Source organism: Miniopterus natalensis, chromosome X (assembly GCF_054644295.1).
Source record: "Miniopterus natalensis isolate mMinNat1 chromosome X, mMinNat1.hap1, whole genome shotgun sequence".
NCBI lineage: Eukaryota > Metazoa > Chordata > Mammalia > Chiroptera > Miniopteridae > Miniopterus > Miniopterus natalensis.
Genome location: NC_142103.1, coordinates 83,315,704 through 83,604,061, shown reverse-complemented (window position 1 = coordinate 83,604,061; position 288,358 = coordinate 83,315,704). Strand labels below are relative to the sequence as shown.

The following is a 288,358-nucleotide window of genomic DNA, read 5'->3' as shown; positions in this document are numbered from 1 at the left end:
TTAGTAAACACCGTTTACTATGCCAAACATTTTCCATACACTTTAGCTAATCTCTCAGGACATTGCAAGGTAGCCATTTCATCCCAATCATGTTGATAAAAAGAAAACTGCGGCTGAGAGAGGATAAATGTTAGGCACAAACTATCCCACAACTACTATGTCACTGTGTCAACATTAAATCTACATCCTTCTGGCAAAAATATCCTTGTTCTTTATACTACACTAACAGATTAAACAAGGTATAAATAACCAGGGATATTTTCAAAGCTATTGTGCTAGGTACAGATTATGTATGAAGAATAGCTAGGTAGCCCGGCCGGGCGTGGCTCAGCTGTTGAGCGTCGACTTAGGATCCTGGCGATCAGGGTTCGATTCCCGGTCAGGGCACATGCCCGGGTTGCGGGCTGCAGCCGATCAATGACTCTCATCATTGATGTTTCTATCTCTGTCTTTCTCCCTCTCCCTTCCTCTCACTGAAATCAATAAACATATATTAAAAAAAAAAGAATAGCTAGGTAACAGTGGTGGTATAAACCTGTTCTTTGCCACCTAAGTATGATATCTCAGTGTAGAAACACTGATTAACCCAATTCATGCTAATTTTTACTTTTATTTATTTTAAAATTTTCAGCTTTATTGGGGTACAGTTGACAAATAAAATTGTAAGATATTTAAAGCATACAATGTGATAATTCACATAATGTCTTATTATGTGATAATTCAAATAATGTCTTCTCAAACAACAATAATTTTAACCTATATAACTACAATACAATGAACCAGTCCAAGAAATTTAACACTGATACAAACTATCATTTAGTTTATAGTCATGTATAGGTGACACTGTATCCTCAGGAGGTAGGTATTGTCAGTTTGTCCTGTTGTTGGTGGTATGAAGTTTAATCACCAGATTTCTCTGTTATAAATGTAAAGGTATTATTTTACTTTTGTAAGTAGTAATAATATTTGGGGATTATTTTGTGACCATAAAAATATCATTTTCTCCAGTAGCCTTTCATCCAGTCTTTTTAGCATATAAAATCATACTATCTGCAAACAAAGGCTATTTTATTTCTTTCTTTTTGATTTGATGCTGTTTATTTCTTTTGCTTGCCTGATTGCTCTGGCTAGGACTGCCAGTGCTATGTTGAATAGGAGTGATGAGAGTGAGCACTCTTGTCTTGATTCTGATGTTAGAGAGAAAGCTTTCAAATTTTCACCATTGAGTATGATGTTAGCTGTGGGCTTGTCATATATGGCCTTTATTATGTTGAGGTATGTTTCTTCTACATCCATTTTGTTGAGCATTTTTATTATGAAAGGATGTTATATTTTGTCAAATGCCTTTTGTGCATCAAGTGAGATAATCATATTATTTTTATCTTTCCATCAATGTGGTATATCACATTTATGGATTTGTGCATGTTGAACCATCCTGCATCCCAGGGATAAATCCTACTGGATCATAGTGTCATAATGTATAATCTTTTTATTGTGCTGTTGAATTTGATTTGTTAGTATTTTGTTAGGAATTTTTGTATCTATATTCATCAGGCGTATTAGCTTATACAGTGGTACCTCGGTTTTCTAATGTAATCCATTCCTGAAGACCTTCGAGTTCTGAAATGTTCAAAAACCAAGGGGTCAATAGCCAACAGGTAGGCCTCAGGATCCTGCCCTCAGCGGAAGTTGTGTGGCATGTTCGACTTCCAAGGTATGTCCAAAAACCAAAGCATTTCCTTCGGGGATTTTGGCATTTGTAAACCAAAATGTTCGTCAACGGAGACATTTGAAAACCAAAGTACCACTGTATTTTCTTTTCTTGTAGTATCCTTATCTGGCTTTGGTATCAGGAAAATGCTAGTCCTGTAAAATGAGTTTGGGAGTGTTCCTTCCTCTTAAATTTTTGGAAGAGTTTGAGAAGAACTGGAGTTAATTCTTTAAATGTTTGGTGGATTCACCAGTGAAACCATCTGGTCCTGGAGTTTTCTGTGTTGAGAATTTTCTGATTACTAATTCAATCTCATTCTTTTTTGGTCTCTTCAGATTTTCTATTTCTTTATGATTCAGTCTTAGTAGGTTATATGTTTCTAGGAATTTATCCATTTCTTCTAAGTTATCCAGTTTGTTGGCATTTCATGGTTCATAGTATTCTCTCATGATCCTTTGTATTTTTGTGGTATTAGTTGTAATGTCTCCTCTTTCATTTCTGATTTTATTTATTTGAGTCCTGTCTCCTTTTTTCTGAGTTCCAGCTAGAAGTTTGTCAATTTCATTTATCTTTACAAAAACCCCCAGCTCTTAGTTTCACTGATTTGTTTCTATTTTTTTCCTGGTCTCCATATTTTCATTTCTGCTCTTGTGGAGAGCAGCTGAACCTGGAGGCTGGCCGGGACTCAGGCAGGAGCAAGGCTGTACCCTGAAGACCCTGAGGGACCTTGTCCAGGGCAGAGGCAAAGCCGTGTCTGGATACAGGCTCCTCCTGTCCATTGTGTAGGCTGACACGCTGGCCTGAGCAGAGCTATGCTTGCGTGCAACGTGTCCTGCCAAAGGCTAGGATATGTGATCAGCCGAACAATGGTCAGGTGCCAACTTCTGTGTACAGTGGGTGCTGCGTATAATAATAGAAAACCCTCAAGATGTTGTTCTGGGTGCAGCAAAGCAGTATGTTCTGAGAAAGCTTGCCAAGGGATTGTTTTTGTTCCTTTTGGTTACCCGCAGTTGCCATAAAGAACTGTTATCTTGATGTATGTAATAAAGAAACTGAGCTTGCTTGGGGTCACCGTCTCTCCATCTGAGGGCAGTGTCCCACCCAGCCCTAGCTTTAACTGTCTTATATGTCTCCGTATATTTCTTAATTTCCTGTCGCTCCCTCTCAGGATCCCCCACTTCCCCTTGCAGGTCGCGGCATGCTCTGATCTGTGTTATTTCCTCCCTTCTGCTAACTTTGGGCTTAGTTTGTTCTTCATTTTATAGTCCATTGGGGTATACAGTGAGGTTGAGTTGTTTCTTAATGCTGGCACTTATCACGATAAACTTCCCTCTTAGAACTGCTTTTGTAGAACTGCTTTTACATCCCATAGATTTTGACATGTTGTGCTTCCATTTTTGTTTGTTTTGAGGCATTTTTTATTTTCCTTTAGATTTTTTGGACCCATTGGTTGTTCAGGAGCATGTTGTTTAATCTCCACACAATTGTGAATTTTCCAGTTTCTTCCTGTTATTGATTTCTGGCCTCATACCACTGTATTCAGAAAAGATACTTAAGATTTCAATCTTCTTAAAGTTGCTAAGACTTGTTTTTTGACCTATTGTGTGATCTATCCTGGAGAATATTCTGTGTGTACTTGAGACAAATGTGTATTCTGATGCTGTTGAATGGAATGTTCTGTATATGTGTTATTTTTATTTGGTCTAAAGTATGGTTCAAGTTCAATGTTTCCTTGTTGATTTTTCTGTCTGGATGATCTATCCATTGTTGAGAGTGGGGTATTGATGTTCCATATACTATTATTGTATTGCTATTTCTCCCTTCAGCTCGGTTAGTGTATGCTTAATATACTTAGGGGCACCAATCTTGGGTGCATACATATTTAATTTGTTATATCTTCTTGACTAATTGACCTCTTATCATTTTATAGTGATCATCTTTGTCTCTTGTTACCATTTTTAGCTTAAAGTCTATTTTGTCTGATATAAGTATAGCTACCCCTGTTCTCTTATGGTTTTCATTTACATGGAATATCTTTTTTCATCCCTTTACTTGAGTATGTGTTTGTCCTTAAAGCTTAAGTGAGCCTCTTGTAAGCAGCATTTAATTGAGTCGTGTGTTGTTGTTTTTTAATCCATCCAGCTATTCTATGCCTTCTGACTGGAGAAGTCAATCCATTAACATTTTGAGATATTATTGATAGGTAAGGACTTACTATTGCCATCTTTTAAATTGCTTCCTGGCCATTTGGTAGTTTCATTTTTCTTTTCTTTCTTTTTTCCTTTCTTTGTAAATGGATGATTTTCCATAGTGGTATGTTTTGATTCCCCTTTCTTAGTTTTTTTATGTATGTACTGTACATTTTTGTTTTGTGGTGCCTGTGAGGCTTACAATGTAAAAGTGCATTTTGAGAAATCTTCCTCTTTAAGATATTGTATATCAAAGAGTGAGGGAGGGAAAGAAAGTGAAACATAAATAGACAGTATCAGCATTAACTAGAAGGAACAAAACAAGGTAGGGAATATTAAAATAAAATGAATAGAGTGATTATTAATTTTATTAACCAATGTCATCTCTATAAATTTAATTAAAAACTGTAAACAAATAAAAATATATCTGTTCTATTTGAAAAAATAAATAATGCTTAAATTGATTGCAATTTGCCAAAAATTTTCCACTTCTTTCTATATCCATGTCCTCTACAACGTGACTTTACAGTTCTTTCCTAAAAGAGGAGTGGTCTATTTGCTCACCCTTTAATCTGGGCTATTCTTATGACTTGCACTGACCAGATTAACCAAAGAATATATGTGCATATATACATAGCCCAAGGACACAGACAATAGTGTGGGGAAGGATTGGGGTGGAGCAGGGGCTGGGTGGAGGGTGGTAAAGGGGGTGGGAATGGGAAACATCTATAATACTGTCAAAAATAAATATAAATAAATAAATAAAAGAATGCAGCAAAAGTGAATTCCAGTCTAAGCCTCAAGAAACCTGGAATGCTTTTGTTATCTTTTACTTCTCTGCCTTTTCTGGGATAGGATACCCAGGCTAGCTTGCTCCAAGGTGAAACATGTAGAGCAGAGCACTCATCCTAGTATCAACAAAAACACCAGACATATGAGAGAGGGCCCAAGATTAACAGAACTTCTTTGGCAACCCACAGCTGACTACAGATGCATAAGGGAGCCTAGCTCACAACCACAAAATTACCCAGATGACCTGTAGATGCATGGGAGATGGTAAATAGTTCTTCTTTTAAGCCACTAACTTCAGGGTATTTGTTATACAACAAAGATACTGACATTAAAAAAAAATTGATGAAAGAGATGGAAGATGTAGGTGATTATACATATGCTTACATGTCATAGCAAGCTTTTCTAAGGTGTACTGCAATGAACATATTAACTTTACTATGAGGAAAATACTATATCGTCTGAATTCTCATGACTTATTTGTAATCATACTTGTTTAAATGTCCTTGGGCTCATGGAGCACAAAGGTATTGCCACCTAAAATATAACAGGTAATTTATTTTAGATAATTCTACCTCAAAAACTCGCATGCTGTTCCATCTACGCAGAAATAAGCTACCTGGCAATCTCACTATGTGAAATAGAAGTAAAAACAGGGAATGATGGCAGGAGGCAGTGTCTGAGCAATTAAAATAGAACCTAAAATCCATGAATATTTGTATATTAAACCCTGGCATAACTAATCAGAAATTCACTCAGAGCTATTTTATACTTGTTATAACAAGCTTAGTGACCTTAGTCCCCAAGTGCCAAGTTAAAAGAAATGAGAATTACTATATATACACAGTGGTTACAAGTGACATCTGAGAACCTAAAGAAAGGACAAAAAAGGAACGCTATAAGCATAGTAAAACATCTCAGAAGCATAGCAGTCTGGGGTCATTTAGTATAAGGAAAAAGAGCTCCATATACCTCAACAGAACTGAACAGCATCATTGTGATGCATTTATTCATTTATTCAACAAATGTTATATATACTGAGCTTTTTCTCTGGTCATTGTACTGGTCTGAACCTAAAGGACTGAGACTATTAATTAAAGCTTACAATTTGGTACAATAGCAGGTGTAATGCCAGTGATGTTTTTAATAGTCCATTCACTAAAGGGTTAAGTCATGTTAAGTCAGCTAAAATATTCATACACAATGGTTAAACTTTTTGCCTATGTTTAAAAGGTAAATCTTCAGTTATCTGCAAAGTACACACATGGAGAATGACTCATTCCAGAGTGTTCTCAGATAACTTAAGTTTTGTAATATTAGTAGGTATAATTTTTTGTAAGTTTTGTATAATTAACATGTCCATTGCCAGTACAGGGTTGTCCACATTTCTGGAAGAAAATAAAAGAGAACTTTTGTAGATTGTGTGTAAAGAAGTAAAATTTGTTTACAAATTAAAAATAAAAATAATTAGGTTGCTTTTAAAGTGAGGAGGGGAAATCAAAATTATACAATATTTAAAGCAGTAAAAGAAGAAAAATAAAGTTCTATTCTTTTAAAAAGAATTCCTTAAATATGCTAAAAGTGAAAAATATAGAATTTACTAATAATTTTTTATGTTCTTCTTTCTTAATGGTATTTAAAAATACAGTTAGTTATTTTAAAAAATGAGGAAGTTTTGACCTGCTTACTGTATATAAGTCTGCTGCAGGTGGTGGTGATTGCTTGAAACAGCAGAAAATTATAAGCTCTTGTCTAAGAAAAGATTAAACTAGCCAAGTGAATCCAAAACATGTGTAACATTTAGAAAAACATAGCCCTGCTAAGTAGTCATGAAACCCACAAATGACATGAAAAAGATTAAGATAGGTAACAAAAACTCAGACACTTCCAGTTCAAGATGGTGAACTGACCTGAAGCAATAATATAAATGCTTGATTTACATTTGGTGTAATACACACACACACACACACACACACACACACACATACATACTTGATTTACACCAAATGTGCCATTGCAATTAAGTTGAGGAAAAGGATGGTCTCTTCTATAAATGGTGCTACAGCAATTATATATCCATATGGTATAATATAAACCTTTTCTCCTACTTTACACCACTCCCCAAAATCAGTGATTAACATAGACCTAAGTTACCTAAATAGAAAAGGTAACAAATATAATTTCTAGAATAAAATATAGACTATATTTATGATCTTGGAGGTAGGCAAATATTTCACAAACAATACAAAATGAGTAAAAAAATTAAATAGGGCTTTATAAAATTAGAAACTTCTGTTCATCAAAAGATATTATTGAGAAAGTGAAAAGACAAGTCACAGACTGGGAGAAGATATTTACAATCCATATTATAAAAAAGGACTCATATTCTGAATATATGAAGACCTTGTAAGATCTATAACAGAGACACAAAAAATTTAAAAATGGACAAAGCAGTTGAACAGTCACTTCACTACAAAACATATCTAAATTGCCAATAAACGTGAAAAACTCTCAATATCACCAACCAATGAAAATTAATACCACAAGGCACTACCATCTCATCCACCAATATAGCTAAAATTTATAAGTATTGGTGTTGGTGAGGACATGGAGCAACTGGAACTCTCAGACATTTTCAGATTTTTAGATACATTAAAATTAATCTCCCATAACTCTTAAGAAGTCACTTGAGGCTGTATTTTTGAAAAATGAGGAAGTAATCTGAAACGAATAAGGGAATAAGATCTCCAAAGCAACAGCTCCAACCCAGGAAAGCAGAGAAAGAATGTTCCAGAATTATGGTTGTGAACTATTTCAGGCTGGGCAGCTATTTTAGATAGAAGCAGGAGAAAACAGAGCTCCAACAAGATTTCCAGGAAATAAAGAAACTTGAAATAAAGTGATAGAGATGGACTTCTTGAGGTTATGGTAAAATCATTTGTTGGGAATTAAATCAACAAAACATCACTTAAGAATATTCTCTCTTTAGTGGTATGGTCAAGACATTAGATCCATAGAAAGGGAAAATAAACTTAGCACACAACACTCAGCTCAAATTTAAATATATATATATATATATATATATATATATATATATATATATATATATATATATAATGTAATGTTATAATATAAATACTGTTTATTTGTTTTCTAATTTTAGAGTTAATAATAGGTAAACCACAGAAAAATTAACTATGGTTAAGAAATAGAATGTAATTATTGTATGTCAACTGTAATTGAAAAATAAAAAAATATTTAAAAAATAGAATTTAAAGTTATCAATTGTGAGAATATAAAATTAAAGGCATGAAAGAAAGGGTAAAGTATTAGCAAGACCTGAGGGAGAAAAGACATATGCCATTCATATACGTAGATATGCCCATGGGAAATTTCATAAAAATAATTTCATGTACCCATATGAGGCACAAAAATAGCTCAGAGATGCCAGATCTGATAGGGAAAATGGACAGATGAAATGATGTCCAAATGTTCCAACCCTCTGGGCTCGTGTAAGATTCTGGAATCTGACCCAAATTCCATAGGTGGTAGTAAAGCCATAATCCTAAAGAGATTACTTCATTTTACTTCTATTGATGGCAGGGGCTTAAAAGAGACATTCAGTTTTGTTGGAAGGAGTCATACATACTTTTAAGTAAAGGGAGCCATATATCATGTACACTTCAGTCTGAAACAGGCTTCACAATTACACTAGATGTTTTACAAGGTATCCATACAGTACTGGAAACATCCTAATTGTCCTTCAGTAAGAAATTATAGTGCATCCACACACTGTAACACTTATAATATGGTCATACAGTTAGATCTATATGTGTGATACTATTAATGGAAAAAAGCCGTGTGTGTGTTTGCGTGAACACAGAAAAGGTCTGGAAAGATGCACACCAAAACATTGATATGGTAATCTGGGGAAGTAAGGGGGAATTTGGGGTTAATCGAAAGGGAATTCTCAGTTCTACTTTATATTAGTTATGTTATGCTTTGTGTTATGTTCTTTTTTGAATATTTTGATCAAATTTCACCTGATCGGATCTGTGCATAGATATTGTTTACAAAACATTAGCTTATTCTAAGTTTTGGTGGAAATGTTACTGCAGTCAGCCCATCTTAGGTCATCCCTCTTTTAAAAACTTGTCAAGGCTTCCTACTGGTTCAGGATAGACACCTGACTTTTAAACATGACTTAAAAGGAATTGTGCTTACTTCTTTAGCTCCACTTCTTCACTTCTTGATATTATACCTAATACCAAAGGGCATGGAAAGTGCCATCCTGCCATATGCTTGCAAGTAATACTTTTGGAGAATGGCACTAGTTCATGATCCCTTTTTATGCAAAATACACTCAGCCCTTGCCCAAGATTGACAAGCCCAAAGTTCTCCCATTTGTCACAGCATTAAGCTCCAAGTCCAAAGATGTTAGTTGATACCCAGGAGTTACTGTAATTTCTACCTGCAAACCAGTCAACTCTCAGTTAACAACCAACAACTCGTTACTAGAATTGTCTCTAACACTTGGGAAAAGAGGACCATCTCCCAAACCAGCAAGTGTCAGACATGGCAGGAAGTGCACCGATGTCAGCAAGCCTGTGAGGTAGGCAGCATCTTAGCCATAGCTGCAGCCAGAAGGGATGTCATTCACGTCACTTTTGTGTGACACAGTGGGTCACACCCTCCTCCTTGCAAAACTTTCTTCACTTGACTTTGAAGGGCCCTACACTTCAGTTTGCTTCTTACTTCACCACCTATTCCACAGTCTTTCCAGTTCCAGTAAATAGAAACTCCAAAATCTTAGCCTAGCCTTGTCTCCTTTTTCTCTCACATACCACAGGCAATTCATTATCAAATCCCGCCAACCTTACCTTTAAAATATTTCCAGAATCTGACCTCCACTGCTTCTTGTTACCTGTATTGCTATCCTACTCTGAGCCCCGTCACTTCTCACCTATGCTTTTACAATGGCCTTCTAACTGGACTCTTTGTTTCTGTCCCTGCTCACCTACAATCTACTCTTAACGCAGCAGCCACATTTATCATATCACTCCCTAGCTCAAAACCATCAATGCTGCATCATCTCACCCAGAAATGGTTCTATATGATCCAGCCCCTTGTTATTTATTTGGTCTTATTTCCCATCACTCTCTCCCTTTCTCACTCAGTTCCAGCCACACTGGCCACCTTGCTGTCCTTCAAAAATACCAAGATTGGTTTCACCTCAAGATTTTTACACTTATGTTTCCCTCTACCTGGAATGCATCTCCTTTCACAAATCTGTGTGTCCTTCAGATCTTAGCTGAAAAATCACCTTTATTAGAAAGGTCTGCTCTGACAATCCCATCTGAAACAGCAACCCTGTCACCGTCCCCTCCCTCAATCACTCCCTCCCACTGCATTCCTTATTTATTATTACTTCTATGTAACACTTATTACCGTCTGAACACATTTGTTTATTGTCTGCCTCTCCACTAGAATGTAAGCTCCAAAAGGGAGGAGTTTTTGTTCATTTGTTTTCTCCAGAGCCTGGAACAGTGTCTGGCACATAGTGAACAGTAAGTAAATATTTACAGCATGGATCACTTACCTCAGCTTGTGTTGTGTGGGGGAAGAGATCAGGGAAAGAGAGTAAGTGTTGGAAGTTTGGCAAGAGGAGGCCTGAAAGGGCAACTGAGGGGCACAAATGAGACAGAGCTGAAAGACCTCAAATGAAACAGCAGGATCTGGAATGCTGGTGATTTCTCTGAGGAAGAGTAACTACAAGCCAGGCTGCTGCTATTTCTCCTGCTTATATTCACAGCCCTGGGGAACGTGGGTTACAGTACAGTGGGTTTAGTATGACATATTTTAAGCATTTTAACGAATGGATATGTTTTATAGGAAAAACTTGAGATCTATGCCTATACATCATGGGTAAGGGATCAGAGTTAGCAGAGAGCCATCCTTTGAATCTAAGGGAGAGCAAAATTTGAAGTTCATACTTCAGTACCCAATCAATGGCATTGTTCTGTCCCCTTGTGGCAGCACAGCTAAACTGCACCAGGAGATACATTCCTTGAAGAAAAGGCAAAACAAAATTGTCACTGTTATGTATAGCTCTCGAAGCCTGTAGGAACCATAAGTGTGTGTGTATGTGTAAGCTTGCTTGGGATAAAGATCTCCCAAAGATTTTCCCCATGAAACCTGGCCATGCTTCCTTACTCACACGACTTCAGCATCAAAGAGGGCCAGTTGAATGGAAGATACTCACCTGACACAGTTAGGTTTGAATGTAAAACACAGCCCCCTAATCTAGGCCTTAGACAAACTCCTGTCATAAATATCTGCCAAATATGTTTGTAGAAAGAATTTCTGTTGTGGCTGAGAGATTGGCATAGGTGACCTCAAAGTTCCCTCTCCAACTGAGGATTCTATAACTTTATAATGAGCCTGTCTCACTCCAGTCCCTTCTAGTCTATGAGTCTGGGCTCATTAACTTTTCCATTCACTTTCACTTGCTGGAGGCACTTATATCCCCCTTGGATCCCATACTGTGTGCTTCTGCTTAACAATACATGTCTTACTTCTGGGTTTGTGTGGCTGGAGAGCTTGTCTCTAAAATGTGTCCTGACCGCAGTTAACTTCCAGCCAATAGTTCTCTTAACTTTAACATGCATAGAAATAATTAGAGAAAAATGCCAAAAATGGAACATTCCTATTCTTCCCCACCTCACCTTCCAACTCTAATTTAGAGCATCAAGGATGGAACCTGGACATTTTCATTTTAGCTAGCATTTCATGTCTCCTCACTGTAGGCACTCTGTGGATGACACTTGGGAAACATAGCCGAAATGGTAACAAAATAGAAGAGGGTTCTGAAGTCCCTCCATTGACACTGCCCCAAACCCTTAAAAGCAAAGAGTCAAGCAATTTGCAAATGTCATAAGTAAAATTTGTCTTTCTCATAAGATATGTCTTGTATGCTGACTTGGCGACAAACATGACTCAGTGTTGCAAATTGATTGCTATCATTCTGTCTTCCTGGATTCACAATCATGGCCAGCTTCAGCCAAGCTTTCTGCTTGAACCTGCTTCTTTGCTTGTCTTAAGCACTAGATTTTCTATTTGTCCCATTTTAGTTCTGTAAATTCCTATAACATTTATTATGAGGAAAAAATACCAGAGAAGCTCCTGGACAGATACAAAGGGTTAACTTGGCTTTGAATATCTATTAGATGGATAGAGTCTTTTGCATTTTCTTACTCCATGACATTAAAAAGAACCCAATATGTCCCCTTCATTTTATAGATGAATAAAGTACAGCTTTGAAAGGTGAAATGATTTCTTCAAGATCACCTAGCCATCTGGAGGTAGAGCCAGGGCCAAAATGTAAGCCTTCTTACTCCTAATCAGGTTCCATTGTTGGCAGCAGAGGGTTGAAGCTGATCCCAGTGAATAGTGATCCCTGTGATTTAGATACCTCAACAAACATTATTCAGCTCAACAAATGAGAAACCAAACTTTATGGCATCCTTAGTTTTGCTCTCTGCCTAGTTCCCTAAGCCTACCATTCATGAGTTCCAGAGAATTCAAACTCCACTATATCTCTTACATTTACACATTTCCCTCCTATTTCCACAGTAATTGCTTGGTTTAAAACAGTCATCCAGAACAAACTCCATTACAAGTTCTGTGCAGCATATGCATGCACATGTATGCACACATACACATACACGCACACAGATATACATAATTATAAATAAAGAACTGGACAAGTATGGTACCCGAGCATGACCAAAAAAAATGCAGGCCCAGTGTGTATGATTTTTGTGCTTCTTAAGGGCAAGCACAGGATCTCTTTAGCCATGTATTCATGCAGACGTTGAATATTTGTACATAGGAGGAAAGCTTGCAATTTTGAAGTCTCAATTGTTTCTTCTCTTCTTAAATTACTATTATTAATTTTTAAATTTGTTTTTTAATTATAGTTGACATACAATATTATATAAATTTCAGGTGTACACCCCAGTGATTAGACATTATATAACTTACCAAGTGATCACCCCAATAAATCTAGTACCCACCTGGAAACATACATAGTTATTATAATATTATTGACTATATTCCCTATGCTGCCGTGCTTTATATCCCCATGACTAATTTTATAACTGGCAGTTTGTATTTCTTAATCCCTTCACCTTTTTCATCCATCTCCCTATCTTCCTCCCATCTTGTAACCATCAATTTGTTCTCTATATCTGAGTCTGTTTTGTTTGTTTGTTTATTTTGTTTCTTCGATTCCACATATAAGATGAAGATGGCCATATATTTCAATAATGATATGACAAAGCATTTCTTTGTAGGAGGGTAGTAGTCACTGTCGATCGCTTACCAGGATCCAATACTCACTTCACTTTCATGTCATTCCTAGACATATACCCAGGAGAAATGAAAACATGTCCACACATGAACTTGTTCACACATTTATAGCATTTTTCATAATAGCAAAAAGTGAAAATAATACAAATGTCCATTGACTGATGAATGGATTGATAAAATGTAGTATGTAAAAAATAAGTACCCTGATTTTTGTTGAAATATTTATCCCTCTACCAATATCTCTGATATACTTTAGACAAAGCTAACACTTCCCTGGTCTAAGTGTAACTCTATCCTTGTTAAAATGAATCATCCAGGAGCCCAAATTTAAGAGTGTCAACACATAGAATTTTCCAGATTAAGAGACTGGATGATTATAGAAGAGCTTGGCTGTTTTGGCAGTTCACTTTTTCTTTTGATATGTCTATATGCAGGGGTGTATCTTGGAGAGTGGTGGGAGTGGTCTTCCTTGGCTGCAAGCAGTAAGGGAGAACATCGTTTGTAGAGAATTTAAAGACAATAAAACCAACCAAAAAATGATCTGCTTTTACATTTATTTTTGTATGAAATTGTCTTTATTTCCTCTTCATTTTTAATTGAAATTTTTGATATGATTATAGATTCATATGCAGTTGTAAGAAATAATACAGAGAGATTCCCTGTATGATTTTCCCAGATTCCCCCACTGGTAACATTTTGCAAACCTATACTACAATATCACAATTAGAATACTGACATTGATAAAACCATGGACTGTATTTTTTTCACTCCAATTTACTTATACTCATTTGTATTTAGTTCAACAGAATTTTATGATGTGTAGCTTTATGTATCCACCATCACAGCCAAGATACTAACAGTTCCCACACCACAAGGATTCCTCATGTTGGCCATTAATAACCACAATCACCTCCCTGCCCACCTCATCCTCTTCCTCCCACTATTTCTAACCTTTGACACCCACTAATCTGTTCTCTATTTTAAAAATAATTTATCTTATTGTTGAGAGTATTACAGATGTCCAACATTTCCCTCCTTAGCCCCCCTCTACCCATCTACCACCTCATCCCAAGTCTTCACCTGTATATTGTCTGTGTCCATGGGCTATGCATATATACTTATAAATTCTTTGGTTAATCTCTTCCTGCCCGCCTTCCCACCTTCCATTGGAGATCTGTCAGTCTGTTTCATGCTTCCATGTTTGTCAATTTATTTTTTCCTTAGATTCTACCTATAAATGAGATCATGTGATATTTGTCTTTCGCTGCCTGACTTATTTTGCTTAACATAATACTCTCCAGGTCCATCCATGCTGTCCCAAAGGGTAAGAGATCCTTCTTTTCTACAGCTGCATAGTGTTCCATTGTAAATGTAACACAGCTTTTTTATCCACTTATCTACTGATGGGAACTTGAGCTGTTTCCAGATCTCAGCTATTGTAAATAGTGTTGCTATGAACATAGGGAGGCATATATTCTTTCTGATTGGTGTTCCGGGATTCCTGAGATATATTCCTAGAAGTGGGATCACTGGGTCAAAAGGCAGCTCCATTTTCAATTTTTTGAGGAAACTCCATATTGTTTTCCATAGTGGCTGTACCTGTCTGCATTCCCACCAGCAGTGCACTAAGATTCTCCATTTTTAAAAATGTTTCAAAAGTCTTATGTAGATGGAACCACATAGTATGTTCTTTTAGGACACACTTTTTTTTTTAACTTACTTGGCATAATTCTCTGAAGATTTATGCATGTTCTTGTGTGTATCAATAATTTATTCCTTTTTTTCTGAGTAAAATGCCATGCATGTACCATGGTTTGTTTAACCATTCAGCCATTGAAGGACATCTAAATGGTTTCTAGTTTTTTGCTATTACTAATAAGGCTGTTATTAATGTTTATGTACAAAGTTTTATTCTGGTTTTGCTGGACCACTCACATAAACCTTCTCCATGCCTAACACACCACTCTCTCTGTTGTGGTTGCTGCTCTCAGCATTCTCAGCGCTGCTGCTGTTGGTATTGGAGTTTGATCTGTCTTCCCTGGATTGGATGGTGGTAGAAAAGAAAGTGAGAGGGCAGCTGAGGTGACAGTTCAACCAATAAGAAAAACTCAGATCAATTCTGAGCAAGGCCTCTGCTTCTCTCTTCATCGGACCCCCCTTTCTTTGTGTTGACTAATGCTCTTATTTTCTGATACAAAATTCAGAGGGAAATGCTTTTCTTGTGTCAATGTATCCAGTCACCTTCTGGATTAAAAATTAGTCTATAAACAATCATTGGGTCAGGTGCACATGCCTAGTGTAATTCATAGCCATTCCTGGGTAAAGAACATCTACTTCCCCAAACTGTGGGGCAGGTTTATTTCATCTGTAGGCTGTGCAATTTCATGATGTATGTGTGTGTGTGTGTGTGTGTGTGTGCAATTTCTGCTAAAAGGAGGTACAGAATGGGCCATAACTGCCATGTCCAATATGCATGAAAGATTCTCTAGGTGACAAGATATCCATCTTTAGCCACAAAGAATGCAAATATAAATAAAACACAAAATGTTGAACTTTTAATAATAATGTTCTTTAAAATAAGGTTGAAAAATGAGCTCCAATAAAATAAGGTTAAACTTATCTACAAACTAGTGAAAAGATAGGTGATATATATATATGTATGTATATATATGGAATACTTTCGTTTTGGAGAAGTTCATTTGTAGCCCTTCCTTTCTTTAATAAAGAGTATAGGGATATGAGGACACAGCAAATATACAGCTATCTATGAACCAGGAAGGAGGCTCTCACCAGACACAGCATCTGTGTGCACTTTGATTTTAGACTTCCCAGACTGTGAGAAATGAATTTCTATTGTTTATTAGTCACCAGTCTATGGTATTTTGCTACAGCAGCCTGAATAAATTAAAACACTTTACAGGGATTTCAAGACGGTGGTGGATTGAATGGAAGTTACAATGACCCTATCCCAGGACCAAACTGAAGTTACAACTAAAATATAGAAAAACCATCCTGAATAATCAACTGCAACTGAAGACTAGGTGGAGCGCATCCACATAACCAAAGAGGAAAAGTAGAGACTGCATAGACACTGGTAGGAAGTATGGAGGCACAAGACGGCTGGCTGGGCTCCCACAGGCAGCAACTGACGGTCCCTAGGGATATCTCAGCTGTAGGAGGTTCGAACCAAGAACTCTGGGGTCTAAACCCTAGGCTTGGTGCCCCAGCCCAGAACACCAGAACTGAGAATGGTACCCACATAACATCTGGCTGTGAAAAGCAGCAGGGTTTCTGTCTGCCAGGGAGAGACATCTGGAGAACACACACAGTTTCATGTGCAGACACTCACCTTGGGCTCTAGCGGAGGGAGGGCAGAGTGGGCTAGAGCTGTGTGAAGAGCATCCATGTATGCTGGCTTAGGGGCTAGAGCTCAGAGGGCAGCCATCTGGAATCCTGTGCTGAGTCATTCCCCCATAGTGCAGAGGAGATATTTCTCAGGCAGACATTTACCATCCAAGCAGCTTTTGCCTGGTGGTGGGGGGAGCAATTGTCCCACCCATTTGAAAACTTCTTTCCCCACCCTGTGGAGTTTCTACAGCCTGCGGCTCATTAAGAGACTGAATAACAATCAGCTTCTGAGTGCTTGGAGTCTTTGCCTGATTTGCTTCTGGCCCCAGGGCCTGGGAAAGCAGACCTTGGTGCATATCTTGGTCTTTTCCAAACACACCCAGCCCCAGCAAAGGAAACAAAAAGCTGTGGAGTGTCGAAAACTTCAAACAGGGTACTCAAGGCCAATCACAAACAGCACCTGACACTGGCCGGCACCAGAGACCATCCAAAAGACTGGGAGCCCTAGCAGATCTACCTAATACATGGAAACAAATGCAAACAGGCAGCCAAAATGGGGAAAGAAAAATACAAGCCCCAAATGAAAGAGTAAGAGAAGTTCCCAGAAAAGCTAAGTGAAATGGAGATAAGCAATCTATCAGATACAGAGTTCAGAATATTGATCATAAGGATGCTCAACAGCATGAGAAAAGATATGCAAACTATAAAGGAAATTAAGAATGACATAGAAATAAAAAAATATTGGAAGGAATAAATAGCAGATTAGTGGAAGCTGAGGACTGGATCAGCAAATTAGAAGGCAGGGTAGAAAAAAATCACTTAATCATAGAACCAAAAAGAAAAAACAATTTAAAAACAGGAGGACAGTTTAAGGGAGCTGTGGGAGAACATGAAACATAGCAATATTCACATCATAGGACTGCCAGAAGAGGTCGAAAGCAAGCAAGGATTAGAGAGCCTGTTTGAAGAAATAATGGCAGAAAACTTCCCTAACCTGGTCAAGGTAAAAGTCACACAAGTTCAGGAGGCACAGAGAGTCCCAAGCAAGAAGAATCCAAAGAGGCCACACCCAGACAAATCATAATTAAAATGTCAAAAATTCAAGATAAAGAGAGAATATTAAAAGCAGCAAGAGAAAAACAATGTGTTACCTACAAAGGAGCTTTTGTAAGGCTGTCAGCTGATTTCTCATCAGAAACTCTATAGGCCAGAAGGGAATGGCATGAAGTATTCAAGGTAATGTAAAACAAGGACCTGAAACCAAGACTACTCTATCCAGCAAGGCTATCATTCAAAATAAATGGTGAAATAAAGATCTTCCCAAACAAAAAAAGACTAAAGGAATTTATCACCACCAAATCAGTACTGCAAGAAATGTTAAAGGGACTGCTGTAATAAGAAGTAGAAATAGAGAGAGAGAGAAACAGAGACATAAAGAAATAAAATGGCAATAGATAAGTACCTATCAATAATAACCTTAAATGTAAATGAATTAAATGCTCCAATCAAAAGACACAGGGTACCTGAAAGGATAAGAAAACATGATCCAAATATATGCTATCTACAAGCGTCCCACCTCAGAACAAAAGATTCACATAGGCTGAAAAAACAAGCTTCTAGAGGACTTTAATGGAGAGATCGACAGAAATACAATCATAGTAGGAGACTTTAACACCCGACTGAATTCAATGGATAGATCTTCCAGACAAAAAATCAACAAGGAAACAGTGACTTTAAATGGCACACTAGATCAGATGGATTTAATTGACATTTAAAGAATATTTCATCCCAAAGCTTCAGAATATGCATTCTCCTCAAGTGCACATGAGACATTTTTAAAAATAGACCACATGTTAGGACACAAAAGAAGTCTCTACAAGTTCAAGAAGATTGAAATCATATAGAGCATCTTCTCAGACACTTACACCATGGAATACTATGCAGCTATAAAAAAGAAGGATCCCGTATCCTATGAGACAGCATGGTGGGACCTGGAGAGTATTATGCTAAGTGAAATAAGCCAGTCAGAGAAAGACAAGTATCACATGATCTTACTCATATGTAGAATCTAATGAACAAAATAAACTGATGAACAAAATAGATCCAGAGACATAGAAGCATGGAAAAGACTGACGAATCTCAGAGAGAAGGTAGAGGTGGGGGTTGGGGGTGAGGAGAGATTAAAAAAAGAAAAAAAAGAGTACAGGTTTGGCTTACTGATAACGTCCCTCCAGGTCCAAGATAATATAAACACAATATACATAAGTGCTTTGTTTTCCATTGTTTATAACTGAGTACAGTAAGAAGAAAAAAAGTTCTCAGATCATTAAGATATAATTTATTAAGTGACTAGGAAACACTACTTACTCTAATGCAAGGGTTGGTAAACTCTTGCCAGCCTGCCACGTTTTTGCAAATAAAGCTTTATGGGAAGACAGTCACACCCATTCCTTTATTTATTGCCTATGGCTGCTTTCTTGCTAGGACAGTATACTGCAAAAGTCTCAAATATTTATTATTTGACCATTTACAGAAATTTGCTTTAATTTAATCTCATTATTAAGAGATCATTATTCTAATCCTAAGTATTTGGGGTACTATTCTGCATGAGCATTAACTATGAAAACCTTTTCCTAGCCTACAAAGTTAAAGGTTAAGGAAAGGTCAGTCAGTACATGCCACAATGTAATAATTTTCATGGAGATTTTCTCCATAAGGCATTTATAGGGGATTAAAATGAGTGTTGACAGAACTTTCATTAAGTAATGATACTGCCTCAAATAAAACTCTGCCCTAAAAAACCAAGATTGAAATATCTCAAGTAAGAAGATAGCATACTTAAAATGTATCTTAAAAGATGAAGCATTCAGTAAAATAAAAAGTTATGTATTTTGGAATGAAAAAAATTGAATATATAGTACTGGATAAATCCCAGCATCAAATTCCCTGACCTGGCTAGTAAGAACTGCAAAGAAACCTCCCCAGGTGGCTTTCACCCTTAAAAGATCCCAGAGTGGGGGTAGTTGCCCACATTTTGGGTCCTATAGGAAGACACATACCATAACAGTGGTGCTGCAAATGTCTGTACAAAGTTCTAGCTTTGTCCCCAAGATCCTCAGAAACCATTTTGGGAAGAGACACTCTTCATGAAGCAATTAGAGGCCATTTCTAATTACGTCTGGATTGTCAATATACGCTACATATATCCAAGGATGACATGGAATGCCATTAAGTGGAACCACAGTGAGAAATACAGGGTTTGTAATTAGACAAGGTGGGCTAGAATCTCCTGGACCACTGAAGTTAATATATATTGATTGATGGTGGGCATCTAAAACTTGTAAGGGCTGAATGCTAAGATCCTTTTATAGGGAATTTAATAAACATGCAAAGATCAATTTTACTGAATTACTAGCCTATAAGCCTCTTAAGTCACAAATATAGTTTCACCTTCTGAATTATAAAACAAATTCTCCTTGGGGAGAATCTACACATGTGGTAAAATTTTCAATTCATTTCTCAAACTTTGCTTTGGTGTCTGCTATAAGAAAGATCTGGTTTCTGTGCCACAAAATGTCACAGATTTTTCTCCCACTTTAAAAAAGCTGTTATCAAAGATAGGCTTTTTTCACTCAAACTTTGAAAATATAATCTGTGGCTTTATAAAATTACTTTAAAACAGTGATGATGAATGTAGGCAGTGAAAATGCTTTAGTGACTCATAATTAGATAACATTCAACTTGGAAAGAAGAGCAAAAGTACCTTTTACTAGAGAAAATGAAATGAGATGTTGCTAACATTTAGGTGAGCACACTGGTACTTTACAAACATAAAATTATAGCTTTACAAAAATCTGAGTTAGTACTTACATTTGAATGCCCTAATTTTACGTACTTAAAGTCATTAATTAAAAAACAAACAAACACAACAACTCAATTGCAAGTTGACAAACAGGACAAAATTCCTTGCCAAAAGTGGTCATTAAAAGCTAATAAATAGTTACAGAATATAGTTTACACTGACTTTTTAAAATAAAATTTTGTGTTAAAATAGTAAAAGAAAGGGCATAAAATAGAAACCATTCATTATGTTGTAACGGTGAATCCTGGTTTCGGGTTGCTATGCTAACAGTATTTATTCTGTACGATATATCTGTGTGGCCTGACATTCATTTTTCTTCCTCACTCCTCCTATTTAAAATTTCTTAGAGTAAACACAATACCATTTCTTTAACTATTCAATGATCATCCAGAAGCAAAAGTACAGCACAGGAAGATAATCTTTATTATATTGTAACTAGAAACAGAGCAGATAGCAAATTCACGAGGTATTTTTGATTATTACTCTTTTAAGATCAGGCTTCAATAGCAATAATCAAAATGAGTCTTAACTGCACAGATATTTTGGTCACTAATATAATATTCAAGGGTACAAAAGCCAGCAGTGTAAACTAATATAAAGGTAATGACTATGAGAATTTCCCACGGGCCAAAAATGTACATCAGTGCATTGAACTCTACCCTTGTATTTTCTTAATATTCTTTTTAAACATTGAAGAATTATCGTTACTTAAAATATCAAACATGCACATAGTATTCCTACAAGAATATTATCTTAATATTGTCAGTATTAATACCAAGCTATTCTTCCCCTCCAAATTCAATGAATCATGGTTCCATTCCCTATATGTATTAGTGTTAGTGGTAATGTGGAAACTTGATTTTGTTTTCAAGGTTAAATAGCAGATTGACTTCGCATTTAGTGGCCAGCTGTGTACCTTTTTAAATCAATTTAATTACATTTCATAAGCCCTGAGATTTTCAATAACTTGCCAATGATTGTATACTTTTACACTTCATTCCAATTAATTTGAACCCCACATAAGTATTTAAAATTATGTACAGATAGTTGTAACTAAAGTAGTGATAAAATTTACTACTTGTAAAATAATGCTGCTAATAAGGCCTTTAACTAAGAGCTGCATATTTTATGCATTTTTTGCTTGCTAGGAGCAATTCTTAAAATTATAGCTATGATTCGCTGTCAGCAATAAGTGCTTTTCACTTTGCTTACTTCTACACGGATAACCAAATTCACCTTTTCCCTCTCTTGTAAAATGACTTTTTTCCTTCCCCAAACATAAATGTTAATAGTCCAACTGAAGAGGTGCCAAAAGAAACTTAGAATTTGAACAGCAGATTGATAACTATAATGACTAGCAGAGAAATATATTCATAACAAGCATTCAATAGTGTCTATTACACATGGAATGCATGAATTGTAAGACAGTTAGTAGTCAGATACTTTTCATCATACACCATAGCTCATTTTGTTTAACAAGGGAATTCAAGGTTACCAGATTTAATTCGCCCTCAAATGTAAATCCAAGATTTTGAAATTTTAAAAACTGTTTTAACAGTTCTCAGAAAATGTAAACAAGTTAATACCAGTTGCTACTGCAAAATTAGTTAAGAGAAAAAAAGAACAATTACTTTCATATGTACAACTGAGGATAAGAAACACAAACTTAAGAAGTGTTAGTTCATTATTATTTTCTCCAGATTTATCCTTGCAGCATTTTTGTTCATATATTTCTTCTTGTTAACTTCTTTGAAGCTGAAAGAGAATTTTATTGTCTGAATGGATTTCCCTATATGCTTAGGTACATGTTAGTGAAAAGCTGGTGTAAATATAAGGCTGTATTTTCATGCCATGCCATGTTTCTGTATGATTTTTGCTAACATTAAATTTTTTATTGAAATGATTTTGTATATATATAATATGAGCATATCTGCCAACTTACTATGTATGAGATTGCTTGCTTATAATATCCAGTTTTTGTTGGTAGCTTTGAAGCATATTGCACACTTGTCATCTAGCATATTAATAAGTAACTCTTTTTAGAAAAGATACACTGACAAATTCTTAAGTTAATTGCTTTGGCCAAACATTTTTAGTCTGTCACAGGACAATAGCAATGGCAAAAACATTGACGATACAGTTCATGGTTCGGTTCTCCCATCTTACGGTACAGGTTCCTGAAAACACACACACAAAAGGACTTTGAAATACCAGCAAAACATCAAAATTATCAGAGAACATACATATGCATTTTCATAGGTTTTAATATCTTATTTCCTGCAATCTGTTAAATGTCAACATTTCATATTTGTCTGAAATCATACTTGTTAGTTATACTTAGGTACAAAGCAATTCTGTTGATAAAGTCTTTTCAGAATTTAATTAGAAATAAATAAGCATCTGATAATAAGTACACTGTTTGACTTTGCTAGTAGTTGGATTTTGTTTGAATCAGCTTAAAGTCTCTTACCATCAGATGTGGTATCCCAAAAGCATGAGCTGGCTGTGTGAAAGCCATATGCACTCCTCTGGACCACTGCACAGGTCACTAAAAATAAAGTCACAGAATGAAGACACTTATAAACAAAGGAAAAGATATCCAAGACTAAGTGTTTGAGTTCAGAGCTTTAAAGGGTATAAAAATAATAGAAAACAAAGCATTCAGCAAATAAATTTAAAAAAAAAAAAAGAGTCCCTCACTTTGATTATCTGCCACCATGATTTTGTCCCCACTGGATCCATTCTGTTTGTTACCCACTGCCATAACTACTGGTTATGTTCCCTGCCTCATGGGCATAATTTAGTCAAAGAAAATATTCCACTTTACAAACAATTATTGTGTGGTACTTCACAGTCCTACATGTAAGGAGGCATCGGGTTACTCAAAGGAAGACAGTAGTGTTCAGTAGGTTTCGGTGGAGATAACTGATATAAATGTAAAAGGTGATGCTACCAAACAAAAATAGATGATTAGCAAGAGCTCAAACTGCTTTTGGTGACGGGAAGAAGATATGACTTTGGGTGGTGGGCACACAGAGCAATATACAGACCTTGTAACATAGAAACCCACACCTGAAACCTATATCTTCATATTAACCATTGTCACCCCAATAAATTTAATAAAGTGTTAAAAAAAAGAAAGAAAAGAAAAGGAGAGAAGAGAAAGGAAAAGAAAACAAAGGAAAAGAAAAGAGAAAAGAAGAGAAAAGAGAAAAGAATAGCAAAAGATTTCCATCTTTTAGATATTATCATATATTATCTTCAGATGAATGTCAGAAGTCCTTCATACCCTATTAATGTCCAACTACAGTGTCTATCATTCATTTATATTCTCTAAATTCAGAGAAAATCCACAAGGACAAAGGTGAGTGAACTTCTAAGGCAGGACAGCAATACTTACCAATGTATTTATAAGCTTTTCCCAACTTAACCAAATGTGCTAAGGATTGTTCCACTATGCTTGCAGTCCACTGGTTGATGTTGTTGTAATTATAATCTTCACCACCCAAAACTCCATCTATACACTAAAAGGGCAGAGGACAGTTAAATAAATTATACACAAATTGCAGCAAAAAATGTATTCAAAACACAAAATGCATTTATAACCCAATAAAGCATCTTAGAAAATATGCATCTAGTAAGTATTAAGCAGTGTCTCTAATTGTTTAAGAATTTTCAAAGCATTTCCACATGCATTATCTCACCCTAAGAGATACTATGGGTCACATAAAGATAAATATGACATGGCATCTGTTGTAAGGAACTTAATCTAGCAAATAAGCTAATAATCCTGTAACACAAGGAAGACTAATCAAGGGTGATAAATTATATCATAAAAGGATTATGCAGGTGGAGATTTAAAAAGGGTGATATCAATTGGTTAAAGAATGGCTTTGAAACAGTTGAGATTTTAACTAGGTTTCAAATGCTAAAAACAAAGCTAGAGACCAATTTTAAACTTAATTATCATGTATAATAATTACATTCTCATTCATATTATGGAACTGCTTAGCTATAAAACTATCACGCCTGCCACTAAAAGTAAATCATCAACAAACACTATTTTTCGGGTGCTCTATAAAGGGAAAGTTAAATAATTTTCCACAGTACTTACTTCCATTCACTTCTGATATCTAATTAAGAGCACTGGTTCAGAATCACAATCTTAGGTTTTAAGGTCACCACTGCCACCTACTTACTCCGTGTGACCTTTTGCAAGTGACTAAACCTCTTGAAGCCCCTATTTAGAGCTACAACAGCCTCACCTCATCAGGTGGTTGTGAGAATGGAGGGATATAATGAATGCCATGTGCTCAAACAGTGACTGCCACAGAGTAAGCACAATAAGTCATGTTAGATATTATCTTCATCATCATTATTATTGCTGCTTATTTTACTTTTCCAGTTTTACTGAGATATAATTAACACATAATATCATGTAGGTTTAAGGTATACAATGTGATGATTTGATACACACACATATATATACTGTGAAATAATTACCATGATAAGGTGAATTAATGTACCCATCTTCTCAGTTATTATTTTTGCATGTGTGTTGAGAACATTTAAGATCTACTTTCAGCAACTTTCAAGTATACAATACAGTGTTAACTGTAGTTACCATGCTGTACATTAGATCCCCAGAAATTACTCATCTTATAACTGGAAGTTTGTGCCCTTTGACTTACATTTTCCTGTCTCTCCTCCTGCTCCCCGAGCCCTTGGCAACCACCATTCTATTTTGTTTCTATGAGTTCAACTCTTTTAGATTCCACATATAAGTGAGATCATGCAGTATTTGTCTTTCTCTGACTAATTTTGCTGCTATTATTTTATATTCAAGTGATAGAGCCTGGATAATAAAGCACTTTCAATTCATTTATAGAATACAGTTTAATCTCTCTCTCTCTCTCTCTCTCTCTCCCCCCCCCCTTGCGCGAGCATGAGCGCGCACGCGCACACACGCGCACACACACACACACACACACACGAGCATGTGTACATATGCAGCTTTCATTTACTACAATTGTAGTAAAAATTCATAAAGGCACAAATTAATATGAAATGTTAAGCTAGACAGTATGAAATCTTCACTAACGATAAAATGTAGAAAGAAAAGTTAGATTTAGAGGAGTTGAAGAAAGGAATGGGCTCAAATTATTCTCCTAGAGTATACAATAGCATGACAGAGTTAGAAGGGCCAGTAGCCCAAGGGTCAGGGCAACAGGGTTTTAATTCTGGCTTTATCATTCCCAAGCTGACGACCTTAGGTAAACTTCCTACTCTCCCTAGACTGCCTTTCCTGAATGGGAAACTAAGAGCACTCCTTATCTTAGTTCTTTCAGGGTATCTAAACAACAGAAAAACATCAGGGGCTCTGGATCCCACTGTAAATAGCCTTGCTAATTACCATTAATTAACACTTAGCCTTATTTTTAAAAAATATATCTTTATTGATTTCAGAGAAAGGGAGAAGGAGAGAGAGATAGAAACATCGATGAGAGAGAGTCATTGACTGGCTGCCTCCTGCAAGGCCCCTACTGGGGATCGAGACCACAAGCCCTTCATGTGCCCTGAACAGAAATCAATGCTTAACCGCTGAGCCATGTGGCCTGGCAACACTTAGCCTTCTTAATTAGCATCACCCAAGAGGCCCACTAGATATTGAGGTCCTTAACCTGTCTGTATTCCCAGGGCCAATCTCAGGAAATGGGCACGTAGCTGGCACTCAGTAAATGTTTGTTGTTGAAGTAATATTGGCTTTGACATATTCTCTGGGTATCCTAAATCAAATCTACTTTAGACTAAATTTCATGTTTATCCCACTTGTAACTCACCTTTTCTTTGAGAATTTATTTGGGGGCTAATTCTATTACTGATAACAAATAAAATATATGCATATCACTGATAAGTGAGTGGATCTAAGGAATTCTGAGGGAAAAATATTAGCATAGGGGCTCAGAGTAAGAATCCTAAGGAAAGAAAATAAGATTAGAAAGAGATAAGGAAAACAGAAATCCCTACTGAAACTGTTATCATCTAGAAAATGCTGAAATGTTTTAAAATAGTGCTCTCTCACTCTCTCAAGCCTTTTCTTTCTTTTTTAAAATTTATCTTTATTGTTGAAAGTATTCCCCCTTTTCCCCACTGACCCCTTCCACCCCACGTCCACTCCAATGCCTCAGGAGCAAAAAGCTGGTTCATGGGAAGTGAGGAGCGGGGAAGAGGATAGACATGTAGCTGACCTGAGATTTGTTTGAAGTCTCTCTCTTATTTCATATAAAAATTTCAAGTGAAGCCTGGTCGGAGTGGCTCAGTGGTTAAGCATAGACCTAGGATCCAGGAGATCATGGTTGGATTCCTAGTCAGGGCACATGCCTGGGTTTTGGGCTTGATCCCCAGTAGGGGGCGTGCAGGAGGCAGCTGATGAATGACTCTCATCACTGGTGTTTCTCTCTCCCTCCCTCTCCCTTCCTCTCTCTGAAATCAATTAAGACTTTTTTTTTAAAAAATATATCTTTATTGATTTCAGAGAGGGGAAAGGAGAGGAAGAGAGAGAGAGAGAGAAACATCAATGATGAGAAAGTCATTGATCAAGCCCGCAACCCGAGCATGTGCCCTGACCAGGAATCAAACCCCGATCGCCTGCATCCTAGGTCGACTCTCAACCGCTGAGCCACGGCCGGCCGGGCAAGACATATTTTTAAAAAAACTTCAACTGAAGCCTGCTTTTGACTCCATAATGTATCAGAGTTTGTTTTTTATTAAAAAATGTTTTTGGCTAAATTATTTATATTATTTAATTCTCTCTTGCAAGTATTTAAGTAAAACCAATGCTCTAAAACCCACCCAGTGGCTCCTTGCCCCACCTAGCCACCGCCAAAAATGCATATACCAGTTTAAGAAGCATGGTTCTTTAATTTAATAAAACATGAAAGTAATACATGCACAAGGTTTTAAAAATCCAACAGAAGAGAGGAGATTACAATGAAAAGCAAGAATCCCCTCCTCACCCTTCCCCATTCCCAGTTCCATTCCCTAGAGGAAATCCTGTCAATGTACAACTGTTTTTATTTCATCTAAAAGAGATTATCCCAGCATCCAAATAATGTTTATACCAACATTTCCTGATTTATGAAATAGACAACGTCTCTAGAGCTTCTACTGAGAGAAATGAAAATTTAGTTCCCTCAGAGCACCTGCCACCTTCTGTCTCTTTCCCTCAATAGTGAATTCAGTATTTTTGCTTCAATATATTTACACTGTTAGGAGCATGTTTCTTTTCCACTCCAGGCATTTCCCTCCACACAGAGGATTTTTCCTTAACATTTCTAGCCTCTTTTCCCACCTGTTATTATTCCTCCCCATGGAGGAGGAATGAGTTACTTGGTTGATGAGTGACAACTGTTGTTCCACCATTCTCATTTGGGAGAGCCAATCTCTCAAATGCCTTGGACTTAAGTGTTTGGTTCCTCCTTCCCTCTCCACCCAGACCAACAAAAGGTGCCAGCCTGGCTAACTGTTTCTCTCTGCTGACTCAATCTTTCCCTTGGATGCCTCTTCCAAGGCCTGAACATAACAGTTAGCAAAACGTGCTCCAATCTCCAACCTAGTCTTTACCAATAATAAAGATGATATTTTATTCTTTCTGGTGATTCTTGTCTTTTCATTTGGCTCAGAACGTGAGTAAAGAAGGTCTAGCCTGGCCGTGCATGGCTCAGTGGTTGAGCATCGACCTAGGATCCAGGAGATCACGGTTTGATTCCCGGTCAGGGCACATGCCCGGGTTCCAGGCTCGATCCCCAGTCGGGGGAGTGTAGGAGGCAGCTGATCAATGACGACTCTCTCATCATTGATGTTTCTATCTCTCTCTCTCTCTCCCTTCCTCTCTCTGAAATCAATAAAGATATATTTTTTTAAAAAAAGAAGTCTATTTAAAAGGCTACTCAAATACCCCAGCATCCTTTTCTTTATGTTCCATCAACCAGGAACACTATGAGAAATAAGGTTGTTATCACTCCTGCCTTTCCCATGACCTCCATCCCCTCTCCCACCTCCCAATTGCCCTCATTTGCTTTTGTACTGTCAAGGTATTGAAAACATTTGCATTGTTTTAAAAATTAAATATTCCTGGGCTACATAGTTCTGACACATATTTCTGAACTATTGAAATATGGCAGGATTTTCAGGTGCCTGTCTAGGCCTCAAGCTGATCATAGTGGTACAACGTGAGCTCTGACTGAGTTCTGGGTGAGTGTATGTCCCAGAACATTCAGGCAGGTAAGGCACTGCCTCAGGACAGGCTGATGAGGTGTTCAATGCCTAGACTAAAGGCAGGTAGGGTCGGCTAGGACACAGGCCCCAACAGCCATACCAATAAAACAAGCCTGCTTTCTAGGTCAGCTGATTTTTTCTAGGATTTGGCACAGTTAAAAATGACTCAGGACTATTAAAAGTGTGCATAAATACCTTACCCACAGTGTAGATGCCACTAGACTAATTCTTCTGCAAGAATTGATTCCCAAAGAGAACTACTTGTCTATTTGCCTAACAGAAGGCCAGACTGATATTTCAAATATTGTTCTCAAGATTTTGATTTACCATCATACCAATGTCTAAAAGATGTTAAGTAATTATTTTTCCAATTATATCGGGCTAAATAAAACATATAATGACCAAAGGCAGATATTTCTATGGTCTCTTATTTCTCTGATATATATGACATATATAAATATATAAATTTACATATATAAAAGTATGTATATGTGTATCTATAGTATTAACATTTAAAATAATATTTGGCCTACTGGGATAAAAGTTATTTTGTTCAAAAGACAGGGCATCAATTTTAGAAAACAGCAAACCAGTTTTTTGGACTCATACTTAAACATCACTTTCAGAGTAAGCTCCAGATGCCTGGAAGCATACAACACAACATAAAAGCATTGGCCGGGTGGGTCAATTGGTTGGAGAGTCGTCCTGTACACAGAAAGGTTGAAGGTGCGATCCCTTGTCGGGGCAAGTACAGGAGGCAACCAATCGATGTTTCTCCCATCAATGTTTCTCTCTCTCTTTCTCTCCCTTCCTCTCTCTCTAGAAATCAACAAAATCATATACTGGAGTGAAGGGGGGGCGTTGGTGCAGGGAAGAAGGGGTCAATGGGGGAAAAAAGAGGATGTCTGTAATACTTTCAACAATAAAGATAAATTAAAAAAATAAAATCAAGGGGAAATCAATAAAGTTAAATTAAAGGGGTTGGGGGGGGGGGAAGAAAACATAGAAGCGCTCCTGTAAAGAATTAGCAATAAAATACTAAAAATCTTGTTTTAATACTAAGGTTTCTAACTTTGTACTGAAAGTCAAAACACAGCTTTTTAAAACTGCAATCAATGCAGCAGCCCTCAAAATGAACAAGATGTATAGCTTACCTCTTTAACAATATTGTGGGCTTCATCCGCATTGAAACCAACCTAAAGGGGGAAAACAAAAGACAAAGCTGCCTTTAACAGAGACTTCGTCTTATTGGTAGTAAACAGAATCCCCTAGGCTGGCCTAGACAGGTGTTAGTGACAGGCGACCACAGTGATAAGGGGAAACCAGTCTACTGAGGCTGCTAATCCTACCTCTAACACTTAAAATTCTAGAATGCTTTCCCCACCTACCTCCCCAGAGATTTTGATTCATTTGGTCTGGGGCAGAGCCTGGGCAACTATATTTTTTTAAGTGCTCTACTGGTGATTCTGATGAACACCTTAGACTGAGAATCATTGTATTGTAGAGCACAGGAAACAGCAGGAGGCGGGTATAAAAATGTGTCATCAGTGTACAGGAGATGGCTGCAGTGAAGTGAGAATGAGGTGGTCCATGAGAACAGAATGCTTAATAGATTACTTCAATTTTGCTTTTAACTTATGCTAGGCAAAAATATGGCTTTCCTGAATTAAAGATTATGAAAATACTTGACCATTCTAAATGAATGACCCTTTAATGCTATATAATAAATCTGCAACCTAGCGTTTCCTTTGGAGTGACTTGATTGACTCCTGAGTTAAAAGCAACTATTAATGACATCTAAGTGTCTGCCCCAGAGTAGAGAACTAGGCTGTGCGATAAGATTGAAATCTACATCAAAATACTTCAGGTTAATACATGATTCATTTCCATGGAGAAGTTTTTAGGTGCTTTATGACATCAAAATCTTTGCAAATCCCATTATACAACTTAAAATTAGTTTGTTTTTTTTAAAATCCAGTAAATTCTGAAAATAAGTATCATCTTGAATATAGGTATAAAATATTTTCAACACAATTACACCACAGAATTCCCCAATAAAAGAGTAAAAATACCCTAAATGATTAGGAATATTATGAAAACAGCCCACACGTTTTGACCCTATTAAAATGTTCATTTTACCTTAATATAAGATCCTCATGTATGTTCAAAAGTGGTCTACAAATTTAAGGATGTCCATTTCACTTTGATTTGGAAAGTTGCCAAATAATCGGGATGTATAAGGTGGCCATGGTGACATATGTAATTTCATTTCTTTTTAAATATAAGTATTTAGGAAGTACTGTCCTACAGAACCCTTTTAGGAGTCAGGAGACTAGCACTTGTTGGGGTAATGTGCCTGAGGGTGAAATTGCTTGTGGCTCAATTTCTAAAATAAGAATAATTTAACACTCCTCTGTAAGTATCTACGTGTGCTACCTGCATCAAAGAACTAATTAATTAAAATGTGGTTTTAGCTTCTATAGGAGCCCACATCTTAAAGACAGATGAACCAGAAGATCCTTCCAGGGGTCTAATAATATTTTATGCTGCCCCTCCATTATGTGCCTACTTTTTTTTTTTTCACTGCACCATTCACCTGTGACTACATTTTCTGTGGGACAGAAAATTTTTTTGTCTCTTCTGCCCTTGCAGGCCTATCACAGGATATGTTGGGATCCAACAGGCCTCATCTTCCTACTGGTTAATATGAAGCAAGAGTTGTTGTGAGGTCAGAGGCTTGGGTTCAAATGGAGCATCTGTCATTCCTGGCAGTTTTAACTTTGGGCAAGTCTCTTAGCCACCATGGAAGTCAGAGTCCCCATTAGGAACAGGAAAATAACAACCCACATCATGGGGTTCTAGCGAGGTTTCAGGAAGCCTCAGGCAGTCAGTAAGGCTCCATAAAGCACCTCCTTTCAGCCCACCCAGGCCAGAGCCACAGGGAGCTGGAGCGGCTTTGCAGCCAGGGCCTCGCTGGCAGGGCGGCGGCACCTACCCTGGGGACGCCAAGAGGCAGCAGCCGGGAAGACCGGTTTCTAAGGCCTGTGCCTGCAGACGGGCGGTGCCCGCCAGCCCATCCCCATCCCACGCACCCCGAGTCAGGCTTGCCGCCCCTGGGCCGGACCCAACGGCCCACCTCAAACGCTACCGGCCGCCCCTGCCACCCAGGCCTCTCAGCCCACCCTTCAGGCCTCGGGGTGGGGAGACGGGCGGGGTGGGGTTCCCGGTCTGGAGGAGAAGACCCAAGATCAGCGGACACTGCACCCCAATTCTCCGGGCCTCCCGGCGCCGGAAGAACACCCGGCAGATACCCCGAGCAGAGGCGGGAGGGGGCGGGGGTCGCTCGAAGGCGGCCGAGGGGCGGTACCTCATCGCAGTGGCGGTGATACTCCTCCATGGTGCCTCGGACTCTCCCAGGGGGCGGAGCGATGGGCGGGTCCAGCTCCGCGGCCGCGCACTGGCCTCCGGGGAGACGCCGCCCCCGCTTTTATCCCGGGGTGGTCCCTACGTAGCACCCGCCTTTGTGACTCGGCCGCACCGCCTCCCTGGGAGCGACGTCACGGTTCCAGGCGGTCAGAGGGCTCTCCCCGCTTCCTCTGACCTTTCTGGAAACAAGGGATGGGTGTTAAAGAGCTGGGAATTGGGCCAATGTGGATCAGATGGGGTGTCGTGGTGTCAGTCACTTTAAACTCCGCATTATTGTTTCAGTGCCCACTGCTGCGGTTGTTTCACATATTTATGCATCATCTTCCAGGAAAGAAGTGTAGTTAATGCAGTAGTGAACAAGCTCCTTTGATTCTGTCACTTTCTAGCTATGTTACTTGGAAAAAATTAACCTCCCCACAGCTTCAGTTTTCTTGTATGAAAACTTAAAATTATGCCTAGTTCATGGTTGCTTGTAAAGATCAAATGAGATGCTGTATACATAACTCTTAAAGTGTAGGCTCCTCTACCCCTCCTCCTCAAGGACTATGTAAAAAGAAATATTTGATTCATAGGAGAGAAATTACAAATATCTAAATTAAATGACAAATTTTAGCAGAACAATGGTTATGTTTATTTAAAAATTCCTACATTCCAGATTATCCTAAGGATTTCCATATTGAAACCCACAACAACCCAGCAGGTTTGGTTCTCTTACCATCATCCCATTTTTCTGTTCTTTTTTCCCCCATTAAATTTACTGGGGTGACTGGCTAATAAGATTATATAGGTTTCAAGTGTACATGTCTAGGATACATGATATGTATATTGCTTTGTGTATCCACCACCCAAACTCAAATCATCTTCCGTCACCAAATATTTGGCTCCCTTTACTCCTTTCCACCCACCTCAGCCCCGTTCCCTATGATAACCATCACGCTGTTGTATGTGTCTCTGAGTTTCAGCTTTATATCCCACATAGGAGTGAAATCCTATGGTTCTTGGCTGTTTCTGATTGACGTATTTTGCTTAGCACAATATTCTCAAGGTCCATCAATGTTGTCACAAATGGCAGTATTTCATTATTTCAGTATTTCATTGTGGCTGAGTAGTATTGCACTGTTTATATGTACCACATCTTCTTTGTCCGGTCCTCTGTCAAAGGGCACTTTGGTTGTCTCCTTATCTTGCCCACCGTGAATAACGCTGCAAGGATTATGGGGGTGCTAAGACTTTGCGAATATGTTTTTGGGTTTCTCGGGTAGATACCCAGAAGAGGGATTGCTGGGTCATATAATTACTATATTCTTTTTTTTTTTTTTTTCAGAACCACCAGACTATTTTCCATAGTGGATGTGCCAGTCTACATTCACCAGCGGCAAATGAAGTTTCCCTTTTCTCCACAACCTCTCCAACACTCGTTGTTACTGGTCTTGTTGGTAATAGCTATTCTAACAAGTGTGAGGTGGTATCTCATTGTAGTTTTGATTTGCATTTCCCTGATAGCTAGTGAAGTTGAGCATCTTTCCATATATCTGTTGTCCTTTTGTATGGCTTCATGGGAGAGGTGCCTGTTTAGGTCTCTGCCTATTTTTTAGTTGAATTGTTTGTTTGAAGTTGAATTGTATGAGCTCTTTATATATTTTGGATATTACCCTTGTCAGAGCTGTTGTTTTCAAATACCATCTCCCGTTCAGTAGGTTGCCTTTTTGTTTTGTTGGTGGTTTCTTTTGCTGTGCAGAATCTTTTTCGTTTGATATAATCCCATTCATTTATTTTTGCCTTTAGTTCCCTTGCCTTTGGGTCCAAATTCATAAAATGTTCTCCACGGACCAAGGTCTATATGTTTAGTACCTATGTTTTCTATTACAGAATTTATTGTTTTATACCTTATCTTTACGTCTTTGATCTATTTTGAATCAACTTTTGTACATGGTGACAAACTGCAATCTAGTTTCATTCTTTTACATGTGGCCTTCCAATTTTCCCAGCACCATTTATTGAAGAGGATTTCTTTTCTCCACTGTGTGTTTTTGGCTCCTTAGTAAAAAATTATTTGCTCATATACATGTGGGTTATTTCTGGGCTCAAATAGCCAAAGCAGTCTTGAGAAGAAAGAATGAAGCCAGAGGTATTATCCTACATGACTTCAAATTATACTACAGAGCTATGGTAATCAAAACAGCATGGTATTGGCGGAAAACAGACACATAGACCAATGGAACAGGATTGAGAGCCCAGAAATAAAACCACATGTATATGAACAAATAATTTTTAATAAAGGAGCCAAAAACACACTATTGAGGAAAGAAAGCCTCTCCAATAAATGGTGCTGGGGAAATTGGAAAGCCACATGGGAAAAAAAAAAAGAAAGAAAAAGAAAAGAAACTACATTACAGTTTGTCCTCGTGTATAAAAATAAATTCAAAATGGATCATCCTATTTTTCAAGGTGAAAATTTAAGTAATTTGTCCAAGGTTATATATGTAGTAAGTAGTAGATGAAGGATTTAAACTCAAGTAGTCTGATAGCAACACCAAAGTTCTTAACCACTGTATTAGTTTCCTATTCCTGTTGTAACAAATTACCATAAAATTAGTGGCTTAAAGCAGCACAGACTTATTATTTTACGGTGTTAGAGGTCAGAAGTCTAAAATGGTTCTGCAAGACTGTATTCCTTCTGGAAATTCTAGGGGAAAATACATTCCCTTGTTGTTTTCAGCTTCTAGAAGCTGCCTATATGCTTTGGCAATATTAGTTTCACGCTCACACGTGGCTGCAGTAGTTCTTGGTTCACAAGGAATGAAGGCATCAGATCTAATGAAGAAGATGGATATTGACTTGGGTTGATCAGTTTTTCATAGAAAGGCAAATCTTTCCTCAAGTCGCCAGGAATCTTTTCAGGTTCCGTTGGCCAAGATTGGGCCACCTCATTTCTCCCTTGGCAAAACCTATGGAAAAACATATGCTTGTCATTTTCATCTTCTATGGTGAAAAATGAGCCCTGCTAGAAAGGAAAAAGGGAAGGGAAATAATTGTTGGTAGGATAGTTCTTCCCAGCTTTTTGATGCCATGGTACAAATGTAAAAGATAGTGTTTACAGGGTATATTGGGTGCATCTTTGGTTAAGAATATCTTCTTCAGATTATGTAATTAGAAGGAAATATAAAATAGAAAAGATGTTAAAAACTGAATTTGTAAAATGCTTTAATGAGGCCCTCAATTTTGCTTTAATGAGGCCCTCAATCTTGCTTTTATAAACATAACGTTTTATATCTGGATTTATGCTCAAAATAGCTATAAACAATTTTCCTTTGAGAGTTTTTAATAATACTTTTTCCTGCAAATCATAATAGATTCTATTTTTGAGAAGTGTCCTTCATAGAAGTAACTGATAAAACATTTTTGATTGCCATAACTAAGGGTGGGTGCATATAATGAGTACAGGCCACAGATTCTGCTAAACAGAGCCCCCACAAAAAATTATTTTGCTCAAAATGTCAATATTGTGTTAGATGAAGATGAACAAGAAAATTTCCCTGTCTCCACGGAGTTTACAGTCTAGTGGGGGAAAGCAACCAATATGTAATTACTATATATTTGTGTATATACATGTATGTACATATATATAAAGTGGGGCAAAAGCAGGTTTACAGTTGTGAGTATGCAAAACACAGTTTATTCTTGTATTATTACTTATTACTTATTAATTATTGTACTATTTTTCATATGAACAACTGTAAACCTACTTTTGCCCCCCCATATATACTTGCCCTCAATAGTTTTACCAAAGTAGAGCTGAAATATCTTTTTTTAATATTTCTCTCTAGAGTGCAAGCTTCTTGAGAACTTCTTTGTGTTTATTTTAGGGCTTAGTGGCACTTTGCACATAGTAGGTGCTCAATTAATATTGTTACAAGAATATGCCCAACAACAACAAAAAAGAGAAATGGCCCCGCTGGCATGGCTCAGCAATTGAACATTGACCTATGATCGTGGAGATCGAGGTTTGATTCCCAGTCAGGGCACATGCCTGAGTTGCAGGCTCATTCCCCAGTCTGGGGCCTGCAGGAGGCAGCCAATCAATGACTCTCTCATCATTGATGTTTCTATCTCTCTCTTTCTCCCTCTCTCTCTTCCTCTCCCTGAAATCAATAAAGACATATTTTTTTAAAAATGAGGAATAGATAAATCATTTAAAAAATAAATCATTTTTGTAATTTTATATTCCTTCCAGAATCCAAATGTCCAATACATGAAAGTATTATTTGTCTGTACAGCCTTTCACAGTTCTGTTAACCCCATTGAAGCATTAGCCATTCTTATTATAAAACACTAAGAATTCATCCAGTACCTTGTAATGGCTTTTATGATCTCCTGTAGAAATGATACGAGAAACATACACTTATCATTTTTATTTTTGTGTGAAGAGGAATTAATAAGTTTAATATCTATCATTCTGGCAATGTTTTTATTTCTGGATTTTTTTTTGTTTTTGGTTCTAACATGATATAAAATGTTTGGATAGAATGCCCATTTAATATAAATCATATATGCCTAAGACAAGTCTCTGACTGTATTAGGTAGTCTAAATATCTTTATTACATTTTGATGTAAGAAGAACAAATGAGTCGTGTGGATGTTTACTCTGCAAGCAGATCCCCAGATAAGCATTGCATCCAGTCATTTATTTTCTTGCTTTAGGTGTCTCTATTGAGAACTAAATTGTAAAGGTTGGTATATCAGTTGAAAAAAATATTCACAGACTTAAAATTTTAAAACAAGACTTGCCCTTTATAAGAATAGCTTTGAGGAAGGGGTAGTGAGATACCTCCACCTTCCAATTCCTTAGCAAATCAAAAGTATAGACTTTCTTTTATACCCAAGTATACTTGGCGTTTTAATTTTAATTTCCTTGAAAGTGGAGCCAGGTATAAAGTTCTCTGTGGGTGGCTTCCACTTTTCAAAGCCCCCAGTCACCTTGACATATTTTAGGTACATTCTTAAACCCTGTATCATTTTTTTAAAACACTTTATTAAATTTATTAGGGTGACAATAGTTAATATGAACATATAGGTTTCAGGTGTGAGTTGCTGTGTTACAAGATCTGTATATTGCTCTGTGTGCCCACCACACAAAGTCATATCTTCTCCCGTCACCATATATTAAGACCTCTTTCACCCCCACCCCCACCCCCTTCCCTCTGGCAACCACCACACTGCTGTTTGTGTCCACGAGTTTCAGCTTTATATCCCACACATGAGTGAAATCATTTGGTTCTTAGCTTTTTGTAACTGACTTATTTCACTTAGCATAATATTCTCAAGGTCCATCCATGTAACCAATGGCACTATTTCATCTTTTCTTATGGCTGCGTAGTATCCATTGTGTACATGTACTACATCTTCTTTACCCAGTCCTCTATAGCAGGACACTTTGGTTGTTTCCATGTCTTGGCTACTGTGAATAATGTTGCAATGAACTGTATCATTTTTCTTCCTCTCAGTAATTCCTCATAGTTTTTGGAGGTACAAAGCGCTCACTTTCTTTTCTTTCTGCACATTTATAGATTTATTTATATATTTATATATTTTTTAAAATTTTTTAGGAACTGAACACAGGGATTTTGGTTTATGTTCTCAGTCTACTGTCACAAACTGAAATTGGTAATTTCCACTAACCCCATGATGGTGAACTAAACAAGTACTAAATTCTCTATTTTGCGTTTATTATCATCTCTGCTAATGAACTACTGGCAAAGTGGATCTCAGTTCTAGAAACCTGTCCAGAGCTTACTCTTCCATGAGAGTGCTTATTGTTCCCTGATATGCACTGTACCTTTCTCCATTGTAATAAAATCCCTAAGTTATAGGTAGGCATCTGGCCACCAAGATAGAGATTACATGTCCTAGCATCCCTTGCAGCTAGATGTGTCCATATCAGTAAATTCTGGCCAAAGAGATATAGTGGAAGCAATTGTATGTCATAAATGTTTAACTACCAGGTCTCCAGGGGAGGGGTTGAAAAAGCCCTAATTTATAGTATTTGTTGATTTGTATGGTATAAATACTCCCACCATGTCTAATTTTAAGATATAATGTCATTGAATGAAAATATTTTCAAATAGCAGATGGTGCAGTAGCACCATTATATAGTAGTCCCACCATACTGATAACATAGTGGCAATTAACATCAATAGTATAGATAATGTAGTAAATATAGTAAGTGGAGTAAAATAACTAAGAAAAAACATGCTTTAAATATATACATTTTTAGTACAATTTATTTAATTACAGTCTTCAATAGTGGCTGTGTTTGACAACCAGCTCACAAAATTCTTGAAAATTTAAGGGCCTCTTTTGTGCTGGTTAAAGCGCTGTGAGCCAGCTCTGATATACCACTGAGTGGAAGTAATTTCTGAAATCTCTGTCATATTCTTAAAAGGAAGCTTCTTGCCTTCCACTTCCCCTTTTCCTGTCTCTTGTAGTCCAGAACCTGGATAAGTGGTGGTGAGCCACTTTAACCAAAAGAGAGAAGAAAGCGGGGCCTCTAGATGACTTTTTAAAAGTTTCCTTATTCTTCAGTCTACCTCCCACTCAGACTTTTCTGTGAGAGACATATAAATTGTTTATCTTTTTAAAAAAATGATTGTATTCTGATCTCTTTTAAAGCAGTCAAACAAACTAACACTGAGTTTGCTACCAGAAACAGGTCTGATGTAACAGAATCTGACATATGTGCTACTTGTTAAGCACTTTGGTCAGCAGGCAGTGAGGAAACAGATAATGTAGGCTTGGTAGATGGTGACCCTTATGTTACAGCAAACATTTGGTAAACTATTTTACAGTGCATTTGAAGAAAGCCCATTTGTCTACTGAGTTGGAAGCTCATGGAGAAGTGGTTACAAAAGTCACTTTGTTGGTATATCATGACTTTATTTAACAAACAACTGCAGTCAAGAACTAAACACAGGCATGAAAGAGTTAACCAGTTTGCAAAAAAAAGATGAAATGGAAGATACTTCTACTAAAACATGCTTTCAATTTGTAGCCTACAATCTAAATTGATTGATAATTTGATAATTTATGGTTTTGCAATTCTGGAAAAACTAACTACTTCTATACTCCCAACACCACAAAGGTAAGACTATTGCTCCAAGCCTTTCTCAAGAACATATCATATAATTGTTCTTAGCCAGGAAATAAGAACCAGACCAGTAGAAAAATTTAGATTAAAGGTTTTATCTTCTCTCCCAAGCTCACAGTTTCAGATGCCTTCAAGGAACCACCATTATACTGAGGAAGAAAAAAAATTATTGAGTAAGAGGACAAGAGTTGAGCACAGAAGTTAATAAATAAAAGAAAATGCTGGCAAATTTAAGAACTACTGTTTCTGGCTACTTTTGCATGGAACTGATTGGAAGCAAATAAACTAGTACTATTCTAATTTTTTGATGGATTTATAATGCCCAAACCTGTTTAAACTTTAATTCCTACTCCCTCAAATCTGTACCGGTAGAAACTGGGCTATAAAAAAGTGTGCAACCCATTTCAAATTCAGCTCTCCAGAATAAGAGACAAGGTAGTCACTCCCAGAGTAGAACCAGTGGCATTCCACTGCCAGGGCAGGAACTTTTCACAATTGCTGGGCAGCAGAATTTTAGCAGATAACTGAAATGGACAAAAAGTGTCATTTGTTTCCCATTCTTCCCTTTTTCAGAATGGGAGCTTTAAGTGTGGTCATTCTATCCCTCCTCACCTTGGTATATTAGATGATGGGGAGGTTGATCATTTGTGATTAAATTTATAGTTTTCCAGACCTTGAGAAGTCACATTCAAACCTGATAGAAAGATGCATCATCCAGAGATGCTGGGTTTTGAGTTAGATAAAGGAACTGCATAGCATTTTGGGATATTTCCCTGAAAAAAGTGATATTCATGGATACTTGGGTGGCCAGAGAGTGGACTCTGACCGGGACAGCAAAATGTTCCCAATATTCATTCTTTTTAGTACTAGACACCTCCACTGTTTAACTGGGTAGCCACTAGCTAAAGACAACATTTCCAAGAATCCCTTGCAGCTAGGTTTGGCTACCAGGTTCTGGTGTGCAACTCTTGGGTTGTATACTTAAAAGGAAGATGCCTGGTCTCAAGTTCATATTCTTTTTTCCCCCATGGGTTTAAACATATGTGATGATGATGAGCCTCCTTTGACTCTGAGAATAAGGAGGATCCGAAGGGTTGGCAGAGCAACAAGAGGAAAGGAATCTGAGTCTCTTGATAACTTTGTTGATTAGGGCTTCTTTATCCTTCTGTTCTATCAGCTTGGACTTTCATATGGAAGAGAAATAAATCTTCCTTCTTGTTAAAGCCACTGTTAAAGCAACCAATATATGCAAGTTGCTTTCTTAAAATTCCAGTTGTAATGATTTTAAGTAATCAGGTTACTGAGACATTTTATCAATCAATATAGTTTTTCTATTGAAAGGCATTTTCCCTATGCAATTTCATAATCTTCTCAAAATATGTTTTAATTGTTTGGCAAATGTAGCTATAGTAAAATTTACTATTTTATATGTTGCTGAAGGTTTTCAGACAGTATATCTCCAAATTTTAGTTTGGAAAGTTTTTACTGACCTATCTTTCAGCTCACTGATTCTTTTGATAAGTCTACTGATAAGCCTATCAAAGGAATTTTTCATTTTTGTTACAGTGTTTTTGATTTCTAATTTTTTTAACTTTTTCTTAGACTTTCCACCTCTCTACTTAAATTACTCATCTACTGTTGCATGTTGTCTATTTTATTCATTACAGCACTTAACATAGTAAACATGGTTATTTTAAATCTACCGTCTGAAAGTTCAAAACTCTGGTTCTGATGTTTGTTTTATCTATTCAGATTGTGATTTTTATTGTCTTTTAACGTAGCTTGAATTTTTTTGAAAGCCAGACATGATATATCAGATAACAGGAATTGTGGTAAATAGACCTTTGGTGTGCTGATTCATATTAATATGGCTAGAAATTGGTCTCCGTTTAATGTTTGCTGTAGCTGTAGGTGCCAGAGGCTTCAAACTCCTCTAGTATACTGTTTTTGTTTCCCCAGTTGCCTTTGGGCTTCCTTAAGTACTCCTTCTCAGAGAGAATCTGCATCTTGCTGCAGAACCCCTTTATCATGCTAGTAAGGGGTTTTGGAGGGGTGCATTCTGTAATCTTATGATGAGATCTCAGTCTTTAATGGGCTTGTGTCCCTAGACTGTGATCTTCAGAAGTATTCCTTAGCTTTCCCCCCCCCCCTCTTAAGGTGATAAAGAAAGGCTAGGGGGGAATGGAGTAGGAGAAATGCCCTTCCTCAAAGTGGGATATGACTCTTGTAAAGTTGTTCACACCTGGAGAGTAGCTTTTACCATAAAGAATACTGTGGGCACATTTCACAATGGTTACTCTTCCTCTTTCACTGTCAGAGCTACCAGGAGATTCTTTTTCAGTTTTTCACCATGAGAACCTGGTGGGGTTCTTGGAGGTAAATCTCAAAAAAAGATGAACCCCCCACAAGACTGCATCACCCAGGAGTTTCTCCTCATCCTAGTCCACATTTAGCCTCTGGCAATTCCTCAAAATAACCATTTAGGCTGGTGTGGTTCAGCGGTTAAAGCGCCAGTCCATGTACTGAAGGGTTTTGGATTCTATTTCCAGTCAAGGGCATGTACCTAGGTTGCAGGTTCAATCCCTGGCCTGGGTCGGGGCACATGCAGGAGGCAACCAGTCTATGTGTCTCTCTCACACCAATACTTCCCTCCCCCTCCCTCCCTCCCTCCCTCCCTTCCCTCTCTCCCTCCCTCCTTCCCTCCCTTCCACTTTCTCTAAAAAATCAATGGAAAAAATATCCTCAGGTGAGGATTAATTAAAAAAAATTTTAAGTGTTTTTACCAATTTATGGCTACAGCTACTTCTGCTACAGATAAATAAATCTTGGCTGTGACTCTCAGGATTCACCTATTTCTCCAGATTTGGGGGTGATGATTTCTCCTGCAGCTTAAGTTTTTTGGTGGGTCCAAGAAAATTCATTAATTTTTCAGTTTAGCTTTTTTTTTGGTTATAATATTGAGAGTGACAACTTCCAAGTTCTTTACATGTTGAAGTTGAAAATAGAAGTCTGATAGTACACTATCTTAACTTTTAATATTGTTTGGGTGCCATATAGAATTTGAATGGTAATTGCAAATGAGTTTTTTTATTTCAAACCCAGATCTGGCCAAAATGATTTTTTACTCCAATAGTGGTAACTTGGGATCTTCTGGCAAGATGTTCATATAAATAATTGGGTGGTAGGTAGGGTCTACCTCAAAATCATGCTATGTTGATGGGGATTTTCTGGGTCAAAGAATAAAGCTGACTCTACTAAAACTACTCAACAGGTTCTTCGCCTATATTTCTGAGGATATCAAATAAATTTGAATTTTACCTTAGGCTAAGTGAATGAATTTTCAATGATATCAAGATGGACTCATGGTCCCTTAGAAATTTGAGTATACAGGGAAGGAGAAAGGGCAGGGAACCAAATGGGAATCCAGAGTTTAGGGACATAAAAATCAGTGGAGTCAAAGAAGATGTATTCTGGAAACTACCTAGACACCAAGAAACTAGCCAGTACTTTCATGGAGTGAGTAATGATGGCTACAGTGTAATGTTATAATTACCAGAATGATCTCAGATTCCACAACTTGGGCTAAGATTGTGGACTCAGCCATGTGACTCTGAGTTAGGGAAAATCTCAGTCCCCAAAGCATCCAAGATGTTTCAGTTTCCATGGAATAAGGAGTCTGTTATTACCTCAATCCACTGTTGACTTGTATGAGTTCACTGTCCTGGACTCGTTCATTCAATATTCCCTTCACAGCCGTATGCCGTTAGCACTGTTGGTTTCTCTTTCTGTGTCTAGCAAATGATCCAAATCTATTTCCACCCCCTGCTCCCTCTTGTACTCTTAGAGTGGAATATTTCCACTAAAGAGAACCTGTCAGTGCTAATTAAGGGGGAAAGCCTATGTGGCAATGTGTAGGTTTAAAAGACAAGAAAATTCCCCACGGAAGTTTTGTGGAACACTTTGGATACACTGACAAGTTAATAAAAAGCTTGATTTAGTGACATTACAGGCATGAAAAGTACCACTGGAAATAAAGTGACTTTCAAGGGAAAAATTGTTTAATTGAACTGTGTGAAAAGCTATGATTGCTCTTAAATCTCCTCTGTTTCATGGCTTCTGAAGTGATGCATCAAAGAACAACTGGTAAGGGAGCTGAGTTCCCCCTCAAGTCCCATACCTGACAACAGCTTCTTTGTGGCATTTGGGAGAGTCAACGTTAAAGAAACTCACTCATCCAGAGAAAGCAGACTGAATGTTCTACTTTTACTCTTTCCAAATCTATATTCACAGAGAGCTAACTTGGAGAGGGGGAAAGAGGAGAGAGGAAGAGAGGAGGGGAGAGGATGAACCACACTGACACAGGTGGATGTGTGTATGCTCTGGGTGGGGGCAGTCAGGAGAACATTTAGTAGTCACAGATTTGAGAACACCAGGCTTGATATTGTTCCTTTTCAGATGTGTGAAGGATCACTGGATTTACAAAAAGTTCTCTTTTCTTTCCTTTATCACTGTCATAAAAATAATAGAAAATTATCACTGCCTGCCTAAGCTTCGGCAGTGTTCTAACAAGTTGTTTAATAAATCAGGCACATGATAGCCAAGGAATTCAATGATGAGTCTGTACATTATTACATGGCTGGCAAGAGTAAAGTTATTATCAGTGAGGTGGCACAAAAGCTCAATATGCATAGTAGCTACTGGGGTTAGCAATTCAATCTGAAAAAAAAAGCTATTCAAACTTCTAAGTGTCTTATATCCATTCATATTTATGACTACCATCTATAGACATTTCAAATCATACCATCTTAGTAATTTAAGAGAAGCCATATAGTGGAGCTGTAAGCATTTATGCTTATTTTTATGATGAAAAAATATATAGTCAGACTTACCATGGTCATGGGTTTCAAAAAATGACTCAAGAAAATAAACAATGTAGTAGATTGTAACTCAAATGACTCCAATTCTTCCCTTCTTTTATCTACGGCCATTGCATTGTGATATTTTAGCTCCTCCCAACAAAATGTGGGGTTCCTTCCCCCACCTTTTAAATATTGATCAAGCTTATTTACTTAAGCTGTTACATACAGTACTGTTTTCCATTGCTCATGGCTGCATCAAACAGTTGTACTGATATAACTTCTTTCCTTAATTGGTCCTTATGTATTTGATATATCTTGCCTTCTATCACACTACCCTGTGACATTCCAAAGTAGAATCCCTCCACGTGCCTGCCTTTTCCTAGACCTGAATTATGAAGCCCATCTAGAGAAATCATGCAATCATGTATTCTTACCACTAAAAACTTATCCTCGGCTTTAGTTGGTAAAACATCCTGAACTTTACTCAATACTTGAGTAAGTCTTCCCTCTATTCACCTAATGGCAGCAATTATTTTTATCATTCTTCTCACTGTTTGCAATGTGACTTTGCAAAGTCACTTGAAGAATATCTTTTTGTGCTTTAAACAGAGGCCATAATACAAGAACTCCCTGTTTCACCTTTATTTCTCCTCTACCTTCTTTTCTGGAAACTTATCTTTATCTATTCCAACCCTTATTTCTATCTTCCCAGCTCAGTGGAGAAGTACTCCTTCTACTAACTAAGGCATTTTCCTCTTCCTTTGCCCTAGTGATCATCCCCTTCCACTTGCTCTGGAATCATTCTGCCTAAGTTATTCTCCTTTTTTCTGTGTTTTTAACCACTTTTTTTTTTCCTGTTTCTTTCTCCTAAGTATATAAAGGTACTCATATCTCTACCATCTTCAGATAACACCCTTTATCCACATCTTTCAAGCTATTTCCCTCTATCTCTCCACACCACATTCATAGTCTATCTCCATAAAGTAGTAGACTGCTCTATCCTTACATTCTTCAAATCCTCTGCACTGTGGTTCTAAACCTTTCACTTCATTGAAATTGCTCTGATTAAGGTCAACAGAAACCATCTAATTATATAATTTAATGTACTATTTTCAATCCTTATTTTCTTTCTCTGACATTTTACATCACTGATCACGTTCTCCTTGAAGCTCTATGCATTAGTCAGCTACTACTGCATAACAAACCAACCCAAAACTTAGTGACTTAAAACAACAACCACTGATTATTTTAACACAAGTCTTGGGGTCAGGTGGGGGTTGGTTGAGTTAGGCTGGGCTCAGTTAGGGGTGGTTAATCCTTTTACTGTGACCAGTGAGCTACCCAGGCTAATCCTTGTCATGGCAGAGATGCAAGAGTATAGGCCCAATTGTACAAGCTGCTTTTCAAATCTCTGTGTCATATCTACTAATGTTCCATTGGCAAAAGTATGTCATGTGGTCAGAGCCTAGAATCAGAGCAGGAAGGCACTGAAAATGTACATAGTAACAGGAGTAGATACAGAGAAGGGTGAAAAATTAAAGTCATTAATGCAATTTATCTAGTCTATTGCTTTGTGTGTGTGTGATTTCATTTCTATAATTGTTCTCTGTCTTTTGGGGGGCACCCTTTGCTGCCCACCCCTTGGGTATGAGTGTTTTCTAGTATTTCAACCTCTGTGCTCTTTTTTCTCTTCAATCTGCATACTCCCTCCCCCACCCCGTGGTGATCTAACTGTCCTCTCTATATAAGGACTCCCAATTTTATATCTCCACAGGTACCCTTTCTTTAGTCAAGTGGAAACATTTATAATTTTTTTTCATGCCTCCATGCTTTTGAGTATGCTATTACTTCTTCCTGGCAGTTTTACCTTTCTTAACCTGGTTAATTTCTACCTTTCTTTTAACAATCAGCTCAGCTAAAGCATCACTTTTCTTTTCTCCTTATCCTTCAAAATCCAGACTTGTGTTAGAACATAGCAGGTCATATCAACAAGCATATATTTAAATAGTTATTTAAAAGAAAAATAATATGCATTTAATTTTATTCTAAAACTTAAGAAAAAATTATAGTCTACTAGGCAAAAAAGTTACACCAAAATTTGTTTTAGACTACCTCAGATGAAAGATGACAAAGAAATAGATTATGTACTGTTTTTCTTCTAACCCTCTTCAAGAGATAATCACAATGTGGTATGTGATAGCTTGCGAGTGAATGATTCATTTTATTTGGACCTCAAATATAACCTTTAAGTGACAGGCCTTAAATAGTTTCTTTTTTTCTTACTGGATGACATATTGTTTTCTGGAGTTGACCTTTTGTATCTTCACTTTCATTTTATATGTAAATGGATGAATGCTTTTCTTTGGTGGGGATAAACACAGTAAGTTCAACCATGTTATTGGTATCTAACATGAACACATATTATGCAATCTTCTGATAAATTGAATAAATAAGTTTAATTCTATCAAAACATTTCTTGTATGCTTCCCCTTCTCAAGTTAAGTTTTGTTATGAATGCCATAAACTTGACAACTGGTCTAGAACACAGACTGTGCTGAGTTAGAAGAAGACAAGCAACTACAGGTAAATATTTCATTAGTATCACTGTTTTGTTGATGGAAGATTACCTATTAGTGTAGACTTTCATAGTGGGCTTCAAAAGGAACAAAATTATTGAAATTGAACCATAACACTGGGTTCCATAACACCACTCTGCCTCACTCCTCTTAGCTCTCAATCAAAAACCAAACAAAAAAAATATTGAAACAGGCATTGATTCTTCTCTAGAAATACAATAGGGAGCAGGATAGACAAGTTTTCTGCTCTCATGGGGTTTATACTGGAGTGAAAGATACAAGACAGGCAAGTGGTAATTACAATAAACCCTAAAAGGAGTGGGATTAAAACCAAACAAGAAAGAAGCAGAAAAATTTCTTTCCATAGTCTGTGAGCAAGAAAGAATTAAACATCAAAGAACCAGTGGAAGGATTATTACTTTTGTTATGAGAAGCAAAGAATAACTGGCCTTGCAAGTATGTTCTTGTGTTAGGTGGAAAGAAGTTAAAGGAGGTCTTGTATGATGGATTCAGTTTTTTGGTGAAGTGAGAAACAATATGCTGATATTTTGGAGTCATGGGGTTCGAGAATGGCAGAATGTTTATAATGGTCATGGTGGAGAAGCAGAGCCAAGCAGATCAGAGAATTATCAGAGGCTTTCCCCGATGCCCTGAAAACACCACTGTGGAAGGAAACCACAGAGTTACAGAGGCTGCAGGTTGGCCATTAAGTGACTTTTACTTCCAGTTTGGATTTGGATAGAAAAAAGGCAGATGAACTGGATCAATTCTTTAGCTGTGTTAAATTTTTAGCCAACAAAGAATCAAAGACAATTACAGTTTTCTCTACTGTGTTATGATTCTTAAAAGAAATAACCAAAAACCAAATTCTAAAATAACTTTAGCCCGGCTGGGAGTGGCTCAGAGGTTGAGCGTCGACCTAGGATCCAGGTGATCAGGGTTCGATTCCCGGTCAGGGCACATGCCCGGGTTGTGGGCTCGATCAATGACTCTCTCATCATTGATGTTTCTGTCTCTCTCTCTTCCTCTCTCTGAAATCAATAAAGATATAAAAAAATTTTTTTAAAAATTAAATAACTCTAAGAGAGATGACTCTAGTGAGAAGCCCCCAGTGAGGGCCTTCCTCACATCTGCACAAATTTTTGCCACACCAACCTAATGCCCTTGCTACGATGACTGGCAATCTTCAGGTTCTGAATCCTCCATTCCATGAAACATTAAGGATGAAACAGAGATCAGACTCTGTGCACAGAAAACTCTTTATAAATAGCTGTTGTTTTCCACTTCCTTGTCTTTGTCTGGGAAGAGACAGTGGAACCTTGAACATTTCAATGAGTGCTGATTCCTAGTTTTTACACTTTGGAATAAAGGAATAAGAAATGTATTTAATCATGTTGCTTCAGCACATTGTTTAACATCTGTATCATTCACATCTTTACCTAAGGAAGATGGAATAGAAGATGATCATTATAATGAAAAATCTAATCACAATCTTTTAATTTCAACTGATATAAATCTAATATGTTTATATTTGATTATGCATTTGAAAACCAGGGCTGCATCACGTATTGAGTAAACATACATGATTAGTGCTGGTGCTTAGCAAATGCTTTCTTCTGTGGAAACCATGACACAAATGCTAATTTTTGGTCATATTGAGTGTTATTTTCTCCCTGTAAAACAGTTTTTTTGTTTGAAAATTAACCACTGTAAAGGTTCTCATCTGGCCTGTGAATAAATGCTTATAATGTGCTTTGACTATGAAGAGGGTCATTAGCATATAAACTTGGACAATGAATGATTTCCTCTGATAAGGCTGCAGATTTTTGATGAGTAGAATGGCTAAACTTAATGAAGCATTTTGTGCTTGTAAATACCTACTGCAGTCCTTCAAAATCATCTGGGAATGTCCTCCATGAGACATGGTTAAGAAGAATCATAGAAATTGAGGGGTGGGTTAGACTTAATGGGTCTCCTTACACCAGTTCTTTCCCTGAATCAGTACACATCTGATTTGTACATTTATTATTTAAGCAGTGTATAGTTCCCTTCAGTGCAATGAAGCACTATAATAGACAACAAGATCAGATTATAGACCCTGAATCAAAAGGTCAGCATTTCTTTCCACTAAAAGACAGACACTAAATTAGAAACAGATATTTTTCCTTTGTGATGTAAGGAAATGCAGGCACATTTAAGAGATATTGCAGGCTCAGCTCCACACTTTTTTGTTGGTGGAGGGTCTTGCCTTCAATTTGTAAAAAACAAATCATCTGTGAAAGAGCAATAAAGCAAAGATCAATAAAACTAGGGATGCCTATATTCCGAGTCTTTAGATTTGTTTTAAGTTTGTAATTTGTGGATGAGATGGGAACAGGGATTGCTTATAACATGAGTAGAATCTGTAGTTACACAAATAGTTCAACAACTACAAACTTTGCTACAAATCACAGGAGCAGGAGGGACCAAAACACACGAAGTAAATTAATCCTTCAAACCTTAGGCAACCCCGGCCGGGCGTGGTTCAGCGGTTGAGCGTCAACTTAGGATCCAGGCGATCGGGGTTCGATTCCTGGTCAGGGCACATGCCTGGTTGCGGGCTCAATCAATGACTCTCTCATCATTGATGTTTCTATCTCTCTCTCCCTCTCCTTTCCTCTCTCTGAAATCAATAAAGATATATTTAAAAAAAACCACACAAAAAAAAAACCTTAGGCAAAAACATTCTTATTGTTGCGCAATTATGTGAACAAGCAGACCATACCAGAGACATAAATGTAATTTTACCCTTAGTTACATGAACGAGTACAGGAAAAAGAGAAAAGAACATAAGATAGATGTGTTGCATAGAATCTATGAGCCTGGAAGAAAGGGATCAACCTATATAGAAGTCTTTTTCTCTTCTGATGCCTGCTTACCCCTCCCTAGTCGATGTGCTAATCGTTTTTACTCATACCCCAAGACCGCCCTATATATCAAAAAGCCAGGGAAATGTATAATTCAGAATCATAGACTCTGATTAAAAAGAGATACACTGTCCCTTAGCTGTGACACAAAGCTTCTTGCACTCCTAGTAATCCACCTTTTTTGTGGCTTCTATGCCCACAATAGGCTATGAAGGAGGCACCAAGTAAGCGAGGATTCTTCTTGCTCCTTAGATCTTAGTCTGAAAAATATTTTATTTTCAATCATCTGACTTTCTGACCCTTACTTTCTTCTTATCTCACTTCTAAAGACCTCACCCCAGTAATTCTCTGACCCCATTTAGACCTCTTTGACTGCAATAAGCCTATCACTTTTTCACTGTTCACCACTACTTACCTCCTTTAGGATCCATGATCTATCTGCACAATCCCTTCCCTGAAAATGCGTTCAAATCCCATGATCCTCTCTTCCTCAGTTAAAATCACCTGCAAAAATTTCAACCCCCGTTAATTCTGCTTTCCCGCACATGATTCCAAAAGCTGAGTATGGCTGGAGCCCAGGACTTCTACCAATGGTTTCACTTTGAAACTATGACCACAAAGGCCAATTGAGCTGCTTGAAGTCTTACCATACGTATTATTGTCCCATCTTTGAAACCAGTGTTGTCTTTCTCAACAAGATAAGAATGCTTAAGTTAAGAGATTTATAAAACTGGGCAGGAAGTCTGTATGTAATTCCTCAGTTTCTTAAGTGTTCAACTAGCAACAGCCTGAATCCCCTAGTTCAGAGGGAGAGACATTGTTTTTTTAATACTAAGCCCACTTTCCCCAAAAAGGGGTCACATTAGGAGAGGAAGGAGAGAGGATAAGAGTGAGATGATAGTTTTTCACAAACACTTTGAAACCTTGCTTTTAGCTATGACAGGAACCAATTTTAATAATGTATATGTTTTCTCAGCCTTTTTTCTTCTTTCTCCTCTTGAGAATGCTGGGTTGTTGGAGTGCTGATGCTAGGGTTTTAAATGGAGAGAAGAATTAGAGAAAGTGAAAATGCCAAGTTGATTACATATGAAAGGGTATAGCCCTGCCCCCCAGAAGACAAGAACAGTCTGGAAAGGCTGAAGAGCTATGTGAAAGAGGCACTGGGGAGATTTATGAGAGAGGAGAGAGGCTAAGAGAAGTTACCATAAATGAATGAGTAGAGTGATGCCTAAAAGAAGACTTCAGAGATGTCTTGCTCTGTAGTGAAGTAATAGTGCTTCTTTACTGCTTCATGAAGAAACATCAGAAAATGTTTACATAGCTTTATAAGGCTTTTTAGATTCACACTTGTGGGAGTTTTTTGTGTTTGTGGGGGGGAGGGTTGTTTGTTTTGGATATCATTCCACTAAAATATGGGCCTTCAACAAGGGTAAGAATGGTCATGTTAATTGAGGATAAAGGAGAATGAATTCTGTCAAGAGTGAAGTCCTTAATACTTCTCTCTTCTTTCCCCTTCTCTTTTCACTTATCTTTCACTCTCCCAGTTCTAGATTTGGGGTAGTGAAAAGTGCTGCCAACCAGGAACCAATCGGTTTGGAATTGGAGTTCTTTGTTCCATTTGTTAGGCATGGGATATCACTTCATATTTCTGAACCTTAGTTTCCTCATATTTAAAATGGGTGTAACAGTATTTGCTTTGCCTATTTTGCAGAGTCCTTTAAGTTGAGAGTGTGAAACCTCCTTGCAGGGTATGGTGGAAATATGAGATTGTTGTATCTTCCATTTCCTGAGGGCCTTGCTGTAATAGTGTCTTCTAACTTATTAGTGGGTACGATCCTGCCCTTCCTTCCAACAGGTAGTTGCAACTTTATATGGTGAACTTTTAAAGATTAAAATGCTCTGAAGCACAAAGATATGGTAGAATTGAGGCATAAAACAGGTAATGGTGGGGAGGTGGAAGTGGAAGTTAGTTTTCAAACATATCACTTAAGTAGCTTAAACACAACATATTATTCCAATGTTTAATCTTTCCATTTCAGATTTAATTTTGCTTTAAAGAATGGCACCTAAACTGATAAACAAAATAGATCCAGAGACATGGAAACATGGAACAGACTGATGAATCTCAGAGGGAAGAGGGGAAGGGGGAAAGAGATTAACCAAAGAATCATATGCATATATGCATAACCCATGGACATAGACAAAAATGTGGTGAAGGCCTGGGCAGGAGCAGGGTGGAAGGAGTCAACAGGGGTGGGAGGGAAGAAGGGGACACCTATAATACTTTCAACAATAAAGATAAGTTAAAAAGAAAAAAAAGAATGGTACTAATTTTCTACTTGAACAATAACTCTCCTCTCTCTGACTCCTCCAATCCCTTATTTAGCCTTACATGGTAATTAATTGACAAACTTTCTCAGAATTTAATTTTTCAGAGAATTGCTCTCTGAAAGTATTTAGAAAATTAACATTGGCTTGTTTAAATTATGCCTTTGCAGCTGAATACGAAACTATTTATTGTAATTGAAACAGAAACTTCAAATCGAGATGAAAACAAGTAGCATATATGATTTAACCTTTTTTTTCTTCAGATTCAACAGTTCATACTGGACATTACAAAATCCAAGATTTTTACACAGGAAATGTTATTTTTTAAAAAGTAATATCTCATCTTGGGTAGTTTAAGGTGAATTAATGTTGTAATGGATAGGGAAAAGAAAGGGAAATTACTGAGGATGAAGCCCAGAAAGATAAAATGTAAGGTGGTGGAAATTACAAGTGGTTTTTATTTATAGTTTTCTAGCTTTAAAAAGTGAGACTGTATAACTTAAAAATCATGAGAAAACTAATTCCATTAAAATTAAATGTGAATAAGAGATCTACTTTTATAATTTTCAGAGTTAACTGAAATGTCTAGGACTACTGGATTTAAGATTCAGCTTTAGTAACTGCTTGGGCCAATTCCTTCATTTCCTGGATGAAGATATTGTGATCAGAGAGGTCTAGCGCCATGCCCAAGCTCACATAGCAAGTAAGCTGGTAGATATAGACATGGAGTTCAGGTTTCCTGGGGGCTCATCTAATATTTATTCCACTGTGCCCCCAAACCATTCCACATGTCCATCTTCACAGGCTATTAAAGACAGGAGATGTGATGGGCTCTCTGCTAGTATTTTTTATGTTGTTAAATATATTTGTATTTTATAATGCAAACTATACTGCACAATAATAAACACATCTCTATTGTCAATGTCAAGACAGGAGATGGAAAAACAGTGTGTGGGGCAACTGTCTTGCTAGCCTCGGTGGTGGAAGCTCTGCCATGTGCCCTGGGAGTTTTACTGGAAGCTAAGCATAGAGACTATTTCTCTAACCCTGCCAAAGCTAATTCTGTAAGCATTTTATATTCATTTACAATTACCTTCATGCTTAAATTAGATTCTGAAGTCTAAAACCTAGAACCTGTCACATGAACCCACCTAAAGGATCACAGCCAGTAAAGGGCAGATCTAGGGATTGAAGTCAAGCCTGAGCCTTGGAGTTGACACTGTCCTCTTTGATTCTAAGGTCTTAGAAAGAAAAAGGAAAGGTCTACCCTGACCTTATTCCAGAGTGGATTTCTTCAGTTTTTAAAAGCAATTATACCATAAATAGAGAGTCCTCAGGAAGTGAAAATCTCCAATCAGACACTTTATTGCAAGGTTTGTGGGTTCCACTAAAAGAACTGGAGTTATGAGCAAGACAGAAGAAGACATTTGTTGATTCTCTTATAAATGCTACATCAAGGGAAACATAGAAGCCCTAGATGTTAAAGAAAAGATATGAGGTTGGCAGAAGATACTGACTTAACCATAATCCTACTTACTGCTGCTAGTAGCAGGACTATTTCTTCAGAGCTAGTCACAGGAACTGTAAGTAACCTGGAGAATACCCACTGTGGAGTCTTGAGATACCACCAGGCCCTGTGGGATTTCAGGTTGCAGCATTTGGCTTGTTGCAGTTTATTTATTGTACTCATTTAATCATAAAAATCCCTTGTGTGTGGTGTGTCTAGGGCTCTCTCAGGTTGAGATTTGGTGCCAGTCTATTGAGCAAGCCAGTGGAGACAATTCTCTAGTTTTTAGTTTTGTTATTTTTTGGGGAGGTTCATACTAAAAAAGAAAAGAAGCTGATTTTTCTATTACAGATATTATTAATTCTAGAGATATTTTTAGATGATATGTAGGTTTTAATGTTTTCATAGTAACATCATATGAAGCCAAATAACTTCTGGATGTGAGTTAGGCTTGCCTTTAGGGATGATCATACAAAGAGTCTTTATTAGAAACATTGAAAAGCAAATCCAACTTGCCAAATAATAACCCATCCAGTGGAAAATAATTGCTTTCCCTTCTCTTGGGTGCTTTAATCTCAATTTGGACAAAATGAACACCTATTGGCAATTTAACAGTCCCTTGGATTTGAGCTGAAAGAAAATTGAATGAATGGAGTGTTGCTAATGTTTGAGGTAAATGTGCAGTCTTGCAGGACTAGATTTAACTTGTTTTCCAAATATATAAAAATATATCACAATTAGATTTTTTCCGTATGATTTTATCTTGATTATATTATACTGATGCCTGAGATCTCCAAATCTATTTGTAATTTGGCCTTGCAACTGTGAGGGAAAATTAAGTGGGAATCACATGTCCTCTTAAGTTTTTCATTTTTATTTCGCTCTGTGTAAGAATCATCCAAACACACTCCAATTAAAAATAGTTGAAGGAACCATTGCTGGGATGGCTCAGTTGGTTGAATGTTGTCCCATGCACCAAAAGGTCACTGGTTCAATTCCTGTTCAGGGCACCTGCTCAGGTTGTGGGCTCAATCCCCAGTAGGGGGTGTGCAGGAGACAGTCAATCGATGTTTCTTTCTCTCTCATTCTCCTTTTTTCTCTCTCTCTCTAAAAAAAAAAAAAAAAAAAAAAAAATTCAATAAAAATAGTTGAAGGATCTAAATAAACATTTCTCTAATTTCTCCAAGGAGGATAAACTTCTAGGCATACACTAAAGAAAAATAAAAACATATGTCCACACCAAAACATGTGTACAAATGTTCATAGTAGCATTATTCATAATAGCCAAAAAAGTAGAAACAACCAAAATGTGTATCAACTTGTCAATGAATAAATAAAATGTAGTATTCCCATACAATAGACTGTTACTAAATAAAATAAATGAATGAAGTACTGACACATGCTACAACATGTATGAACCTTGAAAGCATTATGCTAAGTGAAAAGCCTATCACAAAAGACCACACATTGTGCACTTCCATATGAGACATCAAAATAACTGTTCTATAGAGATAGAAAGTAGATTATTGAAGGACTAGGGAAAAACAGGGAATAACTTCTAATGGCTTTGGGGTTTCTTTTTTGGAATGATGAAAATGTTCTAAAATTGATTGTGGTGATGGTTGCACAACTCTATGAATATACTAAATACTCTTGAATTGCACACTTTAAATGGGTTCATTTCATGATATATAAGTTATATCTGATATGTACATATTATATCTTATATATATGTGTGTGTGAACATGTAATCCAAAGGACATTTTATAAGTAGATATGTTTTAAGACAAATATCTCAAATTTACCTATAAAAATAATGGCATAGTTCACTTTGTCTTTCATAGGCCTCTTGGCAATACTTTGCAACTGTCCTTTAGCATCACCTTTCTTTTTCTCGGCATCTGATAGATGTAGGGAAAATGAAATCTTGGGCCAAGGAATGCTTAGGGAGAAAAGTATGCATGCTAAGCTTGTCCCAAATTGTCATCTCTTTGGAGAAATAAGATATGGATAAAATATATAAAGAAACTTATGTTGTGGTTTAATTTAACAACTATACTTCAGCCCCTTAATCAGCATTACACTGAGGCAGGAACTGTAGGGAAACAAAGCCATGTGAAACATAAAAATTGCTAACTGGTGAACAGTGTCTGAATGGGTGGAAATCAACTGCTAATCTGAGAGCTAAATGTAATAAAGCCACAGACATACCAGGGATGAAGGGGGAATTTAAGTAGAACAGTAAAGAATAAGTTGTCTTCTGGCTAGATAAATAATAACAAAAGGGCATCATTTTATTCAGTGAATGTAAAATACAAGACATTTGAGCCAGCCACATGTTAAAGCAATTTCTCAGACAAATTTATTGCTAGTATTTGTCAAACGTTTTATTCAAACTTGTAGCAAGTGAAAGTGAAGAACCTTTCTGAAAGAGGATTCTTTAAAAAAATTTTTGGACATCACCACACTATTGTCTGTGTCTATGAGTTGTTGTTGCTTTTGCTTAATCCCTTCACCTTTTCTCACTTAACCCCCAATGCCCCCCTCCCCTCTGACAGTTGTTAGTCTGTTCTCTGAATCTACGAGACTGTTTTTATTTTGTTTGTTTATTTATTTTGTTCATTAGATTCCACATATAAGTGAAATTGAGGGTGGGAGACACAATATACAGATGATGTATTATGTAATTGTACTCTTGAAATCTATATAATTTTATTAACCAATATTGCTCCAATAAATTCAATAAAAATTTTAAAAAATTAAAAATCATTTTTTGAAGTATAACATACATACAGTTAATACATCAGTGTTGAGCTGGATGAATTTTTACGGTTGTGTAACCACAATCTAGATCATGTTACAGAACATCCCTACCATCCAGAAAACTCCCTCATGCCTCTTCCTAATCAATACTACTTTATCTCACCCAGATAATCACTGATGAGTTCTGCCTGTTCTGAACTTCATATAAATAAAATCATACCATATGTTCTCTTTTGTGCCTGACCTTTTCTTTACACCCCCCCAAAAGTCTCCATGTTTTATATGTAGTGCTAGTTCATTCCTTTTTATTGCTGTATTGTGTGAATATACTATAATTTATTTGTCTGTTTACCAGTTGTTGGACCTTAGAGTTGCTTCTAGTGTTTGGCTATTAAAAATAATGCAGTTGTGACTCTTCTTGTACAAGTCTTTTGGTGGAATGTGCACTAATTTCTCTTCGGTACATACCTAGGAATGGAATTGCTGGGTCATAGGGTTTGCATAAGCATAGCTTTCGGAGATATTGCCAAACAGTTTCCAAAGAAGTTGTACATATTTACACTTCTCCCAGAAATGTATGAGAGCGACAGCAGACAATATTTTTTTAATAGGGTGAGAGTATGGTTAGATATTGATGTTAAATTAAGTAATAGAAAGAAGTTCTGCTTCCAGAATACAGACAGGAAAGATGGTTGGCTGTGTGGATAATGCATTGTGAGCATAAATTTAACTTCCCAGACAGGGAGGGCTCTAAATCTCATCAACGTTCATGAGCAAAGTGCTCAAACATCAGAAATGTAAATACTTTCCAGGAGAGGTTATTAATAATGTCTTCAACAAGTTCTGCTTTAGTCCACCTTTGCTAAGGTTTGAGAAAATGTTTTGTTCCCACACACCTAGGTTCAATACCAGATATTTCATTTAGTAATTTTTATGACCTTTGTTAAATTACTTAAACTCTTTGTGCCTTTGTTTCCTTAGCTGTAAGATGAAGATAATAATGTCTACCCCACAGGACCAGTCTAGGGTTTCAATGCCTGGCACAGAGCAAGTGTTCAATTAATTCTGGCTTCCTTCCCTTCCCTTCCCCTACCTCACCTCCTTCCCTTCCTTCCTTCCTTCCTTCCTTCCTTCCTTCCTTCCTTCCTTCCTTCCTTCCTTCCTTCCTTCCTTCCTTTCATCCTTCTTTCCTTCTCTCTTTCTTCTTTCTGAGGTCAAGTGGGTTGATAAAGAGTGATTAATGACAGCACTGTGCCCTTATAATTATCTTAAATCAAAAAGTCTAAGGGAAAGTGGGAGGGTGGAGGATGGTTGGTGAGGAGAAAAGAATGGAAAATGTAGGAGGGCAAGACATCATGTCCCCATTCTTAAAATATAGTTATCTATAATTATGCTGGCATCGAGGGTGGGGAAGTGGTGAGCAGAATAAATCACCTGATATTCTGAATATTAAACCTCACTGTCTATATCAGTATTAAGTATACACATGCACACACTAGAAAACAGACTGATTCAGTCTTAATGATTACTGTAAGTAGATTTGCATTGAACTGAAAGTATGTCCATGTGGAAGTATATCAAAATGAAAATTCATTTGCATACATAATATCAGTTAGAGCAAATGTTCATTGCATAATAATGCTCTCTCTAGGAGAGGCCATTAAGTTGATTTGCATTCATTTAAATATTCATGGGGGACATTGATTTTGTCTGCAATTACTAGGGTTGTTAATATATTGTACTATTAAAACAGTTAAAAGACTGCACAGAAGCAGTAACACACAAATATGGCAATTGATGGAACAACTGGAAGGAAAGTTTCTCACATAAATATACACCCTTTCTTCAGTGTGGGCAAAGAAACTGAAGCTGATTGCTCCACACAAATTTCCCCCACCCAGTATTATCTTTTGGCAGGGTTTCATGAATGGGTGGAGAGTCATTTTTACAATAGGCAAAATAAATAAGTAATATGATATGTTAGAAACTGGTAGATTGCAAGTATGGCCACAAATTCTTCCCATCCCGGTTTGTATATCCTTTTACTTGTTATTTTGCAGTATCACTTTATAGCACTTCTTACCAAGAATTAGGATCTATTTCTCAATCCCTTAAGTCTAGGCTGGTCAAGTGACTTGCTTTGGCCAATAAGACATTAGCAAATAAGACACAAACACAAGCAAGATTTGAAAAGTGTAGCTCATTGGGGCTTACTTGTTTACTGCTCTTGGAACCCTGAGACCAAAATGTGAACAAATTCAAGGAAGATTGCTGAGAGATGAGAAAACATGGAAGAGATCAGAGGTCCCTCAATCTGCCAACCACTAGAAATGTGCACTCGGCCATTGTGTATCATTTAGCTATTAGCTGACCTTCCAGCCACCATAATTCATAAGCAGACCTGGGAGAGATCAGCTGAGTCAGTCCAGGCCAGAAGAACTGCCCAGCCAGCCCACAATATCATGAACTAAACAAAATGGTTGTTGTTTTAGGCCACTAAATTTGTGGTGTTTTGTTATGTAGAAGTAGCTAACTGGTACTGAAGATTATAAATACTTCAGAGAGAAATAAAGCAGAGAAGGAGGTAGTAGAAGTGTATATGTGTGTATAGGAAGGGGTTGCAATTTTAAGTAACTTTGTTAGGGAAGACTTCCTTAAGCAGATAACATTTGACTAAACATTTGAAGGAGATATGGAAGTGAGTGATTCATGTGGTTATTTGAGAGAAGAACAGGCCTAGTGAAGGGAATAGCAAGTAGAAAGTTCTCGAAGCATGGTGTGTCTCACTTTTCTGATGAAAAACCAGGAGGTTAGAGTGTCTAGAGCACTGTAAGAGATGAAGGATAAGAGATAACAGGAAGCCAAATATTCCAGGAGTTCCCTATTAACATCTGGGACCAGACTTCCAATATATAGGAGATGGCAACTCCATGGCTTCCCACGTCTGATATGAGCCCATGCTAATGAGTCAGTCCAGAGGTAGAAAACTAACAGGATCTGGCCCAATCAGGTTATTCTTCCTGGTAATTTGAAACTTGGGACACAGAGACCCAGAGATTGGGAGGTGCTAGAGATGAAATTTCCTTACTGACTGAACTGAAGAGACCCATATTCCATACTCAGCTTAGTTGTTGAATTTCTGGAGCTGGCTTCTTTCTTGTCCATGTCAAGGCTTAGGAGCTGAACTTGTTAAAGCTGTGGAAGAGCCCTGAATCATTACAATGAATTTGCTCTAACACTTAAATAAGGCAAAGTTAATTTCTGTTGCTTGCAAATAAAGTAACCTTAACTAATATGATTATCTTGTGATTTCTTTCTTGTTGTTTAATATATTCTTTCTCTTCTGAAATGGATTATTAGTTTCTTAGAGACAGGAGTAATTTCTTTAATTTATTTTGTATCTTTCCTCTACCCACCTGTGCTTATAGTATAACATAACAGCTAAGTATTTATTCAGTGTCTATAATGTGTCAAGCACTGTGCTAAGTGCTCATATAGATTATCTTATTTAAACTTCACACTAATTCTATGAATAATTATTCTTGATTATCCCCATTTTTACAGATGAGGAAACAGAGGCCAGAGTGTGGACTGAAACCTGGACAATCTCACACCAGAGCCTACATTCTTTCAGGACCCAGCACTTAGCAGGTAAAGGTAGTTGTGTATTGATTCATTGAAGAGTATCCACAAAATCCTCTCCAGGGATGATCAACTGGCCTTTACCATCCAGGCATCCCTCCATGATGGGTAGAGAGGTTCATTCTAGGAATTTGTGACAAGAAAAAATTCTGAGATTTTCTCAGTTAAAATTATAGCTGCTGGAGAGTGAAAGAAAGAGATGGAACAGTTAATTTATTAATAGCTGTGGACCAGCCCTGAAAAAAGACTACTCATGTTCTTGTATATCTGTTAGAATTTAAGATTAATCTCCAGGTGGCTATTTCCACGATTATCCAAAAGAGAGAACAGCCAGGAGCTATACAACCTGGAGCCTCCACTTCTAATTTACACACAAATTTCCCAATCTGCTGCCTGCAGCTAATCCATAGGGTAAGCACTTCTTCCTTCCACTCTGCTTTTCCTATCTCAGAACTGGCCTACTCCATTTGTCTACAGCTAATGCAAACCCTTTCAGAACAGTTTACCTCTTTCTTCCCCTACTTGATGTATAAAAGACACTTGTAAAACTCCTAGATGCCAGACATGTTGTCTTTCCTACCTAGTCATGCTGCTGGGGGTTTAGATTCCATGTCCCAAGACCAGTCTTCTTATTTTTTTTTTGCTAACAATGGCCTAATAAATTCTTTCTTTTAAAAAGACTTTCAGCCATGGAAGTTAAATTTTTTTCTTCTTGTTTAACACTTACTATCACTGACAAGTTAGGTGGTGTGATGTACACACTACAGAAAAGCATTCTCACTTAAAAAGTGTTCCTTATCCCATCAGGGCCAGACATGACAAAATGGGTCATATTTTGGATTAAAATTCTTGTTAAAATGCAAATAAGTTACACATATATAAGCATGTATATGTTAAAAATAAAAATTCAACCAAGTAAATTTGAAAATTTAATTGGCTTACTTAAATGATTCATGAATCAGGAAGCATCCCATCTAACAAGTAGAAGGGTGCTCCCAGGGACTGTACAAAATGGAAGAAGGGTGGGGAAAGGGAGCTATTAAGAAAAGAAAATAAAGGATCATTTGGGGCCTGGAAATCTTTTGTTTGTTTGTTTGTTTTTTGGTGGGGGAGGGAAGAACTGGAAGGGCTTTTATCATGCAGATTGCCTCTTCTTTCTAAGTGAGATGAAGAGGGCCCATGTGACAGATTTCCTTACTGGTGCTTGACCAGAAACTTCCAAACTGGTTAATGAAGATTACGTTTCTGAGAAAGACTGAAACAGCAATTAGATTAGGTATTAAATCTAGGTTTGTAATTATGGGCTTTCAGCATGAGTGATGCTATTTTGGACCTGTGGTTTTCTTTTTAACAGACTCTAGTTGGAGGACGTAATAGACATACATGATATCAGTTAAAACGTTAATGAGAAACTTGCATGGAGAAGAACACTGTGGTAGAATATATCTGTGGCTCTAATTTTTTTTATTCCTTCCTATGGTGCCTTTGAATGTAATTTTGCAGGGCCTCCCGTGGGTGGGGTGCACTTCCTTGTTCCTTACCTCTGAGTCCAGCCAAAGGACTTTATTTGGCCAATAGAATGAGGTGGAAATGATGCTGTGCCTGTTCTGAGCCTAGCAAAAAGCTTTGCATGTTTCTTCTTGTGTTTTGACCTTCTACAATTACCATAAGAAGAGCCTGCCCACACCAGCCTTCTACTCCCAGATGTTAACAGACTTAATGGAGCAGAGTCAACTCCAAACAAGCTCAGCCTAAATCAGCTGACTATCACCTAACCCATAGATACAAGAGAGCAAATGATTCTGGTTTTAAACCACTGATTTTGGGGGTAGCATTATGTGTCTAGGTAATTGATAAAAGTACCAATTGATTTTGTGTTTGGGTAATTGATAAAAGTACCAAACTTATAGAATAGACCTCAGTTTGAATTCTGGCTCTTTCACAGACTGTCTATGTGTCCATGGACAAGGCACTTAACATTTCTGAGCCTGTTTCCTCATTAGTAAATTGGACATGATAACACCTACCTTATCCTTTAGGGCTGCTAAGAGTCGTATCAAAGGCACATGTAAAGATCTTCATAAATATATAACAGATTGATGCTTTTTCTTTATTACTGAAGATAATTGACTTCCTCTAAAATACTTTTTATTTTTCCTTCCTTGGTATGTTATAAGGCTTTGCTTTAAAATTCCACATCCTTTCAACTGTTCTACCTGTGCCAAAGTTTTATGATGGAACAGTGGGCCACAGTGGTGGTGAGAGCTGCTGGTAGACTGAAAGGACCTCAAGAGGAATAATGAAACTCAAGTGGACAAAATCAATACCTCCACACCTGATGATACTGCTCTAGTGTTTGGTTTTGTAAGAAACCATTTCCTGACCCTCAGAGAGAGAATCTGGAACCATCTTAAGCAACCCAGCTGTTTTTGGCCTCCTGGCTACCCTTGGTGGATCGAAGGCCTAGAGATAAACTAGAAGATAAGAGGAGGCATAGGAAGAGCAAATTCCAGCAGCTATCTTAATATGATACCTCTCAACCCTAAGGAGGCTACATTCAGTGGGCCAGAAATGCAAAAATGCCCAACCCTCGAACACCCAGACACTCCAACCACCAGTTATCACTCTACTCTTAGCCTACAACACATTCTATCTCCCTATTTCATTCGCCATTTAATTATGTGCTGCCCCATGAGGCCAGAGTGCTACTCTGTAATTATGATTGCATTATTTCAGTGTCATGTGGCTTTATTGTGATTATATTTTTCAGACCTTTTCTTTTATGTTGGGTACTGATGAGAATGGAATAGTTCCATGACAAAAAAGATTTACAGATTTATAGTCACCTTGCGATAGTTTAGTGTCAAGATGTTACAGAACTATCTATCAGTGAAAAAAGGGTTCAGTGAAATCAGACAATGATTAATTGGGCTTTTCAGATTAAAAAATCAAGTACTGTATTAGTAAGTATGTAGAGGAATCCTTTATTGTATAATATACATTATTTATTTTCTTAAGCCTAACAACTGTGTTTGTCAATACAAAATAGGCTAAAAAATATTGAAACAGGTCCTGCTTTCTGGAAGCTAGTGTTTAGGGATTTAAAAATAAACACACACACACACACACACACACATGCGCGCATGTACGAGTGTGATGTGGAGGCTTTATCTCTTTTATTTACTACCATATTTCCAAATACCTAGAACCGTTCCTGGCACATGGGAGGCAAATATGCATTCAAATATTACTTGACTACTTATTGCATGCCAGATGATCTTCTAAGCACTAAGAATACCACATTAAATAAAACGGAACTCTATGTTTTCATAGAGTTTATATTGCACAAGTGGGAGACAGCAAAAAGGAAGAAGTCAATGAATAAAATATTAAGTATGTCAGATAGGATAAGAACTATGTGTGAAATAAAGCAGTAATGGGAGATAGGGAGTGCTGAAGTTAGGTGGGAAAGTCACTATTTTAGATCAGGCAGTCAAGGAAGAACTCATGGATAGATGACTTTTGAAGAGAAAACTAAAGTTGTTGAGTGAACCCTGATTATATCTGGGGAAAGAGAGTTCTAGGCAGAGGGAACAGTCAGTGTACCAGCTTTGTGTGTTTGAAGACTAACAAAGAGGCCAGTATGAACAGAGTGGAGTACACTAGAGAGAGAGTGGAAGAGAATAGGTTTAGAAAGATGGCAGGTGTTAGATCATGTAGGGACTTAGTGACTATTATAACAATCAGATTTTTATCTGAGGGAGATGTAAAGACAATAGGGGATTTTAAACAGATAAATGACTTGTTTGGGATTGTATTTTTAAATGGTTATTTCAGCTACTGTGGGAGAAAGGACTATGGGGAGCAAAGGGCAGAAGCAAGGAGATGAGTTGGGCTGTTTGTGATAACACAGCAGAGATGGTGGTGGCTGGACACAGATGGTAGCAATGTAGCTTGTGAGAAAAGGTTAGATTCTAGATGTGTTTAGAAGGTAGAATATGCCATATTTACTACTGGATTGGACACTGAGTGTAAGAGAAAGAAGTAAAAAATGACCTAAGGAATATTAGTTTGAGCTTCAATATGGATGGAGTTACCATTAAACCAGATGGGGAAAATCTCAGAAGAAGATCTGGGGAAAATATCAAAAGTTGGGTTTGGTAGAAGGTAAGTTTCAGATTCCTGTTATTTATCCAAATGAGGATGTTAAGCAGGATGCTGGAAAAGTGTCTGGAATTCAAACCAGAGATATAAATCTGGGACTCATTAGCAAATCATTGGAATTTAGAAACTCAAGACTGGATTAGATCACAGGTGACTGATAAATATTTGATAGGCAATAAATAAATATATACTAACTCTTCTGTTGGAACACATTTTCCATAAAATTAGTTTATATGGAATTACAAATAGAGGAACAATATTAACATAATGAGGAGGTTATTTTGTAGTGTAACCTTCAACATGAGAGGAAAAAGTACTCAATTTGGCTGCTGTATAGTCGGGAGCCTTTTTAGCTTTATTTTCAGAATATTAAAAGTAAGGGTCTGCACCAGGGCTTCCTTCCCAAGGAGGTACACCTCCAGTGATGCATGGTTCTTGATTCTGTCAGATTGCACTTCCTCCTGTGCCCACATTAATGGTAGCCTCAGTGTCCTAGAGCTCTACTTCCATCTACATTGTCTCATCTCTATCAAACCAGAATTTCCTTTCTGTTGGTCTCTTGCATTTTAATATCCCCTGAGACAGCCTCTAACCATACCAAGCTGCATGCCTGAAATGTCCAAGTTATTGTCTGAGATATTCTGTTAATGTTCTGCTAATAAAGTTGCATAACTTTGAGTGATATGCCCTTAACTCTATTTTTTTCTGTAAGCCTTGCTAATTTTATTGTGTCATTTTGCAAAATGAGAGATTTTTCCGGGAAATGCTTGCACACATGTAGTTGACATGTTACTTTTGTTCACATCTTTCCTAGCATCTTTTCCTTTAGGAACTGTACCTTCCTCATCAGGTAAGGCTATCAATCTATCAATCACATCCCATCAAAACATACAAACAGGGATTGGAACATGACTCAGGATAGCCAATCAGATTATACTACTTACCCAGCCATGGTGATTGTTCCAGGGATGGACACATGTTCCAAGCAGAGTCAATCCCTAGAACTTTGCTGGAGCTATCAGGAAGGGGAACTCTCTTAGCTCTGGAGCTGTCTTAGACACTATCTGCCTAAAGAATGATGCCATCACAAGAGAAAAGAAACACAAATTAAGAATCCAAAGTAAATTATTCACATTCTGTGTATTTCTCCCATTATTATTTTCCTAGAAACTCTGTCTTTTTTCAAGACTCAATTTAATAGTTATTTTCTGGTGAAATGTTTCATGACCATCCCCACCTCCTCCATGGAAGGCTGTGCACTCCCTTCTCATTCCCACAGCACCTTACACACTTCTTTACAATAGGATTGTTGTGTGACTTTGTTTATTGTCTGCTCCCCCCCTTCCCCCACCCCTTGGTATGTTCTTGATGGTAGTGACTTTGCCTTATTCATCTCTATAAACCCAAAATCTAACACAATGCCTAGTACATAGTAGGTGCACAGTTAATGTGAGTTGAATAAATGAATGAAGATATGATTCTAGTAATACTTATGGTTGATCACCAGAACTTATATGCATATATGCATAACCCATGGACACAAGCAATAGTGTGGTGAAGGCCTAAGGGGGAGCAGGTGTGGGTTGGAGGAGGTCAATGGGGGGAAAATGGGACATCTATAATACTTTCAGCAATAAAGATACCTTTTAAAAAAGAAAAGACACATTGTCTTGGATACACATACATAGACATATACACACACACATTCTGGAGAATGTAGGATTTTTGATAGGTAAGAATTTTGATCCAAATACCTAACAACTTAAAACAAAATGCAGCCAAAGTGCTTCATTGAGATTAAACTTGAAAATAAAATAGTAAGAGACAATGCAGAGAAGGGAAACTTTAGAAAAAGAAAAGCAATAAAGTTGGAAAAGAAACATGATCCTATAATGTAGAGAGCAGAGGTAGAGAAAATGAAGGATGATATTATTCAGGAAAATAGGTATAGATAAGGAAGGAAGAAAAGTAGAAGAAAAAAGATGGAAAATATAGAGGTGGAGGTGGATGACGGGTAGGAAGGTACTGGATATTAAACCTTTTAGCTTTCAATAAGGATTTATTTTCCACTGGGTATTAGGCTGTGTGACGGCTTATTGGGACATTGAAATGAATGTCATAGTCCCTGCCCATCCTGGGGGAGATCTAGGTTTATAATGGTCAGTGTGTTGGGGGAGAGATTGCCCACGTTTCTGAATAGGTAGTAACCTTTCATTTCTTACCCGAGTTGCAGGAACTATGGCAACTGAAGTATGCTGTCCTCGAGTTGGGAAAATGCTCCACTCTCTCCTAATTCCTGTTCTTCTCTGAATTCTATAATCGCTCACTTTTGCCAAGACTAATAGGATCCTTCTACGTGCTCTTCCTGCCAGTTTTGATATGATGGAGGCAGAACCATCATCTGATCACCCCTATCTATCCCTCCAGCAGAACAAGATAACCTCTACCAGAAAAAATGTCAGTCCCCAGTCCACAATTCCCAATCATTATTTGCTGAAGCTATTACTCCTTCCAGGTGTCCCGGCACTCTGCAATGCCTTGACTGTCCCAATAAGCTTGGGCAGGGCTTCAGCTGCTCTTCCCATCTCCAGTCAGAATAGGAGGGTGTCCCCTGGCACCAGGGTCCCATCACCCCCACCTTACTTTCCCAGGATTCTAGAGAATCTGAGGAGAGGTTCATAGCCACCTCTGCAAGGAAGGTGACTCTAAGCAGGCGGGAGTCATTTGTGCCTTGGCTGTGGTGGGGTGTACGGGGGACCCCAGGCATAAACACCAATTGTGGGAGGGTCTGGGCATTGCCAAATCCAGTGGGCAGGTGGAAAGTGCGTCTGATGGACAGCCCTGAGGGCAAAGAGCCCCCACAAGGTAAGGGCCTGAGGAGAAGGGAGACCTGTGATCTGGAGGAGCCAGCTGCGCCCGTCTCCGGGTTAAGTGGGTTCTGACACGGCTGAGAGGGGGAGAAGGAGGGCGGCGGGGTTCAGGGGGGCTGAGCATCCTGGGGTGGCTCGGCGCAACCCGAGGGAGGGCCTTGGCGAGGCCACGTCCGGATGACATGTGGAAAGTGTGTTGAGCTCGGATGGACAGCCCAGGGACAGCGGAGCGCACAGGAAAGGGGAGACACGCGATGGAGACGTTGGTCCTGCAGTGGCCAGCGCCCGTCTGGAGGGGTGGCCTGTGCCTGGCTCCGCTCGGGCTGGGTGGGCTCTGGCGCCGCCGCCCGGGAGCATCGCATAGAGAGCCCCCTGCTGGGGTCGGCTGCGGGCGGCCTCGCGGGGCCCGGCGCGGTACCTGCGCGGGGCGGGGAGGGAGCGGGGCACGGAGCGCGGGGGGCGGGGCGCGGAGCGCGTGAGTCACTGCGCTCCCGCGGGTTGGGAGCGGGACTTCGCCTGCCGCCCGGGGTCCCCATTTCCTCTCCAGCTTCAGCGACTCCCCTCACGAATCCTGGCCCCCCCTACGGAGGCTGGATCGGCCGCCTTCCCGTCTAGGTAAGTTTGCTGTCTTTCGATGCCTCACGCTTGGGTGACTCGGGGGAGGGGTTCTGCCAGCCTGTGTCTCTCTCAGCCTTTGCTTCCTCCCTCTGCTTCTCTCCACTGGAGACAGAAAGTTCGATTTTTAAAACGCAACAGAGAATATCAAATTCATGCTCAGAACCCAAACAAGCCAAACTCTGGGGCCGTATTCTTAATGTCCCGGGTACCTTCAAATGTCCTTATGCAGCGTTTATGGGGCTTAGGATGTTTGATTTGTTTGGTGTGTTTCCCTCCTCCCCCACTTTCTACCTGGTTGAGTCTTAGAGGTTGTGGGGGCGGGGGCAGAGCGAGAGGGCTGGACTGGAACCCTCTGCTAGGGCGGTGTCCTCATTCTCAGCGAGGTGGCAGATGTTTGACTGGAGCCTGAGTTGGTATCTTGGAACAACCCTCCCTAACCCGGGACATGCCAGAGCTGCATCTCAATCTCGGCACTCCTGAATGAATCAAAATGTTCCGGAGGCACAATTAATGTGAATGCCGCGATAATATTGAAACAATTCATTCAAGGGCTCCATTGGATATTTTATTTTTAATGTATTGTATTCCAGGAAAATTTTAGGAGACTACTGCCGGTCTTATTTTCTCTATTCACAGGATGCTTCCAAACCTATTATTTCCCTTGCAAGAAAATCGATGCGGACCTATTCTGTTTCTTATAAGGCTTTAACAATGCAAAGCTACATGTTAGTTTTTCTTTTCCTCTACCAGTCTGTGTGTGTGTGTGGGGGGGGGGGGGTGCACTTCCACTAACTGCCTTTAGAAAAATCAATGAGGGGAAGTTGAGTCCCCTTTCATCTACCATTAAACACAAGTGTTTCTGTGACTATTAAATAGGTACTAATCATTGCTGTCGTTTTTGCTTAAAAAGAGCAGAGGAGAGATGCTCCTTGAATGCATATGTGTTTGTGGCTAATGTTGACAACTGATTGCTTTATCATCAATATTGTTTGTTTTGCTGTAATGGTTAACAGGTGGTCTTAATTCACAGCACAGAATTCCTTTGCTCTAGACAAACAACCCTGCTGATATGGGAGGAAAATACTCTCCTCCCACCAAACCATGTCTTTATCCTGCATTGTGGGAGGAAGGAAGATGGGTAGAGGAAGCTTTTCTGACAGTTGATTGAGTCACCTATTATATATTGCTCTTTACAGAATTATTATTTGGTTTATAGTTTGATTGTAGAAAAGAACCGCCAGTCACAAGGATAACTTTTTAGACTTGAGAGGAAGCTTTGATGATTCTCTTTTCCAAAGCACTTTCCAAGCAGCATTCCAAACTGAGTAGGTTTCCCACCTCTCTGATAAGATGATGCCTCTCCTCTGCATATCTTGGCGCTTATCATCTTGTGACTCTTGGTTTACATACCAATCTCACTCAAGATAGTAAAGCTTTTTTGGAAGGCAGAGGTAATGTCTTATTCACCTTCATATGCCTGGAGTCTACTAAAGTGGGGGTGTGATGAATGAATGAATACAATCCAGATTGGGTTTACAATTTCTTGAACACCACCTGGGCATGCTTTTTCTTCACTCCTAGATGATAATCCTCCTAATTAAGTGATTCTCAAAGTGTGTATTCTCAGACTACATTGTGTTTTAAATAAATGAGTGTGACATATATGGAAAATATCTCTATATTAACTGTGAATTTTTTGGTGCGTGTAACAGAAAATCCGACTAAAGATGGCTTTAACAAATAGAGAAGCCTGGCAGCAGACGAGCACTGGAGTTTGTTCAGTGGCCCAATATATCAGGATTTGGGGTCATTGCCTTACCCTCATGGTTAAAAGATGGCTCTGACAGCTCCAGACATTACATCCTTATCCTATGTTCAAAGATGTACTGCAAAAGAAACAGGGTGGAAAAAGGTAGAATAATTTTTGCCATACAACTTTTATCAGAGAAGAAATATCTTTACTCAAAGTTCCCCAACAGAATCTCCCTGTATCTCATTGGTCAGAGCTGGACCACATAGCAGTCCTTAGTGGTAAGGGAGGTTGGGAAGGTACCAGGCTTTTCAGCTTCTATAGTAGAAAGAAGGCCAGGGAGAGGGGCCTTGGTGATGGCTTTGGGGAGCTAACCAGCAAGTCTACTAGACTGTCATGAAAATAGTTCTGTTTTAACCAATGACTGTATTAATTACCTGTCCAAGTAAAAAGTAAATATTAATCAATGTAGCAAAAACACATTTAGAAAAGGGTTTCCCCCCAAGGTGTATGGTATTTTAAGGGTGCTAAATAATCGTTTTTGTAGAGTGTGTTAACTTTAGAGACTGCAGGTAGAAAAAATATATGTGTGTATACCGTTCATATAGTTTCCATTATATTAAATACAGGTCAGATCCTCCAGTTCCTGGAACAGAGTAAACATTCAGTAACTAGTTATCCCATGAGTAGACTACAGACATACCTCAGAAATATTGAAGGTTTGGTTCTAGACCACCACAATAAAGCAACTATCACAATAAAAAGAGCCATAATCATTTTGCTGGTGGAGGGTCTTGCCTTTGTAAAATCGCAACATCTGTGAAACACAATAAAGCAAAGCAAGGTATGCCTGTATTGAGTTTCGGAGCTTCACAACTTCACAGTAATCAGTGAAAAGGTTTAGCAAGAAAAAACTAATTAGTGGTTTGGCACCTATGCCCTGAAATGCCAGTTTACACAACTTTAGAGACTTTAATTTGGATCCCAGGAACCTGGGAGGCAACTTAACAGGAGGGACAAGAACATGAGGAGAGGTAGTGGGTACTGACAATTTAGGTCAACTGATTTTTTTGGGAGAGCTTTCTCTGTAGCTGCACTGTGAAAGATGTACTGCAAAAAAAAAAAAATGTTCAAGACGATCCCTAGCACACACACACACACAAAATTAAAGTTGATGCATGAAACAAAGAGAGCATATATTACTGCCAGCTTTCATTCCCAACTTTCCTTCCCAGTAGCAGTCCTGAAATATTTACTGCAGAAGGTTTAGGGACATAATGATGTGAGATCAACTAAGCAAGCATCAAGAGATCGAGATTTAATAATTGCAAGACCCTGGATCATTCTTTCTCTTAAGAATGAAGTAGACTATCAGTGGTTCCCAAACTCTGATGCACTTTATAAATCGCTTGGAGAACTTTTAAAAATTCACACTTATGGGCTGATCCCCATACTACTTAAGTTAGAACATCTGGGAATGGGTCCCAGGTATCAGGATTTTTTTAGTTCCCCAAATGATTCCAATATGCACCTGAGTTTGGGAACTGTATTACTTTGCTTGGGCTGTTATGACAAAGTACCATAGGTTAGGTGACTCAATTAACAAAAATCTATTTTCTCATAGCTCTGGTTGCTAGAAGTCCAAGATCAAGGTGTTGGCAAGATGGGCTTCTGAGGAATCTCTCCTTGGCTTGTACATGGCTGCCTTCTTGCTGTTTTCACACAATCTTTCCCCTGTGCATATGAGTGTCTTAATTTCTCTTATGTGGGCACCAGTCATATTGGATTAGGGCCCCGCCATAGGACCTAATTTTACCATAATTACTACTTTAAGGCCCCATCTCCAAATATAATCAAATTCTGAAATACTAAGTGTTAGAATTTCAACATGAATTTGGGGAGAGGACACAGTTCAATCAGTAACAGGAGCCACTGGACAAATACTGCACTTCTCAAACTTTAATGTGAATATAAATCACCTGAAGACCCTTTTATAATTCAGATTCCAATTCAGTAAGTCTATATGGGGCCCTGAGATTCTACTTTAAGTAACATGTTTCTGTCTAGATCAGTGGTTTTGAAGGTCTAGCATGTATTAGAATCACCCGGAGAACTTGTTAAAAGCTGATTTCTGGGTCCTGGCCTCAGAATTTCTGATTCAATGGGTTTGGAGCAGAGTCTAAGAATTTGCCCTTCCAACAAGTCCCCAGGTGATGGCGATGCTATTGGTCTAGGGATGATACTTTGTGAACCACATACTTTGTGAACCACATATCTCTGACATTTTGAAACTTTATGGTATTGGGTGCATCTAGTTCATTATATACATCACTGCATGTGAAGTTTATCAGCAGTATTTGCTATCGTAATTGCTGATTGTTTTGTACTATTTTTTGGCCAAGATTAGCTACTTTTTCTGCTCACAGGACAAAGGATGAGGAAATGAGAAAAAATGTTGCACTGAGGTCTTTTAATATCTTACACAAATTGAGGTGAATGAATATGGGTCCATTTATCTCTATTCATGTTTCTTTGCCAATTGGAGAGCTAAATTGCAGCTTGCTCTTATACCAACTCAAATATGATTTTATGAGACTAGTTGCTAATTTCCCATATGTTAATTTATTGTACAATCTCAAGGGACATTGCAAATTTCTCAAAACCATTAAATTACTTCCAATTTCATCATTTTTATTTCTATGAGACAAGTAGTGAGCTACATTAACCAATATCCTATCCAAAATAATTGGAGTTGGGAAAATAATTGGCCTTCTATCTGAGAGTTAAATCAGTAAAATTCACATTCTGTGGATATTACTCACTTGTGGGAATTAAACAAGAGACTGTCTATAAATGTGAGACTAAATGGTTAAGAATCATCCAAAACTTTAATCTAGTGACCTGGGTATCACCTCAAAAATGTGACTGTTTTGTAAAGTAGAAATCTATCAAAAATAATAATAGCTAATATTTTGGTTGACTGTGGTGTGCTGGTCACTGAACCTATAGTACCTCATTTAATGCTTGTAACAAACCTATAATATATCAGATGTGTGTGTGTGAGTTATCTATTGCCATAATAATGCTGCATAACAACCAGCCACAAAAATCTCAGTGGCATATGACAACATGCATTTATTGCTTATGTGTCTAGGATGAGCTGGTAGGGTGGCTAGACTGCTTTGCTGATCTTGGCTGGGATTGCTCACATATCTTGGGGTTCCTGCATATTGACTGATCTAGGTAAACATTGACTGGAGTAACTGATGTGCCTAGGCTCTGTTTCATATGTTCCTCATCTTCCAGCAGGCTACCCAGTCATGTTCTCAAGGCAGTAGCAGAGGTGCAAGAGAGAGCAAATGGAAATACACAGCCCTCATGAGACCTAGACTTATAACTGGAATATCATCACTCCACTTTATTCTGTTGGCCAATGGAAGACATGTGGTTATGCCCAGAGTCAGAGTGGGAGGGCCCTACAAAGTTACAAGGCAAAAAGCATGTATGTAGGTAGAGGTAAAGAATCAGGGCCACTCAGTGGTTGAGCGTTGACCTAGGATCCAGGCGATCAGGGTTCGATTCCCGGTCAGGGCACATGCCCGGGGTGCGGGCTGCAGCCGATCAATGACTCTCATCATTGATGTTTCTATCTCTCTCTCTCCCTCTCCCTTCCTCTCTCTGAAATCAATAAAGATATATTTTTTCAAAAAATCTTTAAATAAAAAAAAAAAAAGGAAAAAAAAAGAATCAGGGCCAAGAGTCAAAAGCAACTTTGATGCCAAAGCGTAACACTCTTTCCTTTATATCACATGGCTTTTCTACTTTTTATTTTACTGTTTAGAGAAAAACTATGTCAACAGGTGGTATATGACCAGCCAGAGATAACACAAAATTATCTTTGTGCATTAAGTCACCGTTAACATTTTATACATACACTCATGTATATATACTTTAGATTTTTCTATTTGCTCAATTTAAAGTATGTTATGTTGTTTTAAATTTTTCTTTATATGAAGCTACTAAAACATTTCCATTTTAAACTTAAAAATGAATTCAACTTGTAATCCAATAAATTATTTATTTATTTTATTTATTTATTTATTTATTTATTTTTAGAGAGAGGAGAAGGGAGAGAGAGATAGATACATCTGTGAGGGAAGAACATTGATCAGCTGCCTCCTGCATGCTCCCTGCTGGAGATCGAGCCTGCAACCTGGGATGTTCCCTGACTGGGAATCAAACCAGTGACTTCTTGGTGCATGGGACAATGCTCAATCCAATGAGCCACACCAGCCGAACCCAGTACATCTTTTAAACAAAGATAAAAGCAAGCTTCTTGTCCCATTTACTCTGGGGCTGTTAGCAAAAGAATGGGTCTTGCTAGAGTATTTCTTTTATGTATGACTTCTCCAAAGTTATGCCAGGTGTGTATAGGATCCTTATTCAGAACAAATTTGCCAATGCCATAAATGTTTGAGTTCATCCTCAAGGCTTTAATACATTGTCCACATTCCTATGAACTTTTCCAGTGATTGGTAGTGCACCTCCCGGCACTGTCCAAGGGACAGGCTACCTCTCATGTTTCCAGCCTGATCATCTGACCCACCACATTAGACAAGCTCATTTGTGGAGATAGATGCAACAGGTAGTTAGAGCCCAATGCCATTAAACATTTGAATTGTGTAACAAATTGTTTCTCTTGATTTCATGTTCAGTAATCAGCCTTATGATTCTCCATGTTCATTGCCTTCAGGGAGAGAATAACCTGGTCAGGCTGTCTGGTCTGCCTGAAAACTGTATTTGTCATTGTGAATTAATTACTAAGCCACTATTCTGGCTTTAAACACTTTGGAGTCTTGTGGGTGTGAGTCAGCATCCAGCACCTTCAAGCCCGATAAATGCAGAGACACTGATAAGATCAGTTATCTGTGGTTGTACTGTTCAATACCATGCCTGGTGATGATGATTCACCAAAGTGAATTAATATCAGATAGCGTTTATTAATCATTTTCTTCATGCCAGGCACTGTGCAGTTTTATTTACATGATCTCATTTAATCCTCATAACAACTTTGTGAGGTAGTACTTTTATTTCCATTTTACAAATAGGAAGACTGCAGTGCAGATTAAAATCTTGCCCCAAATCAAATGGCTACTTTGGCTGTATTTGCCACCCAATATCCTTTCTCACCTTCCTTAGTGACTGAATCCATTTTCATTCTTGGCAGAGATTCATCCAGTGAACAGTGTCTGTTACCCAGCATCTCTTGCACTGAGGTATGATCCTATGACTGAGTTCTGCCAGTGAGAGATAATTGTTATGTTATGTGGAACTTCTAGGAATCCTGCCTAAAGAGAGTTGACTTGGCTGGGAGGAGGGCCCTTTTATACCTCTTGTCTCCTTCAGTTGCTAGCCTAGAATGCAGGCATGATGGCAAGAGTCATCTTGGACTATGGAGTGACCTCTTGGATGCATGCCAGCACTGAAGTTGTTAGACCAGAAAAGTAGGAGAAGGGATCTGGGTATGTGATGGCACCATGGAGTTACTGTGCCAGCTCCATTTCAGAGTTCTTTGCTGCTTCCTCTGAACATATTAGTGTTTTCTTAGCAGAGAAGAAAGGTAAGGATGGCTATGGGGTAAGCAGTGGACAGTATTTACACACTGTGTTCCAAGTGCCTCATATTTGGATTGTGATAGATATATATGCTTGAGTTTCATCTCTACCACTTACTAGTTATGCATATTGGGCACATCTTATGCCTCACTATATATCCTTTCAGCCCACCATTTAGTCAAAGAATTGATCCAGTAAGCAGTTTCATGTAGGTGTAACCATATAGCACCTTGTTTTAGCTTCACAGTGAATATTTCACTTTCTACTCCAGGACTTTTTTGATGCTTCAACACAGAGGCCTGTTGGAACCCCCTGGCACCCCCATATGTGTAGTATGGGATGTGAGGGAGTTAAAGTGGGATGGGAGCCAGAGATAAAAGTTCCCTTCTTCCATCCTCGGTCAGATATTTCTGAAACGCATTTCAGTATTGTTTTCTTCTAAGAAGTTCTCAGAGGGTCTAAGCACTATAAGTCCCAGTTGCCTATAGTTGTGGCCAAGTCAAAAATAGACTCTGTATGTATTTTCTTTCTTTTCCTGTTCCCTCTCCTCAGTTCCCTACCTCTATTCCTTGGACTCAGTCACCCCGGCCCTGAAAAAAACTGCTTGCATGCAAACCCTTGTCTCTGGCTCTGCATTGCAGGTAGGACTCAGATTAAGACATTGTATAACCTTGAATTAAGCTGCATTTATAAAACTTTGGCACTTGCTGACACTTTTATGCCCCTTATATAGTGAAGCAGTGTACTATCAGTGGTGTACAAAGATGACAGTACATTATGAAATATGATAGTATCAAGTATTGGTATGGACATGGATCAATAGGAATTGATATACCTTGTTGATGGCCATGCAAATTTGGTAAAATCATTTTGGAAAAGAAAGCTTGGCACTATCTTGTAAAATTGACATACATACCCTATGACCCAGCAATTTTGTTTCTTGGTATAACCCTTATAGAAATTCTTCTGCATGTGAACCAGGAACTCTCCTTAGGAATACCCTTAGCAACATTGTTCATAATACAAAAATACTGGAATAACTTAATTGTTCATTGATGGGAAAATAGATAAATTTTAAAATTTGATATTTTTTAAACAATAGGATAGAATGAATTAACCACTGTTGTATTGCAAAAACATGGATTATATTAGCAACAAAATATTGAATAAAAAACTAAGTCACCAAAGACTTCATGCAGTTGGGCATAATTTTTATAAACTCAAAACCAAACAATACTAAACAGTATATACATAAGTGATAAACTATAAAGCAAGATAAACTCAAAAATCATAAGGTAAGAACATACTGGGTGGGGCAAAATAGGTTTACAGCTGTTTGTATGGAAAACAATACAATAATTAATAAATAATAATAAGAGAATAAACGGTTTCACAACTGTAAGCCTACTTTTGCCCCACCCTGTATAATAGATGCACTGGCCTTATTCATGTTCTAGATCTTGAATTGGCTAATTGTGTCATCAAGTCTCATTTATTATTATTCTTTATGTTATTTAAATGAAGTATAGGTTCTTTCATATATGTAATATCAGATATTATATAATAATTTTAAAAAATGAAACCACCAACAAAGATACTGTGCTAACAAAACATGGCTTCAATGAAAGCCTACTTTGTCCTCTGAACTTATGGCTCTCAGAGTCGATGTTCATCATGCATTGTAAATTTTTTCCCTTTGTGGTTCCACATGTATTATAATCAATGAGAATGGCAGGGCACAAGATTCACTTTCTGTTGTGGCCCTTAAGGGTCACATCCTCAGTATATTTAGAAAAGAAATATATGTTGTATCCTCTCTGCTCTGGTGTCTACTTGCCTATGGTTCCTGTATGTCTTGAAGCTCCTTATTGCTCTTTGCTATGCATGATCCAACTGTCATTTTATTGCTAATGTCAGCACAGCACTCATGGGCTAAAAGCCCCCTTGTTGCTATGTTCTGTGTGTGTATGTATGTGTATGTGTTCAGACATATGCACATGCATGTGTTGGGAGATAGTATGATGGTAGGGAGTGATGAAGTTATTAACATGACATTTGTCTTTATAGCTTCAAACTTATTCCTTATTTTCCTGACAATGCTACCACCCAAAGCTGTAAACTGCTGAGGAGAGGTGAATGCATCCCAACTGCCATTCTTACCTTACAGACCTTCTTTTTGAGAGGACCTCACTCTTCAATGCCTTGTAGACAAGTCTCCATACTTTAGGAAATCCTGTCTCCTTCTCGGAGGAGTTGGTCTTACCTTGGTATTTATCAGTCTCCCTTCTCTACTCTATTTTCCTCACTAAGAGCTGTACACCTTCAAATAACTCTCTAGTGACTGCCACACAACAATGCTGGGTTGGCTTTGGCTCCCTGAGTTTCTTCTCCTTTGAGGCTTTTCCATCGTAGTGAGTTGTGTTGAGCAGAACACATATATCTTTCCTAATTCTCCAGTAAAAACACTTATTCTTAGAGATTGCCCAGTCTTAAAACGTAAGGAAAAAGAAGCATTTTTCTGACTTCCTCCTAAATTGAAATGTGCTCAAGTGTATAGTGAAGCTTGTATTGTATAATTATTATGCAGATCAGGGATAGTTCTTTATTCATCCTGCAGCCCCTTTCAAATGGGCTCATTAGTGAGTTATAGACCATTTAATGTAGGTCCTCTGAGCTACACAAACACCTGGCTCCAGTTTGAAATTTGTTTGTGAGTTTGATTAGTACTTAGTGTCATTTGTATCCTTCACAATACCTACTGATTTGTTGATTTACTGATGGATTTCTATTTTAGCTATTTTTCTAGAATTAATAATGCATTTTTAATAAACTCATTTTTTGAAAGTTTTAATTTACAGAAAAATTGTGAAGATAGTACAGAGAGTTCCCATACACCTACACTGACATTTTCCTGTTATTAAAATCTTACATCAGCATGGCATGTTTGTTAGAGTTTATGAACCAATATGATGCATTAGCATTAACTAAAGTTCATACTTTATTCAGATTTCCTTAATTTTTACATAATGTCCCTTTTCTGTTCCAGAATCTCATTATGTCTCTTTAGCCTTCTCTTGACTTTAACAGTTTCTCAGACTTCTCCTTGTTTTTGATGAACTTGATAGTTTTAAGAAATGCTGTTCAAGTATTTTGTAGAATGTCCCTCAATTGGGACTTGTCTGATGTTTTTCTCATGGTTAGACAGGGGTTATGTGATTTTGGGATGAAGAGCATAGAGGTGAAGTGCCATTCTCACATCATATCAAGGCTACATTCTATCAACATGACATACCACTGTTGATATTGATCTTGATCACCTGGCTGAGTTAGTGTTTGTCGGGTTTCTCCATTGCAAAGTTACTCTTTTCCCCCTTTTACATACTGTCCTCTTTGGAATGAAGTCACTATGTGTAGCTTGCACTTAAGATGTGGGGAGTTATGTTTCCTTTCCTTGAGGGTGGAGTATCTAAGTAAATTATTTGAAATTCTTCTGCACTGGAAAATTGTTTTCTCTCTCCAGATTACTTATTTATTCAATAATTTATTTATATCAATATGGACTCATGGTAATGAATTTTTAATCACATAATCCCAATATTTAAAAAAAAATATGTTTTTATTGATTTCAGAGAGAGAAAAGGAGAAAGAGAAAGAGATAGAAACATCAATGATGAGAGTCATTGATTGGCTGCTTCTTGCACACCCCTTACTGGAGATCGAGCTCGAAACCCAGACATGTGCCCTGACCGGGAATTGAACTGTGACCTCCTGGTTCATAGGTTGATGCCGAACTACTGAGCCACGCCACCTGGGCACATAATCCTAATCTTATTTATGGCCAGTGGCATAAGTTTCTGAATCCAACTATGGCTACCTCTACAGTTTCTAAGTACAAAAAAGAATAAAAACAATGGTTACACATGTATTTTGCTTCACTTTTTCTCTGTTTATAGTTCTAATTTTTTCTCAAAAATTTGGTTTAATTTCTACCCAAAAAAATAATTCAATAACATGGTAAAAATTCAATCATCAAAGAGCACACAATGAAAATTAGAACCACTTTCCATCCTACACTCATGTATTCCTCTTCAGAGGCATTCCCTGTTAACTGTTACTGATATTTTCCCAGAAATTTTCAATGCATATATTAGGATATATCTAGCATTCTGTTTCTTTAGACTCTAAATAAAATGCTTAAGAGAGGGACAATGGGGTAATGAAAGAGAAATAAGAAAGGAGAGTGTAAGAGCAGACCAAAGATGATTAGGTCAATCATGGAATTCTTAACTCAAACACTGTATTTGCTTGGAAAACAATTCACTTATCCAACTTTTTTTCTGGTGAAGTTTTGCCACACTGGTGCATTTTAACCCTTGATTATCAAGCAGTGTGGCTGTATCAGTCAAATTTCTTAGTTGAAAACAACCAAATATCTTCTACCTAGTTTAAGCAGAAGGATTTATTTGGAGGTATTCAGTGGTTGGGTGTTTCTGGTGCCATTTCTCCCCACCTCTATCCATGCTTTTTGGACTTGTGACTTTGTCGTTTTTCTCACTAAAGGAGAATATTTCTAGGTCCCTTGATTTTGAGGTTGAGCATGTGATTTTCTTTTACCAATGAACTGTTAGTAGATATGCTGCATATAAAGGCTTGAAAGGTATTTGCACATTTATACTGTGTTCCTGCTCCTCTGTCAGCTGTAAGAGAACATGTCAAAGCTAACCTACTAGAGGTTGAGAGACCTGTGGTGCAGAGCCAAGTCACTCCAGTTGTTCCAGTTGAAGCTATCGTAGATTGGCTCCCAGTCAGTTGACCCCCAGACATGTGGGTGAGTTCAGTTGCAGCTGACCACAGATACACATGCAAGCCCAGCCCATCTGAACCCTAAATTCTTATTTTTGTATGTCACTGAGATTTTAGGTTTGTTATGAAGCATTATTGTGGCCATGAATAACTGGTACAGATAGTTTACAGAACCCCTGAGATGGCCAGAGACCCTGGTTTGGATGTTACTTGGCCAGCAGAACTGCCAGCTACAACACAGGACATTTCTAGCTGAAACTTCACTCCTGTTGTCACCTCGTACTCAGCACTTGTGATGCTAGAGAGTAGGAAGAACCTTTACCAGCTTCTGCAGAGTAACCAAATGCCTCTAATGCATTGCATACAAGAATCACCAATATCCCTCATAGAGTTTACTTCTTCATGCCAGTCCTCCTGTGGATGAATCTGACTGGTAAAATCTAAATCACACTTGGAACCTTAGCTGTGAGAATCTGGAAATGTTTGTTTGTTTGTGTAACTTTCTAGCTTCTACAATACAAGAAGACCTGCTTAAAGGGGTTTGGAGTAGGTATAAGTGAGTCACTCTCCATTATCTGCCAAAGAGGCATAGAGAAAGAACTCAACTTCCTGACTCCCTTTTGCATAAGGACAGTCAAAGTGTTGGTACTCCCAGGACTTGAAATCCTGAGGGGAGGAGCCCTGGACCCTTTAACTGCTCTTTACTTGACTTGCTATGGCACTCTTAGCTCCAGGAAAGCTGTTTGGTTCTGATATTGTTAACTGAAGGTACTCCCTGCCTTTTACTTCTTGGCATCTGGCAGTGTAAGTAGCATGTGAATAATTCCAGGTGAAACAACTCTTTATTTTAATTACACTGGACATTGTAAACAAGGAGTTTGATCCCATTTCACTTTCTCTATAATGAGTAAAAAGTCATGAGCAAAGGCATATGGGAAAGCATACTCGTGTACTTATGTGGGGATATAAAGGAAGAGATACATTTCTGTCTCTGTTCACCCTCTACACTCATATGCCAATTCCTTTGACCTAAGTACCTAAATATCTAAAGGGTGACAGTATTGGGCTGATAGATTTTAAGCTCACCCTTACCCCCCAACCTGACTTCCACCACAAGCTAGAATGGCCCTCTTAAGTGTCTGGTCTGGGCCATGTGGCAGTTACTGATTGATAGAAGACATTTTCACTAAATGAACACACTTTGGGTATAGGTGTATTTATTTGTAAAGTGCCAGTTGTGAACTTGGCCACATGAAATTCTTATTTGTTCGTTTTTATCCTCTGAAGACTTTGTTCCAACTAAATATTTGCTGAAACATTTTGGTGACCTTTTGTGTTTTAATTTAATAGACAAAATCATGCTCTTGCTAACACAGCAAACACTGAAAAAGATTGCATTTGTACAATATTTTAAGGGGTGAGTTTTAGTAAATTTCGGTAAAAAACTAAGTATTCATCTGTATAACTAATATCTGGATCCTTGACTGGTTACCAGTAAACATTCCTAACTGTTACAAATAATATTCTGATATTGCCACGTTGCTACTTGGCCCATACAATTTTGTACATTCAGCTATTTCGTTTAATATCACTTGTGTGTTGGTGGAAAATCTAAGTAGTAATACCCCACTCAGCTAAGAGTTTGTGGTATTCACTAATTATTATTGTTGTTTTTCTTGTATAGTACCAAATTTCCTTGTACATTTCCAAGTCAATTTCTTGTATGTTACCACAATTACTTGCGACAAAGTCTGAAACGTCTGTTAATAAAGGTGCCAGACTTGAATTAAGACTTGGGCCAAGGAAAAGTTACCTCCACAGCTTGGCCCCCAACTATACTTCTCACTGAGTCTCCCATTCCTCCCCTCCCTATACAATCTTCTCCCCCAGCCAACTAGTATAATCATTGGTCACTACATTTCTACCTTTGTCTGTACCTTTTGCCTTTCTGAGAGGACCTGTCTGTGCATCTGTGACTGATCACACTAGGCCTGGCCTAGACCAAGATAAAAACTTAGTTCTAAATCCAGAATTCTTCTGGTTTGCACAGCCTTTGTCTACTGCTCCCTCCAAGATGTGTACTCACAAGCAAAATGTTAGCCTCTAGGGAACGCAAATAGACTGACTTGTAATTCTGTATATCACCAACCCCTACATTAGTGCCATAGAATCAGTCTTTAACTGATGGGATATGGTACCTGGAACTTCCTGCACAAAGCTACAGATTTAGGGCAGCAAAATTTTTTGCATTTCACTAGAGCTTCCTGCATGGGTATTTCTGACTTCACTCTTACTTTTAAAAGGGTCACATAATCCCTTTGTTACAAAGGGTTACATGATTCCTTTCTTGCTTCTCTCCAGTAATGGAGAGGAAAGGTTTTGTCCCAAATGCCTCCTTATGCTTTAAGTGTATGAGATACTGAAGTAGTGTGGCCTTTGAACTGTGGGCTTGGCTGATTATCTCATTTAATCCTCACTACAGTCCTAAGAGATTGGTACCATTATTATTCTTATGTGGAGATGAGGAAACTGAGGCATGAAGAAGTAACTTAATGTCACAAGCTAACCACACAAGGACATTTGGGGTCCTAGGTCTGTGCTGTTCACCTCTACACTACACTACTTTTCCTGATGCCTTGTTGGTGCCCTTTATTTAGGAAGTTTAAGCAAATGGAAGGGAGTGCTAATCTAGGGACTTCTGTTACTCTTACCGTGCTACCAAGAATGCCAGAACATCCTCTTGGTAGAAGAACTAAATGGGTAGAAATTAAATATGATACTCCTCTAAGGCCACAAAATACAGGACTTCAGAAACATTCATGTCAATAAGATCAAATCTGGTCTATAAGTAAAGGCAGAGCCAGGATTGAATCCACACCAAGTTAAGGACAGAGGTTGGAATTCTGGTATTTCCACTTATTGGTTATAACACGGTTATTTTACCTCTCTTACCTCTCAGTAAATACTAAATACATATTGGCTATTATTTCTATACCACAATATTTCCTTAGCTTTCTATCCTTTCTTATAACAAAACACAGAGTAACTAGCTTTTTCATCAGCTGGAGAGCTGCCTGCCTCCCCCCTGTTTAATTAAATAAACATGTTTGTAAATATGAGAGGGAACATTGATAATGAAAAAACGGATACTCAAGAAGTCTAGATGGTCACGGTGACTTTGTTTCCGTTGTTAATAGAATGAGGAGTTGGAAGGAAAAGGAGTGAGTCACTCTGACAACAAAATTGCACCAATTTAGGATTATGTTTTAATTTATTATTTTACCACTCTTGCTTGTTTCCTGTTGCTATTCATTTCTTAGTCATTGGTGGAACAACAATCCTTGTTTGGCTTTTTGAGTTTCATAGCTGAAACATCCACTTCAAAACACATTAGCTAAGCCTAGCTCAGTTGGTTAGAGCATTGTCCCAATATGTCAAGGTTGCAGGTTCCCTGGTCAGGACACATACATGAATCAACCAATGAATGCATATATAAGTGGAACAACAAATCTCTCTCTCTCTCTCTCTCTCTCATCAATAAATAAATACCACATTAACCAAAGCTTTCCCCTCCCTACTACTTCATCACCATCTCAAACACCAAAAATCAAATTTCCAAAATTGTCCAGAAGATATGCAAGAACGTTGGCATGTGCTTTCTCTTTTGGGATTACTTCCTATGAAGGGTTCAACATGGGCTTATTACTGAGGGGAGAGGGTGTTTTAACATTAAGGATATTTGTGGCAATTTTCATTTCCCTTCTCTTAAAATGATGTTGGGTGGAAAGCCCCTAAGATAAAGATTCTCAAATTTTCTGCAATTATAAAACTCAATTATTAGGGGGTAATTCCAAATGACAATATAACAAAATTATTAGGATTTAACAGTTGATGATCCATTTTAAAGGGGAGAGTTTGAAGTAATAACATAAATTAATATTAGCCTAGGGAAAGTATAGATTGTACTTTATGGAGTGTTTAAATACAGATTTTTTTTTCCCATTTTGTGCTGTGCCTTACCTGGGACTACTGTACACATTTGTCTTATATCATGTGACTTCTGACAATGCCCTTTATTACCCTTGGAAACAAGGCAACTCTTCTATGATGTCATTCAAATTTGTCTAAGTTCTTCTGCACTTAGAGGTTGGTTGAGGGGTGGCATTATCTCTCCCTTTAAAAAGCCAAGGACATGGTTATTTGCAATGCTGGGAGTCCGTTTCTTCCCCCAGGAGCCCTGTGTATCATTACATGTGTCACAAGTTTGCCCTGATTTTCTTTTGTTCTCCCATTTGGCAGATCACACATTTCAGCTTTTCTCTGTCACCTCTGCTGCTTGACTTTCCATGCTGCTCCCTCTCTCGATCCATCCTATCCCCAAACTATAGACAAGTGCCTCTTTCTCAAAACCCAGCTCATAGAAAGCTATCTTGTTTAAGGCCTGGAGATAACATCAGGAAGTACAAGGTAGAAAAGAAACTTTAAACCTTGGTTTGTTCCTTTATATTCACTGAACTTCAGCATCCCAATTTATACAGTGAGGTCAGTAATTCCTCAGAGGGTGATGGTGAGGATTAAATGAGATAACACATATAGTGTATAAAGTGCTTGGCACATAGTAGATACCTAGCAGGTGTCTTTTCTTCTCCCAACACTCCATAAATTAACCGCATAGATGTAAGTGCCCTAATGTGAGAATACTTATTGACTAGCCCATAGAAGTAGAAAGCCACATATTCCAATCTAAGGCTATCAACATATGACATATTTGCAACTTACTTTATCATGAGGCTTTCCTTGACAGCCTTATATAAAATTACAAGAGTACCTCACCACCTCTTTTCTACTTTATTTTCTTCTTAGCACATATCATCTGAAATATTACATGATTCATTGTTTGTTTACTAGCTATCTAACCCCCCCTCTTGAATAGAATGTATGTTCACAAGAGCAGGGGTTTTGCCATTTAGTTCACTGCTATATCTCCAGGGCCTTGAACAGTGACTAGCATATAGACCTTGCTTGAGACATATTTGTTAAATGACTGATTTTAGGGATTAAGGGAAGTTTTAATTGAAGCAAACTTAGTTTTTTTTCTTTCTATTTGCTTTCGTGATAACATAGAAAACTTTATGGAAAGTGAATTGGTATCACTGGTAAATTGAATACTAAGCTTTTGCAACTCCGTTATGTCAACCAATTCAATGCCAGCAGGAATTCCTAACTTGGGGTGCCGTGAATGAAGAAACTTTATTCAGTGCAAAACAGTTCAATTGCCATGCAGCAAGGCTGTGAAAACAGCATGACTGTGAGGCAGCCCTGGGACCAGGTGGTCCTAGAACCAAGCCTGGCTACACAGGCTATAACGCTCTGCTGTGATGCTCTCTGGTCTGTTCTGCTCATTCTGTGCCAGTCTGCTCTGGTCTGTGCTGGTTTGCTCTGCTCTAGTACAACATCTTTGGTGTTTCAGCTCAGCCAGGGGAATACAATCTGGTGGAAAGGAAAAGTGCCCTCCCAGAGCCAGAAGTCCTCACCCTTAGCCCCAGATTGGTCCATCTTTATGCAAATGAGGACTCCAAATCCTCCAAGTTTGATTGGTCCAATAAGCATTGTCCTACTTGATCAGAATGGAGCCACTCTAATTGGTCAGTAAAGAAACTGATGGTGATGTAACTGCACAGCCCTGATTGGATGGGGAAAACCTAAGTCATATTGGTTGAAATAAGATTCCAAGAACTCGTTTTCTAAGGGCTGGCACAAATGGCAGAAACACAGTGCAGGCAGGCAGTTCTATGTGAGATGCAGGCAGCTTAATGCAGGCTTCTCCCTGAAGTACAGTTTGCATGAGAGGCCCCTGTGTAGAAATGGTTGCTAGGCTTTGTTTTTTTGTGTTTTTTTTTAATTTGAACCAATTAGCCACTGGGAGCACTTTTTAGTAGGTACTTTCTCAGGGTTCATAATCATGTCCTTCAATTATGGTCATTTATTAGCTTTTTAAAAATTTTCCCTGTGTACTATTTGCCTGTCTCCAGAATTCCCCTCTACCATCGAACCTTAGCAATTTCTCTCACCTTTGGTAATTTATTTTTTGCCAAGGACATCCCTGATTTCACATTCCTAATTCCCAGATCTTTGTTTTCTCTCTGACTCAGTGGTTTCTGTGTAATAGCAGCTCTGTTACATTTTCACCAGTAGGTGCCAGTAGTTGATATGACTTATAGAGACAGGTCTACCACTTATGGAGGATTCTTTTTCTTGAAAATGTTCTGTTTTTTGAGGAGAATTCAGAAAGAGCAAAACATTCTCTCTGCTTGTAAGAAGCCTGTGTTGAATCTCATTGACCAATGAAAAGATGGCATGATTGGAGGTGTTATATTTTTTAAGAGAGACTCTGACACCATTTCTTCATATAAATAAATGCAAATTCTTTATGGAATCTTTCTGATGGATGAATCTACACACTGTAAAGCTTTAAAAGGTGTACTTAAATGAACCGAAAGGCAATTATGCCATTTCTCAAGTACTTAAGGAACTCTTCCATACAGTTGGGCTACTTACCAACAAATACACAATCATGGTTTTCATTTTGCATCTTAGTTTTAGAGAGTTTTGTTCAAGGCTCTCTGGTTTGGAGAAATAGTTTAATGTATGGTGACCTCAACAAAATCAAGACATTTTCAAGAATGAAATGGGTTGCTATTAATAATTATGCCAGCAACTATAGGCATAAACTGAAACTATTTCAGGCAAGCCAAGATGTATAGTTGCCCTAGTTGGGTGGGACATATGAAAGGAAACTTTCCTAGGGATAGTAGCATTTGCCTAGGAGATATCAAAACTACATGTTGTGTTTCACTACAAGTGCTTCTACCCACTTTGTCCAGACAAAGAACATGAACTTTAAATGACTTAGAATACTGGGTCTTACTTGTCCTGACTGAAATCTCTTCATTGACCAAGAAACAATGAGACCTGTTTTAACCAATTCTGTCTAGGACTAGAGACTTGCTATGTTCTATTCTAAGGGCTACTTTTGAATTGTATACAGTGGTACTTCGGTTTTCTAATGTAATCCGTTCCAGAAGACCTTCGAGTTCTGAAACGTTCGAAAACTGAAGGAGCAACAGCCGACAGCTAGGCCTCAGGATCTTGCCCTCAGCGGAAGCCGTGTGGCATGTTTGATTTCTGAAGCGTGTTCGAAAACCGAAGCATTTCCTTCCCCGTTTACCGTGTTCGTAAACTGGAATGTTCGTCAACGGAGACGTTAAAAAACCGAGGCACCACTGTATTTAATTAGCACAAAATACCAAGAACTCCTCGTCTTAGCTCTGATTACTGACTTGAACACCCTGGTGAAATATTCAATGTGTTCATTTACGTGTTCCCTGAGAGGCAGGGGACTTTTTTGAGCTCTGGGGTTCGTTTTATTATCTGACACTCATATGAGCAGAGTTAAACTCTTCAATTCTTTTCTCTTACCTTCGATTTCTTCATGAAACTGAGAAACAACCTGGTTTATGACACAGAATCACAACTTAATTTCCAAATTGCTAATTGTTTATTTCTTCACCTTAAAAACTCCCAGGGGATGGCAAGAAGAGGCCAATTCATGCCATTATGAAAGGCAATGGAACTGTCCCTTGCCCCAAGTCTTCCCAAGAGAACTAGGTGCCTGTCTTACTAGGACTGGTCCTTATGAGACACCAATGTAGGTAAACAAAGACAGCCAACACTGTTGAAATACCTGTTTTGATGTGTACAAGGGAGGTGGTTCTTTGCAATTTTACCACCCTGGCAGAATTAATTCACAAGTACTCCTTAGGTATTATTTTGCGCTTCCCCTGGATTCCAACTCCAGCCTAGTCGTAATCCTAACTTTTATTCAAAATGAAAAAAAGGTCTAAAAATATGGCTAATACTTAAAACAACTTTAGAAGACTTTCAAAAATAGTGTCAGAGAAGACACAATGGAAATGCTGAGGTTGTATATGTCTGGCTTAAACCTTAAATGAACTGATTATAGAAGGGAAAATTTGATTCTATTACCTAAACATTTTATACACATTGCAAAGAGGAAGTGAAAGTGTTGCATACGTACCTGTCTCGAATATTTTTCTGATTTTATGACACTTTCATACTGTTTCTACTCATCTATTGCCTAAACACAGAGTTTTGTGGAACTTGAAGTGATACAATTTAAGTTGCAAACTTTAAGAAAAATAATTATAGGATAAATACTTCACACATTCAACCTGACTAATCCCTCTGCCTGGAGAAGGAGCCCTCTCATACAAACACTGCAACCCCCTACCTAGCACATCCCTTTATACAAGGGGTTGGCAGACTACATCCTGTGTCAAACCTGGCTCACCACATGTTTTTGTGTCAGAACATAGCCACAACCATTCCATGACATATTGTTTATGGCTACATTTGCACTATAACAACCAAGTTGAGTAACTGCCGGAGACCACATACACTTCCATAGCCTGAAATATTTACTTTCTGGCCAGTTATAGAAAAAAGTTTGCCAACTCCTGCCTTATACAATGGTTGTGGCTTCCAGACCCACTTCTCTCTGAACCTAAAGAGGATCTAAAAAAGCCATTCAGGATGCCATAAAATAGTGTAAGGCATATTATATTACATCAACTAGCCAAACACTCATGTTGCCTTTTTTTATTTCATCATCTAAATAGTACAAAAGCAAATTTAATCTTCAATATAATAATCCATCCCTGATTACTAGCACCATTATTTTTTCAATATATCATTAAATTTCTCTTCATTCTTTATCTTGGTGTTAACGATTTTTTTTTCTTTTCATTTCATAAGCTACCTCATTTCTCATTTGGAAGGTAAATTTAAGTGGTAAGTTATCATGATACAGTATCATCCTGCCTAAAGGTCGAATGGTGCTTTAGAATATATGAAGCCAGACCAAAAATTGCTATTTTAAAAGCTACTTGCATTTAGTGCTTATAACTTCCAGGGCGAAGATAAAATTTATCATTGAGACACCTGAGCTTTTGTGTATATGAGCAAAATACCACTTTAATGCATCTCTTGATCATTCAAAGGCAAGGCCCAGATCTTATTTTGCATAAAAATGTGAAGTGCTGTCTTATTCGAAGCAAGGCTGTGTCTCTGAAGGATTGTTATGCTGATAATGAACTTTTTTCCTTTTTTGCTTCCTTTAAAGGGAGTGAGTTATGGGCCCAGAAATTAGTGGGAGAGAGCACAAGTCAAAGGTCTCTAATCTGAAGAAAAAGGGCCTTTCTGCCTCAGCAGCAGAGTGGTATGCTAAGTGGCTAAATAGTTTGAGACCCCTGAGAATGGGTATCACCCATGGGCTCAAGAAAAAAAATGTCTAAAAACAGGTTTTAAAACTTTCCAGATTTGTGTAGAAAGTCTCCCTGTTTACCACAAGCCTTCAATAAAGTTAGTGAAACAATAACCTGGTGTTCATTCTGCTTTGGTGAACAATGGACAAGGCTATGTCAATGGTTTGGATCAACTATTGCTGAGATAAGTGAAAGTGAGGAGGGCAACCTGTAGAGTAAAATAAGATAGAGTAGTTACGAGATGGACAGAGGTGGTCTAGGGAGGATTGAAGAAGTGATCCTAGCAGGAGCTAAGAGAAGTGCCATCTTTGGGGAACCTCAGAAGCATTTGAGGATCAAACTGTTTATTTTCTTGGGATAAATCAAAAAAAGGAACTCAGGAAGTGGGAAAACTAGAGTTGCACATGTAAAGCACTTTGACTAGAATGACTTCAGTGTTTTGACTGAGATATGAAAAAATATAACTGATTTGGTTTTAACCCTTCTAAAGAGGAAAAATGTGACAAGCTTCAAAATTCAGTCAGGCTGCTGCACAGAGATGAGCTGAAAGAAGTTACCTGAAAATGTAATTGGAATTTAGTGTTGACCCCCAAGGAAGTCAAACAGATAAACGACTTTAGGGTAAAACCTGAAACTAGCCAAGACAAATCCCCCCTCAAAAAAGTATTGATTGAGAGTCTCCTGTTTCACAAGAATTACAAAAAGGGCTAAAGGAATCGATTAGGGCCTCACACAAGATGATTATTCTAAAGCTTGGATCCTGTGTTCTGACTACCTTGCTTGTCCTCTGCAATAGTAACCCCAGTTTGAATAGTTGATAATCTCAATATTCTTAAGCTTTGTGATAATGATATCGAGATACTTAGTTATCCTTAAATATTCTTTTTTTCCTTTTATAAGTTAATAGAGCCCCAGCTTTTTAGCTGGGCACATGAATGCAGAGAATGAAGATTGCACTTCTTTGCCTTCTTTGTAGTGGTTTGACCATGTGAACACATTTTTGCCAACAGGATATAAGAAGAAATGGTGTGCAGCATCCAGAAGCTATCTTTGAAAGGAAAGAGGACCTATATTTATTTTTTCCCTTTTTTCCCCCCTCCCTTACTGCTGGCTGGAATATAGATATGGTGGCTGGAGCTGGAGCAGCCATCATTGACACTGAGGTGGCCAATAGCAGAGCCACAAGATAAAAGGAGCCTGCATCCCTGACACTGTGGAACTGCTGTGCTAACAACATAACTGCCTTTCTCTAGATTTTTACATGAGGGATAAATATACTTTTCCTTTTTCAGCTGCTTCTGGAGGTGAACCTAATCCTGATAAATATAGGAATGTGCTTTGAATTCACTTGAAATTAAAATATTTTGTCTTAGTTATTAAATATATTTCCAAACCAGGGAATATATAGAAAAAAATAGGGAGTGTATCAATTACCTATCACTACTATATGCTGTGTAAGAAATAACCACAACATATTTATACACAACTTCCTTCAATATGTCTCTCATCTTCCAACAAGAGTCTCATGGCAATGGTAGACATGCAAGGGAACAAGTACTTTTTCAAATTTCTTCCTGTCTTGTGGTCATTGTCCAAAGCAAGGCATGAGTCTAGACTCAGAATAAATGAGAGGGAAAATATATTCTGTCTCTTGATATGAGAAGCTGCAAAGTAACTTGGCAAGAGGCATAGAAACAGAAATAGGTAAAAAAAAAATAAAAATGGGGCCATTAATGCAATCAGTCTAACTTTAATACTAATGCTTTTAAAATAAGCTTAGAATAAATTTGGGATAGATTTTCATAGTCATCATAATACCCTATATATATTTGGTATTTAATGTATTTTCAATATTGAAGATAATTTGGAATGTTAGAGAATGGGACAGATTGTGATTCCCGTTTCAAATGTACAATTTTGGCATTAATTTTAGTCTTTTGATTTATAGTTGAAAAGGGTAACATAAATTTATTAAGTAAATAATGTTGAAAGTCTAGGAGAACTTGAGATTCACTATATTTTTAAATAAAAATTTGGGGTTTTCTAGGATTACGTACTTGTGAAAATACAGTTAACCATTGAACAATGCAGGTGTGAACCACATGGGTCCACTTAAAGGCCGATTAAAAAAAAAAATTTAATTGAACTTATTGGGATGACACTGGTCAATAAAACCATATAGGTTTCAAGTGTACAGCTCTGTAACACATCATCGGCATACTGCATCATGCACTCACCAAAGTGAAGTCTCTTACCACCACCATTTAGCCCCCTTCACCCTCTTCCATCTCCTCCCACCTCCATTTCCTCTGGCAATCACCATACCGTTGACCCTATCTATATATTTTTTTTTCTTCTTAATCCTTTCACCTTAAAAAAAATTATAAATAGACTCATGAAGTTAACACCCCTCTTGTTTAAGGGTCAACGGTGTGTTCAGTCCTAGGTTTGGAATCCATGTATGTGGAAGGTAGACTTGTTATACTTGGATTTCTGACTTGGTCAGTGCCCCTAACCCCTGTGTTGTTCAAGGGTCAACAGTACTTCATTTAGTGATCTTCTTAAATGTTAGCTTTTCTGAAATGCTTTTCCTGACCATGCTATTAAAAAATGACTACATCTCCTTACCTTGTCTTCAGTAGAACACTTATTACTATTGGCCTTGTACTATATATGTATTTTAATTACCAGTCGTGCCCTCTAAAATGTACTCTCCATAAAGGTAAGAATTTTTTTTTGCTTGTGGCTATATCCAGAACACCTACAAAAGTGCTTGACGTATAGAAAATGCTAAAAAATTTTGCTGATTGACTGACTGATGGAATAAATGAAGCTTTTATTTTTAGATCATGCATTTGAAATGCTTAAAAAGAAATTTGAATATAATAGATTTATGAATATAATTTAAATCTTATAAGCAAATGAACAGAATTGTAAACAGGACTGCTTGTTAGAGTTCAATATGTTCAACTTGTATTGACTGAATATTAATCAAAGACTTATTAGTCAGTGACTGCTAAAATTTATTATGTTTATGAAAAGAATAATAGAATTTTCAAATTGATATTAAACACTTAAAGGAAGGCTAGGTTATTAAATGTTACTTTAGTAATTTGAAAATTAGTTTAGAAAATAAATTTAAAAAGAATTAAAAGGTAACAAACAGTAACTGGTCTTTTCTGAACACAAAATCTTCTCATGTGGGAAGGCATGAAGCAATAAACATCTGAATCCCAGAGAAGGAGCAAGGAGACAATTATTTGTTAATATTGCTATCACTGAGGGGAAGTGATGATGGTGTGACACAGGAAATGTAGAGGTTGAGCTAAAATGGAGGAGGTAGTAAGCAGGATAGTAAGAAGCTAGGAAGATTCCAGGGCAAGTGGAATGGGGAAACTGAGACAAGATAATTAAACAAGGCCAAACAATTTAAACAACTTACAACCAGATAGCAATTGCAGGACCTTGTCTTTCCCAACCAAGGATACTTGAGAGCAAATGGTTTATACCTCTCCTCTCTAACCAGAGAATACAAAGCTTAAGTCACCCTGCCCAGGGAGATAGAGGAAAGAGACCCACTTAATGCCTTTTGTGCCAGCTAAACCCAAGGACAGATGAAGTCAAGGGAACAAATAACAAAAACCAGATTAGAGAGAAACAGAATCAAGATAAAAGTAAAACAGTGAAGCAGACCAAAGAATAATACCAAGCTCCCCTATACGCTCATTTTAATGCATCAGCCTATTAAAAATATCAGAAAGCTGATAAATACTCTACTGAAACCTCCCCTTAAGATTCTCACCCACAGAAGAAAGATAAAAACTCTCAAGACAAAGACTGGGTGCAGGTTCACTCTAGAGAACTTTTTACTTTCTTTCTCCTAAACTCAAAGGGTCCCCACAAAGACTTGCAACCAGGGGAGCCCCAAGCAACAGCAGGTTGTCCTGGGTTTACCCCAGTCCTGTCTCCAAGGACCCCCTTTTCTCTTACTTCCTAGTGAGCTAAAAGCAGCCCCACCTTGGCTCACTTCTTTCCTATAATGTTTCTAGGGAACCAAAGCGGAGTACGACCTAAGCCCTCTCTTGTTGTTTCTTCTACACTAAAACCTTCATTTATTTTACTGTCTTCAGCTTTAATAAACATATTCTCAAAATTACCTGGACTCCTATTGTGAAATCTTTCCTACACGAAGTCAAGAACCCACACACTATGGCTCGGCCTGAGGCAGACCCGCTCTGGACTTAGTCCCGGTCCAGTAGGGAATTCTGTTTTAAAGAGATGGGTAGACCTTTCCATGTCTCCAAGATGAAAATTTGATAAGTTACTGTGAAATAATGAGGCAGATAAACATTGGGCAATAAACATTTCATCCAAAAGAAAGTTGAATTTTTGAACAGTTCATGTACTAGATTATGCACCTACTCAAATGAGTCTACATTCACACAAACATTTTTTGGCATGAGGTTTTTGAGGTTGCTTTGAGAGATAATTAACCCATTTCACATGAAAATCAGTTTCCTTACAAACAGGTTATTCTCTTAGATATATTTTCATTCATCAGGCTTAACTTCTTTCCATGTTTTAGCTCAATAATCTTGATCCCTCCAGCCTTCCATTGCCTTGCTGGTTCTAATGTAGAAATATCTGGGACAGTCTTTATAGGGCAGAGGCAGGACCTGACTCAAGATGGGACCAGGAGGAACTTGCTGAGAGAACAATAGGAAGAAGATAAACTACCTTAGATTATTTGATGTGCTGTATGTTGCCATCCTAGGTACATTGGTGAGTGTCCTCAATTACATTAATGCAGTCAATAAAGTCAGAGAAGCTTATATTCCTGATGAAAACTCCCTAAGACTGAGGCATCTGTTTGTGTAAAAGTAAGATGTGTTACATTTCCAAAGTTTTGTGCTCAAAATTCTGTTTATTATGTCTCATCTTGGTCATAAAGTCAAGGTCTCTAGAGGCAAGACAGGTACACAAGACAGGTGGTGACTAATAAATTGGAAGTGTGTACCCTATCATAAGGGGACAGCCATTCCCCATCCCCTGTTCAATGTTGCCATGCAGATTTTGAGACCATAGTTAGACCAATAATTCCACATTTCAGAGTGTCACATATCACAAAAAATTGTGGGATGCTATTTGTTTTAGTAGATGTTTGGCCAGTTTTATAGTTAGCTTGATAATTCTTGCAATTAATTTGGTTTTATAAATTCTAACTATATAGTATAATCATTTAAGACTGTTTCACTATATCCTCTAATACCTCTTACCACCTCTTTTGTATTTTTCACACTTTTTTTCTCTATATTTCTTTCAAAAAAGTTTCTTCTGATCTGTCTTCCAGAATAATAAGTCTCTCTCCCATTTTTTCTAATGTCTAGTAACACACATCCATTGAATTTTTTACTTTAGCTCTTGTAATTTTTCCTGCTCCAGACATTCTTTGTTTTTCAAATATACTGTATTATTAGTCTCCAATTCTCTCTTGAAAATTTCAGTCTTGTCTTTTATGTCCTTTAACATGGTAAACATAGTCACTTTAAGGTCTGTGTCTGATAATTCCAATATCAAAAGCCCTGTGGCTCTGTTTCTGTTGTTTGTTGTTTCTGCTGATTTTCAATCATGAACAAGAGCCTGAATTACTCTTGTCTGAGGATCCACAGTTCTGACAACATTAAAAGAAGCAGTTTTTTTCCCTGGAAAAAATGTGAATGTGTCAAGAATGGATTAGTACACAGCCATAAAAAAGAATGAAATGTTATAATTTGCAACAGCATGGTTTGACCCAGAGGGTATTATGCTAAGTGAAATAAGTCAGTAAGAGAAAGACATACCATAAGATTTCACTTATATATGGAATCTAAAAAACAAAATAAATGAACAAACAAAATAGAAACAGACTAATAGATACAGAGAACAGACTGATGGTTGCCAGAGGGGAAGGAGGTTGGGGGGCTGGGTGAAAAAGGTGAAGGAATTAAGAACCAAAATTGGTAGTTACAAAATAATCATCAGGATGTAAAGAACAGCATATGAAATATAATCAATAATATTATAATAACTATGTATGGTGCCAGGTGGGTACTAGCAATATTGGGGGAAACACTTCATAAAATAAATGATTGACTAACCACTATGCTGTACACCTGAAACTAATACAAAATTATAATGAAAAAGTAAATGTCTAGTAATTGTGAATTCTGTAAGAGATAGACTTGACCTCAAATCTAAATTAAATATATAAAAGTGGCATAAAAAAAGAATGGATGAGTAGAATTACAATGTAGTAAGACCATACTCTATCAAATTGCAGTAAAACATAATGGTTAAGAGTGAAGGAGCTAGATCCAGGCTGCTGGTGTCCAAATAGCACTTCCTTTACTTAATATCTGCCAAGCCTCCGTTTACTCATCCTTAAAATGAAATAGTAACAATACTTATCTCAAAAAGTTGTTGTAGATATTAAAAGAGATGATACATTTATTATTATTATTATTATTATTATTATTATTATTATTATTATTATATATTCAGAGGAGAGAGTGCCAAATTTTTCATGTAGGAACTGTTTGAGATTGTGTTGAAAAATACATTCATGCATTCGTTAATTTATTCATCAGTTATTTTTTATAAGTACACAGTAAACGTTTGTTGAAAGAAATATTTTGAGCAACTGGTGGATAAGGGGAGCTGAATCCCAAAAGGAAGAGTTGAACTGTGAAGGGTCAGGTGAGAGTAAAGTGTGTCATAGACACAGCCAAGGCAAAGCTTGGGATCAACATGATTTATATGTGGGATAATGGGAAGATCAACCTGGATGGAATTTCCCGAGAAAAAGATAATCCACAGAAAAATAATGGGCAAATATATTAACTTGTAATGTTTTACAATTTTTATATATCTTGCCACTTCTGAGTCTTCTCCTCCCATTCCCAACTCTGTCCTGTGATAATAAACTGATTATATGCACAATAATGCAGGTATCACATATTAGCTAACCTAATGGACTTTTTTCCCAACATAAGAGATACCCCTTGAATAATCTAAAAAGCTCAATGCCATTAAAGTCTTTTAGCTCATGTGTCCTGTGTGTTTTATATGTAAGAATCCCTCAGAGCCATTTTATCTGAACCTACTAAAGCAGTGATTCTCAAGTTTTTGCATGCATTAGAAACACCTGGAGAACTTTTTACAGTATAGATTGCTGGGCCTCATCCTGAGAGTTGCTAATGTCATAGGTCTGGAGTGGGCCCCAGGATCTGCATTTCTAACCAGTTCCCAAGTGAAGCTCATACTGCTGGTCGAGGGGCCACACTGTGAGAAACACTGTAGTGACAACCTTGACCCACATCAAGCACTGAACTATTTTAGAATTTGATCATGTTTTCTTTTGGTAGAATAATTTTCTAAAATCTATATTTAGTTGTGCCTTCTACCCATGGAAGTAAATGATTTGAAATAACTTATAGGAAAAAAAACACCTTTTCAGTAATATTTTATCTTAGCTATGACTTTGATTTTCTTGCTATTAAGACTGTTTTGGGAGGCCTAAGCCACCATTGAACTTCATTAGTGATACAAATTTTCTAACACTTCAGAGAAATCCCATTGCATAATTCATAAATATGAATGGGTTGAGTTGGACATATTCTACAAGTGATCTTTACAATAATAATAATACTTTCATAAATGTAGGTATGAATTCCTTTATCAGTACATCCTGCTGTTCAAAATATGTCAACATTTTAAAGCACATATGCAAATTTTATGGCTTTTCCCCCTTTGTGTTCATGTAGCTTCTTTAGAGGAAATACACATCACTTCAGATTCCTGTTAAATTTACCTGCTGTCGCCTCCTACCTAAATGAGTCACATCAAGTATTACATGCCACTTCTGACAAGTACCTGAAAGTTGAAGTAATTTTCACACATTCTGTCTCATTCTTCTCATAGTGCTTTCATGCATTATGGGCAGGAAATTACTTTGATTGATGAGAAGAAATAGCCGGAGGATGTTCAAGCTGCATGGTGTCCAGCTCATCCATTCAATTCCAGTCTGAGTTCTGGGCTCTGCTGTCCACTTCCCCATTACTGGGCCTCACTTTATCTCTTTCCTCAAATAAAACTAGCTTAAGGCTTTTGTGTGTGGCAGATTTCTAAATCTTGGTAATAACAGGGAAGGGAAAAGGTGATGACAGCCCAGCCCAGTACCACAGATAACTTACAGCTGAATGAATATCACATCACTGTGTTCTCAATTCCTTAGACACGCCTGTCACAGGGAATTTTCCCTTAGGCCTTCATACTGCTTACATCCTGGCTCCTCCTCTCCCTCTTTCCAGCTCTCACCCCTACTTCCCTTTTTACTGGCCTTCCTCTCTTCGGCCACCTTAATCTCTCTTACTGTATTTCACAGAGTAATTCAGTTCTCTTCTTCCTCTCATTCATTTAAATTATCAGCAAGGGTCCTCACATTTCTACATTAAAAAGCTAGTCAAGGCCCATGATCACAGTATTTTTTTCTAAGCAAACAAGCTACCTACATCTGATGTGATTTGGATCATTGACCTAAAGAGAAAGAAACAGCTGCTGTCATTATTATTTTTAAGTACCATTTTTTTTCTTCCTGCTACTTTTGTTGAAGGAAAGACAGTAGAGCCACTTGCCACCGAGAGTATTTTTTTATGAACTGGCACAAGTTTGGAAAAGAAAATTAAGGAGAATTAAAAAGTACACTCTACCATCAACAAATCAACAAACTACATGTGCTGGCGAGGGTGTGGAGAAAGGGGAACCCTAGTAAACTGCTGGTGGGAATGCAGACTGGTGCAACCACTATGGAAAACAGTATGGAGTTTCCTCAAAAAATTAGAAATGGAGCTAGCTGCCTTTTGACCCAGTGATTCCACTCCTAGGAGTGTATCCTAAGAATCCTGAGACATTAACCAGAAAGAATATATGTACCCCGATGTTCATAGCAGCACAGTTTACAATAGCCAAGATCTGGAAACAGCCCAAGTGCCCATCAGTAGATGAGTGGGTAAAAAGCTGTGGGACATTCACACCATGGAATACTATGCAGCTGTAAAGAAGAAGGATCTCGTACCCTTTGGGACAGTATGGATGGACCTGGAGAATATCATGCTAAGTGAAATAAGCCAGGCTGGCAACCTTTCTCCCTTCTGTATATTCTCTCAAGACTTACTGGGAGAGCAGGGAGGTGTTGATTGAGGGGACTGTAAGGGCGGTTCTGTCCTGGTACCCTTTGGTAGGACTGAAGGGAAGAGGTTGGCTTCCACCGTTGTTGGCTCAATGAACTTAGTGTCTTCAGCCTCAGGCCTTAAAATACCATCTACATCCTGTTATGATATGTTCACTTAGTCTAACAGTAAATTAACTTGTACCTCCCAAGTTCACATCAACAAGCCTATTATGAGGACACGTCAGTTTCAGTTTTAGTGTTATTTACTTTATTTTAGTTATTAGGTGTGATTTACTTATGAGTCAATGAGAGTTGACTGAAAATAAGTGGATGACAAAATTAGAAGCATTAAAAATCATGGTTATAATAAGACAACTGTTGGTATTAGTGCTGAGAACTACAAACAGGGCAAGATTAAATTCAGAAATATTAAAAATTAAAAAAATAAATGGTAAAATACTGGAACCATGGACTTACTTGAGGGATAGTGGAAAGAGCTGAAATGATTATTCCCAGAAAAGTTATGTTAATAACAGCAGTACTCAATAACTGAATATGGGAGAGATGTAACAGATTCAGCCAGGACAGTCCTTATAGTCTTGGCTCCTCTGTGATAGTTGGGTTATTAGGACTGATCTCAGAAGACATACAAGAAAGGAGAATCACTTTTGTTTACAGAGAATTGATCTTCTTCCTCTTCAAATGATTCCATCTCAATCATTGTGGTACAAGCTTTTCTGCCAATAGTAGCTTTTTTTGTGTTAGAATTTTCTAAATGATAACTACATTTCTGCCCAACCCCTCTTCATCATTGTGTTGCCTGAGTCCCTCGTCTGTCCCAATTCCTTCTCTCCCTCACTCCCTCCTCTCCTGTACTCCTCACTTTGCTCTACCTTCTTTCTCCCTAATTCCTTGGGCTAAACTGGCTATCTTCCTATTACAAGGTTCACCCTTTTCTTGAGACTCTCTGGTCACTTAGTTTCATTCATGATCACGTTGTGAAATTTGCTTTGTGATTGTTTTGTGCATTATAGAACATTATTTTATTTTTAAAAATTTATTAAATTTATTGTAGTGACATTGGTTAATAAAATTATACAGGTTTCAGGAGTACAATTCTATAATACATCATCTGTATATTGTATTGTGTGTTCACCACCCCAAGTCAAGTCTCGTGCCATCACCACTTACCCCCTCTTTACCCTCTTCTACTTCCCCCCATGCCTCCTTAATCACCATACAGAACATTTATTTCCTCCAGGGAACTGAAGACATTTTAACTGGGTTTTGTATCTTCTTTGTTTCATAGAACACTTCTGAGGAATACACCTATTTTGGGCATGTGTGATGGTTACTCTCTCCCTGTTTGGTAGAAGTAGTAGAAAGTGCATCAATTTGGCAGACAGACTTTGGCCTAGATTCTGATTAAACCACTTTGTAATCTTGGTCAAGTTACTAACCCATTATTTATTCAGTTTCCTTACTGTAATTGAGGATAATAATAGCTACATCCAAAGATTGTTGTGAGATTAAATAAGATATGCTATTTAATTATGTTAATACTTTTTAATTTTTCTTCTCTGTTTCTACTTCATTTCTCATTTCTTTTTCTGATGTTTTTATAGATTTTCAAACTAGGTCAAAGTACCAAATAACTCAGTCAGTTCAAGTCCAAATGCTCAGAGTTCCAAATCTCCTTCTCCATAGTTTCATTTTTTTTCAGCTGAGGAAACATTTTTAAGTGGGTAAGTTCTATTCCAGGAGTTTTCAGAATTGTTAGGATTTTTTTTTTCTTACTTTCTTGCACTTATTTAATTTAAATTCTGAATAATTTCTCCCAATTTTATATAAGCAGTATAAGGTACAAAAATGACAGGGAAACTCATATTACAAAGTAGTGAAGGTTAACAACAAGGGGTATAATGTGCTTTTGTTTACCACAAATATTAGTTATTCTTCTACAATTTTAGACACCAAAAGCATCACTGGACTCAGTTCTCTCCATTAGTTTCATGTATCTTTTTTAATAAATGCTGATTCCCCAGACTTATTGCTTCTCATTGTGGTAATACTTTATAAAGTGTCTGTCCTCTTATTCAGTTCACATAGGAGCCTTGATACTTTCCCTTTCTCTTTAAAAATATTTTGTGATGGTTAGTGTATCAGAGTTATGAAGCATGAAGTGAATTCCTGTAGAATTCATTCAAAGAGATTTTCATGTTTTGCTTTTATTTATTCCATGAACATTTATTACAGTTCTGAAGTGGACATAAAAATATGAACAAGACAGCCCAGATGCATCCACAATACACAAACTGAAGAGAAGAGAGATTTGTAAAAAATCACAGCCTCAATTTAGTTGTTGCTGTTGTTTTTTTTTTTCCCTTATGTAAACCCTTAAGGTATCTGTTCAGTCTCAAGTATGTTATCAGGTATGGCAGGCACATTTAGTTCATTACCCAGAAACCATTTCCTATCCCTTTCTTCTCTGGACCACTTCCACTATGGAGGCTGAAAAAGGCTGAGATTCACTTTTCTATTCTCCCTTGTCAATGATATATCAGGGAAATTCTTCTGGAACTTCAGGGAAAGTCTGTACTTTCTGATAAAAAGAACAAAACCTGCTTTGGATTAATTTCTATCACATCTGGCCTTTGAATGTTTTCTTGTTACTGTCATGTTTGCAGCTGGGAAAGCAATTTTACAGTCATGAAGCAACCAGACAGTGGGCCAAATCTCATATGCTACATACGGTCAAACTTAACATAGACACAGGCTAGATCTTTGGTGACTTGGATGAGCCACCAAACCAACCTGACATTGTTACTGTAATTTGTTTAGTAGTGTTATTGTTTCTGATCTTCCTGTTACTTACTTCCCAAAGCTTTCCTCATTGATAAATCTGGAAACAGTAACCTGCCATTAACATTTCAGCTTTGATTAGTTTAATTTCTCAGAACTTGCAATTCCTGAGCATAACAGGTACATTTTGATTGTGGTTAGGATGTAGAACATGAAAGAACAAAATAAAAAATGATCACTACAATAAGGGAAATTTATTGGGTACCCAGAAGAAATCATACTTTAATGGGAAAGAGGAAAAAAATAAATGAAAGGGGATGCAGAGTATAAAATTTTCCTCTACAACTGCACCTGGGTGATCCTGAGTACAACACTTAAAAAGAAATGTAGTGTTGAGTTTGTAATTCATTCTGTGCTGTTTGGTATCATAATTAAATGTGAACTGTGGCAGATTTTTTAAAAATATTTTTTATTGATTTCAGAGAGAGGAAGGGAGAGGGAGAGAGAGAGAGAAACATCAATGATGAGAGAGAGTCGTTGATTGGCTGCCTCCTGCACGCCCCCTGCTGGGGATCAAGCCTGAAACTAGGGTATGTGCCCTGACTAGGAATCGAATCTTGATCTCCAGGATCCTAGGTTGATGTTCAACAGCTGAGCCACTCCAGCTGGGCCTCAACACCTGTTTTAAATCCTCAAGTAATGCCATTATGATAAGATTGGAACTTCAAAAAATTTAAACTGTTTTTCTTATTACATTATTTATATCTTTCTTTTGCCTTTAATCCTTTTCTCTACTTAAAGAAATAGCAATTATGGCTTTGGACTTCCAATCTCTTGCTCTTAGATAAGTTATATGCTGGTGTGACCCTTTTTCTGTTCACACCTGTTCTACTGCACTCCTCACTTAAGCAAACTCAACAAATGTAAATTTAAAAGATTATCAGTGTACTATATATATGTTTTTTAAAGAATAATTATTTGCCCATAGTTATTCTCGGGAGAGCTATTTTAGGTAAGAAGATTTTCAAATATCATTTGATAACACATATTTGAATTACTACGTTTCAGGAACACTTACCATGAAAAGCAGAGTTGACCATTTACTTTTACCCTTCTGAAGCTTTTTTATGTGCCTTTATTTGTCAGAAGCTGTATTTGGAATTCTGTTTAAAGCACTTAGATAGTGATTTTCTATTTAAGAAACTTAAGCCAGTGTGTTGTTGGTTTTTTGTGGCTCTAATATTGATTGAAATTGCTTTTAACATGTGATATGTATTCAGTTGTTTGTCATATAGAATAGGTTTCTCAAAAAGAGTTTTATTGCATAAGTTGGTAATTTAAAATGCACTAAATATTAACTTTTGACCAAATGAAGTAAGTATTTTTTCTTAGAGTTTTTTAGGCTATGAATATATAAAAATGTTTGAAAAAACACCTTTGTTTTATGTATTAATTTTCAAGTATACTGAAGTTTTTGCATTATTTTATCAATTGTACACATGATGCTTAGTATCTATCCAACATGTAATACGAATTTTACTTTTATAGCAATTACCAACATTGACTCTAAGTTAAAGGTCTCAAGTAGAACAATAACCATGGAAGAAATTGGAATAGGTAAAAATTTAACTTATCTTACAGGGTAAAAAATTTTCAAAGGATAAAAACAAGTTATGGATCCTTAAAACAAAATAAAAATTGTTGTAACTAATCAAAAATTTAAAAGTTTGGGTATCAATACACACCAAAGAAAAATGGCATCTGACGGAGACTCGGTTCTCTTAACTTCTTACTAAATACATGTTTATTTGTAAAAATAAATACAAACTCCCAGCCTTAGAGCTTTTAGAAATAAAGAGAAAGGGAGATATTTTAAAGTTATTTAGGGGATAAGATTTATAGGCAGTATTAGGGTTCCTTTGAGAAACAGAACCGATTGGAGACACACTCAGAGTGAATACTGGTTTGATTTATTTATATGATTTATTATAAGCAATTGGTTGGGATTAACTAATTGTTCTAAGCTAGGCTTGTCTAGTCTTGGCTCTAAGTCGCAGGTTGGGTCCAGGTTTTTCAAACCCAACTTTCATTCTTCCAAACCTATGGGCTAGCCAAAGAATGTTCTTTTAATGGCAAGGGCAGAAACACAAGAGCCCAAGTTCAACTACACAATACATATCAAACCCTTACTTGAGTTATATCTTTAAACATCCATTTGGTTAAAGCAGGCCACGTTATTATTCCAAAGTCAAGGGACAGGGAACTGTACTCTATCTCTAGTGGGTGGAACTTCAAAGTCATGGCAAAGGGCATGGATACAGAGAGGGGTGAAGAATTTGGGTAGATAATTTAACACCCCAATGGCTATGTGCGTGATGTATTTGAGTAGGACAAGACTAGACGTTAGGAAGCTATTGCTGTACTTCAGAGGTTATAAGAGTCCAGGACAGTGTCAGTAGGAAAGGAGAGGAGATGTTGGATTGGAGATTGTTGTAACATGGAGGCCGGATTTTTGAGGAAGAGTCAAGCAAGGATGACTCAGCTTCTAGTTTGTCTGACTGAGGTAGAGGAAGAATGATGATGACTTCAGTTTAGAAAACATTGAAGTTGAAGTCAGGTGATCATATGCTTCATCATCCAAACCAAGATACTTTTGAGAATGAGAAAGAATGTTATTAATAATTATGCCACAATGATAACCCTGTCTTGTTACTGACCTCAGGAAAACTGGCTGATAGTCATTCTATAGTGAGTAATGAAGATGAAGTTACTTAGTGTCAAGTTGCTACTTGAATATAAAACACAGGGGTGATATCTGGTCTGGTGACATTGACTTGGGAGTCACCAGTACATAGTTAAAAGTTTGAAAGCATGAGCTTGGTTGAAATCATCCAAAGGAGCTTATAGGTAGTGAAATGAGTAGAACGAGAAGAGGATAGAACACTGTAGGAGATTATGGATGTGGAGCTAGAGAAGAGAATAAATAAGAATTTCACTTAAGTGAAATAGGAGAATTTAATCAATCACATAATCATATCAAGATAGTCAGGGTCAGAGCTGGCCTTGGATATGATTGAAACTGAGAATTTGAACATTGTCAAGTCTTTCTTTCTTCAGACAATATGTATATTGTTTTTATTTTTGCTTCTCTGAGGCTAGATGAGCCTTTGAGGCTAAAGCCACAGCCTCAGGTAGCTCTAGGCTCATATTCTCTTATCTCCAAAACCAGAAAGAAGAGAGCTTTTCCTTGATAACTTCAAAAGCAGAATAATCTTGGAAGACTCTGATTGGCCAGGTATAAGTCAAATGCCCATCTCTGTACCAATCACTGTGGCCAGGTGCTGTGATTGGCAGCTCCACCAGAACCAGGAAGAAAAGGGTGTCATTTTATCAGAAGAATGAAGGAAGGCATACTGGGCAGAAAGAAACAACTGATATCTTCCACAGTAGAGATAGGAGAGTATTTTAGAGGCACAGCGGTCAGAGGAGCAAGAATTCTTAAGAAAGAATAGTTAGCCGGGCCGGGCGTGGCTCAGCGGTTGAGCGTGGACCAGAATCCAGGTGATCGGGGTTCGATTCCCGGTCAGGGCACATGCCCGGGTTGTGGGCTGCAGCCGATCAATGACTCTCATCATTGATGCTTCTATCTCTCTCTCTCCTTTCCTCTCTCTGAAATCAATAAAGATATATTTTAAAAATTTTTTAAAAGAAGAAAATAGTTAAATACAACTTCAGATGCAGTAAACAGGTGCAATAATATAAAGACTGACCTAGTCCTATTGTATTTGACATTTGGGATTCATTAGAGCACTTACAGGTGATCAGTGGGTAAAAGTAAGATTACAGAAATTTGAGATGTGACTGAGAGGTGGGTTGGACTGAAAGTGGAGATAGCACTTCAATGAATCTAGTAAATTTTTAAAAAAGAGAGAAGCTGTATAGTAGATTGGGGACTTGAGGACAATGTGTATGTATTTAAGACTTGTTTATAGGTTAAGGCTTGGGAGTGATTGAAATTGGAGAGATTCAAGATAAAGAAAAAAGCATGTTTGCTGGAACAAGGTCATGGAGGAGAGGATGAAGGGATAAGGTAAAAGACAAAGAGGTGAAGGGATTGGATTTGAAAAGGAGGAAGGACATTTGGTCCTCTGAGCCTAGTGAGGAGGTACAGCTGAGTGTGGGCCAGGATTAAATAAAGGGATATATATATATTTAAAAAAATTATTTTATCCTCATTCGAGGATATTTTTTCCATTGCTTTTCAGAGAGAGTGGAAGGGAGAGAGTGAGAGAGAAGTGAGAGAGACACACCAGTTGTGCCCAGATGTGCCTGGACCAGGGCCAGTGATCGAGCCTGCAACTGAGGCATGTACCCTTGGACAGAATTGAATCTGGGACCCTTCAGTCCTCAGGCCAACACTCTAACCACTGAGCCAAACAGCTAGGGCAGAAAGGGACATATATTGATAGAGGCAAGGCTGTCTGCTGAGAGGGAGGACACCAGAGCCTGGGTAGCAAGTATGAGGAGAGCATTGGAAGAGATAGTGAAGGCACTGACGTCAGGAACGAACCAGAGGTGAGGGAAAAGATTCAGAAGTGATTCTCAGGCCTAGCTAACTTGTGGACCTTGAGTTTGTAGGGCTGTGAGATTTTCCCTAGTCCTCTTGAATGTGGACATGAAGAAGGCAGATTAATCCAAGGTAGGCATTTTAATGAGTTCACATAAATGGAAATAAGATGTTCTCCTCAAGGAAATATACAGTTTTAGAGGCAATTATAAGGTCTTAAGGAAAAATAAACAAGAACAAAGCTTTGTTTTTTTTCCTGGTGTTTTGTCATGGTAATGGTAGACCTCTCCATGAGATTACAATATAGTTTATCTTTGCTTTCAGTTTCTTTTGTGATGAAGAGTTTGTAATTCTTGGACCATGGTAGAATAAATTGAACCTTAGCAGGTGTTTCACTATTTACAAAGTTGATTTCATGTATGTGTTTCATGTTGTGTTATGTTTCTGATAGTTTTCATTTTCCTCCCCACCTTCCACAGAGATGGGCATTATAGTAAAATTATGTGCAAAGCCCTCTTGAAGTCACTATGAAGCTATATGGAGTTGATCAAGTACATGTAACCAGTAAAGTGTCAGAACATAACTTCGGGCTTCCAAATTTCAAGTCCATTATGCCATATGAGAAAAAGATTTATCAAAAATGTAACATATAAACCTTTTCTTGGTGGTACAAAAAGTCTTAGAGGTCATTGCAACAAAGTCTTATCAATAGCTGGAAATATTTTGTAGCGTAGAACATGAAATCCCTTTATCACAAATTTGTTTTCCCTTATCTGTGAAATTGAGGTTATAGTTCTTTCATATAACCTCACATTGTAGTTATTTAAAAAATCAAAGAGAGTATGTGACAAAAACCTTTTAAAAATAATAAATGAGACTATAATTTATTGAGAAATGTTTTTGTTGTAATCACATTTATATTCATTTGGCATCAAAGGATGGATTATTTAGAAACTGTTGATTGGTTTCTTTCCAGGCAACTTGGAGGAATAGTATTAATTGATTATCAACTATGTGTAAATTTTAAAAAAAATATTTAAATTCTCCATACTTCTTTTAATTTATGTAACAGATTTTAGAAGTCAAAAGACAAGGATTCAAACTATTTACTGTATTTGCAAAATTAGTGAGGTAAATGACTGGAATTATCTGCCAACACCATCTCTATCTCTTGTCCTGGAAACATATACTACTTAGACTGACATATTTTACTTGTTTCTGTCCTTGTTAAGATTAAGTGATGACAGCCTTGACTTTTTTAAGTACAGGGAAATAGCTCATGTCTTTTTAGTTTGGATTCACCTTTAGCCAGTAATTTCCTGGCCAATAGGTATAAGGAGGGTCTTAGATTTAATGTAAGTGAATTTGTAATTACCTTTTTACAAAACATTCTATGAATTGGCTCAATAACTATTTCCTACCTGGGGACTTGAGTTCAAGGTCAGGCTTTGGTAAGGACACTTTTACTCTCCTACACTGAATCCCAAATTTGCAGCCTGAGCATTTTTATGTTCGGGAGCTTCTTGGGTGTCACCACAGTGTGATTATGAGAGTAACAGGAAATAAATGCCGAATTTACCCATTTACTTATGGCCTGTTTCCCATGGTGAACCATATTAAAAATGAATATGCACACATTTTACTGATTCTCCTAAGCCAACTCTACTGGTTAAACAGTGTAGGAATAATCTCACAAATCCATGTCAGGCATTTTATTTAACATACAGTCTCAGTCTAAGACCCAAAAGAAGAAATTATATGATATAGCTAGAAAGCTTAGAGTTGTTGGTTCTTGTTTATGCCCAGTGTAATTTTGGTCACATTCTTGAAAATATGTGCTGAAATCAGGTCATTTAAAATGTAATAGAAAAGTTTATTGTTAAAATAAATCAAGTGTGAAGCTTTCTATAAAGTGTATAACCACTTAATTTGCATGGCCAAATTTTCATATGTCAGATTTTCTTAAATTAAGATTTTTTTCATTTTGATATACAGTTTTAACTTAAGGTACATTGTTATCATTTTTATTATTATACTTGAATTAAGTAGAATTTCTTTTTATATAAAGAATGGTCCATTTTGTGAGTTACAATGAAATAGTGCTCATTAATTCCTTGTTTGTTTGTTTTTTAAAGATTGTTTTATGATTTTTAGAGAGGAAGAGAGAGGGAGAGAGAGAAACATTGATGTGAAAGAAAAGCATCAATGTGAGAGAAACATTGATCAGCTGCTTCCTGTCTGCCACCTACTGGGATTGAGCCCAAAACCTTCGAATGTGCCCTGACCAGGAATAGAAGCAGTGACCTTTTGGTGCATGGGACAACACTTAATTAACTGAGCCACACGGGTCAGGGCTGTATAATGCTTTTGAGATTCATCCATAATGCTACTTGTATAAGTAGCTTATTCTTTTTATTGTTGAATGGTAGTCTGCTGTTTTACAATTTGTTTATCCATTCACCAGTTGATGGACATTTGGGTTGTTTCAAGTTTGAGACTATTACGAATAAAGCTGTTGATCATTTAGATACAAGTATTTGTGTGAACATATATTTTCATTTATCTTAGATGAATACCTGCTAGTGTGATTCTGTGCCTTATGGTAACTCTACGGTTTAACATTAAGAGAAAACCAAATTTTTTTTTTTCCAAAGTGGCTGTACCATTTTCTCATTCCCAGCAGCAATGTATGAGCATTCAATTGCTAGAATATGGTATGGCCAGTCTTTTTAAATTTTAGCTATTCCTGTAGGTGTGGTTTTAATTTGCTTTTCCATAATGAATAATGGCATTGAATACGTTGTCATGTGCTTATTGGCCATATATTTAGCTTTGGTGAAATATTTGTTCAAATTTTTGGCTCATTTTTTAAAAGTTGGTTGTCTGTTTTCTTATTAATGAGTTATAAGATTTTTTTACATGTTCTGGATACAAATCCTTTATCAGGTGTGTGTTTTGCAAATATTTCCCTTCAGTGTAGCATGTCTTTTCATTTTCTTAAGAGTATCTTCCTAAGGCTAGATATTTTTTTTAAATTTTGATGAGTTGCGTTTTATCAATGTTTTTTCTTTTGTGGTTCATGCTTTTTGTGGTCTGAAAACTCTGCCCAACCCAGGGTCACAAATATTTTTTCCTATGTGTTCTTCTAGAAGTGTCATAAATTTAGCACTTATTTTAGGTCTATGACTCACTTTGAGTTAACTTTTGTATATAGTGTGAAGTAAAGTTTGAAATTAATTTTTTCTATATGTATATCCAATTGTTCCAGCACCATTTGTTGAAGACTATCTTTTTCCTATTGAATTGCCTTAGCACATTTGTTGAAAATCAGCTGAGCTAGCTAGCTAGCTAGAGATGATAGATGATAGATGATAGATGATAGAGAGAGAGAGAGAGATGAAAGAGAGAGAGAGAGAGAGAAAGAGAGAGAGAGAGAGAGAGAGAGAGAGAAACAGAATGAGTGTGCGTGTGTGGTCTATTTCTGGACTCTCTAGGTGCCTACTATACATATAAGGTGGTTTGTGAGCTGTGAAAGCTTTGTTAATAACTCATCTCCACCACTGCCACCATATTATTTATTCTGTTCTTTGTGCTAAATTTATATCTCATACATATTTCTGTCACTGAACATGCATAATATATTTTGATTATTTGTTTACATAACTGTCTTTCCTAGTAACCTGTGAGCTCCTTGAGGGTAAGAACTGTCTCCTCTTTATCTATGTTCTCGTGTGCTAACACTAGGCACGTAACAGGCATTCAATACATATTTGTTGAATAAAAATAAATAAAATATGGAAATGAGGTTAAAATGTTAAATATTTACCTATAAATTTTAATTGGTTTTATTTTTTACAAAATCTAAGCAAATTTTCTCCCTTTGTTGTGTGTCTAATATTGATACATAGCACCAATGTCAACTTTTTTCCTGACATCATGGACAGTTTAATTTTGAGTAGTTGGTTAAGGTTTTCTTCTTGGAAGCTGTCCTTTGATCTGATAATAAAAAAAAAATCATAATTATTAGTATATGACAGTTACTATACTAAATACAAACATGTTTGATCTCATTTAATGTTCACAATAACCTATGAGGCAGTTACTATCATGATCCTTGTTTTATACATGAGGGAACAGAACTAGGAAGGTAAGTAACTTACCCAAGACCACACAGATGATCAGTGGGAGACAGAATGCAGGTGGCCCTCAATTTAAACACCACACTGTAATCATTATCTGGCTTCATCCAAGAAGGTTAAGTTGTAAATTAACTTTCACCTGGATTAAGTATTGTCAGTCCTCGGGGTTTGAAATATGGCACAATATCCTTGATAAAAAGTGAGGTGCTGAATTTATCATTAATGAGTATACATGTAGTTATTTTCCCAGGCAAAGCTGATTGTTTTGTATATTTCTCATTAAGTCATACCAAATGCCTTTTACATCATGCTCAAGATATTACAGAAAGTGTTCTGATGTGATATTTAGCCTGACATTTCCCATTTAGAAAGACATTTCTTTGGTCATGAAAGCTATTTGTCCTTCTGAATCTCATTTGAAATACAAATGCCACAGGGCCAAGTCCCTCCTAATCAGTCAATACCTCATTTATTACACTAGATTTTATTAGCAAACCAGAAACAAGATATGCACCTGGTTAGAGACTAGAGCATGTTGGGAAAGATGGGTTCCTACAAGCAAAGAAAGCCTGAATGTATTCATAGTTTACATCTCAATTTTTCCCTACTCTCATTCAGGCCCAAATCCCACCCCTTATCAACTCCATTTTTTCTGATAGTTATGAGTCTCGAACTATTTTTTTTCTAATCCCACTAATGGTGCTTCTTATCCTATACCAAGACTGAAGAGTTCTTGTGTATATCTCCTCTTCTCAATATGTTTCTATCATTTTTGAGAATTTCTCAACACCTCCCTTCTTTACCTCAGCAGTATCTGAAATCTGGCTTTTGGTGAAACATTCATTCCAATAATTATGGCAGTAATAAGGAGAATATCAAAAGCTAACTTTAAATAGCATTTATCATCTGCTCTTCATCTCATATTATATATATTTTTAATTTATCTTTATCGTTGAAAGTATTACAGGTGTCTCATTTTCCCCCCAATTGACCCCCTCCACTTCACTCCCACCCTCTCCCCAGGCCTTCACCCCATTATTGACTGTGTCCATGGGTTATGCATATATGCATATAACTTCTTTGGTTAATCTCTTCCCACCCTCCACCCCCTTCCCTCTTTCCTCTGAAATATGAAAGTCTGTTGCATGCTTCAATGTCTCTGGATCTGTTTAGTTTGTCAGATTCTTTTGTTCATTAGCTTCTTCTTAAAGAAGACCCTTCAACATTTCCTGTAGTGTTGGTCAGGTGGTGATGAACTCTTTTAGCTTTTTCTTATCTGTGAAGCTCTTTATCTGACCTTCAGTTTGCTGGGTAGAGCAATCCTGGTTGTAAGTCCTTGTTTTTCATCACTTTGAATATTTCTTGCCACTCCCTTCCCTTCTGACCTGCAAATTTTCTGTTGAGAAATCAGCTGACAGTCGTATGGGTGCTCCTTTGTAGGTAACCACTTTTCTCTTGCTGCTTTTAAGATTCTCTCTTTGTCTTTAACCTTAAGCATTTTAATTATGATGTGTCTTGCTGTGGGCCTCTTTGGGTTCCTCTTGTTTGGGACCCTCTGTGCTTCTTGGACTTGTAAGTCTATTTCTTTACCCAGGTAGGGGAAGTTTTCTGTCATTATGTTTTCAAATAGGTTTTCAATTTCTTGGTCTTTCTTCTCCTTCTGGTACCCCAATAATATGAATGTTGGGCCTCTTGAAGTTGTCCCAGGGGCTCCTTATACTATCTTCATATTTCTGGCATCTTTTTTCTTTTTGCTCTTCTGGTTGGATGTTTTTTGTTTCCTCATGCTCCAAGTTGCTGATTTGATTCTCAGCATCCTCTACTCTACTATTGATTCCCTGTAAATTATTCTTCATTTCAGTTCATGTAGCCTTTGTTTCAAATTGGTACTTTATTATGTCACTGATGGTCTCAGTTGTTTTCGTAATACTCTTACTAATATGCTTGAGCATCCTTATAACCATATTTCTGAACTCTGTATTGAATAGCTTGCTTGGTTCTATTTCATTTAGTTTCTTTTCTAGAGATTTCTTCTGTTCTTTCCTTTGTGACATGTTTCTTTGCCTCCACATTTTGGCTGCTTCCAGGTGTTTGTTTCTATGTATTAGGTAGAGCTGCTATGTCTCCTGGAATTTGTAGAGTGGCTTTCTGGAGGTGTTTTGTGGAGTCCAGTAGCTCAGCCTCCCCAGTCACCTGAGCTGGACCTTCTAGGTGCTCCCCTGTGTGGGCTGTGTGCTCTGACCTGTTGTAGTTGAGCCTTGGTTGCTGTTGGCGTCACTGGGAGTAATTGACCCCCAGGCCAATCGGCTGTGAGGACCAGCTGAAACTATAGCCAAAGAGCTGCTGTGCTGGAGACACCCTTATGGAGCAGGATTTACTTCAGTGGAGCTTTGGTGTTCACCAAGTGCACCCCTTGAGTGTGTCACTCGTGGATGTGGTAGGGTTGTAACCCAGCATGGTTGAGTCTGACCAGCAGGTGCACTGTCTCTGGGGCCTCCCTGGAGGTGCAAAATCAGCCTCTGCCAGTGCCTTGCCCAGGGCCACCCAGCGTGAGCTACACAGCAAACTGTAGTTGGCTGGGCTTACGGTGTCCAGGAGAGGCCAAGCTATGAACCAATGCAGGCTGCCACTAGTGCCAGGCTAGGGCCACTTATCAAGATGTATGGGACATGCTGCTGCTTGCTTGAGGGATTTTAGGAAAGTCCTAAGTATAAGACTCAAGAGACCACTTGCATAAAAAAGCCACTGGAAATGGCTTGGATGAGCTTGCAGGTAGGGAGGGGCAGGGTCCCTGGGAATCACCAGGGTGGGGCGGAAGGTGTTAGTCAGGTGCTGGCGATTGAAATATATAGCCTGCCTGCCAGCTGTGTGCAGGGAGGGCTTGCCAAAGGAGCAATGGCCTCTTCCAGCTCCTCTGTCTGGGAGAAAGCTGCCCCTCTACCTCTTGCCCCAATTTCAGGCAGGTTAGTTCCTCCCCAAGTGTCCCAGGTTTCTTCCAGGCTGCTGCCTGAAGCTGGGGCTCAGAGGGAGTGTATCCGAGTGAGTCCATGCACGGGCCCTTTAAGAGGAGCTGCCTGGGGACTCCCACAGCGTCCATGACCCTCAGCGACAGTCCCTGCTGGTTTTCACAGCCTGAAGTTGTGGGGATTTCTCTTTCCGGCCCTAGAGCCCTGGTCTGGGGGCCTTCTGTGGGGCTGAGACAATGCTCCTCCGGGAAACCTCCACCGCTGAGATGTCCCTCCTGGGTTTAACCCACAGCACCGGGTGTGGGCCCTCGACCCATCTCAGTGATTCAGCCCTGATCCGCCGTGTCTCTGCCCCTCCTATCAGTCTCTGTGCTTCTTCAGTTCCCTGGTTATAGGGCTTTTGTTCAGCTAGATGTCAGGAAGTTCTGAGTGATGGTGGTTCTGTATTTCAGTTGTAATTTTGATGTGGTTGTGGGACGCGGCGGGTGCAACTGTTACCTACACTGCCATCTTGTTTTCTCCTCTCTCATATTATATTTATCTTCATTGAACCTCACAACAACCATATGAAGCAAGTTCTATTATCACCCCCATTTTATACATGAGAAATGTGATGTTTAAATGGTTAAATTCCTTGCTCAAGGTCACATGGCCCATGAGTGGTAGAGACCCAGGCATGAACCCAACTTTGTTTAATGGAGGAGTGAATACTCTTAACCACTACATCATAACGCCTCACAAAACTCCCAAAATGCCTCAGAAATGGATCTGGGATTAGTTTTTGAGCACAAAAGATTGTAGTATTATAATAAGCATAACTTTTATATTGCACATTCTTATTCATAAAGCACTATAATATTTTATCTGGATATGATTTGCATGCTGCTATTGTTTTTTTCTATGAAATTATATTTGCAGTTTAGCAGTAATGTTAGGAAGAGATTGGGGAATTTAGGAAGTGTCATCTTCAGAAATAAGAAGAAGAATCTGATAAGATGACCTTGGGGAGAGTGACAAGATCAATTTCTTGGTAATTACTTTAATGGGTTACTTCTCCACATTGCTTTGAAACAAATATACTCAGCTTCTTGACTAAATGATAAGAGAGGGAACTTGGGAGGAAATAATTAAATTAAACTTATTTCTAACCTTTCTAATTCAGAATGTCAGTTCATTTAGAAAGTTTTGTTTAAGACAGTCTCATGTACCCTGAACATTCATATAGTTCCACTTGAAGGTTAAAGGATAAAGTGAATGGTTTCAGATAAGCCTTTCTAAGATTCAAAACAAAACAAAAACAAAAACCTGCTATGAATTCAGGAGTCCTGTGTTCCAACCCTGTCCCTTCATGACCTACCTATGTAACTCGGGCATAATATTTCTGAACTTTACCTTCTTCATCTATTAAAAAAGATGACTAGATGACAACAAAAGGCCCTTCTACCTCTAAAATTCTTTGAGTTTTACTCTATTTTTAATGTTTTCTAAATTTATCTAATCTTTATTTATAGTACATGCCTTACATTAATACTGCTGCTGAAGAATAGAATACAACAGGGATTCTCAAACTTTTTTTCCTTTGATTTTTTAAGCATTATTGAGGACCTCAAAGAACTTTTGCTTATGTGGGTTTTATCCATCAATATTTAACAGATTAGAAACTAAAACTGAGGATTTTTTTTTAAAAATGTAAGAATATAAAAATATATGTTACATTAGCTGTCAGAGTGATGATATCATTGCAGGTCATATAGTCTCTGGAAAATTCCACTGTACACGTGAGAAAATGAGAGTAAAAAATGGCAAATGAAATCTTGGTATTTTTATAATAATAGTTTTGATCTCATAGACTTGCTGAAAGGGTCTTGGGGATTCACTAGGGGTTTTTGGACAACATTTTTAGAACTACTGCCATCAGACTTGTATGTTTAATTTCTTTATAAATGAAAGCAGATTAACATTTATTTATGTTTTTATTTTACTGTAAAAAAAAGTTAACATTTAGATAGTCCATTTCACTATTATCTGCTGTATATCCATTCCTGGTTCCTTCCTCAATTATGGGTTAATGTATTAACAGGACAGGCCTTATTCAAGAACTGTTTTACAATGGTGCTATTCATGTGTTCTTTTTCTGTGGACATCAGAATCCAAACTATAGTTGTTGATTGGATTCAAGTGGGTGATATACCTTTTTGTTAATACTCAAAAGAGTTCCTTTAAGGCTTTATAATAATAACTGAAAGATTAATTTGAAAAAAATGAACACACATTGTGGAATAAACAAAATAGTGTGCCCTAAATAATCTCAGAAAAATTAGATTATAACAAATTAAAAATAATCCAGAGCATGGTTCTAGTATTAGCTTCCAATCATACTGGACTAAAAAAAAAAAGAGTTAAACCAACACAGTGTAAGAAAACTCTTTGTTCATTTTAAGATTTTCTTTTCTTTTAGTTATCTGGGTTCTAAGTCACCTATTAATTCTCTGCTGTAAGCCCTCCAATCCCCACTGGACTGTTCAATTCTGCATATAAAGGATTTTCTGTCAGTTTTAATGGATTCTCATTCTTTCTAACTAATTGCTTAGAGTTCAAACTTGAAGTCCAGAGTTTTCTCCAACTGTAATTTTATTGTTCTAGCTATGTTGCTCTTAATATAGTATTATGCAAATTTGTTAATGTTTAAATTTAATGAAGCTCTCTGCCCTTCAAAAGCACCTGGATTCTACAGTGGATTACTGTAGAATGACCTCAGTCTCTTCACTCTAATGGGGTGGTAGAGAAGTACATCTTGACTTCTTTTTTTGTTTTTTGTAAAAGAGAAATTTGAGGTTGTATGTCCCTGATTAAAAAATCTTCTTTAATGCTGAGGCAGTGCTGTTAATTTCTCTGTCATTTTATTATCCCTCCTTAGAGGATGATGTTGATACTTTGCCCATAACTCCTCAACATTTACTACGCTTTACTCTACAGGCCAAAGCATTGGTAACTCTCTGCTTTGGAACTTTTTCTGGCTATAGACATGTGCTTTGGAGTACAGGGGGAAAAAAATATCAAGGACTTAAAGCCTACAGAAACAGCTCCATCAATGTTAGGTAAGGTTTTGTGAGTGAATACCCTAGCTCCCCCAGTTTCAGTTGAGGCAGTTCTGAGGTATGTTCTATAAGTTGCATTGGTTTTCTTCCCTCCTCTGACTTATTACTGGTGTTCCTTTGGGATCACCTCCTGTTTGCACTCAAATCCTTGTGTCAAAGTCAGCTTCGAGGGAATCCTGAAATAAGATGTATTGCCCCAAACCTATGGCTTTATTTTTTTTAGTGTTCCATTATAGACTATCCACATCAATATTTGTTGCTCCATATAGCACTATTGCTAGTTTTTAATCCAAGGCTAGTCACTGTTCCATTGTAGCAGCTGTACCTTGCAGTAAATGGTGTTTTGAAAAGTGTTTAATAACTAGCTCCCCTAGCCAAAGTCCTCATTTATAGCTTTTATTACTGTGGTATGCATATCCCTGCCATGGCTGATTTCAAGCTACCAATATGATGTCACTGATTATAAGGCTGAGAAGAAATGTGTACAGTTAACTTTCATGAGCCCTTATAAGATAGTTGGCCTTAACTTACCACTGCTTACTGGGGTAAACTGTCACAAAATGAGGAGCTGCAAAGATGAGTGTTTGACAGGATTTTTGAATGCTGGAGCATAATTATCATTTAATCATATTCCCTCATGTTGTAGATGAGGACTTTGAAGTCAAAGGGGAAGAAGGGATCTGTCTATTATCTTACACAGGGTGTTAGGGAGACCAAACGTTAACTTCATGGTTCTTACCCATTGGTACAGGTGACAAGGAGCAGAGTTTGGGTCATAAGGAGCAACGAAAAAGATCTGGTTTTCTAAGTTCAATGATAATGGTGAAATGTGTGTTGAGGGTGTAGGATCAACTAAGACATAAGGTTAGGTCAGGAAAAAATGTGGCTAGTGCCTTACTAGGTTGCTCTTCCATTCTCCCTTTCACTCCTCAACAAATACTCATTCATTATTTCTGATATGCCTAGAATGATGTTAGGTTTTGAGGATTCAACACTGAACAAAACAGACAGTTCCTGTCCTCATCCAGTCCACATACTAGTGAGAATAAAAATGCTAAACAATTGACTGCAGGTATGATAAGTATTCAGAAAAGAGAAGTACAGGGTGCCATGTAGTGACAGAGGCCTAACCTAGTCTGGAATTTCAGAGGAGGATTCTGGAGCTCAGAAAGACTGATTTACAGAGGCAGGTTAAAGGTGGAAAAACAGTGCTAGAAGTGTAATAAGACAGAGAAAATTAAAAGAACTCTCAGAGAGAGAGATTACTGTATATGATTATAAGGAACGTTTAACTTACTATTTGCTGTTGGGTAGGTTTGGGGAGTGAGAGATAGGGAGTCACTGAATGAATTTAATCTGTAGGGTCATGCTTTAGTTTATGTTTTGAAAAAGATCACCATGATTAAGGAGTGAAAAAGGAACCAAGCTTTGACAAAACTAGGAAAGTTACTCTGGTATTAGGGAACCCAAAAATACCTGTTGAGTGATCACTTCAATAATTCCATAATATGCTGGTGGTTTAGCTTGGCAACCAGATAGGTAGATATGATATAAATATTATCTATGATGTTTTAATTTTATTTCTACTTGCTAATCTAATTTCTAATTTTTTTTTACTACCCTGGTTGTTATCTGGCCATAGAACTTGGACTTTATAAGATAATAATAAGAGTAAGGATGCCAGGTACTATACTCAGCACTTTACAAATATTAACACACTTAATATGCACAATAACCCTATGATATAGGTTCTATACTTATCCTTATTTTAATAAACTAAAGCACAAAAAAGTCATTTGCACAAGGTTACAGAGATAATGAGTGCTAGAGCTATGATTCAAACCCAACCTGTTTCACTCCAAGGTCTGAGTATTCCCCACTGTGCCATATTATTACCAGGGAGATGACCAGACCTCAGTTCTTGTTTTCTTGAGGGAAAGATTTCAATCAAGAGACAAAGTGTAGAAAAGCAAGCAAGAATTTATTGACTGCAGCAAAAAATATACTTAGGACAGTGAAACAAGGAAGGTGCATAGAAGAAGTAACAGGAGAGCCTAGACTGGGCTGCCTTGGCTCATTGATAAGTCAGAGAGAGATGGGGGCCTTGGGAACAGCTTCAGAAGGGTAAGCCCAGGACCAGTTGCTGCTGCCCATTGGTCCTCTGGTTGCAAGTCTCGTGGGGTCCCCTCAGAGGGAAGAAGGGGGAAGGAGATGGAGCTGGCCTGCTCCCCTGGGGGAAAAAGAGCACACTGGGTCCTTTGTCCTGAGCATATTTATCTCTTTCTTGCAGGTGTAAATCTTACGGGAGGTCTCAGGAGAGTGTCTCAATAGAATATTCATCAGCTTCCTAGGTGTGCTCTTTCAGGGTCATGGTCTCCACTGATTGATCGGTGCCAGGGCAGGGTCATTAGTCAGTGTAGCTGGTCCTGAGGCAGCCATGGCACCACTTGTCTGGTTTTGCTGCTTTTCTGGGCCTGGAGCTGAAATCCAACTGAGGCCTAGATGTTAACATTAGGGAGGAAAAGGTCAGGGGGTCTAAACCACATAACTAGTGATATAAACAGTCAAGGGGTCTAAACTGCATGACCAGCAATATGCTAATTACTGATAGATTACGCTGGGGGTGAGGTTCTTTTCCCAGTTTTGCCCCTTGCTAGGTGTCCGGGGTTTTCTGGCCTGGTGAGTTTCTGTACCTGGTCAATTGTCCATGTTCTTCTCATGTCTGTCTAACTTCCTATATAACAATATCGCCTTTTATAGTTTATCATCTATATAGGTAATTAGTTGTAACAAGTTCAGCAATTGTTTTCCATTATTGAATTAAATTCTCTTCAGCTCTGTGATTTGCCAGCTATACTATATTTGTTTCATAGTTTTGTTTCTTAGAATAATTTAATTTCTCACTTAGATAACCAGGTTCCAAAAGTTATGTTCTTTTTCTTTTCTTATTTACCCAACAAACACTTATGTAGTACTTTAGAGCAGTCATGGTTTTAAATTTTCATAAATACTGTTTACAGCCCAAAGAGGTATGTACTATCATATCCATTTTACAAGTGAGGAAACTGAGGCATGAAGTGTTTAAATAATAAGGCCGAGGTCACACAGATAACAAACTAATTGAGAATTAAACTTAGGCAATCTGGCTTAAAGGCCTGTATTTGAACCTCTAGACTGCATTCTTTCTTATCTGGGACAGTACTGCTTATTCCTCAAAATTTCTAGTTGTTGAATGATGAGAATGGGTTTTACCTTTCTAGACTAAATACTTTCAAGTCTTCTAATCTTTCCTGATAGCACAACTTGGCACTTAAGAACATTGGTTATTGTGACAATACCTGGAAATTCAGTTTCAGTTTGAGATAGGAAAGACCACATCAATGAAGTGAAAGCAGTACAGTATTCTGAATCTTCCACATAAACTACTTGAAGGTTAGATCTGTAGCCCATAGGTTTTTTAATCTCCCAGAGACCCCAGAATGAAAGCTATCATAGATCCTCCATAATTTGCTTCTTGAGTGATTGACAGGTTTTTGATTTCCATATTAGAAATAATATAATAAAGACCTCTCTAATTTAGTTCTCATCACATTAACAAAATCAACAGAAATGTCTATATTTTATTATTAGGTATATCTAAATATAAATTACAATATGATTTCTGTTAAAATTCTTCTCCTCTAGTATATATGCTAAAGAATAGAAATCATCTTTTAAAAATTTTGTATTTAACTTTGGTATGGAGCTATAATAGCTTATAATTTTAAAAAATCACTTATTAATGTCAGCTATCAAATTAACTCATTTTCATTACTATTTCTTGAACAAATACTCGAAACAAGTATAAATCTGCACCATACAATTCTGTGTCTTGATAGGCTCAGATAATAAGAATATTATTTTAGCTTTAAATAACATTTGTAGTTTTTGGAACATTTTCAGATGTATAACCTCTTTTGATCTTTTCTGATTTCTATACTGCTTTTACTTCATTGATGCTGTCTTCTTTATCTCCAACTGAAATTCCAGGCATTGCCACAACAACCAGATGACATGACCTTGGGGTTATAATGTAAATATGTCAGATTGAGCTTCAAATCAGTAAAATGCAGGCCCTTAAATGCTATTTTAAGGGATAATATGACTCACAGTACACATTTTATTTTAACCAGTGCTTCAAAAATGTGTGCTTGTTTTGTGATTACAATAACAAAGAATGACACTGCCCCAGTTTCCTGGATTTAATTCATTCTTTTTTTTTTCTCTACTTCCCTTGACCAAGAAAAAAAATCCACCTTGACTATGTAACTGTTTTTATTACCTATTTTCTTAAAATGGCCTTCTGGCTGGCTTTAGTTTCTTGTACAGTTGTTGAACTACCCAATGTAAAACATGGACCTCCTGAGTTGAAGGACCCCTTATCTGCTTTTAGTGTGCTGATAAGGATCAAGTTTCTAAGTCTGGGCTGAGGGTGGAATCCATAAGATATTTTGACCAGGGTGGTGACTAATACTCTAAGATCTCACAATAGTAAGGTATTGGGACTCTGGTGGAAACTCACCACTCTGATGTTGTTACATGGAACATGAACATCTTGATGATAATCTTACTTCATGTTCTGATTCAGTTAAGCATGCAATGCTATGGGAACAATGAGGAGGGCAGCTAGCCCAGATTTGGTGAAAATATGTTTTTTAGAATCAGCAGACATTAGAACTCATTTTAAAAGGTGGGAGAAAAGTTGACCAGGCAAAGTTAGATAATGGGGGCAGGGGACAGGGCAGGTCTAAAGGAGAAAGAGCACTATGCATGATGGCACTGAGGCATGAGAGTACATAAGATGTTTGAGCAACTGCAAATTTTTCAACTTTATTGAAGTATAATTTATGTCCAAATAAACTGCATTCACTGGAAGTATGCAATTTGGTAAGTTTTTAAAAATAATCAACTTTATTGTGATATAATTTATGCTTAATATAATGCACATATTTTATTGTACAGCTCTCTGAGTTTTTAAAATTATGGTACAAAACACATAACAATATTTACCATCTTAATCATTTTTAAGTGTACAGTTTGGTAATATTAAATATATTCACATTGTGGTGCACAATCTATTTTGAATAACAATAAACCACTCACTCAACCTCCTTCATAGGACTTTAACAAGAAATATAATGTAATATTAACCTTTATACTTTTCATAACACTTGGGTGGAAAATATATTGGTAATGAGGACATTGATCAAATGGGACTCATAGATTATAATCATTAAAGCAAATTTATTTTTCTCTATCACTATTCCACTAAACTCCATGGAAATAGGTTTTCCCTCATCCATCATGAAACTTGAGCAGGCCTCATTTATACATAACAAAGTCTTGTGGTTCACTATAAGGCTTCGGACACAGAATAACTTAACAAATTGACTTTGTAAGAAATTCATAGGTAGGACAAGCAATAATTAAGATGAAATCCCTTTGATTCTGAGTGTGAAAATCTTTCCCACACAATTTTCTAAAAATATATAGCATTGAGGATAAATGTGAAAAAATGAACAATAAGTGAATGTGGCCATATCTGGCCCCTGGAGATGGTTCTCCACCAAGGAGAACGGATTGAAGAGTTTATTCATTTTAATTGCTATATAAAATCTCATGGGATATACATACCACTATTTAACCATTATTTTTGAATAATTAATTACTGTGTTCTTTCAAATATTTTTGCCAGCAAACATTTATATATGTATTGTTCCTGTGTGCACAAGTTTCTCTAGACAGTTATCACTGAGTAAAATTCTGAGTCATATGGGATGAGCATCTTCAACATTGGAAGATATGGAGTTTGTGTTGTTACTGTCTTTATAAAAACCTTTAAAGGTCTACTAATCTATCTGATGGATATGAAATTGTACTCCATTGTCATTTTGATTTGCATCTCACTGATTATGAATGATACAGTAGTCTACTGGGGCTGCCATAACAAAATACAATAGAATGTGTGGCTTAAGCAACAGAAATTTATTTCTCACAGTTCTGGAGGCTGGTGGTCTGATCTGACATCGGAGTGCCAGCATGGTCAGTTCTGGTGAGAGGCTGCAGATAGCCGCCTTCTCAGTGTGTCCTCACATGGGGGAGAGTGAGAGACCAAGCAAGCTCTGAGGTGTATCTTTTAATTAGGGCATTTGTTCTGGCATGAGGGCCATACCCTTAAGAGCTCATCTAATTCTAATTACCTCTCAAAGATGCCATCTCCAAAAGCCATCACACTGAGGGTAGGACTTCAACAGAAGGCAATTTTCTGTTTTGATCTATGGGTCCACCCATGAAACTACTCCCACAATAAATTTACAGAGTATTTCTGGTTTCCTAGGACTCCAGGTAGTCCCTTCCTCCACTCTTGCTGTCATGGTAATGATGATCTCCTTTCTGCCTCTATGCATTAATTTGTATTTTTTAGAATTTCATATAAATGAAATTGTACAGCATGTACAATTTTGTGTCTGGCTTCCTTCACTCAGCAAAATGATCCTGAAATATACTCATATTGTGCTTATCGATAACTTGTTTCCTTTTATTGCTGAGCAGTATTTTATTGCATAGATATTCCACAAATTTGTTTATCCATTCACTTGTTGATGGGTATTCAACTTTGTTTTCAGTTTGAGCCTATTATGAATAAAACTGACATGAACATTCATATGCAGGTCTTTTGGGGGTCATATGTTTTAATTTTTCTTGGGAAACTACCTGGAATACAATGGCTGGGCAGTGTGATAAGTATCTAACTTTTTTAGAAGCTGACCAAAGTTTTCCAAAGTGGTTTCACCATTTTACTTTCCCACCAACAATATAAAAGAATTCCAGTGTTTCCATATCCTCTCCAGCACATGATATTGTTGTTGCTGTTGACTTTTTATAATAGTCAACCTAGTGATCATGTACTGGTATCTCATTGTAGTTTAATTTGTATTTCCCTAAAATGCTGGATATCTTTTAAAGATCTTGGATATCTTTCCTTGTACTTATTGGATATTTATATATCTCCTTTCATGAAGTGTCTGTTCAAATGGTTTACCACTTGCCTGATGGAAGTGAGGTTAGTGGATAAGGATAAGGATAAGGGAGAGAAAGAAATGACCCGTGACACCCACGTTTCTGTACTGTAGTAATTTAACTTCTTTATTACCACGAGACTGTAAAATTATTAAAGGTAGGGACCGTCTGCCTTAGTCAATCTTTTATTCCCAGCACCTTACATAGAGCCTAGTATATGGCAGGTACTCAGTGAATATTTGTCAAAGGATGAAAAGAAGGGAGAGAGGGAAAACAATATGATAAGCATTAGCCATATTCAATATGTGCAGAGACTAATGTGAAAAGAAAACCTAGGAGGAAGTAAATAATATCTGATGCATATTGAGCATTTACTATGCTTAGGCACTGCTATATACTCTTACCTGCATTGCATCATTTAATCTGTATACAACAGGACTCTGAGTCAGATATTATTCCTATTTTACAGATACAAAAACTGAAAATTAGAGAAGTTACTAGCTTGAATAAAGTCACTTTACTAGGTGGCAGGTTTAGAATGAGGTTAGTTTGGGCCAAGTTGTGGGACAAATAACTGTAGCTCCAAGAGAGAAGCCTGGGATCCAGATATAGATTTTGGAATCATGAATAAAAATCACCAAAACATATGAATGGAAGTGTTCGCTTAAGATGAGAGATTACAGAATGAAAATAGAGATCCATGAGGACAGAATCCTTGAAAGGAAATTGAGAAGTACTGAGGAAAGATGTATGTATATAGGAGGAAACTCAGAAAAGAGTCATGTCTCAAAAACTGAAGGGCGCCCAGCTGGCATGGCTCAGGAGATTGCGGTTGGATTCCTGGTCAGGGCACAAGCCCAGGTTGCAGGCTTGATCTCAGGTGGCGAGTGTGCAGGAGGCAGCCAATCAATGACTCTCTCATCATTGATGTTTCTCTCTCTCTCTCTCCCTTTACTTTCCTCTCTCTGAAATCAATAAAGGTATATTTTTAAAAAATTAAAAACAAACAAACAAACAAAGACAAAAAAATAACTGTGGAGCAAGAAGGGTTGAGGAGGGAAGAGAGTGGCTCACATCTTATAGGCTTGAGAGAAGTCTTTAGAGTCAAATTCTGAAATGTGACCCATGTCTCCCATAGACTTAATAACTAGAAGGTCACAGGGTCCTTGACAGAAGCAGTTGTCTGAAGTGGTGGAGACAGAGTCAGATTACAAGGCACCAACAAGTGAATAGAAGATGCAATGATAGGAGGTGAAAGCCCTTGTTCATAAGGATAAAAAGATAAGGTGGTACCCAGAGATGGGACAGTAGGTTGTCAATATTATTGTTTTAAGAAGGAAAATAATTGAACATGCTTATGAAAGGAAAAGTTATTATGGTGAAGTGGGAGGTTGAAATGTCAAAGTTGGGGAGTGAGAATCCTGACAATGGATTTTGTTATCTAGAAAATGCTGCTCATTGTGGTGAGCGGACTCATGCCAGTCCATCAACTGTGAGTTACTAGTCTGAGACAAGGTAAATATGGAAATAAAAAGTAAACATTTTGAAATGTTTATAGCTAATTAACATAGTCATTTAATACTTACTGAGTCTAAATATTTAAAAGCCAGGAGTTTGTATTTTGTACATCCTTCTTTGGTCATTGTTGGTTTTTTAATGATTCACTCTCATGTTTTACAAAAACATAAAACAAACAAAAAGATTGGTCTTCAATGGATTGGATATTTTTTAAAGTGTCCTCCATCATAGTTTGAAAACCAAAATTTAAAAAGAAAACAGTGAGAAATGAAGAAGCAAACATGGTAAAATGTTAACATTTAAGAGACCTGTTTGAAAGGTATATGGAAATCATTTGTACTTAATTTTTTTCTATAAATCTGAAATTACTTCAAAATAAAATATTTTAAGAAGTCTTTGAATAATGAATGCAGATAACATATGATAATTCTTCCACTAAAGTTGAAAGAGATAGAAGTATGAGTGGAGATTTAGTTGTTTGTAAATGTAGCACCAGGATCATAAGACCAACTCTGCCTGGGATTGGGGTGGAGTCTCTGTGGAGTAGGAAGTGCTTTTGCTGAAAGGGAGTGTCTTAGCTTTGTACCCCCAGAAGCTGACCCTGAGACAGGGTTTGTGTGCAAGTAGTTTATTTGGAAGTTAATTCAGAGAATAACCATTAGGGTATTTAAGAAAGTGACACAGGGAAGAGTAGTAAGCTGATAAACTGCATTATGGAACAGGTTTCTGCCATAGGCAACTAAGACTCAGTCCTGATGGGGGACGTTAGGAAACAGCGCAGAACATACATCAGAATTATCCAATCTTAGGGCCAAGAGAACTGAAATATTTATTCTCCAACCCCCATATATTATTGGAAGTTGGAAGATAAATCAGCTGCTCCCAGAGGCCATTAACTTCCCTGGATTACTGTGGGCAACTGTGAGGAAGGCTTCCGGTTGAGAGTTGCAGGTGCTTGAAGTTGCAGGTGCTTGAAGCTGTCACTCACAAAAATGGTAAAGCTAGGGGCTTCTCTGTAGGCACTGACAACATCTGCTATGATGGGGTAGGAAGTGAAAGAAAATATGATTTGAAAAGAGGGATGGAAAAAAATGATAATAGTGGGAATGAGCAAAGGAACCAACTAGGGAACATGTGATTGATTGCTATGACTGCCATTCGAGCTTGATGACTTGGTGAAGGTTGGTGTCCATGGATTTATCATGGTATTAGTCCTCCCATGGTGATAATAGTGGATCACATATAGACACAATGAGAGCATTCAGGTATTTGACTTTTATTATTTTCCTTAGCAACTGCATAAACCATGAACAAATGTTTTTGGACTACAAAAACATTTGCTCATATCTTTTCAGATGAAGTACAGTCAAGCTGGGTCTTTTCCCTATTTGTATTTGGGCTGTTCATTTTGTGAACTTCAACATGGAAATTTACATTTGTATTATTTCATTGCTTTTAGGATTCCCAGTTTTTAAGTATTAGTAAGTTCCACAAAGTAATGAGGTCAAATCTCTTTTGGCACTGGATCCTTGTGCCAAACCAGTGCATAGTAGTATGTATTATATGAAAATAGGATGAGCCCTACCCTTAAAAGCTCAGAGAATTGTAGGGGGAGAGAAACGTGTAAGGAGATAAGCAGGACATAGTGGATTGAGTGTTTTGATAGAGGTACAGACTAGATGTTCAATTAATATTTGCTGAATGACTGAATGAAATGTGATCCAATGTACTATTCCTCTTGCCACGGTAAGATTATCTTCTAGGTTGTTGTCTAGGTTCTTGATAAAATGTTGCAAAAGGCATGTTCTTAGATGAAGTTAGCATCTATGGACTTACAGTGATTTCAAGGAAAGATGGAGATGTTTGCTATCATATAGTGAGGTTTTCTTAACTCTTCAATATGCAAGCTGGTCAAAACAGAAGAAAACACGGTGACCCATAGTTTCTAAATATGTTTTGATGGGAGGGACAAATGAGACACACAAGTCATTTTCATTACTCTTAACTAATTATCTACTGATTATTGAGCCATAGAGGTCACATTGCTTCTTCTATGGCTATTAAATTTAACAGAGAAGAATCACTTAGGCCACAAGGAATCTAGCTAAGTAGCAATGACATCTTTATAATCTGGGACTGATAAATAGCTCATGTCACCATGCTAGTAAAAGTCTTTTTTGGTTGTTTTTATTTTTTAAATTACAGTTTGCATCAATATTATTTTTTATTAGTTTCAGGTGTAGAGCATAGTGATTAGACAAACATATACTTTACAAAGTGATCCTCCTGATATTTCAAATACCCAGCTGGCATCATACCTAGTCATTACAGTATTATTGACTATATTTCCTATGCTGTACTGTACATCCCTGTGATGATTCAAAATAAAAGTCTTTAGTATCTAGATTTTAACTATTTTATAATTATTTTATTAACCACACAACAGGTTTTTTTTTGTTTTGTTTTGTTTGTTTGTTTTTGAAAGGAGAGGGAGAGAGAAATATAGAAACATCAGTGATGAGAGAGTCATTGATGGGCTGCCCCCTGCACACCCCTGACTGGGGATCGAGCCCACAACCCAGGCATGTGCCCTGACCGGGAATTGAACCCCGATCGCCTATATCCTAGGTCGACGCTCAACCGCTGAGCCCATCCAGCTGGGCCACACAACAATTTTTTAACATTAATTTGCATATAACACTAGAGACAAATACAGAAAAATTCTAGTTCTTGCTCTGTTCCAGAGAGCTCAAAATATTTTCTTTACCAACACCATTTCATTCTTAACGAAATTTCCACTCTATTTTTAAAAATTACTCTTTCACTCAATTAATATTACTCAGCACTGATATTCATAAGAGTGTGCTAGGGACAAAGCATATTAGATGAAGAAAGGAGAGACTTTGCCATCACAAAGTTCAGAGTCTTACAGGGGAGGAGATACCCATACGTAGGCAAGAACAGTGACTTAAGTGCCATCATAGACCAGGAAAAAAGAGAAAATTTTTGTCTAGGGGAGTTATTGGAGACTTTAAAAGAACACCACACTTTACTTGGTCTTAGGGGGTGGGGAAATATTTTGTAGACATCATGGAGAGAGAAGGTGGCTTGGGAGTTGGGAAAGGGTAAGTGGAAGGACATCCCAGGAAAATGGGAAAGCAGATAGACAATCAGAGATCACAACAGGCCATGGAATATTCTGGGAATAGATAAGCAGGGGCAGAAGCATAGGTTTGTGTAGGGAGGAGGAGACTGAGAGAAGAGGCTAGAGAGATGGGATAGGGAGAGATTGTGAAGAGACCTATGAGATGTACCAAGAGCTTTGAACTCTATTTTGTAAGGGAGCAGGGACTAAATAGTAGGGAAATACTGTTGTGGCCACCTTTAAGGTACAGGATGGACCCCCACCCCCAAATTGGTTAGGATGTGGAGATTAATGAACACACACACACACACACACACACACACACACCTCAAGAGAGTATGCAAATATGAATCACTCACATAATGAGGCTTTCTGGGCAGAACAAGGTTACTCCTAAGTAGGTCCTAAAATGGCTTGAGAGACCAGGGAGGGAGCCTGGCTTGGGGTTTTATGGGGGTTCGGGAGTGGGGTCATAGTGAAGGTTCCCATGGATGGGAAGGGGCTTGTGTGGTTTGACTTTACCACTATCACCAAAGGTGTAAACAGCCAGGCTTTCTTATAAGCTTGCCGACTTGTGGGGCAGAAGGAGAAGAGGGTTAGGTGAGGATTAAAATATCAGCAAACATGAAAAAATGGAGACATTGCACTAGTCTGATTAGATTTTTGAAAATTTGAAAAACAAAAGCAGGAGCAGTAAGAAGATAACTTAGAAAAGGATGAAACTAAACCAAAGAAACCTGCAGGAGGCTGTGGCTAATACCCAGGCCAAAGGAAATGAGGACCTGAACTATGACAGTGAAATGTGGATTGTCTGAGGAATATTTCTGAGGAAGAATTGAAATTTGGTACCCAATGAACATGGTAGTAAGTGAGAAAGGCTAGTCAAGGATGACTTTGAGAGCTGGTTGTGTAAATGGAGAAACAGTGAAAACTAAGGTAAGATACATGGGAGTAGAGATAGGTGGTGAGGAGGAGACTATATGTTATTTCAGTTTCATGTATTTTGAAATGTAATAGCCTAGGGCGGCCTCATTCTCTGAGAAATGAACTACAGCAGTTCCCGACTCTGCCATTTTCTACATCAACTGGAGTATAGGTGGTCACACATCATAATACTAACAATTAAAACTCCTCTCTGAAACCCAGTTGAGCATGATTTTCTTTTAATTTTCTAAGGAAACTGTAGTTTCTTTCCTTGTTACAAAAGTAATCTATGTTTCACGTAAACAATTATAAAATATAGAGAAGTATAAACAGGAAAATAGAAATGCCCCATAGTTCCTCCACACTGAAATAACTAATATCATATTCATGCATTATCTTCTAAAGTGTGCCACTGAAGCCCAAAGATGAGAAAAACTTTATCAAAAAAGGTGAGAAGAAGCTTCAAAGTGGAAGTAATGTTTTATCTGTGTCTGGGAGAAATTTGAGGAAATTTGCTGATCATAATAAGGGAGAAGTTGGGCTGAAAGTGGAAGTATAAGAGAATAAGGAAAGATACACATTTTAAAGTTGAGATCATATAGTTGATTTACTTTTATAACTTAATAGTTTATCTTAATATATTATTTAATGTATTATGAGCACAATTTTAAATGAAATGTTTTGCACATTGGAAATATATTATGTTTATGGCCTTTGGGAAAGACCGACTTGGATATTTTTGAAGCTACTCTCTGAAACACCCTGCCACAACAGTCTGTAATCACAAACTCAAAGTATCAGTTTCTGGACATTGGGCTTGCTGGCTTCCCTGCTGGCTCGGGCCCCAGAGGTCAGCAACTGTGATTGCCTGAATAGATATTTCCCCCCATTTTTGAAAATTCTGACATTTTAAGATATACTTTAATTTTCAATTGTTGTAATTAAAGACCTTTATAGATTAAAAAAATTAGACTTAGAATTCCATAGGCCTCAGAAAGTTAACTGCACGTATTTTTTCCAGCTTCAGTGAGAAATAACTGACATACATCACAGTATAACTGATGTACAGAATGATGGTTTGATTCACATATATTGTGAAATAATTACCACAATAGCTTCTGCTAATATTCATCATGCAAGTTTTGTTTTTTAAACAATTTTGATATATTGTGGTAGAGAAGTCAACTGCCAGACTATGAGGCCCCAGAGAAGTGTGCTCTTGTAGGTCAAAACAAGGCATTCTGTGACAGAAAAAACTTTTGTTGAGAAAGATTCCAAGATGGCAGCAGATTGGGTGGAAGCTACACTGACACCCTCCCAGGACCAAACTGGAATTACAACTAAAATATCGAAAAACCATGCTGAATAATCAACGGCAACTGAAAATGAGCTGGAGAGCACTCTCATAAACAAGGACCTAAAGTGGAGACCACATAGAGACTGGTAGGAAGTGTGGAGGTGCGAGAAGGCTGGCTGGGCTCCCGCAAGCAGCAGCTGAAGGCCCCAGGGTATATCTCAGCTATGGGGGGATTCCCACTGAGGACTCTGGGGCCTAAACTCCAGGCTGAGATTCCCAGCCAAGAGCACCAGAACCGAGAAAGGTGCCCACAGAACATCTGGCTGTGAGAAGCAGTCGAGTTTCTGTCTGCCAGGGAGAGATGGCTGGTAATGCAGGCACCCTCTTAAAGAGCCAACACACAAAGTTTTGTGTGTAGCCACTCACCTTGGGCTCCAGCAGAGGGAGGGCAGATGGACTAGAGTGGTGTGAGAAGAATCTGGGGTTTTGGGCTCTAGAGATGGAGCTCAGAAGGTGGTCATCTGGATTCCTGTGCTGAGTCATTCCCCCATACTGCAGAGGACATATTTCTCAGGCAGACCTTTGTCAGACAGGCAGTTTTTGCCTGGGAAGAAAGCAATTGCCCCACCCACTTGAAAACCTCTCACCCCACCCTGTGGAGTTTATACCTTGCTGTGACCTAGAGTCTGAGGCTCATTAAGAGACTAAGATCAATCAGCCTGCAGCCAGAGGTGGACCTCTGGGAGCTTTAAGTCTTTTCCTGATGTGCTTCTGGACCTGGGCCTTGGAAAAACAGACTTTGGTATGCATCTTGATCCTGTCCAAATGCACCCAGCCCCAGAAGAGGGAAAACAAGCCAGCTCGGCAGAGGGTACCACAAGCTGTGGGTTGTTCATAGCTCCAAACAGGGTACTCAAGGCCAGCCACAGAGTCTGACATTGGCCTGCACCAGAGACCATCCAAAAAGAATGAGAGTACTATCAGATCCACCTAACACATAGAAACAACCAAAATAGGCAGCCAAAATGGGGAGACAAAAAAAACAAGCCCTAAATGAAAGAATAAGAGAAGTCTCCAGAAAAAGGGTTAAATGAAGTGGAGATAAGCAATCTATCAGATATAGAGTTCAGAATACTGATTGTAAGGATTCTCAACAGCATGAGATAAAATGTACAAACTGAAAAATGACAAGTCAGAAATGAAGAATGACAGTACAAATAAAGAATACATTGGAAAAAATAAACAGCAGATTAGAGGAAGCTGAGGATCAGATCAGTGAATCAGAACACAGACTAGGAAAAAACACTCAATCAGAGATAAAACAACAACAACAACAAAAAAAACCACAATTAAAAAACAGGAGGACAGTTGTGGGACTCAAAGAGGCTCATGCCCAGACACATAATAATTAAAATGCCAAAAATTCAAGACAAAGAGAGACTCTTAAAGACAGCAAGAGAAAAGCAACCCGTTACCTACAAAGGAGTTCCCATTAGAGTATCAGCTGACTTCTCATCAGAAACTCTACAGGCCAAAAGGGAATGGCATGAAGTGTTCAAGGTAATGCAAATCAAGTATCTGAAACCAAGACTACTCTATCCAGTAAGGCTATCATTCAAAATAAATGGTGAAATAAAAATCTTCCCAGACCAAAAAAATGGCTAAAGGAGTTTATCACGACGAAACCAGCATTGCAAGAAATGTTGAAGGGACTGCCGTAATAATAAGAAGAAATAGAAAGAGAAACATGGGCATAAAGAATTAAAATGGCAATAAATAAGGACCTATCAATCATAACCTTTAGGGCTTTAAGAGAGAGATCAACAGCAATACAGTCATAGTTGGGGACTTTAACACCCCACTGACTTCACTCAGTAGATCTTCCAGACAAAAAGTCAACACAGAAACAGTGACTCTAAATGACACACTAGATAAGATGGATTTAATCAATATTTACAGAACATTTCACCCCAAAGATGCAGAATATACATTCCTCTCAAGTGCACATGGGACATTCTCAAAGATAGACCATGTGTTAGGACACAAAACCAATCTTTACAAGTTCAAGAAGATTGAAATCATATCAAACATCTCAGATCACAGTGGCAGGAAATTAGAAATCAACTACAGTAAAAACACTCAAAAACATTCAAACATATGGAGGTTAAATAACAGATTATTAAACAATGAATGGGTTACCAAAAAGATCAAGAAAGAAATCAAAAACTTCCTGGAAACAAATGAAAATGAGCACACAACTACCAAAAATCTATGGGACACAGTGAAAGCAATCCTAAGAGTGAAGTTGATATCACTACATGCCTACCTCAAAAAGCAAGAAAAAATTGTAATAAACTATCTAACCCTACAACTTAAAGAATTAGAAAGCTCCCCTGTGAAACCATCCAGACCAGGGCTTTTGTCTGCTCGGAGGTTTTTTTATTGCTGCTTCAATTTCATGAGTTGTTATTAGCCTATTCAGGTTTTCTGATTCTTCCTGATTCAGTTTTACATGATCTCACTCATATGTGGAATCTAATAAACAACATAGACTGAGGAACAAAATAGATCCAGAGACGCAGAAGCATGGAACAGACTGATGAATCTCAGTGGGAAGGTGGGGGGGGGGTCTGGGGGGGAGAGATTAATCAAAGAACTTCTGTGCATATATGCATAACCAATGAACACAGACAATAATGTGGTGAAGGCTTGGGGGGACAGATGTCGGGTGGAGGGGATTAATGGGGGGAAAAGGGGGGATGTCTGTAATACTTTCAACAATAAAGATAGAGGGGGGAAAACTTCTGTTGATAATGCTGTTGGATTCTTTACCTATCTTTCTCTTGAGACTCTACAGATAGTTAGGTGTGCTTAATTTCCTATTCAGCAATTTCGATGTTTGCTTCATATTATAGGTGAAGTACACTAGATAGCCTGTATTTCTGAATCAGGGATTTGAAAAAGGAAATCCTTCGATTTGACTCTACCCACTCCTCTTTTTTAAAATTTTTATTCCAGACCAGATTGAATGTCTGGAGAAGGAGGATATCATTGTGCAAATTCAGTTTTCATGAAGTGCTGTTTTCAAATGCAGTCATGAGTCTTCTTAGTTAAAAGCATATCTTCAAACTTTCTGTTTTGCTTGCCACTGTGGATTGTGAGAGTACTTCTTTCTGTAACGCAGTAAAAAAAATTGACCATTTCATATTGCCTAAAGAATTAAACTTTATTTAAGTCTCTCCATCAGTCAAATTCTTCCAGTATGACTCATTTTATGAGAATCACTTTTGGAAACTGCATGATAAAGTGTTTCTCATCCACTGGATTATTTGGCACAGAAGTGATTTAATGCAGTAAATCCTTAGCATAGTTTTAATTGCAATAGAAGGGATACTCTAGATGTCACACAAAGTATTGAGGGCCTGGGGTTCTAGTGGTCCCATGAGTAAGTAGTGTGCACCTACTGCTACAACAGTGTTAAGTAATATACTGTGGTAGGCAGTTAGACAGACATTAGCAGAGCAAGGATTATAGGCCAAATACAGAAAGTCACCAGGGCAGAAAGCCCTGGGTGGTTAGCAAAGGACAATTGTAGGGTGGGACCTCGCCCCCAGGGTGACCTTTCCTCCCGTAGCATTATCACTGGTCATGCGGTTTGGACCCCCTGACCTTTCCCCCTTAGAGATAACATCTAGACCTCACTTGTATTTCAGCTCCAGGTCCAGAAAAGCAGCAAAACCAGACAAGGAACACCCAGGCTGATCTCAGGACCAGCTGCATTGGAAAATGAGCCCCTGCCCTGGTACAGACCAATCAATCAGTGTCAACCATAACCCTGAAAGGTCACACTTGGAAAACTGCTGAATATGCTATTGAGATCTTCCCTTGGGACCTCCCTTAAAATCTCCAACCTTAAAACTCTTAGGACAGAGGACCCAGCTCTCTCTCCCTCCTTGGAGCACCCACCTGCTTTTCCCTTCCTCCTCCTCCCTCCCCCTCCCCCTCTTCCCAGGCAGGTTATCATTAGCTTCCTCACTCCCAAGCTCCAAGGGCCCTTCCTTTGCCTCTATAACTTGTTTCCTAAGTCCACATCTTCTGTGAATTACTTCTTCCACTTCTGTGGTTTTACAAATAAACGTTCTCTTATAGTTTGAGTCTTGGCTCTGAATTCTTTCCTAGCCAGAACTCAGGTACCCAGATTGCTGAACCCAGGTCTGGTCTGAATCTACTGGTCTAACATCTGGTGCTTTCTGCCACCTACAACAATAAGACAATTAAGATTTTCTAGCTTGAGGAGCAGAAAGGGAAAAAAATGAAGAAAAATAAAAATAAAAGGAAGCTTTTCAGGCTGAAAGCAAGAGACCCCAGGCAGTAATTTTAATATATGCAAAAAAAAAAAAAAATACTGGTAAAAGTAACTATGTAATTTTAAAACACAGTATAAATGAGCACTTATTTTTGTTCTTTAAAATATTTTAAAAATTAATTGTGTAATGTACTCTTGTGCATGTCAAATATAACAATGTAATCTGTTTTCCAATAACAGCACAAAGGGGATGGGTGATTGGAAGGAAACCTGTATTAGGTTAAAAAAATGACTCCAGCCCAGCTGGACTGGCTCAGCAGTTAAGCACTGACCTATGATCCAAGAGATCGCAGTTTGATTCCTGGTCAGGGCACATGCCTGGGTTGTGGGCTCCGTCCCCAGTGGGGGGTGTGCAGGAGGCAGCTGATCAATGACTCTCTCTTTCATCATTAATGTTTCTATCTCTCCCTCTTCCTTCCTCTCTCTGAAATCAATAACAATATAAGAAATAAAAAAAGACTCCAAATGGTAACCAGAATTCATTGGAACAAATGAAGAGAACCATAAATGACCAATAAGGAGGTTAATAGAATGAAGTCTTTAAATATGCTTGTTATCTCAGCTTCTTTAAAGATATAAAGACAAAATTATGTAAAGTAACACTCATGTTGAGTTTGTAGAATCTATATATTTAATATGTATAACAATAGTATCACAAAAAGTGGATGAGTTGATTTTACCAATTGTAGCTGGGCTCATATATGTGTATCTAAGGCCACAGAAGGGATAAGTAGGCTGACCTGGCACAGATCCACATGGTCTCTCATCCTCCAGCCGGCTAGCTTATGTTTGATGATGTGAGAGCAGTGGGTATTTCAAGTAAGAGTGAAAGAACTCAGTCTCCTGAGGATGAGGCCCATTACTAGCTCACCATCACTTCCACATTTTATTTCTCCAAGTAAGTGGTAGGACCAGCCCAGATTTAAGAGGTGAGAATATAGGCACCATGTCTTAATTAGAGAAGCTGCAAAGTCATAGTACCATTGGTGGGAATGCTGATCGGTGCAGCCATTGTGGAAAACAGTGTGGAGGTTCCTCAAAAATTAAAAATAGAACTGCCTTTTGATCCAGGGATCCTATTTCTGGGAATATATCGAAAGAAATCCAAAACACTAATTTGAAAAAATATATGCACCCCCTTATGTTCATTGCAACATTATTTATAATAGGCAAGATCTAGAAACAGCAGTGACCATCAGCAGATGAGTGGATAAAAAAGCTGGGGTACATTTACACAATGGAATACTACTCTACCATAAAAAGAAGGAAATCTTACTTTTGTGACAGCATGATGGGCCTGGAAAGTATTAAGCCAAGTGAAATAAGCCAGTCAGAGAAAGACAAATACCATGTGATTTCACTTATATGTAGAATCTAATGAACAAACTAAACAAACAAACAAACAAACAAAATAGAAATAGACTTACAGGTACAGAGAACAGACTTATAGCTATCAGAGGGGAGGGAGGTTGGGGGGCTGGGTGAAAAAAGTGAATGGATGGAACAATAAAAGTTGGTAGTTGCAGAATTGCAATAAAGATGCAGTTTGCAGGATGGGAAATACAGCCAATAATGTTGAGATAACTGGGTATGGGCCAAGTAGGTGTTTGGGGGAGCTGAGGACCACTCTGTAGAGTGCATGGTTTTCCGGTCACTTTGCTGTACATCTGAAACTGGTGTGGAATGGTATTAAATGTAAACTGTGGTTGAAAAATAAAATTAAAAAATTAAAAAAATATATTCCCACAGAATATGTAAAAATACAACTACATAGTAGACTTCGAATAAATGTTTGTTGATTTTTTTTTTAATGTAAAAAATGTGGATATACAGAGTGGATTCAGAGAATGGGGTAATTGTGAGCACTTCTGCAAACAATCTACCACATATATTACAACTGTTTATCCTGCACTCCCTTGCTCTTTAGAACCCTTTTCTATTTTCTCATTAGTTAATAAAAACTATATATAAATTCATCCAAATTCAAAGGATGGATTCAAGTGCCAAAAAGTCTATTGAAAAAGTCCAGATTCTTTATTGCTCATGAGTAGATACAACATCATTTCAGCATTCCCTCCTTTTTTTTTTACTTTACCACTTTAGAGATTTGCCCATACCATCTTTCTGGAATGTTCTTTCTCTTAGCACTTCTCTGCCACATTTCCTATCCTTGTGCCAGTTCTCTGTTTCAATGTCCCTTCCTCAGAGGATATTCCTTGATTATCTCATCTAAATTATATCTTTTCATTGACTCTTAAAACAATTGATTTGTAGTATATACCATTAAATGTAATACACTTCTCAGTCGAGTATAAATTTACCCTCTAGGGGACATTTGACAATGTCTTCAGATACTTCTTGGCATCACAGCTGGATGGTGCTTTTGTCATCTAGAAAGTAGAGGCCAAGGATATCGCTAAAAATCCTATGCCAGACAGCTGTACTGCCCAACAACAAAGAATTATCCAGTCCAAAGTGTCAACAGTGCTAAGGTTGATAAACTCTGCTTTAGACCGTGCATGGCAGTTTGGAGCTACATCTTTATTTTAGCATTTGTTTAAAATCTGTCTTTCCCACTAGACCGGATGCTCCATAAGGATGAGATAATGTCTATTTTGTTTAACATTGATTATCCAGCATCTAACTCAGGGCTTGATAGCAGGCTAACTGCACAATAAACATTTGTTAAATGAAGGAAGGAAGAGTGGGCAGGAGGTAAGGAGAAAGGAAAAACTTTATAAGGAAAGTATATAACCATTTCTTAGTGTAGAAGATGCTGTCAGTGTCCTGCTCAGAGCCCCACAGCTTGTACCATTTATGTGCATTTTGGCCTGTGTTTCAAACGTCAGTACTGGAATTTCTTTTCGTGAGGGCTTTTATCAGGCTTTCAGGGCCCACTATGCATAACAGCATGATAGTCCAGAATGCTGGGGCATTATCTTCCCTTGGCAAGTTGTTTTCTAAAGTTCTTCAGTGATATTAAACTGATTAATAATGAGCACTTTGTTTGCTTCCTTCCTTCCTGTTTAAATTCCTCACTTACCTACCAGAGTTTCCTGGGGACGCCTCCTGTGGTAGCTGAATAATGGCCCCCAAAGGTGTTACTTTATATGTGAAAAGAGAATTTACATATAAGATTAAGTTAAGGATCTTGAGATAGATTATTCTGTATTATCTGATAGAGCCCAAGTGCAAACTTACATGTCCTTATAAGAGGTAGACAGAGATAAATGTGACACAGAAGAAGAAAATTTGACCACTGAAGCAAGAGGATACACTGCCGGCCGTGAGGCTGAAGGAGGCAGGCACAGGCAAGGGATGCAGCTCCGGGAGCTGGAAAAGGCCAGGAAGCCCATTCTCTAGAGCCTCCAGAGGAAGGGGCATCTTGTTTTCAGCCCAGTGAAACTTATTTGGACATCTTATCTCCAGAGCTGTAGAGACTAAATATGTGTTGTTTTAAGCCACCAAATCTGTAGCAAAGCATTATAGCAGCCGTTGTAATCTAATGCAGATTTTGGTCTCAGGAAGTAGATTGCTGCCATAACAGATGTCTAAAAACATGGAACTGGATAATGGCTATAGGCTAGGATAATTTTGAAGAGCGTGATCAAAATTTTTTTAGATTACCTTGAACAGTTAGTAGAACTATGGATGTTAAAGTGCTGCTGGTGAGAGCTCGAAAGGAAGTGAGGAGCACAGCTGAGAGGCCTATATTGTCTTAGAGAATCACTATAAACGGACTATTGATGGAAGTATGAATGTCAGGTGTTGCTGGTGAAGGTTTACAAGGAAAATATTGAAAACTGGAGGAGAGGAGATTCTTGTCATGTAGTGGCAGAAATCTTAGCTGAATTGTAGCAATGAAAGCGTAGCTGAGCAGATTCCCAAGGAAAGTGTTGAAGGCATGCCCTTGTTTTATCTTGTTATTAATAGCAAAATGTTAGAAGGAAAACATAAATTGAGGGAAGAACTGTTAAGCAAAAAAGATCAGAGTATTCAGAGGGTTCTTTGAAGCGATATGGGATGTGAATCATGGATATCCCCAGCCATCTCAGCAGAAGCAACGAATAAATAGAGATGGGATTTTCCAGGAGGATCTGGGAAAGAGCCTCTCGTCTAAGGACATGAATCCCAGTAACATACCTGGGAGACTTCCAGATTTGTGCATATGTTAAATCAGCAGAAACAATGCCGTTTTTAACTGAAAGGATAGACAGATGATGAAATGATAGAAGGTCGTGGTACTTCCAAATGTTGACAAGCAGAAAACAGGCTGATAAACTACTCAGCTGCAAACATGTGCTGAACTCAAAGTAAAGGAAAGATGATTCTGGGGGCAGAACCTAGAATGCAGAGGGCAGAGCTATGGACCCAGGTGCAGTCATGGCATCAGAGGAAGGAGCCTCAAGCCACCAAGGATTATTCCCAGGCCTTGAAGCTAGGGAGGTTTGCCTGCTTGGATATTGAAATTTCTTGGATCAGAGACTCTTTTCTTCCTTCTATATTCTCTCTTTTGGAATGGAAATATCTATAACTGTTGTCAGCTGTAAATGAACTAAAAACAAAGCAGAAACAAAATTAGTGGAGAAGAATTTGATTTAAAGAAACAAGAATAAACATGTCTTGTGCTTTGGTTTCACCTAGGACAGCCAAGAAAAGGCACATCTGGGCTTAAAATGAGCATAAGTTACACTTCTCTCTCTCAACAATATGTACCTCATTCTGACAGATGAATCCATTGAGCATCTCATTGTGATTTCCAAAATAATTAATATTTTTCAAATGGTGTAAAATCAGGACATTCATACAGATATAAAATGAACATGTGTTAAAAGATTCTGTTTACTCACTGAGCGAATGGGAAGGTGTTATAACTGGTTCAAAAGAGAAAACAAATTTAAATACAGGCATATTAATCAAGAATATTTAAATGAGTGTATAAATGGAGGCAAAACTGGTTTCATTATATCATGGCAGGGGGGCAATTTAATCTCTACTAGGCAAGGCATTTTACAGGTTTATCAGTGACCTACAACTAACCAAAGGTTGTAAAGGACCTAGAAGACAATGTAAGGTTAGAATCAGATAACTTGGAGTTGCGTTCTAAAGATGGGAAATGTTTCCCAGTGAAACACACTTATTTCTACAACGTTCAAGTCAAACAACAAATGACAGTGCCCTCAAAATCATGGGCCCGTCTCCAGAGTGACCAGGCTCCTGTTATGGACATTTCTAGGCTGAGGCCTGATGAGGGCACAATGGTCACCAGTGACAACCCAAGGTCCAGGATGTCACAAAGGGCTCCCTGACCAGGAGGGGCTGCAAGGATATAAAAGGCTGAGCCGGGCACTGGTGTCTTCAGAGGCCCAGAGAGTTAAGAAGGGCTGATGCGAGTCAAACAGCCATCATGTCAGAGAAACCAAGCCGTGAGAGCCCCTCTGAGACTCCAGACCATCTTCTAGCGGCCGAGTTACAGTCCCCTTTGACCTACGTGGATCGCCTCCTACAGAACAATCAGCAGGGCCCGCGTCCCGGCTCGGGCGCAGATGACCTGCTCCTGGTCATGCTCGACTCCCTGACCGACTACATCGTGGAGATGGTGGGCATGGAGGCCCACGGCGGAAGCGGGCAGACCGCCCGGCAAGGCCAAGGGCAAGGGCGGGAGCGAGATGCGGGGGCGGCGGCCAACGGCAACCGCGAGGGGGAGCCCCGCCGCCGCAGCAGCGCCTTCACCCTGTTCGGCCAGATGCCCGAATCCAGGCGGGGCTGAAGCCTGTCCCAGGGCCCGGCAAGCGGCCCACGCTGCCTGTCACCCAGCTGAGGCGGCCAGGCTCTGTGCTCGACCGGTGCCATTAAAGAGCTGAAATCCACCGCTGTACTTGGGACGCCTCTGCTCCGGTCCTTTGGAGGGGGGGTGTGCGTGGGACACGGGGAGGGGGGCGCGCAGGGCGGGCTGGAGGGTAGAAGGTGCGGTCAGGGCGGGAGGCTGGAACCCGGGACTGAAGGAGCAGCTCCTAGTTGTGGCTGTGCGGGAAGGGGCGCTGGCGGGAGAGGCTGGCATGGTCGTGGGGGAGAGGAGACTTCCTCGGGGGTTCTGAGCAAGCCGAGGCCTGTGGGGCCAGAAGGTTGGGGGCGGGGGCTGGTCCCAGAGGGGGGTGGTCACTGGGGTGGGGCTGAAGACCGTGAGTGAGGTGCCAAAGGCTTTGTTCTTGATCGGGAACGTGGACAAGTAGGAGGGGGTGGCCACGGGGGTGGCGAGAGGGTGGCACAGCAGTTGGCATGAACTTAATGGGACTGGGGCCTGGCAGGAGGAGTGCAGAGTGGTGGGGAAACCATAGGGAAACACACAAAATTATGGTCGGGTTGATTTCATTTATTTATACCCTGCCTCACTACAGAAAAAGGACTTGAGACAGGGATTCCTAGCTAGTGTTTTAGCTGCCACTTGGAATATATTCTTTTGCCCTTTTCTGTGGTCACTGGCACATTAAACAGTAGTATACGAAAGCTGCTATCTGGTCGAAGACATGCAGTTCAAGCAGTTCTTCACGATTACTGAATATTACATTGTAATCACAATTATAAATCTCATTCTCAAATGAAACACCCACCTTGCCTATTATATATTTAATACACTAACAGAGTTATCAGTGGCTGAATGCATGCTTTAAAATGTACAAGTATATTCTGCATAAACTCTGTCCCACTTGATGGACTCAAAAGCATATACAGCGGTACCTCGGTTTTCAAATGTAATCCGATCTGGAAGACCCTTCGAGTTCTGAAACGTTTGAAAACCAAGGGATCCTCAGCCGACAGCTGGGCCTCGGGATCTTGCTCTCAGCAGAAGCCGCATGGCGTGTTCGAAAACCGAAGCATTTCCTTCAGAGTTTACAGCATTTGTAAACCAAAATGATCGTCAACGGAGACGTGGGAAAACCGGGGTACCACTGTATAAGTCTTATAAACTTCTATATTCTATTATGATTTTTACTAAAGTCCCACTGAGTGTTGCGGAAAACTAACCCTTCTATGAGTGTCAACATTTGAGGCTCTCACCCATGTTCATTGCCCTGTGCTGCCTCTTGGCGTGTCATAGAGGGCTGGCCAGAGGCTGCCTACCTGGCTTCAACAATGGGATCAGAGGACCTGGCTTGGCCATCCAGGGTCACCACTTTCTGGCCATGGGACCCTGACATTCGTCCGTTCCCCCTGAGCAGCAGTTCCCTGAAGCGTACAGTGGGGATAATAAGAGCTCCTCCATGTTTGGGTTTTCCCCAAAGATTAAGTCAGCCTGTGTCAGTGACTACTGTAAAACACAGTGCCCGGCACAGAGTAAGCCCTTATAATAGCTGTATAGGTCTCCTTCCCTGTAGGCCTGATGCTCCCCAAAGGGTCCCTGAGCCTGGCTCTCAGTGATGGCTGGAGGCTTGGGCCATTGGCTCTGAAAACCATGGCCTGCTGAGCTTTGTGGTGAGACAGAAGGGTGCTACACAGAGGGAGAGACAGAGATACATCTGGGACCCAGGCAGTCCTCACCCTGGTTTCCTCTTAGCTCCCCTCTACTTGGTGACACACCTTCTCCTTGCCTCCTTCCACCATCTCTGAAAGCTGCTGGAGCTGGTTTAGCCTTTGCTACTTCACAGGAGTGTCCTAAGAATGTGTTGGGGTTGTGCTTAGAGTTCATTGGAATATGTGCTTGTATAAATCCAAGAAACCTTTCTTGACACCCAGTACCTATTAAACCAAGTATTTACAGAAACATCATTGTCAAGATGTTCACCTCACAACTTTTTTCAGGTTTCATGCTCTTCTATTTTATTGAATTTATTGGGGTTAATAAAATATAGGTTTCAGGTGTACAATTCTATAATACATCATCTGTATATTGTATTGTGTTCACCACTCTAAGTGAAGTTTCTTTCCATCACCATTTATTCCCCCCTTTCCCCTCTCCTACCTTCCTGCTCCCCACCTTTCCCTCTGATAATCATACTGTCTATGAGGGGTGTTTTTTTTTGCTTAATCCCTTCACCTTTTTCACCCAGCTCCCTTAACCTCCCTGATGGACCTGGAGAGTATTATGCTAAGTGAAATAAGCCAGTCAGAAAAAGATTTCACTTATATGTGGAATCTAATGAACAAAATAAACTTACAAAGAGAACAGACTCATAGATACAGAGATCAGGTTTCATACTCTTTATTTTAGTAATACAGTGATAGCCATGTGAGGGGCGGGGCAGTTCAAGGAAATTTCCCAGGCAGCAGGGGCCTCTTTAGCAGCTTTTCTCTCTGCCAGCAACCTCTACCTCTATTTGACAAGCCACTGTCTGGCAGAATAATGGGCCCCTCAGTTCATGATATTGGTCCTGGTAAACCTTGACCATCTGGGGAACTGCTCTAGCTCCTTGGTGATTTGTTATAGAGAGCCTTGGAGCCCTCTTTGCCTTAGGCAAGTTCAACTCTTACTTTTCTCTTCATTTGAGTTGGCCAGCAGGCCTCTCCCTAGCAATTGCAGGTGGAGTTTCACCAGGTTCTGGTGTCTCATAGTGTAGTTTACTTGGGGCACATCAGCTTCTATGGCTATAAAATGAAGAGGTACAATGAAGTTATTTCAAAAGTCTGTTCAAGGTATACAATTACCATTCTATGATATATATACCTAAGAAATGATCTCTACTGAAAGTGGGTGGGACACAAGGTATAGAGATTATTTCTGGGGTCTCCATTTTACACCTGAGGTCCCTGAGGCCCAGAGGTGGTAATCAACTCTCCCAAGTTCACAGAGGAGAGAAAAAGTGGGCTCTCTTTCTTGTTGTTAAGGCTGTTTCTTCTATATCCTGAGAAATGGGCCGTGAGATAGAAAGTGTTCCATGTTCTCTGGGAAAAATAAGCTGAAGTTTTTAATACAGATCTTAAGGTCTCTTGGATTTCTAGGAAAGCACTTTAATATATATATATCTTTATTGATTTCAGAGAGAGGAAGGGAGAGGGAGAGAGAGAGAGAAACATCAATGATGAGAGTCACTGATGGGCTGCTTCCTGCACGCCCCTGACTGCGGATCGAGCAGGGGCATGTGGCCTGACCGGGAATCGAACCCCGATCGCCTGGATCCTGGGTCGATGCTTAACCGCTGAACCACGCCCAGCAGGACTCTAGGAAAGCACTTTCTACAACTCATTCTCAAGAACTTTCACTTGTGTTTTATTTGGAAAAACCTGATAGGTTGGAAGAAAATGATTGACTCCATAGTATAGGTGTTTGTACTTTGCAAACCCAGGTCTTGTTCCTCTGCACATTACATTAGACTGTGTCATGAATACTTCTGCTTCTCAACTTGTTCTTGAAATTCTGACTCTGTCCACTGATATGGTCTTAAAGGTGATTATGGGATGACATCTGAACCTTCTGCCCACGAGCCTCTTCAAAGGACTTTAAAGTACCTGTCCTTTTCTTGGGGGTTTTCAGACAGTCCTTCTTTGTTGAAAACATCTTTATCCTGTAGCTGACTGAATTACCTTGTGGGAACCATCAGAGTTAAACAATCTGGAGGAGACAGACACTTATCATAACTGTGGTTAACTTATTGCTGATAATTTTCATGAGTGAAAATTTTTCTGTAAGGACATAACAAATATAATGCAAATGAAGGTGAAATTACTTTTGTTCTGCAGTATGCAAAAGAAGATAATAAAGCCAATTAAAATAAATGAGTTTTGGACAAAACGTCTATGAACTTAATGATTAAGGGCTATTTTAGAAAAAGTCTAAAGTAGGTCCTGAACATCTGTGCTCTAGTAATAAGTTTGATATTCAACCTCAATTTGAAAGTACTGGCTTAGATGATGTTAGGTACAAACTAAAATAGTAAGATTGCAATCAAACATTTAAAAATACTTTAAACAAAAATAAAAATTATAAAAATAACAACTGGTGTTTTACCTGATAACACGATAGTGTTGTTGTCTAATATCATCAGGGAAAGTACCACCAGAACTCTGGTAAATAACAACGTAATGGAGTGTGAGTGAGCTGAGAAATCTCCAGGAACATCTTAAGAAGGATATGATTTTCTAAAATAGTTATGTTAATAATATTTCCCTATTTAAATTTAACCTAGGAAAGGCTGATTACCTCTCTTGATAATTTTTTAGGGGAAACTCATAAATAGCAGTATATCAAATAAATCAAATAATTCTACCACCTCTCTTTTAATGCGACAGAATCTTTGTGACTTCCAGGGCCTTCTGGGAAATCTAAGATTTTAAAGCACAAAATATATTTTGTAGCATTTTATTTCCTTTTTAATTTAGGATTCAGTTTGTAAAAGGCAAAAATAAAATTACCAGGATATTTGAGCACTTAAGAAAGGATTATGGAAGTTATTATGTACTCAAAGTGGCAATACAGTAAATAAACATTCAAAAACGATGTAACTTTTGTTTATTTTATTTTAAAGAGAATAATCAGGGTCATTATAGAGTCAGAATAAAGTGTATACATTTATTCTGTTAAGATGCATAATCTCTACTTTTAGGGGCAGAGTACAGAGAAGGTAGGTAGCCCAGAGAAACTGATTTCGAACTTCTGACCTCCAAAACTGTAAACAAATAAATGTATGTGTTTTGTTGTTGTTGTTGTTGTTTTTTATATATCTTTATTGACTTCAGAGAGAGGAAAAGAGAGGGAGAGAGAGAGACAGAAACATCAATGATGAGAGAGTCATTGACTGAGCCCGCAACCGGGCATGTGCCCTGACCGGGAATCGAACCCGATCACCTGGATCCCAGGTCGATGCTCAACCACTGAGCCACACCTGGCAGGGCTGTGTTGTTTTTTTTAAAGCTACCAAGGTTGTGGTAATTTGTTGGAACAGTTGTAGGAAACTAATACAGCTGAAGAGTGACTTTTTACAAAGGTGAGACCCATTAAAAACAAACCCATACTCTGACAAAACTTGATCTTTTTTACTGAGAGCAAATCAGATTCTCACATTAAGTTTAATATAATATTTGATACTAAAGTAACCACAAGCTCTTTTTGAAAAATCTATGGATAAACTCATGAAAACTGAGTCAGATTTGGAAAAAATTTAACACACATTTGTGTTCATTTTCAAATTCTGTTCCTATGAACCATCTACAGCTCAGTTTTGTATTTCAGCTCCCTCTTTCCTGTTCTGGCACAAAAAGCCATTTTATGTTAGAATGGAAACATTCTCTTTTTTCCCTTAATCTTAAGACCTTTATTAGAATTTCATTCATGTATATCAATTATAACTTTTAAGGAAAGTCACTTTTCTCTCTCTGTCTCTTTTTTTTTAAGAGAAGACTAGGGTTTATAACTGTATGGTCTATGATTTTATCAGACAAGTTGATTCATACACTTAACCCAGTCTTATTTGGCCACACACATTCCTTATACATCTCAATGTGGCAGAAATGAGCATGTTCATTGACAGATCTACAGATGTAGCCTCTTTGTAGCATGTACAAATAGAAAGGAGTAGTATATACATTAAAATTATGCTTAGTCATCAATGTTTCAGTGTTTTGTCTTATAAATTACCAAAGCCATCTGTTATTTAACTCAATGTAATATCATCTAAGATTTTTAATTATCTAAAGATGTTTGAAATGCTCTCAAGCTGACATAATATGAAACCTTACTACTCTGGAAATTCAAGATCATCAGATACATAATTCGATTTGATTAAACAAATTCATGTCTTTCAAATATTAAAGTTTTAGTAGAAGTAATTGTAGCTCATTTGATCAGTAAACTGTCAGTTTAGGAAAAATATACTTAAGTAGCATAAAAATGTATGCTTATATTATACTTAATACTAATAAATCAGAGAAGACATAGTTGTTTTCACAAAACCCAAACTATTAAACTGGACTTGTCTGCCAAATATTCATCTAAGTTATATGAATTTGAGTCCTTAAAATGGTTGTGAGTCAGTTTCTGGGAAAATATATATTGTTTAAATTTAGCTCATTTTAAGTATCATAGCTTAATTTTTAAGAATGCTCCATTTATATAATCAATTATTTATTAAACATGCCAATTAGAACAGAACTCCTTTAAATTCTGAGATTTTGTGATCTAATATATTAATATTACCCAGAGGTAAGAAAACACTACACACTCATAGTATCAGAAGGCAGTTTTAAATTACAGACAGACATACAAGCAGAGAAAAGTAGAGCTTATAGCTTTAATTCTATAATTGTGCTATGAGTAAAGAATAAACACAGAAACAGAAAAAATCGCCAGTTCAGATATCAAAATGCTGTTTTCCTCTCAGTGGGTATAAAATTCTTAATTGATTTGAGCTCAGAACAGATAACCCAAGTAAGTAAAAGACTGACAAACCCAGATTTTCTGTTGTCTCTCATCTAGTCTAGATTAGATCTCTATAAACCATGAATCCATTTAGAGAGATCTCAAAATGGTCCAGCTCTAAAACCAAATTCCAATCCATTTCTGCCAACAATGAGGCATAACTTATGGGCTATAATGTATCCAAAATAAAACAAAGACTAAGTTAGGAGATCAGAAAATGAAAATGAGAGAAAGAGTTAACATCACTGTAATGATGCTTTGGATTCACCTGGACCAAAAAAAGACACTCTTAGGCTTAAACTTTGCATGAGGTATACTTCTCTGTCGTTGAAATTTACCTGACTCTGGTAGGTTGATAGTATTGAGTATTTTGGGTTCACCTCTAAAGTGATTAAAAGATAATTTTCAGAATAAGATAAAATCATGACACTTATACAGATATGAAATAAACACATGTTAAAAGATTTTACTTAACTCATGAGAGAACCAGCAGATGTTATATCTCAGAGGGAAGGCAGGGGTGGGTGGGGAGAGATTAACCAAAGAATTTATATGCATAACCCATGGACACAGACAACAATGTGGTGAAGGCCGGAGGGTGTGGGGTGGGGTGGGGTAGAAGAAGTCAATGGGGAAAAAAGGGGAAATCTGTAATACTTTCAACAATAATGATAAATTTAAAAGAGAGAGAGAGAGAACTCGAAGAACAAACACAAGAATATTGTTTAGTAATATTGAAGTGTGCCCAGAGGTCGGGGCCACTGAAGACTCTGGCTCTAAGGTTGAGCCACAGGCTGAGGGCAGAGTTTTAAGCCATAGGGGATTGTTGTAAGGCCTTGAAACGTAATGGAACTTCCTGGTTGGATTCTGAAATTGCTTGAGGCTGGTGACTCTCTTTCCTTGTTCTCCCTTGTGGAATCATAATATCTATAACATTATCTTATGCCTGTCCCACCATTGTATTTTGAGAGTAGACAACTTGTTTTCCAGTTTCAGAAGTCCACAAATGGAGAGGAAATTTTGCCCCAGGATGGATCATTCTCAGAATTCCACCCATACCTGATTTAGATGATGAGATTTTAGATTTTGAGTTGTTACTAAAAAGGGTTCAGACTTTTGAAGTGAGTGGCATGAGGTGAATACATTTTGCATATGGGATCAACATGAATCTCTAGGGGCTCGAAGATTACTTTGGTAGGCTCGATAATAGCCCCCAAAGACATCCATGTTCTAATCCATAAACCTGTGAATGTTACCTTATATGGCAAAAGAGACTTTGCAAATATGATTAAGTGAAAGATTTTGAGATGGGGAGAATATCCTGGATTATATGGATGGGCTCTAAATGTAATCACAAGTGCCTTTATAAGAAGAAAGTAGAGAGAGATTTGACACAGAAATAGAAGCCAGTGTGGCCACTAAAGCAAATGTTGTGCTATTATTAAATTTGAAGATGGTGGAAGGGGCCACACACAAGGAATATAAGGAATGAATTACTGGGAGCTGGAAAAGGCAAGGAAGCAGATTCTTCCCTAGAACCTCTGAAGGAAAAGTGGCCTTGACAACATTCAGAGTTTAGCCCTATGACAGTGATTTCAAACTTTTGACCTTCAGAACTGTAAGGCATTGTGTGTTGTTTTAAGCCACCAAGAGTATGGCAATTTATTATAGAAGTCATAAGAAACTAATATACCTCCTAAATAAACTATTTCTACTCAAATCCATGTCTCAGCATCTGCTTTTAAGGGGACCCAAAATAAGATGCTAGGTGAGGATAAAGGATACAGCAGCCAGCTAATATATCCCATGTCCCTGAAGTTGTTTCAACAAACTTCCTGTCACACAATCCATATAATTATGTTTTGAGATCATTAAAATTTCACAAGACAGTGTAAGACTGGACAGAGCAAGTAGGTTTCTTATGACACTAAAATTTATTCAAAAATGAATCCCCTTGGGAGACTTTCACTCTGATTATGATGGAGTAACTGGTACTGTACTAACCCTTCTACTATAAACGACCATAAAACTGAACAATGTATATGAGCTGACTTTTCTGGGGCATTAAACAATGGGCAGCACAATACTGTGATTACAGAGTGAAAGGAAAACCACAAGGTAGCTCAACAACCACTCCAGTTCTCTGCCTGGGGAAAACTTCCCAATGGCACAGTGAATTGAATTCCAGTCAGAAAACAGTAGTATTGCTTGGCTGAGTAGGCAGAAATCAGAGTTCAGTAGACCCGAAGAAGCTGGAATTTGCAAGACAGGGCATCAGAGAAGAGGGAGCTATAAAAGGAAGATTTTCAAAAGTCCATTTGGAGATTTTCCAAGAGTCTTTGGCTGAGAACTGGGCTGAATATTCACAGGGCAATACTACCTGAGAATTATCAGGGGGGTTCAGTGTTGAGAGAGAAACAGATATATTACCAGTTGACCCATGCTAGAGGATGTTGGAGTTCCAGGCAACAAAAATGAAGAGACCTTGATAATACCACATAAATAACTGGCGCATCCAGCTGAGACACCAGAAGCCTTAGAAGTAAACACCATGTCCTAAAGTAAGACCTATAATAGAGCCACCCTTAAAAACTCTAAATCCCAACCCTTACAAGATCTATAGCAGACATACAATTTGAAGGCTGATCCCTCAAAATTAATCAGGATTTGGAAAAACCTTAAGCTTTATGCATATCTACATTAACAAAGCATAAAACCAAACATATTGAACTTCTAGATCAAAAATCACTCTTTGGAGGAAGATAGCAGAACCCATAGTTTCTAAACATATCATCCACATTGTTCAATATACAATAAAAATATTCAACATGCAAATAACAGGAAAATGTGGCCTATAGTCAAGAAAAAAAAGTCAGTAGAAACAAATCCCAAGATGCCCAGTGTTGTACTCTTTAGAGTCCAGGAGTGGTGAACCCTTTTTCTACCAAAGGCCATTTGGATATTTATAACATCATTCATGGGCCATACAAAATTATCAACTTAAAAATTAGCCTGCTATATGGTCAAACATTTAATTAATTCACCTTTAATGTGATGGCTGGAACTGCTTCTCTTTGGTGAGGCCTTGGCAGGGCCAGACCAAATGATTTCATGGGCCGGATGTTCTCCACCCTTGCTTAGACAAAGACTTTAAAGCAATTATTCTATAGTCAAAGAACTAAAGGAGAATATGTTCAAAGAATGAAAGGAAATATGGTCTCAATGAATGAATGCATAGAGAATTTCAGCAGATAAATGGAAACTATACATAATAAAATGGAAATTTTAAAATTTAACTTACAATAACCAAAATAGAAAACATACTAGATGAGTTCTACATCAGCTTGGATATGGCTGAAGAAAGAATCAATGAACTTGAAGAAAGATCAGTAGGAATCAACCAATCTGAAAAACAGAACAAAACACATACCCTTGAAACTTTTTTTTTTTATGTGTTGTATTGGTTTCTCTTTCAACATAAGAAAGTAATAACTCTTTTGGTACTTTAAGCTAGACTTATTATTTTTTCTTTTTTTTACCAATCGCTAGAAGCCCAAAGGGCCACTGCAGCTAAAAAAGAGGCCTAGTATGATAATATAAAAAAATAATCACTGTCGGGAAATAGACTTTCAAGATTTTTACTTACTCCAACTTAAAATGCAGTTTAATGCAAGCACCAAGAAAACTGCATTCATTATCTAATGTTCAACTGAGCAGCCACATTCTGCTATGAAATTGTCTTCTAAAAGTCTTAACAGTTCAGTATTATGGTTAGATATATGGACTGTGGTGCTAGAGTACCTGGAGTTCATTTAAGGCTTTACCACTTACAAACTGGGTAACTATGGGCAAAATACTTAGTTTGCTCATCTGTAATATTCGGTAATGATAGTTTATACCTAATAAATTTTGGAAATTATGTAAAGCACTTGGAATAGTACCTGTTATGTATATGTAAGTTATTATTATTAGATATATTTTTCTCATGTGCTTTAAAATGGAATTTTTCAGGAATAAAATATTAAAAGAATGAATCAGCTTTACAACATCGATCTTAAAAGTATCTCATGACAAAAATTCTCCTAAATGTGCTTTCGGGGATGAAACAGCTATTACCTTTCCCCTGCTAATCAACAGAGGTTTTCCTTTTGAAAATGGAGATATTGCCTGCTTCTTGGAATAGCTGTCCACCACAGACAAACATTACTCTGTGCTGCTGGGTGTGTTCAATGTGTAAATAGACTGTGGGAACACAAGCGACTGGTTTTTCAAGTTCTTGCTCCTAGCACTCCATGAGGGTCAAGTAGTCCAGCATTCTACAGTTTGAGTGTCTGAAAGTAAAGTGAGCCTCCAAAAATGTTTTAACCATCAGATTGAGGTAAGAATAGGGGTCTTCAGTGTGACATCCATTTTCTTGATTTTTGTATATTTGTGTGTTTTGGGGGGTAGGGTTTGCTTGTTGGGAAATAACTCCTTCCACCATTTGATATGGCATTTTTAAAGTAAAAGGAAAAAGAAAGGAACATATACAGAAGGGACACTGGGGACATTGGGCTTCTATATAAGTTTCATGACTTGAGGAGGGAAATGTAAATATCTTCTTGTTATTAACACTTAATTTAATCTACAAATTGAAACATCGCACTAATCCCACTGAACAATGATTATCTCCAGGAACAAATATGTATCTTAGTGACATGAAGAAGTCAAGTTTGCAAGAGAAGTACTTTTGTCACTTTGCCAAAATTCTCTTACACCTCAATGTATAAGTTTGCAGTCCTTCTGCTCTGAATGTCTTTCATTCGTTAAATGTTTTATTTAGCATTGTTGAGTTGTTTTTTGCATTCAGTCCTAGTGTTGACATGGTTAAATATTCAGTATGGATACATATTTAGTAGAAAAATCGCTCAAGTCTGAAAACCCAGGGATAATTTCAAGATAAATGTGTTTTTAACACCATGAGGAGATGAGATACTGACTGTATGAATATAAACTAGAAAGATGTATCAGATTTTTAAAAAATTCTCTTTAGTATGGATTGTTTTAATTAGTAATGCCATCTTCTTTATTTAACTGAAAAATAACATTTGTAACATAATATATCAAAATATATACTTAGAGAAAAAGGGAGTTATTTATTTAAAGTGTTCAAAATCATAAATAGAAACCACTTCTTAAGATGATAATGTATTTTAAAATGCTACTTTAATCTTAGTCTCAGTTAAAATGTCTCAAGCACAGGAATTGAGTGTTTAATCTATTATTTTATAAGTTGTTTGTACATTGTTTAGACAGTAGTTTAAACACAGCACTGTTATAATTTATACCCCATACTTTAACTGCATGAAGATATTCAATTGGACTCCAGTGAAATCCTTAAATAGATCCATACACACACACACACACACACACACACATTTACATATGGCCAACTAATATCTGGGAAACAGGTAAGGGAAAAGGTGAGAAAATGTCCTTGTTGTGGTCAAATCATGTTAATTCTATGTACTTAGGATTTTCTAAAATTCTCTGCCAACGTAAGCTTGGGAATTAGCTGTGTTGTCTCTCAGTTCATTCAGGTTTGATAAAGTCTTCTAATAGGCTCAGGGAATTAAATAATAAAATAATTATTTCTACCTCTTTGTGTCTTGGAGCCACATTCAGTGTTTTTTGATGAAACTACTTTCTTATTATTTAGTATGTTAAGGATAGGAAAAGGAAATGCAATTTTAATATGTAAAATGAGTAGTTTGTTTTACCTAAGCTCTATTATACAAGCGCAAGTGTTATGACTATTTTGCCAATATCTGTAAACAATTAGCTAATCGTCTTTAATACTGTCTAGTTGGAAATTACTTGTAACTATGTTTTTGTCCATACCATATGTTGCTTGTGCATGTGCTGCCGCTCTCACACATTCCACTACCCACACGCATTCACACAATTTGGATGATTTTACAGGAACCTTTAACTTCTCTGCAACTTGGTTTCATTCTTGGCTCTGTCTTTCTGTGGGTAGCGTCACCCTTTCCTTTGACCTCTCTTATTACGCTTCTCCACATCTTCCATGATGCCCAGCCCCTGGACTTCTAATTCTACTGAAGAGAGCAGTAATAAAGCAGGTGGTCCCATTGCTCCCATCACTTGTGGAATTGGCAACGGTAGAGGTTACCTTAAGTTCTGGATGATCATCTGGAAGTTGGGCAGAGTTCTTAGAGGTACATCTGATGAATAGATATTGTACTAGGACAGGAAATTTACTTGATCTCGTTTCTCCTTTCAGCAAAAACACATCTCTAAGAGGTAGTTAACAAAATCTGCCTCTACTACCTTACTACCCAGTTTCTCTCTTTTAAAAGTCTGCTTCCTTTAAATTTCCCTCTGACATGACATCTACCTTCATCATTTTATTGACCCTGTAATTCCAAGGGTCACTTGTGCTGCTGTTAGGAAGTTCCATTATATTCATTGATTTATTTATCCATTCAATAAATATTTATTTAGTGACAACTGTATATCAGGTATGGTTACTCACTGAAGCTACTGTAGGAAACACTAAGGTCTGCCTTTATGGAACTCCAGTGTACTTAGGAAAGATGTTAATTTACCCAAATAATTCATTTCAATTGTGATAAGTGCCCTGGAGGATATTTTTCCAAATCTTCATCCTATTTGACTTTGCTTTATGTGACATTCATGATCACTTCTTACTTCTTGAATTTTCTCCTTTCTTGTTTATCCACGATTCTATATTAGCTATTCAACTTCTTTTTTACCACATTCCTTCTTGTCCTCTTCTCTTTGCTAAGTGTTGGTTTCTCCCAAAGTTTTAGTATTTGGCCCATAATCTATTACTTATTTTCTTTGCCTGTGACTTCTCATCAACCCATAGCTTTAAATATCACTTCTAAGTGAATGTCTCAAAAATATCAATTTCCAGATCTTTCTATCTGCTATATATTTTTTCCACTTGTATGTTCAGCTGTCACCCAATATTCATGGTTGTAGCCAAATTCACTGTTTTTTATGTCAGAATACTTCCTCTTTCATCCATGATTTTGCTAATGGCATTGATGATCTCCTGGTTTCTCATGTTTAAAACCTTGAAGTCAATTTTATTTCTAACTTTTCCGTTGCTCTTAATACCCAAACCACTTCCATTTCTTTCAAGAAAATATATTTATCATCTGTCCTTCCCCATGTACCTTCTCTATTATTTTTTTCTTTTATTCTCTATTTCCTCATCCTCTCCTCCCTTAGTCTGAGAGATACCTAGAATTCAAGGTCTTGGTCAGATTCCACCTCCATCAGAAAGTTCATACATCATTGGATATCTTTTTTTTCTAAACTTTGGTAACAGAATCATGAGAGTGGTAGGAAAAAACCCCCACAAAAAACAAAAAACAAAAAACAGGCTTCTGTAGCCAAATACCCAGGTTCATAATTTGATTCCACCGTTCACAGCATCCCGTGCACTTTATCTCTTTGTGAGCCTCTGTTTCCTCATACATGACCTATCTCATGCAGTGGTCACAAGGAAAAAATAAGACCATGGAGGGGAAATCATTTAAAACCATGAAGCACTGTATATATATTAAACAAAAAATTGTTAATAGAAGAATAACTCAGGAGCAGGAACCGAGGTCCTGGGTCTTAACTATTCAGGCAGTATATGTAGAAGTTGAGAGCATGAACTCTGTAGCCAGACTACCTAAATTTGAATCCTGATTCTGCTACTTACCAGCTGTGTGAAATTGGGAAAATTTAGTTAGCTTTTCGGTTCCTGAGTTTTCTCATCTATAAAATGGGAGTAGTAATAGTTTGCACTCTTAAGGATGTTGTAAGATTAAATAGATGGGAAATATTTAAAAACAGTGCCTGGCACATAATTAGTGCTTATAAGTGTGGAAGTTGTGGTGGGAATAAATGGCAGTGTGTAGGTAAGAGGTGGGAGTGAGTTATTAGAATGAAGTCATCTCATGACAATCTGGTGCATCAAGATGGAAACAGAGACCCACAGAGTGGCACCTCTACCTGGCTGAATCCCTCATGACTCAGGTCAAAAATTATCCTGTCATCTGGGGCAGAACTGAGCAAATGCACATCAAGGAGGAACGAACATTCTGAGCAACCATTTGGGGGCCTCAAGGGTAGGGATAAGGATCATTAAGACACAACAATAAAGATAAATTTAAAAACATACAAAACCATTTTACAAAAAAAGGTAAGTAGTTTGCCCTTTAGAGTCATGAAATATGTTGGTATGTTTATGGAATCAAAATGTTAGTATCCAAATGTCAAAATGTTAAGAAACAATCTTAATTATCCTTTGTATTCTAAAAATATCTTTCTTGAACAAGCATAGTCTTATAGTATTTCAGAGTGTAAGGGACCTTAGAAATTCTATTTCTCTGAATTTATGGAACCATTGTCTAGACTGCGTAGTTTTACTAATACACAGTAGTTCATTTTGGATGAGGTTTTTGTTTTTTTTTTTTCATGTTAAGAAAGGACAAATAATAATATTTAGAATGTTCCAGGGATTTTTCTAAGTGCTTTAAATTGTTTAACTACTTCAATCTTCACAAAAACCTCATGAGATAGATATTATCTTATTTACAAAGGAATAAAATTGGGTTCATAGAGATTATGCATAATTAATGGATAATTGAGCCAGATTTCAAACCCAGGCAGCCAGCACCAGACCCCATATTCTCAACCAGTGAGCCTTATCATCTTAGCACCTCTGTGCTCTAGGCTCTGGTTAGGTGAGCAGGTTCTGGAGTGCTGGGAAACTGTTAATTGTTGCAGCTCCAGTTTTCCTTGACACTGGTATTAAAAGTTTGATAGTTTTTTATAATATATAAAAGTTTATTAAGATTTATAATAAGTATTCCAATATCTGTGCAAGAAGAGTCCGATTTTTCTTAGTCATTGTTCTGTATGTGAGCATCAAAGATCTCAAATAGTGATGCTCTTTATTTCCTAGACAGTATATTATACTTGAAATTGGCAGCTACTTTCCACTGTTCTTAATTGTTGCTTCTGGCGATGGGGATACTCTCTTGAGTGCATGTTAGTTTCCATCTTTGTTTTTACTAACGTTTCAAAAGTTCAGGCTCAATATTTGGAGTTGCCGTTTTGTTTCTTATTTTAACTTTTTCTTGTTGATTTAAATGTTCTCTTACCTTAGGGTGGTTTTTTGTTTGTTTGTTTGTTTTTGTGGTTTTTGGGGGTTTTTTACTTTCTATAAGTATTATCAGCTATGAAATAATTAATAGGTTTTTACTTCATTTTCTTCTTCCCTGGGTAAAATATTAAAATCAAACTTAGCTTCACTGAACCCCTTGAAAACCTTATTCATTTCCAAGTAGGAATTGTACCATTTGTTAAAGTTTAATTTAGCAGTTCTCAGTCCTTGTAACAGTTGACTTATCCAGGCTAATTTGATTTAATCTTTCTAACCAAATGCTAGGAAACATTCTGTTCCTGCATTAAGAACACTTACAGTTCATTTAAGAGCTTGTGGTTCATGTAAATAGACTTCAAGTGGTGTTTTCATTTTGATGTTGTGCAGTCAGAAAATATTTCCAAGAAAGTATCAGGACTTGGAGGAAAATTAACAAAATGAATTTTAAAAAAAAAGCAACTAAACTTTATTTCATCTTAAAGCAAGTAAAATCTTTAAGACCAAACAATTTAATTTCAAAAATTGTTTAACATTGATAGTATACTCTAACAATAGAAGTGGTAGATTTTATCAGAAAATATAGTTGAGGTGGGGTGGAAGGTGGAGGTGTGTGTGTATAAAGAAACCATACTTGGAACGAAGCCATTGAATAATGATGTTCCAGAGTTCAAAAATAGACTTTAAACATACTTCTATTTGGATTATAAAAACAAAAGTTCAACAACAACCCACTTGGTAAACACAGACCAAGAGAGAGCATATCAAACATATTGACTTAATTCAAGTATCAGAGTATAGACAAATCCATTAATATATCCTCCCAGGAGCTATATATAGACAGCAATAGATTTTAGTCTTCCAGCATGAAATTACATTAAAATTAGTATATGATTAAATTTTTGAAATTAATTTTATTTAAATCAAGTTGTATGATATCAAGGATGTGTTTTCAAACAAAGTAGTAAGGGTCTAATGCAAAATAGGCATTTTTTCAACTTTCAACAAATAATGGTAGGTAAAGATGTTTGTGTCTACAAACAAATGTGTCATTAAGTTGCATGTTTTGACTAAACTAGGTATGTATTAAGATACATTTTGTGACAAAGAATCATTGTCCTCTAATGGAGAGGCCAGCCCAGGGAAAATAACTGCAACAAAGTCCAGTCAGTAACATGGGAAGCAACAACAAAAAAGACTGGGATGTCCTATTTGCATTAGCCATATTCAAGAAGGAAGAATTTAACTGCTTCAAACCAATCACAGCTGGCATCTAACTTTGTTAGCTATTACTGAGTTTGTGCTCCAAACACAGGAAGGTTATTTCTAAATCAGTTATGTACAGCACACCAAATGGCTATTGATTTTCTCTCAAGTGAATTTCTGTTTGACTCTCTCATTATTCTTGTGAATAATAGTTATATGTTTGGCTTTATATTTAAGCATTATAGGATATAACTAAATATTCAGATCTAGAGACTAAGTTCCTTAACAACGAAGGAATCACTCATCTCGAGAGTAGGTTCCTTAACAATGAAGATAAAATCCAGTGGTAATAATTTATTGACCATATCGGGGAAATTTTTTAACCTGGGTCAACAAACATGAAAAGTAGGTCCAATACTGTCACTAATAATAGTAACTGCTCAAATTTTGTGCCGATTTTCTATGACCCAAGGACAATTTCAAGTGCTTTCCTTGTAACCAAGATCCTACAGCTAACAAATTTCAGAGCCTGAATTTGAACCAGAGTTCCTGCTCTGTGCCAGGGTTACCTTGGTCAAGTTAAGTAACTTTTAAAGATATCTCCCTGGAATATTTTTTCCTGCCTCCTCAATTTCTCCCTTTCTCCCTGGCTCACAGGCTCACCCAATCTGTGATGATATCTCTAGAGCTGTTGCCTATCTGGCTCTCTCCCCACTCACTGGTGGGCATCTTTTCTATGACCTTTTGTCAAGGGGTCCTGTGTTCTTTTGGCCCCTCTTCATTACTTAAGGCTCTTTAGGTTTATTGGCCCTCTCAGCACTTCCCATCCCCTTAACTGCTGCTGCCAACTCCCCCTCCACCAGCAAAGCTCCTTGGACCATGATTTCAGGCAGCAAGTAGCATCAGACCCTTCCTAACCTCATTTCCCTCTACTAGCTCCACACCCCGACCACTGCTGGAGCTGTTATTTCCTTTCTGAGAGGAAACTGCTCTGATGTCATATCCTACATCCTCTCTACTCTGTCTTATAATAACACTCAATGTTCAGACCTCCAAGCTTTGTTCTTGATAGAGAGAACATTAAAAGGAAAAGAAAAATATTGAGGATTACCTCACAGTGATGTTTCCCAAACTCTCTATGGTAAAGAACCATTTTCATTGTTATTACATCCTAATGTTATGTTAATGCCAAATCCTATAAAAGTTTTAAAATGTTCTAGATTTCATACATGTTTTAAGACAGTAACTAAGAGCTTGTGGACCAGCATCAGTCCATGAACCACATTTGGAGTAGTACTGCTGTACAGACCACCTTTCTCAGGAACAAAAGTATCTGAATTTACTGCAGTACATCTTTCATCTTTCAGGGGTGCCTTTATGTCCATCTTTGCCCATCCTTTGGTATGGACAAAGATGCACACTCAAAAGCAGGAGTTCTGCGCATTGGCATGAGATTGACCAAGACCAAATTTTGTGTGCATGGATGGATGGATGGTTGGATGGGTGGATTGACATTTAGATAGAGTTTTCTGTAAACATTTCACTCACCCCAAATTTAAAAAAAACCACTATTGTTAAAAATGGCCTGATGGCTTCAACTCTGCCATTTGTTCTTCCAAACATTTACAATGTTTATTATGTATTTATAAATGTGTGTTTGGGGAATTAAGAACAAACTAGTTTTCACCAAAAATGGAAATAAATATGATTATTACAAAGCTTTAAATATATATATAAATATATACCTGTGCATTATGTCTTATGTAGAATATAATGTTATATATACATATACATACATATATACATATAAATATATGTGTATATATATAACCAACTCAAAGGATTGATGTGAGGATTGAATGAGTTAATATATGTAAACCAAGACCTTAGAACAGTGCCTGGAATTTGTATGTAAATATTATGTGAGTGTTTGCTATCATTATTGCCATGAGTCATAAGGAAAAGTACTTAAAGCAAGTATAAATAATGGAGCAGGAAATATACAATCCAATATAAAATATAATACACATGGGTAATAGGAACAAGTATGATTAATTATGACTTAGATAACATGAATTATATGATGATTTTTTTTTGGCTTTGCATTTGATGTCTGGGGAATTCCATCACTTCACATGGAAAAAGAATGTGTGAGAGGGACTATGCTAAGCATTTTGCATTAGCAGTTTCTTTTGATCCTCCCAGATACCCCATGAGGTAGGTATTATTATCTCCACTTTATATAAGAAAAAACTGAGGTTCAGAGAAGAGAGGTTAGGTAGCTTAGCTTCTATAACACAGCAAGTGACAAAGCTAGGATTTGAACTCAGAGCTTTCTGACTCCCAAATCTGGAGTCCTTACAATTATCTGCTTGAACTGTCCACTGGAAACACATGGGAAGTTTTAAAAATACAGTGCCTCTCCCGCAAACTCAGAAATCCTTATTTTAAAAACAACCCCCCCACACAAAAACAGCTTTATTGAGATAGAATGCACATACCACTCAGTCCACCCATTTAGATTGTGCGATCCTGTTGTTGTTTTTTATACTATATTCACAGATTAAAAACACATTTAAAACAATCTAATTTTAAAACATTTCTGCCCTGATTTGGGCAAACTGAGTTCCTGGCGTCTTAGCTTAAGGGCCACAGACCCTGTAGGAATTCGTGAATGGACTTCAAATGGTTTGTGAACATTTTCTAAGGTCCATAGCTTTCATTGTCTTCTCTAAAGAGATAGAAACACAGCCCAGATAGTATTAAGAAACTCTAGACCAGCGTGTTCTCAAACTTCAAAATGCATACTAATCACTGGGCTCTTTTTTAAACTTAGATTCAAATTTAGTAGGTCTGGGATGGAGTTAGACCTACTATCATCAGTTTGATTGTAGGAATACTAGCATTGGACCTCAATTAAGTGAAATGTTATCTGCTCTAAAATCCCATTCTTTTTCTTTTTTTAAATCCTCACCAAAGGAATTGTTTTTTATTGATTTAGAGAAAGAGGAAGGGATAGAGAGAGAAACATTTACATGAGAAGAAAACATTGATCTGTTGCCTTCTGTATGCTCTCCTACCAAAGATTGAACCTGCAACCTAATTATGTGCCCTAACTGGGAATCGAACCCACAGCCTTTTGGTGTACGAGATGATGCTCCAACTGACTGAACCACATGGCCAGGGCAAATCCCATTCTTCTTATTAGTGTATCTGTGTTACAAAAATACTATGCTAAATCATTATTATATTTTGAATTTTGTCAGTAAAATATTTGTGGACATTTGTTTTCTCTCTTGTTATATAAATATCTACAAAATAACCATGATTTTGCCTCTTGTAACAAAGAGCCTAAAATATTTACTGGCTAGTCCTTAATAGAAAAAGTTTGTCAACCCCTAGTGTAGATGATGATCTAAGGCCACCCCATTAAGGAACATAAGTATTGCTCATTTTACTCTCCACAGTTCCTTGCTGCATTTGGAAGGCATGGCAGTTGCAATCATACTTATAATCCTAACTGTCTGAGGGGCAGCAAGGTTGGCTCTATTTATGGATAATTCCCCTTCTAGAAGAGTCAACTTCAGGTTTAGCTTAAAAATAGATCTTTCTGGGTTTGCGAGGAGGGTTTCCACAAAGGATGTAGTATCTTCTCAGCTAGTTCATGTCAATAAGACTTTGGAGGTCATTTGCAAGCCATATAGAGAGATTGATTAATTGGGGTTGGATGGCAGTTAGATGAAGTTCTAAGGTAGAATATTGCATCTTCTTACACCAACCTTCAAGCTGTCTTATCATGCATTTCATATGTCTAAAGACATTTCTGCTTATTTTTCAACTCTAACTCCTTCAAAAAAAACTACTTTGACTCCTTTGAGCTCCCTTTGACTCCTGTGAAAAGGATAACACTAAACTCATGCTAGAACATGCATGACTCTTCAAAATTCTTCAGGCTTCAAGTAGTCTTCTGTACCATAAATTCTATTGCAGAGCTTCCTCTCAGACATCCATCTTGACATAGTCTTTCCTTTGGTCTTCAGCAATGACAGCTTTATATTTCCTAATTAATGGCTGATTTTCAGTCTATCATCTATCTATATCAATCTATCTATCTGTCTATCTATCATCTATCTATCTATCATCTATCTATCTATCTATCTATCATCTATCTATCTATCTATCTATCTATCTATCTATCTATCTATCATCTATCTATCTATCTATCTATCTATCTATCTATCTATCTATCTATCATCTATCATCTATCTATCTATCATCTATCTATCATCTATCTATCATCTATCTATCATCTATCTATCTATCATCTATCAATCATCTATCATCTATCTATATCATCTATCTATTATCTATCTGTATCTATCATCTATCTATCTAATCTATCTATCTGTCTATGCTTTTTTTATACAAGAGGTTGTCCATTCTTAACACTCACCCCAATTTTTATTACCACAAGACTTATAACTGTGGTCAGAGTTAACATGCTCCAGGGGGACAAGTACAACATGTGACCTGGAACGAATTAGATAATACACCAAAATAATTACACAATTTAATAATGCATATTATTAGAAACCTGATGTTAGATCAAGGAAAATGTGATATAGCACTGGATTGGGCTGAATTTATAAATATGGTGCATTTTCCAGAGATTCTGGGTTTAGTGCGGTACTTTGTGCTGCTGGTGGTATTTGTAACAGTTTATTTAATTGGTTGATAATTGAACTTAATGGCTACATAGACTCTGAATGATATACTTTTCTGCCAATGTATTAGGCTTAACTGCTTATCCTGCTCTGTTGATTATCCCTGCTCCTTCTTTTTCACCAGCTCCTTTATTCCTCTGTCTCCTCTTTAAATATTGCTATTCTTCATGGTCTATCTCTGGTCCTCTTCTCTTTTCTCCCTGTGTGGTCTCACTTGCATGGGTCCAGCTACCATGTAGGTACCAGCGATTCCCAATTAAATGCCTCCGGTGTAGACTTCTTGGACAAACTCTAGTTCCATATTCCAAAAGCCCTTCTGGACAGATCTTTGTTGACCCTTGCCTTATAAGCACCTGAACCTCAACCTGTCCAAATTTCAATTAATTATATATTTTTTCTCCCAAGCATTTTTTAAAAATTTTATTATTGTTTAAAATATTACAGATGTCCCTTTTTCTCCCCAATGACCCTTTCCACCCCATTCCTTCCCCCTCCCCAGCCCCTCTTCCCACCATTGTCCATGTCCTTGGGTTGTGTATATATGCATATAAATTCTTTGGTTACTCTCTCCCCCTCCACCCACCCACCCTCCTCCATCCCTCTGACATTCATCAGTCTCATCTATGCTTCCATGTCATTGAATCTATTCTGTTCATCAGTTTATCAAGTTCTTTAGATTCCATGTATAAGCGAGGTCATGTGGTATTTGTTTTTTTCTGCCTGGCTTATTTCACTTAGCATAATATTCTCCAGGTCCATCCATACTGTTTCCCAAGCATTTTTGTCTTGTATTCTCTATCTCTATTAATAGTATTACCATCAACATTCTTAGGCTTTTCCCCAGCCTTATTGAATTAGAATCTCTGGAGATTGACCTGCAGGAATCTATTTTTGAACAAGCCCTGTAGGTGATTCTAATGTACACTAATATTTAAGAACCTTTGCAGTTCCCCATGCTGGAAAAATTAGAATCACTCTCTTTCCTATTCCTTACCACCAACATCTAGTTGGTAACTGGATCTTATTGAGATCATTTCCAAATATCTAAAAAAATTACCCTTATTTTCTTTCCTACAACACAGCTTTAGTTCCTGATCTCTCCTTGGCACTTTTGCAAGAGCTTCTTCACCGTGAACATAACCTCTACCTTCTCTCAAGTAATTACTGAGTGCTGATGTCTTTCAAAACAAAATCTAAAACAGAAGGCTGACTGTGCTATTCCTTGGCTTAAAGGCATCCAATGGCTTAATATCATGGGAGCACGTTTCATACTGTTTCAGTTCCTGGAACTCTTTCTTCAAATAAAATCCTACCAGGAAGTTCAACTTACAGAACAAATAAAAGCAGAACTTCTCTGTGAAGCAGAGGTTGGTGCCACAAGCTTGGCCACTCAACGTCCCTCACTGTGTTTCCAAAGAAATCATTCACAAAGACATAGTTTTTGAAATACTGGTTAAAGTTCAGATACTTTATCTGGATACCAAATTCATTCTTGGCTGGCACTTCCTTTCTCTTACTTCACCATTAACTTGGACCCCAGCTATGGGGTTATTCATTATTTCCAGCACTAGTCATGTGTTCTTGTGACTTTTTTATACTTGCTGTCTTCACATCCTAGAATGAGCACTCTTCCTAATTGTTCTTTTCTTTGTGTTCTCACAACCAAGTTGGCATTCATAAGACCGTTTTTTTAATGTTTTATATCTCCATTAGGAAATAGAAAAGATCCTTGAGAACAGAGCTCATACATTCTTCATCTAGTATCCCCTACCAGCACGGCTTCTGACACATGGTTTTATACATGTTTATTGCATGAACATTTATATGCTCTGTAATCCAATCTATCTGTTCTTTGGTTGTATTTTTTTCTAGACTGAACACGCTTTAGTGAATTAAACATTACTTTAAAAAATAGCTTTATTAACCTCAAGTCTATATGATTCTACTACTAATTTATATTTCTGTTCAGTAGCCAAGGATGTTAATTAGTGGATATATAAATCGTGTATCGTGGCATCTGAAGAAGAGCTAATATTGCTAGAACATATTTTTGACAGCACTGAAATTTGCTGTATTTTTCTTTCCTGGTTGTATAATATGTATTCATTGTAGAAACATGGAACTAAAGACAATTATGAAAAACAAATTAATATGCAACCATAATATAACTACTCAGAGATAGATTTAACATTTTGACTTATTTTCTCTCATTCTTTCTTCTATAATATTTAGGTGTGTATTTCCTTTAACATAATTGGAACAATACAGTGTAGGTAGTCGTATATTTTGAATTTTCACATATCTTCATATTATGAGCCTTCCACCATATTATCATATATAAGAGAATCTTAGTATTATTAAAAATCTTATCAGTAAAAACAGTGACATTTCTAAGCAATTGCTAAGAAGTTTGTAAATTCTTAACAGAAAGTGTAGGATGCCAGAGAGAGAGAAAGACCTTTGGGTATTTTGTGAATCAAAGGGAATGGAGGTATGTTTTTTACTGATCTCTTTTAATGACATATTGTTTAACTTCAGCGTAAGAACAGAAGGGACGGAGGGGTTTGAAAGTTTTGAGCATCTATTATGTGCCAGATATTGTGCTAGGCACTTTATATACAGTAAATCATTTTTATATCCACAAGAAACCAAGGAAATAGATATTAATATTCCCATTTTACAGATGACAAACTGAGATGCAATACTTAGAGTAGCTTGTCCATGTTATTCTCTCAGGGAGTATAATTTTAATTCCACTTGTTTCTAAAAGCCCCACATGTTTTCCAACACCAAATCTGAGAGGGTACACTGCCTTTGATTCTGAAGAGTTTGTATTAGCAGTGCTTACCCTGTGAATTACAAACCTTTGGGTAACTACAGTTACAGTTTATGAACCCCTGAAATTACCTCCCTTTTTTTTATTAGAACATAGGTATATTTTTTCAAGGTAGAGAATCTGTAGTCTTTATTGATCATCTAAAATATCCCTCAAGAAGGTTTATGAATCTTTACTGCAAATAATGGGGAATTCACACGTCTTGCAGAAACCTTTTGAGGAACCCTTAGTTTTACTTGCCAGGTTCTGCATTGAGACCATTATTTTTTCTTTTTCTATTACCCTTTTATGATTCCCTGGGGCCCATGGAACCAGTTTTCTCCCAATACCCACTAGTACCCTTGATACTATTTATTTATAGAAGAGTCTCAAATAATTTCCATGTTTGCTAATTGTGCTACCTTTTTACTGATTTGTGTGTTTGTGTAAAATAATAGCTCTAGTAATTTTATCTCTTAATAGCTGAGCATTTTAAACTCTGCCTACTTCTTTGTATAGCTAAAATTCCCTGCACTTGTACTGACTCAGCAACAATAAATAGGGAATCATGGTGCACATTCAATTTCTGCATTCCCATCAAGAACTGGGATAATGCATGATCCTTGATCTATAAACTTCCTGGTAAACCACAATCCTACACATTTTATCTATTAGGAAGTGACATATGATAAAATGAAGATCACAAATACTTTGCTACTCCAGTCCATTGGAATCTAATTCATTTCCTTCAATCTGGGATAACTGTAGTGATTTCCTAAAAAGCAAACAAACAAAAACAAAACAAAACACATTGCAGAAATAATGTCCTGGGACTTTCAAGGGTAAGTTTTAAGATGTCTTGCAGCTTCTTCTTGGGCCTTTGGAACACTTGCCCTGGGAGAAGACAGCTGCCAGATAAAAATTCTGACTACCATGAGACCACCATGAGGGAGTAGCCACATATAGGTATTGTAGTCAATAACCCCAGCTGACATCAACTGCCAGGCGGCTTTAGCCCGAGCTGCCATCTGACTGCAGCCTCATAAGAGGCACATCTCCCCACATTCCCTATTGCTGACAAAGTTACCTGTGCTGTTCCAAGATGAAACTCTTAAGATTATTTTTGGCTTCTCTTCTTTTTATCCAACTCCAGTCAGTCACCACACTTTATTGTTCCTTCAAATTTTTAAAAGACATAAATATGTATAATTGTATGAATGTGTCTAAAGTAATAAACAGTATGGAAATAAGCCCCCTTTCATCCCTTCTCCAACCTCTGACAATCCAGCTCTCATCCCTATAGACAACATGACTAACAGATTAATATGTATCATTCTGTGCCTTTTTCTATTTATTTACATATATTACATATACATATATCAATTGTATTGCATTATATGCATATTCATTTAAAAGCATAGCTATTTCCCTATTTTCAACAACTTAACTTAGGTATTTCCACATTGATACATATGCTTAAATAACTCATTTTAATATGGTAGCATGTTATTGCTGTAACTTCAAACTATTTCAAAATTTTCACCCATGATAATTATTCTATAACAAATATCTGTATATTATCTTCACATATGTACACAGATATTGATTTTTCTGTAAGATAGATTCTTAAAAGTGCTCAAAAACACACATATCTTAATTTTAAAAACTTTATTGAGGTATTATTGACATATAAAAAACTGTAAATATTTAATGTATATAACTCAATAAGTTTGGAAGTATACACCCATGAAAGTGAAATCATCCCCTCAATCAATACCATAAACATCCATCACTTCCAAAGGTTTCCTCCTGCCTATTTATTTGGTCAGTTAGCAGAGTTTTAAGTATACAGCACAGTATTGTTAACTGGACATCATGCTATATAATAGAAGTATAGATCTTACTAATCTAACATAACTAAAACTTTGTGACCTTTGGCATGCAACCTGGACATGTTGCCCTTTTTCCACACCCTCGCCAGCACATGTTGTTTGTTGATTTATTGATGGCAGCCACTCTGGCAGGTGTGAAGTGATACCTCATTGTGGTTTTAATTTGCATCTCTCTGATGATTATCGACGACGAGCATTTTCTCATGTGTCTCTTGGCCATCCGTATGTCCTCTTTGGAGAACTGTCTATTTAAGTCCTTTGCCCATTTCTTAATTGGGTTGTTTGTCTTTCTCTTGCTGAGTGCTGTGAGTTCTTTGTATACTTTGGAAATTAGCTCCTTATCAGATACATCCTTGGCAAATATGTTTTCCCAGACCGTGGGGTTCCTTTGTATTTTGAGGCTGTTTTCTTTTGCTGTGCAGAAGCTTTTTAGTTTGATGTAGTCCCTTATGTTTATTTTTTCTTTTGTTTCTCTTGCCCTAGGAGATGTATCAGTGAAAAGTCCACTAGGTGGGATGTCTGTGACTTTACTGCCTATGTTTTCTTCCAGGATTTTTATGGTTTCGTGACTTACATTTAAGTCTTTTATCCATTTTGAGTTTGTTTTTGTGTATGGTGAAAGTTGGTGGTCTAGTTTCATTCTTTTGCATGTATCTGTCCAATTTTCCCAGCACCGCTTATTGAAGAGACTGTCCTTATTCCATTGGATACTCTTGCCTCCTTTGTCAAATATTAGCTGACCATAGTGGCGTGGGTCTATTTCTGGGGTCTCTGTTCTGTTCCATTGATCTATATGCCTGTTGTTGTACCAATACCAGGCCGTTTTGATTACAGTGGCTTTGTAATATAGTTTGAAGTCTGGTAATGTGATCCCTCCCACTCCGTTCTTTTTTCTCAAGATGGCTGCAGCTATTCGGGGTCTTTTTTGGTTCCATATAAATTTTCGAAATGCTTGTTCTAGGTCTGTGAAATATGCTGTTGGTATTTTCATAGGAATTGCATTAAATTTATAAATTGCTTTGGGTAGTATAGACATTTTAATGATATTAATTCTTCCAATCCATGAGCATGGTATCTTCTTCCACCTGTTTAAATCTTCCTCTATTTCTTTTTTCGGTGTCACGTAGTTTTCTGAGTACAGGTCTTTTACATCCTTGGTTAAGTTTATTCCTAGGTATCTTATTTTTTTAGTTGCAATGGTAAATGGTATTGCTTTTTTAGTTTCTCTCTCTGAAAGTTCATTGTTGGTGTATAAGAATGCCATTGATTTCCGGATGTTGATTTTGTATCCAGCTACCTTGCCAAATTCGTTTATCAAATCTAGTAGTACTTTGATGGAGTCTTTAGGGTTTTCTATGCACAGTATCATGTCATCTGCAAATAATGACAGTTTTACTTCCTCCATTCCAATTTGGATACCTTTAAGTTTTCTTCCTGTCTGATGGCTATGGCAAGGACTTCCAGTACTATGTTGAATAAGAGTGGTGAAAGTGGACATCCCTGTCTTGTTCTGGTTTTTAATGGAAATGGTTTTAGTTTTTGCCCATTGAGTATGATGTTGGCTGTAGGTCTGTCATATATGGTCTTTATTATGTTGAGGTATGATCCCTCTATTCCCACTTTGCTGAGAGTTGTTATCAGAAATGGGTGCTGGATTTTGTCGAATGCTTTTTATGCGTCTATTGATATGATCATATGATTTTTGTCCTTCATTTTGTTTATGTGATGTATCACATTTATTGTTTTGCGGATGTTGTACCAGCCTTGCATCCCTGGAATAAATCCCACTTGGTCATGATGTGTGATCTTTTTAATGTATTGCTGGATCCGGTTTGCTAGTATCTTAGTGAGGATTTTAGCATCTATGTTCATCAGGGATATTGGCCTGTAATTTTCTTTCTTTGTAGTATCTTTATTGGATTTTGGGATTAGGGTGATGCTGGCATCATAAAAAGAATTTGGGAGTTTTCCCTCCTCTTGAATTTCCTGGAATAGTTTGAATAGAATAGGTGTTAATTCTTCTTTGAATGTTTGGTAAAACTCGCCTGTAAATCCATCTGGTCCAGGATTTTTGTTTGCTGGGACTTTTTTGATTACTGCTTCAATTTCTTTAGTTGTTATCAGCCTATTCAGGTTTTCTGCCTCTTCTTGATTCAGCTTTGGAAGGTTGTATGCTTCTAGGAATTTGTCCATTTCCCCTATGTTGTCCAATTTGTTGGCATACAGTTGCTCATAATATTTTCTTACAATCTTTTGTATTTCTGTTGGATCAGTTGTTATATCGCCTCTTTCATTTCTGATTTTATTTATTTGGGTCCTCTCTCTTTGTTTCTTAGTGAGTCTGGCTAAAGGTGCATCAATCTTATTTACCTTTTCAAAGAACCAGTTCTTGGTTTCATTGATTTTTTGTATTGTTTCTTTAGTCTCTATGTCATTAATCTCTGCTCTGATTTTTATTATTTCCTTCCTTCTACTTCCTCGGGGCTTTTCTTGCTGTTCTCTTTCTAGTTCTTTTAGTTGTTGTGTTAGATGGTTCATTAGATCTTTTTCTTGTTTCTTGAGATAGGCCTGTAATGATATGAATTTTCCTCTCAAGACTGCTTTCGCTATGTCCCATAGGTTTTGAGATGTTGTCTGTTCATTTTCATTACTTTCCATGAAGTGTTTGATTTCTTCCTTGATCTCCTTGGTAACCCATTCATTGTTTAATAACATGCTATTTAGCCTTCATGTGTTTGAATATTTTTGAGTTTTCTTATAGTGGTTGATTTCTAGTTTTATGGCATTGTGATCCGAGAAGATGCTTGATATGGTTTCAATCTTCTTATATTTGTAGAGACTTGCCTTGTGCCCTAACATGTGGTCTATTTTTGAGAATGTTCCATGTGCACTTGAGAAGAATGTGTATTCTGTTGCTTTGGGGTGAAATGTTCTATAAATGTCAATTAAATCCATTAGGTCTAGTGAGTCATTTAAGGTCTGTGTTTCCCTGTTGATTTTTTGTCTTGATGATCTGTCCAATGCTGACAGTGGGGTGTTAAAGTCCCCCACTATGATTGCGTTGCTGTCAATCTCCCCTTTGAAGTCCCCCAAGAGATTTTTTATATATTTAGGTGCTCCTGTATTGGGTGCATAAATGTTCATAAGGGTTATTTTCCTCCTGTTGGATTGATCCCTTTAGTAATATGTAGTGACCATCTTTGTCTCTCGTTATGGTCTTTATTTTGAAATCTGTTTTGTCAGAAATAAGAATTGCTACTCCAGCTTTCTTTTCCTTTCCATTTGCATGGAATGTTTTACTCCACCCCTTCGCTTTTAGCCTGTGTGAGTCTTTTGCTCTCAGGTGGGTCTCTTGTAGACAGCATATATTTGGGTCCTGTTTTCTTATCCATTCAGCTACCCTTTGTCTTTTGATTGGCCCATTTATTCCATTTACATTTGAAGTTACTATTGATATCAACTTATTTAATGCCATTTCCCCCCTTTATGCTGATGTACCTTTCTCTCACTATTCTTTCTTTTTCTTAAAGCAGTCCTTTTAGCGTTTGTTCAATGCTGCTTTGGTGGTACTGAACTCTTTTAGCCTTTTTTTTGTCTGGGAAGCTCTTTATTCCACCTTCAAATTTAAATGATAGCCTTGCTGGATAAAGCAATCTTGGTTGCAGGTTCTTGCTTTTCATTACTTGCAGAACTTCATGCCACTCCCTTCTGGCCTGAAGAGTCTCTGTTGAGAAATCCGCTGTCAGCCTTATGGGGGTTCCCTTGTAGGTCACTGCTTGTCTCTCTCTTGCAGCCCTTAATATTTTGTCTTTGTCCTTGACATTTGCCATTTTAATGATGATGTGTCTCAGAGTGGGTCTCTTTGGGTCCCTCTTGTTTGGAACCCTCTGTGCTTCCTGAACTTGTGTGGCTTTCTCCTTTGCCAGCCTAGGGAAGTTTTCTATCATTATTTCTTCCACCAAGTTCTCTATACCTTGCTCTCTTTCCTCCCCTTCTGTCACTCCTATAATGCGAATGTTGTTTCGCTTCATGTTGTCCCAAAGTTCCCTTAGACTGTCCTCATGCTTTTTAAGTGTTTTTTCTTTTTGCTGCTCTGATTGTGTGATTTTCTCTACTTTGTGTTCTAAGTCACTTATTCTATCCTCTGCTTCATTGAGCCTGCTTTTAATTCCTTCCAGTGCATTCTTGATATCAGATACAGCATTCTTTATCTCTGTCTGAGTTGTATTTATGGTTTGTATCTCTTTTTTCATGTTTTCACTAAGGTTCTCGATCTTATCATCTATAGTCTTCTTAAGTTCCTTGAACATCATCATCAATACTCTGAACTCCGTTTCTGATAACTTGCTCAACTCCATCTCATCAACGTCTTTTTCTGGCGATGTTTCCTTTTCTTTAATTTGGGGGTTGTTTCTTTGTCTCCCCATTTTGGTAGGTCTTAGTGCTTATATCTATATATTAGATATATTTGCTGTGTCCCAGTCTTGTGGCGTGGGATTTTTTCTTGTGGGTCCAGTGGAGCCCAGAGGTGTATGTTGTTAATACTGGTAAAAATTTAGAAAATAATAATAAACTAAAATATAAAAAATAGAGAAGTTACTGGGAGATAACAGAAGCAGAGAAAAGATTCTGAAAGAAGGGCCAGCACAAAATTAAGGGAGAGAATAGGAATAGGATAATAGTTGAAAATGAGAAAACAAAAATACAATAAAGAGAATAAGAGAAACTAACAATTGGACAGGAAAACTGAAGGGGGCAAAATGAAAGAATGAAAGAAAAGTAGAAAAAGAAAGAAGAAAAAGAAGAAAAAAGTTATGCCAATGGATTGAGAGGAGAGAGAGATAAAGCCCAGGCAGGCAGGGAGTCTGGTAAGAGATTTGGGGGAAACTATAGAGGAAAGCAGTAAACTTGGTTATAATGATAAAGTCCCAGTCGTTAAGCAGGGATATCAAGAAAGTCTTGATAGTAGAAGCAAGGATAAAACAAAACAAAGCAAATAACGAAAACAAAACCAAAAACAAGCTAAGCAAGACAAAATTATTTTATAAAAAAAAAAAAATTAGTTAAAAAAATGTTTAAAAAAAATTTAAAAAGAAAAAAAAAGATTTTTATAAAATTTAAAGAAGAAGAAAAAACAAATTTTCTCCCCTTTCTCTTCTTCCTAAGGAGAAAAGAGAAAAAATAAACAAACCCACAAACAAAAAAAACCCGCAAACCAAAAAAACACACACAAAAAACAAAACCAAACCAAACAAAAAACAGCAGAGAAAAATGTCGTCAATCAGGTGCGTTTCTTCTGGGCAACTTATGTTGTCTGAGGGTCACTGTTTTTGTGGTTTCAGTTCTCCTGGGAGGTACTTGTGTATCACCCAATGTGAGGAGCTATCTAGGTTTGGCTCTGGTGTCCTTAGGTAGATGGTTGATCTGAGGCTCTCCGTGGGCCACCTCCTCTTGTCAGCTATTTTGCAACCTTGTAGTTGCCTGATCTTGCTCCAGAGTCTTCTGTAGAGTCTTTAGGGTGCAGGGTGGCTAGTGTAGCTCAGGGTATCACTCCCGTTAGAGGTGCCTTTGTCAGGCGCTCACTCTGTGGGAGTTAGTCTCTGCTGCACAGCCAGCTCCTCAGTCCCTCTCCTGTCCTCTGATTCTAGTCCCCCAGGCTCTGGCCTGCTGCAGGTTCAGACTGATTTCAGCCTGTTGCCTTTTCTGTATGGGCCGTTTCAGCAGCCTGGGCTCAGCGGGTTTGATTCAGAACACATTTTGGTGGGCCCTTTGCCTGCCCAGCCACCAGCAGGGGTTTTCAGTGTTTCCTCCAGCTCCCAAACAACAGTCCCGGAGAGTCTTATTCTTGCAAAGTCCTTCTGTGAGCTGCTCTCCCTTCCCCCTCAGGACTGTGCCCTGCGGGTGTATCTTGGGCTTCAGTGAGTGGGCCCCGCCCCTTTCCTGTTGGGGGCGGTGCTCCCCGCTGCAGGAGAGGCCGGCGGGCTCCGCCCCTTCCTGCTCAGCTCTGGTTGGCTGGTCGCCCCAGGCCCGCCCCTCACACCGTCTACTGCGCAGACCCCAACGGCAGCCTCCGCTGGTCTGTCAGCGCAGTGCACGCCGGGAAGGTGGGAGCCAGTTCCGAATCAAACTCGCAAAAGCACAAAGCAACACACAGGCAGAGTCCGCACCGCAAGGTCCTGCCGCCCTCGCTCCAAGGCACCCAGCGGGAGGGGACCCAAAGTCAGCTCCACGCAGCTGTCCACAGGGCTGGTCCCAGCAAAGCTGGGGCAGCTTCACGGGCCACCACGGGGCCCCTCAGGGCTGGTCACAGATCCCAGCCTCCCGGCACCAGGAGCTCAGGGCCGGAGGGCTCCTCCCCTCCCCCACGCCACGCAGATTCAGCGCTTTCTGGGCCTCAGCACAGTGCCCCACGGGGAGGCAGAGGGTCCCCGTGTGCGGGTGCTCAGCGCAGTCCTCTGGTCCCTCGCTACTTGGGTGCCACAGGCCTTGGGACAGCCTTCCCTATGGCGGCACCCCGAGCACCAGACACCCGGTCGCAGCCGCCCCTAGAGGCCTTGTTTCCTGGGAAGGTGCCATCTCCTCCCAGGCTCACCACTCCCTTGGGTCCCTCTGTCCTGTGCGCGGGGCGCTCCTTCCCCTCTCTGCTCCGGGTGTGGGGTCCCCGCTTTTGGATGCCGTCCCTGGGGCTTTGCAGCCTCCAAGCCTTCAGGCTCGGAGCCCAGCACAGGCTTCAGGGGGACTCCCCCTTCCAAGGGCCCCCTCTCTTACCGGACTCCGTGATGGTTCCTCAGTGCTCCCCACTCACACTCCGTCCACTCAGGTATGTTTCTGTTTTTTTTTTCAAGCTGGTTACGTAGGATTTTAGGAGGAAATCAAATCCGTGGCTGGAGCGGGGCCGCTGCTGCTTCTCACAGGGCCGCCATCTTCCCTCTCCCGTTCCAATGTATTTTTATTTCTCCTATGTTCTTCTTAATTTCCTTTATAGTTTCCATATCTTTTTTCATGCTGTTGAGCATCCTTATGATCAGTATTCTGAACTTCATATCTGATAGATTGCTTATCATCATTTCATTTAGCTTTTCTTCTGAGGAATTCTTTTGTTCTTTCATTTGAGGCTTTTTTTTATTGCCTCCTCATTTTGGCTGCCTGTTTGGGTTTGTTCCTATGTATTCGGTAGATCTGCTAGGACCCCAGTGTTTTGAATGGTGTCTGGTGCAGGCCAATGTCAGACGCTGCTTATGACTGGCCTTGAGTACCCTGTTTGAAGTTTTCCACACTCCACAGCTTGTGGTCCCCTCTGCTGGGGCTGGGTGTGTTTGGACAGGACCAAGATGCACACCAAGGTCTGCTTTTTCAAGCCCTGGGTCCAGAAGCAGATCAGGCAAAGACTCAAAGCATCCAGAGTCTGTTACTTAGTCCCTTAAGGAGCCTCAGGCTGTAGAAACTCCACAGGGTGGAGCGGAGGTTTTCTGGCAGGGTGGGGCAATTGCTTCCTCCCCTCCCCCCATGCCAGAGCCATCTCTATGCGGTCTCCACTTTTCCTCCTTGATTATGAGGGTGCTCTCCAGCTAGTCTTCACTTGCAGTTGATTATTCAGGATGGTTTTTCTATATTTTAGTTGTAATTCCAGCTTGGTCCTGGGAGATTGTCAGTGTAGCTTCCACTCAGTTTGCCACCATCTTGGAATCTCCCCTATTTTTTCTCTTCCTAATATCAACCCAATCCATTATTCCTACAGAGAATTCAAAGCTCTAAATATATGATCCAGTATCTCAGGTCCCCTTGATGTTTCCTCCCTGCTTGTCTGCACCCTTGCACATTTTTTTTAATCCTCCTAACCAGTTTTTTTAAAGATAGTAAGTTTTCTCTTTAAAATAATCAAAATACAATACATGATACCAATGTAAATATCAATAATGTTAAATATCTTTTTCTAAACCAAGGGTTCTGTGAAAACTCACAGTGAACATTAGAGCATTAAAGACTCTTAGTTCTGTAGAAGAAAAATTATTTAGTTTTGTTTCACTCAACATATCCCAAAATTTACTGGACTGAAAAACTTTTAAAGATTTCATTGAATATCTAGTAATATCCTGTGGGATATTATTGTTCCATGGACTCACTGAGAGGCATTCATATCCAATGGTTAGAAGCAGGGTCCCTGAAACCAAGAGTGCTCTGAGTTACTAACTGGGTGACTTTGAGCATGTTAATAGTAAGTTCTATATGCCTCAATTTTCTCATATCTAAAATGATGGTATTACAGTTTATTTTTTGAGGGGTTCATAAAGGTTAGTTGAGTTATGTTAGTGTTGGCTGTTATTACTGTGGAACATTCTGAGGATGTTGTTCATGCAAGATAACTATAAAGCGGATGGCATTGTTAGTTAGCCTTCCTATTGTTATTCAGAGAAACAATACCTCTGTGAATTAAAAAAAAAATCAACTACTGTACTCCCATGGCATGTGCCACACAGAGTTATTATCCATGTGAGAAGAAACTGCTCTATTAAACAATCAATGCCTGCATTTTATAGCATCTGCTCTTGAGTCTTTCAGATTGGGGTTCATAGTGAAAGAACTGTTTATTTCTCTCCCCACAGCATTTTTATTTCTCTGTCAGTTCTTGACTTTTGGTCATCATGTGGATCTTTGCCTACTCATTTATTTGAAAGGCAATACCAAGAGAACTTTGCACATACTGCTTTAGCTTGTATTCTAAATATCCTGAACACCCCTCTAAGTGTGCTGAAAATTTACCTAACTGTTGTGTTGTCACACAGTAACAAACAGGAAATTAATTTTATTCTAATTAATTTCATCCTAAAAGCATTTCCAGAAATGTGCCATTTTAAAAGCTGCATTTCAAGTACCCCTTAATGAGATATATTCAGATATACCCTTTCCTTTGGCTAACATATAGACCCTTATTATTCTTAAGTGTCTAATACTCAAATCATACTCGAGAAAAAAAATGTTTCTCTGTGTAATGCTATGAGAATTTTTTATTATAACATTTTTTGTGATGCTCAGCAGAGTTAGTTAGTGATTTGTTCAAAGCTAACTATGCTGAAGGGCAGCAGAATTATATGCAAACCATCTTGTCATCTTTTTAAATAGTTTAGCTCAGTTTATCAAGGCTACTGGCTAGAGAGGGAAAAATCCACATCTACAATGTTTAAGGAGAGATATATATTTAAGTGTAGGTATTAAATAATAAAGTAAAAATAAATTTCTTCTTCTAATCTTACTATTGTTTAATGGGCACATTTAACTAAAATAATGAGAATGTACTCTAGATAAAATGTACTCATTATTTTGACTCATTTTTAAAATTTGATTAAAATGTATAGTTGGTTTGTCGATGAGTTTCTTCTGACAAATGACATGTGCTGGCAAGGATGTGGAGAAAGGGGAATCCTAGTACACTGCTGGTGGGAATGCAGACTGTGAAGCCACTGTGGAAAACAGCATGGAGATTCCTCAAAAAATTAAAAATGGAGCTGCCTTTTGACCCAGTGATCCCACTTCTAGGAATATAGCCTAAGAATCCTGAAACAGTAATCAGAAAGAATATATGCACCCCTATGTTCATAGCAGCAAAATTTACAATAGCTAAGATCTGGAAACAGCCCAAGTGCCCATCAGTAGATGAGTGGGTAAAAAGCTGTGGGACATTCACACCATGGAATACTACGCAGCTGTAAAGAAGAAGGACCTTGTACCCTTTGGGACAGTATGAATGGACCTAGAGAGTATTATGCTAAGTGAAATAAGCCAGGCTGAGAAAGGCAAACATCACACGATCTCACTTATATGTGGAATCTAAAGAACTTAATAAACTGATGAACAGAATAGATGCAATGACATGGAAGCATAGATCAGACTGATGAATCTCGGAGGGACGGAAGAGGGTGGGTGGGTGAAAGGGGAGAGAGTAACCAAAGAATTCATAAACATATATGCACAACCCAAGGACACGGACAATGGTGGGGAGAGGGACTGGGGAGGGGTATGGGATGGGGTGGAGTGGGTCATTGGGGAGAAAAAGGGACATCTGTAATATTTTAAACAAAAATAAACACACACAAAAAATGTGTAGTTGGTAAGGGATTCTCCAGTATGTTTCTATGAACTAACTGAAAAGAGACATAAAAAATGGCACAAACTTAGGTGAACTCAGCATAACCCTGATCTGGTCTTTTGAAGGCTCAGAAATTTGATTTGGTTGGCATTCAGAGAACAAGTAAGACATAGGTTCAAGCCAAAACAAACACAGACGGTTCCATTGGCAAGTCCAGGATATCCACACCCTGAAGGGAGAGCTTTATGGGTGGTCAACTTATAATCAGAAGTGTCCAGGAGGAAGTGAAACTCAAGCAAGAGGAAGTAGTTGCATGTTTTAAGTGAAAATTTGCCAGACTGAGGCCCCATCACCCAACATGGAACATGTATTACAGGGAATAAACAGGTTATTTGCATTTTGAGGCCTGAGTACTTCTCTGGTCAGAGTCTGGATGGGCATCATCGGCACCTAGCTCCTTGGATCTCCGTTATCTATGCCCAGGCTCATCATCTCATCTTCTCCACACCATATTTCTCCAGGAGCACTTTATTAACATCAATTAGAGGTCATCTTACCAAATCATAATCACAATCCAGTCCTGCCTCATGGGGAAACATTCTAATTTTTTAAATAAAGTTTTGACTACTTCTGATCTCCTTGGTCACTCATTTACAAATCAGCTCTGGTATAGATGAACAAAAATCCATTTAGAACTAATTTTGTTAATTAAATTCTCACAGGGTAATTTTCTCTTATATCCTTGCTTGATTTCCCATCTTCTCTGTTACTTTCATTTGCTAACTCATGGTGTTACTACCTTCCCTTTATTCTCCTCACAGGGCAGACACTTGAATTTTTAGAGGGCAGACTTACATTTGTAGCCCAAGCCAAGGATGACCGTAAGCTTCAGGTCAAGCATTTTTGTGGCTCCCAACCTGCTGAATAATTTCTAAATATGATTATATAGAATAGTCAGGAGATTCTAAATCTGATATTTCAAATACAAAATATGTCTTAAGTGAATCTGGCTGTAATGATAATATATACATTTACTGAGTTACCAAGTGGTTTTCCCATTTCAGCATGAAACCAGATAAGACACACATGGGTGGAAAAACCACTTGTGTTCTTTATCTGAGGAGAACACAGTTGACAGTGATGCAAAAACCAAATCCTTAATCTTTCTAAAGAGCCCCTTTTGTTCTTCATCTTGTTGCTTCCTATTCAGATCAATCTATGGGCTCTTGATCCTTTTTGTCTCTATAATTTTGGCTGTGAAAAAAAAGGACTGGAATAGATCTAGAATGTCTGTACTAACCAGGCAATTTTCTGAGAGAGGATTGGCTCATGGCATATAAGAAGCAGTTCAGTTCTGAGTCATTTCTGTTCTAGTTTAGTGTACAATGTATAGAACAAATACATGGGAACTTAGGAAAGTTAGGGAGGCTCTGGAAAAGATGCTATCTTTCCAGATATCCTGAGATTTTGAGTTCAGTCTAAGCAGCCTTTGAGTAAGTATACAGTTATGTTTTGGAACCTGGCTAGAACCAAGCAAGCCAAGTGTAACTTGCATGTAGATTGTAGTTCATAGACCTCGGAGGAAGCTGAGGGACAGTGTCATGGGATGATGCCAAATCACAAAACCTGGTAGGTCACTCTGATATTCATCAGTCTTAAGGGGATGTACAGAGAGAATCCAGGTACCAAGCCAATGAAAAAATGTGCTCAAGAGTTAGGATAAGGGACAAGGCTTGGTGAGCTTCTGATGTTGACAAGCAACCAGTTTTAGAACATCTATTTTGCAGTATCTGCATAACTAGAATAATTCACAACTAATCATGTATATCATGAGATGTAAACACCCATCTTGAGAACAAAATATTACCCAATACAGTTTAAGTTCCTGTGTTCTCCTTTCTGATGGCATCTCTTTGAATTTCCGTGTATTTATAATACAAATACATGTATGCCTAAATTAATGTTGTGGCAAGTTATTTCCTTCATCTATATGCTATTATTCTGCATGAATGTTTCTGTAACTTGAGTTTTTCATTCATTATTATGTTTGTGAGATATCTTCAGGTTGACACATGTAGCACTGGTTAGTATTTGTTAGCAGTGCTTTCTGTGCTGTTCTTGGAGGGAGGAAGAGAGCAGGAGGAAGCTATTTAAGGGACTTGTCTTGTTGTGAACAGTCCAAACTGCACACTTTGTGTCCCCAAGTGGTGACCCAATTTCTTCCAAGTTAGCTGCAAATGTAAGGGGATCTGGCTAGTAAAAGATGCTAATTATAATAAAAAACTGAATTTGCATAAAGAACCTGGAATCAACCAAATATAAATATTTCATGGTAATAAACACATGATATGGACATAATAAATGCATGTTTACTGATTAAAAACTGCTTTTTAAGTTAAGTATATCACTGTTTCAAAAATTAGATACTCTTACAAGTATTATGGGAAAAATGACCTAATTAATTTTTCTCTCCATTGTTTTCTCTACCTTTTCAGTGTTTCTGGATTCTTCCCCAGTGGATATGGCTCCTGCCCTGTAGCTTTCTGAAGGATTGATGTTGAACATTATTAGTGAAACTCAGCTTCCACCTGACTGTACACCACAGCAAAAGCTTTGGATATCTTTTTCAGTTAAGACAATAATGACTTTCTTGGAATGTATTTCCAGTGGAGCCTGTTTTCTGTGTAGCTTAGAAGAATACCTAACTAACACTGGCGATTCTTCAAATACTTTATAAAAACCACTCTATATCAAGTAACTGAGTGACTTTGAATTGTTGAAGGGGACCTTAAAAATTGGGAATATCAATTCACCTGGAAGATTAGACCACTGCTATTCAGAGCTGCTGCTGAAATACCATGTCTAAGAGCTCGGAGTTCATTAATCTCTCATTTTTATTAGATCATGAGAAGGAAATGATCCTAGGAGTCTTAAAGAGAGATGAATATTTGAAAAAAGTGGAGGACAAGAGAATAAGGTAATAATATTGTATCTTTTCTGCCCTCCTTGACTGCTTTCTGTTTGTTTGGAGCAATTTAGATCAGAAATGTCACAACTACAACTACATTGAAAACAAATGTTGTTCAGTGATTTCATGGGTTCCCAGCCATAGCCCAAATATTTTTAGTACTTTATTATTTAGCTAGATGAAAGAATGGAATTGAGCTAATAATATAGTGTTGATGAGAATGCCCATTTGTTAATAATGTCATAACTTGTAGCTAAATGGAAGGACTGCCCAGGTTTTAGCACCAGCTCTGGAGTGTATTAGTTGCATGACCTTGACTAAGTTACTCAACTTCTCCATGCCTTGGTTTCCTTATCAATCAAACAAGGATAATAATAGTACCCTCTTCATAGGGTTGCTGCAAAGATTAAGGAAGATAATACATGTGTAGCACCCAGTACCTAAGTGAACAATAAATATTAGCTATTATTTATTTATAATTATTTTCTCAGATCAGTCTTACTGAGACATTGCCTTCACCATAGCTGGAAGAAGAAGAAGGGGATCTGGAGAGTGAAAAGTATCAATTCTACCCCAGAAAGCACCTAAATTTCTTCAAATATGTTTCTATGTGAGAAAAGTTGAGTAATATTGGCACAGTTGAGTTTCATATCAGTTGTAGGAAAGGTTGATATTTAGCTGGATCCTTGTATATGATCTCACCTATGTTTCAACCAGCATTCATTCTGATTGGTTGCATTATCTGTTCTGAATGATCATATTGTCATTCTGATTGGTTGTTGCGTCCACTGCAATTAGTTGCTACCAGTACTGCCCTGCTTGTAAATATATTTAGCTTTTACATATCACCTCTGAATAGAGGAGCAGAAATAGTTTCCTTCTCAGTCATGCAACTTGTATTTTATGTGTCTTGTATGCTTCCCAAAACTGCAATCAGAAGCTTTGTTTATTTTACTTGAGGAGAAAAATTGTGGTAAGATATCTTCACATGTTCCAAAAATATTCAATGTACCTAAAGCAATCAGGATACTTAGAATTGGAAATGCATTGAAATAATCTTGTTTGATAGTTCAGAGCCCAGAATTTTCATTTCTATTATTATAAGATATTCAATCAATCTTAAAGAAGCAAAGGCTTTGATTAAAATTATTGCAGTTTTTCTATGCTTAGAATTCAGGTGCCAACAAAATGCAGTTAATGATTTTAGATTTTAAAGAAATCAGAAATGATATTTTTGGCATTAGTATGCCAGTTATGAAATGTGGCCAAATTTTCTAATGTGTTGCAAAAAGTTACATTGTTTATGAGGGATAAGGTATTAACCAGTTATTGATGACATTCTCAAGACAATTAAAATCACTCACTTCTGGGAAAGAAAATTAATAACCAGATCCCAGGAAACACTGAAGTACAGTGAATAAGCCTTTGTCCAGGCCTTTGTTTCTGTCATTCTCAATAACTTTTATTTATTTTAAATGGAGAAAAAAGAAGAGGGATCTTCTTTTTTTCTCCATTTTCACCCCTTGTCTTCTTGTCTTATTCTCTTTAAAGAAATTTAGCCAAATTGTATAATATACAAAAGAACTATCTAGGATAAAGCTATTGATTTTCTGGCTCTTTAAACTTTTTTGAAGATTTGAGTGCTTTTTCTGTACTAATTGTGTTAGATGTGTTGTTTCATTTTGTTCTGAGCTACCAAGGTATGAGCCTAGCCCAGATGACTCAGGTTCTGCCACTCTTAACAACTTTGTATATTGAGAAGCCATGACAAAGTTGGCAGCCTGGTGTTTAGATTACACACTGTTGAAGCATACATCCACACTTGTTGATTGAAATCTTAGTTGTACCATGAAATGTTTGTGTCACCTTAGACAAGTTAATTCCATAGATAAATCTAGTTTCCCCATTTGACAAAACAAAAATAGTGACATTAGCTACCTTATAAGGTTGTTGTAAGGGTTAAATAAGCTGATATTATCAAGAACTTAGAGCAATGCTGACCTACAGTAAGCACTCAATAATTCCTGGCTATAATCATTATTCCTATTGTTCGTTTGTTTGGCTCTTGATTTACTAGTTGTAGTGACCACTATCTGTGGTGCTTCATTCAGATCCTCTTTCATCCCTTCTTGGACCTGTGCTCTCACCTCTCAGTTTCAACCTTCCTTACTTCTAAGGGCTGGCACATACTAACTTCTTTAGAGGACTACCTTTAGGTGGTTGGAGTCGCCCATGGGATTAGAGAGCCACAAATGCCAGGTAAACTTGAGTTTATGTCCTTACTGGGTATCCCCAAGCCAATGGCTGACAGATACAGTAACCATTTGCCTCTGCCTAGAGGCAAGACACTCTGTACTGCAACTTCTGCTTCAGAGCTCCCCAGGGGATCATGCTGAGGCTCGACTTCACCTTTACTTAAGCCCTCTCCCTTCCCTCTCTTACCTCACCTACTTCCTTACAGTTCCTCCAGAGAGCATGCCTTAAATTATTTGCATAACAAATTCACATGTCAGTATTAGCTTCTGAAAAACTTAACTAGGGAATTTGCAAGAATAGACAGGAAACTTAGTCCTTTTTCCTTGATATCATCCAAAGTTATCAACACAAGGAATTTATGGTGTAACAGATTTTATTGCACCAGTAAACTTTTGTGTTAGCTATTACAATAATTGTTTTCACCATGCTACAGAGATGTAGGCTGATATTTGGTGGGAGTCTAGAGGAAAAAGTAATCAATTATGAATAAGATAGTCATAGAAGAAATGGTTTCACAGGAGAGGTAACATTTGAGCTTAGCCATGAAATGTGAAAAGGATTTTTATATTGGCAAATATATGTCAACTGTATTTCAGCTGTTTACCATGAACCACAGAATCACCTTTAGATTCCACTAATAGGTTTCACAAGGAAATGGAAGCCAAAGAAAAATTTTTAAGCATTATGATGATTACAAAGAAGAAACTGATCTGGAAAGTTAGCTAACTGGAGCTTGGGAAGCAGTAGATTTTTTGTTTGAATATTTATTTTCTTGAGTAGGTTGTCCTTGGAGATTAAAAAAAATAGAACAATGGGAGAGTGTAAAAACTGTACTGAATAAACATTTTAGCTGCCTGTCACCCAACTATGCTCCATAACCCAAATAGTCACTGAAGTGTGGCATTAATTAAGGTGGGGCTGGTCTCTGGGTGCTCCTAAAAGTGCTCTGCACCCCAAAGCACATGAGAAGCCTGATTATACCTTTGGGAGAGACTTCTGGCTATTATCAGAGCACTCTAGGTTCATCTAAGATGTTCAAATATATTTATTTTTCTCCTTCAGTCCAAGCAGGAAAGAGTGGTAGAAGACGTCTAAACACAGGTTTCAAGTATTAGAGAGTAAGATTACTTTAAATGTTCTCTGTGAAGAACAAATCAATTAGATTTATTGATGCTTTAATGCAATAAAGAAAGAAGAAAGAACTGATGCAAAGGAAACTGAGTTATCAACAGTGATTGCAAACAAAAAAATACCTTCCATTTGGAAGCATAATATAAAAATATTTGTTGATCCTTTTGTACTTTAGATTTGTCTAACATTGGAAGAACTCAACCTAACATAAAAAGTTCATGGCTCATGATATCTATCTCCCCCTGCCCCAACCTCATTAACAACATTTTACCCTACTTGATCTTCCACACCTTAAAACAAATACTGCTAAATGTCTATTTTGTGGTTTAGGCCTGTATAAGAAATCTTCAACTTATAAGTACCTATTTATTTCAGGAGTTCATTTGTAGGGTTTATTCTCACTAAGAAGATGTCATTTCTATTTGGCCACAATGCCTAAAAGCATGTCTGAACTTAGATTCTCTTTGGCACTTATTCTTGGACTTGTCTCAGTGTGTAAACTTTATTTATTGCCTTATAGCATAGATTTCTCTTTTTCTCCTTACCCAACTCTCAGTTTTGTTCAGCTCTAGCAGTGGCTTTTTTTTTTTTTTTTTTTTTTTAATATATCTTCATTGATTTCAGAGAGAGAAAGGGAGTGGGGGAGAGAGAGAGATAGAAACATCAATGATGAGTCATTGATCAGCTGCCTCCTGCATGCCCCCAACTGGGGATCGAGCTGTAACCCAGGCATGTGCCCTGGCCGGAAATTGAACCTCTATCTCCGGGATCCTTGGTGGATGCTCAACCACTGAGCCACACCAAGCCAGGCTCCAGCGGTGGCTTAAAAAAAAAAAAAAAATCATTCCTTGACTAACATTTCTCTGGCAACTATTATGGGTCTGGAGGTGGACATGAGACCAAAGATGACCCATTCAACATTTAGCCCAAATTTACAGAGGGTTCTCTTCCCCAGTGGACATGTTCAATAAAACATGTTATCCCAGTTGCTGTTGAGTGTGAAAGCCAGCACAAAGCTGAAGCTGAACATAAAGAATGGCAGAGAATTGTTATCAGCTTCCAGATATACTAAAATTGGCCACACTTCTAGACTACTTCTTCTTTTAATTACGTGTATTGGGGTGACAGTGGTTAATAAGATTATATAGGTTTCAAGTGTACATTTCTATGACACACGATCCATATATTGCATTGTGAGCATACCACCCAAAGTAAACTCATCTTCCATCACCATACATTTGATCCCCTTTACCCTTTACTACTCACCACCCCCCTTTCCTCTGATAACCACCATACTGTTGTTTGTGTTTACGAGTTTTTGTTTGTTTTTCTTGTCTGTTTCTTTGTTGCTATCAGTTTTATATCCCAAAGACCTAAATATAAGAACCAAAACAATAAATTACATAGAGGAAAACACAGGTGCCAAACTTATGGACCTTGGCTGTAGAGAACATTTTATGAATTTGACCCCAAAGGCAAAGGAAGTAAAGAAAAAAATAAATGAAGGGGACTATATCAAACTAAAAAGCTTCTGCACAGCAAAAGAAACCACCAACAAAACTAAAAGGCAACCAACCGAAGGGGAGATGATATTTGAAAACAACAGCTCCAAAAAAGGCTAATATCCAAAATATATAAAGAGCTCATACAACTCAACACAGACAAACAATTCAATTAAAAATGGGCAGAGGAACTGAACAGATACTTCTCCCAAGAAGTCATACAAATGGCCAACAGATATATGAAAATATGCTCAACTTCACTAGCTATTAAGGAAATGCAAATCAAAACTATAATGAGATACCACCTCACACCTGTCAGAATGGCTTGTTTCAACAAGACAAGTAATAACTAGTGTTGGAGAGGTTGTGGAGAAAAAGAAACCCTCATTTACCGCTAGTAGGAATGTAAATTGGTACAACCACTATGGAAAACAGTATGAAAACTCCTCACAAATTTAAGACTAGAGTTACCATATGACCTAGCAACCCCTCTTCTGGATATCCACCCAAGAAATTTGAAAACATTTATTCCCAGAGATATATGTATCTCTATGTTCATTGCAGCATTATTCATGATGACCAAGACATGGAAACAACCGAAATGTCCTTCAATAGATAATTGAATAAAGAAGATGTGGTACATATATACAGTGGAACACTATTCAGCCATAAGAAATAATGAAATACTGCCATTTGGGATGATATGGATAGACCTTGAAAATATCATGCTAAGCGAAATAACTTGGATTTCTTTAAGCAATATAATATATTTCTTTTTTATTTATAGGGGTTTCAGTAAGATTTTTTGTTACATGCAGCCAAGAGCATCCTATAGTTCTCAGGAGTCAGGAATAAGCAACATTTTTGTTGAGTACCTTTCATAGGGCAAGTGCTATATATTTATTGTTGTAGTGATGGAGTTGGGCAGAGACACAATCTAATGCTTTTTGGGGCCATAAACATAAAAATGTTTGCAGTCATGGATCAGACTTTGTCCAGGGTATAGACCAGGAGTCAGCAAACTTTTTCTGTAAAGGGCCAGATAGTATCTTAGGCTCTAAGGGGGCATATATTCTGTTATAATTATTTTACTCTGCTATTCTAGTATGAAAACAGAAATAGACAATGTGTAGACAAATGAGTATGGCTCATGTTCCAATAAAACTTCATTTACAAAAATAGGCAGTGAGCTGAATTTGGCCCAAGGGCTGAAGTTTGCCCACCTTTGGTGTTGAAAGCACTATCTTGGTAGTTTCTAGCCTTGGGAACAGCCGCATACACCTGAAAACTTGATAGACCATCTCAAGGAGAAGCAAGACATTTATAGTCCAAGAGATAAGCTGGAGTTGGACTAGAAACCATCAGCTATCAGAGACAGAGGATGAGTTTCTGTCTGGGAGGTTAGGTGATTCCCCAGGGTCCTGCCATTTCCAGAAAATTTTTCTGTGTCACCCAATCTATAGTGGTTCATGTGCTGGAACAGCTTAATGTGTCATTGCCTCTATAGAAAAACAGCAAAATTAATCTGAAGGCATACAAATTACCAAGAAATAGGAAAAGATTCTGCAAAATCTTTTGGTGCATATTGCAAGGTGCATATTACAAATTCACTTTCCCAATGAGATAAGAACTGTTAGTATTTCCATTTATAGATGAGGAAACTGATGGGCACAGTTAAACAAAGTGTTGAAGGTTACACAGCTGGCAGAAATGTGATTTGATTCGCCACAGTCTGGCTCCAGCATTCACAGTTCACTCTTAGGTCACTTTTAACTTCTGAGTGACATATCTGACCTTTTGGCAATGGAGTTGGGGCAGAAAAAAAGAGAATAAACTAGCTAATGCCTACTTCACACCAAAGAATGTATTACTCAGTTTCCAAATATATCTTCATTTAATCCCCGTGTCATCCCTAGGGTATGTACTATTAAAATTTACTATAGCTGTAGCAACTAAAACTTAGATCAAATAATTTGGTCAGCTGGTAAACATCAGAGTCGAGGTTCTCTCATTCCATATTGCTTCCCTTTTCTCTGTGCTTATGCAATAACTGTACTTGTTCAGACTCTGTTGAAAGCCCACCTATAACCTTACTAATAGCTGTCAGAGAAATGGAATGAAACAACCCTTTTTTAGCCTGATATTTACTGACAGTTCTGACCAATAAGCTCTATAAAGTTATCTAAAGTTATGACTTTATGACTTTTATTGAAGCATTGCTCTTGCCCAATGAAAGCTGACAAGAGTTCCTTATGCTGTTTACTATTCATGCTGAAAATCAAAGTGTATGTTCTCTTTTGTTCCACAAAGTGGGGTTAGCTGAGATGGTCCAGGAAGCAAGCCAGAGCTTAGTGTCATCAAGAGACAACATATCCCAGCCTGGAAACTGCCATTCACAGTGTGGCTTTGTTTTTATGTGGTTGATTTCATCATTTTAGAACAGAGTGGGGGAGGAAAGAGGAGGAGGGAGAAACAGAGGGGGAAAGTTTATTCAAATTGCCTATTTGGAATCCTGCTGATAAGTTAAATATTTGGTTCAAATGGATTTGAAGTGATTGCAAGAATTATACATTCAGCCTAGAAGTTAGTGAGACTATTAAGTGCCAAGCAATAAATACCTTCTTAATACTCTACAAATGTTTGATCTGGGAGCTGTTTGTTTTTCCAAATCTTATCACTACCACTAAGAACAAAATTAGTTTGACCTTCTCAAAAGGCTAAAGGCTCACTTTCCCGGTAAAACACCAGCAGAACTATTGAAGTGGAATTTTGGTTTGGTAAACATTTTGCTTTAATCCTTATAAAATTGCCACAAAGCTTCTTAATGGATTAACAGAAACTCCCCCCATAAATACAGTGGCTCCTTAATAGAACTTAAACTCTTAACGAGTCACAGAGAAATGGGAAAAACATCCTCTTCTGCTTTAAATGAATTTAAAACCTTGGGGGTCCTCCCACCAAAGACCTTACTAATTTCAATATATACACATATTTGGAAACTAACTTAAATTTTGATTCTATAGCATTTTTCTCCAAGTAATTCTTACTCGTAGGGTTCACCATAGGCACAAGGCCAAAAATACCTGCTTTTTGAGGACATTTCAAACACTGGATTGTCCAAATAAATGAACTTATAGTTACCAGGCCTTATTTTTTGTTTGAAGTAATATGGTCACCATAATTATAAGTAAAATTGTTACTTATGCTAACAATCTATCTCTGTGATTCTTTCCCAGATTCCTCTTTTAGTACCTTTTCTTTCCTTGTGTAGAGAACATGCTCCTAGACAGCAGAGATTAATATGTACTTATGTCCAGGAAACTACCATTTCCTTTCATTGCAAGTTGCAGAAACACAGAACTATAAATCCCATGTAATCTACAGCATAATTGAGTGATTATGGGGTAGGATGTTGGGACTGGGAGGGTAAGTGAAGAGGAGTTGGCCCTCCAAAGTTAGTTCAGTTTATAAGGGAAGATTTCATTAAGAAAACACCAACTATATTCTTGGGGAAATAGGCATTTTATTTCTAAGGAAATATCAGTGAAAACTTCATTAACAAAAACGTCACCTCTAAGATTTTAGATTTCAGGCATATGAACAATTTATATAAACAGTTTACATGACTTTACTATATTAATAGGTATTAGGGTTTAATTTATTTAAATCTGTAATAAGATTAGGTTGACAGGCATTTATAATTTTTCTCATCATTAGTTCATTGCAGAGTAATTAAGCATAACTGATAAACATTTTATGCAAATATCTGAAATTAAAACTTACACAGCAAAGGATTTCTTAAATGTTTTAATTTGTATTTTTATTGAATTTATTGGGGTGACATTGGTTAATAAAATTATATAGGTATCAGGTGTACAATTCTATAATACATCATCTGCATATTGTATTGTGTGTTCACTACCCTAAGTCCAGTCTCCTTCCATCACCATTTATTCCCTACGATCTATAAAGGGAATCAATGTGTACAATATTTTTATATCATAAATTCTTAATCCAATTAAAGAAATAGTTAATATCTTTTGATATAATTTTTATTATAGAATTAATATGCTTATTATAGAATATTAGAAAACATATATAATATGAATTTTTTAAAAATAAAATACCATGGGGAAAATATCTTCACTGTATGGTAGAACATATTTGCCAACGATACATTGAATAAGGAGTTAATTTCCAAAATATATAAAGAACTCATACAACTCAACAGAAGGAAGACAAACAATCAGATTAAAAAATGGGCAAAGGACCTAAACAGACACTTCTCCAAAGAGGACACACAGACGGCCAAGAGACATATGAAAAAGTGCTCAATGTCACTAATCATCAGAGAGATGCAAATTAAAACCACAATGAGGTATCACTTCGCACCTATCAGAATGGCTCCATCAACAAATCAACAAACAACAAGTGCTGGCGAGGGTGTGGAGAAAGGGGACCCTAGTGCACTGCTGGTGGGAATGCAGACTGGGGCAGCCACTATGGAAAACAGTGTGGAGTTTTCTCAAAAGATTAAAAATGGAACTGCCATTTGACCCAGTGATCCCACTTCTAGGAATATATCTTAAGAATCTCGAAACAACAATCAAAAAGGATTATATGCACCCCTATGTTCATAGCAGCGCTATTTACAAAAACTGAGATCTGGAAAGAGCCCAAGTGCCCATCAGTAGAAGAGTGAATGGAAAAGTTGTGGGACATTTACACCATGGAATACTACATAGCTGTAAAAACGAAGGATCTTATACCCTTTGAGACAGCATGGAGGAACCTGGAGAGAATTATGCTAAGTGAAATAAGCCAGTAAGAGACAAGTATCACATGATTTCACTTATATTTGGAATCTAATGAACAAAATAAACTGACCAACAAAACAGGTTCAGAGGCATGGAAGAATCACACAGACTGTCTTTGCTGAGCACATAACTTCTTCCTTGCTGCATTTAAAATAATTTAGTTGACACAAATTCAGAAAGATTTTAGAAATAAAATCCAGTATTTATATAAAATAAAGCCAGTATGTATCTATATTCAGTGGCAGAATTAGTTTTAAAGAATTTTTCAAGGGCAGTATGTTCTTTTAAATTATCTTTTTAAATGTATGAATGCCCAATTTCCTCCCATCAAGTCACTTCTATCCTTGCATTGTCATAGCAGTAATCCTTAAAAGCCCAGTATTTTATCCTTGTTTTTTAAAAAAGAAATACAGCTGTTCTACTTGCTTTACTGATTCTATCTCCATCCTTTTTTTTTCTGTATAATTTACCATATTCATAACAGGACTTTCTGAAGTTTTTAGCAACCAAGAAAGGTATCCTCTGGGTTTCAGATAAGTAAGACATATCCTTGTGCCTTGTTGTGCCAGGAAATTGAGATGATAGTTATTTTAAGATATTATCAGGAGGAAGACTAGGTTTGCTAATTACATATGAGCTCAATCTCTGCTATTTTTTAAGATGACAGAGCATACCTTGGAGATACTGTGGGTTCAGTTCCAGGCCACTTCAATAAAATGAGTTGTAATCTTTTAGCTGGCCGAGGGCCTTGCCTTCATTTTGTAAAAAATGCGACATCTGTGGAGCTCAATAAAGTGAAGTCTAATAAAATGGATATGCCTGTATAGTTAAAAAACAATTGCCTGTCTGTTCAATGGCTTGTGAGATGATCTGGCTTATTCCTATGAGTAAAGTGTTTTACTACCAGTAACTGCTTGGCATCATTTGCAGACTTGAAGATTTCACAGTGCCCTCTTTCCTTGAGACCATTTCTAAACAGGTGAAATTCGCACAATTCACAAGATTTCTTTACCTAGACAAGTGTTCTTTCAATCTTGTTCCTTATTACTTTCTCTGAAATTGATTTCTATCTAGGCAAAACTTTCCCCAATTCTCAGGTGGTCTTGATTCTTTTTAATAGGCTTGGATTTGAAAACTAATCCAAAGCTTTATAAAGTTTATTAGGACCAGAGTGATATGTTTGTTGAAGAACAGCTTCATTGGGGAATGTTTGTGCCATAAGAGACTCTGTGATAAGAGGCCCCTTGGGGAGATGCCATGTGGTGGGAGAAGCAGGGCAGGCAGAAGAAACCCTTCATGTTTACCGAGGCATAACTTTGAGTGTGCTCAGCATGGCTTTGTATAACTAGGAAAGAAATAGAAGTTATTAATAATATAGTGTTCTTTCTGATCAAAAATATTTCAATAGATTGCGGGCCAACGAGAGGAGTCTGGTGTGGGGGAGGAATGTAGGTTTTAGAGTATAAAATTCTGGTTCTGAATCCTGACTGCACCACTTGATAACCTTGTGAACCATAGCAAGTTTTCCTTCTGAGGCTGCATTTTTTAAATCTATGAAATGGAAATTATGATGTCTTTAACATGGGTTACTGTAAAATGGCATGACATGTAAAACAGAGTGCCTATCACTATTTTGGCTAAGTGTTATGATGGTCAGGTTTTAATAATAACTTCAGCACACAGAAGCTACAATCAAAATGAAAAAATATTTTTGTATTCAGAATACAGAAAGGAGGTCTAGTCTCCCCTGGACTTCCCTTGGGCAAATATAAAAGAACCCCAGTGTTGATGGCATTGCCTCTGGATGTGAACAGAAGTAGAGAGTGCCTAGGAAGTGTGCAGCCATTGACATTAGGCTGCTGTGACATTATTCTGCATGCATATATTTTTTCAAGTGATTTTTGTCTCATTGTTTCTGGTTTGACAGTATTTTTCATCAGTCATGTGGCTTTGCTCTTTTAAAGGAATACAAAACTCTAGCTTTAGACAAGGATTTAGCTTGAAGGCATTGCAATAGAGGCTGAAGCAGAGCCTGACAGCAACATCTCTGCAAGTGGACAGTAATAAAAAGAGCTAATATCACTAAGTTCTTATTTTACTTGTTGGAAAATAAGCTTGGCTGCAGGTGACAGAGACACATTATTATAAAGCTTAAACAAGACAGAAATACTTTGCTCTCTAAAGGAAAAGTCTTGTTTGGTTGGCTTTGTGATATTGTTATGGTGGCTCCATTATAGCATTGTTCTGGGCACCTTTTCTTTAGTTGCTCCATCTGGAGAGTCTAGCTTTTAATCCAAGATGGCTTACCCCTATGTTTTCATCCCAGCCTCTGGAAAGGAAGAAAGGTTCAAGAGAAAGGGAACCCTTCCCCATTAGGGACATGACCTAGAGGTTGCCTAAATCATTTCTGATTACATTACATTGGCCAGCATTTAGTCTCACTGCAAAATCTCACTGCAGGGTCACTAAGAAATATAGTTTTTATTCTGAGTGATGATAAGCCTAGTTAGACATTCCACTTATAGAGAAGGAGAGAACAGATATTGGGAGACACATACCAGAATTGTCTAGTCCACAATTTCTATGTGTCAAGCTGTGCTTAACATTTTACTTAATGCTCACAACAAGCATATGAGGTTGCAGCTATTATGATTTTCTCTTACAGGGGGAGTATTTTGAGACAGAGAGGTTATGTTTCCTTAAATCTGGAGACACAGAGAGGTTAAGTAATTTTCTTAAAGGAAATATATGGTAAGAAGAGGATTTGAACCCAGGGCCTCTGACTTCAGAGCCCTATGCTCTGGGCCACTAGTATATAGTCCTCACTTGTTCATTCTCTCTCTTGAGATTTGATGTGTACTCTTCTAGGTAAGATTGGGGATTGTTTAAAGACATCAAGAAATCAAAGATACTTTTTGAATTGTTATTTGTGGCTTCCTCTTCCAGGCAACTAATTGCTTCCATTCTAAAATTCCTATCTTATTTGGTGCAAAATAGTGTTCAGTACAATTGGGACTAGATGGTAACAAAGGAAAAAGAATGCCACACAAATGTGACAGGAATTTTAATGAAAGCAATTCCTGATTTGAAAGGAATGTATCTATGCAAAGATAAAGCAAGCAGTCTTTGTAATGCATTGAACATTTTTGATGATAGAATAGAAAAAATGAATTCAATATATCACCAGAAATATAGAAATGAAGAGATTCTATCATTCTACTATAGTTGAGATAGTTCATATTTTCAATATTTAAGATTTCAATTAAATATAGGTCATCAATTCACATGTTAATATAAACGTATCTGTGTAGCAACAAGGAAGTATAAAGAATAAACTGATATTTTAAAATGCAAGAGCATCCTGAGCTTGTCTCAAATGAAGAATTGGTGTTAGCTGGAATTAAATGTCTTCAGTAGCTTTTTTCTTTTTCTTTTTCTTTGTAGTTTTCATCAGTTTTTAACAGTTGATTTTTGGACCACATTTATTTCTACTACACTTCTTCGTCCATCTCCCATGCTCTTTGCTTCTCTTCAGACAAGAAAAAATAGGGAAAATAGTTAGAGTTTTGATATTTGCAAGAATCAAAATAGTTTTGCTTAATGAACAAAGGTATATAAATGAGGTTAAGGGAGATAAAAAACGTTCTGGAAATTCTTATCAAGTAATTGAGAACATCTTGAAGTTTTATCAGGCTTGTATTACCTTTTCGAAGTGTTTGATCTTTGTTTAAGCCAATTTTAATTTGACTTTATTCCTAGTGATCCAACATTTCATATTTTTAATCTTCTTATTCTCTTTTTAATAATTATGGCTTCATATTGTAAAGGCCTCTATAATTTACAAAGCACACTACCATGCTTTATTGTCTCTGGCCCTAACAAACACCCTCCAAGGAAGATAGGAAGGAAATTATTATTATCATTTTGAAGTTGAAATAGCTGAGACCCAGAGAGGTTAAGGTGAATGCTTAGTGATACCCAGTAAGCAGCATGACTGAGTTTCCTTCCCCCACCCCTGTCTTTCTCCTCTGTTACTTGCTAGCTTTTACTTATGCTTTCTTTTATTAATTCAATTAAATGCTATCTATTATGTTCCAGCCACTGCTTATGTGCTGTAAAATTTGAAACTGAACAATACAGTTATAGTATTGCCCTCATGGAGATTACAGAGGAGTTGGTGAGACAATTAAACCAGTTAAAAACAGCCAAGTAAAGGTATAATTTAGAATTATGGTATGTGCTGTGAAGAAAAAGAACACAATTCTGTGAGTGAGAATAAGATGGGAATCTGCTATAGATTTGGTGATTAGAGAAAACCTCACTGGGGAAGGAGCAATAAAGCTGAAGTAAAAAGGATATATAGGTGCCAGCCAGATAAGGGACTATGCTATATGTTTATCAGTCAGGATAGTCTAAATGATGCTGCAGTAACAGCCTCAAATTCTTTGTGGCTTGAAAGAATGAAAGTTTACTTCTCTCTCATGCTACATGTCCATAACAGGATGGCTGGGCACTCTATTTCATGGCATCCTCACACCAGGACCCAGACTCACAGAGCAGACAGTATTTAGGACATTGTCATTTTCCATGCCAAGAAGAGGGTATGTGGAATACCAAGCATTCACTTTTTATAGCTTTTACCTGGAAGGAATCCCATGCCACATTTCATGGATTAATACCAGTCACATGACCATATCTAATGCCAATTATATGGCCACATCTAATGTCAAGAGAACAGGTATGTGAAGTCCAACTTGCTCCAGTTTCCTAGCCTCCCTTGCAGCTAGTGGTGGTAATGTGACACTGTCTGGTCAAGGAAACCTAAGGGGAAGTCTGATGGGAGCATTTCTGAGTCAATTTTTGCTTTTCTATTAAGAGACAGGTTCAAGTGATACCTCTTCCTCCTTATTCCTGCCTTAAAGTGGATGCTATGCTGGAACTCCCTGGATATTTTGCTTAAGAATGATAAACCATACCTTGAAGATAGGGGACTATCAGGATGAAAAGAATCCTAATGACCTGATTTTGTAGCTGAACTAATGCAACCAACTGCTCTTTCTGGATTTCTTGTTATGTGGGAAGAAATATGAAACAAATTTTCTAAGCCTGTTACTTGGATCTAGAAACATTTCTAGCTTATGTGTATGAGAGATGAACAGCCAAGAAACACCTTCCTCAGATAGTTCCTAGGACTGGGACAGCAATGCAGGAACCAAATAAAGTCCATCTTGCTTTGTTAGTTCTGGCTAGTAAAGCAGAGGAAAGAGACATCTCATATCCTATTGCTCTCTTCTAGCTCCCTGTACTTCCCGTTCTCCTTGGTACTAATTCTCCAGTTGCACACTTTCATTTCCTAGTTGCAATTGACCGCTTTTATCCTCTTCTTGAGTGTCTGAAATGACTGTAATTACTTCATGTGAATTATCATATACATGATTGAATTAGGTCAACTTCTAAGAGATATTTGAAAAAATCAGCGAGCTGCTTCATATTTTGTGTCAGCCTATGGAATTCTTCCCACACATAGTTTCCAGGATATGTGGCACAATTAGCACCAATTGACTTAGGAATTCCCCAGCTAGTGTGTTTGTACCTTTAAGTTATTGCTTCCCTGTGGCTTGATTTACACAGAGCCCCAAATCTTTTCAGGCTCTAGATTGTGAACTAGGTGAAACCTGATTGCTGAATAAAGTCTTGTCAGTAAAACACAAAGAAAGTTGGAGTATAAATGTTTGTCTTTATGACCATAAATTCTCCAAGAGTTCTCACTCTAAGTGGCTAAACTTCAGGCACCTGATTATAGAATTTTCTCCCAAAAGAGAATTTGCCTCTGGGAAACCTTACAACACCTCATTTTCTTGGTTTAGTACTCCCCCCAACCCAGCATACTCTGAGAGTCCTGCTGCCTAGGATTGCTAGCTTTGTTCTACTCATTTTGATCACTTTGTTTATCGTGGTTGCACGAATTATTATAGATTTTGAATAGGCAATGTTTTATTTCTCCTGTGCCCTGAAGTATTCAAATGTCTGTTATGCTTCTCCAAATAATATAGTTGTGGTCTTAAAATGAGAACCCATTCTGTTCTTTTAAAGCTGGTAGCTTTTACAAGTTTTCAAAAGTAAATCATGTGGATTTACTTTTCTTACACTAATTTCATAAACCGGTTGCTCATGGAAAAAGGACATAAGGGTACTTTATAAACTCTAAGTCAGGGATTAAGAAAGCCTGTGTTGTAGGTGGTTGTCATTTTTGTTTAGATAGGAGAAAAGTGAGGGCTTAAGAGTGCTCTGTATGGCTGCCCATTGCAACATATGAATCATCTTGTATTATTTGTCCTTTTTTGACTAATATGAAGGATAATGGAACTCCTTACTAGATGTCCTCTTTGACTTATTTTCCTCTTTGAATAGCAGAATGCCTAGTACACAATAGGCACCTAATAAATGTTCATTGGATGAATGAATGAGACAATTAAAGGTTTTGGAAACCTTACGCTTCACTTTTATAATTCCTCATTTATGAAACTCTCATTAGGTTAGGAATTAAAAGACCTGGTTTCTGGTTTTATATCCTGCCTCCAGTCTTTAACATGAGACTCATAATTCATCACAATTTAGTTTTAAGGTCCTAAAGAGATAACAAATAGTTTTAAACATTTAATTACCTTATAATTTCACACAGAATTGGGTCCTGAGCAGTATATACAAGAAACTGAAGTCATTGTTCCTGCCTTTGGGGAGATGCTAGTCTTGTTGGGTATAACAAAGCACAGTTCCACAAATATAAAAGGAGATGGAATGAGATGTGTGGGATGAATCTGGGATTTTTTTTCTAGAACATACAAGTATTATGTTGAAGAAGGGATTGGATATGGATAGCATAAAGGAATGGCATGTCTGTGAAGCATTTAAGTGGAATAAATCTGTCTTATAGATTAATGTTTATCAAATTTGGCAATATATAGAATAAATAGGGAAGCTTTAAAAAATATCATTGCATAGGCCACATCCCAGACCAGTTATATGAGAGTGGGGGTAAGGCTCAGGAATTGGTATAATTTTAAAAAGTCTTCCGAGGTGACTCCACTGCCTAGCCAAATTTGAGAACAAATATTCCAAAGCTGTGCTTCTGAAACTTTAATCACTTGGAGATTTTGTGAAATGCAGAATCTGATCTAGTAGTTATGAGGTGGAGCCTGAGATTCTGCATTTCTAACAAGCCCCCAGATGATACTGACACTCCCAAAACAAGAACCACACTTTGAATAGTTATTTTCTAAACTATATATAAATACACATGTCAGGTAGTAAAAGGAAGGACATGGCAATAGCATTTATTTAGTACCTATGTGCCAGAAATCATGTTGGCAACTTTACCTATATTATGTCATTTAATCTTAAAAACAGAAAATAATATAATAAGAATATTATTACCCCCATTTTAGAAATGGAGAGCCTCAGGTTGAGTGGGTAAATCATTGTCTGAGGTTGGACAGCTAATTCATGATGGAACCTGGATTCACACATTGGTATGTCTCACAACAAAGGCTATATATAGGTCATGGGAAATCTTTGAAAACCCTCAAATGGTAAGAAGAAGATTTTAGATCTGAAATGACAGGCAGTGTTTTTGTAGCAAACTCTTCATCAGATTATCTAAGGAAATATCCCATGTTGTCAAGTTTGATTTCATACTCTTGTTTCAGGTAGTATATCTAGGCAAGTAAAGAACATGATATTGTGCATGCCTCTAGGCTGGGTTGTTCTCAAATGTTATGGTGTCAAAGATCTTGGAGAAGTTAGAGTTGAATGTGAATAAATACTAACAGCAAAATAGTAGTGCTCATGAAGGATGTCAAAATTAAAATGTAAAACACAAACATGTTTTTCAACTACTGATGTCAAAAAATTGTTGATGCTGGAGGAATAAATTGTGTTTTCTGAAAGTGTTTGACTCTGGCTCCTAGGTTCTTTTAAATGGTTTTCCAAATGAAAATATCCCTTAAATAAAGATAGCTCAGCTCTTCTACTTGTTTGTTAAGTGAATTTTTCCCCCTCTCCTTCCAGGAAGCTGAAAAACGAACTCTTAGAAGCAAAACGTAGAAGTGGGAAGACTCAACAAGAGACCAGCAGAGTCTGTGTTCACTGTCAGAGAAACCTGGGTTTAATATTTGACCGGGGAAACCCATGTCAGGCCTGCTCACTGAGAGTCTGCAGCGAGTGTCGGGTCTCGGGCCTTGATGGCAGCTGGAAGTGCACTGTCTGTGCCAAAATCGCGTGAGTTTCTTGATTTTGCTTAGAAAGCCAGATTTGATGACTGAAGGGATGGAGTGGGGAAAGCAAGAAGGGAAAAGAGTATTTAAAATTTACGGATAGAATGTGGGATTAAAAGTATAGCCCAATCACAGGCTCAGCAAGGCCTTGGCTGGACTCTGGGGTGTGTGTGTGTGTGTGTGTGTGTGTGTGTGTGTGTGTGTGTGTGTGTGTGTGTGTGTGTGTGTGTGAGAGAGAGAGAGAGAGAGAGAGAGAGAGAGAGAGAGAGAATGAGAGAGAGAGGAATAGAGAAACAGAGACAGATACTGAGTCAGAGAGAACAGCATTTTTATTTTTTACACTATAATGTATAGTAAAATTAGAAGCCTGACAGAATGAGGTCTCTTTCTGCATTTGAAAACAACGGAGGATCTTTTAGAGCCCCACTTGGCTCTATATGGCTTCTCAGAAGGTAAAGATAATTACTCCGAGGCACTGAGACATTTACGGTAACTGGTAAGATAAATATGAAATATTCAGGCTACTCTGCCCACATCAGCTGAGGGACAAAACTGGAGTAACTCCTGAATTTTTGCCAACCTAGTTGTTGAGAAAGGGCGAAGGGAGAGAACCTTTTCATGTACCTCTGTGTTTAGCCTATTGGAGTACAGTAGTCATAGGTTTCACTATTCTAACCTGAGTGCAAGTCAAGAATCATTGTTTTCTAAGTTCAGTTAAACTGGAGTCTAAGCCTGATGTGTTCTCTACTACTGGATCCTACCAAACTCCGTCCTTTTGAGACGTCTCTCCTGGATCAACTGGTATATTTTCTCCCTCCCAAAGTCCCCTCATCTCTGCTTTTCTGGGAGGTGCCTAATAATCTCATCTCAAGGCAACTTTTTGTTGATCTATTTCCTGTGGCTGAGGTGGGAGGGGGGGTGCTGAAATCATTTCAGGGTTGATTTAATTTGTTTAAGTTTATCTTTTCCTCTCAGTAACACATTCGCTTACACTTATTAATAGGTTAAGTTAGGAGGCAAGTAAATAGTTAAGTAGTAAGAGTGAGTAACTTTCCATTTCCCACTTCTCTGAATAAGGGCTAGCGTGTTCTATTGAGGATTCTTATATTCAGTGATTGCATTATTTAATCTATGTTATTTTTCCTGTACTTTTTCATAAAGGTGATCTTGAATTGAGCAATTCATGCTATATTCCTAACTCTGGATTGAGATAAGCATTTCTGAAGAAATGAACCATTTAAGTTATTTTATTACTTTCTTTGGACACATTAATATACTTAAGTAACCATCTTTAATACTTTGTCCCACATAAATAAATTCCTTTTAGTACTTCCTTCCCCTAATTAGCAAACATCCTTTACATATCGGGGAGAGTAAACACTGATTTCAGAATCGTTGACATATGGGTTGCAACATAGTCTTTGTCAACGTTTTGTATTCTTTTTCTAAACTGAGTTTGGTCATCTGCAAATCAGGATGCACAAATAATACTGGATATCTTCTTATTTTTCCCATGAACTCAAAGTATTTACTTTGGATATTTCTCTATATACCTGTATAGAAAAAGTATCATTAATGCACTTTTCTTTCTACTTAAAAGTAATATGATATATCTGTGACTCAAGTAAGTAACGCAAAAGTCACTGTTTTAGACCCTGGACACTCCATAGAAAGTTTGTCTCAGTGTGAAGTAATGGGTTTCCCCAATTCTGATTTCCTTAATTTAGCACATCAGAGTTGAAAATAAAGGCTCTTACTACAATACAGTCAAATAATAAATGACAGAGAAAATAATAAATAAATTGGCAGACTGTCCTCAATTTTAATCTTGCTTTCATACAATTTTCCAGGAGTGTTGGTGCCTCAGTTTTTGGTAACCACAAATCAAATTAACAAGAAGCAAAGAAGTAGTCATAGGAAAACGTGGAGAGTAGTATACTTGTTTTTTTTATTTTTATGGATACACATGCACATGGCCTTTTTTTTTTTTTTTTACTAGACTTAACTCACATACACAAAAGGGGACAAGTAAATGAACAAGTTTCTCCTTTTCAGCATTACTGATATTTTGGGAGAGATGATTCTTTGCTGGGGAGAGAGGGAATGTCCTGTGCACTATAGGATGTTTAGCAGCATCCCTGGCCTCTCCCTGGTAGATTCCAGTAGCACTCTTCCCCCTTTACAGTTGTGACAATGAAAAATTCCTCCAGACATATCCCCTGAGGAGCAAAAGTTGCCCCTGGTTGAGAAGCACTGATGTACAGCTTGGTGAATTATCACAATATCTGTGTCACTATCCCTCAAGTGAAGAAATAAAACATCCCTAACACCCCAGAAGCCTTTCTCATTCCTCCTCCCAATCACTGCTCCCTTCTTAGTCCCCAACTATAATCACTATCCTGCTAACACCATAGATTATATTTGATTTTTTTTTTATACAACTGCTCCTCGACTTATGATAGGGCTACATCTGGATAAACCTATTGGAAGTTGAAAATATCATAAGTTGAAAATGAATGTAATACACCTAACCTACCGAACATTATAGCTTAGTCTAGCCTACCTTAAACGTGCTCAGAACACTTACATTAGCTTACAGTTGGGCAAAATCATCTAACACAAAGCCCATTTTATAATATAGTGTTTAATATTTCATGTAATTTATTACATGTATGTCCTTTGCACCATTGTAAAGTTGAAAAATCACAAGTAAAAACATTGTAAGTGGAGGACTGTCTGTACTTGATATAAATCAAATTATACACTGTGTATGTGTGTATAACTTATTTTGGTTAACATTATATTTGTGAGACTAATACATTTTTGCTGTATACAACAGTCTATTCATTTTCCCTGTTTTATGTTATGATATTACATTTTATAAATATATAAGCATTTATATACCATTCTATCATTAATGGATATTGGGATGTTTTCAGTTTTCACCTCTTACAAATAATGTTATTTTATTTTTTTGTGCATGTGTCTTAGTGAGCATGTGTATGTATTTCTATTGGATCTATACATAGGAATAAAATTCCTGGGTCATAGAATATGCATTTGTTCAGTTTCAGTAAATGATGCAAAACAGTTTTCCAAAGAGGTTGTGCCACTTTACCCTCTTATTATCAATGCATGAGAGTCATAGTTACTTTACATTTTTACCATCACTGTGTGTTTTTTATTTTTTGCAATTTTGCTGAGATTGGAGTGGATTTAATTTGCATTTTCTTTATTACTAATGAAAATGAGAACAGTGTATTGAACACCCTTTTTGTGAAGAGCTAGTTCAAGTCTCTTTCTTATTTTTTCTATTGGGTTTTCTGTTTTTACTGACTGATTGGAAGGAATTAGTCATATATACTGCATACAAGCTTCTCCCACCTTTTGACTTGTTTTTTCATTTGCTTAATTGTGCCATTTGATGAGCAGAAATCTCTAATTTTCAGTAACTCAATTTGTTCATCTGTTCTTGTATAATTAGTGGAATTTATTCTGTATCTTGATAAAGAAAACTTTCCCTAACTCCTACATTATGAAAATATTCTCCTACGTAATCTTCTGTAATTATCATTTTACCTTTTACTTTTAGACTTACAGTGTACATGGAATTAATTTTTGTGAGCTATATTTAGGGATTGTCACATTTTAATGTGGGTATTCACTTGACCCAACATTAATTGAAAAGGCCATCATTTATTCACTGCTCTATAGTGTAATTTTAAAAAATCAAGTGTCATTCCTGACCACTCCATTATGTTTCTAACATCGTGCCAATGCCACATTATTTTAATTATTTTAGCTTTATAATAAAATTTTATATCCAGTAGACCTGCCACTTTATTTTTATTCAAAATGCCCCAGCTATTTTTGGCCCTTGGTGTTTTCATATAAGTCTTAAAATCACCTTAACAATTTCCACAAACAAACATTCCTGGCATTTTTATCAGGATTGCATTAGATCAATAGATAATTTCACAGGAGAACTGACACCTTTCAATATTTAGTCTCAATCCACAAACACTACGTACCACTCCATTTATTTAAGTCTTCTTTAATTTCTCTCAATAATATTTTATAGTTTTCTAGTACAGGACTTACACATTATTAGATTTATATCAAGTATTTAATTTTTATTATAGATAGTGTCCTTTTTAAATTTTTATTTTCTAATTGTTTGCTTTTGATATGCAATTGTAGAAATGTAATTGACTTGGGTAGTTTGACCTTGTATACAGTAATCTTGTTAAATCCACTTATTAATTATAACAGTTTGAGAAACTTTTCAGATTTTCTTTATACACAATCATGTCATCTATGAAATGTTTTGTTTCTTTTCTAACACATGTATTTTTATTTTTATTGCCACATTGCATATTTGTTTTCAGTATTATTGAATTCTGCCTTGTTCTTTATTCCTTTCTTTCCTTTTACCATTTTTGGATTTAATTTATTTTTCATTGTCAATTTAAAAAATTTTTTTTTAATCCTCACCTGAGGATATTTTTCCCCCATTGCTTTTCAGAGAGAGTGGAAGGAAGAGAGAGAGAGAGGAAAAAAAACATTGATTTAAGAGAGGCACATTGATTGGTTGCCTCCCACACATGCCCTTACTGGGCCAGGGAGGGAGCCTGCAACCGAGGCATGTGCCCTTGGCCGGAATCGAGCCCGGGACCCTTCTGAGGGCCAGTGCTCTAAACACTGAGCCAAAACAGCTAGGACTCATTATCATTTTTTTATACAGGTGCTTAGGTACTTAGTTTTTCAGCTTTTGTTCTTTTCTGAAATATGTATTTAAGGGTTGAATTACCTTATTTTCACTGTTTGGCTGCATGCCACACATTTTTATATAAATTTTTAGATGCATTTAATTCTATTTTCTAATTTCTATTGTGATCTTTTTCTTTGAACATGAGTTATTGACAATTGTCTTCCTTAATTTCTGATTTCATGGGGTATTTCTGTATCTGTTTTTGATATTGAATTCCAGCTTAATTCTACTGTAGTAAGAGAGAATATTTTGTATAATTTCAGTCTTTGAAATTCTGCCCTGCAAATGGTTGATTTTGTTAAATGTTTCTTATATCCTTGAAAGAAAATGCATTCTGCAGTTGTTGATTTGAGTGTTCTAGATGCATCTGTTAAATATTTGTTAGTATTGTTGTCTAAATCTTCTAAATCTTTACCGATATTTTATTTACATATTCTATCTGCTATTAGGAGAGATATATACTAACATTTCTCAATAATTATTGTGGATTTTTTATTTATCCTTTTAATTCTGATATTTGTTTTATATATGTTGAAGGTATAGTCTTGAGTGCTTAAATATTCAGGATTGTGAGTTTTTATGGGTGTACAGAAACCTTCATAATTATGACAAGTGTCTCTTTAACTCTAGTTTTGACTTTTTTCCTTAAAGTTTACTTTGTTTTAATTAGTATGGCTACAACAGTTTTCTTTTGGTATGTATATACTTGGTAAATCCTCTGTTACACTTTTACTTTTAACCTTTTTGTTTCTTTATATTTAAGGTGTGTCTCTTATAAGCAGTATATAATTGTGTGTGTGTATTTTAAATCCTGTCAAACAATTGTCATTTAATTAGAATATATATTCCATTTGTAGTAATAAAATTACTCACATATTTTACTTAAAGTCTACCTCTTACATACTCACTTTCTCTTTGTTCCATCTAGTCTGTTTTTTCTCTACTTATTTCCCTTCATTTAGGTTGTCTAAGTAATTTTTAATTTTTCTCCTCTATTATTTATATATTTTTATTGCTCATCTAATGATTACTCTAGAGATTACAATATATATTCTTGATTTATTAAAATATAATATAAATTAGTACTGTTTGCACTTCCAAGACAATACCAAGACTTTAAAATCCTTTAACTTCCTTTACTCCCCTCCTAGTGCTATTTTTTATATTTTAAATATATGTATATTTTTCTATAACTATACACATATATAGACATATGTATTTATTTGTACACATACACTTTGTTTTAGATTATTCAGGCAATTAGAATACTATAGACTGGGTGCCTTAAAATCAACAGAAATTTATTTCTCTCAATTCTGGAGACAGAAGTCCAAGATCAAGGTTCTGGAAGATTTGTTGTCTGGTGAGGGCCTGCTTTTTGGATCGTAGATAGCTAGCTGTCTTCTTGTGTCCTCACATACTGGAAGGGACAAGGAAGCTCTCTAGGGTCTCCTTTATAAGGGTAGCAATCACTTCCCAAAAGCTCAACCTCTAAACACCATCAGATTGTGTATTACATTTCAACATATGAATTATGTGAGGGATACAAACATTCAGTCTATAACATAGTTAATCCCACAAGATATTATTGTTATTTTATAGTCAATATTCACTTAAATTTACTACATAGTTACCCTTTCCATTGCTTCCTACTTTTTATTACTACATCTCTATCTTTCTATCTGAGATAATTTTTCTTTTATCTAAAGTATAGCCTTTAGTATTTCCTTCAGTGTAGTTCTGCTAGTTATGAATATTCTCAATTTTTCTTTTTCTTAGTGTGGCTTTATTTCACTTTTAATTTCAAACATGTATTTGCCAGTTATTGAACTCTAGGCAAGAAGTTATTAACTTTTAGTAATTTGAAGTTGTTCATTCTATTGGCTTCTGGTTTCCAATGTTTCTGTTAATAAATAAGATGTCAATATGCATACTGTTATTCCTTCGAAGATAATGATACTTTTCTTTAGCTACTTTTAATATTTTCCTCTTTCCTGTCAGATTTTCAACAGTTACTGTAGCATGGCTGGGTCTGATTTTCATTGTATTTATCTTGGGTTTTCTAGAGTGTCTTAAATCTGCACCTATTGATGTCTTTTGCCATATTTGAAAATTTCTCAGATAATATCTTATCATGTATTGCTTTCCCCCATCTTCTCTTTCCTCTACTCCAAGTCCTCTAAATAAGTATCTTAGTTATATTCAACATCTTTTATGTAGCTCTTATGCTCCTTTCCATAGTTCCTATTCTTTTAATTTCTGAATTTATTTCATATTTTGTTCTGATTTGTTTTTCAATTCAATAATCTTTTCTTTGGCCATGTCTAATCTGCTGTTAAAGCCATCCTTTTATTTCATAAATTCAGTTGTGTTTTTCAATTTTAGAATTTTCATTTTGCTTTTGCTATGTTTTCTAACTCTCTGCTAACCTAGCTCTTATTTCTTGAAGAAATTATTTGTAATTATATTAATGTCTATGAATTATAGCTCCATTATTAAGTCCCCTATGAGACTGATTCTATTGTTTGTTGTCTCTCTTGGTTTTGGTCATATATTGTGTTGTAATAAACCTGATAATTTTTATTGGTAAACAAATTCAAATATTGTACAATTGAAGAATTGTAAAGCATAGTGAGATTATTTGTAACAATATGTATCAATTGAGAATATACATTTTTCTTCTAGTGGGGAAATAGGATAAGGCCACTAGATACTCAACATTACCTTTATCAAATCAAGGATTGAGCTAATTTCAAAACTGGATCATCAGCCCCTGTGAAAGCTGATCTATTTTTGGATCACTTACTCCTAGGTAATAATCCTCCAAGGTCTTAAAATATACCTGTTAGGTATTAGCAGTAATTGATTTTATATTTTATAGTTGGTGGAAATAAAAATTATGAGAGGTTAAAATGTGTGGTAGTAGAATTGGCATAAATAAGTTTCTTCATTTGTTTCTCCACCTGGCTCTTTTCCTATCAGACTCTGCCAAGGTGAAGTTTGCTATTTCAGGGCAATGAAAAAGGGAACAGAATTTTAACAAATGACTGACCTTCCAATTGCAGAATCTGAGAACTTAAAAAAGAAATTTCTCAACAACATTTTTCAAATTCTTATACAATATTATTTTATTTGATACCTGGTATTTAATCATTTCCATTTTTATTCCATTACAGTTAACCTTTTTTTTTCTGCATCCTGGACCCTTATTTGCTCAGACAACAGTAACTTAAACTATGACTCATGAGCATTTCAATTAATCAGTAGTTGCCTCAAGCTTCTGTATGGGGAGGAGAATTTTGTCTTTAACTTCTAAATGCCACTTGCAATTACTGAAGCATACTTTTCAATATGAGACCCAAGGGGCTTATGTATTCACACAATGTTAATTGAAAGTTTTGCCATCAACTCATCCGCTAGTCAATATGGATGGTAACTGCAGGTCTAATTCACACAAATTTTCCCCTAAATATTGTCAGATCCACATCAGTTTATATTGAGAAATAAGCTTTTAATGTGTTAAGTCAATGAAATTTAGAGCTTGGTTGTTACAGAATTAGCCTACCTTAACTAATACAGGGGTGGAAAAAGTAGATTTGTGGTTGTAATACAAATAAATAATATAACAATTAATAATAATACAAGAATAAACTCTGTTTCACATACTTTCAACTGTAAACTTACTTTTGCCCTCTCCTGTATAACCACTTCCTGTGTTTTTTTCCTTTAATACTTATATGCTATATAGTTCATTTATCTTGTTTTGTTTATTATCTTTCTTCTTCTGCTAGAATGTAAGTTTTGTCTATAATGTTCACTGGTGTAATTCTAGTGCCTAAAATAATGCCTATAGTAAGTACTCAATTAATATTTATTAAATGATTAAATGGATGGGTGAATAAGTAAATTAGTTAATGTTCAAATTAAGAGGTGGTAGGTTTTACTTAAAGCATTTTAGGCTTAAGCAAGTTATGGAACAAGTGTGGTTTTTTACTGTCAGGTTCATGGGGTTAAAAAGCACACCTATGAGCCATGCCAAAAAAATTTTTCCTCCGAACAGTGTAAATTTCCAGCTGTCACAGAAAGATATAACTAAAAGACAAGTTGTCTGCAGGGTGTAAGAATAAATTATACCAAATTGAAAGTTCTTTGTGTTCATTAGGACATGTTAATATATTAATCTAAAACATCTGAATCACATGTACTTCTTTTTTTTTTAGTCAAACAATAACTTAATAAACCCAAACATCCACCTACCTAATTGATTCATCCATCTACCCTCAATCCATCCCTTTTGCAACATTTATTGATGACCTGTTGGTATGCTAGGGGATAAGGATAGAAAGATGTATAGAAAATGGACTACCTTCAGTGTTTTCACAATCCAAGGAGGAAAGTGAGTTTATTACATTATTGTCTCATCAGTAGAGTAAATTATCTTCATGTATTAAAATGTCCTAAAGAAGAAACAGAGCTTTCAATGTATGACTCTTATACCTCTGTGACAACAACAACTTATAGTTATACCTTTCTGTAACAGCTGGAAATGAGTATTTAATTTGACATATCAAAATCCCTCTTCATTTTTAAAGCTGAAAACAGGGCCCATTACTTCTCCAATATTCCAGCTAATAATCTGTGTGATCTCAGAGACTTAATCTGTCAGTATTGGAGGTCTTTTGTTTGCTATTCATGGAGTAGTTTTTGAAAGGAAGTGTGAATGATATTTTATTGGCAGCAAACACCCTTTGTTTGTTGTGAGAGACTGCTGCAGTGTCACTGGGCTGTCTCCATGTTTAATAGACCATAAAATTGAAATTTCCACCCTGTTCTCTAAGAGATGAGATGAGTCAGAAGGTGATTCATTCTCTAATCAGTCAGAAGCACAACCTTTATTGCCGTTTACCTTGGATTGGGTAAAAGTAAGGAGATTTTATTGCTGTGTCACTGAAAAGATTAGAGCAAGGATTGATGGAGGGAAGTTAGTTGTTGCAATGGGCTGAGCAGCCATTGACATTTTCTCCAACCCCTTCTGATTCTAACAAGGTGGTTGCTGTAGGTCCAGTTTTAAAGCTAATTCGATAGAAACAGAGTGAAAGGGAACCTGACACAGCCAGTTTGTTCAATTTGCTGTATTAATGAGACCTACAAAATTCCACATGATTATGTTAGCTGAGGTAGTTGCCATTCAACACAAAGACAGTCATAATGATCATTTTTCCTAATTAGAACCCCAGTTGAACTCAGAAAGACCTTGAAGATGAAAGCTACATGACAAGGAACCAAAAAAATAAAACACTTCTGGTACGGTATTTATGAATTGATCTTATATTCATGCCATGTTGTGAGCTTTCATGCTGCTCTATGTCCTTCTGAGAGTCTCTTTTTAAAGGAGGAGGAAATTGATGTTGTTTTTGATGAATTGGTAATGATTACTGAAATAGATGAAATATAGCTGAAATACATGAAATATAACAAATAGATGAAATATGAATCTGTCAGTAAACTTGAAAGAAGATAGTACCAATGGTTGGGACATACACAGAGAGGTGCAGGGGCGAATATATAGTTCTTTATTATGAAAATAATAAAGACATCTGGAAAGTGGTCTTGTAGAATCAAATTTCTGAGTTTCCAAGGTCCCATTTTCCTTCAGCTCCCCAAGGAAGAAGAGTATCTGTGGCTTCAGTAGAGCTAGAATCAAAGCCAGTGTCCAGAAATTTTGCTCTATGTTGGAACAATGTCCAGTCCACCATCAGGCTACCTTAGTTTGCATTTCCAGTCGCAGTCCATCAGTCCATTTTATGTGGGGTTCACAGGGCCACATGGCTATGGAGGAAATGCTGGTGAATGCAAGAGAGCCAAGAGAGTGAACTCCTTTGTTTAGGGGATTATATATCCCCAAATTTTCACAGGGTTGCACTGGCCCCACCTCTTCTAGCCAACAATTTCTTTTCCCAGGTTTGATTGACAAGTATATTCCCTAGTCATCCTGACTCACTGCACATGCGTTTATCTCCCTTTGTTGGACCCCTTCCCCCAGTGACCTGGAGGGAATGGCCCTGTGGTTCCCTGGGGAGTGTGAAATTGCAGCTTCCTAGTGAAGCTGCCCACATGGTAATGCCTATAATGTATGGCTTTCTGTTTGCTCTTTTCCTATTATTAATAATGAACTAATTACAATGTTATCAGTCTGACACTTACGTGTAAGCCTTGATGTTGTTAGGAGCTGAACTGGCACTCAGATGTAGGCGATGGTGTTCCCCTGTTGGACATAATCTCAGAACACAAGCATCTCACAAGATCATTCTGCGCCCATGATGAAGTGAGACAAACTAAGAACGCTTCTTAATATTGTCTAAACTACAACATACCTAAATCCCCCTTTCTTGCCTAATGTGAATGACATGCTACTTTCTTACCAATTATAGCTTTAGCCTTGTTCTAGTCATCCCTCCTTCTAGATAAAACTTATTAAGATGCCAATCATACCATTGTCCCTGCTTCCTGACATCACTTAATCTAGAGCGGATTCCTGTTTCTTTGAATTGTCCCAAAATTACTTAACATAAACCCAAATCCTATATTATATCTTTTCAAATATCCTCTTCCTGAGATGCCCCATGGTTCTCATGGCATGTGATTTTCTTCACTGCAATGAACAAAGATTTCAACTTGTTGAACCAGAGGTGGCTTCCTGGTGATCTTTGGTCTGAAAGGTATTGACAGTTGCCACATAACCATCTCAAAATAATCCCCACTTTAGCAATTTTTTATAATCTAGCTACAGGGGCAAAATATCCCACATTGACCCAGAGATTTAGGGCATGATAAGGAGCTGTTTTGAGTGTTATTATTTTTTATTATTTATTATAAATAACAATAAGCATGTTATTTTTAACCACTTGTTAATTACATACAAGAGCCCTCCCCCCTTTTAGAATGTTTTGTTCACTTTGGCATGGCATCTTAATACCTACATAGACTAGATTTTTTAATGTGAAAATATCATACATATAAGACACTCATCAGTGTATGAATGGTTTAAACAATAATAAAAAAAAATACTTGTGTATTTACCACACAGTTTAAGAAAGAGAATATTCTTGTTTGGCATTTTTATTCCTTTGCTTTACTTTATGGTTTTACTGCACTTGGATGTGTGTGTCCCTAAGTAATATATTTTCTAGCTTTTTCATTTTTGAGTGCAATAGAAATGGAAATCATACTGTATGTATTCTTTCTAATTTTCTTAGCTCAACATATTTTTGTGAAATCTATCCATGTTTATGTTAAAACGATTACATTCATTTTCACTATGGTATCATCTTATAATGTATTGATTTTCATGTTGATGGACCTTTATTTTGTTTCAGTGGGATTTTTCAAACTGTGGGTCATGAACAATTAGTAGGTTTTTCATTTTTAAAAAATGAAGTACATTAGAAAATGTCAGTATACATATACATATATATGTGTGTATAAGTGTAATAATAAATATAGTACAAAGGGTGGGGCAAAATAGGTTACAGTTGTTCATATGGAAAATAATACAACAATTAATTAATAATATTACAAAAATAAACTCTGTTTCACATACTCACAACTGTAAACCTTTTTCTCCCAACCTGTATATACACATATAAATGTAAATTCATGTAAAAACATATGTAAATATATGTCTCTGTGTGTTTATTTTCTGAATTGTGATATAAAATGTGTTTCTTACTGTGACCTCTGCCAAAAATATTTGAGAAGACACCTGTAGAGAGTGCACCTACGAATGAAATTGCAGAGCAAAGGGTATTTCCCCCTATAAATCTAAGGATAACTTAACTTGACATTATATTTAAATAAGCTTCCAAGTGAGAGCTTGAAGTCCCAGGACTTTAATGTTAAAGAAAATTATCACCTAGAAAATTTTGAATACTCGGTAATCATTAATCACAAATAATGAGTGTAACTCACTTAATTTTAGTAAAACTCATTTTTCAGAGTATGACCTAGAGAAAACACAATATCTATCCCAAGCCTTGTATTTTTTCAAATGTCAGATTGCTGTGGCAGAGAAGAATTTAAATTTTACATTGGACGTCATGCTTATTTTCTTTCCTCTTTCACCCCTCCTTTATTTCTATACTCTACCCCTAACACACACACAAACACTATTACAGCCTATTATATGAAATGTTGCACATTGTTCCTTGGCTTCTGTAGTTTTTCCTCATTACTCATAGCCTTGATATAGCTGACAAGTATAAATTCTCATCTGAGAATTTTATCAGATGTAAAGTGTATGGGCTTTCACTCTAAATTCTGTTTCTGCCATGATACCTTTATAGCTTTGGGCAGATTCACGTGAGTTTTGATTTCCTCATCTGCAAATTGAGAATAATAATAGCTACCTATGGCATATAGTGAGGATTAGATATATCATATATAAATTGCCTAGCACTTTACTTCGTACATGGTATACACTCACTAGGTATTTGTTTCTCATTTTCCTATTAAGCCATTCATCTACTTCCTTGACCTGAGAAGATGGTAAAGGCATAATTTCAATAGATTGTTCTGATGTCATAGAGCTCTGAAGTGACAAATGACTCAGGTGCATATCTGAGTTGAGCAAATAAAGGATTATAGCTAGTTCTTACAATAGCAAAAGGTAATGACTAACAATTCTGGGAAGATCTTATCTGTGTCAGTGTTGGCAGCTCTGGGTGTATATGGTAAAGATAATATGGAGACCCATTTCCTGGGGCATGTAGACTGAATATGTCCTCCCCCCCCCCCATCACAAGTGAAATTGCTCTCAGTGTGCTATCCACCTCACTTCATATCCCAAGAACATACAAAAAAAAAAAAAGAGAGAGATTTTGGCATGCCACCATACGGGTTTTTTCAACCACTGGTCTATATTATTCCTCTTGTTCTTTTTTCTTTTTGTGTAAATTCTTTTTGCTATTACAGAGGTTGGCAATTAAAAAAAAATGCCAGAGAGGAAATATTTTAGACTTTGTGGCCATGTGTCCTGTGCGATACACTCAGCTTTGCAGTTGTAGCAGAAAAACAGCCAGAGAAAATACAGAAAAAAAGAGCATTGCTATGTTCAAATAAAACTATTTAGGAACAATGAATTTTGAATATAATTCATATAATTTTCACATGTCATGGAAAGTTCTTTTGATTTTCCCCCAACCATTTAAAAGCTTAAACAAACATCCCTATCTTGTATGCCATACAAAACAGGTAGTTGAGTGAATTTGGTCCACAGGCCACAGTTTTCCTACCTCTGTCTTTTTGCTTTACTGAATTTTCCAGTTATCTTCTTACAATCTATGCAAGTCATTTCCCAAACTGAATATTAAAATATGTGTATTTCTGTGTTTTATTAGTGTATTAGTTTTCTTTTGCAACCATAATAAATTGCCACAGTTTAGCAGCTTAAAACAACATAAATATATTATCTCACAATTAGATAGCTCATAAGTCTGAGTTGACTCGGTTTGATTCTCTACTCAAGATTCACAAGGTTGAAATCAAGGTATGGGTTGGCTGAGCTCCTATCAGGAAACTCTGGGAAAATCCCACTTTCAAGTTCATTTTGGTGGGCAGAATTTGATTCTTTGTGGTTGTAGGAATGAGGCTCCCATTTCCTCATTGGCTGTTAGCTAAGAGCCATCCTTAGCTCCTAGAGCCTTCCCTCTGTGGCCCTTCATGTGGATCTCTATATCTCAGAGTCCTTTCAACATGTCAAATCTTTTTCACATTTGAAATCTCTCTGACTTATTCTACAGCGTCTCAGCATCCGAATTCCTCTTCTTCCTGTTTTTAAGGGCTTAGGGATTACTTTGAGGCCACCCAGCATTTGAATGGGTTAAATTATTTATGCTTGAATGGGTTAAATTATTTCTGGATACATCTCAGGTGCTCTATCGACTTATATATCATTATTTATGTTGAAAATCTAGGTGGTAATTGTGCTATTCTAAAAGTATCTCCTCAAGGTTCCTATCCCTTAGATTTGGCATATTTCATAAGCATATTTTATACAGTTTTGGAACTAGTTCAATAATCTTTGCTTCTCATTAGGTCATCTAGCTACTACTATGATTAAACTTTGTTGTTTTTCTAAGTCCAATCAGTTACTGAATCATATGGATATAATATTCTGGGGCTAGAAATCTCTATTTGACTTTCAACTGTTTTTCTTCAGCCACCATGTCAGATTTTTCAGCAGTCTTGCTGATTCTCATCCCCAGTGACCCAAGTATTTACATATTTCTTTTCACCCCTTGCCCTATGATACCCTAGTTTACATCTTCATAATTTCCTATCCCGTTTATTGCAATAACTTCCTAATTAGCCTGCCTGCTTCTGGTTTCTCCCTTCTCCATATAATGTTCCAGAGATTATATGATCCAACCTGAACTTTAGTAAAACTGCCGGAATTACCCCATTGCCTCCAGAATGGCATGTCAACTCCCTAACATAACATTCAAAGATTTCCATTATATGACTCAATTCTATCTTTCAACCTCATTTTCCATTACAACCCCCCAGAGAAGTGTTGGGACTATAGTTGGGGTTGAATACTATTTTCCCAATGATAGGTATGGGCCATGTTCTGGTACATAGGCCTGTGTAACTAAGGCAAAGGGTTTGTGTAACTTTTACAGGTTGGGCTTAAAAGATGGCTTTGATTATTCAAAGATCCTTCTTTTTACCTTCAACATTCAATTGATTGTGAAATTCAGGCAATCCCTTTTACCATCTACATTTTTAATTTATCTCCTCCTGTTTGTTAGTCTTGCCATTGCCCTAATGTGTGTCTTGTCATCTCTCTCCTGGACTACTTCCATGGCCAATCTGTCTCTTTGTCCCATTCTCTCTTTATTCTAACCCAGTCATCATATAACAGTAAGGTATCATTCTAAAACAGTCTTATTATGGTCCCTTTGTAATTCCAAACCTTCACTAGTTCCCCATTGTTTCCACTGAAAATTATTTACCCACTAATGCAGTAGTTAAGAACTTGAGCCATAGGTCAGACTGCTTGGATGGAATCCTAACTCTCCTACTTACCAACTATGTGATATGAGACATGTGACGTTATTGTTCTAAGTCTCAGTTTCCTCATCTGTAAAATGGGGATGATAATATTTATACAGAGTTTTTATGTGGATAAAAATATATTAAATATGAAGAACAATTACCCAGTACCTGGTACATAGAATGTATTCAAATAATACTGGTCATAATAACCACCATAGTCCAGAGATTGAGATGGACTAAATAAATAACTGGCTATTTTTTACTTAATTAGGAATTTTTGAGAGCTATATATTTGGCTAAATAACTGAATTTCAATGTTCTCCCCTTTTGCTCTGTGTAGGCAGCTAAGGATTGTAACTGGTGAATGGTTTTTTGAAGAAAAGGCGAAACGTTTCAAGCAAGCCAATGTTCTGGGCACTGATGTTGTCCGGCAGTCCATCTTAAGAAGAAGTCCAGGTAATTAAAGCAGCTATATGATTTCAAAATTGTTTTAATCTTCATTTTGGCTGGCTAAATAACTTCCCTATATTATCCAGCAAATGAGCACAGGTGAATTTCCTGAGTCCCTTAGGTGATTTCAAAACATGAAATTAAATTTGCAATTCATACAAGGGAAGAGGAAGTCAGTAGAAAAAAGTACACAGTCATTTTCCATTTATCTGATACACTGAGATTGTTAAAGTACGTATTTTTCTTCATCATAGATTGTTCTTTTACCAAAAACATTTCCAATATTTTACTAAACATTTAAGGAATTAACACAAAATAGATAAATAAATGATTCACATTGTGAAAGCAATCCTTGATTTTTCAACAAAATGTTTTTCAAATTTCTTTTAAATGTTACCTTTTCTAATCCAGTGGTTCTCAATCAAGGGGCAATATTGTGTATTGTGCCCCCTCCCCCAAGCCAGGGGAGCATTTAGAAATGCAAGGATGGGGATTAATGGCATTTAGCAGTCAGGTGTCAGAGATGTTCCATGGTCTGAAAGGCACAGGACAGTTTCACTCAATGAAGAATTATACTGTTACCAATGCCAATAACAGTCCACCCCGAGAATGCTATTCTGTGCATTCAAGCTATAATTTAATTGGTTAAATATTGAGTGAAACTTGTGTTTAGGAGCATATTTCTCATGTGTGGTGTACTAAAGGCATCTTCTGGCCTGTTGATAGGGTATCTGATGTTTCATACACTGGAGACTAATACTCTTGTGTTGAAATCTGGAAGGAAGGGCTGAGAGGCTTGGAACTGATTTCAGTGCCAATTCTGGGTGTGGCACTAGCAAGGAAGGGCTTTCTCACATGGGTAACATCAGGTCTGATGCTGCAAAGGGACAGAATGCAGTAGTTAGGATTAAGCAGTTAGCTATGGCTGTTTCCTTTGCTCAAACCTCAGCACCTTCCAGACTATAGACTGTATTTAAGTTACGAGGTGTATACATAGGTACTCACCCTCCCATTAAATCTGGCCTACGTACTCAGAAATCAGTGTCATTTCTAGAATCCCATCCTGAATTCAGTCTCTAAGGATTTGCAGTTCTCATGAACCCAGGCTCCTCTGCCCTAAAGATATCTGTAGAGGGATGATGTATTATTCCTCCATTGTAGTCATTTCTAGAAAGCTTATCTCAGCAAACCTCCCACAGATGAGTCCTGATCTTAGTCCTCATTTAACTCTGGAACACTCAACTGATTAGAAATAACTATGTGACTGGGAATTTTAGTATGGGAACATCATTGCCAATTATTATAGGCTTTTTTTTAGTCCTGTGCTGATGTAGGAAAGTGAATGAAGAATAGAAAATTGTCCTCATTTTTAGCTATTTTGTATGTAAATTTGTCTTCTGGTTATTTTTAATGAGAAGCTGAAGAAATACAAAGCCAAGAGAAAAACCACCAGGATTCAGAAAAGTCAAACACTTCACCTTCTGCTGGGCAGAAGGCCAGCCATGATGGGCCCAAGAAAAAGGGGTAAGACGTGGCCTTCCCAAGGCTTTTTTTTTTTTTTTTTTTTACCTTTATTTCAGATACCTCTGAAATCCTTAGTTTTTGAAGTCTGATGTCACTTCAGTGACCCAGAGAAGGTCAGAGACTCAACCAAGGTTACATTCTCCTGTCATTCTCCTGGGGTAATGCAGTTTTCAGTCTTAACTGAATAAAGGTCCCCTCTGATCTGAATATGTAAGAGTTTTTCTTGCATTTGACATATCCAGTCTTATACTAAATGGTTCCCAGGAGGTTCCATGTCTGGCCAGTCTTGTCTATAGAGAGGTGACGACTGACTTTGTTGTAGAATGTCAACAGCCCTACCCCCATCCTGAGTGCTGATAGATAGGATGAAAACATTATATCCCCTGTTTAAAATGCAGGCTTCTTTATGGGGGGGGGGAGTCACATTTGGCCACCCCAATAACAATTCATAAAGTAAATATATGTGTCAGGTACCGAAAATAGGAATAGGAAGCACATCAGGAAGTAAGATTTAAGGGGACAAGAGGGTTTCATCAAGGAGAAAAGTGGCCCACAAAATGCTGGCTCTAAGGACCAAAAGGCAAACTGCTGCTTCTCAGCATTTTGCAGTCTTCATTTCTCAGGCAGCTGTTGGTTAGTTTTGAGTTGAGGCTATGAGAGTTCTAATATGCACCAAATCACTTTATGGTCCTTTCCAGGTAGCACTGCATCATTCTCTCAGCAGAAATCAATGTGAGAGACCACCAGTGTTTGAGACTGTATCTGGCTCTACAGAAAGTCTGTGTTTTATTTTTATTTTTTAGAATCTTGAACTGCAAGTAGTAATGAAACCTAAATGTCCTCTAACTAAAACAGTCATGACTAACCATGTCTTTATTAATTAGCAGAAATGAATGGAAAAGATAGCTTAGAGTGACCATAATCTGATGTATTGATTCTTCCTACCATGTTGCATTCATTTCACTCTTCAGGACTCTCACAATGCCTTGTGCCTGTGCATCACTCCTTACTTTGCACTCTGACACCCCTCCCACAACACACTTAATTTAAGTTCCCTTAGTGCTGGGCCCTGTTGCTTTTTTGCTTTTGTGCCACAGCATCGTGCCTGGATCATCAAAAACAATCAATGGCTTGATTGAATAAGTAGCTCAGAGCTCACGGGTGCTTCTAGGAGCTGTAGTTTGCAGATCCAAGTTTAAGCATCACGGCATAGGCCACAGCAGAATGCTGGACTTGGAGCCTGGAGAAAATAAGTAGCTCTCCAGCACAATGACTTATATACAGCCTGAATTGTTAAAAAAATAGTCATAGCACTGGACTGAGCCCTGCTGGAACTCAAAATTGGGATCTGATGGTTCTCGGTCTTTGAGGAATGTAAACACATGGTTGGGGAGAAAATGTACATACCTGAAAATTTAATACATATAGAAGAAATTTAGGAATATATAAGATGATAATACGAGCTGCCTGAAAGCCTTTCTAAAACAAGACAAGGTGTTGATTAACTACAAGAGGTGTCATATAGCAGTAAGTAATTAAGTAAATATGAAATAAGTGGCTTAGGTAATTAATGTCTGGAGGGCACAGGGGCCATCAGGAAAGACATCAATTTGTAAGTGGGACTTGATGAGGACGTTGAAAGATGGTTGGGGTCCAGGATATTAAAAAGGGGGAGAATGATCAAGGTGGAGGAGAAACCTTAAGTAGAAATTCAGAGGTGAGGACATGTGCAAGGTGGGTCTCAGAACAGCATAGACTGACATTGTATTAAGAGCTATTTTCAACAAAAATGTAATTTTCCAGTTAGATTGAAGCTTCTGACACTTTAACAAGACACTCTTCCAGTGGTCTTTGAAACAGAGATAACTTGGCAGGCTCCATTAAGATTGTTCTAGCACAGCCAGGTGTGACTCAGCAGTTGAGCATCGACCTAGGATCCAGGTGATCGGGGTTCGATTCCCGGTCAGGGCACATGCCCAAGTTGCGGACTTGATCCCAAATCAGGGGCGTGCAGGAGGCAGCCGATCAATGACTCTTTCATCATTGATGTTTCTATCTCTCTCTCTCCCTCTCCTTTCCTCTCTCTGAAATCAATAAAGATATATTAAAAAAAAAAAAAAAAAGATTGTTGTAGTATCTTTGGGCACACCCCCCACTAGAAAACTGTAGAATGTTGAGTAAATGAACTGATCTTTCCTAGCACCATCACAAAAATAATGTAGCTTTGGTTTTTTTATTAAAATACATTTGGAAAACCCTTGTTTGTGGCATTCAGTAGCCTGGATCATGACTTGAATCTTGCTTCCTGAAAGCTATTTTTGCTTAAGTTCTAAATAATTTAGTGAAATGCGATCATTTTCATCCTATATGAGACACTCAATTGTTCAAACTTCATTACCGCAGGGAGAAATGACATGGAAGATATAAAAATGGTTCCCACCACATGGGTTTAGTCACTCATTCTACAAAAATCGGTTTGGTTCTAGTATTTGCCAGGTATCACTCTATGCTCAGGGGATTTGGCAGGAAATAAGAAGGTCAGAGTTGCTGCTGTCATGGAGCTTCAGTCTAATAAGCTGCCACCTCAGTTTGTCCCAGAGGATCACCTGAGTTCCCCTCTCTAGCAAAGTGAATTCAAGCTCTTTATTCTCAGCACTCCTACAAACAGACTCAGCTCAGGTAGTGGTGAGTTCTCAAAGTCAGTGGTCTTTTTCTTAGCAGGGATGGAGGCCTGGCTCACCAGCAAGTGTTATGGCCTTGGGAGAATGTCATAACCTCTTCCACTACTACCCTTGATACTATACTGAAGGGCATGGAAATTCCCCACAACCTCTCAGCCCCAAGTCCACTTTATTGAAGAATCATTTACTGTTGAAAGCACTAGAAATGGTATTCTTAAAATTATGTTTTAAAATGCTTTCTTTCTTATCTTTTCAATATATTTATTTATATACTTTCAGATTTCTTCTTAGCAGGTTCAGATCAGCAACCAGAGGAGAAATCATCATAACTCCAAAAACTGAAAGTGGGAGGAGCTACAGTGTGGACTTAGATAGCCAAAATTTTCGGCGTTTAAAGTCAGCCCCCAGTTCAGACAGGTAAGACACATACAGATTGGACAATGGTGTAGCCTGAGGATAAGGTTGATGTATTTCCATCCAAACAGTGCTTCTAGGTACCTGTGAAGTTTTACCTCTTGGAGAACCCCTAAAACAATGTGAAAAGCCAGGAGGATATTATTTTAGTTGAAATGGAAAGCGCTTATATTTCTTCTGGAACTACAGCTATTGAATTCATCTGTGTTACCTGCAGGGATGAGACTTTATGTTTTGGGACTCAGGGCTGCAGTTCAAATGGAGATGTACAAGGAAAATAAATTATTTTCATTGATTTATTTATCTTTTTCTGTTTAACCTTCTGAAAAAGAAAGTTCTGAGTGTTATATACAGTCCTTGTAGCTTTTAAAAAATTACTAACATCATTTGAACTACGTTAGGGAATTTCCGTAAATTCAACTTCTTTCTAGTTCCACCTCCTCTAACTTGTTATCAGTGGGGTCAAGTGAGAATCTCCAATATAGAGAGCTGTCACCTTGTCAAGCAAAGTAAAGAGAAATAGAAAGGATAGCCAAGTGCATAGTCATTTCATACCAGGCTTGATTTTCTTTATCTTGTTGGGGCACAAGTCAAGGCTAATTTTATGATTAGTGCATTTTCAAAGGCAACAATGAGAAAAAGATCTACCTTCATGTTTCTCTGCTTCTTATAAATGTTAACTTCCTTTTGCTTGCTTGCAGCTGCAGTAATTCTGCAAAGCCGAGAAGTAAAACCTCCTTAGGTTCTTCAAGCAGAATTACATTCTCCCTGTTATTCATTTTAGAATATAGAACAGCAAATCCTCTAGAGAGAACACTCTTTTGACTGTTGGGTCTATTTTTTTTCATGATGACTCTCCATGCCTCCATTTTTCCCTGAAGTATTTCTGCAAACTGGTGTCACTTTATATAAAACTTCACAGAAAAACAGATGGAAGTATAAAATAAATCATTTACCCACTATCAAAAGATCATCACCATATTCGGTATTTTCCAAATTTCCAAAAGTATAGGTTATTTTCTTTATAATAAAATTTAAGCCACTGTTGCCTTTGTCCTTGAAATAGTTACCTTTGACTTCCTTCTGGGTTGCCCCGTGTTGTGTCCCACAAAAACTTTATATAAAAATCTCATTTTGTTTTTGATTGTTGAACTCCTAACTCTCAGACATCAAAATTATTTAGAGATGACAAACATAGCTTAGTGATGTTATTTTTGCTCAGCCTCTCAGGGACTCTACGGATGAACCATCTTGACTTACATTTCAGGCTAGCATTTAAGAAGGACATTATATAAACAAAGAGGAAATATGGAATTCCTTGCTCAAAAAACAAAAAGTCCCCTTGCCCAACAAACAAAATTAGGTTCCATTTTAAATTAATTTGTTTTACAGTTACTCAACATGAATAAGGGGCATGCTCTCTAATATCACAATGTTTGGACCATGCTCACAGAATCTATCTGCCTGGGTTTAATCCTTGTGTCTTATCTACTGCTGGGTATAAATAACAATAAAGCTACAAAGCCATATGGACATGTTTCACCAAATATGGGTGTATTGACCCAGAGGTTTCTTGTTTTTGTTGTAAACTGGAAGGAGGTCCCTAAGTAGACTTTATCTTTTAAATTGTAAATACCTGAAATGGTTTACAGATCATCAGAAAATAATAGTTAGGGGTGCTTTGGCTTAAACATGCCAGGAACAATGTTTTCCCATTAAGAAAGACAGTAAAGATGTTTGGGAGATGAGTAGAGCAAAATGTCCTTTTCCTAGAACATGATGACTCATTAATAGACTGCCCCAGTGAGCTGAGTTTCATTATCCCCAAATTGTTCCATAGAAAGTTGGGGCATGAAGTGGCCCATCTTTTCTTAACTCCCATCACCTAAAACTGTTAACTCCCTTTGTTTACTTGAAGCTCTAGTAATTGTACAAAGCCAACAGCAAAACAGGCAGGCTTTCTTTTCTCCTTAGTTTCTGCAAGCAGAATTGCATTCTTCCCTGTAATTCATTTTATTTTATTTTTTAATGTTTTAATTTATCTTTATCGTTGAAAGTATTACAAATGTCCCCCTTTTCCCCCCATTGACCCCCTCCATCCTGCACCACCCCCTCCAGGCCTTCATCACTCTATTGTTTGTGTCCGTGGGTTATGCATATAGGTTCTTAGGTTAATCTCTCCCCACCCCTGCTTTACCTCTGAGTTTCACCAGTCTGTTCGATGCTTCTGTGTCTCTGGATCTATTTTGTTCATCAGTTTATTTTGTTCATTAGATTCCACATATGCGTATCCTCATGTGGTAGTTGCCTTTCTCTGACTGGCTTATTTCACTTAACATAACACTCTCCTAGTCACATCACGCTGTCTCAAAGAGTAAGGGATCCTTCTTTTTTACAGCTGCATAGTATTCCATGATGCAAATGTCCAAGAAGACGCTTGATATGATTTCAATCTTCTTGAAGTTATAGAGACTTCTTCTGTGTCCTAACATGTGGTCTATTTTTGAGAATGTCCCATGTGCACTTGAGGAGAATGTATATTCTGCAGCTTTGGGGTGAAATGTTCTGTAAATATTGATTAAATTCATCAGATTTAGAGTGTCTTTCAGAGTCACTGTTTCCTTGTTGATTTTTTGTTGGAAAGATCTATCCTGTAAAGTCAGTGGGGTGTTAAAGTCTACTATAATTGTTCGCTATCAATCTCTACTTTAAAATCCTCCAGAAGTTTTTTTGTTTTTGTTTTGTTTTTTTAGCCTGTGTGAGTCTTTTGTTCTGAGGTGAGTCTCTTGTAAACGACATATATTTGGGTTTTGTTTTCTTATCCATTCAGCTACCCTATGTCTCTTGATTGGGAGATTTAATCCATTTATATTTAAGGTTATTATCGATAGATATCTATTGCCATTTTATTTCTTTATGCTTATGTTTCTCTTTCTCTCTATTTCTACTTCTTATTACAGCAGTCCCTTTAACATTTCTTGCAATGCTGGTTTGGTGGTGATAAACTCCTTTAGCCTTTTTTTTGTGTGTGTCTGGGAATCTCTATTTCACCACCTATTTTGTTTGGGGGGTTTTTGTTCTTTTTAAATTTTATTTTTTTAAATACATCTTTATTGATTTCAGAGAGGAAAGGAGAGGGAGAGAGAGAGACAGAAACATCAATGATGAGAGAGTCATTGATCAGCTGCCTCCTGCATGCCCCTGACTGGGGATTGAGCCCACAACCCAGGCGTGTGCCCTGACCGGGAATCGAACTCTGATTGCCTGGATCCTACGTTGATGCTCAACTGCTGAGCCACGCCCGGCTGGGCTCACCATCTATTTTAAATGATAGCCTTTCTGGATAGAGTAGTCTTGGTTTCAAATCCTTGCTTTTCATCACCTTGAATACTTCATGCCATTCCCTTCTGGACTGTAGAGTTTCTGATGAGAAATCAGTTGACTGCCCTATGGGAGCTCCTTTGTAGGTAACAGATGGCTTTTCTCTTGCTGCCTTTATGATTCTCTCTTTGCTTTGAATTTTTGGCATTTTAATTATGATGTGTCTGGGTGTGGGCCTGTTTGGGTTCTTCTTGCTTGGGACTCTTTGTGCCTCCTGAACTTGTGTGACTTTTTCCTTGACCAGGTTAGGGAAGTTTTCTGCCATTATTTCTTCAAACAAGTTCTGTAACCCTTACTTACCTTCTACCTCTTCTGGCACTCCTATGATGTGAATATTGTTACATTCCATGATGTCCTCCTGTTTTTAAAATTTTTTTTCTTTTTGGTTCTCTGATTGAGTGATTTTTTTCTACCCTGTCTTCTAATTTGCTGATCCAATCCTCAGCTTCCATTAATCTGCTATTTATTCCTTTTAATTTTTTTTTCCATTTTATTTCTACTATGATATTCTTAATTCCCTTCATAATTTCCATTTCTTTTCTCATGCTGTTGAGCATCCTTACAATCAGTATTCTGGACTCTATATCTGATACATTGCTTATCTCCATTTCATTTAGTTCTTCTGGAAAATTAATTTGTCCTTTCATTTGGGACTTGTTTTATTGTTTCTTCATTTTGGCTGCCTGTTTGGGCTTGTTCCTATGTATTCGGTAGATCTGCTAGGACCCCCAGTCTTTTGGATGGTCTCTGGTGCAGGCCAATGTCAGACACTCTTTGTGACTGGCCTTGAGTACCCTGTTTGAAGCTTTTCACACTCCACAGCTTGTGGTTTCCTCTGTTGGGGATGGGTCTGTTTGGACAGGACCAAAATGCACACCAAGGTCTACTTTTCCAAGCCCTGGGTCCAGAAGCAGCTCAGGCAAAGTCTCAAAACATACAGAATGCTTGTTATTCAGTCTCTTAATGAACCTCAGGCTGTACAAACTCCACAGGGTGGGGCAAGAGACTTTCCAATGGGTGGGGCAATTGCTTCCCCCCCAGGCAAAAACTGCTTGGATGATAAATGTCTACCTGAGAAAGATGTCCTCTGCTCTATGTGAGAATGAATCAGCACAGGGATGCAGATGGCTGCCCTCTGAGCTCCATCTCTGGAGCCAGCATCCCCTGACTCTCCCCACACAGCTGCAGCCCATCCTGCCCTCCCTCTGCTGGAGCCCAAGGTGAGTGGCTGCACTTGAAACTTTGTGCATTGGCCCTTTAAGAGGGTGCCTGCTTTACCAGCCATCTCTCCCTGGCAGAAACAACCCTGCTGCTTTTCACAGGGCACCTTTCTCAGTTCTGGTGCTCTGGGCTGGAGAGCCCAGCTTGGGGTTTAGACCTCAGAGTTCTCAGTGGGAACCCCCCACAGCTGAGATATCCCTCTAGACCTTCAGCTGCTGCCTGTGAGAGCCAGGCTAGCCCTCTCACACCTCAACACTTCCCATCAATCTCTATGCACTTCCTACCAATCTCTATGCAGCCTCCACTTTGGGTCCTTGGTTATGAAGGTGCCCTCCAGCCAGTATTCAGTTGATTATTCAAGATGATTATTCTCTATTTTAGTTGTAATTCCAGTTTGGTCCTGGGAAAGAGTTTCAATGTAGCTTCCACTCACTCCACCACCATCTTGGAATTTCCCTCCGTAATTCATTTTTTTACTATGGAGCACTCTAAAGCGAGTGTAAGATCCTGGTCTATTACTTGACCTTAGCAATTACTTTCCCTTTCCACAATGCATATTTTATCATGGTTAATTGCTCTTTTCCTAGAGCAGTTTGGACATTTTTTAAAAAAATTCACGTCATATCACAGTGGAAATGATGTTTTGTCAGGTACCTTGTTGACTTTATTTCTTTTTCGTTATTTCAAAGCAGGGAAATAAATGAATGGAGTAGGTAATGCCCAGTAGCCTCTCAGAAGAGCATGACAAGTAGCTATTCACTGGTTGCTAGGGACTTGACTTTTAAAAGCATAGAAGCTTTTAAAAGAATATTAATGTAAACTATTGTTAATAAACAGAATGTTCTTCAAGGCACTGATTTCGAATCCTTTCAACTTTGTGATGATTTGTTGATGTGGTATGATTTGTGAGATATCTATCTTATTTCATGCTCTCCCAGAAACAGATCCTGGGACATGGATTCATGAGTGAGTTATTTATTAATAAAATGATTCCAGGAGAAAACAAGGAGTAAGAGAAGCAGAATAAAGAAGGGGAAGAAGCTAAGCAATGTGCTGTCTTAGGCGATGTCTGAGTTTGAGGACTTAGCCTGATCCTTCCAAGGACTCTGGAGTATAAATTATATCTCTGAGTTTTTCCATTTTGAGGAAAGAGACCATTGTGCTTCTGTAACAATCAGGCATTAGCTATGAATTCCCTTGGATAGAGTTTATGGATTTAGCAAGTAAAGATACAGGATGCCCAGGTAAATTTGAATTTCCGATAAACAACTCTTTTTTCAAATATGTCCAATGAAATATTATTTTCATTAGTAGACTACATAAATATTAGTATATTTTATACTAAAACTTATTGTTTATATTAAATTCAAATTTAACTGGGAGTTCTGTATTTTACCTGAAAACTCTACTATGAGGATTGGCAGACATACTCCAAAACATTTCTAGACTTCTAGTCCTAGTGCTAAAGGGCAGATCTCTGGAGGTCACATGTGCAAACTATTAGCAGAAAAACACTCAGAAACTAGGAATCAACACAGAGAGTTGCCCAAAGGGTCCAAGGGAACCTGGGTAGGGTGTCAACAATGTCCCCTAAAAGCATAAAGGAAAAATGGAACTGAACTTAATATTCACTCTGTTCAGTAGAAAACGAAAGATGATGCTGTGTTTTTCAGCAGCATTTCTATCATGACATTGGAGAATATGGTAAGCATTTTACCATGGAACCTCTATATTCTCATAACCAACTGGTTTTTCATCCTTCTTCTTCCTCCCTCACCCAAACATATACAGACATATGGTTTTACCCAAATATTTTTCACTGCTCTCCTGGAGGTCTTGGACTGAAGTCATAGGCTCTGTGAAACTTCACAAGATGTTTTGGTTGACTGTGATTCAAAAGCAGAGACCAAACTATTCAAGCTAGCCTTAAGCTAGTCTTCACCTTCATTCCCAGCATGAACCTTTGTGTGCACACTCACTCTGGCACAAATTCTTGTGCTTGCATACACATGTGCTTACTTTCTCGCTGGCACAGGCATGCACACTCTCCCACACGCCAGCCCTCTCTAACTGGCACTGTCGCATTCTCTCTCCCTCTCTCTCCTCTCTCTCCTCCCCCCCCTCCCTCCCTACCTCCCTCCCTCCCTCCCATAAATAAAACTTGTTTGGTACTTTTATGACTAAGAAAATCATTCTTTTCTCATATCATTTTGGCAAAATGAGATTATGAAACCCATTCTATCAATATATGATCCATCCTTTTTTTCATTAGAAGTAAAATTATTTTTATGTCCTACATGTAATTTTCATTTATATCTTTGCAGTTAAGATGTCAATTAAGCAGCACTCTCTTACTAGTAATTTGAATATAACAAAGTGGGAGTATGCTAACTCTTGAGTCAGGACCACATCTACAAAATCAATACTGATTAGTTTGTGTATAGATAAAAAGCTATATAGCTAGTTACTAATGAATTTAACACACTCCTGTCCTTACTAGGCTTTAAAAATTGTTCAAATTTATAGTACATCTCTAAAAGTATGCAAATTTTATTCCATAATACTAGCTGTGGTAGTTTTGTGACTCAGGAGGATAAAGGCTATAAGGATTGTCCTCCAAAGGAAAATTACTTTGATTTCTTTCCTGTGCCTTTTCTTCCTTTGTTTGGTGTTAATTCCTCTTTCTTTCTATTTTAACCTACTTTGGGTGAGCTCAGTCCTCCTTAGTAGCATTAAGGGGTGAGGAGTCAAAACCACAAGTTGTCACAAATGCTAGCAGCCTAAAGCAATTCACTAGAGTAGTGAATCTTACTTCCATGAAGTGATAGACATGTGATAGAATAGGTGAGGAAACGTGGATTCATAAGAGTATTTAATTTACTGTGATGATGTTAGGGGAGTTACGTGAGGTCTGGAGTTCCCAAATAATTATTCAGCTAGAAACTTCTATTTATAACTCAAAACCACCCCTTTTTAAACTCATTCTTTGCCCACCATACACATCTATCTTGATTTGGGACCCCTAGAAGCAAACTCTGAAATAAGGATTCAAGAGCAAGTAATTTATTTAGGATGTGGTCTTGGAAAACACCGATAGGTTGTGGAGAAGTGAGCCAGGAAAGGGATGGAAATGAAAAAAAGTGTGCCATTAAGCCAGTTACCCCTGTGGGCAACTAGAGCTCAACCTCAGTGTATACCTGTAGGAAAAAGTGTAGAGTACACTTCAGAGTTATCCAGTCAAGAGAGCCAGAATCTGATATATTTCTAAATCAGCACCCTATTTGGCACTGGTTGAGGGCTGAGTCTGGGACACTAACTCTTTTTCTCTTCTGACTAGTTCTGTGCACAGGAGCTTCATGCTCTTGTGATCTGAACAAGTCGTCAGGCACAGAGTTGTGGTTGTTCACAGTAGACAGTATTCTGTGGGTAGAGGTGAGTACTGAGGGGAAGGAGGTGGGGGCAGTGATGTCAGCTACAACATCCCACCCAAACTGCTCTCAGACCTCCTCCAAAGGTCTAGTTTGTCAGATTACCAGTTGCTCAACCCCTGATTTATGCTTACTTTATATACATGTGACTTTCCTTATTATAATGCCAATAATGTGTGGAGGTTTGGAGACTTGGACCCTTGATCCTATCTATACTTTGGTTGAACTTCACCTGGATTCCTTTTTTTCTTGCAGTAACTTTTATCATGTAATTTAAATTCAGTGTCATTACAGATTTTATGTATTTTATGTGCAGTTCAATGACTTTTGACAAGAGATCACACTGATATAAACCCACAGCTGTATCAAGATTTAGAACATTTTCATCACCTCAGAAAGCCCCCCTATGCTTTCCCATCATTCCTGCCCCACCCCAGAGGAACCACTTTATGATTCTGTAACTATAGGTTAGTGTGCTTGTTCTAAAGCTTCATATAAATAGATTCTTTTACAGTACATGATCTTTTGTGTATGGCTTTCGTCTTTTGTCTTTTTATATAAATGAGCATTTAATATGGATATTCTCAGGGCAGTCTTCCCAACCTTATCTACTATTGTGATCCAGTCCTCTAATTGTGAAGCGATGTATTAATTGTGCATCATAGTTCACTCCCCTCCCCTGGTTTATTATTATTTTTATTAATTTATTGGGGTGAAATTGGTTAATAGTATCATATAGGTTTCAAGTGTACATGTCTATGATACAAAATCTGTATATTGCACTGTGTGCCCACCACCCAAAGTCAAACCATCTTCTGTCACCAAATATTAGGCACCCTCCAACCCCTACCACCCCACCACCTGAATGAGACAAGTTAAGAATTCATATTGTGCTATTTGCGACAACATGGATTCTTAACTTGTCTCATTCTTGTGGTCAAATGATGGTAAGCCTGAAGCCTCGTCCTTGCTATCTCATTTGTTTCTCCAATTGTTTCCCAAAGATTCATTATCTCAGCATGTTATACTTCTACAAACTAAATTGAACACATTTCCTTCCTCTAATATAATAGAACTATTTTACTCACTGTTGCCTAAGGTGTGTTATGCAATGTGTTATATTCTCAGGTTAGCTGAGACACAGTAATGGCCTTTCTTCTTTAAATCATTGAGCAGTAGAGATATGTGACTTGCTCACCTATGCATTTTATTTATACAAATAAATTTACCACACAGTTCTGCCAACATTATTGACCTAGTACTGTGTGACAAGTGGTAAATGTGAAAGTTCTCATACAATGATATTGTTCCACCCCTTCATGAACTTCTAATTTGGCAGGGAAGATTGGGATAATTGAACAAATAATTTCAAGACAATATGGTATCATGATACGAAGATGTTCTGTGTGCTCTGGGAAACCAAAACAGGCATTTATTTTACCAGAGAATTCATGGAAGTTTCATAAATATGATCCCTAAGTAATTTTAAAGGATGAAGACCTGGCCAGGTGAAGAAAGGTAAGAAGAACATTCTAGACTGAGGGAATAGAAAGTGAAAAAGAAAAGAGGCACAGCACAAACATGTGCTAGAAAATACACAGTTCAGAGTTTTTAGAGAGTAAAAATTGAAATGTGGAATCTAAAGAACTTAATAAACTGATGAACAGAATAGATTCAATGACATGGAAGCATAGATGAGACTGATGAATGTCAGAGGGATGGAGGAGGGCGTGTGGGTGGAGGGGGAGAGAGTAACCAAAGAATTTATATGCAGATATGCACAACCCAAGGACATGGACAATGGTGGGGAGGGGGACTGGAGAGGGGGAGGGAATGGGGTGGAGCGGGTCATTGGGGAGAAAGGGGGACATCTGTAATATTTTAAACAATAATAAAACTTGAAAAAAAAATCAAATTCAGACGTAAAAAAAAAAAAAATTGAAATGTAATATCCAAAAAATGGATAGAGAGCCAAATTGGATCGGAATGTAGATGGCTTTGGATACTTTGATAATTTTTGTCTTATAAGCAACATAGCATCCCAGGTAGAACAAGAGTTTAGTAAATCTTACTACTGAATACAGAGTAAGGGCTTGTTCCATTTAGCTAAGTTCTGTTAAGCACTTGCTTTCTTTGGTGTCTGTAGGTGTAGCCAATTGGCCTTTTTTTTTTTTTTTTTGCTCTTGCCTTCTAATCCATGCAACGCTTTTCATGACTGTTGGCCTCTCTTCCAACTGGCTTCCAGTCATTATTTAGAAATAAGATATAGGATCAGGGTCTTCTTGTGATGGTAAAAGATCAAAATATTATCAGAGTGAGAGTTCTAGCTTTTCTTTACTTCTTTTTCTTTTATTAGTTTATCTTTATTACTAAAAGTATTTCAGATGTCCCTTTTCCACCCCATTGACCCCTTCTTCCCAGCTCCCACCGCCTCTCCAGGCTTTCACTGCATTATTGTCTATGTCCATGGGTTTTGCATGTATGCATGTAAATTCTTTGGTTAATCTCTTCCCTCCCCATCCCCCAACCCCACGAAATATGACAGTCTGTTGCATGCTTCAGTGTTCCTGGGTCTATTTTGTTTCTCAGTTTATTTTGTTCATTAGTTTCTTCTTAAAGAAGACCCTCCAGTATTTCATATAATACTGGTTTGGTGCTGATGAATGCCTTTATTTATTTATTTTTTTAATTTATCTTCAGAGGGAGCTCCAGTGGCGCAATCGGTTAGTGCGTGGTACTTATATAAATTTATCTTCATTGTTGAAAGTATTACAGATGTCCCTCTTTTTCCCCCATTGATCCCCTCCACCCTGCATCCACCCCACTCCCAGGCCTTCCCCATAACAATGTCTGTGTTCATGGGTTATGCTTATAGACATATAAGTTCTTTGATTAATCTCTCCCCCACCCTCACCTTCCATCTGAGATCCCTTAGTCTGTCCCGTGCTTCTATGTCTCTGGATTTATTTTGTTATTACATTCCATATATGAATGAGATCATGTCATACTTGCCTTTCTCTGACAGGCTTATTTCACTAAGCAGAATACTCTCCAGTTCCCCCCATGCTGTCCCAAAGGATAAGTGATCCTTTTTTTTTACAGCCGCATAGTATTCCATGGTGTAAATTTACCACAGCTTTTTTTATCCACTGGTCTACTGATGTGCACTTGAGAAGAATGTATATTCTGGAGCTTTGAGGTGGAATGTTCTGTAGATGTCAATTAAATCCATCTGATCTAGTGTGTCATTTAGGGTCACTGTGTCCTTGATTTTTTGTCTGGAAGACCTGTCCAGTGAAATCAGTGGGGTGCTAAAGTCCCCTAGTATGATTGTCTTGCTGTTGATCTCTCCCTTAAAGTCCTCTAGAAGTTGGGGCTTTTTTGTTTTTGTTTTTTATAAATTTAGGTGCTCCTATATTGGGTGCATATATGTTTATCAGAGTTATATCCTCTTGATGGGTCTATCCCTTTAGTATTACATAGTAATCTTTCTTGTTTCTCGTTATGGTCTGCATTTTGAAGTTGATTTTGTCCGATATGAGTATTGCTACCCCAGCTTTTTTTTTCATTTCCATGGAAAAGTTTTTTTCCATCCCTTCACTCTCATCCTGTGTGAGTCTTTTGTTTTGAGGTGGATCTCTTGTAGACAGCATATTTTTTGGTCACGTTTTCTTATCCATTCAGCCACCCTATGTCTTGTTTTTAAAGCATTTAATCCATTTACATTTAAGGTTATTATTGATAGATACTTATCTATTGCCGTTTTAATTATTTATGCCTATGTTTCTCTTTCTCTCTGTTTCAATATTTTTTTTAAGTTTCTTTATCTTTATTGTTGAGAATATTACAGATGTCCTCTTTTTATCCCCATTGATCCCCTCCACCCCACATCCATCCCATCCCCAGGTTTTCCCAATACCAATGCCTGTGTCCATGGGTTATGCTTATAAACATATAAGTTCTTTGATTAATCTCTCCCCAGCCACAGCCCCCTCCCCACCTTCCCTCTGAGATCCCTCAGTTTGTTCCATGCTTCTATGTCTCTGGATCCACTTTGTTCATCAGTTTATTTTGTTTATTATATTCCACATATAAGTGAGGTCATGTGGTATTTGCCTTTCTCTGACTGGCTTATTTCACTTAGCATAATACTTTCTAGCTCCCTCCATGCTGTGCCAAAGGATGGAAGATCCTTCCTCTTTACAGCTGCATAGTATTCCATGGTGTGAATGTGTAACAGCTTTTTATCCACTCATCTACTGATGGGCACTTGGGCTGTTTCCAGATCTGAGCTATTGTAAATTGTGTTGCTATGAACATACAGATGCATAAGTTCTTTGCAATTGGTGTTTTGGGTTCCTTGGGATATATTCCTAGAAGTGGGATCACTGGGTCAAATGGCAGGTCAATTTTTAATCTTTTGAGGAACCTCCATACTGCTTTCCACAGTGGCTGCCCCAGTCTGCATTCCCACCAGCAGTGCACTAGGGTCCCCTTTCTCCACACCCTCCCCAGCACCTGTAGTTCGTTGACTCATTGATGGAGCCATTCTGACAGGTGTGAAGTGACACCTCATTGTGGTTTATGTTTCCAGATCTTAGCTATTATACATTGTGCTGTTATGAACATAGGGGTGCATAAGTTCTTTGTGATTGGTGTTTCAGGTTCAATCAACTTTTTATTACACCAGTTTCTTTAACATTTCCTGCAGTAATGCCTTTAGCTTTTTCTTGTCTGTGAAGCTCTTCTTCATACAGTCAGAGTCCTTCTTTCATGGTGATTATATCTTCCATTTTAGATACTCTTTTTAAATAAACAGATCCTTTAAGGAAACCCTAAATATATTTAAACCAAATAAAAGCAAATCAGCCTTTTTTTAGTAAACAAATTATAGAGGTTCTTTATATCATTAACACTAAGACTCATTGAACAAAATTTCATTAAGCACCCACCACATCGTAATACCTTGTCCTTTCTCTAAAAAGGAAAAGGAAAGGAAATATGTGTAATTAAGCCACAGAAATCCAGCGGCTTCAGAGGAAATTGCAGCTAGAGAAGCTGCCTGATGAATTTCTTCTTCTTCCTCACTTTTCTACTTCCCAAATTCTGCATCCAAGAGCTCCTATCATGATTCACTTGTGCCTAAGTATAACACACATACGCACACATACATACACACACATATATTCATATGCACTCAATACCTTAAATTCATTCCTCTGGGATGTGTTGACCACTTCAAAGAGTTTGGTTTTTTAAAGTTAGAGACCCATACCTGTGTGTTTTTCTGCCTGTGTGTGTGAACACACACACAGGGATCAACACACCTTTTTTGTAAAGGTATAGAGAGCTAATATTTTTGGCTTTGTGGCCTATATGGTCTCTTTCTCAAATACCCCACTCTGCTACTGGAGCATGAAAGCAGCTATAGACAATACATAAGTTAATGGGCATCCCTGCATTAAATTAAAACTTTATTTTGGGGTACTGAAATTTGAATTTCACATAATTTTCACATATCCCAACATATTATTTTTCTTTTTATTTTTTTCAACTAGTTAAAATTGTAAAAACCACTCTTAGCTCGTGGGCTTTACAAAAATGGGTGGTCGACCCAATTCAATTCATGGCCATGGTTTTGCTGATCCCTGGTGCAACACATGCACTCACTAATACAAGAAGTGTCCTTTCATTTATTACTTTCTGAGTTATAAGGACAGCTCAGCTCTCTTGATGTGAGCACTGTGCTGAATAAAGAAAGTAATGGTATGAGAGGAAGGGCCAATGCAAGCTGTCAGATATCTGAGATCAATGAATTTAAACTAATCCACAGTTTAGCCCAATGTTTCTCAATTTTGGCTGCATATTGGAACGGGGTGGTGGTGATTAAAACATGTTGATGCCTAGATCCCACACCCAGAGAGCCTGATGTGATTAGTCTCAGATATAGCCTGAGCATGGGGATTTTAAAAATCTCTCCCTGTGTTTCTGCTGTGCATCCAAGGGTGAGGGCCACCCATTTCCCATAAGACTTTTGACAAAGACATAGCATTTGGGGATCAATAATGAGTGGAAAGTTGAGTTATGTTCAACTTTTTTCCCCTTTTCTTTCTCATTTTTAACATTTCTTTCCCATTTAATAACAGGCTTGCCTTACTTTCTAACTACAACCTCCCTTGCTTGTCTTTCTTACATATTCATTTCAGGTCTGAAATAATTAAAGAAGTTAAGAAAGCTCATAAGCCGCAGAAAGAATATCATGCAGTCTCTGTTACGCTACTCACTAGCCTCATTGTCCCAGTGAGTGTTAGTGACTCTCAGATTGATGCTGCCTTATGCTGATCTTTATTAGGGGAACACTCATTTAACTTATACAGGCACAGGTTCAACATTGTCAGCTCACTCCGGGGAGGTTGGATCCTGGAAAATTGTTTCCAGGCTACAAATCCTGGGAAAGTGTTATGTAAACTACAAAGGCAACTCATTAAATTATAGTCTCTGTCCTCAATCCTTGGATCCTTTTCCTCAAAATGGATATATCTAGGAAGCCATTATCGAGGTTTTGGACCAGCATGAAATTAGAGATAAAAAGAAAGGCTTTTAAAGTATATTTCATAAGCTAAAGTAAATGAGACTCTTTCCTGCTCTTGGAAATGTCTTTCAAGTAACCCAGAATATCTAAGCTCCCAAGACAGTGTCGTATCCTCATCATTTGGGTCCCAATAGAACAAAGTAAATGCATCTCTTTCTTGCCAGTTATTCCTTAAGCAAATTTGAACTTGAAGGTCTGTTGGCACTGATTTCTAATATTTCTAATTTAAATATCAATAACATAATATCTGAATTGCAAATAGCTCTTTCTTCATTGAACTTTAAACTTCTCTAATTTAGACTTGATGAAACTTTTACCCTTTTCCTATTGAAGTGGTGAAGATTCATGTATTTTATGTCATATTTTACATAACACCTAAAAGAGTTGCCACCCAAATATTTATGATATTCTGCCCTATTACATTAAATCATTTTTAGTTTAATCAACTGAAACTGCCAAATCAGAGGAAAATAATTTTGAGGAGCTCAGAGTAAATGTCAGGGACAAATGTGAAAGTATATGTCATTTTTGAGATCATGCTTCTGGCAACAACAGTTTCCAGTAGCTGAATTACAATCACAGATTTTTTTCTATATTACAGGATAGCCTTTTGAATGTCATACCACAATTACTCGACTTGTTCCAGGGCTTCTACATAAGTAGGTCTTTTGATTCTAGTAAGGCTAATCCATAATGAGGACTTTTCCAAACCTGGTTGGGTTAAGGGAGAAACTTCAATACAGACAAAAGCTTAAATATCCACATGGGTCCATTTGGGTCATAACTTCTTGGCTCATTTCTGCAAGATTTACTCCTAGCCTTCCTTTTTTTAAAGGAGATTTTACCTAAAACAGTAGGTAGAGAGATTTTTGAGGCAATATTGTTCTGAGAGTAGAGACCTGTGGTCACAGCACAGCATTACTGGGTAGGTCTCTAAGTCCCTTCTAAATAGGACTTCTGAGATGAGTAGAATCATTTGGAATGGTATGAATATGGTTAACTGTTGTCAAATGTATAAATGTAGCACCTGAGGTAGGAGGGCTCAGAAAAATCACTAAGGAACTTAGAATTCATTAATTTATTTAATCACAAAATTTTATTCTCTTGTTGTCAGAATCAAAAGACACAGTCTTAGACCCTTCCTGAGCAGAGTCCATAATACTATAACTTATTCAGAGTGCCATCTCTAGAAAGACGGAGCCAGAGACTGTTTTTATGTAGTATCAAAGGAATGCCACCAGAGAATTTTCATAATTATTTTCATAAAATTGCAAGAAACTAATCCCAGCTCTCTGATCTTTTGATTATCTTCTTGACAGCTCACTCTATCAGTGTAGAGCCTAATTGGTTGTAACACATTGATCTTGGTGAAATGATGAGTAAGCAATATGAAAAACTAGAAGAGCACAGGCTTTGGGTAGGCAGAATATTCTCAGTTTGTATTCTGACTTTGTCACATACTAACTGTGTGACAGTGTGGTGGTGGTAGTGTGGTGTGTATGTGTGTGCACGTGTGCGTGAACATCCATGCATGCATGGAATAATTGTTTAGCCTCTCCAAGACTTAGTTTCTTCACGTTTGAAATAAGAACATTAATACCTTTTAAAACAGGGATGTTGGTGAAAGGAAAGTGTCTAACATTTAGAAAATACTCAGTAAATGCAGCTGCCATTTGCATAATTATTGAGGGTGGCAGCAGCTGGTATTATCAGTCAGGGCAAATTTGATTTTGGTGGCTTCTCTGGTGCACAGACTTGCAAAGACCTATCAGCTGTGTTTGACAGCTCTGATGGTCACTGCTGATTCTTTCTTCTGCCAGATTTATCTTCTGGTAATGACACATGCACAGTCAGACATTCTTTTTGAGAAAGCACTCTTCCTTTATTCTTATAATTCTCTCCTCTGATTAGCTCAACTATAAGCCCTAATCACTATTACTGCTGTGCTTTTACAATAAGATATTCATTATTATAAGTTCACCTATAAATTATTAAAATAGTGATTGAAAGAATGAAATACGTAGGGCTTATATTTTACCACAGCATATTTTGTGCCCACTGCAGGTAAACAATAAAATAAGAACAAATACTCTCTTCAGTTCTAATTTGTCAAAGCTTATATTTACTTATGAATCTCCATTTAATGAGAAAATCTGTGATCACCTAAGGGCAGGAACTGTTTTTTTCATTAATCATTATTGAGTGGAATTGAATCACTTTTAGCAAACATGAAAGTGAGTCAAGCCCATTTACCAAATATCATTATTTTCATGCCACAGTTATTAAATGTGCACCATGAGTCAGTCACTAAACACAGAAAGAAAATATAATTTCCAATCTTTGATTAAATATGTATTGAGTGCCTCCTTTGCACCAAGGCATTATGGAGGTGCTAGAGATATTATGGTAAATACATACTGAACTCTGTCCCCAAGGAGCTCACAGTTGAAAGAGGCACCCAGGCCCACATACATGGAACAATTAGGGGGCCAAGCAAGGTCTTGCAGAGTCAAGTGCTATATAGTTTGGCAAAGACTGTAAGTCAATAGGAATTGAGAAGAGCAGAGGTTGACAAGGCCTGTGATTTACAGGAAAGGTCTGGTGGGGGAGGCTGGACTTCATATGAGCCTTGAAAGATAGGGAAGAGTTGTGTGAACACAGAGTGACATATATGGCATTTCTGGCTGGGAGAACATGAGCAAAAACCTTAGAAGTGGAAGCATGACTGTGAGCATGGTGAGTTGACAGGATAGTAAGGAACCTGGATTGGCTGGGAGAATGCTAGTGAGCAGTGGGAAATATAGTTGGAAGGGTAGGGTGAAGCTCAATGACAAAGACTTTAGAGTCAGACAAACAGGATTGAATCTAGTGAGCCCCTGAAGGTTTTTAAAGGGGGGGAGTGCCATAATAGTTGATGACCAATTCCAGTGTGGGTCTGGTGTATTTCATGTGGTTCATATGTCATCATTATTCTTTTGTAAGCTTTTCCTCGACTTTGTCTTTGGTTGCTGCTGTTTCCGTGTTAATTCAGAATATTCTTTCTCATTTAGAGGAAGCACTGGTTCATCAGATCTTAATGACCAGGAAGTTGGTCCTGGGACCATGAAGAGCAGCCAGAGCAGTGGTATGACCCCAGTTACTCAGAGGTCACCAGCCCCAAGCACACGCAGCTTGACTCCAGTCAGCAGTAGAGTAAGTACACAAATGTGAACGGATACCAGGCTTCTGAAATTTGATCTCACCACCGTGGCATTACTGGGTTTCAGCTCTCTGTATCTCAGTGCATGTCGCTTACGATGATTAATGGTAGAAGCTTCTTTATCAGGACTGAACATCTTGGATCCTTAGCTCCCGGCAGGAAGCCTACAGTACAAGGAAAGGGAAGAAATAGGTTCAAAGGTGGAATTTATATGATGAAGGTTTAAATGGCTATACAATTTTAAAATATATATAAATAATTGTTAGAAGTCATTGATTTTGATCCTCCATGCTATTTCTCAAGATGTTGACTGCACTAAAATTTTTCCAAACTGATTTAAATCAGGGAAAATAGAATCTTGAAATCCTTTTCTAGTTTCCTTTTCTATACAACTGTTAATATAAGGGGTCAATGCATAATGAAAACTTAAATTGCATAATATATGTGTGTATATAATATATATTATATGTAATATGGAAGCTGGTCTTTTGAATGAATGAGTGTCTACTAGATTTTTTGATTAAATAGAAAACCATATGTATACAAACTTTATATACAAACTACAGTTTTTTGAGTCAGCCAGTATATAATGAGGGTCTGCTATATGCCAGGACTGGTTATGCAAAAACATGAAGGAAGTGAAGGAATTAGCCATGCAGTAGTCTGAGGCAAATAATTCTTCCAGGTGGGAACACCACTTATATTCAGCAGGTACATTACTGAATGGCTGTTCCAATTACTTATGGAGAGACTCCTTAAACAATATTTTGAAACAGTGTTGAAAACTGACCTAACTTAATTTATCTGTTTTACCTCTGTCACAGTCTTATGGTAAAACTTAGTGGTCTACGGCAATTAATTAGGAGTTATATTATTCCTGCTACAGGGAATATGTGTTAGAAAATAAAGACCAAAACCAGTCTATATTGAAGCTGCATTGAGTAGCATACTAAGCAAGTGAGAGCCACATCTCTCTGGAGTGAGTTCATCAAATTTTCCCTCAATGTCTAAGGTGTCGGTTAAATATAAGGCAACAAGTAGGACTTTAAAAATCATTTTTTGATTGTTATGGAAAGAGGAATTAAAAAGTTTCTTTTATATTCGATCATTATCACACCGTGATATAATTTCCATGGACATTTAAACTCAGCCCAGTTACTAAAAAGTTCAAAATTAGTCTCTTAATGCTCAAGCAAAGTTGGAGTGATGCAATAGCCAAGACCCTAAGTGCCCAGGGAAATTTGGGACAGAGTTTTCCTTTATTATATGTTACAATGAAAACAAGTCTCAGACTGAATTTTGCCACTTACACAAACATTTATTAGCAAGCAGGCACCCAAAAATCACCTATTCTTGTAAGCTAGGGAAGTCCTCATTCTTTATCCTTTCATAAACTTTGATAAGCACCTTGCATGAAAGTTCCATTCCAAAAACAATGTAACCAACCATGTTCTGATCATACAACCTGCTAAATGGAAAAGTGGCATGGTCTTGTTAAATGGGTATGGAGGAGGTAAGGGGTGGTTGAGGAGAGAAGGTGTTGAGAGGGGGACAGACCAAGGACCAGAGTTCTAAGCCTACTCAGAGGGTACTACTCTGAGGGTATGAAGCTCACCAGATTCTTATACATAGTTCATGTAAGTTGGAGATACCTGTATCATCTTTCTTGCTAACCATATAGTAGAATGCTCCCTATTTTTGTGAATGAAAAATTATTTCTAATGCATTTCCTGCTAATTAGCAAACCTCTTGGTATAGATTTTAGAGAGTAATTATTGATAGTAAGTTTTAGAGTTGATGGACTCCTGATGAACGTCCTCCAAATATCAACTATCTCCTAAAGAATGCACATTTAAATGTGGTAATACTGAAGTATATTTCTATGGAAGGATTTTAAAGTAAATTACTGTCAATATAATGATTCTTTTTTAATTTTACTTTGTGAGAAGGAGCATGGTTTTGAAAATTCTTTGGATTGGGCTGCCATTGAAGGAATCTCTGAGGATTTCACAAAGAATCATCGCAGAAACACTTCTGGCACACCTTCCTTAGCAGTCTCGGGGACTTCCCACTCCTCAGGTGGGTATTTACAGTATGACTACACTGTTGTACAAAATGACTAAATCAGGTGGATTTGACTGTCTTGTGTGGCATTAAATGGATGTTTCATGCCTTAGGAAAAAATTGTCCATTCTTTTTGACCCATAGTGGTAGGCCCACTCCATAAGAGCTGCTTAAATGTGGTCCCAGGTGATATCTTAAGCCTCTTACATTTATGCAGAATCCATTTCAAAAGTGTACACTTGCCAGGCATCACTACCAAGTTTCAGAGCTCTACCAAATGTCAATATAAGAGTGTAGGAAATATTATTGGCTCATTTGATATGAAAGATAAGGACACTTGACTAGAGTTCAAGGAAATAAACTTTTTAAAAATTAACAGCTTTATTGAAATATAATTTACATACCATAAAATTTATCTGAGTTTTGTCAATTTACATTCATTTTGATTGCCTATAGGTTTGGATTTAATTCTACCATCTTACTTTATATCTTTCATTCACCTCATTTTTCTCATTTTTGATTGTAGGTTTTATTCTTTCTTTCTCTACTGCTGTCTTCTAGATTGATGTCTTCCCATCCCATTCCATTTTTCCCTTCCATTTAGTTTAGTATATACACTGTTTCTCTTTTAATGATTATCTTACAGTTTTTAACATGCATGTTTAACTTAAAATCTAATTTCTAACATAAATTCCAATGTTAATCCTTTTTGATTTGGTACTTAGCAATGCCCTATATCTAGACAAATTTACCATTTCATGGTTTAAATAAGGAATTATTTGCAAGAAGTATTAAGGTATTAATAATAACCCCTTTCATTTGTATGGTACATTCAAATATACCATTTCAATTCATCATAATAATAACCCAGTAAAGCAGGTATTATATTGCAATTTTTTTACCTATGAATAAAGAAACTCTTCAGAGAAATTGGTCATAATTATTAAGTTTATGTCCCATGTATAGAATTAAAAATCATGACAAAATCCTCAACATGAAAAACTTACTTTGTTACCCAATGATGATATTTGCATAAAGCCTAAATCTGGATTCTGTGTGCTAAATTGGGGAGTCTCTCCTAGCCAGGTAGTTCTCAAAGAGTTTTCTAAAGGAGTGTGGTTATTGTTGCATTTTGTTTAGGACTAGAAAATCAGCTCACCTATTAAATGAAAAAACTTAAACTAGCCTAGAAGGCAACTTCCTAGAATGTATTTCTATTACTTTTACTGAACACCTGTACATTTCTGTTTATTGAGTACATACTCTGTGTTAGGCACTATGGTAAATACATTTGCTTTATATCACATCATTTAAAACTTATTTACTTGATTGCTCTCTTAAATCTTTCTCATTTATAAGCAACTATATCTATATCAGCAAGGCTTTGATATAAAACTGCTCTGTGAAAATAAGCTGTCCTCCACATTACTGACTAGTGAATTGTTCTTTAACTTATATTTTCAAAAGCAAGATGTTCTTCTGATGAAAGAATGTTCTGGTGCCTGAAGAAGTAGAGCTTTCTCCAAATTTACCTATAGCCACTCCCTTTTCTGTGAATTCTCTAAATTTTAAAATCAAGAATGGTTAATGTTTTACTTTTTCTAAGCTTAAGGGCCCATTCTAAGAGAGTTTTTCAAAATCTATGAGCAAAACAGAAGACTTAAAATTAGCATTTTATAATGGAGCATTTAGTCTCCAATGATCAAAGGAAACATGAACACATCAGTGTTGGTAATTCAGTCCAAGGGACTTTCAAAATGCTATTAAAATGGAAGTATGTAAGAAAGATTAAAGATAACGGCAGACTGAGTGGAAGCTACACTGACACTCTCCCGGGACCAAACTGGAATTACAACTAAAATAGAGAAAAACCATCCTGAATAATCAACTGCTGCTGAAGACGAGCTGGACAGCATCCTCATAACCAAGAACCTAAAGTGGAGACCACATACAGATTAGTGGGAAGTGTGGAGGTGCAAGAGAAAGGGCTGGCTGGGCTCCCGCAGGCAAAAGATGAAGGTCCAAAGAGATATCTCAGCTGTGAGGGTTCCCACTGAGTACTCTGGGGTCTAAATCCCAGGCTGGGCTTCCCAGCCAAGAGCACCAGAACTGAGAAAGGTGCCCACATAACATCTGGCTGTGAAAAGCAGTTGGGTTTCTGTCTGCCAGGGAGAGATGGCTGGAAATGAAGGCACCCTCTTAAAGAGACAACACAAAAAGTTTTGTGTGTAGCCACTCACCTTGGGTTCCAGCAGAGGGAGAGCAGAGTGGACTGAAGCTGTGTAAGGAGAATCTAGGGTTGTGGACTTTGGAGAAAGAGCTCAGAGGGCTCAGAGGCCTCTGGATTCCTGTGCTGAGTCATTACTCCATACTGCAGAGGCAGACACTTACCTTCCGAGCAGCTTTTGCCTGAGGCTGAAGCAATTGCCCCACCCTGCTGAAAAACCTCTTGCCCTATTCAGAGGAGTTTCTACAACCTGAGGCACATTAAGAGACTGATAACAATCAGCTACCCCACCCTGTGGAGTTTCTACAGCCTGAGGCTCATTAGGAGAATCAGATTAATCAGCCTGCAAACAGAGTCAGACATCAAAGTGCTTTGAGTCTTTGCCTGATCTGTTTCCGGACCTGGGCCTTGGAAAAGCAGACTTTGGTGTGTATCTTGGTCCTGTCCAACCATACCCAGCCCCAGCAGAGGGGACCTTAAGCCGAGGGTTTTTGATAGCTCCAAACAGGGTACTCAAGACCAGTGACAAACTGCATCTGACATTGGCCTGTACCAGAGACCCTCCAAAAGGACTGAGAGTCCTAGCAGATCTACCTAATACATAGAAACAAATCCAAACAAGCAGCTAAAATGGGAGACGAAAAACAAGCTCCAAATGAAAGAACAAGAGAAGTCTCCAAAAAAAGAGCTAAGTGAAATGGAGAGAAGCAATCTCTCAGAAATAGAGTTCAGAATACTGATTGTAAGGATGCTCAACAGCATGAAAAAAGATATGGAAACTGTGAAGGAAATTAAGAATGACATAGCAGAAATACATTGAAAGAAATAAACTGCAGATTAGATAGAGGAATCTGAGGATCAGATCAGTGAATTAGAAGACAAGGTAGAAAAAAAATCACTCAATCAGAGACACAAAAAGAAAAAATAATTTAAAAATCAGGAAGACATCTAAGGTAACTGTGGTACAACATAAAACATAACAATATTTGCATAATAGGAGTGCCAGAAGAGACAGAAAGTAAAGGTTTAGAGAACCTGTTTGAAGAAATAATGGCAGAAAACTTCCCTAACCTGGTCAAGGAAAAGTCACACAAGTTCAGGAGGCACAAAGAGTCCCAAGCAAGAAGAACCCAAACAGACACATCAAAATTAAAATGCCAAAGATTCAAGACAAAGAGAGAATCCTAAAAACATCTAGAGAAAAGCAATCCATTACCTACAAAGGAGCTTCCATAAGGTTTTCAGCTGACTTCTCATCAGAAACTCTACAGGCCAGAAGGGAATGGCATGAAATATTCAAGGTAATGCAAACAAGGATCTGAAACCAAGACTACTCTATCCAGCAAGGCTATCATTCAAAATAGATGGTAAAATAAAGAGCTTCCCAGAAAAAAAAAAAGAAAAAAAAGGCTAAAGAAATTTATCACCACCAAACCAGCATTACAGGAAATGTTAAAGGGTCTGCTGTAATTAGAAGTAGAAATAGAAGCATTGCAAGAAATATTAAAGGAATTGCTGTAATAATAAGAAGAAATAGAGAGAGAAACATTGGCATAAAGAATTAAAATGGCGCCTGGCTGGGTGTGGCTCAGCAGTTGAGCATCAACTTAGGATCTAGGTGATCGGGGATTCCATTCCTGGTCAGAGCACATGCCCAGATTACAGGCTCGATCCCCAGTCGGGGGCATGCAGGAGGCAGCTGATCAATGACTCTCTCATCAATGATGCTTCTATCTCTCTCCCTCCCTCTCCTTTCCTCTCTTTGAAATCAATAAAGATATATTTTTTTAAAAAGAATTAAAATGGCAATATATAAGGACTTATCAATAATAACCTTTAGGATTTTAAAGGAAAGATCAACAGGAACACAGTCATAGTCAAGGACTTTAACACCCCCCTGACTTCACTTGATAGATCTTCCAGACAAAAAGTCAACACAGAAACAGTGACTCTAAATGGCACACTAGATCAGATGGATTTAATTGATATTTAGAGAACATTTTACCCCAAAGCTGAAGAATAAACATCCCTCTCAAGTGCACATGGGTCATTCTCAAAGATAGACCACATGTTAGGACACAAAACCAATCTTTACAAGTTCAAGAAGATTGAAATCATATCAATCTTCTCAGACTACATGGGCATGAAATTAGAAATCAATTACAGTAAAAAACACTCAAACACATTCAAAAGCATGGAGGCTAAATAACAGATTATTAAACAATGAATGGGTTGCCAAAGAGATCAAGAAAGAAATCAAAATCTTCCTGGAAACAAATGAAAATGAACACACAACAACCCAAAATCTATGGGACACAGCAAAAGCAGCCCTAAGAGGGAAGTTCATAGTACTGCAGGCCTACCTCAAAAAGCAAGAAAATTTTTTGATAAACTATCTAACCCTACAACTTAAAGAATTAGAAAGCTCCCCTGTGAAACCATCCAGACCAGGGCTTTTGTTTACTGGGAGTTTTTTGATTACTGCCTCAGTTTCATCAGTTGTTATTAGCCTATTCAGGTTTTCTGATTCTTCCTGATTCAGTTTTACATGATCTCACTCATATGTGGAATCTTATAAACAAGATAGTTTGAGGAACAAAATAGATCCAGAAACACAGAAGCATGGAACAGACTGATGAATCTCAGTGGGAAGGTGGGGGTGGGGGAGTGGGTGGGGAGAGATTAATCAAAGAACTTTTATGCATATATGCATAACCCATGGACACAGTAGTGTGGTGAAGCCCGAGGGGGGCAGGGTGGAAATGAGGTGGAGGGGACCAATTAGGGAAAAAAGGGGGAGATATCTGTAATAATTTCAACAAAAAGATAAATTTTTAAAAAAAAAAGTTAAAAAATTGAAGTATGTAAGCATCTTCTCGGATCACAATGGTATGACTAGAAATCAACTACAATAAAAAATCTCAAAAACACTCAAATACGTGGTGGCTAAATATCATATTATGAAACAATCAATGGGTTACCAATGAGATCAAGCAGGAAATAAAAACCTTCCTGGAAACAAACGAAAATGAACACACAACAACCCAAAATCTATGGTACACAGTGAAAGCAGTCCTAAAAGGGAAGTTCATAGCACTGCACGCCTACCTTAAAAAACAAGAAGAACTTCTTATAAACAATCTAACCCTACAACTAAAAGAATTAAAAAGAGAAAAGAAAAGCCCAGAAGAAGTAGAAGGAAGGAAATAATAAAGATCAGTTAATATAAATGACTTAGAGACTAAAAAAAGTAATATAAAAGATCAATGTATCCAAGAGCTGTTTCTTTGGAAAGATAAACAAGATTGATGAACCCTTTGCCAGACTCATCACGAAACAATGAGAGAGGACCCAAGCCAAAAAAATCAGAAACAAAAGTGGTGAAGTAACAACTGACACCACAGAAATACAAAGAATTGTAAGCAAATACTATAAACAACTATATGCCAACAAAATGGACAACCTGGATGAAATCGACAAATTTCTAGAAACATGCAGTGTTCCAAAACTCAATCAGGAAGAATGACAAAACCTGAATAGGCCAATAACAACAAATGAAATTGAAGTAGTATTCAAAAAACTTCCAGCTAACAAAAGTCCTGGACAGATGGAATTACAGGAGAATTTTACCCAACATTCTAAGAACATCTATCCTCCTCAAACTATTCCAAAAAAAATCCAAGAGGAAGGAACGCTTCCAAGCTCTTTTTATAAAGCCAACATTATCCTAATTCTAAAACCAGATAAAGATACCACAAAGAAAGAAAATTACAGGCCAATATCCCTGAAGAACACAGATGGTAAATTCCTCAACAAAATATTAGCAAATTGGATCCAGAAATACATTAAAACGATCTTACACCATGATCAAATGGGATTTATTCCAGGGATGCAAGGCTGGTACAATATTCTCAAATCAATACATGTGATATAAAACATAAACAAAATGAAATATAAAAATCACATTATCATATCAACAGATGAAGGAAAAGCACTTGACAAAATCCAGTGCCCTTTTTTGATAAAATCTCTCAGCAAAGTGGGAATAGAGGGGTCATAGCTCAATATAATAAAGGCCATATATGGCACTCACACAGCCAACAACATACTCAATGGGCAAAAACTAAAAATGTTTCCCTTAAGAACAGTAACAAGACAAGGATATCTGCTTTCACCACTCTTATTCAACATAGTACTGGAAGTCCTAGCCACAGCTATCATACAAGAGACATCCAAATTGGAAAAGAGGAAGTAAAATTTTCATTATTCACAGATGACATGATATTGTATATAGGAAACCCTAAACACTCCACCAGGAAACTACCAGACTTAATAAATGAATTTGTCAAGGTAGTAGGATACAAAATCAACACCCAGAAATCAATGGCATTTTTATACACCAATAACGAACTCTCAGAAGGAGAAACTAAAAACAATACCATTTACCATTGCAACAACAAAAAATAAGATACCTAGGAATAAACTTAACCAAGGAGGTAAAAGACTTGTACTCGGAAAACTATAGGACATTGAAAAAAGAAATAGAGGAAGATAGAAACCAGTGGAAGAATATACTGTGTTCATAGATTAGAAGAATTAACATCATTAAAATGTCCATATTACCCAAAGCAATCTATAGATTCAATGCAATTACTATTAAAATACCAATGGCATACTTTACAGAACTAGAACAAATACTCCAAAAATTTATATGGAACCAAAAAGGACTGTGAATAGCTGCAGAAATCTTGAGAAAGAACAACAAAGTTGTAGGGATCACAGTACCAGATATCAAACTATACCCCAAAGCCATTGTAATCAAAACAGCCTGGTACTGGCACAAGAACAGACATATAGACCAATGGGACAGAACAGAAACCCCAGAAATCGACCCAACCCATTACTCTCAATTAATACTTGACAAAAGAGGCAAGACGTACAATGGAATAAAGACCGTCTCTTCAACAAACGGTGCCAGGAAAACTGGACAGACACGTGCAAAAAGATGAAACTAGACCACCAACACACACCATACACAAGAATAAACTCAAAATGGGTAAAAGACTTAAATGTAAGACATGAAACCATAAAAATCCTAGAGGAAAACATAGGCAGTAAAATCTCAGACATCTCACGGAACAGAATTTTCACCAATGCATCTCCTAGGACAAGAGAAATAAAGGAAAAATAAACAAATGGGACTACATCAAAATAAAAAGCTTCTGCAAAGCAAAAGAAACAATCATCAACATGAGAAGGAAACCAACTGTGTGGGGGGACATATTTGTTAATGATGCATCTGATAAGGGGCTAATCTCCAAAATATATAAAGTACTTATACAACTCAACAAAAGGAAGACAAACAATCCAATTAAAAAATAGGCAAAAGACTTGAATAGACATTTCTCCAAAGAAGACATAAAAATGGCCAAGAGACATGAAAAAGTGCTCAAAGTCACGAATCATCAGAGAAATGCAAATTAAAACCGCAATGAGATATCACCTCACACCTGTCAGAATGGCTATCATTAATAAATCAACAAGCACCAAGTGCTGTCAAGGATGTGGAAAAAAGGGAACACTACACTAGTTCACTACTGATAGGAATGCAGACTGGGGCAGTCACTATGGAAAATAGTATAGATTTTCCTCAAAAAATTAAAAATAGAACTGCCATTTGACCCTGTGATCCAACTTCAGGGAATATATCCTAAAAAACCTGAAACACCAGTCAGTAAGAATATATACACCCCTATGTTCATAGGAGCATTATTTACAATAACTAAGATTTGGAAACAGCCCAAATTCCCATCAGTAGATGAGTGGATAAAAAAGCAGTGGTACATTTACACAATGGAATACTATGCAGCTGTAAAAAAGAAGGATCTCTTACCCTCAGAGACAGTATGGATGGACTTAGAGAGTATTATGCTAAGTGAAATAAGCCAATCAGAGAAAGACAAGCATCACATGATCTCACTTATTTGTGGAATCTAATGAACAAAATAAATTGACCAATAAAATAAGATCCAAGCTAGGTGGAGGGGAATAAAAGGGGGGGAGGGGAATGAGGGACATCTGAAATGCTGTCAACAATAAAAATATATTAAATTAAAAAAGAAAAAATATTTTAAAAAAGAAAAATAAGACCTGAGGCATAGAGGCTTGGAACAGATTGACATGTCTTGGTGTGTGAGTGTGTGTTTGGGGGGACAAGAATAGATAAACCAAAGAACTTATATACTTATATGCATAATCCATGGACACAGACAATCAGATTGTGAAGTCCTGGAGGGGGTAGGGGCTGGGTGAAAGGGCTAAAGGGGGGGAAATGGGGGACATATGTAATAGTGTCAACAATAAAAACATATTTTTTAAAAAGGAAATATGTTAGCACAAACAGCATAAAGTTACTGAGTCTTACTTGCTTTCATAACACTATCTATGCCCCATGCCTAGAAAGAATTGGAATAAAGATGAAAGATTTACAATGAAAAATGAAACTTTCTAAAGAGTAAGCTGATTCATATTTTTTCTTTTCTCTTCCTTCCTCCAGATCGGAGTCAATCTGAGTTAGATTTGAGTGGGTCATTTACAGAAGACTTAGAGGATACTGTAAATTTAAGAAGCAAGTCTGTTCCTGGGGCTTTAGACAAAGACTTGGTAAGTTGGATGCAGAAGATAGTCTAATGATCATGAGGAAAAGGCACATTCTTGTTCAAAACCTGTCTCCACTTTTATGTGAGGATAAGTTGAGGATAAAGTGAGGATATTCGATGATCTCTTCCTATTAGTCTTCACAACCAACATATGAAAATAACTAAGGAATGATTTATAGAACGTAAGAGGTAATCAGGTAAATCTGTAAAGATTATCCCTAAGAAACACCTGTTGGGAATTTCAATTCCTGCCTAAAAGCACATTACTTAATCTAAACCTGGAAAATGGGAAATATCAACATTTCTTAAATAAAATATTAGACTTAATCTGACTATGCATTTTATATAAATGTTCCTACATCTCAAGTTACCCTCAATAAACTATCTTCTTAATTGAGACTAAATTATTAGAAAATTAATGTATAAGTGAACTCATTTATAAAATGAGAAGGTTGAATTAAATTATTGGTAAGGTTCCTTCCATTTCTAATATTCTGATATTCTGAGTTCTGTAATTGCTATAATGCAATTTGAACTCCATGGAAGAAAGATATAACACAAATATTAAATGATGTTAATATAATTTTTCCAAAGCAAGCAAGGAAAGTTAGAGTTCTAAAACTCAGTGTTATTTACTATAGTATAAATAGCAGGGGAAGTATTTTAAAATCCACCACCAAAAATAGAAAGGGCTGGGCATGGCTCAGCAGTTGAGCATCGACCTAGGATTCAGGAGATCGAGGTTTCAGTTCCCAGTCAGGGCACAGGCACGGGTTGCGGGCTTGGTCCCCAGTGGGGGTTGTGCAGGAGGCAGCTGATCAATGACTCTCTCATCCTTGATGTTTCTCTCTCTCTTTCCTTTTCCCTTCCTTTCTCTGAAATCAATAAAGATATATATATATTTAAAAAGGGACAAATAATGAGGTCAAATGGTTTCAAAAGGTACTTGTATTCAACCTTTAAAGAACAGTTTATTCCAATATTATTAAATTGGTTTTGATCTTCAAAGAAAACTCTGAAAATCTTCAAATTTGTAGTTTTAAACTATTATAAACTTTTACTCAAACTTGATTTTAAAAATAGTTTAAAAATTACAAGTTAAGTAAAGCCTAGCCGTGAATGAAAAATATAGCAATAAGGGTAAGTTTTATTCTAAGTATTCTAACTATTACATAGTTAATATTTCAATATATTAAAGGAGAAAATACAATACTATTTTACTAGATACTGAAAACTATTGACAAAACTTTACAATCACACCTAGTAAAATAACAAATTTAAAACAAATGCCCAGCCGATGTGGCTCAGTGGTTGAGCATTGACCCATGCACCAGGAGGTCATTGGTTCAATTCCCGGTCAGGGCACATGCCCAGGTTTCAGGCTCAGTCCCAGGTAAGGGGCGTGCAGGAGGCAGCCAATCCATGTTTCTTTCACATCCATGTTTCTATCTCTCTCTCTCTCCCTTAAATCAATTTAAAAAAACATATTTAAAAAATGTATTTAAAAAACCTAATATAAACCATTAAAATATGATTTTAGCCCTGGCTGGGTGTCTTAGTTGGTTGGAGCATCACTCCAAACACCCATCTTGACAGTATACACACACACACACACACACACACACAGAAAATTTTTTTAAAATATGTTTTTATTGATTTTAGAGAGAGAGGAGGGGAGAGGGATAGAGAGATAGAAACATCAATTGGCTTCCTCCTGCACGGCCCCTACCAGGGATTGAGCCTGCAATCTGGGCATGTGCCCTGACTGGGAATCAAACTAGTGACCTCTTGTTTCATGGTTCGACGCTCAACCACTAAGCCACACTGGCCAGGCCCAACATTTTTTTTAATTAAAAAAAATAAGTTCATTGCCCAAAGTAAATCACCTTAGATATCAGGGTGGTAGGAACTGAAGATCCAGGTTTGTGTGATTCTAAATTTCATGCTCTTTCCATAAAGCTTCCACTAGGAGGGAAATCCCACTCTTCTGATGACATAATTCGGGTTGAATGGAGAGAAAAACCTAGAATAGAGCGATTTCTAGATATTTGTGTCTGATTTTTCAGGTATTTAAAAAAGAACGTGGTTTTGGAAGTGAAAAGACTTTCTAGGAAAGCAGTACACCAAACCACTGATATTTTTCTCCTTCCTTAGGACTCCTTGGAAGAGACTGAAGAAGGCATTGATGACTTAGTGTCCTCCAGGTTTTCTGCAAACACCCACAGCCTAGCAAGTGGCCCGTCAATAGTAAGCAGTTCTCTAGCATGCACTGGAAATTTCTTCTTTCTACTGTTGATTTTCTGTACATTTCCAAAGGGGGTAGAAATGTTCTTGGGACAATGTGCATTAGTGAGTTAAGAGCCATTATAGTCTCCTGCTTGCCCTTTGCCCACAGAATACTTTTTGGTCCAATTTTATGTGGGCTTTTCCTAAGGCTCCTGATTGCTTCCCTCTCCTTCTCTGATCCTCACACAGATTTTAAAACCTCTTCAATTCCTTATTCAGGCTCTTATCAGCTCAAGCCTATAAGTGATCTCAATTCTCTGCCGATACATTTCCCTGCCACCATTCTCTCAACTCCCTAACTGTCCTCCACACTGCTGCCAGTCATTCTTCTAAAACACATACCCAATCAACTTTCTCTCCTACTCAAATACTGTCCATAATTTTCCACTGCCAACAGAATAAAGACCCTTCTTACTTTAGTGTTCAGACTTTCCTTAGGAGGTTGCTTTTAGGAGCCCCTGTGACCTTCTACCCATCTATGTGCCTAAAAGTCTTTTTCTTTGCTTCTCTAAATTCTGTCTATTGTTCTAATACCCTTTTTCCTTTTGACCTTTGGGTGACTTCCTTAAAGAATTCTCAAGCAGGCTCTGACAGGAAATGGACCTACCTAAATGTGCCCGATGCTGACTTAGACACTGTGAGTTTTCAATCTTTCCTTTTTTCTTCTTTCCAACCATACTTCACAAATTTCATGCTACAGCAAATCTGATTAGGTGGGCAATTTTCCCAGCATATATCTTTTTCTGACTTGCGTTCAATTAACCAGAGATTCTCTTTAAAAAGGTAAATAACATTATCAAAATCCAAGTATTTCCAAAAAGAAGAACATTCATTAAATATTAGAATATGAGTATCAGTCAAAAGATACATGCTCCAAAATTATTTATGATTAATGAGATACCCTTAGAATAAAGACCTCTATTTTATTTATTTTTAAATATGTTTTTATTGATTTGAGAAAGAGAGAGGAAAGGAGAGGTAGAGAGATAGAAACATCAATGAGTGAGAAACATTGATCTACTGCCTCCTGCATGCCCCCTACTGGAGATTGAGCCCACAACCCAGGCATGTGCACTCACCCGGTTGTCTGTTGGGCACTATATGAATTGTCAAACCTTGGAATCTGATTGCACAACACCACTTTAATTTCTTGTTCTACATTGATTCTTGTGCAATACTTGCTTTTTGTCACAGCAACTGCCAAAAACTCAACTTCACACAGATATGACTTTATAAAGAATAAAATAAAATTTAATGTCAACACTGTGAACTACTGTTAGTAGTTTATGTGATGTCTTATAGATGTCACTGTGTTTCCCTTGAAATTTTAAAATACCTGTGGTGCCCCTGTGAGTTCGCTCTAGTGCTGTGGAATGCCTCAACACACAGTTTGGAAATTGTGGACCTAGTAGTTAGAAAAGCAAAACCTTGAACCCCACCTGAGATAGAATAGACCTGAATACTTGTTTTAGTAGATCCCCAGGTGATTTTTAGGCAATTAAAGTTTGAAAAGCACTGCTCAAAGCCACCCACTATCATTACAATTCTGTTGCTTTATTTTAGGAATAGGAAAGACAAATTAGGTCACTCATTGGCTCTCTTTAAGTTATAATTTCCAAGTACAGTCCCCCCTTGGTATCCACATGATGTGGAATTTGTGGATATGGTAGGCTGCCTGGAATTTTGGCATCCTTGGTTTGCTCTTGCCCTTGACTTAAGCTTAGAAGAGATACTAGCCACATCACCCACATCCTCTTCTTTGATTAGTCTTGACTCTAATTGGAGGAATGTAATGGCTTTATATATGTACAGGGTGGGGCAAAGTAGGTTTACAATTGTATGGATATTAATACAATAATTAATGAATAATAATACAAGAATAAACAGTTTCACCTACTCATGACTGTAAACCTGCTTTTGCCCCACCCTGTGTGTGTGTATGTGTGCATATATATATATATATATATATATACACACACACACATATATAGATAGAAAGATAGGTAGATATATATATATGAAAAAGTGGAAAGTCGAAGCTCTCTGCATTTACTGTAGTCCTTACTTCCCAGTGGTTCAAGGACAAGACTTTTGAGACTATTGAGTCACTCATGAAAGCCTTTCAGGTGGTCTTTTGTGATAGTCATGTTGCTAAGATACAGTTTTTGCTTTTGGCACTAAACACTAATTTTGTTGCATTTGATTGAAAATATGCCTCTTGTCATTAGTGACTCGTCAGAAACTTCATTTGGACTTTTTTAAACATTTTACTTATTCATTGGTGTTATCTTATTCTTTAGTGTTCACTGTTGTGGGTTGCTATTTTACAGATGTTTAGGAAGCCAAGGTCTTACATTATTTAGGTGGCCACGCAGCTGCTGAGGGGTGCCCTTATTAAAGCTGCAGTTATGGCTTTCCAGAGACTAATGAGATGCTCTCTGGGGGTGTCCCAGAGAGAAGTTTGTGGCTCCTGCTAGCAAATATGAAATGAGCTTTTATTTGTCTTGATGAATGCATTCTATACCTTGAAGTAGGTTGACCTTGAGCCTCCTAGTGAGAAAGAAGAAAGCTACCAGGATTTGGAGAGGAGATGGGATTTGGAATGCCTCAATGACTCTGTATTCATTAGAAAAATGAATAAACAAAGGCTATTCACTAACCCAAAAGAGCAATGCTTATCCTCTTGGCAAGTTTCCTGCCTTCTTTACTAACGGTCCTAGATAGTATTGCCCTTTCTCAGGCTTGGATTATAAATAACACCAGAAAATTAAGCAAAATAAGTCATTTTTGCTTTCTTCCCTTTCCTTAGGCTTCCCTGCTGATCATAAAGAACAAGAATTGTAATTGAATGAAAGAGGTGGTTTCTGTGAAGAGATCTTTAGTATAACACTGGACTCCTCATTTTATCTTGTTTATTCCAGACCAGCCTTAACAGCATGATGAGTGTTTACAGTGAAACAGGAGACTATGGCAACGTGAAGGTCAGTGGTGAAATCCTTCTCCACATCAGCTACTGCTACAAAACTGGCGGGCTCTACATTTTTGTCAAGAATTGCAGAAATCTGGCCATAGGAGATGAAAAGAAACAGAGGACTGATGCGTAAGCACATAGCATATTCCTCAGTTTATTTCAATTGCTGAATTATTTTGCTCAGTATATGTTTCTTTTTCAGAAGATTGTTAGCATTCCTCTTGATTCATGGCCTCCTTGGAAGGTTGATTGTCACTTTCCTCCTATGCCACACTTCTAAATATTCTCCAAAATGCATATATAATGGCTGTGTCTGTGGTTACCTGATTGTTAAGAAGCTATTACTCAACATAATTTAGGACTAACATATTTGTTGTTTGCACAGAGGCAGCTCTTTGAGATAGAAGGCTGACACGTTGGCATACCCCAGGATGTATAAGAGTGAACTTTTGCTCTGGGAAATCCCCCAGAGAAAATTACCAAGCTGTTAGCACATCTGAACAACTCAAAAGGGCAGTTTTGAAGCTCATGGAATTTCAGGGATCAGTCTGGGAGGGTAGGTGTGAATCACGGCACTTTGAAGGGGAGCTGGAAATAAAAATGTGTCAGTGGTTCTGAAGATCACTACTAGGTTTGATGATTCACTGGGAGGACCCACAGGACTCCACATGTAGTTATAATCAGCAAAGAAAAGAGGCATATGTGATGAAGTTCTGAAGAATCTAGGCTTAAGTTTCTAAGTATTCTCTTCCAGTGGAGTCACACAGGATACACTTAATTCCTCTAGCACCAGGTTGTGGCAACATTGTGCAATGCTGTCTACCAGGGAAGCTCATTTAGAGACTCAACTGGTCACATACCAAAATTCCAGTCTACCAGGAAAAAAGCAGACACTCAGCATAAGCCATATTGTTTTTACAGTTTAGTCACAGTGACTAAACTATATCTATTCTGGGAATGATGAAAATCCTCCTAAAATCCAAGTTCCCAGACACCAGCCAAGGACCAACCTTATAAGCACTCTCGGGCCAGTTATGTGACCCCTTTTCTATATACTAAATAACCTAAATTCAATAAACAACTCAGCAAAGCTGTTTCCAAGTATCTTAAGATAGACAAAACAATGGATTCTGAGTACAAATTGTCCATCTACTTCCTCAGTTAAATATCAGTGGGCTTCAGGACAAATACAATAATTTAGACCAACATGGAAAGGGGTCATCTAAAGCCCAAGTAGATGTGCTTCAGAAGTTTGGTAGAATATTGTATATCTTCTACATTTCTGAGTCTGTCATGATGCCCCTGCTCCAGGAGGTTCCTGGGATAATTCAAAGCAAAGTGTTGGGTAGAATTACTATCATGACTTAGGTTGTTATTTTCTATTTCTTCTTTTTCATCATTTTCCTTCATTCTGCCATTACCATTGACTTCACTCATAGGAAGTCCTGACATCTGAATAGAGAGCATTATAACCCCATGATATTTTCTGAGACCACTGATCATAATAATAGATTATATTTCTTCTTGAGTTGTATGTCAGTTCCTTATATGTATCAAGTGACTTAATCCTCACAATTCCATAAGTTAGATACTGTTACTGTCCCAGTTTTACAGATGAGAAAACTGAGGCACAGAGAGCACACGTAAGTTCTTGAGTTCACCAAAACTAATGAGGCAGACAGTGACTTAAACCCAGTTGGCATGACTCCAGAGCCCACACTTGTTACCACCACTCTTCACTGCTGCTTTCTCTTATTGAAGGCCCAGAGTCTTTAAGGTATTCTGTTATGTAGACTATATTCTCTTTGGTTCTGTCTCTTACATTTATTGGCCTACTCTCTTAAACTCTTTTATTCACTAAAGTATCTATTTCTTGCAAAGTAGATTTTTCCCAATAATTACTTTCATCTTTTATCATCTACAGTTATGTCAAGTCATACCTTCTTCCTGACAAGTCTAGAAACAATAAGCGCAAGACCAAAATCAGAACAGGCACCAATCCAGAATTCAATGAAACACTAAAGGTAAATAAACAGTCTTTCATAGTAACCCAAGTGATACTATTCACAACCTCATTGGTTTAGAAGTAACTACAGAGAATGTGCATGTCAAGGCTTATGTATATTTTAGAAAAGTAGAATTTGAATAAGTTAATGTAATACTCTTGGCTTTCCTGACAGTTTTTAGAAAAGAAACAGTGTAAACCACTCTTACTCTGTTTATTTCTCTGCTGCTGCTAAAGTTGCAACTTAAGTAGAGATGAGCCAGCAAAATTACATCTGAGCTGGTATACTTGTCCAAAAAATATGTTTCACCCTTGGGAAAACTGTTTTCCCTAGCTGCCCCCAAAAGGAAGTTTGTCACTGACTTAACAGATCATTTTGTACACACTCATTGTTCTGGTAACACAGCATGAATATGTGCTGTTTCTTGTTAAGTTTTCAGAACTTGGCTAAATTTAAGCATGTGGTTAATGAACAGTGGAGATGCAGAGTTGGATTTGAGAAATATGAGAGAAAGTGGCCTAGATGAGATATGGCTCAGGCCTCAATCCTAGAGAAATTACTTTTCTCCTTGGGCTTCCATGTAACAACCCCTTCTCTCACCCTGGAGCAACCTAGCCTGTTAAGGAAGATCAGGGAGACTGGAATATAGAGATTATTGCTAGTAACAGGGAAATTTATGAATCTTGTGCCTAGAGTGATAGATTCAAAGTCCAGCAAAGCAGGAAGTTGGTGAGTGGGGGCATGTGTCAGTGGGATCATGTGCAGAAGCAGAAGCCGATATCAAGGCAGATCAAAATGAGAATGAATAAATATAAGGAGAGGGTTAATCCAGTGATCATAATAGGCTAGCAGAGCTGAGCCCACACAGACTAGATAAACAGAGTCACATGGCAAATTCAGCAATCAGGGAGCCAAGGTTAATCATACCTGGAACAGCAAAGAAGGGGTATAGACGCAAACCCAAGATCAGGAATCAGTCTGAAGCATGTCCTAGGTGGTAGTTGCATAAAACAAGCAGAAGGTTTGAGGGTATGTGGGCATGTGGTCCTGGATAATATTCTGCTGGAAAAGGAAAAGCTACCCAAGCAATATTTTCTTTCTGCTCTTTCTATATTTATATTATTTATATTTCCATGCCTGCCCCTAGTCTGGACTTTATGAAGTTTGATGTTTGCAAGTGTCTCACTGTTAATACTTTTATGGATTTGGGAGTTCTCATTATGAATAAAATAAGACATAGAAGTTGAAGAATTGATATATTAAACTTTAAGTTTGCAAAAGTAGTTGTCTAAAAGATAATTAGGCAAATGAAAACCAGGTAAAACTGGAAAGGGGACAAGCTTCATCCCCTAACATTTTTTAATACAATATCTGAAGTTTATTGACTCCCCCTAAATATTTTGCTGATATAACTTTCAGTGCTAGGTCTAACACAAAATGAGTTTATGGAATAGAACCTCAGTTGTAGCAGAAACAAAGAAAAATAAAGCTTTTTTTGTGTTTGATTTGTTCATATTACTGATGCATCTGATCTGAAAGATGATGAAAATAAATTTCAACCTGTCCTAGAATTGGGCAGAGCCTTTTATGTGGAATGTGATGTTGTCGATCTCATTTGCAGTATACTATCAGCCATACCCAGCTGGAAACAAGAACGCTGCAGCTCTCAGTCTGGCATTATGATCGATTTGGACATAACAGCTTCCTTGGGGAGGTGGAGATTCCTTTTGACTCATGGAACTTTGAAAATCCAAGTGATGAGTGGTTTGTACTTCAACCCAAGGTAGGAAATGCTTCCAGATTAGTCAAACAGTTATGCAATGAGTCAAGTTATGAGCCAAATTGGTGTCACAGGCTTAAAAAATCTGATGACTTCCAATCTTCAAGGGATAATATAAAAGATTAGTACAGCTAATTTTGGAATAATATAATAAATGTAAATCTATTCTTTTGGAAATCTTTCTTCAATACAGACTGACTGTATACTGCAAACCACATAATCATATATGTTAATATGATTTACTAAAAATGTATTCATCATTTGGAGGTCTCTGTGGATAAACAAAATGAATACATGATATGATCCTATTAAAAAGAGGAAACATTCATTTTCATATAGGCAAAAACAAATCCACAGAGCAAGGTCAGTCTCAAAACATTTTCTTTATTCCTTATTCTTTACAATTCAGACATAAGCAGGAGTTGTCTTGCCTTGGTTCACATGAAGAAGTGATCAATAGTTAATGTATCTGGTTTTCTACTTTCCTACTTTTGAGATTCATAACCCAGGACCTGAGTTATAGTCAGAGAAACAACCTCAAGGCTGGTTCTAGAAATTGACAATATAGTATGTTCTAAACTAGAGCAATAGTACCTTGGATTCACTCAGTGCAGCTGGAATCTTTCTACATGTAGTCAAGAGTGAGGTGGGGAAAAAAAAAATCACTACATAACCAAACATTTTTCTTTATATAGAGAGGCAAAAAGGGGGGGAAAAAACATGATGGTAAAGATAATGGACTCAAATCAAACTTCCTGGGTTCACTCCTGACAGCTTCACAACTGTCTGTGTGACCTTGGGCAAATTCCTTAACTTCCCAGGCTTTGGTGTTCTCATTTGTGATGTAATAATTGGACATAGCTTATAGGGATGCTGTGAGGCTTGAATATGCATTTTATGTGATTCTCACAGTTTTGTGTCTGGCATATTATAAGCTCTCAATAAATGCTAGGTAATATTTATATTACATCACAGTCCTTGTATTGCAACTGACAGAAACCCCAGCCCATACTGCTCAAAAAGTAAAAAGAAATTATTGGTCAGTGATTATCCAGCATGGTTTGATCCAGATGCTCAGATCTTATCAAGGCCCTGGAATCTCTTGGTCTTTCTTTGTGTTGGCTTGCTTCACCTTCAGACTTCATGCAGTGTTTGCCTCCCTCACTAGCTCCAGGTATGCTTCTTTTGGACACTACAACAAGTTCAAGCCTCCCATCCTTGCACCAGACTAAGAGAGGAGAGAGTTTCTCCTCCTCTGATTCTCCAACCAATACCCTGGGCCTGATTCTCCTAATCCTAATTAGATTATTTGCCCATCCTGAGCTGTCACTGTGGCCAGGGAAGTGAGCTACATTGACTGGATTAAGACAACCAGAACATACCCTGGTCCTAAAGGTGGGATTGCCCCAAAGGAAATCCAGGTACAGTAGTACTAAAGGAAGGGTGAGCGGATGCTAGACAGGAAATAACAAAGTTTGAGCATCAACAACAACAACAAATGTTGATCATCATCAGTAGCAGCATTGTTCACATCTAATAGTTACAACAGTCATTGTGAGCTAAGTATTATTATCCTCATTTTATGTGAGGAGACTGAGAGTCACAAATTAGATACAACTTTCTAGTGGGATTTTGTAACGGGCGGTCTCAAACATGGTGCAAATAACTAATGGAAAATCTTTAGGAGGTATAATTGGATTGTGGGTAAAATCGACAAAAATATAATAAAAATATTTAAACATAAAAATAACTGCAAGCCCATGACTAACATAAATGTGATAGAGATACAAAGTACAATAATAACAAATAAATCCACAATAGCATAACATTCGCCTGACATTAATTATGGGAAACATTTGGTCATCACAGCTTTACTTCTCTTGGAATTGAATGAAAAGTCTCACCGTAAAGAATAGCACTTAATGTGATTTAATAATCTGTCACTTCATTTTTTGTATGTATGGGTGAGCATTATGGAATCATAGTTGGAAAATGTCTAAGACATCATATGATGCATGGCATAGATGAAGGATGAGTAACATGAATTTTAGTACATGAAATTAACTTCTCTGTCATAAATTTAACATTAAAGCATATTGAAGCTCTTTGGAAATCACCTTACAGTGTTTCCAGTCAGTTTCCTGGAAATGATTGAAGGACTTGCACTGGGATATCTAAGCTCTCCCAGGCCTCCTCTGTGCTCAGGGACCAACAACTTTTCCCATTGCCCCTGAGTGGTTTCACTTTCTAGTATCATAATGGAGAAGCATCTCTGTGAGCCTGCTCAAGGTAGAAAAATCGTGATTGTGTTTAATGTCTGTGGAACTAAGTTAGTTCTCTGCCAAATGACCTTGGATTCCTTTCACCAAGTCTGTTAGGAGTTTTGCCTCCAACAGCCGCCACCTGAGACGCTCTTTAGAAGACTGTCCTGAGGCTACTGTAGCTTTTTTCCACATGAGCAGAGGGCCAGGAGTTCTTAGGAGCTTATGGATCCCCTGCCACAAGGCAACTCTTAGACTACACCTGATAGGCAGGGTAAGGGAAAGGGGTCTGAAAACTCGATTCCTTTACTTAGCGTGGGAAAAACTCTGAGGTGTTACTTATACTCCAGAGCTTTCCTGCTGGATCAGTCTGTGTCCTTGCCTGGCTCCCTCCCCTTCCCTGACCTGTTTCTTCCAGCCCTTCACTGGGTTATCCTGGGAGCATCGACCTAGGACCCAGGAGACCGCGGTTTGATTCCCGGTCAGGGCACATACCTGGGTTGCGGGCTCGATCCTTAGTCAGGGGCCTGCAGGAGGCAGCTGATCACTGACTCTCTCTCATCATTGGTGTTTTTATCTCTCTCTCTCCCTTCCTCTCTCTGAAATCAATAAAGATATATTTAAAAAAAAAAAAAAAGAATCCTCACCTCAGAGTTCACTTCTGGGGAACCCAATGTTGTTAGTTTCTCTAATTCATGTCATCTTTCTCTGCCAAGCTCCCTCTGCCATATATGGAAGAAAGGCTGCAGGTTTGGACTTGCTTAGCTACCGTGTCTTCCAAAAATGAAGGGGTGGGGACCCATGCAAAAACCTGCTCTGTATGTTGCCGCCCACTTCATTAGTGGCTCATCCTCAGGCTGGCCTGTGCTCTGTGTGTGGTGGTTGATTATCAAAAGTGTCACTTCATTCTCAGTCTCCTGGCTCAGTCATTTTGATGCAGCAGTCACTTCATCGGCTGCAGTTATAGTATGAGCAGCCCTGGAGACTTGATATTTCTTGTAGATTATCCAGCTGAGGAGGTGAAGTGTGAGCTACAGGGACCAATTTCTTTAGTAATAGAGGATCAGAATTAATGGTCCCCAAGCTTTTGGAAATACAGATATGTTTTGCAGTGGGAATACTGGAAAAACATAGCCCCTTATTTCTTATTGACTGTGTTAGTGGAAGTCCCTTGACACCCTTGTTTTAGCTAGGTCTTATAGCACTAAGCCAGTCAGGAGGCTGGTGCAGACCCAGAAAGAACTCAAGATGCAAATGTATCATAAAGTAGTTTCACTGTATAATTTCCATTTTACATGGAATTGCTTAGTAGCTATAACTCATTATTTTACTGAAAGGCATGTTAGGTAAACAAGAAAGGTTTATTAATATGAATTGCCATTCATGCATTCCCAGAAGGTGCTATTATAAATATAAGGACCTTTAAAAATCAACAGCAAGCTTGCCTGGCCGGGCGTGGCTCAGGGGTTGAGCGTCGACCTGGGATTCAGGCGATCAGGGTTCGATTCCCGGTCAGGGCACAGGCCCGGTTGTGGGCTTGATCAATGACTCTCTCATCATTGATGTTTCTGTCTCTCTCTCTCCCTCTCCTTTCCTCTCTCTGAAATCAATAAAGATATATTTTTAAAAAATAAAAAATAAAAATCAACAGCAAGCTTAAGTGGTTTTCCAAGGAAAATTTCTCTGTTCTGCCTTCAGGCTGAGAGTAAATGTAAGTTCCTATGGAATTATTACCTAAGTAAAAGGCTTTCTCTTTATTGGGCAGTTCTGGCAGACATTGATTTATAATTTATTATCCCATCTTAGACCTGTAAATGCACTGGGAACTCTGCTTCCTACTCTGATGAAAAGTGTCTCTCTCTTCAAAAAAATAGAAGATAATGGATATTACTGATTATACCACACCCCTGCTCAAAGACCCAACTGCTTTTAATGTAGTTTGAATAAATCCTAACCTTCACCCTGACACTCAGTTCTCCTTTGATATGGCCCAGACTTCTATAGCAAAGGAAGATGTCAGTGCTTTCCCCATATCCCCATTTTCATGCATACGTAGCTGCCCATGGCTTTCACTCCCACCAGCCAATACCTGCCAGTCTTTGTAGGAGAGGAGTCATGAGGCTGCTGGAGTGCGTTTGGTCTGTGGGCCTAGAAAGCCAGAACAGCCTGGGTATTTAAGTCTCCTGGGGGTTGAGGGCAGAAGGAACGTAAACACTCTCACTCCATTCCCTCCTATGGTGCCAGCTCTGAGGTGATCTGTCTTATTTACAGATATCCCCTGTGGGACTGAGCAAAAATCACTCTCCATGAAACTTTGCCTGATATCACAACTTTGTGAGCCTCACTTCACTTTCTGATCCCACTCCCCCACTACCCTTCCTAATAAAACTCTCTAACATAAGTTCATGTCTTAGGGTCTTCTGGGGAATCCAGAGTAGACATCTTGTTTGCATCTTCCTCTCTATCACCTCCCTGTACACATACCTCTAAGCACACCTGATGTTCTCTTAGCTCTTAGAGGCTTTTTACACCGCCTCCACTGTATTTTGCTGGTACAGCTTTCTTATCTGGCCTAATGTTCCCACTCCATCTTCATCTGGCATCATCTCTCCTATCCTTTTTTTTTTTTTTTTAATATGTCTTTATTGATTTCAGAGAGGAAGGGAGAAGGAGAGAGAGAGAGATGGAAACATCAATGATGAGTCATTGATCGGCTGCCTCCTGCACGCCCCACACTGGGGACCAAGCCCTTAACCTGGGCATGTGCCCTCACCGGGAATTGAACCACTATCTCCTGGATCATAGGTCGATGCTCACCCTCTGAGCCACACCAGCCGGGCTCTCCTATCCTTTAAGAACCTGAGAAGGGCCACCTCTTTTTTTTCTTTAAATATGTCTTTATTGATTTCAGAGAGAGGAAGGGAGAGGGAGAGAGAGAGAGAAATATCAATAATGAGTCATTGATTGGCTGCCTCCTGCATGCTCCCTACCTGGGATCAAGCCCTCAACCCAGGCATGTGCCCTGACCATAAATCGAACTGTGATCTCCTGGATCATAGGTTGATGCTCAACCACTGAGCCCTGCCAGCCAGGCAAGAACCACCTCTTTATCCAATTCTGGATTACTCTCTTTCTTCTCCCAGTAGTTTCTTTGTACTGAATTGGAGCAGCTGTCATCATTTGTGTGACATTGAACTTGCTGTGTAATAGAAGCCTAGGAGAAGACTCCCAGCTATCAGAACCAATAGTAGGTCAATTAATAAAGTCACATAACATACATATACAAACACACACACCCAATGCATTTCTTAAATGTTTATTTTAACATAAATAAATGTGCATTTGTTTCCAAGTCTTCTAATATAGGGACAATTCATTTTATTTGAGTATGGTTTCAGTGGTTAAAATTCTGTCATATCTTCCTGGCATAAATTCTACCCCTAATACATCATCATCAACAGTTTCTAGTTTGAATTTCTCTACAGGGAAACAAGAATTTAAAATACTTTCAAAGTAGATCAAATACAAAATCTTTCTAAATAGTCATCATTTTTTTCTAATCTTGTATAACTTCAAGCCCAAATATAATCCAATAGTTAATTTATTTTAAAATCTTTAGTTTTTCTAAAATATTCAACTTAATTTTTATAGTAATAGCTATCTTTTGTACTCTTCAGTTTATACAATATTAAATTATGCAATTAGAACCACATAAATACTTACCTGGCACAAAGAGCTTGGGAGACTAATGCAGCTGACTCTTGATGAGCATGCAGTTCAACCTGGGAGCAGACATATATGGTCTTTGTAGAGAGGAGCCAGCTCTTCATTGGGAATGGAGAGCATTAATTAATCTGATGAATTAGTTAAATGAGGACAGAATAATAGAGCTTCTACGTCCTATTGTGTCATGGATAGACTGAAAACTCACTGAAAGCAGGGTCTGTGCCTTGGTATTCCCACACCACTTGACAAAATGCCTTAAAGGAATTACTACAAGAAGGCATTCCATATGTGTTGGTTGGATTGAATTCTGCTACTTTTGTCTGAGCAGGAGTTGGCTGGTGGTATACTAGAAGAGCATGGTGCCTTGGAATTTCCTTGCAAGGATACAAAAAATGCCCCTAAGCATTAGATATGTGACTTTCTTTTGTATGTGATTATGATGCTACAGTACTTCATGTTTATTGTTTCCTACTTTTACAAGATTTGAAAACTGTACTTATATAAAATCATCAGTATATTTTAATTTAAGCTAAAATCCAATAGAACATTAATAAATCCTAATAATGCATGTTTTGATCCCTAGTAATACACTATGTATTAGTATGTGACGTATGCACATATCACTTTTTCCTACCAACATATTTTCCCACACAAAGATCTCAGCAAAAGCAAATAGAGCCTGTTCCCAGTTGTATAAATAACTACCCTAAACCTTAGTGGCGTAAAACAATAATTTATTATTATCACTCATCATTCTGTGGGGTAACTGGACTTACCTTAGTGGTTCTCATTTAAAGTCTCTCACGTGGTTGTAGCCAGATAGGAGAGTGAGGCTGAAGTTATCTTAAGGGTTGTCTGGGCTGGTTGTTCAAGTCGGCTGTCTCACACTTGATGTTGGCTGCCAGCTTGGAACTCAGCCCTGATAATAGGTGTACCTACATGTGGCTTGGGCCTCTATAATGGGTTCCCAGAGGAAACACCCCAAGAATATCTATTCTAGGAGAGAAAGTAGAAGCTGTTAATATTAGGGCTCAGGCCCCCAAACTGGCACATTGTCACTTCTGCCATATTCTACCAATCAAAGCAATCACAGAGCTCATTCAAATCCAAAAAGAAAAAAAGAAAAAAAAAAAAGGAAAAAAAATTCTCATTGGCTACAGTACCAAAAAACTAGTTATCCCTTTAATCTGCCATAATATCCATTATAATTTTTCATTTATGACTTTCACTAAATTTACTGAAACTTCAAAACAATAAGAGAAGTCCTTTTATAAGGCACTTGATTGAAAATAATCAAATTAAATATTAGATGGAGAGTCTGTTTCACCATTTAATTTCATTTTTGCCCCTTGTAAGATGGTTGAATAAAATACCTTAAATGATTTCCCACACTTACTAATAAGTTTTACCACAACCAAGAGGAAAGACAGTCAGACAAGGATTCCTTTTGGTCTCTTTTTGCTGAGGCTTGAACAGCTTCTGGCTTTGCTGTGAATTTTGGAGTTTCTGAATTTTTTCAGTCTGTCCTCTCTCAGAAGAGAGCAGTTCTCAACCCTTGACTCAGTACTCAGGAATCAAGTTCCTGAAATAAGGTCCTTAGAAAGTACATTACTTTTCTTACCCTAATTATGAAGAATTAAAGTTCATTTGACTCAGTGGCAAGTGGGAGGCCTACAGAACAGAAGCTCTGGGTTCACATTTAATTTTTTAATTTAAACTTTTGATTTTGGGATGACTGTAGATCAACATGAAGCTACAATAAATAGTACAGAGAGGTCTCATTTTCCTTACTTCATAGGGATATTACAAGGATTAAATAGATACATTTATGAAACCGCTTAAAACTACTAAATAAAGGTGCTGGTGGTGGTTATTATTCATGTTGAGCACATTTCATTATAATAAAAATTTTATTCAGATTTCCTCAGTTTTCATTTGTGTGTGTGTGTGTATTTATTTCTATGCAATTTATCACCTGTGTAACTTTGTGTGTCCACCACACAGCCAAATTACAAAACAGTTCCATCATCACAAAAACCTCATGTTCTTTTATAACCACACCCACTTCCCTCCTGCCATGCCCATCCCTAACTCCTAGCAACCGCTATTCAGTTCTCCATACCTATTATTTTGTCATTTTAAGAATGTCATGTAAATGGAATTGTATAAGATGTATCCTTCTGAGACTGTCCTTTTGTTAACTCAGCTTAATTTTCTAAAGATCCAAGTTATTGCGTGTATCAATAGTCATTCCTTTTTACTGCCAAGTAGTATTCTATGGTATGGGTATATCACAGTTAGTTTGAGCATTCACTCTTTGAGGGACATCTAGATTGCTTCCAGTGTGTTACTACTATAAATAAAGATGATACAAATATTTGTGTACAGGTTTTTCTGTGCACATAATCTTTTATTTCTCTGGGATAAATGCCCAAGAGCGCAATCGCCAGGTTGTATGTCAGTTATATGTTTAGTCTTTTAAGAAACTGCCAAACTGTTTTCTAGAGTGGCTACATCATTTTACATTTCCACCAGCAATGTTTGAGTGAACCAGTTTTTCCACATTGAATTTTATTGATGTGAATTATAATTGGTGCCTGGCAGCCCAATGTGAATCTAGTATTACTGCTTTCTTTCCTCTTCTTAGTCACTTAGAAAAGCCTTGAGACATCAAGGACAGACAGGAAGAAGTACCTTGCGGGCTATTTTCAGCGGCATCTTTATGCCTGCCTGCCTCATACCCCAAACTATATGTGTGCTCAGTGATGGTCTAGTCCCCAGTGCATCACAGGCACTCGGTATCTATTGACTGACCAAATGTGTGTTATACATCTCCTCTCAAATTCTTTTTAATTTAATGGTGAAAGTTATATGCAAATGCCTTCATAGAGTTTCCAGCCTCTTTTTTCTCATACCTAAGATATCTCTTAAACCATAATTGAATGGGAATGGATTGTCACATTTAAATCACCAAGTAAATGTTGTACAAACATGAGCTACAAAATAACAAAGCAAGAATTCTCACTTTTCTGTTTCACACGTCTCCTCTTGGCCAGGTGGAATTATCTGCTGACATTGGCCTTCAATACAAAGGAGAGCTGACAGTTGTTTTACGTTACATTCCTCCAGATGACAACCTGATGCTTCCACCAGGACAACTTCAAGGTAAAGTAAAAATCAATGCCTTTCATCAAGAACACTGTTCTGGAAGTGTGAGAATAAGGATCAGAGATTGTTTGGACTGTTACTTTCACATTACACATATGAAATGTAAAGGATTAGGTTTCACTGGCTTTTCAGGAGAGTTGAGAAGTATGTACAATATATGGGGAAGGGTGTGGGATTCTAACTTCATACTTAGAAACCAGCCTTAATAGTAACAATTTTTTTCCTGGAAGTCCCAGAGATATAGGATCTTCCCTGGTGTGTCGGTGTGTGGGTGTGTGGGTGTGTGGGTGTGTGGGTGTGTGGGTGTGTGGGTGTGTGTGTGGGGGGGGGGTTCTGCAGAGAGGGAAGGTGTAGATAGCTGCTGTACAGGTTTATGACATTCATAGCTTTTCAATGAGTCTTGAGGAAGAAGCTGATCTAGAACACAGAATGTAAAGGAAAAATCCAGATGGAGCAAACTTTTAAATCCCTCTTGCTTTCTCCTTCCATCAACTCCTATGGGAAGTCTCTTCTATCCTTCCATTCACTATCACTCTCATCATTGTAACCCTGTGAAAGTAACTTATTATTTTGGGGTTTCAGTTTCCTTAATTCATAGGGATGTTGCAAGGATTAAATAGGTACATTTATGAAACTGCTTAAAACTACTAAATAAATGTGCTGGTGGGGGTTATTATTTATGTTGAGCACATTTCATTATAATAAAAATGTGATATAGGAAGAGTTTTCTCTCACTCAAAAATGTAATTGTGTCTGGGCTATACTTTAATAAAGAGCTGGCCCTGCATGGAGATGACAATGTACAAGACTAAAATTTCAAAGAAGGGAGTTATGGAATTTTCTCTTTTGGAGCCTTGGCACTTGTGTGTGGCTTTCATTGTAGTTATTTTCTAATGAGAGCAGGAATGTGGTCAAGGAAGCTCCCAGGATCTTTTGCATTTTATTCTTTTATACCTTATGCAAATAGTTTTAAATGTACGTGTTTATTTTTTTCCAACAAACACAAACAAATGAAAGAGCTATCTATAAGGAATCTAAATGGGTAAAAACATTTACATTAATACGTGGAAAAAGACAATAATATTAAGACATGATTCAGTCAGCAAATGAAATAAATCTTAGTTGATTATTTTTGTAAATTTTGAAATGCAACTCATGATCTATCTCACCACTCCTCCTCTTCCTCTTTCTCTTCCTCTTCCACCTCCTCCTCCTCCTCCTTCTGTTCCTTCCCTTCCTCCTCCTCCTCCTCCTCTTTGTCTTCTTCTCTCTCTCTCTCTCTTTTGTCACTCTCCTCTCTTCCTCTCTCTTTCTCTCTCTTTCATTTTGATGACTCATGCAGGAAAGAAGACCTTTAAAAGGGGAAAGAAGGAGCCACCTGTACTCTCTGGAGGAATACTAGAAGTGTTCATCAAAGAGGCAAAGAATTTAACAGCGGTGAAGTCAGGAGGCACTTCTGATAGCTTTGTGAAGGGGTAATTTTGTTATGCTTAATGGGAAATGAAATGAGCTGTGATTCATGAGATGGTGGTGGCTGTGAAGCTTCTATGTTCTTCTTATTTGAAATGTACTAGGAAAGACCTACCCTTGAATGCTGGCTCTTCCATCTAAAATAATACCAGTACAGAGGGAACTGCTTTTTCTAGCTTTCAGCCTACTTCCAGCATATTTCAGGAATTCCCATCACTCTCACCTTCATGACTGGAAAATTTTCCTGTGCAATTTATTTTTTGAAGGAAGAGAAAGTATGATTTTCTATATTTAATATAATTTTATTGTGCTTTGTTATCACTTGGTGCTGGCAATATGCAACAATAACAAAAATATTGGATACTTAGGATTTTGTTCTTTTTGGAGGAAATAGTAAAACGTGGATTTGTCAGAGCATCCTCCTCAGAGATGCCCACTGGAGAGTGCTTGGAGGAAGGTCTGTGACTGCCTGCTGGGAATTTGTGCCCACTTTATGTATGGAGCACAGAACAGCTTCTTGAGGGAATACAAGCTCTTTAAATGGACAGTCTTGCCCATTCTAGGCAACCCAAACAACGAATACCTCTTGATTTCTATTTGAGATTTTCTCCTATAATAAGAGGAACTAAAATCAGAAAGCTATTTTTCATTCATTCAAGCAAACACATTTAAGCACATGTACCAAGCATTAAGTACTGCAGTTTCAGAAATAAGACGTGGTCCTTGCTCTCATGGAGTGCTGAAAAACACATGATGACAAACGGATTTCCATGAAATTAATTCTTTGAGTCAGATGGTAGTATTATTATCCTCCTCAATCCTTCTTTGAAAAGTATAATTTTCCCCACAAGGAAATGAGTCAAGCGTTTACCCTCACACATTCTAACTTTGATAAGGCCAATGATAAGGAGAAGCAGATGTCTGATGTTTCCCCGCTGGTGTGTGTGTGCCTGAATCCTGGTCCATCTGTCCTACACTCTTTCTCATATTACTGAGACACTTTATTTGGATCCTGACATTGCAACTTGCCTCACCAGCCCCACCAGGCCTCTTTCTGCTCTCTGCCTGGTGGGATGAGACGATGACTCCTTGCCTATGCCTCATTGTGGCTTTGCAGGGGTGACTTACATTGCCTATAATAGTTTTCACTTTATTATGCTGAACATTTATGAAGCAGAGATAATAAAGGACACTATTCTTGTTTTATATATTTTTTAAAGGCCAGTAACTTTCTAGTAAGTTCTCTCTCTAGTTATACTTCAACATTGAGATGATTTTAAAGGGACTTCAGATTTTTTAAAAAAGAGCATGAGAGAGCAAGAATAGACCCTTCTGTAAAGTTTAATATTATAAAATATATTATTTAATGTTAGCTCTGTCTGTGAGCCAGCATAACAGTGACTTAAACGAGGCATTTTTTTTCCTCTTGCATGTAAACAAAGATTAAAGGTAAGGTATCTAGGGAAGGTGTGGAAGCATCATGATAAAAAAGGACCCAGGTTTCTTCTTTATTATTCTGGTGTCTACCTCATGAGACTAGAGAGCCAAATTCTATCTGGCAAGACACTTCCCAGAAGTTTCATATAAAACTACTTCTTGTATCTTTTTGGTCACATGACTGTACTAGCTACAAGGGAGGCTGGGAAATGTAGTGTTTTTTCTGGGCAATCTTGTGCCTAACTAAAAAACAATAAAGATTTTTAAAGAGAAGAATAAGAAAAAAATGAATATTGGGAGATAAGTAGTCTCTGCTTAGTATATGAAATGAAATCTCAAGTATAGCAATGCATCTTCTTTATTGTAAGGTCATTTGTTTTGTGGGATTTTTCATGTTTGTTTGACATACTAATTCCATACCCATATGTCTTCTTCCCTAAGGCTTGCTCTTTGATTCATCAGGTACCTAGACCCTCATTCTCTACTATGGTCAAAAACAGTGTTTTCACCATAGTAGAGAAGGCCTGGGGTACAGGTGTTTTATTTGAGAAGAGATTCCAGGAAGCACTAGTGAGAGAAGGAGAAGATGAGACAAGGAAGAGGGAAGGAAACTGGTAAAAATGCCAGTAGGCAGGTTACTACTGTGGGCAATTGGGGCTCAATTCCACTGGGGAAAGAAACAAGAAACTCTGGAATGTATGTTAGGATTGTGCCTTGAAAAGACAGGGAAGCTATGGGACTCATCCACCAATTTCCAAAACTCACTGATTGAGGATTGCTCCCAGAGACATTGAATCTTTAATGATCCCAGAACTCCCTGCACATAAGCTGAGTCAGCTCACACAGCACCAGAGAAAGTCTTTCACCAGAAAAGCCAAGAGACACAGGCTCCTGAGGTGGGAAATGCTTATCTTGGCTTCAGGTCAACTCAGAGGTGCACCAAATATGATAGGAGACAGGACATTAAACAGTGTCTACTACAGGAAGTATTTTCATTTCAATATGAATGACCAAAATAGGATTAGAAAAGAGAGTGTGGGCATTTTACTATTGCTCCACTTAAAAGAAATAATAAACCATCCCACTAAGTAAATCCAAATTTAAGCATATAAGAACCTGGGAGAGAAAATCCAATACACACATCACACTTACACACACACACACACACTAGGAATTAATGGGAAATTGAAATGACTATTCAAGAATGCCATTTTCTGTCTGCTGTCTCACTGATGGCTTGATTGCATTTTCTCTTGCAGCTACCTGCTCCCTGATGATAGCAAAGCCACCAAGCACAAAACTCTGGTCATAAAAAAGAGTGTTAACCCTCAGTGGAATCATACTTTCACGTTCAGTGGTCTGCATCCCCAGGATATAAAGAATGTTTGCCTAGAACTTACCATCTGGGACAAGGAGGCCTTTTCCAGCAATATCTTTCTGGGAGGAGTTCGTTTGAATTCTGGAAGCGGTGAGGGGCTTGAGGACCTTGAGATGGTCTGTGACTGTGCACGGGGTTTGGGAGTGGTTCCTGAAGGTTTGATATGTAGAAGGTATATATGTAGTTTCAGCTTAGCTGGCTCCTGAAACTTCCACAGATGTTACATGCCTTTAACCAAGGATCTGTTCATTTTTAAAATAAATATACTACTGCATAACTTTGTATCCTTCAACTAGAAGTTTGGCATGTATCATTCTAATTTTCATTCTTTTCACAAAATATCATTTACACTTTAAGCTAAGTGAATTTAAACTGCTTTCTTGGGCCTTCAGTTTTTACTTAGGAGAGGATCATCAGACAACACAGGCTCCGAGAGGCAAGAGAAGGACTTTCAAGACCAAATTCACATCATCCTCTTCTCATTTCTGTCCATTGCTCACACTAGTTGAAAGGAAATAATTTTTTTCTTAAAAAGTAACATCTAATGCTTTGCAAAGAGGTCATGGAAACATACCACTAGTGCCACAAGACACAACTGTAACAAGAGAATTAGCGGAGGGCGGATTATAGTAGTGGAGCACAAGCAGACCCCAGACTTTCATTATACCATAGCTTGTGCCAGACATACATGTTCTGCCTGCACCATGGTCAACATTCCTGTTGATAACTACGCCACCCCTGTGATACTCTACTTATTTATGGATTAAGGAGAGCCAAGAATATCTATACCAGGTCAGAGAACTGACCTTATTAGAAAGGAAAAGACACAGAGCCTAGTTAGCTCAGTCCAGATGAACCAGCTCTCTGCTAAACCACCAAAGTGGGAAAGAAAGAAGCTACTAAGGCCATCCTGATTGTTTCTCATCCTCTAGGCAGAAGAAGGTAGTTGGGGCTGCAAAAGATGTATTTCATTCTAACACCGCTCACTAGATATGGTGAGAACAAGCCAGTGAATGGCTCTGTGGTCAAAAGGCCCCCTCCGAGGTTAATAGGTGTCCTCCAGAAGACCAAAACATTTCATCTATGAAGAGTAATATTCCTCTTTTCCTTCTTAAGGTGTGAGCCATGGGAAGGCTGTGGATTGGATGGATTCACAGGGAGAAGAGCAACGCCTTTGGCAGAAGATGGCCAACAATCCTGGGACTCCTGTGGAGGGCATACTCATGCTCCGTTCCAGTATGGGGAAGCGTCGGCTTTGAAGGTACCATTCTCCAAAATAAGACCTCCTGGGACTGTTTGGCTGCCATTTCCTACCAGTAGCAGGCTTGGGGCCCTGGGATTCCTCTTTCTTGGCATTTCTCACTTGAGGGCACTAGGACATGAGGGGAGAGATGTCAATGTGACGATCATTTAGGGTTTTGCTGAAAGTCTAAAAAAAAATATGTCCATAGTCCAGGAACTTCTTGACTGGATGATAGAAAGTGTACCACATTGTTCTGTCAATGAACAAATTGTGCAGTGATTCATAGGCTTTATACCATAAGGGAAATGGTTGGTGCAAGCTTATTTGACACTACAGTTGAGATTGGGAATCACAAACTTTTTCTAGTTATTAGTTACTTTAGGTTTCCTCAAATGGTTTGAGGGAAAAGGGGGCCACTCAGAATGTAGAACACTTGAAAAGCAAGAAGAAGGGATGCTGGCTACCCTTTTCTCACCTTGGGGATCCCCATGGTTCCAAAAAAGGCATGTGAGGATGGTTGCTAAGGCCAAGGGGTGGCACTGTCATTTTAGCAATATTGTGGCTTGCCCAGGTAAGTTTTCAAGTTTTTCTGTGGTGACTATATAATTTATAATCTAAATCAGCTCACTTTTGATAGTGAAGGCAGCTAAATCATTACACAAGAACAACATATATAAACCAGGATTGACCTGGGAAAATTAGGATATAGGGTCACCCTAGTTATGACCTAACTATTAGAGAGCTATGTTGTAAACATTTATTTTATGAAATGTCCTAAGCCATTAACTGAAGGGGATTAAGAAATAATTACATGTACATTTTGAGCCCTGCTTGCATCATGTCTTTTGATACCCCATTGGTCAAAGGAAGTCACATGGCCCAACCCAAACTCAAGAGGCAGGGAAATACATTCTGCTCATAATGAAGCCGTGGCAAGAGTGAGGAGGCAGGGAGGAATGAAGAATCATTGCCAGTACTTTAATCTACCATACTTTGTCACTTGGAATTCCAGATGCTTAAGCCACCAAACTTAGATGCAAAGGTAGTTAAAACTGAAAGGGGTCTCAGAACTGGTTCCTCATTTTGCATATTCCAAATCTGAACCCAAAGAGCTGAAATGACTGCCCAGGATCATATAGAAGCTGTGACTGTATTAGAACTTAAATCCACTGTTCCTTCCACTGAAGTCCTTGGCATGATCCTATGTTTATCATGGTGGACAGTAGCACAGATATGAAGGAAGGTAGAGCAGAGTCTGGTTATTTGAGTATGAACATACCTGACCCAGTCTTTTTCTGGAGTCATATTTTATCCTCTCAGCTCATTTTTCTACTTGAATTCATATACAATCTGAATCTGAATTTTAGTAATAGAAAAATTAGAATCATCTTCAAGTTTATTCTAGCTCATTGTTCCATATTCTATTTTTTTCTTAAATTTTGAAAACAGATTTAAGAATATATTTAGCATTATTCTTAGTAAGAGAATAAGCAATCCATTTTTCACATTATTCAAAAATAAATGAATTCTAGAAAATTGAAATTAGTAGTCTAGTGTAGCTTAGTACATATGGTACATTTTAAAAAAAAACTCACACCCATATCCCTATGTTACTTTTCTTAAAAACAGAAAACAAAAAATGTAAGATCATCACTACTTTCTATATTAGAAAAATAAATTGTCATCAGACTTGATGTGATTCATTCTGTCTTCAATGACATTTAAAAGAAATGTTTTTATTGATTTCTGGAGCAGAAAGGGAGAGGGAGCAAAAGATAGAAATACCAATGATGAGAGAAAGTCGTCAATTGGCTGCCTCCTGCACACCCCCCACTGGGGATCGAGCCCACAACCCAGGCATGTGTCCTGACCGGGAATTGAACCCTGACCTCCTGGTTCATCAGTTGATGCTCAATCACTGAGCCACGCTGGCCGGGCTTCAATGACATTTTTAAGGGAGGTAAGATGGTAGTGACGGTAAAGTCTGGAGACATCTCTAAAGTAGACAAATGAAGTAGATTTATTAATCAATAATGAAAGTGGCAAAGTAATAAATTCCACAATTTATAAATTGAACTCAAGACAAGCATGAACATTGTGTTCAGATCTTCACATTTAGAGCAATTCTCTGTATCATAGTTTCATAAAAACCAACATCTAACTGGGTATTTCCATGATGCAAAACTCAGGTATGCAGAAGTTCATCAGAAATCTGTTGGTGTTGCTCTTAGAAATAAAAAGTTAATTAATCTTTGTCGTACTTTTTTTTTTTTTTTTACTAAGTATGGCGCAGGAATACAAAAAGAACATTTTTTAATATTGGTAATACATGTGAATGACACAAATTTCGTATAGTTCAAAATTATGAAAAGTCTTCCCTCTTCCCCTTACATATCAAAATATATTGACAGTCTCATCCTTTTTTATGGTTACAGGGTATTACTTTATAGGGATATATCAAATTTATTTAACCAGTCCTATCAAATGCTATATTAAATATGGTTAACTAAGCTGTCTATGTTTGGTGGCTTTTCTAAGCAGTCTTTTTGTTTTTTCAAAAATAAATACTATGAAATTCAAAATTAAGTGTGTGTAGGCATGCATGTGTGTGTGTAAAAGTAGTAATTTCACTTTGGGGTAGTTATCCTCAGAGATAGATACATATGTGAGAAATGAGTACCACGGGGCATGTATTGCAAAAGATTGGAAGCAACTCCAAAGCCCATCAATAGAGACCTTCTATCACATATATACCTAATTTTTCTGTTTCATTAGTTGCTCCCTCTCCTTCTCTCTTAAAGATTGTTAAACGTTAAACATTGGATTATTTGATGCTTGTTCTTTTTTTTCTCCTCACTTTTTATACACTCTCAGGCATTATCATGGATTGTGTTCTCATGGTTTGATGACCATTTATATACTTATGACTTCAAACTCACATCTCCAACCCAGACCCTTTCTTTCCAACCCAGACCCCAGATCCAACTGCCTATATGACATCTCCACCAGAATAGCTCATGTTTTTAATATATTTAAAACTGAACTCTTCACTCTACTCTCTCCCTTGCACCCAGGTCTTTCTACTCCAGTACCTCTTGACTCAGTACCTGGTACCATCATCTACTCGGTTATGCTAACTTGGCACTGGGCAGTGATCTTTGATTTATGCCTCTCCCTTGACTTGAGGCAAACGCCATCAGGAAATCATGTTGATTCTACCTCCTAAATATCTCCAAAGCTTGTCCAATTCTTGCCATCTCCATGCCACCACCTTCGTCCAAACCACCATCACCCTTTTTTATGATTATTACAAGTCTCCTAGCTGCTATCTGTGCAGCCACTCTTGTTTTCCAGCAATCCATTCTTCATACTGTGGCCAGATTTCCCCAACATGTTATGTTTAAATGTTTAAACAAAGAAGTTGAAATAATTTTACAGTAAATATTCTTATACCTATCACCTAAATTCAGCTTCTACATTAATTGTATTTGCTGATCATTATCTATCTGTCCATCCCCTGAGTGTTCTTTTTAAAAAATGCAAATCAGGGTTCTTTTTAAAACCCTTCATGGCTTTTCATTGCCTTGAGAATAAAATCCAAATTGTTGCTCACAGCCTGCCAGGCCCTGCATAAGATGGTTGCTGCCTTCTCTCCAACTTGTCCCAAGTCATGCCTCCCTTCCCCTTCCTTTTAGTCACACAGTGCACTTTTCTGCTTCTCAAATGTGCCAGGCTCTGCCCCATCTCATGGCCTTTGCAAGGAATCTTCTTGCTTCTTCTTCTCATCAGCCTGATTTCCATTCATCATTCAGGTCTTAAGTGTTCCTGCTCAGGGAGACTGCCCCTGATCATCCTCTGCCTGACTAGGTCACAACAGCCTGCCTCTATTTCACCTTTATGGCACACATCACAATTACAATAAATTATTCATGTAATGAGTAATTTAATGCCTCTATTTGTTCCCTCACCACCACACATCCCTAGAATAAGGACAGAGTCAATATTTATTTATTTTTCACAGCTATATTCCCTGTGCTTACTTCATAGTGGGTAATTTTTAAAAATATTGATGGAATAAGTGAAAATGAAAAAAAAAAAGTAACATCATAGAATATTAGACCAGTAGGCATCTTTAGAGAGAGAGATAACGGTTTCTTTCTTTTTTCTTTTTTTTTTGTAAATATATCTTAATTGATTTCAGAGAGAGGAAGGGAAAGAGAGAGAGAGAGAGAGAAACATCAATGATGAGAGAGTCATTGATCAGCTGCCTCATGCATGCCCCCTGCTGGGGATCGAGCCTGCAACCCGGGCATGTGCCCTGACCGGGAATCGAACCTCGATCTCCTGGATCTTAGGTTGATGCTCAACCGCTGAGCCATGCCCTGAAGGGCTGTTTCTAACTTTCAAGTAACAAATAAGGAAACTGGAACCCAAAGAGATCAAGAAAATCTCTGAATATGCTTGCTGATTAGTCTTTTAAAAGAAAGCTTTCTCTAAGCACTGTAGTACAACCCTAGACACTTCATTGCAACCTGTGCAGGCATACAAAAAAGCACTGAGTGTGCTCTCCAGCCCAGCATATCAGCTTCTCAGAAGGGACCACATCCTTGCCTGCAGCACCCTCCTCCTTATTTAGAGATCTCAGTCCTCAGTTTTCCCTCGGTTGAATCAGACAAGTTGTAATGGGACATGGGCAAGCTTAAGAGCCTGACTTTATCAATTTTTTTGTGTAAATAGCACCTCTAGGACACGTGGAAGATTCAGTTTTTAAGTTCTAATTTCACTTACATTGTTATTGACCCTAGAGTCATCAGAATGTATATGTTCCAGGTCACAAAAACACCAAAAACAAAGATATTTTGATGGGGCTTCATAGTCTTTGCCTCCTTTTCCTTAAGAAATTTACACAAATATATGATCAATGATCATTAAATATTTAAATAACTAGCCGATGAATTGAGCCCACCTGATTCACAGTGATATTAGACTCATTATCATCCTCTTCCTCAAGGTTTCTATCTGGTGGGGAAGGAGAAAGCAGTGGAAGAAATAAGGGAAAACCTCACTTTTAGAACCAAAGTGGATTGAAATATCAAGTCCCAGAAGCACCTCAGCATGAAAGCCTACAGCATTTTGGGTTGTGATCAATGTTGTTTTTTCTTCTATGTAGATATTTCCCATTAAACTGAACATTGCCTTTAGAAGTTGGCAGAAGGGTTTTCCTCCTACAATGGTGTCATTTATGTGCTCTGAAATTAAAGAAAAGAAATAGGAGGAGGAAGTCTGCATGGGCAAAACTGTAACAAAAATTGGATCTGCAAGATTTAAACCGTAGTAATGGAAATTGGGCCACAACAAGAATTCCAAAGGATCCAAACCTACTAAATAAAATCTTCAGGAATCTCCATCATTTTTATCAAGCATCTCGGATGATTTTAATACAAGTGGATCACAGTTTGAGAAACACTGCATTAGAGGACAAATTATCTTTACTATATTATTTGGACCAACTCTACATCATTATGGCAGATTGGGTTTGACTGACATGGACATTATTAATGGCAAGGCAACCATGATGAGGTGGAAGAAAGCTTAACCTTGGACTCAGATGACATCAGTTCAAGTCTTGACTATTTACCAACCATGTGACCTCAGTCAAGTTAATTATCTGACCTAGGCCTTCAGCTATTTGCATGTAAAACATGAATAATCAGGCTGCCTTGAAGTAATTGAAGATACCAAATGAGGTAATATATGTAAATATGCTCTGTAAATTTTAAGCCACTATGGAAAAAATGGTCATTACTGATGAGCTAGTTATAGCACTCTGTGATTACTCTCTTAAGTCTCTCTTTTCCTGGATGTTTGGTTAGATGTTAAGTGTTCTATATACAATGAATTGGTCTCAAGTGTACAGCAAAAATACCCCCAAAAAATTATTTTGTGCTGTTACTCACTGTGGGTGTTAGTCATTTATTTGTTTTCAAGGTGTAGGTCATTTATTTATTTGAAGTAGGAATTTCCTACTTCATCTGATTAGATAATAAATATTATAAAAAGTAATTAATTTTATGGAAAAAAATAGTGTGGTCAGTTTTTGTTAACAAGTTGTGTAATCTGCAAGCAAACCATCTTTCTCCCTCTCCCCTTAACACCCTCTTCCAATGTGATGTCCATCTCTTTCTATGACCTATGTCTGGGAGATCATGTCTGGGAGATCGCTCTGCCTTCTTTACAGGGGTGTTGTTCAGAATCATGCCTTTTTATCTACAGAAGGAAATTTAGCAATCTGTCAAAACAGATTCCACAGAAATACAAACTACTGTTGTCACTATGAGGAGTGCATAGTGTTTCAGAGACTATCAGTTGTATTTAACTTACCTCACTAGAATCCATCAAAATATTCTGGTAGAGGGTTCCTTTCATATTTGGAAAAGGGGAGTAGAATATATAGCTAGTATTGCCTATAAATAACAAAACACTCATATAGAGTAGGAAAACCTACTTTTCTCTCCACTTTTTCTGTACAAGAAGAGATTTTTCTTTATTTAGCTTTTTTTTTTCCCCCTCTGAATGAGGCAGAAATTAATACAACAAGCAAACAAAATATTTCATTATAATAGTTAAAGCAAAAGTTTAAATCATTGGCATTTGCTGAGGAAAAAAAATAAAGTCTCCTGAAAGATGGATAGACCAAAGCTAGGTATGTGTTTGAATCCAATTATTTTACTTTTATCCCTTTATTGTTAAATCTATTTACTTTGGGGAAAGAATATGATCGAGCCTTTCAAGATTTTTTTTTCTGCTTAGCCAACGGTTTATTTTTTCAGAAAGTTGAAACTTCTTTGTGCAAATCCATGGGAATTGATGAGTATTTACAATAAAACTTGTTTTTAAATCGTTCTCATTTGGAAACAAGGAAAGTATCCATTCCATTACAAAACAGTTGTCAATTGTTTATGGTTGAACTACAGTTAGAGTGATTGGTGGTTGGGAATATATTTTATTTTTAGTCCTTTCCTAGTATTCATTATTCATAAATGGACATTTTTGAAGAGAGATTATTAGTTTTCAGATGATGTGAAGAAAGAGAAATGAAGATTCTCTTGAATCTTCTTGCTTTTGACCTTCTTTGCCAATTTCAATTAATTTGTCCTCCTTAATTCCTGACAGGTGGGGTGCACACCAGAACCATGGGGGAATGCCCTTAATGTTTTTTCCACATGGATTAATGGAAATATTACCAATTTTTACCTCTTTTCTGTCACCTTCGAAGTCAGCTCTGTTAAAGTTATTTGCTTACAAAGCATCTGAATGCACAGAGCCAGGTTCTGGTTGGGGTTAGGGGGGGCTGCCCTGGCCCTTCCCCAGGCGCCAAATTATAAGGGGTACTAAGCATTCCTGAGAAGGTAATGAGGTGGAGAACTCCTCTCAAGAAGAGTCTAATATTAGCAGGAAGAAATAATGTCTGCTTGAGTAGATAAGTGAGGAGGAAACCCCATGCCTAAAGAGCAATTCGCAATTAATAAATTCTGAAAAATACAGGTCTGGTTAGAGGCAGGCCTGTTGTTTTGTTGAATGGGGTATACAATTTGGGCCAAGCGTGAACTGTTAAGTACATAGGAAAAAAGTGGTTTGTCTCCACTGGGGATTTCCTTTGTATCCCTTCTACCAGGAAGGTGTTCCTCAGAATAAATGTTGTACATATAAATATTTCAAGAACATGTGAGGAGCATCGCATCATCAGAATAAAAATTGGCCCAACTCTGAATGCACTCAGTCTCCATTCCTGGATTGAGAGTAGTTGTCATGGGCAGGCTGCTTTTGTTCTGGGCCTGAAGATGAGTCCAAGGGTGGAGCGGGCTAGAGAAGGAAAACACTCTTTCAATATCCTAAGAACAGTTAAGAATCACTAATTCCCTGGGACATTAGAATGGCGCTCTCCTGGGAAGAAATAACAGGAGTAATTTTCCAAACTCTGTCAAAGGCTGGGTCACTTACACATGAGTATGTTCATTTCTGCTTTGTTCCTGGTACCTACCTGTCTCGGATGCCAATTTATTCTTCTAAACTCCTTTTCTGATAAGAAGGTGGTTTCTGTGTTTGATTGGTTTTATATAATTTTCATTTTAAAAAAACATATCTTTATTGTTGAAAGTATTACAGATGTCCCCCCCTTTTTCCCCATTGACCCCTTCTACCCCACACCCACACACCCCTGCCCCACTTTATTTCTTAGAGTAGCGTTAGGTTTATGGACAAATTGAGCAGAAAGTACTGCGGATAATGCATAATATGATGTATCCACAAGTATATTATCATACAGAGTAATTTCACGGCCCTAAAAATCTCTTGTGTTTGAACCCTTGGCAACCATTCACCTTTTGGCTGTCTCTATAGTTTTGACTTTTCTCAGAATGTCATATTGTTGGAATCACACAGTATGTACTTTTCCTACTTGCTTTTTTCACTTATTAACATGCATTTAAGTGTTTTCCATGTCTTTTTGTGACTTGATAGCTCTCTTTATTTTGTTGTTGTGATAAGAGCAATTAACATGAGATTTACCCTCTTAACAAATTTTTAAGTATATGATGTAGTATCTTTGTTTTTAAGTAAAGAGAGATAAAGGGATGAAAGAACTCTCAGAAACAGTAACAACATTTTTAAACTTCTCTGGAGATGATGGAAGGTCTGCACTCATGCTGCTAGTTTTCTTGGTTTTATTGTTGGATACAAAGGACTGTTCCTATTTACTTGTCTTACCATGTTTAGTGCAAAAGTAGTAGCAATACTTAAACACTTACCATGCCTACTCCTAAGCTTCTGTATGAAATATATATCCCAGACCAAAGCTTTATGTCACACTGTACTTGCTGCACAGTGTAATGTCTTTTTCATTAAATTCCTTTTCCTAATATCTCTAACGTGTTTTATTATAAGTTATTTCCAAATATTTGAAGATGAGTTGTGTATCTTTAAAGATTGATTGTATGTTACCTATTTCTCCTCTTTTCATACATATTTGTCTTTGGAGAAAAGCATATTTTCTGAATTGAAACACAGATTAGATGAGTGTCTGGTTTCTGTTTCTAAGGCAAGGGTGATGTTGAGCAACTCTTTTTGATGCTCAGCTATTGAATATGACCTCATTTTGGTTTTTAGTCACTTATCTTCCTGTAAATCTGAACCCTGACACCATCACTCTCTTTGCCCTCCCCTCAATAAATCATGAGTAGTGACAGGGGAAAGGACCAAAAGTGACATTTATTGAGCACCTACTATGTATGCATCAGGGGCTTTACAAATTGTGATGTAATTTATTAGCTGAGTTTAAAAAAGACAAAGCACAAAAAAGACATGAGTCTCAGCGAGGTTAAGTAACTTGCCCAAATTTATGCACCTAGTATGTAATACAGCCTCACTCCACATTGGGTTCCCCAATTCAGATCCCCAAACCCATGCTCTTTATACTTCACCAAACTGCACCCCAGATAGAAATTCTGTGCTTGTCATGGACTGAAGACTTGCTTCTCAAAGTGTGATTCATGAACCAGCAGTATTAGCATCACCTGGGAGCTTGTAGAAAATAAAGAACGTTGGGCCAAACCTGAACGCACTGAATCTGAATATTTATTATAACAAAATTGTTAGTTGATTTGCAAGTGCAATAAACTTTAAGAAGTGTTGGTGTAGAGAATATCAGAATGGGCTTTGAGACTTAAGATACTTGATACTGAAGACTATTGCCTGTGCCCGGCTGGTGTGGCTCGGCGGTGGAGCATCAACCTAGGATCCAGGAGATCGCGGTTCGATTCCCGGTCAGGGCACAGGCCCGGGTTGTGGGCTCGATCTCAGTCAGGGGCAAGCAGGAGGCAGCCGATCAATGACTCTCTCATCATTGATGCTTCTATCTCTCTCTCTCCCTCTCCCTTCCTTTCTCTGAAATCAATAAAGATTCATTAAAAAGAAAAAAAGAAAACCATTGCCTGTTAGTTTCAGTTAATGTGACTATTGGCCTAAGGCACCCCATTTACCACTTCATTTTTTTTCTTTTTTCTTTTCTTTTCTTTTCTTTTATTATTTTATTTTATTATTTTATTTCCATCAACTAGTCTCTTCTTTGAGCACTTTTTTCCCTCAATTTTGAATTCTTCACATAAACACGTGCTTGATGACTAACATCCTTTTTTTTCTTGTGTTCTCCTATAAGTATCCTTAAGACATTCCCTGGGCATGCAGTCTGACCTTGTTTCAGCGTACGTGCAATGAAGACCTGGATATTTTTTACTCTAGATGAGTCTTCCAACCTGAATCCAAAGAGGACCAACTAAACCTAGATATAGTCTCCTGTACCTCTGAGGAAATAGAGCCCCTAAAAGCTTTATTACATTGAATTAATCAGACACTTTCTAGATGAGGTCTCTTCCTTTTTTTTTTTTTTTAATCCTCACCAGAGGATATTTTTCCCATTGCTTTTCAGAGAGAGTGGAAGGGGGAGAGAGAGAGATAGAGAAACATTGATGTGAAAGAGACACATCGATTGGTTGCCTCCTGCACACACCCCGACCAGGCTCAGGGATTGAGCCTGCAACCAAGGTACATGCCCTTGGCCGTAATTGAACCCGGGACCCTTCAGTACGTGGGCCAACACTCTAACTGGCTAGGGCAGTCTCTTCTTTTTTGTCTATATTCAGCACTTGTGTTGCTGATGATAATCAGTTATAGAGAAAATCGTTTGGATACCTACTTGACTTAAGCCAGTGAAAAATGTGAGACCTGAATCAGGAATACAAAAATCAACATGGATGGGCCTTGAGAATATTATGCTAAGTGAAATAAGTCAGGCAGAAAACACTAAGAACCATATGATTTCATTCATATGTGGGATATAAAACTGAATCTCATGAACACAAACAGCAGTATGGTGGTTGCCAGAGGAAAGGGAATAGGGGGGTGGGGGTTAAGTGGGGCATAATATATGGTGATGAAAGATGATTTGACTTTGGGTAGTAGGCACACAGTGCAATATACAGACAGATCTTGTAACATAGAAACCCACACCTGAAACCTATATGATCATATTAACCAATGTTACCCCAATACATTTAATTTTAAAAAATTGAGCTTTGAAATAAGATGATTTATGATAAAGAACACTGGGTTCGATGGCTCAGAGGCCTAGATTCTATTCTACTCCTAGTTCTGTTACTTGCTGTGGATTTTAAGCAAGATATTTCCTCTCTCTGAGCTTTAGTTTCCTCATCTGTAAAATGAAAGGCTTGAATTAAGTGATATCCAATGTCCCCTCAAGTTCTAAAGTTCTTGAGAGCTTTGGCATCTGGCACATGCTGGAATTATTTTACTCTAGGATGCCATTGATTGTAAGAAGCAGCATTATTTTACATTCCACTAAAAAAGAAAAAATGTTGCCAATTCTACCTGTAAGATATTGTTCTGGATGTTCTACATCTGTCCCTGTATATTTTCTCTTTGCCCTTCTTCACTCTGCTCTCTGCCCCAAAAGGCAAATCTTAAAGAACTGCTTCAATGGACTTCTTGCCCTGTGGATTTTGGTTGGGTTTGGCCACAGGAAGGTATCAGTAGGAAATGGAATGGTGGGAGAAAAGTGAGATTTGATAGAGTTATTCCCCTGGCTCTTTCCTGCTAGGTTACGAAATGAGAGTGGCTACATTCCTCTACTTATGGCTGGCTACAGCTCCAGTCAGGCGGCTTCTCCTACAGATAGAGCTACAGGAATCATTCCTTCCCTTTACCCCTTCAGGCCTATGAGAATCAAGTCTCCCAGCTGTTGCGAGCTTCACCATTCCTTGTTACTTTCCCTTAATCCTGACCACACCTTTATAAATACGTAGACCTTTTATTAATCTTTCCTCAATGTCATAGTCACAGTTTCAGTGTTCCATTTGTTTCCTACTGGGACCTTAATTAATATAGTAATTGGAATCAGGAGTTATCTTAGAAAGTAAGTTCTTAAAATAGAATTTTAGTTTTGTGTTGCTCACATATTTGAGGAGCATTATCAGCACTTGCCAAAGTAATAGATACTTAGTTTGTTTGACTAAATGGACAAAAATGATCTTCCAATTTTAGTGCCTCTAATCCCTGGAAAAAATATCAGGTAGCCAGAAATCAAGAGGGATTTTTCTTATAGGTTTCCCAGACTGTGAAAAGTTGGTCATTTAAAGATACATGTTGTTTCAAGATTTCCTGTGCTCTCTACAGCAGACACTCTTGCTTTTGATTATCTTTGCTGACTGGAATTAAAAAGAAAGCATTTTCCCAGTTAATATCTAGGTACCAGGTACTAGGGACTTTATTGCTTTGCTCTAGTAAAGATAGCACATCTGGAATAGCAAAATGCCATCAATATGATGAATCAGCATGCTATTCCATATGTAAAGACAATCAAGCTCCCTCTGGAGTACATTATAATGAAGAGCCTGACAGATGATGATATCTCTTAGGTAAGAAAGTAAAGAAACTGTTCTCTCTATCATATAAATGTACCACTATACTTAGACTCAAAGAATACCTTACATAAAACATCCTCTCAAGAAATAATATCCCCTGATCAAGAAACTCAATTTACAGTGAAAAAAAAAAACACACACACACACAAAACACATCTATGAGTTTATGCTTTGGAACTTATTGGTCTTATCTCATGTCTCATTATCCCTAAATGGCTGCTTTGCTGGAACAATGGGATGGCTTCCTCAAAGCTCAGTTACAGAATTTGCTGATCGACAATACCTAGTGAGGCTGGGAGATATCTTACGTGATGTAGTTAGTATATGCTTTTAAACCAGCAGCCAAAATATGGTACCGTCATCCTCATAGGCAAAACACATGGGTTCAGAGACCAAGGTGTGAAGCTTGGAAATGCCCTTCTCATTATACTTAAGAGCCCACTTAAGTAGTTCTTCCTATATATCTTCACAAACTTGAATTCAAGGAACCTAATGGTTCTAGTGCCCAAGGGAGGATGCTTCACAGGAAACAGTTACGGTGTTATTACGTTGGGAGCTGAAAATGTCTCTTAAACCTTTGGGGTTCCTCACAACTCTGAACCTACAGGTAAAGAAGGGGCTACCTGTGCTTGCTCAAGTGATTATCAAGAGGAAATTGAATTGTTCATACAAAATAGTTATAAGGAGAACTATGTCTAGAGCTAAGGGGGTTTATTGAGGTATCTATCAATAGCCCTCATCAAGTGGCAAACTGCAGCAACCAATAAAAACAGGGCCACTAAGGAACCAGATCCTTCGGGAATGAAGATTTGTGTCAATCTTCCAGGTAAAGAAATTCATCCAGCTAAAGCGCTGGCAGAAAGTAAGAAGAATTTGAAATGATTAGCAACTCAGATCTCATGACCAGCTATAGAAGTGGGATTGAAGCACCTATGCTCTATGTCGATTAACTGTATCTTCCACCCGCTCTCTCCTCCAGCTATCTTCTATGAAGAGCCCTGATGGTAGCTAAGATTTCAGGTTTCTTACGGGAGTATGACAGAACTGAGGTTACCCTGCAGCGATGCAGTAGTCAGGGGTCAGAAAATTTTCTGAAAGAGCTAGATAGTAAATAGTTCAGGCTTTGTGGGCCATCCAGCCTTTGTTACAACTATTCATTTTTGCTTTTGTAGAGTACAAACAGCCATAAATAATAAGTAAAAGGATGTGCGTGCCTGTGTTCCAATTACAACTAATTACAAAAACAGATGGCCAGCCTGTGGGCTGTAGTTTGATGACACCTGCAGTAGATGACATGAGCTTTTTATTCAGACAACGGAAAAGAGCACATGGTGAGGGTTAAAGGGATGAGCTGTGCGTAATAATATGTTTGCCCACCGTACTCACTCTCTGCAGTTTTCCAAATTGCTTTGTGTTTTGCTCCTGTGCCCTCTGGTTTTCAGCTGGGTTTGGCCGACTGGAACCAGTATCAGAGATTAGAGGACAGGTGGGGAGAAAGTTCAGGGTATTTCTTTCCCATGCTCCCTCCCTGCTGGGCTGAAGGTTGTTAAAGGCTCTGTTCCTCTGCCAGAGCTCCTCTTGGCTGGTCAGTCCTAAAGCTATACCTGTAGTTCTCTCTGGGTTCCAGTAATCACTCCCTCCCCTTGCCCCTCAGGCCTAGGGTAGTAAATATCCTCCGATGCTGCTAGCTTTGAAGTGCTTCAATACCCTTATTGAGTTCCTTTTACCATGTTCACACCATTGTAAAGAATCCTTTCATGGTGTCCTCTTTAATTCCCATTTGAGTCTGCCATCTGTTTCCCGCCAGTACTTTGACTTAAAAACATGTCATTGATTGTAAGACACTTTCCTTTTCAGAGATGTGAAACTGTGAAAAAAGTACGTCTTCGGATCAATGAACTGTGCTTTGTTGCAACATATTCCTGGTGAATGAATGAATCAATGAATGATTAGCGTTCACAGTACAGCTCATCTCAAAGACAGCTACAGTGCAGTAGTGTGACAGATTGTGTGTTATTCAGAATGAATTTCAAATATCAGAATCAACACAGTACTTAGATATTCTTTCTCAGGAAATCAATGAGATCATGGCCTTGCCCAGGACTCGTAGTTGTTACAACAGTGCTAAAACATTAGAATATTTAGTCATTTCATTTCTCATGAAATAACTCCCAAGCAAATGCTACCGACATGTGTACAATTTTGTTTTTGATTTTTTGTGTGCGCAGAAATGCAAGTTACTGTTGTTTGTGACTCTTTATGAACCGAGTTCAGCACTTTTTTGCAAGGATAGAATAACCTACCAATCTGGGAACATATCAGATTCCTCAGGAGTTGCAGTTAACTCACATTCACTGCCCTGTGTGACAACGGGCATATATTCTGGCCAAACCTATTTTAACAGACAGGAACCTTCTTTATACCTTTGTTAATTAGTCTAGGCTGCCTGTCTAGAACTTAATAACCCTTTAGCAAAGCTACCTTTCAGAATTGCATAGGCTGTTTTATTACAGAAATCTAGCAATGCCTGAGGCTATTCAGGCTAGTACAAGAGCTGTTGTGCCTTTGGGAAAGTTTATTGTGTTTCCTTTTCCCAATTCCTAATTTCTTAATTGTCCCCAAAGAGACAAAGGAACAGATGTCTATCCCCTGGCCCTCCTCTAGAGCAATGGTACTCAGAGCACTAATCCATGATAAAATAAGGAGCTTGTCTCAGAATATAAGTGAATGCGCTGCTTCCTTCATTGAGAAGGCTTTGCTATAAAAAATATCAGCTGAACTAAATGGTGCATTTATTGACATTATCAATTTACATTCTGGGGCCAGCTCTCTATCTCTTTGGTGCAGGGAACAAAAGCCAGTAGGAGACTTACTCTCTGAGGACCATTGCTCTAGAGGGCCCTGGAACTCACTTCCTTCACAAGATCATCTTCTAAATTTGCTGCCACTTGTTGAAAAATGAGAGTATTTCTTCCTGTTTTAATTTTCCAAGAAAGAGGTGACTGTTCCCCAAGCCTTTGAGTCCATGCTTAGTTTCAGAAGGCATCAGAAATCTACTTAATGGCCAGCCCAATAATCACATGCAATTCCGCAAAACTAAGAGATACATTGGAAGATACTAAAAAAAGAAGGATTCAGATTTGAACTGTCGCCAGATGGATAACAGCATTTCACTTCTATTTGAAATCAATTTGTTAGTCTCAGGGCACTTCTGCCTAAGCACTGTACCATCCTGTAGGGAAAATTGTTGCTTCTGATGGAGAAAGAGACAGACACATAAAACAAAATTCCAAACTCTGTGTAGAGAAATTGTTTTCCCCAAGTTCTGATACAGCCATAGAACAAAGAGGAAAACAAATCCTTAAGCTGAGCACATTCAGAAATAACACCATAATAATAGAAATACATCTTCATGTTACATATTCACCAGTAAAACTGATTCAAGTTTTTAAAAAAACCGTACCTTTCATCATTCATATGCTTTTTTCTTAAGGAGAAACAAGTGCTATACTTCAAATGAGTTAAGCATAATTCTAACTTTGTAAGGCAAACTCTAAACACTGACCATAGGCAGAGAGAATTCCGTAAGTCATATCAGTGATTATACATGCATCCTTCTTACCTCACCCAAAACAGGGATCCTCACCCTTAGCTGCACATGAGAATCCTCCTGGAAGCTTCTAGAATCCACCATGCCCCGTCTGCACAGACAAATGACATCATAATCTCTAGGGGCGGTTCCAAGTCATCAGTATCTTTAGAACTCCCCACACAATTCCAATGTGCATCCAAGGTTAAGAATGACTGACATAAAAGGTATTGAGAGAACTGGTAGGCCAAAGGTGTGGTGGTTGCCAAGTCCTGACAAAAAAAGAAGTGTCCTTTACCCTGGCAACCCTTAGGGCACTAGCTAAGGAGAACCTTCCAGTGTCTCTTTTGTTACTGCAAATCCCAAGTTTACCATTAAAAAGCAAGAAAATAAGGGAGGAGAGGAAATATTTGTGACTTATTGTGAAGATTAAATGAAAATGTGCATGCATTGTTACAGTTTGGATTCTCGATGAGCCAAAAGTGCCCACTCATTCCTGCTCTTCATTTTTTATAAATCTAGTTAAGATATAGAACTTCTCAAAAAAGGATAGTTACAGAAAACATGAAGAGATGCAGCACATTTGAAGGGATTTTCCCTTCAACTTTGTTTGTCTCGAAGATATGCAGCTACAAGTCCTACCAGAGTTGACAAAAAAAGCTAAAATTTTGTTATGCTTCTATGCCTTTCTACTCAAGTTTCTGTCATCATTCCAGAATGATATTAACAATCATCACACTTCAATTTAAGGCTGCAACTCGCAATGTGTGGTCTGCTGGTTCCTGGGCATCTTAAAACCTTTCCAGGAGGTCAACAAGGTCAGAGCTATTTTCCTTATTTGCTTTTTTCACTGTGCTGAGATCTGTACCAGTGGCACAGACGTAATGGTGAGTGAAACTGCAGGCACTTCGGCATGAATCAAGGCAGTGTGTTTCTTTGCTTTCATGCACTCACAGTAAAAAAACAAAACAAAAAAATCTACTTTAAGAAGGTCCTTGAAGCAGTGAAATTATTAATGTTATTAAAACTTGACCTTTAAGTAACATGTTTTTAATTTATCTTTATTGTTGAAAGTATTACAGATGTCTCCTTTTTTCCTCTTCACCCCACTCCCTCCCCCTCCCCAGGCCTTCCCCACACTATTTCTGTGTCCATGGGTTATGTATATATGCATAGAAGTTCTTTGGTTAATCTCTTCCTACCCCCCTAACCCCCTTCCCTGTGAAATATGTGTCTTTAAATATTTTTTGTGTATACCAAAGTACAAGGGTTGCCTCAAGGAAAAGCACTTTTGCATTTGGGTCACAAATTGAACTGGCTGCATTTTTCACCATTTTTTATTTTAAAGAATGAATGACAGACACACCATAGTTATTCAGGCTTGAGGACTGGGCAGACATTTTCTCAAAAATGAACAAAGTGAGCCAGCCTATCACTTCAAGGAAAACAACTGGCAATGATAAAATTTGAGCTTTAAAGCAAAAATTTCAATTTTGAAAAACTTGTATACACTGTGGTGAGTGTGACAGATTCCCAATACTTAGAGACTTTTCTCATAAGATTGGTGATGACCTGAATTAATGTGACTCTTTTTGGTATTGTATAACAAATTTTATGGACTTTTGGAAGAGCTACTTGACTGAATATTTCTTAAATGACCAATGCATGAAATATAAATCGTGTATGAGTAAAAGATCCATTCAAAGTGCAACATATACCAATGGATTTT

The 288,358-nt window shown here is 37.6% G+C and overlaps 3 protein-coding genes across 3 annotated transcripts; 2 read left to right on the top strand and 1 right to left on the bottom strand.

Moving 5' to 3' along the window:
* Window positions 1-20,669: 20,669 nt before the first annotated feature.
* DYNLT3 (dynein light chain Tctex-type 3) lies at window positions 20,670-31,944 on the bottom strand. Its single transcript, XM_016216755.2, has 5 exons — window positions 31,914-31,944; window positions 29,701-29,742; window positions 23,670-23,793; window positions 22,740-22,817; window positions 20,670-22,446 (listed from the first exon to the last, which is right to left on the bottom strand). The coding sequence occupies exons 1-5, from the start codon at window positions 31,941-31,943 to the stop codon at window positions 22,370-22,372; spliced, it is 351 nt and encodes a 116-aa protein (XP_016072241.1). The 5' UTR covers window position 31,944; the 3' UTR covers window positions 20,670-22,369.
* Window positions 31,945-67,186: 35,242 nt separating this feature from the next.
* Window positions 67,187-276,978, top strand: SYTL5 (synaptotagmin like 5). Its single transcript, XM_087829354.1, has 19 exons — window positions 67,187-67,346; window positions 178,703-179,184; window positions 196,949-197,158; window positions 213,321-213,436; window positions 214,849-214,954; window positions 217,915-218,052; window positions 235,722-235,863; window positions 237,820-237,949; window positions 246,718-246,824; window positions 248,975-249,067; window positions 249,678-249,743; window positions 252,028-252,206; window positions 254,002-254,101; window positions 255,705-255,866; window positions 264,907-265,015; window positions 266,361-266,493; window positions 269,185-269,393; window positions 270,420-270,564; window positions 275,558-276,978. Exons 2-18 carry the CDS (start codon window positions 179,066-179,068, stop codon window positions 270,560-270,562), a joined length of 2,262 nt encoding a protein of 753 aa, XP_087685480.1. The 5' UTR covers window positions 67,187-67,346; window positions 178,703-179,065; the 3' UTR covers window positions 270,563-270,564; window positions 275,558-276,978.
* Window positions 139,358-139,720, top strand: H2AP (H2A.P histone). Its single transcript, XM_016197044.2, has one exon. It carries the CDS (start codon window positions 139,358-139,360, stop codon window positions 139,718-139,720), a length of 363 nt encoding a protein of 120 aa, XP_016052530.2.
* Window positions 276,979-288,358: the final 11,380 nt, after the last annotated feature.

Bases quoted from the DNA above. Each gene is read 5' to 3' on its own strand.
- DYNLT3 (XM_016216755.2), bottom strand. From the start codon at position 31,943: ATGGAGGAGTATCACCGCCACTGCGATGAG. The intron at 23,794-29,700 runs GTAAGCTATACA...CTGCCCTTTTAG, and splicing joins CCCACAATATTGTTAAAGAG to TGTATAGATGGAGTTTTGGG. The intron at 22,818-23,669 runs GTAAGTATTGCT...CTTTATTTTTAG, and splicing joins AAAAGCTTATAAATACATTG to TGACCTGTGCAGTGGTCCAG.
- H2AP (XM_016197044.2), top strand. From the start codon at position 139,358: ATGTCAGAGAAACCAAGCCGTGAGAGCCCCTCTGAGACTCCAGACCAT.
- SYTL5 (XM_087829354.1), top strand. From the start codon at position 179,066: ATGTCTAAGAGCTCGGAGTTCATTAATCTCTCATTTTTATTAGATCAT. The intron at 237,950-246,717 runs GTGGGTATTTAC...TCCTTCCTCCAG, and splicing joins GGGGACTTCCCACTCCTCAG to ATCGGAGTCAATCTGAGTTA. The intron at 269,394-270,419 runs GTGAGGGGCTTG...TTCCTTCTTAAG, and splicing joins TCGTTTGAATTCTGGAAGCG to GTGTGAGCCATGGGAAGGCT.